The sequence below is a fragment of the Dromiciops gliroides genome, chromosome 2 (genome assembly GCF_019393635.1).
Source record: "Dromiciops gliroides isolate mDroGli1 chromosome 2, mDroGli1.pri, whole genome shotgun sequence".
Taxonomy (NCBI): Eukaryota; Metazoa; Chordata; class Mammalia; order Microbiotheria; family Microbiotheriidae; genus Dromiciops; species Dromiciops gliroides.
The window spans coordinates 346,368,450-346,578,603 of NC_057862.1; the positions used below are offsets into that span (position 1 = coordinate 346,368,450).

The following is a 210,154-nucleotide window of genomic DNA, read 5'->3' on the forward strand; positions in this document are numbered from 1 at the left end:
GTCAAAGAAGGTGTCGCAAGAGGGGTAAAGCAAGGTTACAGATGGAGTGTTGGACTTGAAGTCAGGAAAACTGATTTCAAATCCTTCCTCTCTAGCAGGGTGTCCATAAGCAGGTCCCTTTAGTGGTCCTTGAGCTTCAAAATTTCCTCATTTGTAAAATGGGGATAATAATACCTACCTCACTGTGTTGTTGGGATATTCAAATGTAAAGTGCTACACAAATTTATAGCACTTTTATAGCAAACTTAAAATGTGCTATAAAATATATAGCACATTTAACATGCTACACAAATGCAATTCAATTCAATAAATATTAAGCACCTACTATGTGCTAGGCACTGTTCTAGGCTCTGAGGGTATTATGACCTACTGTTTGGGGACCCCTGAGCTGGATGATTTCTGAACTTTTTGCTTTGTTCCCTTCTCTGAAAATTGTAGAGATTCCTGCCAGGGGGAGGGCAAGAGAGGAAGAGAACCAAGTGTCCCCTAAAAGGAACTTCATTGTTGATGACTTCACAGACACCCTGCCCATAAATCTCCAGAGAAACACAATTATGGTCATAGAAACAAAAAGTTTGAGCACCCATATCTGGTCTGATGTTAGAGATGAGGACACTGAAGTCCAGAGACACTATGTAAATTTCCTTAGATCATACAGCAAGATAAAAAGTCACATTACAAAGTACTCTTGACACAGACACCACAAAATCAGTATTAGTACTTAGATGTTAGAGGCTGTGATCTGATCCATTGGTGTATATATTGTTTCTTTTTGAATCCTGCAAAAAACAAACAAAAAACAAGACCTCAGGCTCCAAGACTTCCAGAGTTCAGTTTTGGGAAGAGATACTCTGTTATGACTGAGAAAGCTGAGAACTGCAAGTCTACACTAGGGAGTCGTGTTGCTGGAGAAGACTTTTGAGAGTCCTTGGGACAGCAGAGAGACCACATCAATCAATAGTTAAAGAAATTAATTCAGACTCTTCACTGGAAGGTCAAATACTAAAGCTGAAGTTTAAATACTTTGGTCACATAATGAAAAGTCAGGACACATTGGAAAAGACCCTGACATTGGGGAAGATTGAAGGCAAAAGGCAAAAGGGATGGCAGAGGATGAGATGGATAGATGGTGTCAGAGATAGTGGAGGATAAAAGAGCCTGGCATGCTATGGTCCATGGGGTCATGATGAGTCAGATACGACTGAACAACAGCAACAAAAAAGCAGGTCTATGGAAGGACAGAATTCTCTTCGTCCTCTGCAACTAGACTTCACCAGAGGACCAATTCACTGAAGAGTCTTTAGAAGAACAACATGTACCTATTAATTTTGTGTAGTCTTTCAAATCCCTCATACAGGGTCTGAAAAGTCTCAGTGCAACTTTAAGCTATTAAACCTTACAACTCAAAAGTAAGACTTGAAACATCCTGTGTAGTATTTTCAGCCTTTCATATCCATTGAGAAGCAAAGTGATGCATACAGTGGAAAGAGTGTGAGACAAGCCTAGGTTTGTACCTCACATCTAATACTTGCTATAAAAGTGACATAATAATCCATAGACTACTTAGCTTACAAGGTCATTCAGTAAAAGCAAAGTGCCACTATAAGCATCAGCCATTATTATGATTATTCATTATCTCAATTGGTCATTACAGCAACTCTAAGAGGTAGCTACTACAAGTATCCCCATTTTATAGATGAAACTTATAATAATACTGATAACTCACAGCTACTAGTGTGTTTGACTCACAACTGCCTTGTAAGGTCTATAGTAGAAATATTGTTTCTGATATTTTACAGATGAGGAAACTGAGTTTCAGAAAGATGAAGTTGATGTAGGAGGTAAAAAAAGGGGTTAACAGAAAAACCTAAGACTCAAACTCTAATTTAGATCTGAGCTCCAAGAGGGGCTATAACTTACAGACCCCAGTTCTGAAAGGGATTAATGGATAACTTAAGACTTGGACCTTCATCAATGTAAGTCAGGGCCTAGGTTCTTGTTAACTGGGACCTGGAGATCTGGTTCCTATTAATTATCCCCATTAATCACCAATCATAACAAGAACATAAAGACAAAGATCACAGAAACCCTAACTGTAACAAAAACATAGAGAGACTATAGAAGTCCTATTTGATAAATGTTAATCCCCAGAAACTAGGCCTGGGAATGGGCCAAGTTGAGGAAAGCATGCGCAGAAAAGGTCAAATTTGTCCCCAGCTTACCTTATGAGATGTAAACCCCAAAACATACCTCCACGGAAAAAGGTACCTGCCTCTGGGGTTGGCTTAGGACCCCAGGAACTCCAAATTAGGATAGGCCCTCCCCTGTACTTCCCTATGGTAGAGACTGATAATCAATTTATCCATACTATAAATATAACTATCTTTTCTTTCCCTATTTGAGAGGTACATTTCCATTTTTCTGGTTCTCTCCCTGTGGTCAACAGTCTTTCAATAAAACTTGGGAAACTGAGTCACTGAGTCTTGTAATTATTTTGGGACTACTCACAATTAATCCGATCAATTAATTCCATCCCACATCAAAGTGACTTCCTTAAAGTCACAGAACCAGAAATTGGGATAGCCAGCTCTAGTCTGGGAACTAGTAGGGTCCATATAGCAGTCATCTAGTCCAGTGGTGTCAAATTCAAATAAAAAGAAAGCACTGAACTGTACATAAGGATCTCTGTTGACCACTTAGAAAACCACATATTAACATTACTTATGTTCCATTGTATTTTTATTTATTTTGTTAAATATTTCTCAATTACATTTTAATCTGCTTCTCTCTCTCTCTCTCTCTCTCTCTCTCTCTCTCTCACACACACACACACACACACACACACACAGAGGCAGCATATCAAACATTTCTGAAGTCCAACTTCCTCAATTTTACAGATGAGAATCGTTTTTTTCAGTCATTTCCTACTCTTTGTGACCTCATTTGGGGTTTTCTTGGCAAAGAAACCAGTGAGGTTTACCATTTCCTTCTCCATCTTATTTTACAGATGAGGAAACTGAGGCAAAGGGAGTGAAGTGACTTGTCCAGGGTCACACAGATAAATTGGATTTGAACTCAGGAAAATTAGTCTTCCCAACTCCAGGCCTATCCACTGTGTCACCTAACTGCCCCTACAGATAAGGATATCTAAGCTCAGAAAAGTGAAATGATTTGTCCACTGCTTCACAGGTTAATAGAGCCCAGAGACTCCAAATCCAGTCTTCTTTCCACTTAACCTTCCTGTGTTATCTGGGTAATAAAAAGACATGTCATACTGAGACTCTATTATCTTGTTTGAGCTGTAGTCAAAGAATCTTCAATAAACTCTAACCTGAGGTACCTCTAGCTGAAATTTAGATTTCTCTCCCCATCTTGGCTAGGTCTTCAGGAAGAAGGGGCAGGGAGAGTCTGGACAGAGATTCATATTCATCAGTAACATACCTAGGAGACCACTCATCTTAAAATGACATACATCCCTCTATTCATGCTATATAAATGAAGTAGAAGGTTGAATATCTCTAGAGTCCCTTTGAATTTGACACACAAAGCAGTCATTGACACACCCTGATCAAAGAATGATACATACTCTCTAGCCACTTACACCTTGATGAAGGAATGACCAAAGCTCCTTTGGCCTCAGCTGAAGCTTGTAATCGAATACACACAATGACAACATGCACCCTGACACACACACAGTACTCCCGGAACAAAGGGCTGTATGTAGTCCCTCTGCTGACAGCCTCAATGAGACAACTGATGAGAGCACCTTACACTCATCACACAGACTCACCAGGTGAGCCAAACCCAACTTAGGAATGACGTATGAGCAAGGCAGGAACTGGGCTTTCATTATTTAAAGTCCAACCCACAGATTATCACAGTAAATGGAGTGAAGGGAAAAAAAACCTCTGGGTGAACTCAAGGTTAAGCCAGATAAGAAAAGAGGCCAGTAATGAGGGACAGAACCCCAGAAAGGAATTTAAGCACTGGGAGATGGGGTTTATTCTGGCTTCAGTGTAGAGGCTTCAGACTGTCTAGAAGGAAGTTCTTTCAGTTATAAAGACCCATGTTTTTCACTTTGTGCTCAAGAAATCTAGATTTAAAAGGATAGATTAAAAGTTGGCAAGGGAACTGTTGGTGGAGGTGTGAATAGATCCAACCATTTTGGAGAGCAATTTAGAACTATTACAAAGGGCTATAAAACTGTGCATACCCTTTGATGCAGCAATACCACTGCTAGGTTTAAATCCTAAAGACATCCAAAAAAAAAAAAAAGAAAAAGAAAAAGACCTACTTGTACAAAAATATTTCTAGCTAGGAATTGGAAATCAAAGGAATGCCCATCAATTGGGGAATGGCTAAACAAGCTGTAGTATGTGATGGTGATGGAATATTATTGTGCTATAAGAAATGACAAACAGGACAATTTCAGAAAGGCCGTAAAAGACTTATATGAACTGATGGATAGTGAAATGAGCAGAACCAGGAGAACTTTGTGCACAGTGACACCAATATTATTTGTTTTTGTTTTTTTTGTGAGGCAATTGGGGTTAAGTGACTTGCCCAGGGTCACACAGCTAGTAAGTGTCAAGTGTCTGAGCCAGGTTTGAACTCAGGTCCTCCTGACTCCAGGGCCAGTGCTCTATCTACTGCGCCATCTAGCTTCCCAACACCAATATTGTTTGATGAAGAACTGTGAATGATTTAACTATTCTCAGCAATAGTGATCCAAGACATTCCCAAAGGATTAATGATGAAGCATATTATCCACCTCCAAAGAAAGAACTGATATTGACTGAACACAGACTGAAGCATGCTATTTTTTCACTTTTAAAAATTTTTTTCTTTTATACAAGTTTTCTTATACAAAATGACTATTATGGTAATGTTTTACATAATTGCATATGTATAACCTATATCTGCTTATAGCCTCAGGGAGGGGGCAGGGGAGGGAAAGAAGGAGGGATAGAATTCAGAACTCAAAACTTTAAAAAAAAATGTTTATTATTATTTTTAAAAAGATTCAGCCAAAGAGGCTGAGAAGCGCCCCCAAAAAAGTTGGCAAGGGGGTATTATATAGGAAGTAAAAGTTGATTTGTAGGGGGCGGCTAGGTGGCGCAGTGGATAAAGCACCGGCCCTGGATTCAGGAGTACCTGAGTTCAAATCTGACCTCAGACACTTGGCATTTAACTAGCTGTGTGACCCTGGGCAAGTCACTTAACCCCCATTGCCCCGCAAAAAAAAAAAAAAAGTTGATTTGTAGATTGCAGAGAAGAAATGTTATATGTCAATTTCAGAAACCTATAATGTTAGCATTCTAAGGGACCTGAGAGAGACCATCTCTCTTGTTTTACAAAATGAGGAAACTATGGCCCAAAGAGGGAAGATGGTTTGTTCAAGGTTACACAGATTTAAATCCAAATGTTCTGACTCCCAAGTCCAGTTCTCCTGTTGACACTGGATTGAAAAAAGTGACAAAAGAAGATGGAATTAAGACTAACAAACGTAAAGTAGTATATAGTATTAGCAAGGATTTTCCCCCCTTCTTCTAAGTCATTTTAAAAGATAAAGGATCCAATTATGCCCTCCAATCCTTAGGGAACAAGTTCTTGTTTAGTCACAGAGGTACTTCTAGAAGTAGGATTTAAAATTCAAAAGTACCTTTGAGGTGGGGCAGCTAGGTTGCGCAGTGGATAGAGCACCGGTCCTGGAGTCAGGAGTACCTGAGTTCAAATCCGGTCTCAGACACATAACACTTACTAGCTGTGTGACCCTGGGCAAGTCACTTAACCCCAATTGCCTCACTTAAAAAAAAACAACAACAACAAAAACAAAAGTACCTTTGAGGTGATCTGGTCCTTATCTAGTGCCTCACTTTAAAGATGAGGAAACTGAGTTTGAGGGGTCAAATACTTGTCTAAAGCCTGACAGGTAGTATTAGGTACAGAAATCAGTTTATGGAAGGTAGAAAAGTACCCTCCTAGCTAGGAGACATGGGAGATACAATACTGAGCCTGGAGTCAGGAAGTCCTGGGTTTAAATGGAGCCTTAGACCCTTACTAGCTGTGTGACCTTGGGCAAGTGTCTTAACTTTTGTCAGACTCAGTTTCCTCAATTATAAAATGGAGGTAATAATAGCAACTACCTGCCAGGGGTACTGTGAGCACCAAATAAGTTAATATTTGTAAAGTGCTTAACACAGCCACTTAAATAAATATTTGTTGTTTTCCTTCCTTCTTCCTTCTCACAAATATTTCAGTAGTTAGAGTAGAAGGCAAACACGTAATATAGCTGGTCTCCATGACAGATATTCATTTTATTCATTCATTCATCCAATCATCCATGCTGGCCTCATCTCTCCCTACTCTAATCCATCTTCCATTCGGCCACTAAAGTGATTTTCCTAAAGCACAGCATCTGATCATATCACATTCCCCCTTCTCTCCAAAATAAACTCCAGTGGCTCCCTACTGCCTCCAGGAGTAAATATAAGATGCTGTATTTGGTATTCAAAGCCCTTCCTACCTTTTCAGTCTTATGTGTAACTCCTCAATGTATTTTTTTTTTTTTTGCGAGGCAGTGAGGGTTAAGTGACTTGTCCAGGGTCACACAGCTAGTGTCAAGTTTCTGAGGCAGGATTTCAGGTTTCTGTCCCACATCAGGATCTTTCAGGTCCAGATATTCTCTCCCATGTCTGGAATATTTTGCCTCCTCCTCTCCACTACTGATTTCCGTGGTTTTTCTTTGTCTTAACTGAAATCCCACCTTCTAGTGGAAGCCTCCTGTAATTCCATGACCTTCCCTCTATTAATCATCTCCTCTTTATCCTGTACTTGGCTTGCTTTGTATGTTGTCTCCTCCATTACATTGTTAACTTTTTGAAGGAAAGGGACTGTCTTTAACTTCTTATTGTATCCCTTTGTTGTTGTTTGTCCTTTGTTCTCCAAGAGGACCATGACTTCAGGAGGTGATGTCATGACTTGGAGTGAATTGGCTTTAAGTGAGGCAGGGCTGTACAAGGTCACCAACCTCACTTTCTCCTCCAGAGCCATCTGGGTCCAGCAGCAAGATATACATCTGGATGATTAGAGATGGCCCTAGATGTTTAAGGCAATTGGGGTTAAGTGACTTGCCCAAGGTCACACAGCTAGTAAGTGTCTGAGGTGAGATTTGAACTCAGGTCCTCTTGACTCCAGGGCCAGTGCTCTATCCACACCTGGCTGTCTCATCACAGTGACTGATTGATTGATCCAACATATATGGATCAAACACCCTCTTTATAGATAAAAGGGAATAAGAGAGAGATGAAAAGATGAAAAAGATATAGTTCCTGCCTTCAAGGAGTCCAGAGAAGAGATTACTCTTGTCTGGAACGATCTAGAAAGGCTTCATGAAAGAGGAGGGTCTTGAATGAATCTCAAAGAATAGGTAAGATTTGAATAAGTCAACAAGAGGGGGAAATTAATTCAGGTGAGAGGTGCAGCATAAGCAGAAGGAGGAGGAAGGGGGATAAAAGTGTGTTTGGCAAGTAGAGAAACCAGTCTCTCTACAGACAGAGTTCTTAACCTGAAATCTATGAACTTATTTTTTTGGTTTGCAAGGCAATAAGGGTTAAGTGACTTACCCAGGGTCACACGGCTAGTAAAGGTCAAGTGTTTGAGGCTAGATTTGAACTCAGGCCCTCTTGAATCCAGGGCCAGTGCTTTATCCACTGCGCCACCTAGCTGTCCTCCATGAACTTTTTTTTTTTTAATATTTTGATAAATGTATATCAGTATAATTGATTTCTCTCATAATTCTACCTATGTTCTGCATTTTAAAATGTTACTCTGAGAAGGCATCTCCAGGCCTCATCAAACTTCCAAAGGAGCCCATAAAACAAAAAAAGGTTAAGAACTCCTGCTCCACAGCAAAACATCTGTGCCGTCAACCAGCAGGAGATGAATTTGGAAAGATGGACTGAATCTGAACTGTGGAAAGCCCTAGAGTGACAAGCTAAACACTCTGGACTTTATCCTGTAGATGACAGGGAGCCATTGAATATCCGGGCATGAGACAAAAATAAACTTTGCCCATTCCACGGTTTTGCTGAGGCCAATTCATTTCAACAAACATTTACTAACCAATTACCATATACAGGGCACTGTGATAAGACCAGGTGATATAAAGATGAAAACCCTTTGAGCTTATATTCCACTATAGAGTATAATATGTAGACATATAAATGTAGTGAACTTTAGGCCAGGAGGCACTCTCTCTTCCCACCTAGGGGCCCTAGTTCTAGGCTCATGTAGACTGGTTTTAGTCCGGGGAAGCCTGATCCCAAAGTAAGGGATCAGACTATTCTTGAAATAACTCTTTGGCTCATTACGTTCCCACCTAAGAGTAGAACAATGAGTAAAACAAAATGAAAACAAAATTGAAGTTTGATTCATGTACTCAAAAAAATTAGAAAGGGACTCAGTATACAAAGTAGATCAGGCATAGAACAAATATTTATTTATAACAACAACAAAAATACACACAAATGTGCTTGCTAAATACTTAAAATATTAAATAATAACCTAGCATTCCTATTATACTCTCTATGGTATTACAAAATGAAAACATGAAACATTTTGTGGAACTGCTTGAACAAAGTGCCACCAAGACTAGGAACAGCCATCTCAGCATCACTGTTCAATGACCTGTTGTTCTGGGCCAAGCCTGACTCAAGCCATTCAGGTGGTTTAGCTTTGAGATTGGAATGAAATAAGATACTAGTAGACCCTCTAACAGTTAACAAGAGAATGTTCACCTAGCAATATCATAGAAAAAAATACAACAACTTCCCTGCCTCCAAATTTACCATGGTAGCCAAGGTCAGCAATGTCTGGCAAACTGAGGCAGGACTCTCTGATTCCTCATGTATGGGCTATTGTAGTTAGCTGGTCAGGAAGCGATATTAGTGGTTCAAGCCTTAGACCACTCTTATGAATGGTTTCAATACCTTTCGAGGAAAAACAATCCTGGTCTTTTTGTTATTTCAACTATTCCTGTCCTGAGGGAAAGAAACACAGAGTAGAAGAGGCTAAATCATTGATAGCATGCCAGGCTCACTTATGCTCTCATTGCCCTCCTCCCCTCACAGAAATTTGAGGGACAGATGGAAGAGCTCTGACCCACTCAATAGATGGATAGAAAAAGTGAGAGGTTTCAATCACTTCTTTTAACAACTACGGAGTCAATAGCTCTTCCTGGCTCTGTGGCCAATCTTCTTTGGCTCAGCCACCATCTCACCTTGGGTACCAAAGGAAGCAGTAAGGGATCCCAAAGGCATGATCCCAAAATACAAGTCTTTCAGCACTGATCTCTGGAAGTGGCCATCATGCAGTCTCAGCTTCATGGGAAGTATCCCAGCCTGAATACATGTATCACTAGAAGTGGCCAGGGTACAGGCATAACTCTATACATTCTCCATGCATGGGAGTCTTCCAAGCTAAACCCACTTCTACATAAGCAAATATAAAGTACAAGCAGGGTTATATAAAGAAATTTCTTTTTTTTTTTTTTTTTAGTGAGGCAATTGGGGTTAAGTGACTTGCCCAAGGTCACACAGCTAGTAAGTATTAAGTGTCTGAGGCCGGATTTGAACTCAGGTCCTCCTGACTCCAGGGCCAGTGCTCTATCCACTGCACCACCTAGCTGCCCCTATGTAAAGAAATTTCAAGGAGAGATTACAAACAACTGGGGGGAGGGATGATAATCAAGTCCTGCTCCTAATATAGAGGGGTTCTATGACCCCAGGACAAGTCACTAAACCTCTTGATGCACCCAGGAAATCATCTAGAACTAAGAGGTACCAGTCAACTATCAGTAGAGGAAATTCCTCAGTGAGAACTCTCTATACTGATAAAATCACAGTTGTAATTTTAAAAAAAGATTATAATGCTTGCATTAATTTCTGGCATAAAATTCCTAACAACATCTGTTTAGCTTTAGCTCAACAGTGTTCTTTGTATAAAGTATTTTCCTTGACTTTTCCCTCCCTATGCAATGAGGTCACACTAACTGGTGGACATTGTCTCATTGTATAGCATACACATAATGCCAGAGCTATATGGAGTCTCTTATTTTTATGAGAAAATGATCATGCTATTGGAATTTTAGAATATGTGCATCACTGACTTTTCAGAGAACTATCATGTACAATAATATTAGCTGACATCTATATGGCCCCTAAGGGTTTACAAAACCCTCAAAAAACATTATCTCATCTGATACTCAAGAAAACCCTGTGAAGTATCTCCATTTTGCAAATGAGAGAACTGAAACTTAAGACTGGTTAAATGGCTTGCCCACACACCTAGTCAATGTAGACAGGCAAGTTTTGAATAACTGTCTCTCTTGACTCCAGAATCAAGATTCATTCTACACCACAGCCACTCAAGACAAAGAAGTACCATTCTGTTTTCTTGTTTAATAATCTCTTCTAATCCAGGCACATACAATGCAAAGCCAGTCAAATACCCATTACTGTAAAGACTCACTATTTCATACTAATGTGATCCAGTGAAAATTAGAATTGTTGAGGCTTAAAATTTTTAACTGCTGCCAACTTGTTACCAAAGAGAGAGTCTGTGGTGTACCTTTTAATGAACATATACGATTTAAGTGTGTAAATTATAGTAGAGTCAGCATGGCGTTGTCAAAAGAACAGTGGATTTGAACTCAAAGGAACTGAGTTCGAATCTTGATTTGTGACTTTGGACAAGTTAAGATATAATAATCCTTATTTTTAGGATGAGATTGTTAGACTAGATGCAGTTTAAGGTCTCTTCTAGCTCTAATAAAGTAGAATAGAATTTAAACTCCTTGAGAGCAGATTTCACTTTTGTGCCTTGCACACAGGATGCATTTAATAAAATGCTGGATGTATTTAATAAAAATACTTGTTTAGTCTATTAATAGTTCTGTTATAGGGATTTTAAAATTTCCTTTTGTTGGATTTCATTATTTAGGGCTTACGGCTTTCCCTGGAATATTTGGCTAACTGAAGCCTATTTCTTGTTAATATTAATCTTACTTGGTATAACCTAAGTCATGGAATGGTAATATTAAAGGAAGACTTTTAATGTTCCTGAGATAATAAACCAAAAGAGAGGAAGAAGAAAGTACAGCATCTATAAAATCTTTAAAAATCATTGAAGGGGGGCAGCTAGGTGGCGCAGTGGATAGAGCACCAGCCCTGGAGTCAGGAGGACCTGAGTTCAAATACGACCTCAGACACTTAACACGTACTAGCTGTGTGACCCTGGGTAAGTCACTTAACCCCAATTGCATCACTAAAAAAAAAAAATCATTGAAGGGATTTTGTTGGTAGAAAGATTCCCCTGACACCGGTCTTTTGGTTATCTTTGTGACATATAAATCTCCCTTTCTCCATTAGTCCAGTGGGAATTCTTTAAAATGTAGTTTTGTAAGAGTAGGATTTTGCAAACTTAGTGATTAAATCTATAATTTATCTTATTTGCTAATTTGTTCTAACTTAGTTTGTTCAACTTTAATAACACTGAAGGAAACACAGGATTATGATTCTGACTTTTAAAAAACTTTGATAGGGGCAGCTAGGTGGCACAGTAGATAGAGCACTGCCCCTGGAGTCAGGAGAACCTGAGTTCAAATCTGGCCTCAGACACTTGACACTTGCTAGCTGTGTGACCCTGGGCAAGTCACTTAACCCCAATTGCCTCACTAAAAAAACAAAACAAAAAACAAAACAAACAAAAAAACCAAAAATATATTAGACTCTGAAAATGTGTGAGTTCTACACCCATGGACCTCCCACCTCTGCAAATGGGCAAGATGAGAGTGTTTTCTCATCTCTCTTCTTTATAGCAGTGCTTTGTGATTTTGATTCATTAAAATTTTTTTTTGTAGTTTTTTCTATTTACATTATTTTAGTCATCCTGTATATTTTGTTGCTATGCTAACTTTACTCCACGTGAGCTCATGTAAATATTTCCATGCTTCTCTGTATTCATCATATTTGTCATTTCTTACAGTACAATAATGTTCTTTTAAAAATACTTTCTTTTCCCATCCAAAACACTTTTTTTGGGGGGGGGAGGGTGAGGCAATTGGGGTTAAGTGACTTGCCCAGGGTCACACAGCTAGTAAGTGCCAAGGTTCGGAGGCCGGATTTGAACTCAGGTCCTCCTGAATCCAGGGCCAGTGCTCTATCCACTGCACCGCCTAGGTGCCCCTATCCAAAACACTTTTAACATTTTTTTTAAATTGTGTATCCCAAATTCTCTCCCTTCCTTCAGGGCAGCTAGGTGGCATAGTGGCTAGATCACTGAGCTTGGAGTCAGGAAGACTCATCTTACTGAGTTCAAATCCAATCTCAGAAACTTACTGTGTTACCCTGGGCAAGTTACTTCACCTTGTTTGCCTCAGTTTCCTTACCTGTAAAATGAGCTGGAGAAGGAAATGGCCAACCATTCCAGTATCTTTGCCAAGAAAACACCAAATGGGGTCATGAAGAGTCAGTCAGTCAGACATGACTGAAACAATGAAACTCCTTCCCTAGGATGGTAAGTAATCTGATATAGATTATAGATATATAATCACATAAAACATATTTTCATATTAGTCATATTTGTGGGAAAAACTCATAGAGAGAATATGCTTTAGTCTGCATTCATATTGAGGGAATGGGGGGTGCAGCTAGCTCACCCCCCAAAAATGGAGGCTCATAGCAAACCTTGTAAAAAAAAAAAAGAAGAGGGGGGTGGCTAGGTGGCACAATGGATAAAGCACCAGCCCTGGATTCAGGAGGACCTGAGTTCAAATTTGGCCTCAGACACTTGACACTTACTAGCTGTGTGACCCTGGGCAAGTCACTTAACCCCCATTGCCCTGCCAAAAAAGAAGAAGAAGAAGAAGAAGGAGGAGGAGAAGGAGGAGGAGGAGGAGGAGGAGAAGAAGAAGAAAAAGAAGAAGAGATTTATTAGGAGAGAGGAATATATGGCTGGGAAACAGAATCACTATGGAGACTGTCTCCTTGAGTAAGAGAAGAACAGATCTTTTTAAATGTTTAAAAAAAAAAGTGAAACAACTGGAAAGGGAATTACAAAACAGCTGGGAGGGGATTTTTGAATAATGGGGCATCAGTAAGATAGGCAGCACCAATCCATATATTGCATATTGTCCTCTGTGCCCTGACATCTGCACTACTGCACAGAACCACCCTCAAATCCAGTGAACCAATAGATTTGAATGATGCCAGCCAATTAGCTTTAAGCAGTGTGTAAGGGGCCACCCTTACACTCTTTGCTTTCCCTCAGAGAGTTTATGCTTGCTGATCTCTCTCTTTGGCCCAAGAACTTGGTGAAAGCAGATGCAGCCCACTAGGGTTCCCCATTTTCTCTTTTCTCTCTCTTCTCTTTCTTAGCTAGGCTTTCCTATCTTTCAGAGCCATGTGCACTCTCTTTACTAATATTTATTATGCTTTAATAAATGCTTAATGCCCCAAACTGGTGCAGTAGCCTCTAATTTCTAAGTAACAAATATATTATAAATCCCAGCTAAATTCCCTAACACTTGGGACAATTATAGGGCGACCACACATACTTTTATATGACACAATATCATCTCAAAGATCTTGGTATTGCTTATCAGTGCACCAGGGTTGTGCTAGACCACACCAAATTCCTGAAGTAGGAGGCAGAGCTGTTTTTCCCTTGGCAAAGTTGAAGGATTCTTTGGGGGTTAGAGTCCCTCATCCTACAACATTCAGACCATAAATTCTATCTCTGGAGGTGGATAGCAATTTTAATCATCAGTTCTTTGGTTTTGTCTCGGATCATCGTATTGTTGAGTATAGCTAAGCCATTCATAGTTGTTCAATGTTCTGCTGTTACTATGTACAATGTTCTGTTTCTGCTCACTTCACTCTGTATCAGTTCATGTAAGTCTTTCCAGGTTTTTCTGAAATAATCTTGCTCATCATTCCTTCATAGCACAGCACACTCATATACCACAATTTGTTCAGCCATTTCCCAATTGATGGGCATCACCCCAATCTTCAATTCTTTGCCACCACAAAAAGAGTTGTTATAAATAACCTTGTACAAATAGGTCCTTTTCCCTTTTTCCATTTTTCTAGACCTCTTTAGGATACAGACCTAACAGTGGTATTGCCAGATCAAAGGGTATACTACAGTTTTATAGCCATTTGGACACAGTTCTAACATGCTTCCCAGAATGGTTGGATCAGTTTGCAACTCAACCAATAGAAACACAGTAATTTTCTATTACATTCATATATGGCAATTTGTTTAGTCATTCACCACTCAATGTGCATCTGCTTTGTTTTTGCTTCTTTACTATCACAAAAAGTATTACTAAAAATATTTTCATGCATATGGGGACTCTCTTCTTATCAATGGCATCCCTGGATTATAAAACTAGTAATGGAATCTCTGGGTCAATGGGTATGGGTTTTTTTTTTGTTGTTTTTTTTTTTGTTTTTGTGGGGCAATGAGGGTTAAGTGGCTTGCCCAGGGTCACACAGCTAGTAAGTGTAAAGTGTCTGAGGCTGGATTTGAACTCAGGTACTCCTGAATCCAGGGAGGGTGCTTTATCCACTGCGCCATCTAGCTGCTCCAATGGGTATGGATTTTTTAGTCTATTTGTATAATTCCAAATTGCCTTCCAAGATAGTTAGACCAATTTACAACTCTGACAACAGTGTGACAACTATGCCTATCTTCCCCCAGTCCCTGCAACATTGACTATTTCCAAGTTATTCTTTTTACTTATTACCTAGGTGACTTGGTACAAATCACTTTCATATCACCTAACCTCAGTTTCCTGCTTTTTGAATGGAGAGGCTTTCAGCTCCAGAGTTTATGAATCAGAAGTTTTAAAAAGATGCTTCCTAGTCTAGTTTTGCAGTAGGAATCAGAGAATGTCTGAGATCATCTAATCTAATCCCTTTCATTTTATATAAATGCATCCTTCTGCTTTTCTCTTGAAGATTCCCTTGGAAAAGTTGTAAAGAGGTGTCAATTGGGTTTTTGGATAGAGAAAAGGTAAAGTACTATTGTTCCATATTTTATGAATAAAATAGACTCACTATCCAGAGAATTTCCTTATGAGAACCAGAGTAGGGTATTCTACCAGCTTTGGGGTTGTAAGAGCAGCAGATGGGGTGAGGGAAGAGAATGAACATTGAGTCTTACCCTCTGACCTCCCCCTTTTAGTCTTGTCACCTCTCCTCTATGTGTAAACTGGGGAGGGGAGGCATTTGGCTGAGAGGGAAAAGCTGAGTTGTAGTAAGAAGAAAAATTCTAGAGGCCACAAAAGAGGGGAATTCATCTTCATGCCACTCACCTATTGTAGAGAGTACCTTGAAAAGAGTACCACTAGGTTCATAGTAAGAGGACCTGGGTTTGAATTGTAGTTCAGCCACTGTCTGAACTTCCCCAAATCAGTTATGCTTCTGGGCTTCCATTTCCTCATCAGTAAAATAAGGGCATCAAATTAGAGAGCCACTGAGGTCACTAGGCAAACCTGACATTTGTAAATCTAATTTATCTTGAGGTAAATCTTTATCTGAAATAGGCCCATTCAATTACCATCTCCTTTAAGAAGCCTTCCTTGTCTGTACCAATTCTTCCCTTTGACATCACAAAACACTTACTATTGCTTTCATTATGGTTTATTATGAGTCTATATTACTTACAAAATATAGAACAATAGTGCTTTGCTTTTTCTCTAAAACCCAATTTGCACCTGTTTACAGCTTTCCCAAAGGAATCTTCAAGAGAAAAGCAGAAGGTTGTTTTGGACAAAGTGAAAGGGATTGGACTAGATGATCTCAAATATTCTGTGATTCCTACTGCAAAATTAGACTAGGAGGTGGCTAGGTGGCACAGTGGATAAAGCACCAGCCCTGGATTCAGGAGTACCTGAGTTCAAATCCAGCCTCAGACACTTGACACTTACTAGCTGTATGACCCTGGGCAAGTCACTTAACCCCCATTGCCCTGCAAAAAAAAAAAAGAAAGAAAGAAAGAAAATAGACTAGGAAACATCTTTTTAAAACTTCTGATTCACAGACTGGAGCTAAAAGAAACCAAACCTCTCACTTCAAAAGGAGGAAACTTAGGTTAAGAGATACAAAATGACTTGTACCCAGTCACTTAGGTAGTAAATAAAAAGAATGACTTGGGAAAAGACAGTATTAGAATGAGAGAAGCTAGTAGGCATACTGCTGCATTATAGCTATTTGTGTCTGTTTTGCACCTTCCACTAGACTCTAAATGCCATGAGGACAGGGAATCTCTTCATTTATTCCTTACCTCTCCTCTAGTGCCTTGCATTGTGCTATGCACTTAAATGCTTAATAATTCTGTTTTGGGGCCTCTAGGTACCTCAGAAGTTTTCTGAGGTAAATCAAAGAACCTTTTCCTTGAGAAACTAAACCAAAGGACAGACACATCTAAAGAGATAAGTGGCACCTGATTGGGACTAAGTTAGCTCCTTCATTCCAGTCTCCCCCACCCCTGGGGAGAGAAGATTAGGTGTGGCTGCTGCCTTTGTGGCATGAAGAGGACAGAGATGGCTTGAGAGATCTGGAGCTGCCCCTTACTCAACTTCCCCCAGCCACCACCAGTGGGGGATGGTTCTACCCCAAAAAGGGAACTTTCCACAGTCAGATGATCACCTCCATCAGTCCTCTATAAAAGGATTTCCCTGTCTCCTGCTCCAGGAGAAAGGTATCTCAGAGAGCCACAACTCTGTGCCATGCCTTCTCCCCATGAGGAGTCCAAGGATTTCTCTCTTGGTGTCCTTTCCCTAGCACCTAAATAAACTATTATTTTATTCTAATTGGATTTGTGTGCAAGAGGGTGTAATTCTTTAAAGAGGAATTCTTAAGGACCCCTACCCCAAACCCCCACCCAATTTCCCCCATAACAATTCTAAGTCAAAATAAATTCGGGACTGCTTTGTCAGATGGCTGCTTATGTGATCATAGCAATTCACTTCACCTTCTAACCCTCACTTTCCTAATCTCTAAGAAGGGGATAATGCTACAGTACAGTGCCTGACAGAAAGTGCCTAGTTGGTTGATCAATATCTACCTTACTGAACTATTGTAGGGAAAATAAAAATTTCAAGACTTTAAGGATACAAACTGCTATTATTATTACATTAAACTTTTCATAATAAATGTTTATTCAGTGATCGAGCATATTCTCTCCCAATTAGACTTACTTTAGGACAGGAAAATCTGATTATGCCTCTTAATATCCTTCTCACCTCAGTGATAAAATAATGGAATTTGGCAGACGCCCAGGGGTCCCACCAGATTGATTTAGTATTGTTTGATTTGGGTGAGAATGAGAAACTGACTAAGTACCTACTTAAGGATGCTTGGATGGGAACCACACCTGAGTGACTGTTCTCAGAGGTGGAGTACTACTGACATCAACAAGAGACCACTCTCAACCAATCCACTTGAAGGACCTCCCGTTTTGGGGAGGGAGAGAGGAACCAGGTAGTGGAGTTTAACGGCTGCCTGAGCCTTTTTTTTGGTGAGGAATAGGCCGGTGGTGGCAGGGAGATGGAGAACAGAAGGGCCCCTCTTAGTTGTTTGGACACTGGCTTGGTGGTGAGAGATTTCACCTGCTGGGCTGCTAGGAAAGGAAAAGTTTCTGTCTCTCTGGCTATACCGAATAGATCCAGGTTTTAATAAATCTTTAAAAGCCTAAACTCTTTTTTTTTTTAAAGTGAGGCAATTGGGGTTAAGTGACTTGCCCAGGGTCACACAGCTAGTTAAGTATTAAGTGTCTGAGGCCAGATTTGAACTCAGGTACTCCTGACTCCAGGGCAGATGCACTATCCACTGTGCCATCTAGCTGCCCCCAAAAGCCTAAACTCTTGCTGAATTTATCAGTGATTTTAGCCAGCTTTCCCCCAAGACTGGGGGTAGCAGATTAGAACCCACATTTAGAATTTTAAACAACACACCTCTTAATATCCATCCCACCTCAGGGACAATGCACAATCAGGTCCTCAATGTTCTGTTTGTTAAATGAAGGTGCCCCACAGTTAAAGGTGGGGTTGAGCTACAAGGCCTATTTATATACAAAGTGGAATATAGAGACAGAGCCAGAAGATTTTTTCCCTTCTGCTGTCTTGGGCCAGCTAGATCAGCTCAACACCAAAGCTTCTTAAACTGTGGGTCTCCAACCCATATTGGATCCAGTGTAGCATGTAGGGGTGGTTAAAAAAAAAAAAACTTGGCAGTAAATGTTTGATTTGTAGACCTATTTTATGTACCTATATACTGGGGGTTCTAGTCAAAACTTCTCCGGCAAAAAGGGGTAGAGAGTGGGAAAAGTTTAAGAAGCCCTGGTATACACAACTACTCTTCTTGATTCTTCTCCCGAGGAGAGTAAGGACTGAGAAGCTTTTTTTTTTTTTAAATCTGAGCCAGACCCACATCAAGTTAGCATAGCAAAATATATATATGATGACTAAAATAACGTAAATGGAAAGAATAACTACAATGGGCTTCCAAATTGCAGGCGGTGACATGGGTTCCCAGACTCTAAGGTTGACAAGTTTTCCATGACTGGGATACACTTGGTTCTGAAGGAGGAAGCTAACCACATATATACCAACCCCCCTAATCATAGTGCAACTAGGTGGTGCAGTGGATAAAGCACTGGCTCTGGAGTTGTTGGGGTGACTTGTGACCTGTAGCGGGGTGGGGGGGAGGTAGCTCACCCAAAGAATTGGAGGCTCATCATGAATCTAGTAAAATTAAAAGAGATTTATTAGGAGAGAGGACTATATGGCTGGGGGACAGATCACTATGGAAAGCTGTCCCATTTGAGTCAGAGAAGACCTGGTCTTTTAGAGGTTTCTAAAACAAGGGGGAGGGAATTATAAATCAGTAAGATATGCAGCACCCATCCATATCTTGCATTATCATTTTATTGCTTATCAGCATACCAGGGTTATTCCTTGGTTGGGAGGCAGAGCCGTTTTTCCCTTGGGGAAGTCTAAGGATTCCTTGAGGGTTGGAATCTTTAGGTTTCTTGGGGTCCCACTGCATTCCCACAACAGAGTCAGAAGGATCTAAGTTCAAATTTTACCTCAGACACTAGCTGTGTGACCCTGGGCAAGTCACTTAACCCTGATTGCATATCTTGTCACTGGACCCAGATGGCTCTGGAGGAGAGAGTGAGGTTGGTGACTTTGCACAGCCCTTCATTACTTAAATCCAGTTCAGTGCATCATGATATCACCCCAATGTCATCATGGTCCTCTTTGAGAACCAAGGACCAACAGCATGAGTCCCTACATTTTCCACCTCCATAAAGCCCCGAAGAAAGCTTACTGGTTTTGTTTGCCATCTGGGTCCAGTGGCAAGATATAAGGATAACTGAAGATGGCCCCGGATGTCTGAGGCAATAGGGTTCAAAGATTCGTCCAGGGTCACACAGCTTGTAAGTGTCTGAGGTGATATTTGAACTCATGTCCTCCCAACTTCAGGACCAGTGCTCTAACCATTGAGCAACCTAGCTGCCCTGAGTTTACTAGGTGGCATAGTGGATAGAGCATTGGGTTTGAAAACTAGAAGAAACAGCTTCAGGACTTCAAATCCGGACTCATACACGTAGTAGTTGTGGGACCCTGGGAAAGTCACTTAACCCTGTCGGCCTCAGTTTCCTCATCTGTAAGATATGCTGGAGAAGGAAATGGCAAATCACTCCAGTATCTCTGCCAAGAAAACCCGAAATTGGGTCAGTCAGATACTACTGAAACGATTCCAATAACAATGTGTCAGGCACTGTGCTAAACATTTGGACATACAAAGGAAGGCTAAAACAGTCCCTCCTCTCACAGCCTAGGAAGGGAGATAATACGAATACAACTAGGTATAAACATTGGATAAATGAACCAGTTTAGCAGAGGAAAGGGACATTAAGAGATCAGGAAAGGCTTTCCGTAGAAGGTGGAATTTTATCTGGGACTTGAAGGAAGTCCGGAAAGCCAGGAGGTAGATGAGGTCAACTAGTAAAAATGTCCGGAATCGGGCTGCCAACCGGGGTCTCCTTGTGTGTTCTCTCTCCGAGGATCTTCCTACAAGGAGAGGGAAGGGGAGGGTGATGGAGAGCATGAGGGGATTCTGAACTACCTGACCTTGCAAGGAGATGAGGAACGTTTGGAAGGCTGTTTGCCACCAAGCCCAAGGAGCTGGGCTGGGGGTGGGGGTGGGGGCAAGGAGGAACAAAGCGAACTGAACACAGCATTTTCCGGCCCCCCCACCCCCACCCGCGCCAGCCCCCTACCCTTCCCGCGCTGCAATACTGCATATCAGCAAGCCCGCCTCTCTCAGCGGGATCCCCACGTGTTCTCCAGCAGAGCCTGCTCCCCAGGCCCCTTTAACTGGGCAGCGGAAGTAGCCGCTCCAGCGTCTCCCGCCAGCGCCCAATGGGCTGGTGCAAAGCGTCCTAAAGCCCCGTCACTTCCCGGCTAGGAAGCCGGCAAGGCTTGAAGAGTAACGCCCGGGGGAGGGGGCGGGCGCCGAACCCACGCATCCCCAGCCCGGCCGTGGTCCCCTGCAGTCTCGGGGCCGTCCCCCCTCCCAGGGGCCGGCACCAACATGCCCTTTGACTTCAGGAGGTGAGTGATGCACAGACCTCCCCTCCCCTCTCCCCCTTTCTCCCCTCCAGAGGTATGGCCACAGAGAGTGTCCCTACCTCCCACGACCACGAGCACCTCCCTCTGTATGTGCATACAAAGGTCAAAATCCCTGGGCCTCCAAATCGCATCCTTTCTCTTCTCAGTGCAGGGAGATCAGGATCCTCTGGTCCTCTCCCCATCCTCCTCCCCTTCTTCTCCATTCCTCCTCTGGTAGGGCGACTCAGGGAGGCAGGGAATACACAAGGATCCTCCCCGCTTGCCTTTGGGAAGAACGCTGATCCCTTGGCCTTTATGGAGATTAGCGGGTCCCCAGCATCTTTGAACTGGGCTTTTTTGGTGCGGGGAGGTAGGCTAAGCTCCGATCGCAGCCTGCAAGAACAAGGGGACGGGGCTTTCCATGCAGAACCAGGCAGGCCCCTTCTCTTTGTTACTTTGGCCTCTAAAGTCCGAGCCCAGGGCTGAGGGAAAGTTATCATTGCTCCACGTGAGAAAAACACCAGCTAGGAATCTTTTATCTACATTTTCCTTAGCTTGGAGCCAATATTGAACCGAAGTAAGGTTAGGGAGTGAGTGGACTCTATAAGAAAAAAGATGTGTGGGCTTTTTGATGGCGGTTAAAAAAAATTTTTTTTAAAGCTAAGCTTATGTTAAGCCTATAATGCAAATATTCCAAGATCCGAGGAGGACTGGGGGGGGGGGGAGAAGGAAATGGTAGAAAGGTTTTGCTTTTATTGATTGTAATCTTTTGGGTGCTTATCAAAGGGCCCAGGGTTTGCTATTTGCTTTCTACTTGGGCTACAATGATTCCTTTGTGGGTGTAAAATTGATTGAAGCCTACTAGTTTACTTAACCTAAGGCTGTCTTAGAATCTTTTAAAAGGGAATATCCAGGGCCTTCCCTAGAAGCAGTGCCAAGCCTAGAACCAGTCAAATGTGTGCTCTGAGGCATCCATTAAGTATCCTTGTAAAAGTGAATATCAAGGGCAACCTTGAAGGGGCAAAGAAATGGCAAAAGAATAGTACTTATGAAAAGAAGAGAACTTTTGCTCTCCAGTCCGGTTCCCTGCACATCAAGGAGAGAATCTGAATGTCATTTTAGTCAGTCCTTGGGTCTCTATCTCATTAGTGGTCTCTGCCTCTTAGAAATCATGCTGCTATTTTTTCGAGGGAATCAAAGGGCCTGCCTGGGAGAGATGCATTGGTCATAATTTAAAACATATTTACATAGCACTTTAAAGTTTCCCAAGCACCTGGCATACATTCTTCTTTGTTCCTCACAGCCCCATGACATAAGGGGTGGGTAGGATAGGCCCCATTTTACAGATGGGGAAACTGAAACTCAGAGAGGTTAAATGAGGAACTGAGAGGTTATATCTCTAAAGCTGGAAGATCTCAGTCTAATTCAGATCTCCTCTTTTCCAGATAAGGAGACCGAGGACCAGGGAGGTCAAAATGACTTTGCTAAGGTCATTCAGGTAGTAATTGTCAGGTGGATTTTGAATCCAGGCCCTCTCAAGAGGGATTCTTCCCACTGTACAATGCTAGCTCCCACAGGCCTCACAGGTGGTCAGCATCAAGGGGGAAGTATTATGAACCCAGACTCCAAGGCCAGTACTCTCTCTCTCCACTGTACTGCACTATTTTTGCTATCATAGGAATTAGACCTAGAAAGGACCTTAGATTTCATCTGGTCTACCTCACTCTCTTATGGAAGAGAAAACTGAAGTGCAGAGAGGAAAACTGTCTGAGGTTACATAAATGGAGAGAGTGGGATTGGAGCCCTTTGACTCCAGATTCCGGGCTCTTAGCTTTTCTTCTATACCATGGCTGCATCTCATTAAGCTATTATAGAGGAAACCTAGGTAACCAGTGAGCCAGTGATGGGCTTGGTTCTTTTTGTGTCAAGACTATTGCTAACACCATAAATCCAGTTAAACCTCTTTGAGGAAGCTGTCATTTTAAGTCAGTTTACCTTTGTACTGTATATAGCAAGCATTGTAGAAGTCATTTCAAAGTAGACCTCAATAATCTATGGGTAGTAAAAATGATAATGATGATGATAAGTAACATTCATATAGTACTTGAAAGTCTGCAAAGTATTTTACATACATCATCCCCATTTTGCAGATGAGGAAACTGAGGGAGGCAGGGGTTAAGTGACTTCCCAGGGTTACACAGCTATGAATCTGAGAACAGATTTGATCTTGATTCTACTTGACTCCAGGTCCCGTGCTCTATCTACTAGGCTATCAGGAGGAGCCAGGAGACTTGCCTCTGCCAGTAGCTAGCTGTGACTTTGGCAAATTATTTTATTACTTAGCATCTCAATTGCACATCTGAAAATGGGGGTGGTAGTATCTTTCCAGCCCATTTCAATGGTTATCAGTCTAAAGAGAGAGCCAGAGAGAACCTTAGAGATCAGAGACAGTATGATGCAATAGAGCTCTTCCTACTATGACTTCTATTATAAGATTTGACATCCTATGGTCCTCAAATTCTTATATAAAGGAATTTACAAAAATAACTTTGGGAAAATGTGCTATGCTATGTAGCTGGATACAGATTGTCCATAAATGTCATGTAACTGTATACTATTAAGCAATATTGTATCATAGCATTGTTCTACTGTGAGAAGGGAGTGTCATGGAATTTCAGTGCTAAAAAGAGATCTTAGAAATTCTGTTTAACAAACGCTTATCTCTTCTTCAGTTCATCCTTCCCACAGATGTCTGCTAAAATGATATTTCTAAAGCATATGACTGACCTTGTCACTCCTTGGTCAATAAGCTCCCTGTGGTTCCTTATTACCTCTAGGATCAAATACAAACTAAAATGGCATGTAAAGCCCTTCACAGCCAGGTTCCAACCTGCTTCTTTGGGCCTTATTATATACATTATTTCCCTTTATACACTAAGATTTAACCATACTTTTTTTTTCCTGTTCCTTATATGCAATTTACTCTATCTCCCAACTCTGTCCTTTGGACTCTGTCCCCTATATCTGCCATGCAATCCTTTTTGACTTTCACCTCTCAGAATCCCAAGAATTACCTCTAAAGCTCAGCTTAAAGGCTACCATTCGATTGCCTTTTCTGAATGCCCTCCAACTGCTAGTGCCTCTGCTATAAAACTAACATTTATCTTGTATATGCTTCTCAGTAGAATGCAAGGTCCTTCTAAATTTTGTTTTATTTTTCAATTAACAAGTACTTTTTTACTCTCCTCTTACCCCTACCATTAGGGGGGAAAAAGACAAAAATATTTGTAACAAATATGCTGGTCCTGCAAAACAGATTTTCACATTGTCCATGTCCAAAAGTGCATATTTCCTTCCATCTTGAATCCATCATCTTGCTGTCAGAAAGTGAGTAGTGAAGTGTTATCATCTAGAATCATAGTTAGAGAATGTAAACTTCTTTTTTTGGGGGGGGGTTGAGGCAATTGGGGTTAAGTGACTTGCCCAGGGTCACACAGCTAGTAAGTGTCAAATGTCTGAGGTCGGATTTGAACTCAGGTCCTCCTGAATCTAGGGATGGTGCTCTATCCACTGCACCACCTAGCTGCCCCAGAATGTAAACTTCTTGATGGAAAAATGGTTTCATTTTCCTTTGTATCCTAAGTGCTTTCCCAAGCCCTTTTAATTTTTATTCTTTTTTTTTGGGGGGGGTGAGGCAGTTGGGGTTAAGTGACTTGCCCAGGGTCACACAGCTAGTAAGTGTTAAGTGTCTGAGGTCAGCCATGTAGGGAGACCAGGATTCCCTCTCATTTCCTATTTATGCCATATATAGCTTGTTTGTACGTAGTTCTTTGCTTACTTTCTCCTGTTAGATTGTAAGCTCCTTGAAGGCAGGGACTGTCTTTTGCCTCTTTTTGTATCCTTAGCATTTAGCCTGGTAAATAATAGGGCACTTAATAAATGCTTATTGGCTGACCAATTGTTTAATCTGTGTGCAAAGCACTGAGAGGGAGTACCTATTTTTGAGAAATTTGTGGTTCAGAGATGTGTACACAAATAACTACAGTAGAACTTGAATGATGATTAAGTGCATAAGAGAGGTCAGACAGATCTAGGCCAACCCACTCATTTTACATATGAGGAAACTGGGGCCCAGGCAGGTTAAATAATTTACCCTAAAGAACTGTATGGTCTTTTTTATTTAAAATTTTGAGTTCAAAATCGTATCCCTCCTTCCCTCCCTTCCCTGACCCCTCCCTGATGCAGTAAGCAATCAGATATAGGTTATACATGTGCAATTATGTGAAATGTTACCATATTAGTAATTTGGTATAAAAAAAACTAACAAAAGAAAAAAAATGAAAGAAACAAGTGAAAAAATAACATGCTTCAGTCTGTGTTCAATCAATATCAGTTCTTTCTTTGGAGGTGGATAGTATGCTTCATCATTAATCCTTTGGGATTGTCTTGGATCACTGTATTGCAGAAAATAGTTAAGCAATTCACAGTTCTTCATTGAATAATATTGCTATCACTGTGCTCAACGTTCTCCTGGTTCTGCTCACTTCACTATACATCAGTTCATATAAGTCTTTCCAGGTTTTTCTGAAATCATCCTGCTTGTTGTTTCTTTCTTTCTTTCTTTTCTTTTCTTTTTTTTGATCCAACTGAACTCTGACTCCATATTCAGGGCTCTTAGCTTTTCTTCTATACCATGGTTGCTCCTCATTAAGCTATTATAGAGGAAACCTAGGTAACTAGTGAGCCAGTGCTGGGCTTGGATCTTTTTGTGTTAAGACTATTGCTAACACCATAAATCCAGTTAAACCTCTTTGAGGAAGCTGTCATTTTAAGGAAGTTTACCTTTGTACTGTATATAGCAAGCATTGTAGAAGTCATTTCAAAGTAGACCTCAATAATCTATGGATAGTAAAAATGATAATGAAGATGATGATGATAAGTAAATTCATAATAGTACTTGAAAGTCTGAAAAGTACTTTACATATTTTTAATTTTCAATAACTCTGATACAAACTTGTCATTTCTTATAGCACAATAATATTCCATTCTAATCATATACCACAGATTGTTTAGCCATTCCCCAGTTGCTGGGCATTCCTTTGATTTCCAGTTCTTAGCCACCACAAAAAAAGAACTATATAGACTTAATTCAAAATACCAGCTTTCATAATTCCCCATCCATTATCATTTCCATTGCATTAGTCAAGGTTCATTCTTGGTTCCATGATTAGCAATTCATGTTAATTTGACAAACATATTAATCAACAATTATGAGTCAATCAGTGCTAAGTGATGCAAAAACAAAAAATGAAAACTGTCCCTGCCTTCTGAGAATTTATATTTGCCCTCTGGATTGGGGAACAGCAAAAGGAACAGCAACAAATAAATAGTGAAAACCTATACAAAATCAACCTTTTTTTTTGCTGCAGGGGAAAGGAGTAAGTGCTAACACCTCTGAAGAATCATTTGGTACAAGGACATACTCTTGGTTTCTGTGAATTCATCTAGGGTTTTTTGTGTGGTTTTTTTTGGTGAGGCAATTGGGGTTAAGTGACTTGCCCAGGGTCACACAGCTAGTAAGTGTTAAGTGTCTGAGGCCGGATTTGAACTCAGGTCCTCCTGACACCAGGGCCAGTGCTCTATCCACTGCGCCACCTAACTGCCCCGGTTCATCTAGTTTTTATGTTTGATTGCATTTGCTCTAAATCTGTATGCTCATGGTTGAAGTTTGCTTCTTGATCTTGTTCTGTGTAGCTTACTTTCTGGAAGCAGTTCCCATCTCAGACCTCACAGACATTTCAGGCTAGAATAGAAGCATCTGTTGGATGGTACATCATAAGTCAATTTGAGTCTGCTCTGGATGGTGCTGAGTGTAAAGAGATAAAAGGCACGGAGTTTCATGAAGGGCAGGGCTGTGTGAAGTGACAATGCCTTACGATGAAGTCTTTGGTCCTTCAATGATTAAATCCTGTTGGGTTGGGTCCAAATTGCATTGTACAGTGAAGTGTTGAGTCGGACCTGTGTGTGTTCGTATTTGGCAGCTGGTCTCATGCCAAGTCCCAGAAAGCCTGCTGCCAAAGGCAAGGTTCTATCCTGCATTGTTAGACTTTCTTAGAAGCTCCAGAGGCAGGGACCTTGTCCTGGTTAAAAGTTTCTATCCCTTAGGAGATCAGCATAGTGCTTTATTCACCGAAGGTACTTTCAGAAGATTTGGTGAATTGCACAGATGATGACAAAGCCATTTGATAGCAGAATGAAACGGTCTGACTTTAGCTGACTTTAACTGTAATCGTGTCAGCTGTTATAATCATTATGAGTTAGCCCAAATTACCTCTCTTCCCATCCCCTCTTTCTTTGTAAAATAATGGGTTCAGATGAGAAGATCTTCAAAGTCCCTTCTGATTCTAACATTCTGCTCCTACAAACAAGCTTTAGAGTAGATTTCCAGAGTCAATGTTTCAATGTTATGCTTGAGAACTATGCTCTAAAATCGTGGTATCAAACTCAAATAGAAATAGATCTTTGCTGGCCACGTATTGACTTAGGAAACAAATTATTATCCTCTATATTGTATTTTTGTTTTGTTTAAACATTTCCCAATTGAATTTTAATCTCATTAGGGCAGGACAGCTGGTTGAGAGTTTGATACCTCTGCTGTAGAGCCAGCCTCCTTGTATTTTAGAAACCTCAAGTGTCAGCCATGGCTACTACAAGTAGGCACTGAGAGAAGTTTGAGGAGGGAGGGAGCAGTGGAGCCTGAGGACTTCATTTCCTGTTCATATTGTGGAAGCCACCATCCAAGCCAGAAAAGGCCCAGAGAATCACAGCCCATCAAATCTAGGAGAGACCTTAGAGATCATCTAGTGCAACATTTTCATTTTGCAGAAGAGCATGAAATGATCTTCCCTATTCCCTGCCATTCCCATCTACTCAGATTTTACATAATAATTGAATGCACTTAGGTATTATCTGTTCAAGAGAGCATTTTATATCTTACTCAACACTTCATAAATGTGTTGATTGGATGAGTAAACAGGACTCGTGTCTGTTCCTGTAGCTTTTCAAGAAGCCCATTTTGTCTGTCATGTCTTAATATATTTTCCTTAGTCTTAGAACTCTTAAGCCTGATTTTCATATCTTGAGGCCAGATTTTTTTCCCCTGGGATATGTTTCCTATTAGGTAATAGAAGTCAACAGGATAGTATGATTCAGTATGCTGAATTATACTTTGCAGGTACCTTTTTTTTTAACTATTAATGGTGAGTCATTTAAATACTTTATTTCTTTTTTCATTTTACTTTTCTTTGTTAACAGCACTCTGAGCCAATAGCTCCTTGGATCTTGAACATTTGGTCAGTTGAGAATTGGGGTGGGTGGGGGAAGAGGCTGCCTAATTCAGTAAAAGATATGACTTTGCTCAAGAGAAAGGGATATAGACTCTAATAGACATTTCTAGCTCAATGCAGATATGTATACCAGCCTACCAAATTATGAGTATGAATTAAGAATAGAATTTTCATCAGGCACATTTTTGCAAAGAGGAACAGAATTCAATTATAAATATTCTAGCCTATCCTTTTTGTATCTTAAATCGGTCATCCAGTATGTTAACTATCCCAGCTTTATCATCTAGAAATCTGATGAGCATGATATCTCTGCCTTCTGAGCTCAATGCAAGATATGATGGTCCTTTGGAGAGTGTGACTTCTTTTTAAAAAAGAAATGAGTTGAAATCTTTTGCTCAACTACACATATTTCTTACAAAGGTTCTTTCTTTTTTCTAATAGTGGAGATTGGGGTGTGTAGGAGGAATTTTTAAAAAGTCAATTTTTGTTTATTGAAAAGATTAAAATTTCATTAGAAAAAAAAATTTTTAAATGCTAACCCGAGAAGTTTGTATTTTGTCTTAATAGCAATAAAGAATGACTAAAGATAAATAAGGTTAGGCAAGATGATTCCCATTTTACTGATGGAAACAGAGATTCAGAGAGGTTGAAGTGAATTATCTTTACGGCTAATAAGTGGTTGAACCAGGTCTTGGTGACGTGGGCTGGAATTTAAGTTGTAATCCAAACAGCTTTGCCCTTTTCAATTTAGTCATATGGCCCCCTATGTTGCCCCTCTTTCTTTTTTTGTTTTTTTGGTTTTTTAGCGAGGCAACTGGGGTTAAGCAACTTGCCCAGGGTCACACAGCTAGTAAGTGTTAAGTGTCTGAGGCCGGATTTGAACTCAGGTACTCCTAACTCCAGAGCCGGTGCTCTATCCACTGCGCCACCTAGCTGCCCCTGTTGCCCCTCTGTCTAAAATCTTCCCTAGAGTTCTGCCTGTAGCTAAAGACAGTAGCATCCTATCTTATACTTTATTTTCCAAGCTACTATAAAATAATAAGTTGTCAGTCAATAGTTATGACATTTGAATCCTTGTAATATTACTGTCTATCATTATTTCTGGTGAATGGATTGAAATCAATATAGACTTGGAATCCCATGTCTTCAGGGCTTTCAATGAACTAAGCAGTTGTCCCTCTTTGGTTTTCTCTTAATGAATTACTTGGGTGATTGTGCCTGAACTTGAACAGGAATCCCTATCAACAGTGTTCCACTGAATTGGTCACCCAGCCTCTCATTGAAGGTGACCAGTGATGGAGAACTCCTTGTGTTCATTACCCACAGTTCTGCCTGACTTTCTACTTATTCCATGTCATTTAGTCTTAGCTCTCAGGTAGGTGATAGTCTCCTTGACGACACAGACTTTCTGGACTTCTATTTCTCTTCTCATTCCTAAAGTATAGTATAATATATACAATAAATGCCCAATCAGTATGTGTTGATAGCTTATTAGAATTTCTTATTTAGTAAGTGCCATCAACATAAAAAACTTATCATCCACTGGTCTGTAGAATGTTCTGTCTTGGTATAATGGAAAGAGCACTGGATTTGGACTGGGTTTAAATATGGTCATTTATGGGGGCGGCTAGGTGGCACAGTGGATAGAGCACCGGCCCTGGAGTCAGGAGTACCTGAGTTCAAATCTGGCCTCAGACACTTAATACTTACTAGCTGTGTGACCCTGGGCAAGTCACTTAACCCCAATTGCCTCACTAAAAAAAAAAAATGGTCATTTATTACCTGTATGACTATGAGTAAGTCACTTTTCCTATCTAGACCTCCTCTGTAAAAGAAAGATTCGACCTGAATGACCCTTAAGTTCCCTCGGAGCTCTAAATTCTATAATGTTCCTTGCTTCAGTGCATGGACCAATGCCGTAAAAATCATTCTCTCTTCTGCTGTTCTGATCGTTGTTAGTTACTTAGCATGATCAAATCAAGCCATGGCGTTTGTCTCAGAAATGATGTGATTCATCCCTTTCGGGAAGCCACACTGATGTTCTTCCCCCTCCATGCTTTACAACACCCCTTTCATCCAAGTTTTCTCAGTTACTTTAGCCATGCCTGCCAGGGCTTAGAGCATTTGTTTACCTGCTGAGCTGTATGGTAAAAAAAGGAAAATAGCTTCATCTCAGTTGGTCTGGATACTGGATGAGCACAGGGAGGCTTCCTCAGGATGCCAGGTTGCTGGAGTGCTGTTAATTTTTTATTGCCTCACTTTTGCTTTCATAGAAGCACAGCTTTAAGTCTGACAGGACCCTAAAGTGTGAGCCCATGCTCTCCTCTTAGAGAGAAGGATGTGAAGCCCACAGAGAAGTGAACTGCACACATAGGTAGTCCAAGATTTACCACTCACTAGCCATTATAATCTTGGACAAGGGTCTTTACATTTATGAACCTCAATTTCCACATGTCAGCTGGGGGTCTGGCCTACCTCATGAGATGGTTATGGTAAAGTGAAGATTGAAATGAAATGATGAAATTTAAAGAAGTTCTGAATTGCTAGTGGAGTTGTGAATTGGTCCAACAATTCTGGAATACAATATGAAATTATACAGATGAATTAGCCAAAATAGCCATATTCTTTGACCCAGAGATTCCACTGGATAGGGAAAGGAAGTTCAGGAAAATAATTTCAGGTTCCTGGGCTTCAGCATCTAGCACAGCAGTGGTCAGCATTTGGGCAGTAATAGCACGTTTCCTATTTGTTGATGCTGATACACAGTTATATGATGTGTATGTGTAAATGTGTTAACATATACGTGTGTACTCCACATAATGGACTAGATTTATAACATAAAATTGTCTTCAAGCTATTTTACTATGTATTCAGCGTGTGTGTGTATGTACACACATTAATTTGAATTATTTTGCCCTGATAATTTAGTAGTATGGAAGTTCTCTAAGGGTGGGGGTGGTTTCATTTTTGGTTTTGTATCTCTGGTACCTAAAATAGTGCCTGGTTCGTAGTAGATGTTTAATAAATACTTACTGAATTTTGACGCAGCCTGGTATGGGTGAAAAGAGTACTATTCTTGGGAGTCAGAGGCCCAGGGTTCAAATCCTAGCTCTGCTGACCTTGGGCAAATCACTTGACTTCTCTGGGCCTCAGTTTCCTCAGTTCTGAAATGAGAGATTTGGACCAGATAACCTATGACCCTACCAGCTCTAAATCTGTGATCTATTGTAATGAATTTTGTCCTATCCCTGAAGAGTACATAGAGTGTGTCAGGATTAGAGTTGAGAATCATGGTCTGGAATAAAATATACTTGGCACATCACAGACTAGGAGAGGGTTGAACAACACTTAGTAAGGATAAAATGTTTCATGGTCTTAAGGGAAAAGTGCTACATAGTTCTGGCACTTGTAACACTGGAAGCAATGTCTTCATCAATCGAAGACTAAACTCAACCCTGAAAATATTTGTTTTTAAGAAACACCCCAGGATAATAATTTCATGTGATATTTAGCTGAAAAGGGACCTCGTAGTCCATCTTGTCCCACACTCTCTCATTTAACAAGTGAAGAAACTGAGGCCTTGAGGAAAGGAAGAGACTTCTCCAAGGTCCCATAGGCAGTAAATAACGGAGCCAGGATTTGAAGCTAAGGCTTCTGACATCACATCTACTGTTCTTTCTGTATATGAAGCTGCCTCTCTTTTCTTATCTTCTTTCAAGTTTTGTTCTTTTTTCTAGTCCTTTCTTTTCGTGGAACCTGCTGATAACCGAAGTGTTTGTCAATAAGGGTTGTTTGTTCCACTCAGACTCACCATTGTCTCCTTGCCGTTGACATAACTCATTGCCATGGAAGCCAGTCACAAATATCATCTGAGGCAAGAGCAAGTGCTGGTGAATCAGGCCGGACAGGAGGGGAGATCACAGACCCCAGTAAGGTTACAGTTTTCCTGCCGAGGCGTGATGCTGGTGGCTCCCTGGCTGCGTCCACACCACATGGGGCTTTTGAAGATGTCATGTATGCCTGCTATTGTGTTGCTATGACAGCGTGAGGAAGGAGGAGAACTGAGACTGTGAAAATGCTGCTTGTGGTTTGAAGAATGAGATTGAAGAATGAGTTAGCTGTGGTTATTCTGTTTGTGTTCGTCAGAGTTACTTCATTGTCAGCCTCTAGCCCAGGGGTAGGCATCCTGGACTCTAGTGCCGCTAAGTGGTACTGGAGGCAATCGTTGGCAGCACCTTATCACATGCCTCCTTTGTTTTCTCTCTCTTTCTCCTACATTTGTTCTTGCTCTTCATTGAACATTAAGTGGGTATTAGCCACGGGGCATAGCTGCTTAAAATAAATGTTAGACTTCATTAATAGAACAGATTTATATTTTGAGTATTTTAATAGTCATAAATTATAGGATTTAGATCTGGAAATGAATTTAGAGATTATCTAATCCAATCCCCATTCTCTGGCCTTCATTTTTCCAAACTATAACATGAGAAAGAAACGTGCCCAAAGTTATAACAAGAGTAAGTAGCAAAACTCAGATATATATCCAGTGCATTTTTCTTACAGTATCACACTGTCTCACTATTTTTGGTGGCCATGTATTTCGATGGGTCTTTTGGAGACCTGTGATCTCTCTTCAGTAGTGAGGATCATAATCAATTCATTTCTTCTTCTTTGGTGTCCCTTCAGTCTACGACCTCCCATAAATCTCTACAGAGAGGGCCTCAACAGCCCCCATGTGCTGGGTTTTGTTTTTTTTTTTTTTAGATCCATTGATGTTATGTATACTATGGGTACCCACCATACAGTCAGGCTCTCCACAAAGTCTTCCTCAGATGCTCTTGTCATGGTGTGGGAGTGACCCTGGGGTTTTGAAACCTCTGCTAACAGAGCATAAGCTTTGGGAGTATGGACTATGGTGGCAAGGTTTTATGTAGGATCCCTTTGGCCAACTGGATCTGTTGTCTGAGAATGGCAGATGCTCATCAGCAGTAAGCTGGCCTCCAGGTAATGTAGCCTTTGGCTTTGACAACCTAACAGCCATGCAAATAATAGCTAAGTTTTTTATTTTATTTTATTTTTAAAACATTTAGCTCAGCATTAGGCATGGAGTAAATGCTTAATAAATGCTTGTTGCAGGGGCGGCTAGATGGCGCAGTGGATAAAGCACTGGCCCTGGATTCAGGAGGACCTGAGTTCAAATCTGACCTCAGACACTTGACACTTACTAGCTGTGTGACCCTAGGCAAGTCACTTAACCCTCATTGCCCCACCAAAAAAAAATGTCTAATAAATAAATAATAAATGCTTGTTGCCAGCTTATCCGAACTTTAAAAAAAAAACACTCAAAATTGTCAGAGTTTACTCACTGAAAGTTCCCTATACTATACTAATCAAATTGCAAATTGTATCCCTTTCCCTACCTTCCACCTCCAGAAGTAGTACCCAGAACTGCCTTATGGGCCTGATATAATTTGAAAGTGAGTCTAAATGTTCATGTATTTTGTTAGGCTGAATGGAGTTTGCAAATTTTCAGAGAACAAAGAAACCTCTTCCTTCTTTTTAGCTTTCTTCTTCATTCCCACTTTTTCCTTCTTTGACTAGAGATTTCTTTGCACCCTGTGTTCTTTTGCTATTTTTCCACAGTGTGGGCTTGGGGATGAGGTGGAGGGTGGTAGAAGATTGAGTATTAACCTTTTTTAATTCAAATGTGTTTGATAACTTGTATTTGCATCAGCTATTTCTTCCTTTAGTATTACCACTTAAAGAGCTGTTCTTTTTCCCAACATAATTGAGCATAAAAACAATTTCCTCTAGAATTCCAAAGTAGTCTCAGTAAGGTAGTGTAAGGAGCCATTTACCATGCTTCAAGAGATTTGGAGAAAACTTTCCCCTCTCTGTTAAAACATATCTATCTTCCCCTTGTTCTGTTGCTTATGCCTGAAATTCCATCATTATAACTTAATTTAGATGGATTAAGGAATTGTTTCCTTTTTAATTCTTGCACACACACACACCCCGCCCCCAACTCTGTTTTGGTCAAACCATCTGGTAGACTGAGTCAAAAAGAGAAGCTTCATTGAAAGCCAGATTCCATGTCTTTTTTTATTCAGGATTAACTCAGCTAAGAGGGTATCAAAGGACTCCTTTATCCATCTCCTCCCTGTACCAGAAACGCTGAGAACAGAGCCAGTGGTGAAGTCATACAGATTATTGTTGCCATAGTTGACATCTTGCCCATTTATCACTCACCTGAGCTCAATGGATTCGTGACACAAACCTCTAACAGAGACCTTCTAAACCTCCTGCCTTTGCTACCAGCCAGTCTTGAGCCTAAAGGCAGGAGAACACTGACGATCCTAGGAGGAGATGGCGAGGGTCCAAGAGTATTGTCAGCGTTGGGTCAGGCTGCTATCTGACATAGTCATTGATGTGAATTTGACAATGAAGAATTGTGCATGGGTTGTTGTTTTTTTAATGAAAGCTCGTTTTTCCATTAATGTTTCCTTCTCTGCCTTCTCATAAAAGGCGAGGTGCCCCCTGATTCATAGGATCATAGATTTAGAGCTATGATGATCTTCTAGCTACTCTAGATCTTTTTGGCACCTATTTATTTGTATGTTCTCACCATTAGAATATAAGCTCCTTGGAGGCAGGAACTTTTATGTCTTTCTTTGCACACCTAGGACCTGGCACATAAAAAAGATGTTTGCCAACTGATTGATTAGATATGGATGGGACCTCAGAGGCTTATCTTAGTGAAGCCCGTAGTTTGCGAATGAGGAAAGTTACTCAGCTAGCATTTATGAAATGTTTACTATGTGCCACACAGCATGCCAAGAGATAGGAATACAAAGAAAAACAAAAAACAGTCCCCGGTCTCAAGGAGCTCATAGTCTGAAGGAGGGGACAACATGTTTAAGCAACTGTGTACTAGCACTATCTATCTATGTGCTAAATTAGAGATGTGAGGAGATACACTAAGACTAAGGAGGACTGGGAAAATTTTTTTGCAGAAGTTTGAGGTTTAGCTGACACTTGAAGGAAGCCAGGAAAGCTAGAAGACAGAAGAGGGAGAGAATTTAAGCCATGGGACAGCTGCTAGATGGTACAATGGATAGACTGCTACCATGAAGTCAGGAAGACCTGACTTCAAAACTAACCTGTGATACTTACTAGCTGTGTGCCCTTGGGCAAGTCACTTAACTCCCATTTGCTTAGGTTTCCTCAACTTTAAAATGGTGGTAGCATAATTGCACACATATATCCTGTATCTGATTGTTTACTGCCTGAAGGAGGGAAGGAGGGATCGAATTTGAAACTCAAACCTTTAAATAAAAATACTTATTATTTTAAAATAAAAAATAATATGGGGGGGTAACAGTAGCACCTCCCTCCACTGGTTTTTGTTGATCAAATAAGATATTTGTATTTAGCACTGCCTGACACATAGTAGGCAAAATATAAATGCTAGCTTATTATGGGGGACAGTTAGTGAAAACAATCAGAGTTGGTAGATGGAGTGTCCTGTGAATGGGACAGCAAACCAGCCAGTTTTACTGGAGTACATGGTGGGGAGTAAGTTGTAAGAAGACCATAAAGGTAGGAAGGGGCCAGATTCTGAAGGTCTTCGAAAGCTGATTTTTTATTTGATCCTAGAAGTAAAAGGAGTGTCCTTGGAGTTTGTTAAATGGGAGGAGGGGTGATGTGGTCAGACCAGCATTTTAGGAAGATCAGTTTGACAGCTGGGATAGACTGGAGTGGAGAGAGACTTGAGACAGGAAGACCAACCAGCAGGTATTGTAGTTATCCAGGCATGAAGACCCGCACCAGGCTACTGGCAGTGGCAGAAGAGAGGAGAGGACATATATGAGAGATTTTATGAAGGTCGAATCAAAGGACTTGACAATTGATTTCAATTGTGGGGGGAGGGGGAGTGAAGAATCAAAGAAGACACCAAAGTTGTGAACCTGGGTGACAGGAAGGATGGCGATGCTTTTGACAGTAAGAGGGAACTTAGGAAGAGGAGAGGGTTTGGGAAGAACAAGAAAGGGTTCAGTTGAAGTTAATATGGCTGCAGCATATCTTAACCCTAACCCTAAAGTCCCAGAGAGTTGAAGTAACTTGCTCACGGCCACACAAATAGTGAATAGCTCTCAAAAAAAGGCTTCCTATCTATATAGCCTCAGAAATAGATTGTCACCTGAGGTCAATCTAGCTAGTATAGAGATCATCCCCAGATGCTTGGCTATGGGATGGTGATGGATTTTGAGGAGGAGGGGGGAAGCCATAAGATATCATGGAGAATGTCTACTAAGGTATAGAAAATTATGACTGGGGGCAGCTAGGTGTGGCACAGTGGATAAAACACTGGCGCTGGATTCAGGAGGACCTGAGTTCAAATCCAGCCTCAGACACATGACACTTACTAACTTTGTGACCCTGGGCAAGTTACTTGACCCTCATTGCCCCACCAAGAGAGAGAGAGAGAGAGAGAGAGAAATTTATGACCTGTGTCAGACATATAAGTTCCCATAGCATTGAGACCAGTTATCCTTGAAGAGACTTCATCAGAGCCTGGGCTTTTCCCCATAGATTCCAAGTTAAGAAAGGGACTGGAATATAATCAAGTAGACCTCCTCTTCTCCAAAGATATATTTCCCAATATGACTAAAAGAGCAGCTTGAATGAGACAGAAGGCAAGAAATAAATACTGTTTGTCCATCCCAAGAGGAGTTGGAACCCGCTTTGATTGAATTCAGTCAGAGATATGGCTAAACTAGGGGCAATAAGGGAAAGGATGTGTGTGTGGTTCTCACAGTGAAAGCTAGTGCTTTGTAGACCACTTTGAGAAAGCGTGGCAAACCCATAAAACTGCCGTCAGTAACAAAATGGATGTCATTCTTCTCTGACTTCCTGTCTGTGAGATCTGGAGATATGGACTTTACACCCTCGTCATATTATGAGATATAGCCAGTCTTATACATGTTGCTTGTCTGTAAGATAGTGCGCATGGGGTAACAAAACAAAACAAAAAGATAAGATACCAAATATGGCAGTGCTCCAGGCATGTGACATCAGCCGAATTGAGCCTTTAGTATGTTAGTTTTTCAGGGCTGGGTATGTCTTATGACTAGAGAAGGTTGGGGAATGTCTAACCAGCTTTGTGGGAAGGGGACTATTTTGGGGCATCGTATGAAATGACCCATGTCTCTAATCTAGTTGTTGAAATTGATAGCCATTGGGGCAGCTAGATGGCGCAGTGGTTAAGCACCGGCCCTGGATTCAGGAGTACCTGAGTTCAAATCCGGCCTCAGACACTTGACACTTACTGTGTGACCGTGGGCAAGTCACTTTACCCCCGTTGCCTGCAAAAAAAAAGAAAAAAAAGAAATTGATAGCCATTGGTTAGCAGCTAGAGAAGTAGTATGGAGTGCTTGGTATAGTAGAAAAAAGCATTAGACTTAGTTGAAATATCTTGGTTATTAGTATGTCTCAACTCTTCTACTTACTAGCTGAGTGATGTCATCCATGGGCAAGTTTCAATCAATAAGCATTTATTAAGTGCCAGCATTTATTAAGTACCTCCTATGTACCATTGGCATCAATGCTAGGAGTTGAGAATATAAATATAAAAAGTGAAAACAGTCCTTACCCTCAATGAACTTACATTCTGCTGGGCAATCCAGCACATTCACAGATAAATACAGGATATATACAAAATTAACACATGGCAGTTGTCAGTGAGGAACCCAACAACTGGGGCAAATCAGGAAAGGCATCTTGAAGGAGATACCATTGAGCTGAAACTTGAAGGGAGCCAGTCAGTGGAGGAGGCATGGGCTCATCCTGTACAAAGGCACAGAGCCTGGAGATCGAATGCAATACAAGAAGAGTAGCACAGACCAGTTTGGTAGGAATATGGTGCTCACGGAGAATAGTGTGTAATCAGGCTGGAAAAATAGGCTTCAGATTGTGAAGGGCTTTAAAGGTGAAATACAAGAGTTTGCCGTTTATCCTAGGGCAAAGACTAGCCATTTAAGCTTCTTGAGCAAGAGTGATGTGCTTAGATGTGTATTTTTAGAACATTAGGAATATCAATTTGGCATCTGTGTGGAAAAAGAATGAGAGAGGAAAGACTAGATCTATTGAGACTTGCTCAGGAGGTTATTGCAGCAGTTCAGGTAAGAGGTAATAAAGGCCTCAGCTAGGGTGATTATGGTATAAGGATAAAGAAGGGGAATGATGGGAAATATATCAAGGTGCAACTGACAAGACTTTTTAATAGAATGAATTTAGGGGTGGTAGTAAATGAGAGTTATGAGTCAAGGATAACTCCTAGGTTGGCATTCTAGGTGATTGAAAGAGATGGTGCCCTTGGCAGGAATAGAGAAGTTAGGATGAGTAGTGGGGTCAGGGGGAAAGAAAGATTAATTCCATTTTAGACATGGTTAATATGGAAATATGTTTTACATGACAGCATATGTATAATCTATATAAAATTTCTTGTTTTTGTTAAGGGCAAAAATTCTAGCTAAACTGTCTAAAATATTTAATGAGTGGTCGTCAATAAATTATAAGCTTTAGCAAGAGTTAGACTTTTAAGCATTTATTAAGGAGAATAAGAATTTGGTAAAGAGAGAGAGAAAGGCCTAGATTCCTATCTATTAAAGGGAGAGCGCATTTCTAGCTCCCTTCTCTGCTGGAGTCCTCAGGAAAGAGTGTGAGAAAGAGCCCCCATCTCTTCCTTCTTCCTCCCACAAGCAGTCACTTCCTGACTCCAAAGAAAAGACTCCTGGTCTTGCCCTTAAAGAGCTTCGCTTCATGCGCGGAACTCTTCTACAGTAAGTTTCCAGCAGGTGGCATCATTCCAATTGTTACATTTTCTTAAGGAGTGGGGAGGAAGAGAATTGGAACTCAAAATTAAAAAAAAAAAACAAATGTTGAACATTGTTTTTACATGTAATTGGAAAAATATATGCCTTTTATTTTATTCATTCATTTATTTATTTATTTTGATGAGGCAATTGGGGTTAAGTGACTTACCTAGGGTCACACAGGTAGTAATTGTTAAGTGTCTGAGGTCAAATTTGAACTCAGGTCCTCCTGAATCCAGGGCCAGTGCTCTATCCACTGCGCCACCTAGCTGCCCCAATATATGCCTTTCTCAGGCAGGCTGCTGGATCTCAGGAGATGGGAGCTGGATGTGTAGATTTGGGAATTTTCTTCATACAGTTGAATCTAATTCATGAGATCATGAAGAGAGAGGCCAGAGCATAAAGGGCAGGATATGGAAGATGACCCTGCAAAGGAGACTAAGAAGGATTGGTCTGTCAGGTAGAGAGAACCATACAACAAGGGAGTCCAGGAAGGGGAGAACACTAAGAAGTGTTAGGGGGAGAAGAGGTAGATGGATAACTGCAGAACAGTCAAGGAGGACTGAGAATAGGTCACTGGATTAGAAATAGAAATCGCTGGTGGCCTGGGAGACAGCAGCTTCAGTCAGGTAGGGGAAATGGCAAGTAGATTTTAAGGCTCTGAGAAGTGAATGGGAGATGAGAAAATGGAGACAGCTCGAGGTGGGGAATAGGAGAGGGAAATAAAGGCTTAAGGATTGGGAAGATCTGATCATACTTGAAGATGACAAAGAGAAGTTAAAAAATAGGCACTGAGAGGGTATGTGACAAGATGTCAGAGGAAGCAAGAGGGGCATAAATGAATCCAGGGGACAAGTAGAGAAGTGGGCATTGGCAAGGCAAGGGACCACCTCAACCTAAAAGACTAGAACAAAGAAAAGAGGATAGGAATGATGCTGAGGGTTCCTCACCTGTATAATGAGGTTAATGCTTAATAGAACATAGGACTTTAGAAAAAGAAGACACATGGGGCAGCTAGGTGGTGCAGCGGATAAAGTACCAGCCCTGGATTCAGGAGGACCTGAGTTCAAATTCGGACTCAGACACTTGACACTTACTAGCTGTGTGACCCTGGGTGAGTCACTTGACCCTCATTGCCCCATGCCACCCCCCCAAAAAAAGCCACTAATCTCTCTGGACCTCAGTTTCCTCATCTGTAAAATAATGGGCTTGAAATAGATGGTCTTTAAGTGACATGTCCAGAGTCATACCAGATAGTAAATAACAGAATTAGGATGAAAAACCAAGGTCTTTTAACTACAAATCCAGGGTCCTTTTCGCTCAGAACCACCAACTTCACAGACTAAGGAGAATCAAATGAGGAAATGGATGCAAAGCACTTTTTAATAGTAAATAAATCAGATAGGGCCAGGGATTGGACCTAACTTCATTAGGAGAAGGAACTCCCTGAAATGAGTTATTCTTTGCCATTGCAGGTTGACACCTTCTCTGCTACTTAGACTTAAAGAGTTCAAATTCAATAAACACTTATTAAGCAGCTACTATATGCCAGGCAGCACTGCGCTAAGTGCTGGGGATACAGAATGAGGCAAAAGACAGTCCTTGCCCTCAAGGAGCTTACAATCTAATGAGGGAGACAACAGGCAAATATATACAAAGCAAGCTATATACAGGAGAAACAGGAAATAATTAAGAGAGGGAAAGCAATGGAATAAAGAGGGGTCAGAGAAGACTTCCTGCAGAAGGTGGGATTTTAGTTGGCACTTAAAGGAAGCCAAGGAGGTCAGTAATCAGAACAGAGGAGGAAAAGCAAGCACTGAAGTAACTTGCCTTGAATCAGTCAGTGTATATAATGGGCCAATCACTCAATAAACATGAATGTTTAACCCTTAGCATAGTACCTGGTGTATAATAGGTACTTAATAAATATTCATTGAATGACATGTTTATTGATCGCTTGATATGTGACTTTTCATTCCTTCATAGCTAGAAGGATGAGGGCTCTCCATCAAATTGAGGCATCCTGACTTCAGGACTACTGCTCTTTCTGCTACATCCTGGATTATTTAGATCTGTGAAAGACCTTAAGGCTCTATCTGCTTATTTTACATTTTTCTGAGGCCAGAAGAGGTGATTTGTTCAGTCATTTTAGTCATATGAGTCCCATCCATTTGGGGTTTTCTTTTAGTCAAGATACTGGAGTGGTTTGCCATTTCCTTCTCCAGCTCATTTAACAGTTGAGGAAACTGAAGCAAACAGGGTTAAGGGCCTTGCCCAGGGTCACACAGCTAGTAAGTGTCTGAAGCCATATTTGAACTCAGAAAGATGAATCTTACTGACTCCAGGCCTGGTACTCTATCCACTTTGCCGCCTAGCTGAAATAACTTGCTAAATGCCACAACAATAAAGTGGTAGTTTGTTCATTTCAAATCCTGTGTTCTTGACACTATACCAACACACTGCTGGGGGTGGAGGGGGGCAAGTTCAGGCACAGTAGAGGACACATAGGTTGCCACACCTCCCACCTCACTCTAGTGACCCCAGAGTGGCATTGTCTGAGAAGCAGGAAGTATTTATGGGTGGAGGCCAGTGACGTACTGCAGACTTCCTGGTTGGAAGGTACTTGTGTGAACACCTTCATCTGATGCTTAGTTCAGATGTCTAATCGCCACTCCCCACACATAGAGATGTACAACCAACTCTTTTTGGGTGGAGGCTGTGCCAGTTAAAAAAAATGTCAATGCTAGTTCAAGCATGGTTATGGTCCAAGTAAGCCTGGACATCACTGATTCATCGAAGAATCCTGACATTATTTCTAGTGAAGTAAGTTAATTATGAATGAGGGATAGAAGTGAGGGACCATGTGTGTGGGGCATGATATGTGTCAGACTTGGTTGATGTGGTGCTTAGTTTGGGGTTTTGTTTGTTTGTTGTTTGTTGTTTTTTGGGTTTTTTCAGGGCAATGGGGGTTAAGTGACTTGCCTAGGGTCATACAGCTAGTAAGTGTCAAGTGTCTGAGGCTGGATTTGAACTCAGGTCCTCCTGAATCCAGGGCCAGCGCTTTATCCACTGTGCTACCTAGTTGCCCTGGTGCTTAGTTTTATTAACTTTTTTTTTCCTGTTTGGGAGGAAGGGAGGGATATTTGTTAAAAATCAATGGCTCTCTAAGAGGATAAGGATATATATTGAGAAATTTAGGTGATATAAGGACAAAAGATATAAAATTAATCCTTATACAACTTCAAACGAGAATTTTTGTCAGTTTCTACTTTCCTCACCAAAACCTTTACCCAAGCAATTTAAAGATAAGATTGAGTGGTTGATTTTTTTTTTTAAGTTCATGATCATAGATTTATTGGATTGGAAGGGAACTTCCAGATTACCCTTTTTTTTTTGACAGAGGAAATGAAGGCCAGAGAAGGAAAGTAACTTGTCTAAGGTCACATAAATAATCAGTAGCAGGTTTGGAACAGCTAGGTGGCCGAGTAGATAGAGTGCCAGGCCTAGGGTCAGGAAGATCCGAGCTCAAATCTCACCTTAGACACTTTCTTGCTGCATGATTCTGGGCAAGTTACTTAACCCTGTTTGCCTTAGTTTTCTCATCTGTAAAATGAGTTGGAGAAGGAAATGGCATTATCTTTGCTGAGAAAACCCCGGAATCAGGTCACAAAGAGTCAGACACGACTGAAACAACTGAACAAATTTTAAACCCACATCCTCTGATTGGAGAGACCTTGTTCTTTCCACTAAATCCCAGCCTCCAGGTAAAAGCTCTAATAAATGATTAATAATTCAGTTGAAATATTTAAGTGGCTACTTTGTACAAGATACTGTGCCAGGAAATGGGAATACTAAGGCCCAAAACAAAGCCCTTGACCTCAAGGAATTTTCATTCTTCTGGGATAATAGTTGAGAGAAAAGAGCAACCAGCCCAATACATATTTCTGATTTAAGATTAATCCCTGGGGGCAGCTAGTGGGATAGTGGATCAAGCACCAGAGCTGGAGTCAAGAGTATCGAAGTTCAAATCCAGCCTCAGACACTTACTTGTTGTGTGACCCTGGGCTAGTCACTTAACCCTGATTGCCTCCCAAAACAATAAAAAAAACAAAAAACCTCCCAAAAAACAAAGATTAATCCCTGCATGATCAAGAATTAGCAATAGTAGTAAGAAGAAAAGTCGGGCAAATATTTGAGGACCTGCCATGTACCTAACAATGTGCCACCTATACTGAGGAAAGGGAAAAGAAATAGAAGATATTTCTTAATTTTAAGGACATGAAACTCTGAAGATACAAGACAGAAAACAGAGAAAGAAAGAGACAGGATAATATATAAAAATGCAAAATGTATAGAATTATTTTGAGAAGCAGTATGGTCATGAATAGAATGTTGAATTGTAATTAAAAAGATCTGAGTTCAAGTATCATCTCTAACTCTTATTAGTTCCATGGCTATAAACAAGTCATTTAATCTCTCTGAACCTCAGTTCTCTCATCTATAAAATGGGATAATATCCTCCAAGTACCTATCTTACAGAATTGTTGTAAGGATCAAATGAAAGGATACATTAATAAAGATCTCAAACCTTAAAGCAAATGACAGTTCTCGTTATAGTAAGTCAAGTAAGGGAACAGAGGGGCAGCTAGGTGGCGCAGTGGATAGAGCACCGGCCCTGCAGTCAGGAGGACCTGAGTTCAAATCCGGCCTCAGACACTTAACACTTACTTACCTGTGTGACCCTGGGCAAGTCACTTAACCCCAATTGCCTCACTTAAAAAAAAAAAAAAACAAGTAAGGGAACAGAGTTGGGGAAGTTTCAAGGAGGCTGCAACTGGACTTTGAAAGACAAGACATTTATTTTATTTTTAAAGATATTTTATTATGAACATAATCATTAAAAAACAGAAGTATTTCAATTTTCAAGAGAATAAAAAGGGAATATGAAACCACAGTTTTACACAGTTTTAAAGAGTGCATGATAAATTTTACAAGGTATCTAAATTGCTGTTTGTGTTCCTTTTTGTGCAAACTGAATTCATTATTCTCTCCCCAATCACTCCCTTCTTCCTAACATCCCTATTACAATCTAGGGGATCACCATCTTCCCAGTCACCCCAGCTCACAACCTCACTGTCATCCTCAACTCTTTACTTTCATGCCCATAACCAATCTGTTTTCAAGTCCTATCTATTTTACCTTCATAACATCTCTCATCTGCCTTCTCTGCTCTGACACTGCTTTGTTGTTGTTCAGTCATTTCAGTTATGTCCAACTTTTCATAACCCCGTTTGCAGTTTTCTTTGCAAAGTTACTGGAGTGGTTTGCCATTTCCTTCTCTAGCTCATTTGACAGATGAGGAAACTAAGGCAAACATGATTATGAGACTTGCCCAGGGTCACACCGCTAGGAAGTGTCTGAGACCAGATTTGAACTCAGGAAGATGAGTCTTCTTGATTCTAGGCCAGGCACTCTATCTACTGCACCACCTAGCTGCTCCAGCAGACAGCTACCACCCTGGTAAAGGCTCTGATGACCTCATTTCTAGACTATTACATTTGACAAACAATTGGTCTTCCTGCCTCATCTTTCTCCAGTCCAGTCCATCCTCCACTCAGCTGTCAAAGTGATCTTCCTAAAATGGTAGGTCTGACCACATCATTCCCCTACTGAATACACTCCAGGGCTTTGCTATTACATCTAGCATCAAACATAAAATCCTTTGTTTGGCTTTTAAAGCCTTTCATAACCTGCCAGTCTTCTTATGCCTTACTTCCCTCCAGGTGCTCCAGTGACACAATCTTCCTCAGTGTTCCATGAAGAGGACACTCCATCTCCCAACTCTAAATGTTTTCACTTGCCATTCCCATGTCTAGAACTCTCTCCCTCATCTCCTCCTGCATTTCCTGGTTTTCTTCAATTATCATCTAAGATCCTACCTTCTGCAAGCAGCCTTTCCTGTTTCCTTTTAACGCTGGTGCCTTCTTTTTATTGATTATCTCCAATTTATCTTGGTACATATCATTTCTGTGTTGTCTCTTTATATTGTGAGCTTCTTAAAAGCACGGATCATTCTTTGCCCTTTGTATCCCAGGCACTTAGCACAGTGCCTGACGCTAAATGCTCGTTGACTTTCAGAACTTTTTTCTGAGTATTTTTTATTGATGTTATTTTCTCTCTTTTTAAATTTGTTACCAGATAGGATTTTGATAGCGGGGGAAGGGGGACGGTTCAGATGCCATTGATTCATAGATTTAGAGCTGGAAGAGAAAGTAGAAAGCATTATCATTAACAAGCATTTGTTAAGTTCTTGGTATGTGCTAAACATTGTGGTTGGGATATAAAGAAATGAAAAAACACACTCTCTGCTCTCAAGTAGCTCCCTTTATAAAGGAGGAGATAGTAGGCAAACAACTAGGTACATACAAGATAGGAAGCTAATATCAGAGGGAAGATACTAGTGGTGGGTGGGAATTGGATAGGAGAGAGGAAAGGCATCGAAGAAGCTAGGAGGAAGCCAGGAGATAGAGGTAAAGAGAGAAGGCATTATAGGCATGGGGGACAGCCTCGACAGAGAAAGGGCAAAGAGTAAGGATATGATGTGTTGTGTCCACAAGAAGGCCAGTATCATTTGATCATAAAGTATATGGAGGGGAATGAAGTGTTTAGAACGGCAGGAAGGGGCCAGGTTGTGGCTTTAAAGGATCATTTCATATTTGGTCTAGAGGTAAAGGAGAACCCCTAGAATTTATTGAATGGGGGGGGGTGTGATATGGTCAGACCTACATTTAGGAAGATCAGTTTGACTGCTGAATGAATGAGTGGAATGTTAAGAAATTGAGGCAGGGGAGCCAACCTAAGTATTACAGTGGTCCATGACTAAAATGATGAAAGCCTGCCCAAGGGTGGCATTTGTGTGTGTGTGTGTGTGTGTGTGTGTGTGTGTGTGTGTGTGTGTGTGTGGCAGTTGGGGTTAAGTGACTTGCCCAGGGTCACACAGCTAGTAAGTGTTAAGTGTCTGAGTTCAGATTTGAACTCAGGTCCTCCTGACTCCAGGGCCGGTGCTCTATCCACTGTGCCACCTAGCTGCCCCCAAGGGTGGCATTTTTAAGAGAAGGGGACAAATACAAGAGATGTTGTGAAGGTAGAAATGAGAAGACTTGGCAAAAAATTGGATATGTGAATTAGCACAGAGTTGAGGATATCCTGCCTTGTGAGCCTAGATACCTGGGAGAGGATAATTGTACCTTTGATAACAATAGGGAACTTTGGGTTTGGAGAAAAGCTAAAGAGTTCTTTGGAGAACTTATTGCAGTTGAAGTGTCTAGAGGATACCCAGTGTGAGATGTCCATTAGGCAGTTGGCAATGTAAGATGGAAGATCAGGAGAGAAGTTAAGGCTGGATAAATTGGTCCAAGAATCATCTGCACAGAGATGTCAATTCATGGGATCTGATGAGATCACCAAGTGAAATAGGGAGAAGAGAGCCCAGGACAGAACCTTGGGGTGGGGGGCAGTATCCATGGTTATCTAGATCTTTATATTTAGACACCAAACCATTTGTTTTTATAGATGATGACCTTCAAGCCTAGAGAATGGATGTGGCATATTCAAGGTTCCACAGCTTGTTAGTGCCATCAATAGGACTCCTGATTCCTCATCCAGGGCTCTTTGGACACATAGGTTTAGACTTTGAGGCAAGGACAATTTAGACTCATAAAGATCATGGAACCTAAGAGATCATGCAATCACATCTAATTTTTTTTTTGGTTGGTTTTTTTTTTTTAGTGAGGCAATTGGGGTTAAGTGACTTGCCCAGGGTCACACAGCTAGTAAGTGTTAAGTGTCTGAGGCCGGATTTGAACTCAGATACTCCTGAATCCAGGGCCGGTGCTCTATCCACCGTGCCACCTAGCTGCCCCAATCACATCTAATTTTACAGATAAGAAAAAGGAGACTAAGAGAAGGAAGACAACTTGACCAAGTTATACGGTGAATGAATGCTAGAACTAGAGCATGGGTTTCCCAATGGAAGTATGAAGAGACAGGACAGTGATGATAATGATGGTGATGATGATGCTATAACCTGACAGGACAGTAGATAATGTTGGTTGAGTAGGGTAGTGTTAACTTATGGATTAACTGGAAAGTCAGAGTGAGGAGATTTGATGGTATATGGTAAGTATTGGAAAGTCACTTGAGGTTCTTGAGGAGGGAAGTTGCACAGTTCTATGATGACAGAAATGTTGTATGTGAAGCAAAGGAGGATGAAGTAAAGGCTTTTAAAAAGGAAAGGATCAAGGAAGTTATTATCTTCCTTAGAGCAAGGAAACAGAAATTTTTCAGATTAAAAAACTGAAAGGGAATGTATGTAGAAGAAGGTAGCAAGAGTTAGGCAGTGTAGATATGGGAGGCTTCTTTACAGAACCAATTTGCAGGTGATTCTAATATCTTTTTTACTACTTCCTATTTATCCTGTGTATGTACTTTTTTGCATGTTGTTTCTCCCATTAGATTGTAAGTTCCTTGAGAGCAGGGACTATCTTTTGCCTTTTTTGCATCCCCTGCACTTAGCACAGTCAGTGCCTGACACATAGTTGTTTAATAAAATGTTTATTGAATTGAATTGAAATTCCTATCCAGATAAGCCATCTTAGTCTCTCTAGCTATACAATAGGGATAGTGACCTAATAATAAAAATATCCTAATTCCCTTTTTTTAGGCCATCAGTTAAGGGAGAGTGAATGGGATCTTGTTAATGAAACAGTATATAGTGTAAGTTTCTTCTCAAAACTTGATGGGGGCTGTCGAGGGAGTAATTTACAAATATCTGTGGACTTAGACACTTACCTCTGGCACTTCCTGTGTTACTATGGATGTTACTCACCTATCTGACCCTCAGTTTCTCCATCTATAAAACAAAAGTAATAATAGCTGTTCTATCTACTGCACAGGGTTTGTGATTTTTTTTTCTTTTGAGGTTCCAGTGAAATAAATGATATATGCCAAGCACTTTAAAGTCCTATATAAATACAAGTTATTCTTAGTAGATAGTGAGCCTCATTAACTCACTTTTATTCCCTCAAGTTTACAAAACACTTTTCTCCTAGTGGAGCAAGTCTTATTTAAAATTCATAGTGGCTAGTGAGAAAAGCCTAGATTTGAGATGTAGGTTTTAATTCTGGCTCCTTCCACTGATTAGCTCCATGACATTAACTTCTCTCCTGAACCTGTCTGTAAAATGGATATGATAATACAATCCCACCTTGAAGAGGAAACTTTCCACTGCCATAGAAATAAATGTCACTTTTCTCTCCCTATTTTCCTGATAAACTGAGGCTCAGAAAGCGAAATGATTTTGTGACTTTAAGACTAATTCACTTTATCACTGTTATTGTCGGTAGGGCTTAATAGGAATTCTTCTGTGAAGAGTGTGTGTGTGTGTGTGTGTGTGTGTGTGTGTGTGTGTGTTTGCGTATTTTCCCTTTGCCCATACTTGGTTTCAAAAGCTTCTTCTGGGCCCTGGAGACTTTGTTGCTTAAACCAAAATAGAGCTAGAAGGGGTTATCTGGCCACTCCTGAACTCGGGCCTAGAAAGAGTGAGGGATTCAGGTGGCAGAGCCTGGGTCCAGAGCCCTTGCCCTGGAGACACTCTCATGTCACAGTTTTCTCCCTTTCTCCCATCTTGCTCCCCCACCCTCCAGGCTAATACAGGGTTGTTCCCTATAAATACCAGTCTCCTTACTTGAACATTTTTGCTTTATGATTTTTTTCCTGTTTTGATGATCCATGCTTGCTGGCTGCCTTCGCCCAGGCTCCCAAGAGAGGCAGCAGGGCTCCATTCCAGCCACTCAGTCATTCAGAAGCTTTCCTATGCGGCTTAGCGAGCCTCCCTCCTTTGTAGGTAGGTACACACACATGACCTTCCTGTATAGCCAACGTACATCCTCTCCCACACCTCCTCCTTCCCCTCCCCTCCCCTAGCAGGGCTCTTGAGGTAAGGGGAAGGGAAGTTTTGCCTCCCTTTATAAACTGCCCCACCTCCAGTTTCCATTGTTTCCAGAGCCACTTCCTTATCTTTCTTTCCATCTGACTCCAAAGAGCTGCATTCCATCCCTACTTACTTCTTTTTCCTCCTTTCCCTCTCCCCCTCCACACACACACACACACACACACACACACCCCTTATTGTGCTTTAGTTGGGTTGGGTGTTTTCTCTCCCAGGGTTAGGGGTGTGACTAGGGTTATTTGAGTTTATTGTCCTGGTTTTTCTGGTCTCTTACCTGACCTATGAGTCAGACTTCTCAGACCCCAGTCTCCCTCAGTCATTATTCCTTGCTGCTGTAGCTGATTTATTGGACTACCAATAAACCTCCCAGTGACCTGGGTCCCGGATCCTCACTTGCTTATTTATTTCCTTTTTTAAAATTCCTGCTTTCAAATTAGACAGTACCTATAGTACTCTATTTGTCTAACTTTGGGCAGTCACTTAACCTAACTATAAAATGAAATGGTTGGATTACCTGACTGCTGAAGTCCCTTGAATATCTCCAATGACCTTTTAAGGTTTTAAAAATTCCTTTTTTATTAATATGAACATGACAAACAAAAAATCATGATCATCTCTATAACAAGAACACAAAAAGAAGATTCTATATACAACAGTGAATCTCTCCTCTCTGAACAATTTGTTCGATGACCTCTTAGCACATTCTCTCTCAAGATAGTTTCTCACTATTGGGTGTTAGGTTCATTGCTTATGTTCCAGTTTTAGAAAAGGTCTCTGAGAGAGACCAGTTCTCAAGATGGTGCTGAGGGCCTCTGTCTTTTTCCAACACGAGGCCTGTTGGGTTATAGGGACTGATCGGAAAACTGGAGAGTGTCTGTGTTCCTTCTTGGGTTTTTTTGGGTTTTTTTTTTTTTGGTGAGGCAATTGGGGTTAAGTGACTTGTCCAGGGTCACACAGCTAGTGTCAAGTGTCTGAGGCCGGATTTTAACTCAGGTCCTCCTGACTCCAGGGCAAGTGCTCTATCCACTGCGCCACTTAGCTGCCCTGTCTGTGTTCTTTCTGAGTCAGATCTTCACAGTGGAGCTTCACATTTGGCTGAAGTTTCATTTCAGAAAGATTATCACACAACCATACTCAGAAGTAGAATATCAGCTATTTAATGCAGCAAGTGGTTCTGTTGCTGTAATTGATCATCACTGTGCATGAGAAACGATCTGATCTCTGCCCTTGAATGAGTGTGGAAAGAGCACTGAATGTGAAGTCAAAAGAGAGGTACTGTTATTCTGTTTTGCTTATTACCTCTGTGGCTTTGGATCTCTTGAGTCTCAATTTCTTTCACTATAAAATGGGCATAACAACATTTATTCAGGCTACCTCACAAGATTAGAAAGCATATTTTACTTTACCAATTATAAAAAACTATACAAATGTCAGCATTACTACTACTACTACTACTACTTCCACTACCACTACTATCATTTGTGCTGAAATGTACAATGCTATAGGAATTCAGGAACTAAATACCACTGACCCCATTCTCCCCTGTGGCCTTGGCAGGAATTTGTAAACTTTCCCCTAGTCCCAGCCTACAGCAAGCAAATTTAGGTTCCAGTTTTCCACTGGATTTATGTGGTTTCATCTTTTTTATGCATTGATTTGAACCTGCCTCTGAAACTTGCTGTATGACCATGAATGGACAAACCATTTAATTTTGCCAAGATTCAGTTTCTTCATTTATAAACTAGGGAATTTTTTTAGGCTTACTGTAAGGCTGACGTGAGATAATACTTTGTAAAATACTCTGCCCACCTTCAAGGATAGAGATAGGAACTAGACCTATGACTTTATTTGGTATGAGAGGACATTTCTCTGAGTGTGCTCTGGGGACTTCTTGGGGTCAACAAGACCCTTTCTGGGGGTCTGTGAGTTCAAAACTATTTTCATAATAATACTGGCATTCTAATTTTCAATATAGTAAATAATTATAAATATAACCCACATAAACAAAAGCTCTTTGGGATCCTACATTTTCAGGACTGTAAAAGGCCTATAACTTATAGTTGCTTAGAGCAACTGCTGAGATGTTAATTCAGTTTCTCAGAATCACATATTCAGTATAGTAAAGAAGTAGGATTTGAACACAGGCCTTCCTGGCTCCAAGGCCAGCTCTCTATCCATTAGCTCAGGCTGTTTTTGAAATTATGCAGAGGTCAGCTCTTATTACCAATATAATCCTGTCACTCTTCTGCTCAAAAAATCTTCTGTGGTTCCCTATTGTCTGCTCCTTTGTCTGGCATTCCGTACCCTCTCCCATCTATCTGTCCTGTTCCCTTATCTCATCATCCCTTCAGCACTTGTGCTCTAGTCAAATTGGATTGTACTCTTGTTGGTGTTGTCTTTTCACTTTTTTTTTTTAAATGGGGAAAATGATGGAATGTTTTTTATTCTTGTTACCCCAACTGTCCTGTCCACATGTTGTATTTAGGCCAAATCTTATAGTCCAGATAAATCTGTGAACCCCAATGGAAAGTCTTTTTACTCTTACTATGTGTGACCCCATTTGGGGTTTTCTTGGCAAAGGTACTGGAATGATTTGCTATTTCCTTCTCCAGCTCATTTTACAGATGAGGAAACTGAGGCAAACAGGAGTAAGTGACTTGCCCAGGGACACACAGCTAAGGAAGTGTCTGAGACCAGATTTGAACTCAGGAAGATGAATCTTCCTGACTCTAGGCCTGGCACTCTACCCACTGTGACATCTAGCTGCCTTGGCCTGTATTCGGCCTGTTCCTTTTTATTCCATATGTCAGGCCTCTCTCCCCTTCTTTACTTGTTGAATTCCTATCTATCCTCTAAATTCCATCTTAGTTGCCACCTCTTCCAAAAACCTGTTTGTTGATGGTTTCTTCTTCTTTCCAGCTCTGCCCTATCTTAATCTTTCCACTTTCACCCTGTTCACCTCTTTTCCTGGCACCTTATTCTGCAACTTTCTAATATTCTTATGTTATGTATATTATAGCTATCTGCTTTTGTCTTGACTGATCTATGAGGGCAAGGACTGTTTCACTGTGCTCTTCTCCAAAGTAGATGCTTAACAAATGTTTGCCAAATGAATCAAATTAACATCATACTTTCTCAGTCTCTGGGCTATTTTTTCTCTTAATGGTGAATCTAACACTCTTGTCTTGACTTTGACAGAATCACAATTACTGAATCTCATTTGGGAGTCACATTATCTAGTCTGCCATCTAAAAGCATCTCCCACTAATGGTTTTGTAGCCTTCCTTTGAAGGCCTATAGTTATAAGGACCTCCCTCTCTCCATATCTCTCTCCCCTCCCTACCCCTTCCCTCTCCTCTCTGTCTCTCTATCTCTGTAATCTTCACTTTGGGGTGGCTTTAACAGCTAGAAAGCCTTTCCTTCTATTAGTTATCTCCCCATAGCTTCTACCCCTTGGTCCTAGTTCTACTATTTGGAACCAAGAAGAATAAGTCTAAACTCTTCTTATTTGTGACACCCCTTTACATACTTGAAGACGGTTATCATGTCTCCCCTGCTCCCAAGCCCTCTCTTTTCTAGACTAAGTAAGAGGGAAAAGGTCATGACATACAGTTCTTTGCCATTTGGATCATCTATCCAATCTCTCTCTTGGTATGTACGGATCATTGAAATAGGGCTTCAATCTGGCCTCTAAACCACAGCAGTGTTGTTTTTTCTGTATATTTGTCTCCTGATCCATTAACAATAAACTCTATTGTACCAGTACCTCTCTGTCTTCCTTTATTCTTTATATGTGTGCATATACACATAGGTATATATACAAACATATGTAAGCACAAGTATACATATTTACACATGTAGATACATACACACATGAAGAATAAAGGAAGATAGGTTCTGTACAGTAGAACATATTGTTAATACCTATGTAGATATGTATCACATATTACATATCTATATATGTAGAATGTAGGCATACATATCTATATATGTGTCTGTGTGCATACATGTGTGTGTATATATAGGCTTCAGACACTTATATAGCTATACAACTCTGGACAAATCACTTCTGGCTCAGTTTCCTCATCTGAATTATACTTTGTATGATAATAGCACCTATCTCATAGGCTTGTTAGGATAAAATGATATATCATTTAAAGCACTTTGCAAACCTTAAAGCACCATATAAATGCTAGCTAGTATTATTTATTATATATTTTCCATCTTAAAACAAAGCAGTCCTTTTTGGCAAGAATTTGCACATTTCTCCAATGTCCCTATCCTACTCTGAGATAAAAAAAAACTCAGGTTCCAGCTTTCTCTTTTTTTTTTGGCAGGGCAATGAGGGTTAAATGACTTGCCCAGGATCACACAGCTAGTAAGTGTCAGGTATCTGAGGTCAAATTTGAACTCAGGTCTTTCTGAATTCAGGGCCAGTGCTTTATCCACTGTGCCACCTAGCTGCCCTGGGTTTCAGCTTTCTAATGAAAACAACAAAATCTAGTCCAGGGCTTCATTGAAATTTCATTACTCTCAGAAGTGTAAGGATCAAATGCAAGACAGACTACATGTAGATTTCATTATATTTCTATACTAATCCCCAACTCCTGATGTGTGATAATCACTTATTATATACTTATTGACTGATGGGACTCCCACAAAAAGAACTTGTCACCTGGGAAACCTCTGGGATTTCATTGTACCTTCATGTTAAAACTCTGGTAGCTAAGCCCTCCAGTTTTTCTACTGATCATACTTCCCCCAACTATAATGATAAAAAAAAATAGCTAGCATTTATATAGCACTTGAAGGCTAACAAAACACTTTACAAGTGTTATCTCATTTGATCTTCTCAACAATCCTGGGAGGGAGGTTTTATTATTATTCTTATTTTATAGATGGTAAAACTGAGGTAGATGGGAATTAAGGGACATACCCATGGTTACACAACTAGTATGTGGGGCGTTCGGGTCTAACTGACCCCAGGCACAGCACACTATCCGCTTCCCCACCAAGCTGTTTGTAAACATTTAATGTAAACATAAGTTAATGTGTAACATTAGATTTACTGGGCCTGGAAAAGCCCTCTGTTTTGTAGTGACCACCTAAAATTGCCTAGCAACCTACATTGAGCAGGAGGAGAAAGGTGCTAGATTCAGGCCACTATTGAGGAAAAGTTATTACAAGCAGCAAGCAGAGGGAGATTCCAAGCTGGGTCAAAGGGAGTTATGGCTGCTCTCCCCAGCTTACCAGGCCATGGTAAAGCCTCAACTTCTAGCCTTTCTCCCTTACTAGACTATTCAATGTATGGAGCACTTGTATGCAGAGGACTAAGGGTAATACAGAATCCCTGCCTTCAGAGTGCTTATTGTCTGCGGGGAACCAACCACTCAAAGAGCTGCAGCTAAGGCTTTGTCAGCTCATTAAAAAGAAATGCTTCCTGGGGGCAGCTAGGTGGCGCAGTGGGTAAAGTACCGGCCCTGGATTCAGGAGTACCTGAGTTCAAATCCAGCCTCAGACACTTGACACTTACTAGCTGTGTGACCCTGGGCAAGTCACTTAACCCCCATTGCCCCGCCAAAAAAAAAAAAAGAAAGAAATGCTTCCTTCTCATGGCTTAGTTAAAAGCCCAATTGAAGGCATGTACATAGGTAAGTCAATTTGAGTACCATGATTGCTTGATGATTTGCTCTCCCAGGATGAGAATGGGGTAATAGCCTGCAGTTTTCTTACAACTAGGTTTCTCATGCCTACCTGAGCCTAGTTAGTGTGAAATCAGCCTGATGGGCTTCAGCCCAGAATATCTGTCTTCTAAATGAATGAAACTCCTGAAATTCTGGGTCCTTTTTAGCCCATAATTTTATGGGCATCCCCAGAGCTTTGCTTTCTGCCCTTTTCTCTCAGTATCTGTCTCTTTCTTTCTTTTTTTTTTTGTGAGGCAATGGGGGTTAAGTGACTTGCCCTGGGTCACACAGCTAGTAAGTATCAAGTGTCTGAGGCTGGATTTGAACTCAGGTGCTCCTGAATCCAGGGCCGGTGATTTATCCACTGCGCCACCTAGCTGTCCCCTTGTCTCTATCTTTCAATTTTCATTATTTCCAATCCAAAACAAAGACCTTAGCTAACTGAACATTCTTAGTTCCACTACTACCCACCCCCAAAGCCTGATTCCTCTTCCTAACTGCTAACATCTTTCTTTATTAACTTCTTTGTCACCTACCCCAGAGATCATGTTCCCCTTTGTCTGACTGGTGAGTGCTTCTTTGAGAATAATATTTCAGGGAAGCCCCAGCTATGCTTCAGGACGCTGTCACATGCAGATAGCCTTTCCTTCTCCACCCCCTTCCCCCCCCCCCCCAACAAGTTCTGAAACCATGAATCATGATCAGATCAACTTTGCCATTGTTCCTGGATGGGGTGTGTCAATCTGTTCCCCTGTGGCCCCACTCAGCATCCTAGTGACTTTTTGGTGGAAAGTACCTCTCCCTAGCCTTTTGGGCTCTCCTTCTGAATTTCCCGACTTTGCTACCATGCCTCAACTACCATCTCACCCTGGAACTTTCCTTGGTGCCTGAGATCTTTCCCTGGAACATCCATTTGCTGTGTTGACCCCCTTTTCTCATTGGTGAGCTCTTTCTGAGGCCTCTATTTTGGAGAAGGGCCCAGGTTAGCCAACCTTCATCCCCCCCCACCCCCAACTCTGCTTCTGACTTCCACTACTTTGACACCATACTCCCTTGGTTTATCTCCCTTCCTCTTTCAGCTCCTTTTGTGTGTTGTTTTCCCCGATTAGAATGTAAGCTCCTTGTGGGAAGAGACTGCCTTTGCTTCAGCATTTGAATCCTTAGCATCATGCTGGGCCCTAAGTAAGCCCTTGATGCGTTTTCATTTAGCACCCTATTACCTCGAGGATCCCAGGATTCATAGATTTAGAACTAGAAGAGACTCTGCAGGTCATCAATTAATCCCCTCATTTTACAGATGAGTTAACTGAGACCCCAGGAGGTTTTCCATGCTGTAAATTGAACACACTATAAGTACACCACACTGCCTCTATCTTCAGCTTGGCATTCAAAGCCATTCACAATATGGCTCCCCCCTGCCTTTCCAGGCTTATTTCCTGTTCCCTTCAGACATCATCTGTTTGTTTGTTTGTTTTTGTTTTTTGTTTCTTTGTGTGTGTGTGTGTCTGTGTGGGGAGGTTGAGGCAATTGGGGTTAAGTGACTTGCCCAGGGTCACACAGCTAGTAAGTGTTAAGTGTCTGAGACTGGATTTGAACTCAGGTACTCCTGACTCCAGGGCCGGTGCTTTATCCACTGTGCCACCTAGCCGCCCCATTGCTTACTTCTGGGCCTCAATTTCCTAATATATGTAAAATGAGGTAGCTGGCTTCACTTAAGTGATGTCAGAGGTCCCTTCTAGCTAGCCCTAAATCTATGAAGCTATGATCAAGGAGCTTTTATTCTACTAGAGGTAGTAGCAATGTGTACAATTATACATGCACACAGGTTCTCGGTGTTCAGTTGTTTCAGTTGTGTCCAACTCTTCATGACCCCATTTTGTGTTTTTCTTGGCAAAGATACTGGAGTGTTTTGCCATTTCCTACTCCAGTGGATTAAGGCAAATAGAGGTTAGGTGACTTGCCCAGGGTCACACAATCTGAAGCTGGATTTGAATTTAGGATTTGACTTCAGGCCTGGCTCTCTAGCCACTGGACCACTTAGCTGCCATACACACATTGTGATGTTAAAAAATCTAAATGTGTGGTCACCTTAAATTAGAAGCTTTATCACCAGTCTTTGGGCATTAAGCATTTATTAAAGTATACTAGGTATAAGTAAAAAGGGAAATATGTGGAGTTCAGAAAGGTAAGAAAAGGCCTATCTAGCCTAGAGTTCCAGCCTGGTCTGGTTCTTCCTCAAGTCTTCTACCAGGAGCCTGCTTCAGCCACGAACTGCTCCTGCAAACTGAGTGGAAGCTTTTCATAGGTCTGGAGCAGAGGTGGTCCTTACACACTGCTTCAGGCTGATTGGTTACTGTCATCCAAATCCATTGGTTCACTGGACTTGAAGGTGGTCTCATGTTGAGTTCAAAGTCCTTAGCTTCTAAGAACAATACCTTCTTAAGGGCCAGACAAGTGTGGTTACAATCTAATTAACTTTAAGTAGGCTAATCAGCAAAGTCAATCACTCTCACTTAATTCAGTCAGTTTAGATTAATCTCCAGGTGGGGCCTTTGAGTATGTGCCAAATCCCATTATACACACACACACACACACACACACACACACACACACTTATATGTACATACACACATATATTAGTAATAAGGTATGTATATACACATATCTTTATAAAGCTATCTATATATAGATCTTTATAGGCAACAGAAGAATGTTCAGTATTGGGGGAGAGAGACACACTCATTTTTATCCTTGTATCTCCTAGTGCCCAGCACAATGCCAGGCACAAAAGAGACCTTTAGTAAGTGCTTGTTGACAAGCAGGGATGTGTTTCCTTTATAGAAATAGTTCTTACGTTTCTATGACTGCTAAACCCAGCAAATAGTTCCTTAGCAGAAAGTGAATCTCCAGCCTTGTGGGGCAGTAGTTTCATGTTCAAAAACAATAGGAAATGTTGCCTACAACTGCCACAGTGCTACACTCTCCAGTGCAGTGGTATCCGGGGAAAGGGAACTGACACACTTACCTGACAACAGTTTCATAAAGAGGTGAAACGTAAGAACCCTGCAATTTGTCATCCCGGGACCTTTTCTCCTACTGTTCCCATGCACAGTTCCTTCCCTTCAGCTCTACTTCTCACTGTTCCAGTAAAGTATCTTCTCACCCACATAGAGCAGTGTACCTAAAGTTGGGAAGTCTTGTGTTCAAATTCAGCCTGGGATATTTACTAGCTGTGTGATGTGACCTGGGCAAGTCACTTAATCACTGTTTGCTCCAGTTTCCTCATCCTTAAAATGGGGACAATAATAATAGCACCTACATCCCAGAGCTGTTGTGAGGCTCAAATGAGATAATAATGGTAAAGTGCTTAGCATAGTGCCTGGCGCATATTAAGTGCTATAAAAATGTTAACTGTGATCATCTTCATCCAGGCTTCTGTATTATTAGTACTGTTATTTATTTTGTTAAACATTTCCCAATTACATTTTTTTTTAGTGAGGCAATTGGGGTTAAGTGACTTCCCCAGGGTCATATAGCTAGTAAGTGTTAAGTGTCTGAGGCTGGATTTGAACTCAGGTACTCCTGATTCCAGGGCCGGTGCTCTATCCACTGCGACACCTAGCTGCCCCCTTCTGTATTATCAGTAATGGTCGGTGAAGAATAAGCCTACAACTCCATGAAGTAGGTTGGGATAATACTATCCTCATTTCACAGACTTGGATAGGTAAAGTGTCATATCTAGATTCACACATAATCGAATGAGAACCAAGGCCTTCAGGCTCTCATCTCAGGGTAATGATCTAGAACCACTTCCAACAACCAGCTGACCTCACTGCACAGTGACACTCAGTTAATAATATTAATGTTTTGCTTCAGCTTTTTCCTTTATTCCTTCAGACCCTATGTCTGCCATTCTTTGTCCAGCAGCGATGTTATCAATGTTATCAACGTTATTGGCCTTTGTGCTGAGGTCAGGGCCACCACCACTTCCTTTCCTCCTAGAACCCAAGACTCAGTCTCTACAGGGAGGAGACTAGAGGGTGGCAATGCCGAGCAGCTGAAGGGGTAGGAACAGGACACTGAGTATTGCTAACATCTACCATGTCCTTTAGAGGGTGAGGTAAGGACAGTTTGAATGGTTTCCCCCACCCTCACACACGCCCCTTTCCTCCCTCTACCTCCACCCCACCTGAAGGTCCTTGTGACATAATAAAAGGAAAAAAGGGGCATAGCCTGAGCACTTGCATTCTAGTTCTGTCCATGGCTTGGCTGTGAAATGTCAGCCCAGTCACTTCTTTTGGGGCCTCTATTTCCTTCTCTGTAAAATGGATTGGATAACTACCCTACCTTGTTCACAGGGTAATTGGAAGACTCAAATGCAATAAGAGGATGTATAGATAAATTCTTCCTAAGCTCCAGTGATATAAGCTGGCCTCACTGTCAGAGCAGTCTTTTTCCCTTTTGGCCTCTACACTATTCTCTTTGGATTATCAAATTTTTTCCTTGTGACTAGAGCCATGGAGTATTAGAGCCAAAAGGGGACTAGACCAGAGAATTACAGAATTTGAGAGAAGGGATCTCAGAGATCATCTAGTCTAATCGATACCTGAAAGAAATCCCCACTGTAACATGCTGACCCATGGTCATCCAGACTCTGCTTGGGGACCTTCAAGGAAAGGGGACCTATCAGTTCTGGAGGCAGCACATCCCACTTCAGGACAACTAATTCTTAGGACGTCTTCCTTGATATCAAGCTTCTTTCTTTCTTTTCTTTAATTTTTTTTTTTTTGGTCAGTCAGTGAGGGTTAAGTTACTTGCCCAGGGTCACACAGCTAGTAAGTGTCAAGTGTCTAAGGCTGGATTTGAACTCAGGTTCTCCTAAACCCAGGGCTGGTGTTTTATCCACTGCACCACCTAGCTGCCCCCATATCAAGCTTTGAAGAGCCACTTGGCAACTGGGTCTGTGCTCTGGTGCTAGACAGAACAAGTCTTTCATGCAACAGACCTTTACTTATTTGAAGACAGACCATATCTCTACTAGTTTTTTTTCTTCTCTAGGTTAAACACACCCATTTCCTTCAACCATAGGAAATGTTCATAAGGTCTTTCATAATCCTAGTTATTCTCCGAGCACTCTCTAGCTTGCTTATCACTGTCCTTTTTGAACCATGGTGCCCAAAACAGTACCTAATAATCTTATTAATTTTTTGTTTTGTTTTTGTGGGACAATGAGGGTTGTGACTTGCCCAGGGACACACAGCTAGTAAGTGTCAAGTGTCTGAGGTCAAATTTGAACTCAGGTCCTCCTGAATCCAGGGCCAGTGCTTTATCCACTGTGCCACCTAGCTGCCCCCACAGTACTTAATAATCTTAATGTGGTCTAGCCAGGCAGAGCATATAGCAGGACTGTTCATTACATTTCAGCTATTAAAAGCCACTAGATTTTTTGGTTGCCATATCACACTGCTGGCTCCTACTGAACCTGCTGTCCATGAACACCACTCGGTCTTTTTTCCCCCACAGCATTTATTGTCTAACCATGCCTCCCTTGTCTCATACAAATAAAGTTGAGGGGTCTTTTGAACCTTATTACAAGACTTTTAATTATCTCTCTGAATTGAATCTTGTTCAATTCCTCCAGATGTCATATGTCATATGTCAGATGTCAAGATGCTTTGGGATCCTGCTTCCCCATTCCACTGTGTCAGTTATCCCAACCAGTTTGTTTTCATCCACAAAGCACACAGAATATCCATGTCTTTATCCAAGTTATTGATAAAAATATTAAATAGCCCAGGGCCCCCGCACAGTTCTCCACTGGAGGCTAGAGACCCTGTGCCATGTTGACATGGCAGAAGGGAAAATGGAGGCCCTGGGAGGTTATGACTTACCTGAAGTCACAGTTGGTGGCAGAGCTAGAACTAGACAGTTCTTCCCACCACTCCCCGACCTCCTTTTCCTCATCTATATAATGAAGGGCTTTATATAGATGATCTCTTTCTATGCCTGGGCTATGTAGGCTTAGAGGATCACAGTGAAGTTAGCAGCTTCACACAAAATATCGAATTCCGCCTACCAGCCCCCTGAGAGCCATGCTTTCCCTTGGATTATAAGTTTGTCCTCTTTTACTATTTTAAAAAAAATTTTTTTGTCCTCTTTTACTATTCAAACACCCATAGAAGGGAACATAGTAAATCTTGGTAGAATTCATCTGAATACGGATAAGAGCAGGGTGGTGGTGGTGGTGGTTGTTGTTGTTTGCCAGCTGGGAGATGGGTAGAGGAGGGTCCAAGTGCAGTAGAGCCTAAATGACAACTTTTGCCTATTTGACAATTTGATTTTCGTTTTGTAACCAGGGAAATCTTAAGATCATAGCATTTGCTCAAACCTCATTCTGATCATAGGAATGCCCTTCAAGACATATAAAACACTTCTGTTGGGGACAGCTAGGTAACACAGTAGATAAAGCACTGACCCTGGATTCAGGAGGATCTGAGTTCAAATCCAGCCTCAGACACTTGACACTTACTAGTGTCAAGTCACTTAACTTAACTTAACTTAAGTGACTGGGCAAGTCACTTAACCCTCATTGCCCCAGAAAAAGAAAAAGAAAAAAACCATTCAAAACAGCTTCCGTTCCAGCCTCTACTAAAAGACCCTCACTGAAAAGGAGCTTATCACCTTGCAAAGCAGTCTGTCCATCCTGTTCCAGGTGCCATTGTCATTAAACTAAAAATCTACCTTTTGGTGATTTCTACCCAGTTCTGCCCTTTAAAGCAACCTGAAGTCACAGTTGGTGGCAATAATACATCTCTTTAGTTGTCTTTTTCTCCTTGCTGAAGGATGTCAGTTTTATACCTAGAATCCAAGCCCTTGAACTCCTAAGAGAATATTGTTGTTTATCTGTTTCCAACTCTTTGTGGCCCCATTTGGGGTTTTCTTAGCAAAGATCCTGGAGTGGTTTGCCATTTCCTTCTCCAGCTCATTTTACAGATGAGGAAACTGGGGCAAACAGGGGTAAGGGACTTGCCCACGGTCACACAGCTAATAAGGGTCTGAGCCTGGATTTGAACTCAGGAAGGTGAGACTTCCTGACTTCTGGCCAACTGTACCACTTAGGTGTTCGTTACCACTCTCCAAATCTCATTTCCTTGCTCATAATTATTTTTGTTTGTTTTTTGTTTTTGTTTTGTGAGGCAATTGGGGTTAAGTGACTTGCCTAAGGTCACAGAGCTAGTAGGTGTTAAGTGTTTGAGGATGGATTTGAACTCAGGTCCTCCTGACTCCAGGGCCAGTGCTCTATCCACTGTGCCACCTAGCTGCTCCCTCCTTGCTCATAATTAAAAAGAATGATCATTGGTCAGTTCATTGTTAGACATTGTTAATATATGACACTCTCTAAACATGACTGCTTAGTCACTTCTCTTTTTAAAATAGCAGGCTGTCTTTGTATTTGTGTCCTATCCCACTATCAAACTGTGAACTCCATGAAGGAAGGGAACCTATTTCATCTAAACTCTGTCTTGCCTAAGCTTTATATTTCATTTAGGACCTCTCAGGGTGCATGACCTCCTGAACACAGCCATAAGAAGCCCTGTGAAACCGGTGGTGAGAGAGTGGAAAGAGCACTGAATTTAGAGTGAGGGCACCTGGAATCACTTCTCAACTCTGTTACTTAGTGGCCCTGCTGTTATGGACAAGTCACCTGACCTTTCTGGGCATTGGTTTTCAAATATGTAAAGTGAAAGGGTTGGCGGCCAAAGATCCTCCCCAAGGAATCCAAGATTTCAAGAGGTCTTGTGCATCTGGATAGTAAAAAAAAATTTTCAGTACAATTGGTTTCCTTCATAATTTTGAGTGTGTGTGTGTGTGTGTGTGTGTGTATGTGTGTGTGTGTGTATGTGTGTTTGTGTGCATGTGCGCACACATAATTTTGAAACAATCCTGGGAAGGGGTCCATAGGCTTCACTAGGATGACAATGGGGTCCCAGATATACACACAAAAAAGATTAAGAATCAGTGACCACAATGATCTCTAAGTCCTTCCTAGGTCTGAATCCTGTGATCTTATGAATTGGAAAGAATGAGATCCTAACCTAGCATAGTGTTATGTACACAATAGTTGAGTGGTTGAGTTACATTGAATAATAGCTAATAAACTTGGTAAGTATGCTGAAGGAGGAATGAGTTTCTTCACCATCAACAAATATTTACTGAAGGCCTGTGTTTGCATGAGGCTGTACCATGAATCCCTGGGAAGGAAGTTGACAGATTGTTACCGTGGGATGAAAGTCCACAAACCTGTGTTCTAGTTTCTACTTTGTCATTTATTAGCTGAGTGACCTTAGGTAAGTTACTTCACTACTCTGAGACTATAAAACCAGGATAAGACTCTCCCAACCTACTGTACAAGGTTGTTGTGAGCATTAAATGAAATAATGGATGCAAAGCACTTTGTAGCCTTAAAGAACTTGTAACACATAGACTCACTTTATGGGAAACCAGCTATCTAGAAATCTAAGAGGTCCTTAACCTGATCTCGGTGAGCCCAGAAACTTGGATAAGGGAAAAAATTTATATCTTCATTTTCACTATCCTCAAATTGGAATTTAATCCTTCCTTTGATTATAAATATAGGCAACAAAATATTTTTCTCCAAAGGGAGCAGAGGTTTCAGTAAATTGCCCATTTGGTCTATAACTCACACAAAAAGGCAAAGAACTCCTGCTTTAGGTGGGAAAAGTCTGAGAGTACAGAAGATGGTGGAATTTAAAGCTGGAAAGGATCTTGGAGCTCATCTAGAGCCGGGCTTCTCAAACTTTTTCCACTCCTGACCCTCTTCTCACTTGAGAAGGTTTTATAGGATCCCAAGTATATAAAATAGATATTCATAACTTTTTACTGTTGCCAAATTTTTAGCGACCCTCACATTCAGTTATATAACCCCATATGGGGTGACAACCCCCAGTTTAAGAAGCTAGGGTCTAGGCCAATCTCTTCATTTTTTTTTTCAGGGCAATGGGGGTTAAGTGACTTGCTCAGGGTCACATAGCTAGTAAGTGTCTGAGGCTGGGTTTGAACTCAGGTCCTCCTGAATCCAAGGCTGGTGCCTTATCCACTGCATCACCTAGCTGCCCCCAATCTCTTCATTTTATAGATGAAGAAACATGCCCCTGGAGTTTCATGGACCCTTAGTCAGTAAGTAACAGAGCTGAGGTTTGATTGCAGGTCCTCACACTAAATCTTGTGTGTTTTACTATATCAACTCAAGTACCATTTATTAAATGCTGACTTTCTATGTTTGGTGGGGAATGGACCCTGCCAGCCCTAAGTGAGACAGGAAGTTGAGAGTTTTCAGGGACTGCCTAAAAATCACCCAACGAGTAAATAGCACAACTAGGATTTGAATATTTGAATCCAGCTATGATGCCAAAGCCAATGTTCTTCCTTTTGGCACATGTAAGAATATGAAAATTGTGTGTGTGTCGTATATTGGATTGGGTTTGCACCCATGTAACACATAGACTCACTTTATGGGAAACCAGCTATCTAGAAATCTACATTTAAGGGGTTTTTTTTTTAATTGGGAAATGGATTCATTGTTATGGTATTCAAGACCCCCATCCATGGCAGGTGCCAAGGATCCGCTTGTGGAGGACTTAACACCTTTTCCAACTAGCCTTCAGCTTTTTCACCTATGCTCTGGAGGGGAAAAAAAAGTGGCACGGGCTGGTAATGGGGAACAAGAGCAGAGACCATGAGGAGCAGCACTCTCCCTTTGCCTTACTCTTTCCCTCCTCCATCTCTCCCCTCGCCCCTCTTTCCCCTCCGCTAGATTTATTGGGTTTTGATCCATTTCTCTTTTGCCTCCCTATAGTTCTCCTGTCATGTGGTTTTGAAATCTGATCCTAACCTGGGTGGAGACACTTTGCACTGGCTTTCTAGTTTCTACATCTCTGAATAAGGGAGCTGGCCTAGACGATTGCTGAGGTCCCTTCTGGCTCTAAGTTTAGGATCCTCTGTCAAACAGGGCAGCATAGTGTGGTGGACTTGGAGTCAAGAACCTCTGAGTCCTAGTGCTGGTTCTTTCACTTAACCCTTCCACTACCTGTGTGACCTTGATCAAGTCCCATCTCAGCTCTGGGCCTCAGTTTCTTTATCTGAAAAATGAGGGAGTTGGATCCGGTGATCTCTAAGGTTGCTTCCAGCTTAAAATGAATTGATAGGTATTTTGAAGTCCTCTTTGAGAGGAAGGAAAGGGATGGAGATAATCTCAATATAACATGGTCAGGAGGTTGAAGGCTCCTCTTCCACTCCAGGAGAGGGTGGGGAAAGGGAGGACATTCTTCAGACATCTTCCCTTTAGGACAGATTGTGCTTGTGCAGAACCAGCCATCCCAGTGCCAGAAAATTGCAAAATCAGGCCCCAAAGTTTAATAAATGTACTTTGGAAAAGTACATTTTGCTCAGGAGCCAAAAAAAACCCTAACACTGTGGAGCCAGAGTATTGAAGTCTAAATCTGTGAGTCACCTAGAATGGAAGAGAGGGGAAGGAGGAGGAAAAAAAAAAAAAAAACTTTCCCTGTAGATTTCATCATTTGCTGCTGACCTTGGCACTTGATGAGGAGGGCTACATTTTCTTTGGTAGTCAGCCAGATGCTTTAGGACAGGGTCATGCTCTTAACTGACCAGTGCTATAAATCATTCCTCTTGGAGGGAGGAGGGGATTGGGAGGGGAGTATCTCTGTGTGTGTGTGTGTGTGTGTGTGTGTGTGTGTGTGTGTGTGCGCACGCGCGCATGGCTCTCTCAAACCTTAACAGAGTCTATGTACCTCTCTCCATAATAGGTATGCTCTTGAATGTGAATGTATGTGAATATGATTTGTATTGTGATAAATTGAATCCCTTTCTTTTGACTTACTTGATAATTTTAGAGATATATTTAGGAGCATCTCCTAAAGCTCAAGTTTTCGAAATAGTTCTGGTGTAATAGAAAGAGGAAAGGTCTAAAAGTGAAAGAACTGGGTTCTAGTTTTTTTGGGGGGGTGCATTTAATTTTTATTTTTTTCCTCAAATGTTAAAATTTTTTAACATTAGAGTTTTTAAAAATTTTGAGTTTCAAACCATCTCTCTCTCTCTTTCCCCTACCACCTCCTTGAGAAGGCAAGCAATTTGATATAGATTATAAATGTGTAGTCATGCAAAACATTTCCACATTAGCCATGTTGCAGATGAAAATGCAGACCAAAAAAACCAAGAATAATAAAGAAAGTAAAAAAAGTATGCTTCAATCTGCATTCAGAATCCATCAGTTCTTTCTTGTAAGCAGATAGCATTTTTCATCACAAGGCCTTCAGAACTGTTTTGGATCATTGTATTGCTGAGAAAAGCTAAATCATTCATAGTTGGTCACCATACAGTATTGTTGTTACTTTGTACAATGTTGTCCTGGTTCTGCTCATTTCACTTTGCATCAGTTCATGTAAGCCAGCATGCTGGGTTCTAGTTTTGTAGCTTTTGCTACAAACTTGCTGTTATTTTGGTAAATTCCCATTCACAGGGTGATCCAATTTACATTTGGAGGGAGTGGGCCTTAGGAACCATTTAATCTTATTCTCATTTTATAGATGAAGAAAATGGGGACCAGAAAACAGAAGTGACTTCAATAGCAGAGTTGGGATTTGAAACCTGGTTGTCTTTTTCCAAATGTGCTGTTCATTTTTCTCTACTATGTTAGTCTTGATTTCCTCACCTGTAAAATCAAAGAGACTAAACAAAGTGATCTTCTAAGGTTTCTTCAAGGTTCATTCTGAGGCAAATAATCTGTAAACATATACTTTCATTCACTAGGGGAGCTCTGTATTTAAAGGAATCCTTTCTCAAAGTGAAGGATCCTTTTTGTAGTATGAATTCAGATCTACCCAACTTTTATTTAAAGATTTTGTGGGGAGTACTATGCATTGCTTAAAGAGAATTTTAAAAATTTAGCTAAGGTGAAGAACCTGCCCTCTGTCTAGCAGAGCATATCCAGATAGCATTTGGCTTCACACCTTTCTAAGGTATAATACATGCTATGTGATGGGAGGCAGCCAGGTGGTGCAGTGGATAAAGCACTGGGCTTGGAATCAGGTAAAGACTCATTTTCATGAGTTCAAACCCAACCTTATTAGCTGTGTGACCTTGGTCAAGTCATTTAACCCTGTTTGCCTCAGTTCCTCATCTGTAGAAATGAGCTAGAGAAGGAAATAGCAAAACCACTCCAGTATTCTTGCCAAGAAAACTCCAAATGGGATCACAAAGAGTCAGATACAACTGAGCAACCACAATGTGGTGAATTGGTGTGTATGTGTGTTGAGGGGAGGTCATTAAAGACCTGAAGGATATGGGAAGGCTTCTAGGAGGAGGTAGCATAGGTAATCTACCCCCTAATTTGGTTACTTTATAAGTTGAGATTTTTACCTATGGGGATTTTTTTCCCCAACCAGAGTACAACCGTACATAGCCACATGCAAGAAAGCATGGCCAGGGCAGCTAGATGGTGCAGTGGATAGAGCACCAGCCCTGAAGTCAGGAGTACCTGATTTCAAATCTGGCCTCAGACACTTAACACTTACTAGCTGTGTGACCCTGGGCAAGTCACTTAATCTTAATTGCCTCACTAAAAAAAAAAAAAAGAAAGCATGGCCAGTCAGCATAGAAATAAATACTGTGTGTAATTACATTCTGTCTTCCACCCTCACTTCCACTGGTTTCTCACCTGCAAGGCCTCAGCACTAGGTGGTTATGAAATTTAGTACCTCTTGGAGATGGTGATGCTTTCAGATACCTAAGGTAAAAAAAAATTTAACTGGTGACTGACCTCTCCATATACCCCTCATTCCTCAGGAGTTACTCAGAGGAATTCCTTTCTTTGGATATTAACCTTCCCTTTCCAGTTATTCCCAAAAGGTCCTCCCTTCCCTCCCAAACTCACTGCAGGATTGACTCCCCTTATACTTTGGCCTGGTGATACATTGATTTAGAACCAAAGATTCTTCTTTTTCCACTCCTTTTTCTTTTTAAATGGTTTGTAGCTTGAGAGGTAATGTGCTGATAATTGTAGTAGTAGTAGTAGTAGTAGTAGTAGTAGTAGTAGTAGTAGTAGTAGAAGATGCTGCTGCTGATGCTAGTGGAAGCCTCTGAATAGGACATAGTTAGGAAATAGGGGCAGCTAGGTGGCATAAAGGGCAGCTAAGGTGGCATAAGGGGCAGCTAAGGTGGCGCAGTAAATAGAGCACTGGTTTGGACAGGAAGACTTGACTTCAAATTTGGCCTCAAATACTTCCTAGCTGTGTGACCCCGGGCAAGTCACTTTAACCCTGTTTGCCCCAGTTTCCTCATCTGTCAAATGAACTGGAGAAGAAAGTGGCAAACTACTCTAGTATTGTTGCCAAGAAAAACCTGTATGGGGTCACAAAGAGTTGGACATGACTGAAACAACTGAACAACAACAACAAAAGAAAATAGGAACATAAATCTACAGCTAGTAAGGGGGATCTCAGAGACCACATCAGTCCAACAGCTTCATTTTACAGATCAAACAGTTAATGACTTACCCAAGTTCACACAAGTACTACATATCCAGAGTGGAATTTAAAAGCTTTTAACTCTAGAAGCTCTGGGTTTTTTTCTCCTTGTGATACAATGCCTCCCTCTAGTACCCACTGGATGGGTGATCATAGGCAAATCACTCCAGGCAGCTCTCTAAAACTGTTCTGTTTGAGGAGAAAACTTTTCATTATTGAGAGTTCCTTAGATCAATGATATCACAGGTCCACCACCCTCCCATTCCTCCCCGTTATGTCCCGTTCCACAAAATGCATCCTGTTCCAGCCACTAGAATCCCAACTCAGTCCCTTCCTAGCTATATGACCTTGGGCAAATCACTTTATCTCTCTGGGCCTTAGTTTCTACTTATGAATTGAAGGAGATAGATTAGATAGTCACTAAAGGCCCTAATAACTCTAAATCCTTTGGGCCTATGATTTTTTAACTCAAATGAATTAGCATGAATTTTCTTTTAAGCACTTTGATTTTCTTTTAATGAATTTTGGGAGCCTAAGATCCTGCTAGTTCCACCAGACCAGAAAGATTTAGGGTGTGGACATGATGGCTTATATATCTGGCTTTAGTCTATCTAAATTTGGAGAGACTTCTCAGGAGAAAGTTAGCTACCGGCTAATCTTTTTTGGCCCTGATGATTTAGGAAGACTGTCTACTAAGGCATGGAGAGGTCATGATCTGTTGGTAGAGTGTTGACACAAAATGAAAGATCCTTGGTATAGGAAAAAAATTTTTTTTTGTATATTTATGTTAACCAGAGCCCCTTCTTCAAACTTCTTTTTAAGTCAGAAATCCTGTTTCATCCTTAAATTTAGCAGCTTAGAAACTGGAGAGAGAGACTCATGTTTGGGGGGGAAATCTCATGAACAGAGCTCTTACCTTTTCAGAGTCCTGAGTTTGAATCCTGCCGCTGATACCTATTAGTTCTGTGATCATGGGCATGATATCAGCTTCTGTTTTCTCATCTGTTGTGGTTCAGTCATTTTTTTCAGTCGTGTCCAACTCTTCCTGACCCCATTTGGGGTTTTCTTAGCAGAGATACTCGAATGGTTTGCCATTTCCTTCTCCAGTTCGTTTGACAGATGAGGAAACCATGGCAAACAGTGACTTGCTGAGGGTCACAACTAGTAAGTATCCGAGGCCAGATTTTAACTCAGGTCTTCTTGAGTCCGGGCCTGGTACTCTATCAACTATGCCACCTGGGTTATCGACATTTTTTAACATTTTGTTTGGTTTGTATTTTTTGTGGGGCAATGGGGTTAAGTGACTTGCCCAGGGTCACACAGCTAGTAAGTGTCAAGTGTCTGAAGTCAGTTTTGAACTCAAGTTCTCCTGAATCCAAGGCTGGTGCTTTATCTATTGCGCCATCTAGCTGCCCCCTGGGTTATTGCCTAAAATACCTATCGCATTGAATTATTGGAAGATGGGACTGAAACATAGTTCATGTAAAGCACTTCATAAACTTTGTAGGCTATTTAAAAACCAGACATTATTAGTAAATAGAAGAGATGGAAGCTGTAAGTTAACTTGAGCAAATGGGAAATAACATTGAAAAAGAACATGACAGAATTAGCTTACAAATACTCTTGAAGAAAATGGGCTTCTGGAGATTTAATAACTTGGGTGACTTTGAAAACATTGTACAGTCATGGCTAGGAAGTTGTTTGTTATATTCTTGAAAAATTTTTTTTTATCCTGTACAGGGAGGCAATGAATATGAAGCCAGAGGACCAGGTTTAAATTCCAACTCTGTCACTTTTCCTTTCTAAAATAAGGGGGTTGGACTAAAGAACTCAATAAACTTAAAGGTCCCTTCTACCTCCAAACACATAATCCTTACTTCAAGAGCTATGATTTCACTGGGATAGGAATTCATTCTGCCACTGCAGACGGTGACTTTTCTTTCTCAACAGACTAGCTTTTATGAGCTGTTGGGGGCTAATGGAAAAACTCACCAACGGCTGACCAACCTTGTAGTGAGAAGCCTCTTGGGAATGAGTAAGGCCAATCCTCAGAGGACAGACAGTGTACCATTAAACTGTTAATCTGATCTTTCTAGCCTAATAGATAGAATGTACATGATAGATTAAAAGCTAGGAATGTAGGAGAGTAGGAACCTTTTTTTTTTTTAATCTCTAGTGCCTAGTATGGTCCTTGGAATATTGTAGACACATTTTAATAAGTACTTGCTGATGATTACCTAATCATTAACTGGATAGTACAATGGGTAGAGCGTTAGAGTGTAAGATTTTAATTCAAATCCTGTCTCAGCCATTTACTAACTGTATGACTCTGGGTAAGTCACTAAACTCAGTCCAAGTTTCTTCATCTAACAAATGGGAATAAGTAATAGCATCCATCTCACAGGGATGTTGTAATGATCAAATGAGATAACACAAAGTAAAAGTGCTTTGTAAAATTTGAAGTGCCATATAAATGTTGGCTAGCATTAATAGGACTTGCCAGGGTTTGTACTCCAGTGGCAGAGTCTTGGAGAGGCTGAGTTTGCTTTGATTTTGTGATGAGGTACCTAAGGAGGAAGTTTTCCTTAGTAAAAGAGGAAAGTAGTCTTGAACATGTGATATTTAGATGGAGTTTTGTTTTCTTCTTTCCTTCCTTCCTTTCCTTTCCTTCTTTCTATTTTTAAATTTCTTTAGTTCCAGATTCTCTCCCTCCCTCCAGCCCCTTCCCTACCCATTGAGAAGAAAGGATACTTATTATAGATGTGAAATCATGCAGAACATATTTCCATGGTAGCCATGTTACAAAGAAAAAAAAGAAAGAAAAATACAGTGAAAAACAATATGCTTCAACATGCTCTCAAAGTTCATCAGTTCTCCCTCTGGAGGTGGATCAAATTTTTCATTATGAGTCCTTTGGAACTGATATGGATCATTGTATGATCAGAGTAGTTTTCACAGTGGATTATTGTTACAATATGGCTATTGCTGTGTGCAGTGTTCTCCTGAGTTCTCTTCCCTTCACTTTGTATCTGTTCATGTAAGTCTTCCCAGGTTTTTCTGAAACTATCCTGTTCATCATTTCTTATAGCACAAAAGTGTTCCATCACAATCATATGCCACAACTTGTTCAGCTGTTTTCTAGTTAATGGGCATCCTCAAACTTTCTAATTCTTTGTCATCACAAAAAGAGCTACCATGCATATTTTTGTACATATAAGTCCTTTTCCTTTTTTTTTTTTTATCTCTTTGGGATGTAGATCTAGTAGTGGTATTGCTGGATCAAAGGGTATAAACAGTATTATAGCCCTTTGGGCATAGTTCCAAATTGTTCTCCAGGATGGTTGAACCAGTTCACAACTCCACCAATAGTGCATTAGTGTCCCCTCCAGTGCTTGTCATTTTCCTTTTGTCATATTAGCCAATCTCATAGATATGAGGTTGTACCTCAGAGCTGTTTTAATTTGCATTTCTCTAATCAGTAGTGTTTTAGAGCATTTTTTTTATATGACTATTTATAGCTTTGATTTCTTCTGCCTGTTTATATCCTTTGACCATTAGAGTTTTGTTCCATAAGAAGGTTTATAGGATGATAGTCCGTGTTCTGAAAAGAAGCTTGGCATGGTGAACAGAGCCAGCCTTGCAACTTGATAGATTTGTGTTCATATCACACCCCTGACACATTGACAGTGTTACCTTGGGCAAGTCACTTGACCTCTCAATCTCTAAACCACCACCCAACAACTCTGAGACTATAAATTGCTAAGAATGACCAGTAGTAGAGGGCAGCTAGGTGGTGCAGGGGATAAAGCACCAGCCCTGGATTCGGGAGGACCTGAGTTCAAATCTGGCCTCAGACACTTGACACTTACTAGCTGTGTGACCCTGGGCAAGTCACTTAACCCTCATTGCCCTGCAATAAGAAGGAGGAGAAGGAGAAGAAGGAGGACCAGTAGCTGTAGAGGGAGTGTCCTCATTTGGGAGTTCTCTATGCAAATGAAATCACAGGAGTTCAGTCCTCTCTCTATCCTTATTCTAATTCAGATCTCTTGGGTTCAAGAGCTGTAAACTAAATTATGTTCCCTTAGACTAGGCTGCTGTCCCAGACATCAGCAGCTTCCTGCCAGGATTCCCATCCCATAAGACTCTTGGGAGCCTTATAGCTCAATTTCAGACTTAGGCTTAATTGTTCTCTTCAGCAACTTCAATTATCCATGACTAGACTGAATACAGTTGTATGCCCCAAAGTGAGACAGAAGCTAAAGCAGAAAGCTTTGCACACAATACTAAGTACAATCCTTCTTATGATCTGGCTCCTAACATTTCAAAAAATTCTCGTTTATTCCTTACCCCACACTCCAACATCCCCTCTTCCTGTTGCCTTCACAGACATATGCCAAGGTTGCAGACTAAAATTTGGGTTGTGCCTTCATGTGAGAGATAGCAAGATTGTAGACTTCAGTTCTAGAAAGGACCTTAAAAGAGTATACCATCTAACTCTCTCATTTTACAGAGACATGGCAGGGAAGTCAGGTTCTTAACTTGGGCAAGTGGGAAATGACTTGCCTAAGGTCACACAGGCAGTAAATGACTGTGGGCACTCAATAAATGTTGGATTAAATTGTTAAAATAGCATACTGTTAACGTGGGCCCTCCAGTAGGGAATGCCTCCCCTTTCAGATAACCTTCCCTCTGTTCTGTATATTATCTTCTATATTCCTAGTTGATTACTTGTTGTCTCCCCGTTACAAACCAGGAACCTTGAGGACAGGATCTGGGGGGCTGTATTTTTGTTTTGCTTTTCTTCATATCCCCTATCACTTTAACACATTGCCTAAAGTGATTAATTAATGCTTGTTAATCGACTCCTTAACCCAATATTTGGAAAACTGAATTATCAAAACCAATAAATTAAGGATAGATATTCTCGGGGCGGCTCGGTGGCGCAGTGGATAAAGCACCGGCCCTGGATTCAGGAGTACCTGAGTTCAAATCCGGTCTCAGACGCTTGACACTTACTAGCTGTGTGACCCTGGGCAAGTCACTTAACCCCCATTGCCCTGCAAAAAAAAAAAAAAGAAAAAAGAAAGAAAAAAAAAGGATAGATATTCTCTATGTAAGAAAGTTCACAGCACACTTTTTCTTTCTTCCTTTTTAAGAAAAGTATTATAATATATTACTATACCCACTTGAGTATGTAAAATAGGAAAAAAAAGTATTATAAAAAGCACTACTGGACATTATTTTTTTTTCTGTTTTAATCAGAACTTGTTGGGTTTAGGGACCTCCTGGTAAAGAAACCTCTCTAAGCAATGTAGATTTATTTGTAAGTGTTCAGCCACACTGACAGGTTGTGACTTGCCATGGGGACATAGCTTGTGTGGGTTGGAAGCAGTACTTTAAATCCAGGTCTTCTTCACTATGGACTTGTACCAGGAGCTGCCTCTCTACTATTAATAGTTATATTAATTTCAATGCATAAATTATCTAAACAGTCACTCTAAGTTCTCATCAAGATTCTTTGTTTGATGGTTCACTTGCATTCATTGCTATTCTTCTATGGTCATAGCATGTACTCCGTTCTTTTGGTTTTGCTTTTGGGTTTTTTTCTGCTTCATATTATTTCACAACATGATTTCCTTTGATTGTGAGCCCCTAAATGTATTTAAGATGTGAATTTGAGCTAGAAGAGACCTTAGAGGCCATCTTGTCCATTTTAAAGATGATGAAAATGAAACCCAGAATGTTTGTGACTTGTCCAAGGTCACCTAGGTACAGAGGGGCAGAAGTAGGATTTGAACTCAGGTCTATTAGCTCTAAATACATTTCTCTTTCCCCTGCCTTTCACCTATCATATAAACTCAGTAGAAATTGTACACCTGTAACGTGCAAGTCTAGACTCTTATGAAATTCAGATGCCACTTTGGATGCCTATTTCTACCAGGCAATCCCTATATCCAACTCCATGCCTGCATTTTAATTCAAGCCTAACTTGAGTCAGCCAGTACCTGATCTTCCAAAGCACATAAAAGAGCCTGGATCAGGATTAGATTAGAAGAAAAGGGATGGGTGGGTAGAGGTAGGCTTTAAATTAAATCCCCCTGCTGGCAAGGACCGGACCATGTTCTGGAGCCAGATTGGCTTGGGAAGTATCACCAAAATACATTCTTGCCCTAAAAAAAGACACTCATGAAAATAAAAATAATTCCTTTTAAATCCATGTTTAGGGCTCCAACCTGGCCAGCAGCCATAAAGATGAGAGTGCAGTCCTCAAAATAGCTTCTGCCTTTCAGCATTTAAATGCCTTCTGTATTTTTATCCGATGATAGGTCACTTTTGAAAAACCAGCTAATATTTTGCCCCTCTAAGAATACATTGCCATTTATAGTCTCGGCGTATGGGATGTTGTTTTTGCTGTGTTCGCCCTACAGTTATTTCCTGTTTCCAGTGATTTGGTAACACTTAAAGGACTGCTCGCTCACTGCCTTGCTTGGCCCTCCTTGTGGCCTTGATGGTCCTATGATTTCAGGAGGCTCGGTGCCAAACCAAGCACCAAGAACCGGCTGCTTTTAATGAGCCTGGAGCAGAAATGAGCTCTTTCCTCTTCCTATGAGATCACATTATGGGCCACTCTGGTTCATTTTCTTGACAGCTGGGTACATATGAAAAGGCTGTAAATGGTTCATTCCAGATGTATTCTGGAAAGCAGTATGTCTTGAAATTAGTTCCTGGTTCAAGAATATCCGGTCCTATAGTTAGTGTAAAGAGACCTCCAGCTATGGCCTATTCCAGACCTTTGACCTACTATTCTTATGCCTTTTCAATTTACTTTTGTTTGGTTTTTTTTGTGTGGCAATGAGGGTTAAGTGACTTGCTCAGGGTCACACAGCTAGTAAGTGTCAAGTGTCTGAGGCTGGATTTTGAACTCAGGTCCTCCTGATTCAGGGCCAGTGCTTTCTCACTGAGCCACATAGCTGCCCCTTCTATTTCTTTAGTTTTACATTTTTTAAATTTCATTATCTATCTATCTATTTATTTTTCCCCTTCAATTTCTTTAATCATGCTCATTGCTTTTCTCTACTTCTAGTAACCTGTAGGATTATAGAATTCTAGGGCTACAAGAGATAAAGATAATTAATCATGATAATTAAAATTTACATATCCCTTTTAAAATTCATAAAGCATTTCACATACATTATTATCTCACATGAGTCTCACACCTACCCCATTAAATAGTACTAGAGGTATTATTACCTCCATTTTACAGATGAGTACACTGGGATTCAGAGAAACTAAGGGATTTAGCAAAAGTCATATAGCTAGCAGCTCTTAGAGGTAGCATTTGAACCCAAGTCTTCCAGTCCATGAGAAGCACTCTATATTCCCTATGCTATACTGCAGTCATCTGGTCCACCCTACTTCCCCATTTTGCAATGAGGACACTAATGGCCGAGCTTGGAGTAGGACAGAGTTGCTCTGGATTTAGTCCAGTGAGTTCCCCACTCCGCCATGCTGTCTCCAGTTTAAAGATAGATAGTAAAATTCCTCATGTGGCACTCAGTGCACAGTTCTTTGTAAATACTCTATTATGCAATGGCTTTGAAAATACTCCCGAAGTTCAAGTGACTTAATTGTCTTATTATTTTTCCAGTACTTCCTGTGAGAGAGATTGGAGAGAAAGCTTAGTATTGTATTCCCCCCTGATCCTTCTGACTGTGCTTGAAAGCCTTAGTTCGGCTTTGGCCAGGATTCATTCTAATGAGGAAACCTGGAGCAAGGTTTTGTTCAGTTTGGGCCACAGGGACCCCACAGAAATTGTTCCAGTTCCAGTTGCTATTCTTGTGGGTGCAATAGGTTGGCCTTAGGGCAGATAGGAGTTTATAAGGCCTCATTTACAACCCTAGCGCTGCCAAACAACAGTTTATAAACCTTCTGAAAGAACTGGCATGGGTAAGGATGGAGAAATCTCTCTATCAGACCTTTTGTGTGTGTGTGTGTGTGAGGCAATTGGGGTTAAGCGACTTGCTCAGGGTCACACAGCTAGTAAGTGTCAAGTGTCTGAGGTCAGATTTGAACTCAGGTCCTCCTGAATCCAGGACAGGTGCTCTATCCACTGCACCACCTAGCTGCCCCCTCTATCAGACCTTTTCTTTTCTTTTGTTTTTGGTGGGGCAATGAGGGTTAAGTGACTTGCCCAGGGTCACACAGCTAGTAAGTGTCAAGTGTATAAGCCTGGATTTGAACTCAGGTTCTCCTGAATCCAACGCTAGTCCTTTATCCATTGTGCCACATAGCTGCCCCATCAGACCTTTTCTTAATTCTCCTAGGGCTAATTGTGATGCTCGGTCTTCATAGAAGCAATCACTGCTTTCCCTCTAGAATTGTCTTTGCCTGAGATCCTGCTGCCAGTACTGGTGACTTATTGACAAAGATCCTAGAAAAGATGAGCTCCTATTGACTTGGGGACACAGGGGCATTCCATTTGACCTTTTCACCCTGTTGCTGAATTCTCCAGGAGGGAAGAGAAGAGGTGGTTAGAGAATCATAGGGCAGTAACAAAGGGATGGTCCAAGCTGATAGGAATCCCTCTGTCACATCCCTAGTGAAAAATGGTGTATTGAGGGAAGGAGAAGGCTATGGGGTCCTAGTAACTCTAACAACAGGTCCACTCTCTTTTGGAATAAAACTAAATTTGAGGAAATGTTTTCCTTACATCAAGTCTAGATCTGCCGCTCTGCAACTTCCACCACTGTTCCTGGCTCTGCCCCTGGGGTCAAGCAGAATCTAAATTAGTTTCATATCTCTTCCTCAATAGCTTCACTGACATTATCTTATCACTGACTAAACCCTGAACCCAAATTAACTTTTTTTTTCTTTTTTTTTTCTTTTTTTTTTTTGGCGTGGGGCAATGAGGGTTAAGTGACTTGCCCAGGGTCACACAGCTAGTGTCAATTGTCTGAGGCTGGAATTGAACTCAGGTCCTCCTGAACCCAGGGCCGGTGCTTTATCTACTGCACCACCTAGCTGCCCCCCAAATTAACTTTTAATCTAGGGCAAACATTTCTGGCTCCTTAATTAATCTTCATGTAGCAGAATCTCAAGGTACTTTACTGTTCTGGTTGTCCGTTTCTAGATGGGCTTTTACTTTTCATTCTTCCTAAAATGTACCACACAGAACTGAAAGCAGTATACCAGAAATAGTCTTTTAATTTAACCTACAATTATTTTTTTTTCTTGCCTTCCATGTCTGCTATTCACTCACATAGGCTCCATCTCAAACCCCTTTTTGTTCTCTCTTTAGTCTCTTTTGGAGACTTCATCGACTGCTTTTGGGTCAATCATCTTTACTTATATGACTTCCAGATCTCCATATCCATGTCTGTTCTAGATCCTGAGTTCTAGTCCCGCATCACCTATGGGACATTTCCCCAAAAAATGTGCCACAGGCATCTTAAGCTCAATATGTCCCAAAACACAACTCACAATCTTTCCTTTCAACACCGTTTCCAAACTTCTGTGGAGTTTTTATTGAGGGTGTCACCCATCCTTCCAGTCACCCAGGTTCACATATGAGAAATAATAACAAATCATCCTCAATTTCTTACCCTCCTTCAATTTGTATTTCCATTTAGTTGCCAGAGCTTCTCATTTCTACCTCCTCAGCAACTCTTGCATCCATCCATCTGCTCTCTTAACTCATAAGGGTACCAACTTAGTGTAAGCCCTCATCATCTCTCATCTAGACTACTATAAGAGCTTCCTAATTGGTCTTCCTACCTCAAGTCTTTATCCTCAACAATCCATCTTCCACAGAGCTACTAAAGTGATATACCTGGAGCATAAGTTGGAACTTTTCACTCCTCCGCTAAATAATTTATAAATGTTGAATGAATCTAACCTCTATAGTCACTCACCAAGACTTTTATGTTCCAGAGACTGAGGGCCATAAATTCATCTCTGGCTTTATAATTGAGCTCCTTGCCTTGAGTTTCTCAGGACTTTGTCCATTTCATCTTCTACACAGCTGCTAGATTGATACTCCTAAAATACCAGTCTGAGCACCTCACTCCCCTGCTCTGAGATCTCCAGAAGCCCCTATTACCTATAAGATCAAATACAGAGTCCTCACTATGCCCAAAAGGTTATAAAATTGTGCATACCCTTTTTGGGGGGGGAGTATGGGGCAGTGAGGGTGAAGTGACTTGCTCAGGGTCACACAGTTAGTAAGTGTCAAGTGTCTGAGATCAGATTTGAACTCAGGTCCTCCAGGGCCAGTGCTGTATCCACTGCACCACCTAGCTGCCCACTGTGCATACCCTTTGACCCAGCAATACCACAATTAGGTCTCATATCCCAAAGAGATCATTAAAAAGGGAAAAGGACCCGCATGTACAAAAAATATTTATAAGTGCTCTTTTTGTGGTGGCAGAGAATTGGAAATTGAGGGGATACCCATCAACTGGGAAATGGCTTAAAAAGTTATAGTATATGAATGTAATGTAATACTATTTTGCTGTAAGAAATGATGAACAGGCAGATTTCAGAAAAAAAACTGGAAAGGCTTACTTGAAATGATGCTGAGTGAAGTGAGCAGAACCAGGAGAACATTGTACACAGTAACAGCAACATTGTATGACGATCAACTGTGATAGACTTAGCTCTTCTCAGCAACACAATGATCCAAGACAATTCCAAAAGTCTCATAATGGAAAATGCTCTTCACATCCAGAAAAAGAACTATGGAGTCTGAACGCAGATCAAAGTATTTTCACCTTTGTAGTTTGTTTCTTCTTTCTTGTGGTTTTTCCCTTTTGTTCTGATTCTTCTCTCACAACATGACTAACATGGAAATATATTTAACATGGTTATAATGTAAACCTTTATAAGATTGCTTGATGTCTTGGGGAGGGGAGAGGGGAGAGAGAGAAAAATCTGGACCTGAAAGTCTTACAAAAATGAATGTTGAAAACTATCTTTATATGTAATTGGCGGCGGGGGGTGGGGGGGTGGGGGGGTGGGGGGGTGGGGGGGAGGAGGGGGGAGCTAGGTGACGCAGTGGATAAAGCACTAGCCCTGGATTCAGGAGGACCTGATTTCAAATCCAGCCTCAGCCACTTGACACTTACTAGCTGTGTGACCCTGGGCAAGTCACTTAACCCTCATTGCCCCACAAAACAAAAAAACAAAAACATGTAATTGGGGGAAAATAAAATACTATTTTAAAAAAATACAGATTCCTCTGTTAGCCTTAAAAGCCTTTACAACCTAGTTCTAACCTGTCTTTCCAGGCATATTACACGTAACTCCCCTTCATGTACTCACATTCAGTCCAGCCAAACTGCCCTACTTGCCTATCTGCCCATGGGTTTCCATTTCCCATCCCCATGCTTTTCCTCAGGCTGACCCCCTTGCCTGGAATGTACTTCATTCCTCCCTAATGGTTCCTTTTAAAATCTCTAGCTTCCTTCAAAGCTTAATTTAGTTAATCAACTAGGTGGTGGTGTTTTGGGGTTTTTTTTACTTTCTAAATAAATTTTTATTGGTATATTTTATTTTCATATCACCTACCACTTAACCCTCATTGCCCTTCCAAAATTAGGGGCAACTAGATAGTGCAGTGCATAAAGCACCAGCCCTGGATTCAGGAGGACCTGAGTTCAAATCCAGCCTCAGACACTTGACACTAGCTATGTGACCCTGGACGAGTCACTTAACCCTCATTGCCCCATCAAAAAAACCCAAACAAACAAAAAAATTCATATCACCTACATTTCTTATTGTATCCTTCTCCCTCCTCACTCCTAGAGAATGCTATCTCTTGTATCAAATCATTTTTTAAAAAGATGAATGAGACAAAGAATTGGAAATAGAGGTGATGCCCATCAATTGGGGAATGAATGAGAAAGGTGTGGTTTATGATTGTGATGGAATACTAACTATTCTGTTGTAAGAAATGATGAAGGATTTCAGGTTTCAGAAACCCTGGAAAGACATATGAATTCATGTGAAGTGAGCAGAACCAGGAAAATATTGTACACAGTAACAGCAATATTGTAACAGTTATCAATTGTGAAAAAAATACTGATCAAGACAATGATCCACAGCAATTCCTAATGACCCATGATGAAAAATACTATCCACCTCCAGAAAGAGAACTGATAAACTCTAAGTTCAGGTTGAAGCATATTGTTTTCTCATTTTATTTTTCTTGTCCTTTTTTTTTTTTGGCAATGTGTCTAATATGGAAATATGTTTTACATGACTTCACATATATAATGATTATCATATTGGGTGGGGTAAAGGCTGGAGGGAAGGAAAGAATTTGGAACTGAAAAGAAAAAAAGATGAATAAGAAAAAAATTCAGCAAGAAATAAAATAAATGCATCAATAAAACCTGACTGATAAGTATTTTATTAAGAGCCTACTGTATGCCAAGCATTATACTGGGCACTGGGAATAGAAATTCATCAATCAGCTAGTATTTATTAATCACCAGCTCTGGTTCAGGTACTATGCTTGGTGTTGAGGATACAAGTACAAAGAATGAAACACAGAGTTTACATTTAAAACATTTAAAAAAAATTTTCCCTCTTCCATAGAAGAACAATTTTTAACATTCATTTTTTAAAAAATTTTGAATTCCAAATTCTATCTTTCCCTCCCTCCTTTCTTTCCCCCCTGGAGAAGGCAAGCAATTTGATATAGATTATATACATGCAGTCATACAAAATATAATTTCATATTAGACATGTTATGAAAGAAAACACAGACCTACCCCTCCCCCCAAAAAAAAAGAATAAGAAAGTTAAAACAAGTATGTTCAAGACTCTTCAGTTTTTTCTCTTAAGATGGATAACATTTTTCATCATGAGTCCTTTGGGATTGGCTTTAATTCATTGTATTGCTGAGAAGAGCTAAGTCATTCATAGTTGATAATCATAAAGTATCACTATTACTGTGTACAGTATCCTGCTGGTTCTGCTTTCTTCATTTTGCATCAGTCTATATATGTCTCCTCAGGTTTTTCTGGAACCATCCTGCTCCTCATTTCTTATAGCACAATAGCATTCTATCACAATCATATATCACAATTTTCTCAGCCATTCCCCAATGGATGGGTATTCCCTTAATTTCTAATACTTTGCCACCACAAAAAGAGCTGCTATGAATAATTTTGTAAATATAGGTCCTGATCTTTTTAAAAAAATTCTTTGGGATTCAGAACTAGAGGTGTTATTGCTAGCACAGTTTTCTAGTCCTTTGGGTATAGTTCCAAATTCAGAGCTTACATTCTAATGGTAAAGACAGCAAGTATAAAAAATATGTGTAGTGCAAATACAAAGTGAAAAAAATACAACTATATTCAGCATAGTAGTTCAATGTAAGGGAGTTTGTGAATAGAGGGTACTAACAGGGACTTCAGGAGAGGCTTCATGCAGAAAATGAACTGCATGTTAAAGGAAGAGGGGGAGTTTCTGAGATGAAGGTAAATAAATGGGGTATGGCCAGTGCAAAGACTGAGATGGAGCTAAAGACAATTATGAGTCCCTGTCCTTAAGGAGGTTACATTCTATCAGGAAAGGTCATCTTTACCTATAGAAGTGCACAGAAAATTAAAACAAGGTCATTTGTGAGAGGAGGCACTAGCACCTGAGAGATCAGGAGGGGCTTCTCATAGTATGTGGCTTATCTTTGGGGGTGCTATCTGCACACTGCAGGCTCTGTGTGTAGGATGAGGTTACTTTATTGCTTCTGAGCAGTTCCTCTTTATTCTTTCTTTACATCCACTACTGTATTAAGTAAGACTGTTGGGCCTTCCCTAAGAAGTCCTATAGTGCAAGGATAAAAGGAAGATAGACTATTGCTTTTTATGTTTTGCTAGAGGGAGAAAATAAATTGGTATTGGGAACCCTTCTTTTGTTGGGGGGAGGCAGTCATTTGATAGACAAAACTTATCAACCAACAGTTCTGTACTGATGAAGATTTCGAATGGCTCTGCTGCCTTGGGCTGGGAGGTCCGTCTCGCCACAGCCTCTCCGCTACTTGGGTGGAGAAGAGCTCGACAGACTGGAGCCTGAGGCTCCTCACTCCATCCAAGGGCATCCAGATAAAATGTAAAAGTCTATTTTGAGGGAAGGTGACCCATCACTCTCATTATTTGTTTTTCAGTGGCATATAAATTTTATTAAGTCTTGGAAACAGTGACATCATAAGTTGCTGCCTGGTTACCGCCCACATATGGTGAACCACAAAGTGATTTGAGATCCATCTGCAAGATCACAGAAGTGAGAACCTAACCAAGGAAGTTAAAATAGCATAGCTGAGCCATTTTGCTATGAAAAGAAATGACAGCGTAAGTCTATTAGTCAGATATTTCCAGTGGCTCTTGCCCTGCTTAGGGCCATGGGAAGTCTTATGCATGTTTTCTTTGAGTTTGGCTGTGCATCCAATCCCTTGGATTAGATATGAACAGCCTCTAAAGTGTATAGTGAATTGAATTTCTCTTTTAAAAATTCTATTTTTCTGTTGATTTCCAATATAAAATTTGACGTGTTGTCAAAGAAACTTTTTTTCACTAAATGTATTGAAATTACACTAAATAATTCAGCATGCACATTAAATCATTATAGGAAAATAGCTTTTTGCAAGGACGTTAATGATAGTTCAGTGGATTGGTGATCTAATTCTTTTGGTTACTTTGTCCTTCCACAAGAGCAGATTAAAATGCATCCGTGCTTTTCCAGCCTGTGCAGTTCTTGTCTGTGACCTTCCTATATCCTCCTAAAGGGTCAATTCAGCATGTTTTGAGCCTTCCTCTAGATCTTTTTTTTTTTTGGCAGTGCAGTGAGGGTTAAGTGACTTGCCCAGGGTCACACAGCTAGTAAGTGTTGTGTCTGAGTCCGATTTTTTTTTTTTTTTGATGAGGCAGTTGGGCTTAAGTGACTTGCCCAGGGTCACACAGCTAGTAAGTGTTAAGTGTCTGAGGCCGGATTTGAACTCAGGTCCTCCTGACTCCAGGGCTGGTGCTCTATCCACTGCACCACCTAGCTGCCCCCTAGATCTTTTTTAAAATTTCACGGATACTTGTGCTGCACTTGGACCATCCATCTCTTGTCAACTCTCGGCACATGTTCGCTTTCTTTTATGGTCATGCATGCCCTTGGTGTTTATTACTTCTCATAGCACAAGGCATCATTGGTAATTATGTTGTGGCTTACTTGTAACTATCTTGCACATCTTTTGAGTCACTTGAAATCGCAGTCCTTCCGAGGTCTTGGTGTTGTGTCTTGCCAGTCAGTCAATAAGCATTTATTAAGCATTGACTATATGCCAGTCACTGAGGATACAAAGAAAGGTAGAAGACAGACCCTCTCCTCAAGGAGCTTATAGTCTAGATGGAGCAATAATTTGTACAATAGTAATAATAATACTCAATATTAACATTCAAAATTAGTTACCAATAAAGTTGCAAAACAGCTAGGAGGTTGGTATAGTCAGTAGAGCACTGGACCCAAGAGTCAGGAAGAGCTGGGTTCGAATCATCAGAGACTTACTACCTATATGATCACAAGCAACTCATTTAGCTTCTCTTGGTCTCAGTCCTCCATCTGTAAAATGAAGGCATTAGAATTGATGACCTCTAAGATCCCTTTTATCTCTGAAACTACAACATGACTCTGTGATCTTAAGATCAGGAAAGAGAACAAGGAGTCAGTCAGTGTCTGGTGAAGTGGGATTTCATCATTTATCTTCAAGGGGATATTGTTCTGCACATACAAACCTTTCCCTCTCATCTCCTTGCCATTGCACAGGCTAAACCCCATGCCTGGCCTACATGCCTTCCTCCTCAACTCTGCCTCTTACAGCCCCTACTTTCTCAAACATTACTCTTTTTTTTTTCCTTTGTGGGGCAGTGAGGGTTAAGTGACTTGCCCAGGGTCACACAGCTAGTAAGTGTCAAGTTTCTGAGGCCGAATTTGAACTCAGGTCTTCCTGAATCCAGGGCTGATGCTTTATCTACTGCACCACCTGGCTGCCCCACCCACACACACTTTCTCTCAAAGCTCAGTTCAGTTGCTACCTCCTACATGATGTCTCCTCTGGTCTTCCCCAGCTGTTGTTAGTACCATCCTGCTATATCACCTTACATTTATTTTGTATAAACTTATTTCAAGCATACTTATATTTGTAGATGTCATACATATCTCATCCTATAGAATGTCAGTTCCCTGAGGGCAGAGCTATCTCATTTTTTACTTTTTCTCTCCAGCACATAGTATGGTGCCTGGCTCACAATAGGTGCTTAATAAATGTGGTTCATATGGATGGTGATTAGATTGCTATCCTTTTTAGAGGAAAACTTAAATATTTGCAAGATCTGTGGTTGGAATAATTTTGGTGCATATCATCTGCTTTCCCCCCACTCTCTCCTCCCTGCTTTCCTTACCACCACCCCCCACCCCAGATCTTCCCCTCCCATAAAATATTGTAGCTTGCAATGGTTCCTTGGAATTACTCTGGCCCCAAAATTCATTATCATGCAGCTAACTAGGTAGTGAGTCTCCCCAAACCTCCATAGGATAGTTGTTGAATAACAAGACACAAAGTCTGTCACCAGATTCATCTTCTGAACCTTTCAAGTTTGGTAGGATTCGCCAGAGCTTGCAACTCTGCTGGCATCACCTTGGATAGCCCAGGGTCACCTTACATCATACCAAAGCATTGAAGGAATCAATATCAGAAACACCCAGAACAGGCTGCCTGCAATAAAAATAAACTTTAACAAGGCAGCCCCCAAAAGTTTGTTTGTTACATGAGTTGGTTGTTTCTGAATGAATACGTGTTCTGAATTCCAAGGTCATAGTTTTAAGCTTCCAGTAAGCCCAGGGGAGCCATTTAACCCATAATTTAGTTATATTATAGCACTGCTATTAACATATCAATAGTAATACTTTATTCTTTTGATCCAGATGTACTACTTCATCAGTGGAGGAAGAACCATTCACCAATGCAGATTGGGAAATGTCTGTAATGTATAGGCCCAGAGAGTCAGCTGGTGCACAGAGAAGTTATGTGAGTTGTCCAGAGTCATACAGCTAGCATGTGTTAGAGGCAGGATTTGAACACGTGTTCCTGGCTTTAAGCCCAGCATTTTCTTGGTTATGTAGTAGGAATAAGGGATAAAAAGGTGGATAGACCCTTCATGGTGCTTCACTGGTACTTACAGAATGTTAAAATATCCAAAGGAAGTCTCCAATATTTGGGAAATAGATACTTTTAGAGGATTTATGGCAGGATATGGACAAGAATGATACAGAATAAAAAGGAATAGTTTGACTGGCTTAGAATTCTCTGTTTGAAGGAATAACACTGTGAATGAAGTTATTAATTCATTCAAGCTTGGAAACACTCTACTACATATTATTATATATGCAATGATATTGGTACCATAGTATTAATATCCAGTATATCTATACCACAGAAATAATAATAGAGTACTATTAAGTTGTCTTATGGTAGCACTATTATATAATAACATAATGGGAGAATCTGGGTAGATGAGATGGATCTGCTTGGTTGAGAAAACAAAAGAAAGTAAAGAGAGTAATACAGGGTTGGCTTTGCTGATGGAGGAAGATGGGCTTGTTAGGAGAAAGGTGTATTGGGAGAGAGAATCCCTAGTAGCAAAGAGGAAGGAAATGGAATCCTCCAGAGGCACACTGGCTACAGAGGTGACACTGTCTAGGATGGTGGCATTTCGGTACTTCTAAATTTGGTAAAGCACTTTATATACATTATCTCAATTGACCCTTAAAAGAAGTCTATTCATATATGTCAGCCAGAAGACAGGATCTATCCTTGTGCTGAAATTTGAACAAAAGAACAGTCCAATATCTCTCCCACAGCCTTTCAGATGCTTTGAAGGTAGCTAGTTATGTCTTCCAGATTTTCTCTTCTCCAGGCTTAACACTCCATTTCTTCAGCTCTTCTGAACAAACTGAAGCTTCTTTGTCCTTTTTCTAAAAATGTGCCCAGAACTGAACACAGTATTCTAGATCTCAAACACAGTGTTCTAGATTCAGAACACTAAATAGATTCTAGAACCAACTAGGTGATACAATGGATAAAGCAATGGACCTGGAGTCAAGACGACCAAAGTCAACCTCAGATGCTTACTAACTGTTTTACCTAGGGTTATCCGCTAGTCATTTAACCTCTGTTTGCCTCAGTTTTCTCATCTGTAAAATGGGGATAATAATAGCATCTGCCTCTCTGGTTGTTGTAAAGCACTTAGCACAGTGCCAGGTACATTGTAGGCATTTCATACGTACTTGTTTCCTTCTAGATGTGGCCTGTTCAGGACACAGTAGTAAAGCAAGCAAGCATGCATTTATGAAGTGCCTACTATGACTAGAGATACAAAGGCAAAAATGAAACAGTTGCTAACACGAAAGAGTTTACATTCTATCCGGGAAGATTCGCTGAACCTATAGATTCATGAATTAAGTATATATAACATTATGCACAAAAAAAGAGAAGGTAATTTGAGGAAAGGGGCAGGTGGGGGATCATGAGAGGCTTCAGGGAGCAGGTAGCACTTGAGGTGAGCTTTAAAGGAAACAAAAGATTCCCGGAAGTAAAGGGAAGGAGCGAGTTCATGGTAGGCATAGGCACCAGTGTGACTGCATTACAGAGTGCAAGAAGGGGAATCCTTTAGAAAAAGACTAGAAAAGTAGGATGGGCCTAAGGTGTAAAAGGCTTTCAAATACAAACTGAAGATTTTGTACTTGATCCTAGAGGCAATAGTGAGCTGTGGCATTTGAATAGGGGACTGACACGGTCTGACCTACACTTTAGCAATATCACTTGGGTGGCTTCATAGGGGATGAATTGGAGTGGGAGAAGCAAGAAGGGAAGGGATAAGAGAGGAATTAACATTTCTATAATCACCTACTATGTGCCAAGCACTATGCTGAGTTCTTTTTACAAATGGTATCTCATTTGATTCTCACAACAACTGTGGGAGGTTGGTACTATTATCCTCATTTTACATTTGAGGAAACTGAGGCAAACAGACTAGATGAATTGCCCAAGGTCATAGCTGGTAAGTGTCTAAGGCTGAATTTGATGCAGATCTTCCTGACTCCTTACTCAGTACTTTACCCACTATTCCACATAGCTGCAATTAGTAGGTTATTGTCCAGGTGGAACTATCATTTCCTTTTCTTTTCTTCTTTTTTTGTTTTGTTTTGTTTTGCAGGGCAATGGGGGTTAAGTGACTTGCCCAGGGTCACACAGCCTATTAAGTGTTAAGTGCCTGAGACCACATTTAAACTTGGGTCCTTCTGAATCTAGGACCAGTGCTTTATCCACTGTGCCACCTACCTGCCCCTCCTTTGCTTTTCCTTATGCAGCCTGTGACAACAGAGCATAGTGGATAAGGCACGAGACCAGGCAAAGTGAAGTGAGCAGAACCAGGAGATCATTAATCACAGTAACAGCAATATTGTAAAGATGGTCAACTGGGGAAGACTTAGCTTCTCTGATCAATACAATAATTCATGCAGTTCCAAAGGACACATGATAACAAATGCCGTTTTTCACTGGAGATTTTGAATGCAGAATGAAACATATCTAATGTTTCATGGCTAATATGGAAATATGCTTTATATGACCTCGTGTATAATAGGCATCATACTGCTTGCTTTCTCACTGAGTGAGGGGTTGGAGGGAGGTAGAGAACTTGGCATGTAAAAATTTTTTAATTGTATTTTTCTATAAAAACCTTTAAAAAATTCATCCATTTGTTAAACTAGAAGGCAAATTGTATATTTTATAACATTTTCTTTGTTGTGTAACTGTTTTCTCATGTAGAACAGAAGAACTGGAAGAAGCATTGGATTTAGAGTTGTGAGGGACCTTAAAGATCTTCTAATCCAATTGAGGAAACAGAGGCTCAAAGAAGTAGAATAAGGAACCCAAATTCACATAGGTAGTAAATAGCAGAGTTGGGATTTTGACCTGATTTTCCACTTTTGATCCATTGTTCTTTCTACTTTGCTGTGTCCAGGTCCTGACTCTGCTACTTATTAGCCACAGAACTTTGGGCAAATCACTTGATGTATCAACTCATTTTCCTATCTGTAAAATAGAAATGGTAGTACTTGCATTTCTTACTTCAAGAGGTTGTTCTGAGGGTCAGAGGAGATATGTATATAAGATCCCTTTGTAGACCTTGGCAGTGCTATATACACATAAACTAGTATTTATATTCTTTTTGGGGGTGGGGGGGTGGGGCAATGAGGGTTAAGTGACTCACCCAGGGTCACACAGCTAGTAAGTGTCAAGTGTCTGAGGCTGGATTTGAACTCAGGTCTTCCTGAATGCAAAGCCGGTGTTTTATCCACTGCACCACCTGGCTGCCCCAGTAGTATTAATATTCTAAAGCCCTTTAAAGCCCTATTCCTATTCTTTACCAGTATATACACTCCAATGAACGTTACCATCTTCTAGCACTTGGCAGAGTACTTGGTGCATAGTAGGCACTTAAATGCTTATTGACTAACTACAAAGTTAGACTGATGTGGGTCTAGTAACAGACTATATCTGTCATCTGAGGACAATATTTATGTGGAGTAGGATAAGTCTGGAAAGAGACACATTGCCTGAAGGTTGGTCCCTGCATGATGGACTTCCAGAGTTCTTGTGGTTGAAGCAAGACATCTGCTCAGATGTGGGCAGGTTTTAGTCTGTGAGAGAAAGAGCCATGTGGGTGAGGCCACAACTAGCTATTTGAACAATGAGCACAGGGACTGGGAGTGTTATTATTCTCTTTACAGCCATAATATTAAGTCTAATTGAGCTGTCCTCTGCTTTCATTTAAGCCCATATCTTCCCATCTGGTCTTTGGAGGGCAAAGAGAGCACACCTTCTGCTGCATCTTCCTCGTTATTAAGAACTATAATTGAGTTTCCTCTTGACCTTCTGTGGGTTGTGAGGAAAGCTCTTGATGAACCTTGAAAGGCCAGATTTAAATTAGAATCATCACTACTGTTATTGGTGATAATAGGAATGAAGCAATTTGTTCCAGGCTGAACAGCTCCATTTCCTTTAACCTCTTTCCCGACCCATTGATCACTTTGATTGCTCTTGTACCGGACATATCCGGTATGTCTGTATCCTCCTTAATGTGAGGTGACCAAAGCGAGACACAATACTCTACTCTAAGGAGGGGCTGACTAATGTGGAGCATAGTGGAAAGATTACTTCCTGCCCATGGCATGTCATAGCCCTATTAATTCAGCCTTGTCTCCTGCCGGCCTTTGTCACAGTAGCATCGTATTGCTGATTCATTTGGCCTGTGGTCAGTTCTGACATCCCACCCCCACCCCAGGGTCTTGATTTTATGCTTCTGTGGAGCCCGTCTCTTTTCCCAGCCCATGTTTGTGATACTGGATTTCTAGCTCTTTTGAATATCATCCTTTCCAGCTAAGTCTTATAGATTCTCAAATTGCCCAGTGTCATTTGAATGATGTTTCTGTCTCACCCAGAGCCTCCAGTTAATTTAATGTCCTCTTCATATTTGACTGAAGTCTTTTTAATCCTTTCATCAAAGTCATTAACAGAGGTACTACTTAGTTTTTTTGTTTTGTTGTTTTTTAGTGAGGCAATTGGGGTTAAGTGACTTGCCCAGGGTCACACAGCTAGTAAGTGTTAAGTTTCTGAGGCCGGATTTGAACTCAGGTACTCCTGACTCCAGGGCCAGTGCTCTATCCACTGCGTCACCTAGCTGCCCCCAGAGGTACAACTTACAATGGACTCTAGAACCATGGCCAATATATTATAGCATTATGCAGTGGGGAGAATACTGGACTAAAAACTAGAGTATAGATGTGGCATGAAGTAGAGAGAACACTCTAGGCCAATGTTGGAGTTCTGGCACTTAGATAAGCTATTTGACCCCAGGGTAGAACGTTTCACTTCATTGAGCCTCAGTTTCCTCATCTACTAAATGGGAATACTAAAATTATACTACCAACTCACAGGATGATTAGAGTAAAAGTCTCAAGGGCTATCTCGAAGGTGTTTGGTGTAATCAAGACCATGGTTTTCAAGTGAATGTAATGACGGTGGGAATTTAGATTCCTAAGGTGATCAAGCTTAATTCCTTTGACCCATAGAATATCAGAACATGGAGATCATCCAGTCCAAACTCCTCATTTTCCTGATGAAGACATTGAACCCCATAGGAGACAAATAATTTGCCCAAAGGCATGTAACAAGATTTCCCAGTGGTAGCAAATAACAGAACCAGGATTTGAAATCATGCCCTTGGATTTCAAGTCTGGTTCTTTCCATCAGCATGCTACTTCTTTGTATTACTTCCCCATCATCTGTCTGCCCTCCTTCCCTGCTTTTCAATCACAGAAAGAAATCCAGGTGGTTGGTCACAGAGCCATGTTGACTATTTTTTTTTATTTTTTTTAATTTTTATTGCGGGGCAATGGGGGTTAAGTGACTTGCCCAGGGTCACACAGCTAGTAAGTGTCAAGTGTCTGAGGCCGGATTTGAACTCAGGAACTCCTGAATTCAGGGCCGGTGCTTTATCCACTGTGCCACCTAGCTGCCCCCGACTATTTTCTAATATCCATATATTCTCATAAGGGCAGCTAGGTGGTGCAGTGGATCGAGTGCCAGGCCTGGAGTCAGGAAGACTCATCTTCCCGAGTTCAAATCTGGCCTCAGACACTTACTAGCTGTGTGATCCTGGGCAAGTCACTTAACACTATTTATCTCAGTTTCCTCATCTGTAAATTGAGCTGGAGAAGGAAATGGCAAACTATTCCCGTACCTTTACCAAGTAAACAACAAATGGAGCCACAAAAATTCTGACATGAATGAAATGACTAAACAACAAATACATTATCATAGACAATTGCTTGTAGATTTTCTACCCCACCCCAACTATCTTTCCAAGGTATTATATAGTCCATATTCATTGATTTTCTATTGTTAGAACTTTTAAAATGGATATCTGATTATTGAAGGTCAAGACTTTAGTGTAGAAATCTCTTGTTTGCCCAATCTAATGGCCTTTCCACAACTCTCATCCTCTTTGATTTCTCTGTAGCCTTAAACACCGTCACACACTCTTCTTGATATTCTCTTCTCTCTAGTTTTCATTACACTATTCTCTCCTCGTTCTCCTCCTACCTATCTGACCTCTCCTTCTCTGTCTCCTTTGACAGATCTCCATCCAAGTCATGCCTGCTAACTGTGGGTGTCCCACAGTACTTAATCCTAGGCCCTTTTCTCCTCTCCTTCTATGCTGTTTCATTTGGTGATCTCATCAACCACCATGGATTCAATTATCATCTCTATGCTAATAATTCTCAAATCTCCTTATACAGTCCTAACCTCTCTGCTGACCCCCCAGTCTCACATCTCCCAATGCCTATTAAACATCTCTAACTGGATGACTCATAGACCTCTTAAACTCAACATTTCCAAAACTAAACTCATTATCTTTCCTCTCAAACCCTCCCCTCCTCCTAATTTCTCTATTACTTTTGAGGGTACCCCCATGTTCCCAGTCACCTGTGCTTAAAACCTAGTTGTCACCCTCAACTCCTCATTCTCACCTCCATATCCAATCTGCTGCCAAGACCTGCCTATTGATTTTACTTTCACAATACCCCTTGCATATGACCCCTTCTCTTCTCTAACACATCCACCAACCTGGTACAGTCCCTTATCACATCATGCTTGAATTATCACAGTAGTCTGCTGGTGGGTTATTCTGCCACAAGCCTCTTCCTATTCCAGTCCATCTTTGACTCAGCTTTCAAAGAAATCTCCCTAAAGCTCCAGTCTGACTGTGTTGCCCACCCACTCATTAAACACCAGTGTGGCTCCTTATCATCTTCAAGATCAAATATAAAATCCTGTGTTTGCCATTCATAATCTGCCCTCACCCCTCCAGTCACCTTAATCTCTTCTCCCCTCCCTCCCTACATACTCTTTGATCCAATGACATTGACTTCCTTTCTGTTCTTTGAATAAGACACACACTCTCCCAACATTTTTTTTAGTTTTTTGGGGGGGATTTTGGTGAGGCAGTTGGGGTTAAGTGACTTTCCCAAGGTCACCCAGCTAGTAAATGTCAAGTGTCTGAGGCTGGATTTGAACTCAGGTCTTCCTGAATCCAGGGCCAGAGCTTTATCCACTGTGCCACCTAGCTGCCCCTCTCCCAACATTTTTTTTTTGCAGGGCAATGGGGGTTAAGTGACTTGTCCAGGGTCACGCAGCTAGTAAGTGTCAAGTGTCTGAGGCCAGATTTGAACTCAGGAACTCCTGAATCCAGGGCCAGTGCTTTATCCACTGTGCCACCTAGCTGCCCCCTCTCTCCCAACATTTTTGCTGGCTGTTCCCCATGCTTGGAATGCTCTCTCTCCCTCATCTCCACATCTTGGCTTCCATGGTTTCCTTCAAGCCCCAGATAAAAAATCCTGCCTTCTTGAGGAAGCCTTTCCTGATCCCCCTTAATTCTTGTGCCTCTCCTCTGTTAATGATATCCTTCATACAGTTTATTTGTACCTTATTGGTTTCATGTCATCTACCCCATTAGACTGTGAACTTGAAAGTTTTGCCCCCCTTTTTTTGTATCCCTAGCATTTAGCACAATGCCTTTCACAAAGTCGGTACATGTTTATCAACTGACTGACTGTATCTTTATTTTAATGCCTTGCTTAATAAATACTTGTTGAATTGAAATGTACCTGAAGATATTCTCTTCCCTCTTCTTTGGATGACCTGCCCACTCAAGTTCCTAAAAATAAATTCTTTCCACTATAGTCAACACCCTTCCCCTGAAGAGCAAAAATAGCTTATCCATAGGTCAGCAACAACTGGTTCGATTCCATGCCCTCTGCTACCACCACTAACAAACCAGCCTGGCATCTTCTTTTCCCTCCTGCCAGACTGAAGGGCAAAAAGCTGGAAGTTTTGAATCACAGCAACACAGGCAGCATGGTCAAGTGGAGAGAGGGCTTGGTCTTGGAGTCCAGAAGAACTGGGTTCAAGACCTGTCTCTGAAACATATTGGCAGAGTTTGGGCACGTTGTTTCTTTCATTGCCCACACACAACTCTGATTCTTTGCTGCAGAACAAAGTTTTCCTTCCCAGGCATTGTTTACTCCAGTAAGATCCTAGATCTGGTTAGAAACCAGCTTGTAGAAGACCTTAAATGTCAGCCTTCAGAGTTCATCTTTTACCTTTATAGCACAGTGATTCCAATCTTATAAAAAACATTGTAGGATAGATTCAATGGAACTGAGAATTCTTCAGTGAGAGACTTCCCTTGATTCTCTGCAACTTAGAGTTTCCTAGAGCACTGAAAGGTTAAGGGACTTGCCTAGGGTATGAGAACTGCTTTTCCATTTTATTTTGTGGGTTTTTGAACTTAACAAATCCGTAGTGAAATTGACATCTCCTTGTACATTAGAACAGGAGAGAAATGTACACAAAACTGCAAATCTCTGTTGTATAGGATTTTTGCTTTTAAAATATAACAAATTCGGGCAGCTAGATGGCGCAGTGGATAGAGCACTGGCCCTGGATTCAGGAGTACCTGAGTTCAAATCCTGCCTCAGACACTTAATACTTACTAGCTGTGTGACCCTGGGCAAGTCACTTAACCCCAATTGCCTTACTAAAAAAACAAAATCAAACAAACAAACAAAATATGACAAATTCAATATGTCACTTTCAAGCTGCCCTAACTGTGCCCTGATTTCCAACCTTCTTTCTGTTCTCTTCTCATTAGGGATGGTGTGGGTGGATGGGATGGTAGACAAGAACCCTACTCTTAATCACTATCTCTTGCCCACCCCCAACTGAAAAAAGAGAAAAGTTAAAGTCTTGTCACAAATGTGGATAGTTAAACAAATTAAATTCCTGCATGGGCCATGTCAAAAGAATATCTGTTTCATTCTTCATTTCTCTGTCAGAAGACTGTTAGCATGCTTCATCATTAGGGAGCCAGTTTTAACGTCAGATTATTTCCCAAATCCCCCATGTGATAGTAATTGCATTTTTAGTATCTTTTGATTGAGAAAACACATAATGAATGATACAAAGTTCTTATGAATTCAGTTATTCTTTTAAATGAATGTATATTTTATTAATCAAAACAGGAACTACAGGGGCAGCTAGGTGGCGCAGTGGATAAAGCACCGGCCCTGGATTCAGGAGTACCTGAGTTCAAATCCAGCCTCAGACACTTGACACTTACTAGCTGTGTGACCCTGGGCAAGTCACTTAATCCCCATTGACCCGCAAAAAAAAAACAAAAACCCAGGAACTACATCCATTTGAAAAAGTTTTTACATAAATGTGCAAGACACTGAGTCTATAGAATGTTTATTTATGGATTCACATATGAATGCATGAACCTCTCCCAGTAATTCAGTGCCTTTCCTGTCTTCCCCTCCTCCCCTCCCCCCCCCCGCCCCCGCCCCCAGCACACTACTATATTTGATATGGATGGTAGAGGGAAGATTTTTGAGCAGAGGAGTAACATGACATGGTTAGAGCTGTGTATTAGGAGGATTATTAGGGCAGTTGTATGAACAGCAGATTGAAGAGAGGAGAGGCTGGAGGCAGAAGGATTGGTTAGAAGGTTATTTCAATATTTCAGGTGAGAGATGTTGAAGAGAGTCTAAATTATGGTGATGGCCATCCATGTGGGTGGAAAGGCAAGGAGGGATATTAGTGATATTACAGAATTATGAAAGGTATTATGAGCAGATTTCACAATTAAAAAAAGGTAGAGGGGCAGCTAGGTGGCGCAGTGGATAGAGCACCGGCCCTGGAGTCAGGAGGACCTGAGTTCAGATCCAGCCTCAGACACTTAACACTCACTAGCTGTGTGACCCTGGGCAAGTCACTTAACCCCAACTGCCTCACCAAAATAATCCAAAAAAAAAAAAAGGTAGAAACACCTGCCTTTTATCTCAATGGCAGATTGCTAGGCAGCACAGTGGAAAGAACCCTGGATCTGGAATCAAGAAGACTTGTGTTAAAATCTGTCTTCAGACAGTGTTACTAGCTATATGACCCATGGCAAGTCACTCATCCTCTGTTAGCCTCAGTTTCCTCATCTGTAAAAAGAAGGTGATAATAACACCTACCTCCCAGGAGGTATTGTGAGGATCAAGTGAGATAATTAATATAAAGTACTTGCTTAGGACAATGCCTGGCCCATGGTAAGTGCTATATAAATGTTAGAAGTTATCCTTATTAACCTGGTAAGTAAGTAAAGGAATTTGGTTTTTACATATTTTAGATAGATAGGTAATATATTTATATATTTAGATTATACATATACACACATATATGTATTTATATACATATAGACATATGTGTGTTTCTATGTGTGTACACACACGATTTCCTAAGTGCTTTTGTTAATACCTCATAAAACTGAGGTTTGTGCTATAAAAACCTTCCCTCAGGTTTTGATGAAAAAGAGTCCAGGAATTTTCTATGCTTTCACAGACCCAAATCCAACCCATTTCCACCTCCTGCTCCATCATTTCTGAAATATGGAATTTACCAAATATATATATTTGGTGGGGCAATGAGGGATAAGTGACTTGCCCAGGGTCACACAGCTAGTAAGTGTTGTGTCTGAGGCCGGATTTGAACTCAGGTCCTCCTGAATCCAGGGCCAGTGCTTTATCCACTGCACCACCTAGCTGCCCTACCAAATATATTTTTATCATTGACCTAGACCTTAGCTGGACCTGGGCAGGAAGAGAAAAAGGAAAGTAGTGATGAAGACAATGGAAAGATGAAACCAAAGAGGAAGTGTCATACAATTATAAAAACATTCAGAAAGGATATTTGTTGTTCTTCCCTGCCAACCCCCTGTGCCTCGCCACAGAAAGGATCATGATTGCATTGGAGTCCCAAGGGGGAAGATGACTAGCACCATTCAGCCCCATGGGGAGGTGATAAATTGAAATGTCCTGCCTGGCTCATCCCTGCTGCTTTTTCTCCTTTCAGATTTGACATCTACCGGAAGGTACCAAAAGACCTCACACAGCCAACGTACACTGGGGCAATCAGTGAGTACCTGTCTAATTTCCTTTGCTGCCTTTGGCTCCTTTCAGTCCTATACTAGTACCCATACCCTTCTTTCCCTACCTTTTTTTTCACTCTTGGGCATTTTAGAGACTTTAAGAAGGAAGACAGGGAAAAGAAAAGGAGATTTTGTACAATATAGTGGCCTCCTCTTAGTTGGAGAGGCACTCTATGGCCCTCTCAAAGACACTACGTGTGGTCTACAGAGCTCCCTCAATGCTCCCAGTCCTGTTCAGAGAGAGGCACACCCTCCCCTGGAAGTCAGTCTTTAGTTGACAGAAAGGATGTTGTAGGTGGTCAGTTTGTCCACACTTCAGGCATCCTATTGACCAGCTGCCAACAGGCATCTATCTATCCCTTCCTTCTATCCAGCATCTCAGCCACAGCCTATGAAAGCCACTAACACTGTGTACCATTTTGTGTTTAGGAATCTTGTGTGGTCTTGGTGTTTCTAGATGAGAGGATAACCCAAAACACTTGATATATTGTATTTCATAAGATCCCAAGTTGGAGGGGACCGTACAAGGTCCAACCCCGCTTCATTAGTTGGTAACAGCTTTGTGGTTCACATTGACCAAGGGCTCAAATATGGACAAGGCCGAGGGAAGAAAGTGGATTTGGGTCATTTGGGGTCAGTGTCATTTCTTTACCCCGTGGACTCTTATTGTACTCAGAGGCTTTATGGTTTTACTGTTGCTTCTGAAACAGAAACTGGGGAACAGTTGAGAGAAGATAAGGAAAGGTTTGTGAAAGTGAAAAGTTTTGAAGGATAGGAATTCAGGCCTTCCCAGCTACCCATTTAAGTGAAGTCTTGGAAGCCTAGTGGTGTATGACTTCTTTTTTTTGTTTTTTGTTTTTTTGGTTTGGGCAATGAGGGTTAAGTGACTTGTCCAGGGTCACAGAGCTACTTAAGTGTCAAGTGTCTGAGGCTGGGTTTGAACTCAGGTCCTCTTGAATCCAAGCCAGTGCTTTATCCACTGCGCCACCTAGCTTCCCCTGGTGTATGACTTCTAAGTGATGGTTTTGACGGTAGGTGTAGTGAAGCCAGGGTCTTCAAGACTGTAGAATCAGGGGGTGGCTAGGTGGCCCAGTGGATAAAGCACTGGCCCTGGATTCAGGAGTACCTGAGTTCAAATCTGGCCTCAGACAATTGACACTTACCAGCTGTGTGACCCTGGGCAAGTCACTTAACCCCCATTGCCCCGCAAAAAAAAAAAAAAAAAAAGACTGTAGAATCAGGGAAAGAGAATACCTGAGTGTCAGGGAACCAAGAGGATACAGCTTCATGAATCCCACTCCTGGTGCACTGGAAGAGTCCTTGGGATCTGAGGGAACCAGGTTTTCACACTTCGCCTGAGCCCACCCCATCTTTGGCCAACTCAGATCATTCAGAGTCAAGGTACCAGAGGGCAGAACAGTGAAGAAGGGAGGGGAAAGAAAGGCTGTCCAAACCTGAGGGTTCTACACTCTCAGACCACATCCAACCCAACCCTCCCATTAAGCCCATCTCTCTTTAAATTGGGACTGCTGCCTGTCATAGATCTTAGCAGCCAAACAGTCCAACATCCTCACTTTACAGACGAGGCAGCTGAAGCCCAGGGAGAGCCTGTGCGGGGTCAACCTGCCAGTTAAGAACCATACCAGTACTAGAACCCCAATCTCCTGACAGTCTGATCTATGAAGGACTTCAGTATTTGAGGTAATAGCATGGGGATTAGGGCATGAGGGGCAACAGTACTTCTCTGTTCCTTGGGGCCACTTTAATTGGGTTACCTCCCTGCTGATCAGTTCATTGTCTCTCTCTTCTTCCTTTCTTCTCTTTTCCATTCTTTCCATTCCATGTGTTTCAAATTGGATGGATTGGGTGGTAGAGGAGACAGCAGTGGTCAGGAATGGTGGGATAAAGCAAACCAATCTCTATTTCCTCTTCTTCCCCTTTTCTCTTTTCTCCCCCAGTCCTCAATCTAAAGGACTGAGACTAAGCTTCTTGCAAGTTCAAGGGACCATAGTCCTTTGTGTCTCTTCATTTTAGCCACACAGTCCAGATAAGAATGTTGCTACCTTAACCTTCTTCATAAACCTCCAATCATTAATTCAGCAAATATTTATTAATGCCTAGCACCCACATGTGCTAGACAGTGTGTCAGGGGAGAGAGAAATCCAGACAAAGAAAGGGAAGGGATACATCCCAGGAGAGGGATACAAAGAAAAAATAGACAACCCCTGCCTTCAAAGAGCTTACATTCTAATGGGTGTATGCAGGGTGTATGCAGGATGTATGCAGATAAGAAAATACAAGGTAATTGATGGAAGGGAAAGAGAATTAAAAATGGAAAGATCAAGGGAAACTTCATAGAGGAAGTGATGTCATTGGACATCAGCTCAACAAACATTATCCCTCTACTGTATACAGAACACCATGCTTGGTGCTGTGGGCCATACAAAGATTAAATGAGATCCAGTTCTGACCTCTGTGGAATTTATAATTTACTCATTCCTCTGCTCAGAACCCTATGCTAGCTCCCAAATCAAGTCCAAACTCTTCAGTCTGGTATTCAGGTACTCTCCAAACCCAGATTGATCATAATGATAGAGCTGGAAAGGACCTCACAAAACACCCACTTGAGCCACTGGGGAGAAAACTGAGGCCCAGGGAAAATAATAATATACAAGGTGCTTACCAACAGTTAATTGTAATATAGTCTTTTTAGAGTCTGCAAAGTGCATTACACATATCATCTTATTTGATTTTCACAACCACCCTGTGAGCATGGTGCTATTTTACAGGTAATGAAACAGACTGTGGAGAGCTAAGTGATTTATCCAGGGTCACACAGCTAGTGAATAGCTGAAGCAGTATTCAAATTCTTTCTTCCTTGATTTCAATCCAGCATTCTCTCCACTATTCCCCAAAGCTCCCTCAATGCCTTGCCCATGGTCAAACTTACTTCTTGAGAAGTAAGATTTGAACCCAGGTCCTTTGATTCTAGGGCTCTTGCTTCTTCCACTGTACCATATTCCCTCCCTTTGTTTTATAAGAGGAAAAGCCATAGATTTGGGGTCAGGAGAGATGGATTCTGAATTTGCCAATAACCTGCAATATAATTTCAGTCAAATTTTGGGATCTCAGTTTCCTCACCTCTAAATAAGTAGTTTGGACTAGACAATCTTTTAAGATTTCTTTATTCAGCACTTATATTACTCATTTCATGTTTCTTGCTTTTCATTATTATCTCCTATTCTTCTCAGACTTCCATCTTGATTTACTGAAATGAAATGTACATATGACATGTCAGTTTCGATCTCTGGGACAGTGCATTGTCCCCCTGCTCCAAACACAGCTTCCCACCCTCCGCCTCCACTGCTGTCTACATCCCACACATCCTTCAAGTCTAAGCTTTTGCAAGATGCCACAGTGACCACAATGAGATAATATCTCTAAAGTGCTTAGCACAATGTCTGACACATAGTAGGTGAATAATAAAATGCTTTTCCTCCTTCCCTTCCCTTTTAGTGAGACAACTCACTATAGTGGATAGAGAACTAGATTTGGATTCAGAAAGATGGGGGCTTGAGTCTAGCCCCTGTGTGTCTTTAGGCAAGTCATTTAATTTATCTGAGCTTCCTTTTCTTTTCTTTTCTTTTTTTTTGGTGAGGCAATTGGGGTTAAGTGACTTGCCCAGGGTCATACAGCTAGTAATTGTTAAGTGTCTGAGGCCGGATTTGAACTCAGGTCCTCCTGAATCCAGGACTGGTGCTCTATCCACTGTGCCACCTAGCTGCTCCAAAGACTGATTATTTGCAGAGCATCCAGAGAAGTAAATCAAGATAGTGAAAGTACTGAATACTCTTTTTTTTTTTGGATGGCAATGAGGGTTAAGTGACTTACCCAGGGTCACACAGCTAGTAAGTGTCAAGTGTCTGAGGCCAGATTTGAACTCAGGTACTCCTGAATCCAAGGTCAGTGCTTTATCCACTGCACCACCTAGCTGCCCTGAGTCTCATTTTCTTTATCTGTAAAGTAGGGGTGGTAATATGTAATATCTTCCTCATAGGTTTTTTTTAGGTTCAAATGAGATGATGACAACCAACATGTAACACTTTTAAGGCTGGCTAAATGCTTTATTATTATTATTATTATTATTATTATTATTATTATTATTATCCTCTTCCTCTAATTCCCATAGCCTTCATTGTCTGGTCCTCTCATCTAGCACTTGGTTATAGATGTAACCTGAGACAGTGCATAACCTTAGCTGCACCCCCTGCTTGACTGACAGGGAGGCAATAATGGTAGTATATAGAAAGGCTCCCTCATTCCTTACTGTAACTGTTTCAATAACTTTTCCACTCTCCTCTTGCACCAATGCTATGCCTACTCCCACACTGCTAGCAGATGATCTAACCTCCTACTTTACTGAGAAAATTAAGGCTATCTGACATAAACTCCCTCTTCTTCCTTCTTCTAGTCATCATAAATTTTCAACATCATCACCCTCTCTCCTTTTCCTCCAGTTACAGAAAAGGAAGTACTGCTCTTCCTTAAGACTAATGTCCCAGACATTGTGCCTAGTGACAGCAGTAGTGTTCAATGAGCAATTGTGAATGATTTAACTACTCTCAGCAATGCAATGATCCAAGACAATCCCAAGGAACTAATGAGGAGCCTTACTATCCACCCCCATAGAAAGAACTGATAAAAAGAACACTTGTGGACTGTACATATATAGCCTGGTTGCAGTCTTGTGATGGGGGGAGGAAAGGGAGGGAGGGAGGGAGAAAAATTTGGAACTCTAAATCTTATGAAAATGAATGTTGAAAACTACCCTTACATGTAACTGGAAAGAATAAAATAAATGTTTCTTGCTGAACCCAAAAAACAAAAAAAAAGACTAATGTCCCCGGGGCAGCTAGGTGATGCAGTGGATAGAGTACTGGCCCTGGAGTCAGGAGTACTCGAGTTCAAATCCTACCTCAGACACTTAACACTTACTAGCTATGTGACCCTGGGCAAGTCACTTAACCCCAATTGCCTCACCCCCCCCCCAAAAAAAGACATGTCCCATTGGTGCCTGTGATCCCATCCTATCTCATCTCCACAACTCTGCTGCAAGTCATCCTTTTTGTCATGTATCTTGTCTTTCTCTTGCCATTTATACATTTCCATTTGCTTTTAAATATGGTCCAGAATCTTGACCATAAAGAAGAAACCATTCCCTGATCCATCTATCCAACCTCTCTTCTTTTTTGCATTGCCAAACTTCTGGAAAAAGTCTGTAGCCAATGCTTTTACTATTAGCAAATGCTTCTGTCCCAACCTGCCTACTGAAACTGTTTTCTTGGAGTATTATCTCTTATCTCCTTTTGGGTCTGGATCAAAAATGTTTTCTAGAACAGTTTGCTGGTGGTCAGTTTAAAACCTTTCATTCCTGGAGGTTTTCTTCCTTAATGGTTATCCATTGATGCCTATTAATCTAATGAATATTGGAGCCTTTGGGTTCTGGGCAGTGGGATAGTCCCTTAATAGGGTTTTAGGGTATGTAATTATGTAAACCTCATTGGCTGTGTTGGTCCCATTCACTTTATAGAAAATTTCCTCAAGATGAATAGTATGTTTGGATGAGTAGGTGAGGGGTCTTTGCGGAGATTGGGGAGTACAGTTATCCTTTACACATTATGGACTTTCCCCATCAAGGTTTTGCTATATCTCAGATTGGCATAAGAAATTAAATAGGAATTTGGGGGGAGTTTTGCAGAAGCTGCAGACAACACACAAAAGCCAGCAGATGACACAGAAACTTTAGAAACTCAGAAATGCATACACAGACACACACAAATATACACATATACATATATATAGTATCATATAATGTCAACATATTTTATATTTTAATACCATAATAATTCAAATTTCTTCTCTGGTACAAAGGGAGGGCCAAAAAATTTTATGTAGATTTTCCAGATCATGGGGGCACTATGTCCCTAACCCCTACAATGTGGAAGGGATAACTGTATTTAGAATATCCACCAGATAAGTGTGATAGGGATTTTCCTTAAAGATGTCTTCTTACTCCCAGTAGTATATAAGCTCATTAAGCACAGGAACTGCCATTTTTTCTTTGTATCCCTAGCGCTTAGTACAATGTTTCAACATATTTGTTGAAGTGAATGGACAAGACAGTGAACAGCAAGAGACTTGGTATTGGTGGTTCACCTGCTATTCATTCCCTTACAAGCCTAGTCTAGGGTGGGATGGGGGGTAGGGATAGCCAGCCTACTTGATCTCACCAGCAACTTGACCGAGCATTTGGTATTTTAATTGTTTGAACAAAAATGTCTGTTGAAATTGGTGCATGGATGAATCTTGTTGTGACTGGGATTTGATGCTAGAGCTCTTTGAGCTCTCTCTTGGAAGGAAGGACAGGCTTGGGGATTTCAGGCCTTATCTCTGTGAAATGTGTTGTCTAGAAGGAGGGAGTTTAAAATGTTGAACAGGAATACAGCAGCCTAGTTACCATACTCTACTTCAAGAGCTCTTACCAAACATCCGTTGATTGGATGAAAGGACAGGCCTAAGCTCATGGGCCTGACTGCATGGTACAATGAAAAAAGCTCTGGATTTAGAGCCAGAGTCCAAATTCCAGCTGTGACATTTTATGAAGTCGTTTACAGAAGGAGGATCTACAAGATTTGCTAACTTATTGGACAGAAGGAAATGAAAAGATGTAGTTTCTGGGTAATTCAATAATTTTTATTAATAAGGCCATCAGGTTATCAATAAAAGGATGGTCATTTGACTGTCTCTCATAGACCAAAGACCCCTAATGACAGTAGGGTCACAGTTTATATATGCCCTTTGAAGAGGAGGTTCTCCTGAGGGTGCCTACTCAACTCTGATTGGCTAACACAAATAGGAGGTGGGCTATCTTGTGGTATATAACTTAAGTCACTCAAATCTTGGTCAAAGAGACATCAGTTTCTATGTCACCTATCTTGATCATAGGGAGGATCAACATTTTCCCAGACCTCTATAAGAAAATACAATGAGCAGGAATGCACCCATTGGCCTAAAATTAGAATTTCTTCTACTGTCTGATTAGATTTTGGCCTGGGTAAATCTCTAAGAGAGATTTCCCACATTGGTTGGTTTCTGGATAAGGAAGTAGAAAAGGGGAAAAATCTTGCTCCTAATACAATAATTAGTTATTGATTATGAGAGTAATATTCATTTCTCACACAGCTCTGTCACTTTGGGCAGATCACTTAATCTCTCTGATGTTTCAGTTCCTTATGTGTAAAGTGAGGGGATTGGACTGATGACTTCTAAAATTCCTTCTAGCTCTAAATCTCAAATCCTTTATATAACCAATAATCTACTGATTAATTAATTTAATGTTCCTTTTCAGTATTCATCCTTTTTGACTTCTCTGGAATAAATGTTCTAGAGAAATATGTTGATGACTCTTGTAGATGCTCCCTCCTTTCTTGTTTTTGAAAACATCAGATGTCCGTAGTTCTGCTTTTTCCTCTCCAGTTGCTTCTTCTCTGTCTTTTTTCTTCATTCCTTATATTCCTAACTCCTTGATGTCAGTGCCATTCTCATGACCCCAACTACCACTTCCAGTCTTGATATTTAGTCTTGTCTCTTCTTCTGTTCTCCAGACTCATATTTCCACGTGCCCACAAGATATTTCTACCTATGTGGCCCACTAGCACCTGAAAATCAACATGCCTCAACAGAGGTCATTTTTCCCAGAAACTTGTTGCTCCTCATTCCTTTGCTCTCTTCATCTGTGGCAGCACCATTTATTCTGTTCTACATGTCTGAAACCTTTTCATTTCCTTCTGTCCAATAAGTTAGCAAATCTTGTAGATCCTCCTTCTGTAGTCTCACATCTGTGCCCCTCACCTCTAGTTCCACTGCCATCTACCATGCTATCTGCTTCGACAGATGCAGGAATTTATTAACAGGTCTTCTCAGGTTCACTCTTCAACCATTGTACCTCTGCCAGAATAATCTTTTCTTTATAGAGACAAATCTTGTCATGTTGCTCCTTTGTTTAAAAATCTTCAATGTTTCCTTAATGGCTCTTAAGCAGAGTTCACACTCTTGTATGATATTCAAGTTCCTACTATAACCTTAAGGGCTGACTCAAATGCGGCCTCCTCCAAACACTTCCCTTGACCTCCCTTGTTGGTTATAGCCTTTCCCTTTGTATCTTACACAATGTTTTATTTTGCATCTCTACCTTTTTTTTTTTTTGTGGGGCAATGAGGGTTAAGTGACTTGCCCAGGGTCACACAGCTAGTAAGTGTCAAGTGTCTGAAGCCGAATTTAAACTCAGGTCCTCCTGAATCCAGGGCTGGTGCTTTATCCACTGTGCCACTTAGCTGCCCCCTACCCTTTTCATATATTGTCACCATCTGTTTCATCTTACTCCACTGTCTAGATTGAGTTCCATAAGAACAGGGTCTGTCTTGTCTAAGCTTTGTATATCCCTAGTGCCTCCAACTTTATGCTTTGCACATTACAGATGCTTGATAAATAGTTGCTTAATGTAGGAATACTGCCTTGTAGCTATTTTTATGTGTACAACCTAGATCATATGTTCCTGGAGGGCAGGCTCAGATCCTTCCTTGTCTCTTTCCCAGTGCTTGGCATATAGATATCCAAGACATATTTTTGAATGAATAGTCAACACCATGGACAACCTTGTGTAGGATATATAGTTTTGCCTCTCTGAGTGCCAGAGATTGAAGGAGGCAAGGAAGATGAAAAATTCTGTTAGTTTCATTTCTTCATCCCCTGCCCTGCTCTAAATTCCCACTCATTTTCCTTCCACATACAAATTCCTTCAAAAGGGAGTTTGCCCACACCTCAGTATCTAACCCTAGTTTCTTCCTCTGTAAAATGGGAATAATAATACTCACCTATATCCCTCAGAGGTTGTTTTGATGATTGAATGATATGGGTAAAGTGCTTGGTGAAACATCACAGAATCTGAATTGCAAGGGACTTTAATGATTGTCTAAACACACCTTTCAGGTGTTATGAACCCTTTGACAGTCTGGTGAAGCCTATGGACCCTTCCTTAGAATAATGTTTTTATATGCATAAAATAAGATTCCTAGGATTGCAAAGAAAACAAATTATATTGAAATACAGAAGCTCATGGACCCCAGGTTTGAAACACAAACCTGCTCTATTCTAACTCTTAAAATGTGTTAAGTGCATATCCACTCTTACTTGCCTGAAGGAGTCCAGAGTGGAGTAATGGAAAGAGGACTGGTTTTGAGACCACCCACATATATGATCTTGGCAATTCATTCCTTGCTGGGCCTCAGTTTCCTCATCTGTGAAATAAGGGCATTGGACTGGATGATTGTTGAGGCCTTTTCCTATCTCTAACAGTGGTCTTTGATTCTATGAGATTCCATAGACTAACTCCAAAGAATTAGAACCCAGAGAACTGAGCAATTGTTTAACTATCAACTCAGTTCAAGAGGAATGCAGGAGTTGTCCTAATAAAGGTGTAAGTCCAGCTGAGCTTGAGTAGAACACGTCTGTAAGGAAATGTCTAATGAGCCTTTCCTGTTCTGGATTATCATGAGCCAGCCCCAAAGCCCTTCCATTGGGCCCCAGCCCATGGCATCATCAGCCATTCTCCTGATGTAACTTCCCCTAGTGGTAACCTTCCCTGAATGGAATCTGAGTCAGTCTCTGACTCTGGGAGGCCAGTCATAGATCACTAGGTTTTTGACCAAAAATGGATTGAGAAAGCTTTGATAAAAGCCTTTGGCGTCAGAAGACCTTTTAGTTGAAAGTACTTACTGCCTCCCTATTTGAGACTCTTGGTTCATGGCTCCACAGACTGTATTTTACAAAAACTCCTGCTGGAATTATCCAGGATGGACAACATTCCCTGTACAGAACACTCACATTACCAGCAGAGGACTTTCCCTCTATCCTGCTCCTTTTTCCCACTTTGAAGATAGTTAAGAATTTAGGATAGACAGGTAGTCAGGGGAGAGAATACACTAGGAAAGGTAACTTCTTATCATCTTTATTCTCCCTAAATAAAGTGTTCCTTTATTTGGGGAGTATGAGTATTTTACCAAATCAGATTCTTAAGAATTTGATGTGACTTGCTGATGTTTTGAAAACTTAAAGCAACATTGTTAATATTGTTGCTATTAATAACTCATTTAATTTTACACTTTACAAAATACTTTCCTCATAAATGGGAAGGAGGCTATGTGGACTTTAATCATCATTTTACAGCTGAGTAAGTTGAAACTCCAAGATTAATAAGTGCCTTGTTCGATATAATATAGCTATCAAGTGGCAGAGCCCAGACTTAAAAGACCTAGATTGAAGTCCAGGGCTCTTTTTATTATACCATTGTTATTTCTCAGTATGGATGAAAACGTTCTATTCAGTTTATTTTTCACAGGGCAGAACAGCCAGGTTGTAGGGGAAAATATAGCAGGTCTAATACTTTGTTCTATTTTTAAAAAGTTAGCTGTGTCTAGCAGATTAGGTTAGAAACCAAAATAGAAAGAAGCTTCAAATTAAACCCCAATCCATGAAATTTTCCTTCCCAAGTCATTGTAATTGAAGCAGTTTCAGTTTGTATGTCAGCCTCCAAGCACTTGTTTGTCATATATTCATGCATTCCATTTGACTTAACAAAAAATGATTGTGCTCCTGCCATGGCAAGGGCCCAAGGGCCTCTGCTATTCATTGGGGGTACAAGTAAGAATGAGACGTGGAGCCAACAGTCTAGTCATGGAGGTAAAACACACTCATAAATGTTAGAATGAGGTAGAGTACAAAGTTAGGAGGTCAAAGGAGCAAGAGATTACTTCCCACTGGGGGAGAATCAGGGCAGACAAAGTGGCATTTCAGCTGCCCTTGAAGGATGGATAGGACCAAGGTAGTTAGAGGAGAGATAAAGGCATTGTAGGCAAAGGAACCAATGAGCAAACACATGGTGGCAGGGGCTCTTTTAAATACATTTGGAAACAGCAAATAATCCTATTTAACTCAAGTCAAGAGTGACCAAAGGGGAGTAGTGGAAGATAAGATTGGAGAAATAAAATGGGACCAAATAAAAGAGTGTCTTAACTGCCAAGCAAAGAAGACTTAGCAGGAAGTTAGGGATATTCCCAGTCCTCACATGGTAGTTCTTTCTTTCCCATTTTCCTTAATGCCCATTTGTGTGTAAATGCTACATATGAACTGGCCTGAGCATCAAGAGGAAGACCAGATTACTAAAGTAGCTTGGTATCTTGCTGGGTGTCATATTTGCATTACTACCAAAGCAAAAGCAGGCCTAAATGCTGTAAGATAGAGTATACCAGGCCTGGTTGGACACCTCATGGAATATTGAGAAGTGAAGTGGTAGGATAAGTTATTTTGTTCTCAGATAATAGCGCATTCCCTGAATAGTACGTGCCAGTCCATGTCAATCACAGAATTTTTAAAAAACCCACTCAAGACACCTCCTACAGCAGGCCAGCCTCTGACTCACTTCTGTATACACCATCTTATATTATATCAAGAAGAATGGGGGTGGAGCTGGTATTTCTTTCTATTGGCTGGCCTTAGCTAGTTGTGGGTAGAGTACACAACTTGAAAACTCCTCAAAGGTAGTATCAAAAGCTTCAATTTCTATTTTATCTCCTCCCACTCTCCCCATGCACCTAATAGAGCAGGTTCTCAATAAATGCCAACTGCCTCATTGAACTGGTGCCATTATGTCCGCCTGATCTGATTCTCTCTCTCCTTATCCTATCTCTCTTTTTAGTGGGTGGTTCAGCTGAAAGTAGGCCATGAAACTTGTTCTTAAAAATATTTTTATAACTATGTTTCCATACAGTTGGTTTCCTTTTCATGATATTCAAAGCATTATTCTAAAAGGGTCTATAGGCTTCACCAGATTGTCAAAAGAGGGTCCATTACACACACACACACACACACACACACACACACACACACAGTTAAAGACTTGTTCACAAGAGCAGGTATGTGGGACTTAGAAGAATCTCTGAGCTTAGAGTCAGAAGGGCCAGGGGTTCAGCACCAAGCACTGACATGTCTGGCTGTGTGACCATAGGCAGATCACTTTTTCCTGCTAAGTTTCAGATAAGGATAATAATATTTGTACCACCTCCCTTACACACCTTTTAAGTGTTATCAAAGTGTGAGATAATAACAATGCTGCTTCTTGTTATTGGACCAGACTCTGATTTCATTGGTAAAGGCAACTCCTAAGTAAGGAAATTCTCTCTACCAAAACTACCTGGTATTTGTTCTGCTAGGATCTGGAAAGGTTAAATCATAATAGTAGCTAATATTTATATAATGCTTGCTAGGGGGCAGCTAGGTGGTGCAGTGGATAAAGCACTGGCCCTGGATTCAGGAGGACCTGAGTTCAAATCCGGCCTCAGACACTCGACACTTACTAACTGTGTGATACTGGGCAAGTCACTTAACCCCTATTGCCCCACAAAAAATAAATAAATTAAATAAATAATGCTTTGCTGTTTGTCAGGAACTATGCCAAGGACTTTACAATTATCTCATTTGATCCTCACAGCAAGTGAGAGGTAGGTACTGTTATTATCCCCATTTTTAACAGAGGTTAAGTGACTTACCCAGGATCACACAGCCAATGTATGTCAGAGATAGGAACCCTATCCATTTACACCATACATACTTCCTCTCAAGCTAATTATTATTTACATGTGAGTAGCAATGCACTGTGGAGTCACAGTCCCATGTCCTCTGAGAAGCTCTGTAGCATCGTGAACGCTCTGACATCCACATCCACATCCTGTTTGGGTCTCAGAGGCAGCTTCCTGCCTGTTGTCTTGCTTTCTCCAAGGGGCAGCACATCACTTTGCCTTTAATGTTCCTACCAGAGAATGGTTTTGTGGTGGTTTGGCTCCATTCAGGAAGTACCCTTCTGAGTATCTCCTCTATGCCCTGCAGTGGGTTAGACTATGCTGTGGACAATACTGACTTGGAAAACACAGACAGACCCCTGCTCTCCAGGAGCTCACATTCTAGTTAGAGAGATGCAACTAACAGAAACAGGTAAGGGACAGTGGAAGGAAGTATGTAAGGGTAAAGTCAGGAAGACCTGAGTTCAAATTTGGCCTTAGACACACACTAGCTGTGTGACCCTGGGCAAGTCACTTAACTTCTGTTTCCTCTGGATTGTTGTGAGGCTTAAATGAGATAATAATTGTAAAGCATTTAGCATAGTGCCTGACACATAGTGAGCACTATGTAAATGTTAGCTATTATTATTAGCTGTTACTATTAAATTTCCAAGTGAAGAGCATGGCCCCTGTGATCTGTAGGAGTTCAAAGAAAAGTCAGTCTGAACCTAAATAGTTGGGGATGACTTTGTGGAGAAGATGACATAAGGCAGGCCTTGAAGAATAGAATACAATAAAAGAGAATTCATCTTGAAATGAGACGTGGAGATAGGGAATATTTTTCCCACTATGGAAAAAAAGTTGGGGAGGATAAGTGGCTATTGTAAGCAAGGGGAGTAACATGAACAAAGGTAGCCTCTTCCAACTGTAGCTTCCTCCTGGGAAAGGGAGGTAGATGATCACTTAGTAAAGTAACATGTTATAAAGGGAAGAACACTTCATTTGAACCCAGAAGTCCAAATACAAGTTCCAGCTTTTATTAGCTGTGTGACCTTGGACAAATCACTATCATTTTCTGAGCCTCAGATTTCTTTTCTGTAAAGAAGGGCTGAGGATACTTGCAATCCCTGCCCTACAGGATTGTTATATGGAAAGTTCTTTGTAAATCTTAAAAATGAAATTACTGAACCATCATCACTCATGATCCTAAAAATCCCTAATTCTTTTTCTCACCAATGTTGTTTATTCCAGTCTCTGTCTGCTGTTGCCTCTTTATTCTGTTCCTCTTCCTCTCGGAGCTCACTGGATTCATAGCCACTGAAGTGTAAGTAAAGTTTCCTTGAATGGGAGTCATGTTTTGGGCAGTGGGAAGGGGGTCTTTGAGGGCAGAGGTGACTGGCACGCCAGCCCCTTTCTGACCCTGCATTGGTGAGAATCCTCTGTCAGATGGTTGTTTTGTTTTTCTTTTTTTCAAATGCATGAGAAACATTCCAATCTCTCTCATTCCCTCTCTAAGCCTCTGGTATATTGGTGTGTTTGTTTTAAGTTTGATCTAATCTTCCCTTGTATTTAATAACCACACAGCATAGATGCTTTGGTGTTTGGGGGCCTTCTAAGAAAATGTAGAAAGTTTTTCCACTTGTGCTTTCATCCCATTTTACATGCGAGTTTTTTCCTGGGAATCGTTGAATATTTGATCCCATATTAAAGAAGAAGTTCCATCTTGGAAGAGGAAGTTCCAGGCACATAACCCTCTGTTTTCACATCAAAGCCCTTTCCCCTTGAACTTTCTTTCCTGTTTGAATGTTCTCATTTCTTAGTTACTAGTAAGTCTCTGCTTCCTGGCAGGGTTTGACGCAGGGTGAATCCATACTCAATTCCTAGAATTATTCATTGCCCTCATAATCTCATAGTAAACTCATTAGGATATGCCTAACTCCAAATTCCGTTGGAATTATCTAATCATGATCACAGAAAACTTATCTTCTAAAATAGAATTAGAAACAGGAGGTTCCAGATTGGAAGCTAAGACCCCTGAACTAGAACTTGGTTGGAGTCTCATTGCCCACATCATTCAGGGGCTTTTGACCAAGCAGTCAATCATTGGGTACAACTTTTGTCTTAATTCTCATATAGTTTGTGGTGTTGTGTTTTCTTCAATTTTTTATGATTTCTTTGTGTTTTGTTGCTTGTGATTTGTGTTGTTTCTTTTTAAGAAAATTCCCCAGTGGCTTATGTATACAAATACACATGCACACACACAACCCATTCAATTCAAAATGACTGGCTCGTCTCAAGGTATCATTCACAAGACAAACCTTAGAGATCATCTCACCCCTTATTTTAGAAACAAAAACCGAGACCCCACTTGCCCAAGGTCACATAATAAATGGCAAAGCCAAGATTAGAACCCAAGTCATCTTGAGTTCAAAGGGCCCTTTCTACTATGATCCTTAGTCTCAGCTCACATTGTGTGTGCGTGTGTGTGTGTGTGCAAAATTTATATATATAGTTTGGTTCTTATGTCTTCAGAAAAAAAGAATTTATGTTAGTTTTTATTACCACTTATAGAAACCAGCCCATGAGCACTTTGACAAAGGAAAGGAACAATGAGTGAGCTAAAGCTTATTCACAGACTTCAGAGCATGGTGGCCCCCTCTTTCTCCAGGGTGAGAGCTGATCTTCACTGTCAGTCTGTTCCTGTTCCCAGACCTGCTAACTCTCAGTAATGCATTAGGTTGGAAAGGAAACCAACAATCTTGTCTTGGTTCTACCCCTTAACTAGCTGTGCAGTTGTGGACAAATTGCTGCCTCTTTGGGCCTCAGCTTTATAACTTTGACATTCTGATTCTATACCTATCCTGCATAAAATGATGAATATGAAATCAGCTTGTGACCCCCAGTAACCTTTAAAGTGTTACTGCACTCCTCTCCCATGGCACGACTTTGCCAGAGGCCTCTCTGAAAGGGAGACTCTTTTAGCGTCATAGACTTAAAGCTGGAAGGGACCGTCAAGGTCAGCTCTTTCATATGGGAGATGAGGAAACTGAGGCCCAGAGAGGTTAAGCAACTTGCTTAGGGTCACACAGTGAGTGTGAAGCAAAATCTAAACCTAGATTTTCCAGACTTCAAGTGCAGGACACTCTCCACTATAGCAGAGGTATGAAATTACCAAGTAGGGCCAAAACCAGATTAAAGCATAATTGGTAAGTGTTTAACAAAAGAAATAAAATACAGTGCAACATAGATAATGTTAACTTGTGGGTTTCTAAGTATATGTGTGGTCAGCCAGGATGCCTTCCTATTTGAGTGTGACACTGTTGAGCTATAAACTACAGTGTCTCACAAAGCAGGCTTCCCTGACTGGGAACCAAACCTGGGCCTTGAGAAAAGCACCGTATCCTAATTATTCTTCCTCCTCAGTACTGAAGGTGGTGAAATAGACAACCTTTTCCATATCGTCAGGACCACCTCTCCTTTCTGATGACTTCTGATACCTGCATCTTTTTACTTTTGTGTACCTGGGTCATCTGCCAAGGGCAAGGGCCAGCAGAGCCCTTTATTTGTGATTGGGAATGCAGAGAACAGTGCCCTGGCTATAGTTTGAAGTAGTTGGGCTTATGAGCTACAGGGATGAATTAGGGGGTCATTTTTTAAGCCACATCTCTTTTGCATGAAAAATTCCAGGCCTTTGAGGTGTTTACAGCTATTTATTTATTCATCAAACATTTATTAGGGACCTTCTGTGTACAGAGTGCTGTGCCAGCTGCTAAGGGAAATACAAAGTTTAGCTAAGATACTTCTGTCCTCAAGCTGCTAGTCTAGTATGGGAATGAGGCAAACACAATGATTATACATACACAGCTTCATAGGATAAGCACAAAGAAATGTAACACAAAGGATTGTAATTAGGGCAAAGGGTCATTCTTTTTTACAGGACATCAGGAAAGGCTTTGTGGAAGCAGTGACATTTAATTTGAGCTTTAAAAGATGGGGAGGGGGGCAGCTAGGTGGCATAGTGGATAAAGCACCAGCCCTGGATTCAGGAGGGCCTGAGTTCAAATCTGGCCTCACACAAATGATACTTGCTAGCTGTGTGACCCTGGGCAAGTCACTTAACCCTCATTGCCCTGCACCAAAAAAAAAAAAAAAAAAAAGACAGGGAGGAATTCCATAGCGAAGGGGGAAAATATTCCAAGGATCTGCAAAAATGAAAGCAGTGGCCTGGAGACTATGAGTCTTCTATCTGGAGGCCATATGGGACCCTCTCTCAGTACCCCTTTGTGCTGGGGGTAAGATGAGAAGAGCAAGTAGAGTATGGAATAATAATAATAGCTTACCCTTAAAAATTCCATTGAGGGTGAAGGACAAGCTAGGGCTGGAGGGAGCAGAGAATTTGAAACTGAAAAGTTTTTAAAATAAGTTTTTAAGAGAAAAAAATTTTAATCACTAAAAGAATGCCAGTGATACTCTTTATTTTAACATAACACATAAAACCATCATAAAATATACCCCACCCCAGTTAATTTGTGCAGTTATTTTTCAGTTCTGTCTGATTCTGTGACCCCATTTGGGGTTTTCTTGGCAGAGATACTGGAGTGGTTTACCATTTCCTTTCCAGCTCATTTTAATTGAGGAGACTGAGGCAAACAGAGTAAAGTGATTTGCCCAGGGTCACACAGCCAAGTAAGCTTCTGAGATCAAATTTGAATTCAGGTCTTCCTGACTCCAGGTTTGGTGCACTATCCACTGGGCTACCTCCAGTTAATCAAGATAACTTAAAATAAGTGATATATCTATAACACTTTGAAGTTTACCAAGTTCTTTCCTCACAACAACCCAGTAAAGTTCTGGAAATCGAAGTAGTGGCACACCTTTTTTTTTTTTTTTTTTTTTTTTTGCTGGGCAATGGGGGTTAAGTGACTTGCCCAGGGTCACACAGCTAGTAAGTGTCAAGTGTCTGAGGCCGGATTTGAACTCAGGTATGCCTGAATCCAGGGCTGGTGCTTTATCCACTGCACCACCTAGCCGCCCCCGCACACCTATTTTTGCAAGTGAAGAAACTGAGGTACAAAAAGGCTAACAACTTGCTCCAGCTCACACAGCTAATCCCTCTCAGAGCTGACATTCAGGCCTTCTGACCCCAGTTTTATCCTTCATAGCACATTGCTTCTTTAGCTGCCACTTAATTTAGTTACCACTTAATCTCTTATTAATCAAAAGACAGAAAAGCTTTCGAGGGTCCTGCCAGCTTACGTGTGGTGAGGAAATTGATGAAGACAAATGGCATTTTTGCACCCCCGAGTTTTTCTCCCCAGTACTAAGCAGGTCAGTACCCTCAGAAACAAAATCATTGCTCTTTTTTTCATTCTATCCCAAGCATGTAGTTAGAACAGTGACTTTCAAGTTGATACCATAATGGGCTTATTTTGTACAAAGTACAGTTTAGCAGGAGCACTTAGGTTCACCTCGCTGCAGACTGACTCCCCTGGCGTGGCTCCTCCGCCACTGAGGACAGACGATCAATTATTCCTGGGTAAGTGGCCCCACCGGCTGGGCTTCCGAGCCAGAGTTACCAGTTTAAGCGGTTCTGACCTCACTCGTGGTAATCAGCTAACACTAAATGCTTTTTCACCTACTTGGTGTCTCAAGAGGGCTGGGCAGATGCCTCTGGGCAGGTTTTCCAGCCCCCTTTTTATTCTTCAATGCATTCATTGGGCTCAATGCACAGAGGTGCAACTCAGTTCCTTTGAGAGCAATCATCTGCTGTGAACCCCAGAGAAAAGTTGAGGAAGTGGCCTGTCCTTTCCTTCTCTGCAGAGATGGGGAGCTATAGGTGCAGAAGGCTTAGCACAGCTCTTGGCACATTGCTTAATAAATGCTTATTGATTGAGTATTGACCGACTCGGTTGATAGGTTTTGCTAAACTGCTTTTTTCTTCATTTTTTTTCTTTGTTCAGAAAGTTGGCTCACTGGGGAGGAGAGAGTAAAAGAGGGGAAAGGGGCATATTCATAAATAAAAATGATCTTAAAAAACAAAAACCACAATTGTGGAGCAGAAATTTAGAGTTAGGAGAACTTCAGAGGTTATCAAAGCCAACTCTCTCATTTTACAGCTCTGGAAGCTGAGTTCCAAAGAAGTTCGGTGAATTGCCCAGGGTCACACACCTAGTAAATGTTTTTTTTTTTTTTTTTTTTTTAGTGAGGCAATTGGGGTTAAGTGACTTGCCCAGGGTCACACAGCTAGTAAGTGTTAAGTGTCTGAGGCCGGATTTGAACTCAGGTAGTCCTGACTCCAGGGCCAGTGCTCTATCCACTGTGCCATCTAGCTGCCCCAAATGTTTTTAGATTGGAACCTAATCTTCCCGACTCCAGGTCCAGCTGACTATTGCCAATAAATGTTTTCAAGGCAATTAATTATCTACCAGCACGATAGGCTGAGTCCCGTAGCAGCTCTCTTCCCGGCCCTGTTCAAACCCCAGGCTTCCTCGCTAAGGTCTGACTAGTTGTCCAAAGAGGTTAACTAGTTATCTTTACCTCTAGAAACAGCCAGCAGAACTTCAAGTTCCATTACCTTGACCAGATGGAGGAATGGGAAACAGAAGGAAAGATGAACCAGGTCCCTTTCTTCTGGAGCCAGTGAAAATATCAGGCTCACCTTATGCATTTTATCCAGTGTAGAAGTTACTGGAACTGAGATGCTGAGCCTTCTGCCTCATTTGTGCTTTAGGAAAGGTTTAGTGTTACTAAAATGGTGAAGAATTTAGGGACTCAGGATGGTGTCAGGGCTACAAATGACAGGCCTCAGTAGATGTTCTGCATGAGTTGCTCTGGCCTGAACAGTTGAGCGATTGCCTGGTAGCTGGGCGGCTGGTGATGAACCTCTCTGAGCTCCAAAGGATGGTCCATAGAAGACAGACCTCTCCTTGAAGTCCTTCTCCCTTGCTGGATGCTTTTGAGATAGCAGACTTGTCCTTGAGGCCTTTCCCCAGAGTAAGACTTGCCAGAACTTAAATTTCATCAGAATAGCCTTACTCAAGGTGATCACCTCCATGCCCTGGTGGAGGATTTGAATTTGCTGAGTATGTTGGTTTTGTTCTTTTTACAAAATGCACTGGGGGGGGGGCAGCTAGGTGGTGCAGTGGATAAAGCACCGGCCCTGGATTCAGGAGTTCCTGAGTTCAAATCCGGCCTCAGACACTTGACACTTACTAGCTGTGTGACCTTGGGCAAGTCACTTAAGCCCCATTGCCCTGCAAAAAAAAAAAATTAAACAAAATGCACTAGGGAGGTGAGCCAGGCAGTAAGTCTTAGAGCCTCACTGGGGTTTTGCAGAGTTCAGTATTCACAAAGTGTGGGAATTAGCTGTAAAGTGATAGACAAGTTAAAAAAAAAACAAACTTATAATGACAATAATGATGGCAGGTGTCTGACTCCCTCACATAATAGTCTTTGAATGCTTATGGGAGGTGTCAGGAGAGCTGATTCACACGCCCAGCAGCTGTTCTACCTGCTTCTCAAACCCACAGAGTTGTCGTCCTCCGTGAATGATGGGGTCATCTGAGTGTTGGGAGCTATCCAGCACTCCTTTCTCTGCTGCCAAAAGGAAGCAGGTGTTTGGAGGTTGTTAGGCCTTGTCGTCATCAGGTGTAGGTGATCCATCCTTTAAAACATCCTGGCACTAATATAGTAATTAATACTAATAACAATAAATTAACATTTATATAGCACTTGAAAATTTTCAAAGTCCTTTATGGATGTTATTACATTTGTTCTTCACAACAGCTCTGTGAAGTAGATGCTACTACTTTACAGATAAAGAAACTGAAGCTGAGTGATTGACTTGCTCAATGTCACATAACTGGGATACTTGGGCATGATCTTGGATTGGCTTGGGGAATTTTTCTAACTCAATCTCTTAGGTTTTGGAAGATAAATTCATGGTACCTCCATTTAGCAATTCTTCCCTCACATTGCTTACTCTTCTTTCTGACATATTTCTTGCTGTCAGTGCTCATTTCCATGTGTCTGAGGGAAGGAATTAGGGAGGAAGGTGAAAAAGGAAGCAGATTTCAATAATCAAGCTAAAAATGAGAAAAGAGCAGTATTACAATATATGGGGCCATATGCTCGGTGCTAATCAGAAGAAACAAGCACTAGAAGAGTTAAGGAGAAAAACCACTAGATATTAAGTTAAAAGACTTGAGTTTGATTCTTAACTTTGCTATGTGTCCTGAATTACATTTGTGTATCTCTAAAATGGGAACAATGATATCTATAGCCATATCTCACAGAGTTGCTATGAGTATCAACTTAGAGAGTATTATGTGACTCTGTAAACCACCAAATGCTATAAATCTCAGCTATTAATGACCACATCATTCCATTTTAGGCATTTCCAGATGTTTGACCTTAATTGCAATGCTTCTTTTACTGCTTTTTGTTCCATAAGCGCTTTATGGAAGCCATCTGATTCCCCTAAAGTTTCTTGGCACTTTCCTTCTTGTAGTATTTTTCCTGCCAAGTGAAATGACCTATTTCCTTTCTTCGGCATCCAACAGAGGGCAAACAGGATGGGGAAGGAGCATGGGGACCATGCCATATGGGGAACAGTTAAAGAAGTTGGGAATATTGAATCTAGAAAAGGAAAGACACAGGAGAGACATAAGTCTCCAGGTATCTTAAGGAATGTCATGAGGAAGAGGGATTAGATTTATTCTACTTGACTCCCCAAAGTAGAATTTGGAGTAATAATAATAGGTGGAGGGGCAGCTAGATGGCACAGTGGATAGAGCACTGGCCCTGGATTCAGGAGGACCTGAGTTCAAATCCGGCCTCAGATACTTACCACTTACTAGCTGTGTGACCCTGGGCAAGTCACTTAACCCCAATTGCCTCACCAAAAAAAACCAAACAAACAAACAAATAATAGGTGGAAGTTGAGGAGTTATTTATCATATATATGATATTTATTTATTGGCACCTTTTGTTCTATCATCTTCTTTTCTCCTTATATCCCTCTCCTTTTCCTTTCCCAAGGGATCATCTCTTCTAACATTTTCCCCCCAGAAGAGAAAAAAGAGAAGAAAAAAATTCTTCAAACTCAATCAGCATAGCAAAAAAGTCTGATATTATATGCAGTACTTCACCCCCAACCCACCCATCCTCTGCAGGGGAGCAGGGCAGCAGGGGAAGTGTCTTCCCATTTTCTTTGTAGTGTGATTTTTTTTTCTTGATATACAGAAAAACTTTCTAGCAACCTGCCTAGCACATAGTAAGTCCTTAATAATATTTGTTGCCTGACAGACTAACTGACCAAAGGGGAAAGGACTGCTTTTGGGGAATGGTCTGTCTCCCCATCACTGGAAGTTTTGTAGCAGAGTCTGGGAGAGAACCCTTGTTAAGGATGAGGTAGAAGAAATCTTCAGGTTGAATTAGGTGACCCCTAGGAAGAGCTCCTTGCTAGCCCCAAGATACCCTCATGCCCTGTTGTTGAGCTACCATCACCCAAGGCTCTGAAGTTGTGCTATAGAGATGTAAGAAGATGGATTTCGTGGCAGTTTTTTTACAAGATAATTTGGTGTCCCCTTTTTTGTAGCAAGTCCAGTAGAAAGTAGGGTGTGTTTCCTTCTTCCCAGAGTAGGTGGAGATGAAGAATCCTATTCTCATTTTATTTTGTTTATGTAACCTCATCGCTAAGGCCAAAAAAGTCTTAAGATCTTACTGTGCACTGCATTGATGGTAAGTTTCGAGCAACCAAATTACTAAGTATTCAGTTCAGTGGCTTTGAACAGGAATCTGAAATATTCAAGTGCTCTTCTAAAAGCAAATAAAATTGCTTTCCATAGATGTCATCCAACTCATTTCTCAGCCTCAGATTTCAAGGTTTTCCATCCAATGCCGCTCCTCCTCCATTCACCCCATACCTCTCCTACCTCATCTCTCCTCTTTCTCCCCTACATGGCCAAATGAAACTATTTGCTTTTCCCCTACGTACGACATTCTAGTTCCCTCCTCCACACCTTTGCTCATGTTATTCTCATGCCTGGAATGCCTTCTCCCCCCTACTCCTTATTCTCCACCACCATGCTTTTATTAACTCCTTCAAGAAGGTATTCTAACTAATTGTGCTAATTCTGCTCCAGAGTTAGCTTGGACACAACTGTGAGCAATTCTGTTTAATCCGTTCTTCTTCGGGTTCTCCTGGAGCTTTATAGTATCACTATATCGGGGGTGGGAAAGGCAAGAGAGGAAGGATTTGGAGCTGTGTTTGAGCCCTAGCTATAACACTTAACTTGTGTGAGGCCCTTGGACAAGTCCCTGAATGACTCTGCAGTTCAGTTTCCTCATCTTTAAAATGGGAATATACCTTCCTGACTACAACACAGGATTATTGAGGGAAAAGTACCCCATCAATATTAAAGGGTTAGAGGAATGGGAGCAGTCTGAAAATACCTTTATCAGAGTGGTGGAGGGATTATTTGAAGGACTGACTCCTGAGTTTCTTTCTGGTGGTAGTATAATTTGGGGTTTTTTACTTGTTTCCTATCATTGAGAACCTAAACATCTTGTCCCATAGGATGATAGCACATTTGCTTTTGGTGACCTTTCATTGGCATCCAGACCCAGGTTGGGTCTACAACACCATCAGTAGCTGCTGGTTGAGAGTATAGCAGGGAAAGGATTTAGGCAGGAGAGGGCCTTAGAGATTATCTATTCCATTCCCTTCATTGTACTGATTAGAAAAAAGAGGTGAAGTGATTTGCCGAAGGACGCATAGGCAGTAGGTATCGGAGCTGGGATTCCAACTTAGATCCCCCGATTCCAAATTCAGTACTCAAGAATTCCCCAGACAAAGGAAGGATCCAATCCGTTTCAAAGCTCTATCTGGACACTTTAACATTCCCTTGGAGCAGCTCTGAACCCCTGAGGGGGACCCGGAAATGACAGAGAATATCTGTCACAGGAACTCAGAGCAAGTCACCTGAACCCACCTGCCCAAGTCTCCACTTTTACCATAGTGAGAACATGGGGCTTCCCCAAGGTCAGGGCCTATAGGTTTCTCCATGCACGTGCTGGGGATTTCAAGGCCCAACCTTTTCTCAGTTGTCCCTGTTGGTGGCCAATCCAAAGCAATTGCTCCTTCACAAGTCATTTGTTTTTGATTTTGAAATGCACACCTGATGACTTCTGGCAGCAGATTTATCTTTCCAGCTTTGCTTGTCTCGGACAATCAAATTAGTTTACATCTATTATTTGTATGTTAAAGGCTAGTAGCCCCGGGATGTGTTGGGTGGCAGATAGATGCCAGCCTGGAATGAGAAATTGGCAATATGTCATGGAGATGACTGCATTTACCTCATCTGGATGCCATGGGAGATGTAATCAATAGATGTTTATATAGCGGCTTGAGGACCTTCAAGAAGGAACCATAGGGAAACACTGTGTACATGGAGCGTTACATAACCCAGATTAACTTCCCCAGCCCCAGACTTGAAAGAAGGCCTTTGGAGGCCAAATGCGTTTTCCATCCCTTCCCTTGGCATGTGTATGCCTTAAAGGGCCGGAAGGCTGGGCTCTTAGCCCTTTCTAGAGCACCAGCTGGGCGTGTCATGGAAATGCCAAAGAACCAAGGGGAATTGGGCGCCCTGCCAGTTGACTGAGAGTCTTATGAAACCAGGTTGGCTGGGGATTGTGCTTGGAGCAGCCCCCTGGGGCCCAGAAAGGTGAGGTCATGTAGCCTCCCTCCTGGGGATTAATGCTGCTTCTGAGTGAGCTCATTCTCCATGGAAGATTGCAAGGTGTGACTTAATCTCAGTAATCTCTCAATAAGACATAAAAGGTATGTGTCTCCAGCCCAGGTAGGAAGGTGAGGAGCATCATAGGAAAAGCCTTCGTAGGCTGGAAGGAGGAGTTTGGGACCCCTCCCTACATGACCATCTTATTAGTCACCAGAAAATACATGACAGTCAAGATTTCATGGGAAGGAGGCAGCAGTTGGGCACTGAAGCCTGAGGAGGGGCATCCAGCTTAAAGAGAAAACAATCCACACCTCAGCTGACCTACTAATGATTGTGCCAGTTGGTCCTCAGCTTTGTGGCATAGTATTAGAAGCAGGGGCAGAGTACGTGTGTTCCGCTGACCTTTTGTTACCCAGCTTCTGCAGTGTCTTTAATGTGTCCCATTTATTTTGGGGCCTAAAATGTGAGCTCAATATGGAAAAGGGGCACTTATCTCCCCAGGTTTATCTGGCTGCTCCAGAGGATCAAGGGCAGCTTTCTTTCCTTTTTTCCTGGCACTACCAAAGGAGAAGGAGAGATGACATTCACCAAGGAGCAAGGTTGAAGAAGGGAGGCCTGCTTGGAGAGAACATTTGTGCCTTTGCCTGAATTAATAGTGCCAGGGGATTAACTCACAGACTCAGAAATTGATAGGTCTGGAAGGGACAGCAAGAAATCATGTAGTCCAGCTTCCATCATTGTCAAGACAAAATTCTTTTAACTGCCATATATATTATCTGTTTCATCTGTTAGAACAACCTAGTTCAGTGGATAAAGCACCGACCCTGGATTCAAGAGAGCCCGAGTTCAAATCCGGCCTCAGACACTTGACACTTACTTAGCTGCATGACCCTGGGCAAGTCACTTAACCCTCATTGCCCCACAAATAATAATAGTAATAAAATGTATAATAGAAACAATAGAGCTCTTTTTGCCTGAACTTATGCTTTTGGTGTATTTTTAAAACTTACATTGACGATTTCGATTTCCCTTTCTTTTTTCTTTTTCTTTTTTGCATACTAACATTCCCCACCCACTTGTACTCTAGAATCTATTCCTTCAAGCATGTTTCCTCCACTGTCATTTCTCCCTAACCCCTCTAAACTTCATTCTTTACTTTTCTACTATCTCCTTCCTTCTACCTCCAAATATGTCCAGGTTTCCCCAGTCCTTAAAATAACCCCAACTTGAACCTGCTATCCCCTCAAGCTTCTATTCTTCATCTCTCCTTTTTATAGCTAAATTCATAGACAAAACTGCCTGGCTCCTTGTCTCCATTTCCACTCCTTTTTGCCTTTCAATGTTTTGCAGCCGAACCTCTGACCTCATCACTCGATGGAAATTCTCCCCAAAGTTACTGGTGATCCCTTCATTGCCAAAGCCAAAAGCTTCTTGATCCTTCCTTTCTGGAGCTCGGCATCATTTGATGCAGTTGATCCATCTCTCTTCTTAGATATTGTCTCCTATCAGAGGTGTAGTTCCTGCTCTTGGTTCTCCTTCTACTTGTCTGACTACTCCTTCTCAGGCTAGTTTGGTGAATCATCATCCTTATCTTATCCCCTAACTGATTGTAGCCCAGGGTTCTGTCCTGAGCCCTCTTCTCTTTCCTCTCTGACCTCATCTACTCCCACAGGTTCAGTCATCTCTATGCAGATGACTCCCAGATCCTTATCTCTCTTCTCTTTCTTGAGCTTCAGTCCTTCATCACCTGCTGCCTGTTGGACATTTGAAACCAGATGTCCTCAAGGCATTTCAAAATCAATATGTCCACTATAAAGCTCATTATCTTCTCCCCATCCTCCCTGCCTCCAAATCTACCCATTTTCTGAACTTCCCTACCCTTACTAAGAGTACCACTATCGTTCTAGTTACTCAGTTTCACACCCTTGAACACCCTCAACCTATCATTCTCCTGCAGCCCACATATCCAATGAATCACCAGGTCACAGATGTGACAAATATCACATTGGTCCCTTTCTCCCCTCTCACAGTCAATACCCTAATTCAGGGTATTGCAGTAGATCTCTAATTGAACTCCCTGCTTCTAATCTCTCCCTTCTTCAATCCATCTTTCACTTAGATGTCAAAGTTGGGATCACTAAAGCACTGATCTGACCATTTCATTCCCCTGCTCAGCAAACTCCAGGTTCTATCTTGCCTCTACCATCAAGTACAAACACCTTTTTTTGGCATTTAAAGCCCTTCCTATGCCCCTTCATACTCTGTTGTCCAGCCAACCTGGCCTTCCAGCCATTCTTCATGCACAACGTTCCATCTCCCATCTACATGCTTTTCCAAAGACTGATGCCCTCATCCTCCTCTTAGGATCCATTTCTTTGAGCTAAGCCTTGAAGGAGACAAGAGATTCTGTCAGAACAACTGGGTTCAAATCCTGCCTCTGATGTTTACTACCTGCGTGACCTTGGACAAATGATTTAATTTCCAGAGGCTTCATTTCCTTATCTAGAAAATGAGGAAATTTAAGAGTTGGATGTGAAGGACCTCTGATGTGTCTTCTGATTTTATATCTGTGAATCTGTGATCTTTCCAGCTGCTGGCTCCTCCACTACCAAAACAAACAAAAACTTTGTATTTATTTTTGTTGTTGTTGTTGTTATTGTTGTTTTACTAGACCTATGATGTTATTGGAAGAGGGAGTTGGTTTTTTTTTAAGTGCCATGTTGAATGTTTTATTACTTAAAAAGAAATTCAAACTATGCATATTAGAACTCATTCCATGTATACTTCTCTTTTTTATGGTATATCTAAATTGTACATTTTATCTCACATTTGTGAATTTCAATTTTTTAAAAGAACAGATATTGATGGCTCTTTGTTTATCATATTCACCAATTTTGAAGTCAAGAAATGGTAAAGTTATTTTTATATGACTTTGTCATGATCAGTGCTTTGGAGCATGTTTTCCTGTCATTTGTGGGTAACAGGACTTTGGAAAACTTCCTGTCATTTTACCATTCATCTATTGGCCATGCCTCCAGGCACACTTAGGTCTCAGTAGAGGGAGTTTTATTTTGGGAGGTTTTGTTGTTGTTGTTGTTGTTGTTGTTGTTTTGTCTTGTCTTGTTTTGTTTTGTGTGGCAATGAGGATTAAGTGACTTGCCCAGGGTCACACAACTAGTAAGTGTCAAGTGTCTGAGGCTGGATTTGAATTCAGGTACTCCTGAATCCAGGGCCAATGCTTTATCCACTGCGCCACCTAGCTGCCATGGTAGAGGAAGTTCTAATGAGGAAACTCCCTCTATCCATAAAATCACCTGGGGGAACTTGGAAGTTAAGTGACTTGGCCAGAATCACACATTATCTGTCAAAAGTAGCACTGGAACCCAAACTCAGAGCCTGCCTCTTGATTCACTGTCCTGTGCCACCTCTCATTTACTTCATACATGGTTGGTATATACTCATGTGTGCATATTGTACACATTGTTTCCCCTTAGAGAGGGTAAGATCCTTGAGGACAGGGATTATTTCATCTTTGTTTTAGTATGCCTAACACCTAGTGTAGTGCCTAACAGAATCAGTCCTGAATACATGTTTGTTGATTAACTGATAAGTTCAAGGATCTTTTGATTTGGCAAGTACATGGAGAACATAATGGAGAGCATAATTCATTCCGTATGAGCTTTCTCTTTCTCTTTTGTCTGTTCTTTTATAGAGTCTTTAAATATGAATCAATTGCTAATTCAAAAATACTTGAATGTCCTTCATGAGAAGCTGGATCAGAGGAGGGGTTCAACCCACTTCCCTCCCAATTGAAAAAGTAAAAGAAAAAAAATCTCATCCTAAATATGCATAGTCCAGCAAAATAAATTCCCACACTGCCCATATCTAAAATATGTCTGACTCTGCATTTTAAATCTGTCACCTCTCTAGCAGAAGGTAGTTGACATGATTCATCTTTATTCCTCCAGACTTATGATTAACATTGATCCAAGTTCTAAAGTCCTTCAAAGTTATTTTTTATACTATTTTTATCATTGTATTATATGTCATAGTCTTTCTGTGGTGCTATAAGCAACATAAGAAAGGGACATCTTAAGGGGAGTATGTGATTATTTTCACTGACACCAGTCTCCAAATATTAGGGATAAATCACTAACTGAGCCTTTTCCCTCCGTGGCCTTGATTTGTGGCTCAACAGATGAAGAATTTTTAAATAGGGATATATTGTAGAAGTCCATTTATACAGTGCAGACGGAGAGAAGTAAGTCAAACTGTATGGTGCTTTGTGGGGAAGCAGGGGAGGTGGTGCACATTCATAACAATGAAGGCCCCTGTGTTTGTCTCTCCCACAGAGTGAACGAGCTGTATGTTGACGATCCAGATAAGAACAGTGGAGGCAAAATAGATGTCAGTCTGAACATCAGTTTACCAAATTTACACTGTGAATGTGAGTACCACGAAGGGCTCTTTTATTCCCTTAACATTCTGCCTTTGCTGTTGATTGGGTGACTTCCCAAGGCCACAGTAAGCTTCAGTTCCACCCCCCACAATCTAATGCCCCTGGCTCTGAGTCCCTGCTAAGTCATTTCCCCTCAAATGACACCTCCTCTTTGACATCTGTTAATGGGGACTACTGTGGGTTAGAGCAGCTTGGTGAGAAACCAGAATCTCAATGAATAATTCATTCTCATTATTGCTTTTGGGGTTTCAGATGGGAATTACATCTTCTTTTTTTTTTTTTAACCCAGAGTAGGAGCAGAACAAGGGACCCTGTGCCATTCAAATGGGTTTGTTTTTTCTTTCCATTAGAAAAATAAATCTAGCCTTAAACCTTTCATTCAGGAGTTGCAGAAACAGTGTTCTTGAAAGAAGGAAAAATTTAGTCATGTTGGAGACCTGGTAGCATTAGCATAGTGGAAAGGGATTTCTTCCCCCTGGACCTTTTTCCACTCTTGGATCATACAGTGAAGCAGCCAGCCCACATCAGCATTTTTGGTTCCAGGGTTTGGATATCCTCTGATATCCCTACCTGAATTTCAAGGGTCTCCTAGTTGTGTTGTCTTTTTTTCTTACTCTTCTTTTCACACACACACACACACACACACACACACACACACATACCCGCATTTGGGACTATGTAATGCTCTGGTGTTGAAACCAAGGAACCCTTATTTCTAAGTTCCTCCCAATTGTTCTTCTTCATTGTAGCCTTGGAATGTGTTGGTTAACCTGCCATGGAAAACGCCTGTGGTTCTGTAGTCATTTATGCTTTCCAGGCTCACCCTCAATTTTGTTGGTTGCCACTTGCAACATTTCATAGGGCCTTTGAAGTCCCATTTTCAGAATGGGACAGTGGAACCCAAGTAAAATGGAAGCCAATTCTCCAGTCTCACAGCTGGTCGGTGATGATGGATTTAGGACTGATAGTCCAGAGCTACCAGTTTGTTTCCAAATTGCCAGATCCTCTTGCACAGCACACCCCAAGAAAGAGACTTGTTGGAGCCCATTAATCACCTGCAGAGTTCTTTTCTCCTAGATTGCTTTACTCCAGCTAGATAGTAGAATTCCATCTGGACCTCATTAGCCTTGTACTTGGCAAAGACAGCCCCCTCCATGGCTTCATAAAGTGTTTCTACCTCATGCCCATTCACTGCTTAATTTAAGCCAAACTCTATGAGCTAAAGGGAGAGTCTGTATTTCCTTAGATTTAAAGAGATCTTCTCTTACTCCTGTGACTGGCCACCCTCCCTCTCTCCATTTGAACAGGTGATGGATGCTTTGCAATAAATTCTTATGAGGGTAGCCTCCATCCCTCACTCTTTGCTCTCATTGTGACTCTCCCCTTGTTCTTTTGTTCCCTGGGTACTCTGAAGTGGTCGGACTGGACATCCAAGATGAGATGGGGAGACATGAAGTCGGACATATTGACAACTCGATGAAAATACCTCTGAACAATGGTGAAGGCTGCAGGTTCGAGGGCCAGTTCAGCATCAACAAGGTGACTGGAGATGTTAGGTCTCTTCCTGCCATCTCCCTCCTATTCCCTGGCCTTCTTCCTGTAAACTGAATTGCTGTGTGGTGCCTCCCTTGGAGCAGAGCCACTAGAGGGCTGAGTATATGACTGGTGATCTTGTTGCTCCAATCACTGGGCCACAGGTTTTAGGTTGTTCTAGGCTTGAAGATACATCAGATTGCTTTGGGATCATAGCCTGGTCTTGTGGTCAATAGCATCATTATTACTCAAACCAGCTAAAAAGTGCAATTCTAGGGTATGGTTTTAAAAAAAAACAAACAGGATATCTGAAAAACTCTATAGGCCATATCCCCATTAAACAGGTTCATATGGTCATAGGATTTAGTTCTGGAAGGAAACAGTCGGCCAATAAACATTTATTAAGTGCCTACTATGTGCCAGGCTCTTTGCTAAGCACTGAAACCTTAAAACTACCTCATCTAGCCCAGTCCTCTCATTTTATGGCTGAGGAAACTGAGGCTCTAGGAAAGGAAGTTAAAATCCCAAGTCTCATGTTTTTTTCTCTGTTCCATTCTACTTCCGTCTCCCCCCAGCTGCTTGCTAATCCGACTGCATCATCAGGCTCTAAATTGACTCTTGGATTACAGGGTTTATAGGAAATTCTCTGGAAAATCTAGTTTGTATCAATTTTTCCCAGACCTAATAAGTAGTTTGTCTTTTTATCTGATTTGCCCCTAGGGCAAGGAAGGGGGAGGGGATATCAAATCCCAGCAACTTGGTACTACTAAAGGGCTGGTACCACTCCAAAGAGATTTTGTGCATTTGAGCCAGAGGAGAGTCTGCCTAAAACATTATGATAATCCTTTGTATGATCATTACAATAATAATAGCATTTATATAGCACTTTAAGGTTTGCAAAGCACTTTATAGATGTGGTCTCATTTGATCCTCACAATAACCCTGTGAAATAGATACTTTTATTATTCCCATTTTATAGCTATAGAATTGAGATAGACAGACATTAAGTGACTTACCAAGTATCACACAGCTCCTAAATGACTGAGGGAGGAATTGAACTCAGATCTAACTCAGTCCCTGGGCACCTATTTTGCTCAGTGTATAGAGTGCAAGGCCTGAAGGAAGACCTGAGTTCAAATGTGGCCTCAGACACTTACTAGCTGTGTGACCCTGGGCAACTCACTTAACCCTGTTTGCCTCAGTTTCCTCATTTATAAAATGAGCTGGAGAAGGAAATGGCAAAACACTCTAATATCTCTGCCAAGAAAATCCCAAATAGGATCACAGAGTCAGACATGACCGAAAAATGACTCAACAACAGCTTCGTCAGTCCAATGCTCAGTCTACTGTGAGAGGAATAATGTATTAAAAGACTTGGAAAATAGGAAGGGGCTATATTATGAAGGGCTTTAAGTCTCAAAGGAGTCTATATTTGATCCTACAGGTAACTGGGAACCATTGGAAATTATCGAATAGAGATATGATTTGGTCACTCTGGGAACAATCACTTTGGCAGTTATGGGAAAAGTGGATTTGGGGTAGGGAGAGACTTGACAGGTAGTCCAAATAGAAGGTTGTTATTACAGGTTATTGTTATTGTCAGGTGAGAGGTGACTATGAGTGGAGAGAAGGGGCTATATTTAAGAGATTTTTTTTTTTGCGGGGCAATAAGGGTTAAGTGACTTGCCCAGGGTCACACAGCTAGTAAGTGTCAAGTGTCTGAGGCCGGATTTGAACTCAGGTACTCCTGAATCCAGGGCTGGTGCTTTATCCACTGTGCCACCTAGCTGCCCCCCCCCCATGAGTTTTTAACATGTTTGAATTTGTTATGTCTATAGGACACATAATTTGTAGTGCCAGAGGACTGGAACTCAGAAAAACTAGGGCTAGGCAAATAGATCTGTGAATCATCTAATAGAGATGATAATTGAAGCTTGGTTCCATTAGGGGCTGACGAGTTAGTTCATCAACTAAGAAACTATAGAAAGAAACGAAGACCCAGGCCACAGCCTAAAGGACAGAGTCATGAAAGGTGAAAAAGTATTGAAGAGGCCATTCATTTTGCAGTTAAGTACCATTGGAAACTTTGAGGAGAGCAGTATCAGTTGAATGATGAGATCCGTGATTGAAGACTTTACCAAGATATAGGACAATGGCTAGCAGGTATCTATCAAGGATTTTTTAGGATAGGGAGATTGGGCTTGTTTGTAAGCAGCAGGGAAGGTATTAGTAGATAGTAAAATTATTAAGATTAGAGGGAAACTAGGGTTTTTGATAAGGACAATATGGTGAAGAAGACAGGAGGAGATGGGATCAAGGGTACATAACGGGGTATTGGCCTTTGCAAGCAGCAAAGCTATCTCATCATTAGAGACTGACATGTGACAGAGGAGATAGTAGGAGCTGATTTCAGAGGGGGTTGTGAAATGAGGAGGAGGAGGGGATAAGAAAGACCCCTTGGCTAATGTCCAGTTTTCATAAAGTCCTCAGCAAAGATGGGGGTGGGGATAGAGAATAGTAGGCTTGAGGAGAGAAGAAAACTTTTGGAATAGTTGCTATGGTAAGTGGGATAGGGACTTGGTTAGGGAAAAGAAGTAGGATTGCATTACTGCAGTAAGGGCCCAGTTGGCATTGACTTTGTGGTAGACCCAGTAAGCCTGATGTCATAATTTCCTCCAGTTTAGTTCATAGCATGTGAGTAAAGCAAAAGAGGTAGACTGTGGTTTAACAAGGCTTGTTCAGTGATAGGACAAAGGTAAAGGGGATACAAGAATAAAGGACATTATAGCATTGAACTGGTTCGCCAAGGGATCAAAATTAAGCCCTAGTCATTTATATGTGAACTCTGTCCCATGCTAACCAGAAGCACAGGTGAAGTGGTCATCACTAAGGGCCTACATCACAACCATCATAACCAGTGATCTCAAGAGCACCGAGTGCCAACCAGGGCACTAATTGAAAAGACTCATCACCTTGTGACCAAGGTGAGCTCTGTGAGGGCAGGAAAAGATTTCCAGTTCACTGGGTCCTCATTGGAAGGCTTTCTCAGTGGTAGGTTTTGACAGAGTTTCAATTCTGCTAGAAACCTTTGAAAACCAAGGTCCACCATCATACAAGAATTAAGGGCCCAGTAGAAGACTGTAATGCAGAATCTCGTATCTATGGGAAGTATGGGCCTGTGATTTCATCAGTTTAAGAGATTCTTTCACAGATTCATCCATAACTTAGACTGACAGAGCTGCCTTGGACCTGGTGCCCACATCCTCCCAAGTCCAAGGCCAGGCTCCTTTCCACTTATGCCATGCTGTCTTTCATTACTCAAAGGGCAAAAGTAAAGTTTATAGGATGCCAAAGTAATCAATCTGCTCTCCAGCTTGATCTTCTGAGTCTGGAGCTTGGTGGTCTTCCTTTCTTCCCTGGGGTCATATTCTATTTCAGTTTTGAAAAGACCATTTCATAAACTTTGTTTTCCAAAGAACACAAATTGAAAACAGAATCATGAGTGACCTATAAACCTGCTTTTTTCCAGGGCTCAAATTAAGAGTTTCAAATTTCATTCATATCCTTTCACCCTGCAAAGGGAGGTTAAAGGAGATGTTCTACGGACACCTAAAACAGGATTTGACTTAAACATTTTTGCCCAGAGTCAGAGTTTCTGTGGCTCTAAATTAGCTACTGATAGTTCTTGTCTATGCAGGGTTCCTGTAAACTGTTCTATCAGTTAGCATCTCTGAGCCTTTCTCCAGTAAATCTTATTCTATTCATTCATTCATTCAACAAGCATGTATTTAACATTTACTATGTGCCAGCCATTGTACTTTTTTTTGTTGTTGTTGTTCATCTGCATCCAACTCTTTGTAACCCGATTTGGGGTTTTCTTGGCAGAGATACTGGAGCGGTTCACCATTTCCTTCTCCAGCTCATTTTACAAATGAGGAAACTGAGACCAAGAGGTTAAGTGACTTTCCCAGAGTCACACAACTTAGAAGTGTCTAGGGATAGATTTGAACTCAGGAAGTCTTCCTAACTCCGTGCCTGGCACTCCATCCAGTGTATCACCTAGCTTCCATTGTACTAGGGATTAGGAATTTGGAGACAAAAATGAAACTGTACCTGTCCTCAGGGAGCTTATATTCCATTGAGGGAAACAGGATTTAAACACACACACACTCACAGCAACATTGTGTAGAAGAGTGCTTTATTTGTAAGGATGATCTGGGTTCAAATCCCATCTTGGACACTTATTAGCTATGTGACCTTAAACAAGTCACCTAACCTCTTTAAAACTCATCTATAAAACAGTAACAATAAAACCTGTAGTACCTAGTCCTAAATACTTTGTAGGGCTTAAATGAGATAATGTATATTAAGTAATATGCACAAAGGGAAGAGGAACTGACTGACTGAATAAAGCTTTGACTAAATACTTTGTGTAAAGCACTGTGCTAAGAGGACTACAAATAGAAAAGCAAGATGGTACCTGTTCTCAAGAAGCTTACATTCTTCTAAAGGGGGTGATAACACTTAAGGAAAGGTTTCCACAGCAGCATTAGCAGATGGCAGTGTCTCTTCTTGAATGTTATTTCCCCTGATAAATTGGTTTCTGGTGCCAAAGACTAGCTGGCAAGAACTTTCCTTTCTGGGTCTTCAAGACTGGGTCCAGATCGAGTGAAGAAACCCCCTCTGTCATTACAGATTGGCACCTTCTATATAACCTAGAGACTTAGAGAGCTGAGCCCTGAGAAGTAAAAGGACTTGCCCAGCTGGGATCCACACAAGAAGATGGTGTAGGGGGAAACTCTGCAACCCAGGTCTTTCTGGCTTTGAGGAAAACTCTCTAACCACTATCCTTCTCTGCCTCTCTTTAAAGTACTCTACTAATGTCAGTTATTATTACTGATAACTTTTTTTTTTGGTGAGGCAATTGGGGTTAAGTGACTTGCCCAGGGTTACACAGCTAGTGTCAAGTGTCTGAAGTTGGAATTGAACTCAGGTCCTCCTGAATCCAGGACAGGAGCTCTATCCACTGTGCCACCTAGTTGCCCCTACTGATGTCTTTTGAAAGATAGTAACTTTAAATTAATGATGTTAGTTATGAAGCTTAAAGATGGCTTATTTTCGTCTTGGTCATTTGAATAACTGACGTCTTTGATCCCTCTCTTTCTGTATCAGACTTTTCAAGACCCTGGTGAGTTTCCCTCCTTTCATTGCTTACCTTTAGGCTGTGGGGAGCTGAGCTTAATTTGAATTTATAGGCAAGTTTATATGCTGGAAAGTCAGCATAGAGCCCATACATCTAAAACAAATGATGGTAGAGACTGAATATTTCAAACTGTGTTGGCAACTCAACTACTTGGTTGAAACTGTTTGAAACCTCAGTGGGCAGCATTTTTTTGGAGTTAACTGACTCACTGAGTCAGCAGGAGGTAGTCAGGATTTCGGCAGGCATTATATGATTGGCACCATATGTTTTTAAGTCCATTAGTGAAGGCTAAGTGGGTTTATAAATCACATGCCCTCAAAATCCCTCATTTCTGCGGGCCAGCACTCGCTTTTGTGAGTCACCCTTATTCTGCCAAACTGTGACGTGATCAGCATACTGGTGATAGGGGCAGGGGAGAGGGTGGGAGAGAAACAAGTATAGAAATAAGTCATTGAGTCAGACTTGCTAGGGGGAGAGAGGGGCAGTCCCTTGGATTCTGATGCAAATACCAAGTCTGCAAGCTCTTTGAATCATTTCGATTAATTGGTTTCATTGCTCTGACCTCCAACTAGATTATCAAACTGCTATCAGAGGAAGGAAGAGCTCTAGAGATCATGGGATCTTAGTGAAAGTCATAGATTTTCTTCTCCAGTCAACAAGGCTTTGTTAAGCACTTACTCTGTGCCAAGCACTGGCTATAGAAAGAAAGGCACAAACCCTGTGCCTGCCCTCAAGGACCTAACATTCTAAAGTCTGACACCCTGTCCCTGCCTCCATGAGCTTAAGGAATACAGACACCATCTCTGGCTTCCACCTGCTAGACATTTCCCCTCACTTGGAGGAGACACCTTATCCCCCCCAGCTGATGTGAACCATGGCCCAGAGTCCTCCTTAGGTCTCACTTTGGATAAGACATACTTAAAAGTGCCATGATTTCTGCCCAACTTTCCATAGATAGAATCAGGCAAGGAAGGAAGGGAACTTTTTTTTTTCCTAAAAGCTTGTTTTCCTGTGTTTTTTGCCCTGTGGGCTGTCGGCCCAAATAGGTCCCTGGCAACTTTCATGTATCAACACACAGTGCCACTGCACAACCCCAGAATCCAGACATGACTCATGTCATCCACAAGCTGTCCTTTGGAGACACATTGCAGGTGAGTTCTCCGACCACAGTGACTTGAAGTTGTGATACAGAGGTTTGTTATTTCTAAGTGAATGGGGAATATGGGTGGAAGGGGTCATTTAGGGGGTAGGGTGGATTACATTTACCCTTGGGAAAATGCTTTTTACTGATGGTCTCATGCACTCAAAAGAGTATGCTATTGGTGGGTGGAGTGGAATTGTGGGTGGGGAAGAAGAAAGAGTGGGTTAGATGTCTCCTGTGCCCTCCATCCTTTCTGGGCAGAGGGAATGGACCTAAGGAAGGGAAGCCTTAGTTTCTTCTTGATTTCATCAGGAGGCAAGTTTTTCCCTTCCCCCACCCCCCAAAAAAGTTTATTTAGAATTCTTCTAAAGAAAGTCAATTCTACTTTTCTCAGTCACCAAGATGAACTTCAGTTATCTCCTCCATCTTCCTGCTTCAATTAGGTTGGCATTTAACTTGGTACAAACCCTGATTTCACACGTGGGCCTACTTATTCTGCTGCACTCCTATGACCTGTTTTGGTTTGGCCTCATAAGGCCTCATTGTTGTGGTTTTTTTTCTCTTTTTCTCTTACATATCTGTATATATATTCTCTCTCTCTCTCTCTCTCTCTCTCTCTCTCTCTCTCTCTCTCTCTCTCTCTCTCTCTCTCTTTCCTCTCCCTCCCTCCCTTCCTCCCTTCCTCTCTCCCCCACTCCCTTTCCCTCTCTATGCACAAATACACATTCATTCCATAGCTCCATTACCAGTTTCCCAATCACTCTATTCATTTGATTGCCTAACATGAACATCTCATGCTGTTGTAATCTTAACAACCTGTTCCATGGCCAGCCACATCCAACCATGTACTGACCAATCACAAACTTTCTATTTTCTCATGTAAAAATCACTTTAAGCACTTTTTATGCATCATAGTTTTTCTTAGGAAAAGGTTGAGGGCTGAGGAAAAGGTTTGCCATTTGTTCTCATGAGATCTTACTGATTGTTCTTCCTAGTTCTGTTCTTCCCACTAAAGGGTCAGGGACCAGGCCTCCTCAGATTTCCTTTGTACTGCAGCCCACACAAATACATAGCCTTCAGTAGATCTCCCATCCCATTGGTATGGGGTAGTCCTTCTTCCAAGGCAGATTGTAGACCATCTTTGTCTTTCCATCTTGTGAGATTCTTGTACCAGCATATCTGTAAAATTTTTAGAGGATTGACCCAAAATAGTGGGGGGCATTATGTGATCCTAGATCTATAGGTAAAATGAACCTTAGAGGCTATCCAAACTGACCCTTTCCTTTTACAGAAAAGGAACCAAAGCCCAAAGAGCTTAAAGTGACTTGCCCAAGGTCACATAGGAAAGAATTAGTGGAGTCAGGATTTGAATCCAGATTCTCTGAGTACAGACCTAGTATTCATTGATAACAATGAAGCTCCCAGCCCATATATATTGTTATCCCTTATTCTGACCACATGACTGACCTACCTCCTTTTCCAGGCCTGTGTGTCTTTGATGGTGTCTCCAATGCCATTTGTTGTTCACAAGTTTCCATAGAAATAGTCAACTGATACTTATGGGATGCCAATTATGTGTGCTACCTAAAGGGAACAAAGACAAGAAAAATCCCCATTCTAAATATGTTTGTAAAAATTATAAATAACAATAGCTAGAATTTAGGTAGTATTTTAAGGTTTATGAAGGGCTTTACAAATGTTATCCTCATAACAACCCTGCAAAATAAATGCTATTATTATCTCCTTTTTACAGTTGAGGAAACTAAGGCAAAAATTAAATGACTTGCCTCGGAAGCACAGAGCTAGTAAGTGTCTGAGCTGGGATTTGAACTTAGGTCTTTCTGTCTCCAGGTCCAGTGCTCTTATCTATTGTACCTCCTAGCTGCCTCTTAACCTAACTGAGGTGAAGGACCATGTGCAAGTAAAGAAGATAGGCATTTTTGCATAGTGTCAGAAGTTCTGAATGTTGATCTTAGCTCTTCCACTAACTGGTTCTATGACTTTGGACAGCCATTATGGAGTAGTGGAACTAGAGACAACTGGTAACATGCTGTATAGAATGCTAGGCCTGGAATAAGGAGGACTTGAGTTCAAATTCAGTCTCAGACACTTACTAGCTATGTGACCCTGGGCAAGTCACTTAAGCTCTGTTTGCCTCAGTTTCCTCAACTATAAATAAAATGGGAATAATAATAATAGCATACATCCTTTCCATCTTTTAAAGAAAACCTGTTTCACATGTATAATTCTTTTTTTTGTTTGTTTGTTTGTTTTGTGAGGCAATTGGGCTTAAGTGAGTTGCCCAGGGTCACACAGCTAGTAAGTGTCAAGTGTCTGAGGCCATATTTGAACTCAGGTCCTCCTCAATCCAAGGCTGGTGCTCTATCCACTGCGTCACCTAGTTGCCCCTTCACATGTATAATTGATGATATGTTCCTTGCCTTCTCAGTAACTGGGGAAGGGGGGTAGAAAGAGAAATAGAATTTGGAACTCACAATTTAAAAAAAAAGATTGTTATAAATAAATACTGTGGTGTTGTTTTTTAAAAAAATAAGCTAAATATTTAGAGATGATCATGATAGCCTCTGCATGCAAATGTCAGATGGGTTGGAAGAAAATGAGGCTGAAGATATTAAGGCTGGCAGTGTGTCCGTTATGGACTTGCAGTAATGAGTTGGCAGTGGACCACTGGGACCGTGGCTGGGTGCTGGGGATGGATTGGCAGAATGTGGTAATGGATGAGATCTAAGAGGCCAAAAAGAGCAACATAAAAGGAATCCTCTGTTTTAAGACTGGTGGCCTGGGAAGATTGGGGTGGTATGGACAGCAGTGGCACTATTTGACAGAAGTGACCAATTTGGGGCAAGTACAGTAGTATCAAGGCCACTTTTTCCTCACCTCTTCCCCAGATCATAATAGCCTCTTTCAGGGACCTCCCTGCCTCAAGTCTCTGCCAAAGGGCAAGTCTGACCATATCTCTCCTCTACTCAGGAAGCTTCAGTGGCTCCCTATGACCTCCAATATCAAACACAGAGTCCTGTGTTTGACATTTTAAGTCGGTCACAAGCTGGGCCCAGCCTACCTTCCCAGACTTATTATATGTAACACCCATTGACACACTTTACAATCCAACCAAACTGGCTTTGTTGCTTCTCACCCAACACGTTCTCTCCCATTTCTGCACAATCTTTCTGCCATGCCTAGAATGCACTCTCCTCTCACCCTCTGCTTCTTAGAGTCTCTATGAAGCCCTTCCTGATCTGTTCCACCCTAATTCCATAGATCACCTTATGTTTATTTTGTACATTCGGGGGTAGCCAGGTGGCACAGTACATAGAGCACCGGGCCTGGAGTCAGTAGACCAAAGTTCAAATCCAGCCTCAGATACTTCCTAGCTGTGTGACCCTGGGCAAGTAGTTATATAACCTCTGTTTGCCTCAGTTTTCTCATCTATAATATGGGAAGAAGAAGAGTAAAAATAGCACCTACCTCCTAGGGTTGTTGTGAGGATCGAATAAGATGATGATCGTAAGGTGCTTAGCACAATAACTGGCATATAGTATATAGTGAGTGCTATATAAATGTTACCTATTATTATATACTTTTCTATGAGAGGCAGCATGGCATAATAAATAGGGAGCTGGCCTTAGAGCCATGAAACCCTAGGTTCATATCTCACTTCTAGCATATTCTGACTAGGTGACCTTGGGCAAATCACTTCATGCCTGAGTGCTCTAGGGATGCCTCTCAGGTTAAAAGTCACAGCAAAGGCCTTGCTTTGGAAGAGGACTGCATCAGAAAAGTCACCAGATCTAGTTCCTATCCCTATGGGTTTTGTTTTGTTTTGTTTTTTTGTTTTTGTTTTTGTTTTTGTTTGTTTGTTTTGTGGGGCAATGGGAGTTATGTGACTTGCCCAGGGTCACATAGCTAGTAAGTGTCAAGTGTCTGAGGCCAGATTTGAACTCAGGTCCTCCTGAATCCAGGGCCAGTGCTTTATCTACTTCGCCACTTAGGTGCCCTGTCCCTTTGTTTTTATATTTGAATCTTTTCTTGGTATGCATAATGCCTGGTAGATAAGAGGAGGTGATTTATAAGCATTTATTGATTAATTGTTAGAGGGGAAATTGCCTGTATCCCTCCCCTCAATCAGATGTTTGTGTCCTTGGACAACTAGAAATGCGGGACTAGAAGAAAGCAAGAGGCTAAAGCTAGAGATTTGGATCTGGGAACTCTATCTGTACAGGAAGTAGTAAAATATGTGAATAGACAAACTCCTTGAGAATGGAAATATGTGAGAAGTAGCTTGAACAACTTTGTGGTCAGCCGCATTTGCCAAAGGGAAGAAAAACAACACGGGGGAAAGAGTCAGAGAAGAAAGAAGAAACCACTGAGTCACAAAAGGCCAGGTTTAAGAGTATCCAAAAGGAAGTTGTTGACTTTAAGTCTAGTGGAGAAGAGAGATCTCTTGACATTTAGGGACCAATGAGCTGTTTCAGTAGAGTAATAATAATAATTAACATTTATATAGTACTTACTATGTGCCATTATACAATTATCTCATTCGAGTAATGAAGTAGACAACTTCCAGGGAGCCAAGGAGAAAAGAAGTGTAGTGGATGAATTAACACAGCAGGCATGGATAGTAACAAAATTTGGCCTAGAAGGACAAGGATCAAAATGGAATGGCATCATAGAATCTTGGGGTTAGAAAGGACCGTAAAGATCATCTATCCCAAGCCATAGCTGAACAGTTAGTCCAGCTATCAAATCTACCTTTCCAATTGATGAGTTCCTCTCCAGAATCACCATTTGAGGAAGTAGGCACTCCAGAAATCCTAACAACTTCTAACCTGACTCAGCCCCTGACTCTCCATCTCTCTGACTCTTCTACCTCCGCCCCAAATACCTTCTCTATTGGCAACACCTCCCCTTCTGCTTGATGATGGATTTTTCCCCGAAACATCATTCAGGGAACTATCTACAAAGAGCAAAGCTTACTTTTGCTCTGGGTCACACCTTAACTTTCTAGACTACTTTTCCAGCTTACCCAGAGGCCATCTCTTCTGCCCCTCCTTGCTTTTCAGCTCCCTTTTCTGGTATTTTATGTTACCCCATTAGAATGTAAATTTCTTAAGGGCAGGGACTGTTTCTTTTCACTAGAATGTGTATCCACAGCACTTAGAACACAAAACATATTTAATAAATGGTTTATTTCTATGTCTAATGACCATCCAACCTCTGTCCAAAGACCTCCAGTGATGATGGACTTCCCGTGGTCTGAGCTAGCCAATTCCAATCTAAAGCAGATTTAATCACTGAAAAGTTTTCCCTTACATAGAGTCTAAATGTATTCCTCTGCGACATCCTGGCTCTGAACCCTGGTGTCAAGCAGAACCAGTCTGATCCTTATGTGACAGCCTTCAAATCACTTAAAGATGTCTCTCTTGTCCCAGCCCCACCAACATCCCCCAAATCTTCTCATCTCCAAATTGAATACCTCCAGTTTCTTCAGCCAATGGTCTCAAACCTATTTATTATCCCTGTCACTCTCTTTGATATTCTCCAGCTTGTTAATTAATATCCTTCCTAAAACATGATGCCCTAAACTGAACATTTAATAGCAAAGGTATGGTCTGACCAGGCCAGAGTATAGGAGGGATATTACTCCCTTTGCCCTAGATGCTAATCTTCTTGTAATGAAGCCCAAGATTCCATCAGTGCTTTTTTTTTTTTTTTGTGAGTCATTTAGGGTTGAGTGACTTGCCCAGGGTCACACAACTAGTAATTGTTAAGTGTCTGAGGTTGGATTTGAACTCAGGTCCTCCTGAATCCAGGGCCAGTGCTCTATCTACTGCGCCACCTAGCTGCCCCCCATCAGTGCTTTTGACCAGCATGCTACACTGTTGGTGCACATCAAGCTTGCCATCTGCTCAAGTGCCCAAATATTTTTTCATATGAAATGGTATATAACCACACTGGCCTTATCCTATATACATGAAGTGAATTTTCTTGGACTTTACATTTTATTTGTTAAAATTAACCTCATTAGTTTGACTTCTCATTCTGACTTGTCAAGATCTTTTTGAATCTCTGTTTTGTAATCTAGAATGTCCTGGTTGGTGTCATCTGCAGATATTGTGCTATCTATACCTCTATCCAAGTCATTGATAAAATTATTAAAGTAGCATAGGGCCAAGGACACACCAGTTGTAAGTGGGGGAAAGAGTGTACCAAGTGAAAGTTTATTAAATCCTGGAACACCTTGGGTATGTTTAAGGGCAAGAAAGGAAAGGTTAACTGACAGAGCATAAGTAGAGTGGTTAGACATCCAGGAAAGATGTGGGTGAGGAGAGATGGAGAGGGATAATAGCATCTAGGGAAGCATCCAGAAAGGATTAGCATCTGGGAAAATTAACAAAAGGAGAGAGGAAAAAGTTAAAATGCTTCTAAGGCTACTGGTCTTGTGGTGTCACCTTTCTGTTGGGGGTGAAGGGGAAGGAGGCAGGTAGAGTTGAGGGGACTCTGTTTTGTATGTAGTTTTTCCACAATGAAATGAGTACTTTTCAAGGAGTGGGACAGAGAGGGCATGGGGAGTGGAGATAGGTGAGTTATTTACTTGGAGAGGGATGCATGTGATCAGCTTTGTCAGCTCAAAGGAAGGCTGAGGGGTTTTCCTTTTATAAATTGGGGAGAATTCAGGATTTCATAGAGACCATTTAGACTGTGGACTAATGAGTCTGAAGAAATGCATGTGACTCCAGGACCAGGAGATAGTAGAAAGAGAACGCTGACCCCAAAGGGGTAAGATCATCATGTCTCCAATTTCCTGACATAGTACTTTGGTTACATATGTACAGGAGGAGAGGAGAAGAGAAGAGCCCCAACCTACCTTTTGAGCCTTATCTACAAATGATTCATCTTTCTCAAACCCTCTGCTCTGGCCAAACTGATCCCTCTCTAGCAGATGCTTCCCCTCACCTTTCTGTGCTCTGGATCATGACACTCCTTTCTCTGCCCCTCCCCCTCCATCTAGGCAAACACTACTCGGTCCTTCAGGACCCAGATCAAATCCCCTCTTGTTCATGAGGAGCAGTGCAGTACAATGGAAAGAAAGCTGGCTTTGGAGTCAAAGGCCCTGGGTTCAAATTAACAAAATAAATAAAAATACAATATAGCATAGATGATATTAATATGTGGCTTTTCTAAGTCAATATGTAGCCCATAGGGATCCTTATTATGTTTTAGTGGCCCTGTTTCCATTTTAGTGTGATACCACTGTTCTAACAGAAAGTTAGCATTTCTCTCAGATATGAATGTAACAACATTATTCTGAGCCCAGATATGGGGTTGCATACATGTAATCTGTGTTATTTAAAATGCTAAATATGGGTTCTAATCTGTCCCCCCCACCAGTTTTGTGGAGAAACTGACTAAAATCACTGATAAATGAGTTTAGGTTTTTTAAGGGTTTATTGAAAGATAGAGAATAGATTTCCTTTAACCTGGCAGTCCTAACCTTCCTAAAGCTCTCACTTCTGAAGTCCTCTGCCACCACCACGCCGATCTCTCGCACCAAAAGAGAAAGAACTCTCTCACCAGAGTCTGCTTCCTCCTTCATGTTCCCCTCCCAGAAATGGGAGGTTCTTCAAGCTGATTGGCTAGTGTCATTCAAATTCATTGGTTCATTGGACCCAAAGGTGGTCTCAATGTAAAGTTCAAAGTTTTTAGCTTCTGAGAACATACCTTCTTAAGTACCCTTAAGTATCAGCCAGATGTGCTTACAATCTAGTAAGCAGTCAACAGTTAGTCTCCTTATCTTTTTTTTTTTTTAATTTTTTTTTTCTGGGCTATGGGGGTTAAGTGACTTGCCCAGGATCACACAGCTAGTAAGTGTCAAGTGTCTGAAGTCACATTTGAACTCAGGTACTCCTGAATCCAGGGCCGGTGCTTTATCCACTTCGCCACCTAGTTGCCCCCTAGTCTCCTTATCTAATTCAATCAGTTTAAATCAATCTCCAGGTGGGCCCCTGAGTATCTGCTAAATCTCATCTACCACAAATCCCAACTACTTGCAGGCTGAGGTCGACAGATCACTTGAGCTATGGAATTCTAATGCTGCAATGGGCTATGCTGTTAGGTGTCCACACTAAGTTTGGCATCAATATACCAAGTTCCCTTGGTCAGGTGGTCACCAGTCTACCTAAGGAGGGATGAGCCAACCCAAATCAGAAACTTTTGTGTTGATAAGTAGTGGGATTGAGCCTGTGAGTAGTTCCTACCCTTCCAGCTTGGGTAAGCTAGGAAGTCTTTTAAAAAAAAAAACAAAGAGCATTCTAAGGTGTTTTAGGCTCCACTGGACTGCCAAAAGTGTCCCTGATACTCAGAAGTTAAGAACCCTTGCACTAAATGGGTCTAAGCTAATGCATGTATAAGATCCTATGGTAAACTAATTCCTCCAATCTTCTGTAGAAATGATTGACACAAGCTGTCTTTGTCTCTAGGTTCAGAACATTCATGGAGCATTCAACGCTCTGGGAGGAGCAGACAAACTCACTTCTAACCGTATGTATCTCCGATTGGAGCATGCTTTCGTCACTGAGCTCTTTAATGCTATAGGAATCCAGAAGCATAGCTACTTGCTCAAAGGCCAGCAGGATTAGAGCTGATGCTCTTGAGCTCCTCGATCAGAATCTGGGATGTGATCCTTAATGGGGGAAAGCTAAAACTGCTAATCTGGCCACACCTTGAGATTTAGTCTGTTTATGCACTTAGGTCAAGTTTGATGTGCTATCTTGTTATGACTCTTTCCAGCTACCACTATGGCTGCTGACGTTCAGTCATGTCCGACTCTTCATGACCTCATTTGGGGTTTTCTCGGTAAAGATACTGGAGTAGTTTTCCATTTCCTTCTCCAGTTCATTTTACAGAGGAAGAAACTGAGACAGTCAGGGTTAAATGACTTGCCCAGGGTCACATAGCCAGTCTGAGGCTGAATTTGAATTCAGGAAGATGACTATTCCTAACTCCAGGCATGGCGCACTCTCCACTGCACCACCTAGTTGCCTGTTACTCTAATAATAATAGTGCTGATAAAAATAGCTCTTCATGGTTTGAAAAGTATTTTTCATGTTATCTCATTGGAGCCTCACAGCAGCACTGGGAGATAGGTGCTATTATTATCCTCATTCTGGAGATAAGGAATTTGGGGCTCAGAGAGATTACTTTTATAAATTACTTTCCCACTGGGGTCCACACAGCGAGTTCATGTTGGAGTCAGGGTTTCAATCCAGATCTTCGTGATTCTAGGTCTCACGCTCTACTTAAATATCTGATGGCTTGGGATTTGTTATTTAGCGGATGGAAAAAAGAGATTATTGGAGCCTAAGTTCCTTGAGGATACAACACTGTATCTTTGTTAATCATTGTGTCCCTGGAACCAGACACACAGTGCATGCTGTGAATAACTATAGCCATATGGCAGAGTGAAAAGAGTAATGGGATTTGGGGTCAGAAAACATAGGATGGAATCTTGGCTCCAAGGGGCAGCCTTTCTCAGCCTCAGTTTCTTCCTCTGTGAATTGAGGGCATTGCCCTTCTTAAAATTCTACAATCCTATGACTGGCTGTTTCATTTCCTCTCTTCACCTCTTTTGTAACCTGCCCCCCCTCCTGAAATGGTCCTTTATCTTTTTCTACCCTTTTGCAACTTCTAAGCATTTCCTATTAGATTAAATAATAAACAGGCCTGAACACATATCTCCATTTGTGAATACCTATACATAGATGATTTCACACACACATACCCCTATCCCACTCAGATACGTGTGCATTTTTTGACACAAAAGTATCACCTAGAAATATTGTCCCCAAGATAGCATCAGATTTAGAGCTATAAAGGGACCTTAGAAATCTGGTCCAGCTGTTGTTCTCCCTTCTCCTCTCCATCTATTATTACATTGTAAGCTTCTCAAAGGGCAGGAACTGTCTTTTGTCTTTTTTTGTATCTGCAGTGCTTAGCACAGTGCCTGGCATGTAGCTGTCACTTAATAATATTTGATGGAAGTGAGGAAACTCAGTGTCTCAAATGTGGACTGACTTGTCCAAGAAGGAGGGCCACACTCCCAGTCAAGTACAGATTAGCAGCAGTTTTCTCTCTTCCTGCTGGGGCTCCTATATGTTAACAACACGTTCTAAAGCAACATCCAGTCTCTGCTTAAGGTTACACTGAATACTTCAGCTGGCTAGTAATGATAAAGGAAGGCTGGACCAGGAAAGGGTTGGGAGAAAGGGGAGCAGGATGGGATTGTTGAGAATCCTGTAGAAGTTTTTCCCTGCCCTCATTTTGCCGTAAAGCAGACTTTAAATTTCATTGAGTAAAGTACAGGACTTACACTCTCTATGATGAAAAGTCCTCCAGAGTAGTCTCCTATTTTGAAAATCTGCCTTGCTGGCTCTAGAGGGGTAGCCTAACCCTGTCTGCTATCTTCTACTTCCTCCTTCCTATTGCTAACTTCTGGCTTTCTTTACATTTTTAAAATTCTTGCCCCTAGAGCACTTAGCAGAATGTCTTCAATCCTCATGCTACTACATGTCTCTGAGAGCAGCTACATTGTATAGTTTCCCTCCCTCACCTTAAGGCTACTGCCATACTTAGCAACCAGCCTTGGGAATTTAGCATCTCATTCTTCCTGGGTTTTGGGTTTTGTTTTTTGGGGGTTGGGGGGGGGGGCTCGATCAAGGTTAAGTGACTTGCCCAGGATCACACAGCTGGTAAGTGTCTGAAGGCAGATTTGAACTCAGGTCCTCCTGGCTCCAGGGCCAGTGCTCTAGCCACTGCTCCATCTAGCTGTCCTTCTGTCTCTTTCTTTCTTTCTTTTTTTTTTTTTTTGGTGAGGCAATTGGGGTTAAGTGACTTGCCCAGGGTCACACAGCTAGTAAATGTCAAGTGTCTGAGGCCGGATTTGAACTCAGGTCCTCCTGACTACAGGGCCGGTGCTCTAGCCACTGCGCCATCTAGCTGCCTTTCTGTCTCATTCTTTCCCAGAGAAGGCCAGACTTTTCTACTTTGTGCCTTGGGCCCAAATTTCACCTTGACATGTAAAACATAGACTGTTAGGAGCTACACCCAGTCCAACATCATCATTGAAAGAATATTGGGGGGCAGCTAGATGGTGCAGTGGATAGAGCACCGGCCCTAGAGTCAGGAGTACCTGAGTTCAAATCTGGCCTCAGACACTTAACACTTACTAGCTGTGTGACCCTGGGCAAGTCACTTAACCCCAATTGCCTCACTAAAAAAAAAGAAAGAAAGAATATTGGCCCAGCAATACCACTTTTGGGTTTTTTTCTCAAAGAGATCATGGAAAGGGGAGAGGGGCCCACATGTACAAAAATATTTATAGCTGCCCTTTACGTGGTGGCAAGGAATTGGAAGTTGAGGGGATGCCCATCAATTAGGGAATGGCTGGACAAGATGTGGTATATGAATGCAATGGAATACTATTGTGCTGTAAGAAACGATGAGCAGGAGAAGTTCAGAGAAACCTGGAGGGTCTTGTGTGGGCTGATGATGAGTGAGATGAGCAGAACCAGAAGAACATTGTACACAGTATCATCAACATTGTGTGTTGATCTACTGTGATGGACTATATTCTTCTCACCAATGCAATGGTACAGAAGAGTTCCAGGGAACTCAGGATAGAAGAGGAGCTCCAAATCCAGGGAAAAAAAAAAAAAGAACTGTGGAGTATAGATGCTGAATGAACCATACTATTTCTTTTGTTTTTGATGCTGTTGTTTTTCTGTTTTGAGGTTTTTCATCATTGCTCTGACTTTTCTATTATAACATGACTAATGCAGAAATATGTTTAATGTTATTATGTATATATATATGTATGTATGTATGTATGTATGTATGTATGTATATATATATATATATATATATATATATATATATATATATATATATATATATATATATATAAAAAACCTATATCAGATTACCTGCTGTCTAGGGGAGGTGGGGAGGGAGGGAGAAAAATCTGAAATTGGAAAGCTTGTATAAACAAAAGTTGAGAACTATCTTTACATGTAACAGGAAAAAAATAAAATACTTTATTTAAAAAAAAAAAAGAAAGAATATTGGCAGCCTGAAGGAAGGCCTGCATGCCTTTGCAGTGTTGGCACCCAAACCCATCTCCATCCAGTATTCTTTTTATTCTAACAATTATGAGCTCCTTTAGATCAAAGACCATTCTTTATTTAATTTCTGGCTTCAAAGACCTGGATTCAAATTCATCCTCTGAAGCTTACTACCTGTATGATTCCATCTATAAAATGAAGAGACTGGATTACATGGCCTCTGAGACCTCTTTCTTTTGAGAGATGTTGGCCTGTGACATTACAGCTTCTGGTGTCTCATGCAAAGCTCTATATACACAGAACATCAGGAAAACATTTGTTACCATAAGAATTCTTGCCTGACCTTTTAAGATCAGAGAACCCATAGAGGACAAAAATATGTACTAAGTGCTTTGGATAGAGATATAAAGAAAATGGTAAACTCTTCGGTGTCCTTCCCTGTTTAGTGGGGAGATTGGGGGACAGGGGATTGAGAAGGTAGTTGGAAGTTTATGGGAGAGATTGGGATGCCATGTGTGTGAAAGCATGGTAGAAACTTCAGCCTAAGAGAGAAGAGGCAATGAGTCATGGAGGAGGGAATGCCATACTTGAACTCAGAGGCCATGGGTTCAAACACCATCTCTGCTGCCTGCTGCCTGTGTGGCCTTTGGCAAATCATTTGGGCTATATAGGTCTTACTTGTTTTTGTTTTTGTTTTGTTGGTGAGGCAATTGGGGTTAAGTGACTTGCCCAGGGTCACACAGCTAGTAAGTGTCAAGTGTCTGATGCTGGATTTGAACTCAGGTACTCCTGACTCCAGGGCTAGTGCTTTATCCACTGTGCCACCTAGCTGCCCCTTAGGCCTTACTTGTAAAATGAGAGGATTGGACTAGATAGACTCAGAAGTCCTTTCCAGCCCCAAATCTATTATCTAAATTATAGATTATATTTCTATAGCACTTTGAGGTTTAGAACAAGCTTCCTCTCAGAACCATTCTATGAGGTAGAAGGCGCAAATATTATTATGCCCATTCTACAGAAAGGAAACTGAGGGTCAGAGAGGTTCAGTGGCCGCCCCAGATCTCATAATCAGTAAATGCCTGAGCTAGGAATCAAACCCAGTTTCTCTGACTCCTAAGTCTTCCATTATGCATCCTTGCAGATCTATTCAAATGGCTTCAGCACATCTGGTAGAGTGTTTTCCAGAGACTTGGGTCTTGAGTCCTGGTTGTAGTGATTATAAATATTTGTAATTCTAGCAAGCAGGGCTCCTCCACAGAAACTTGACCCTCTAAAAGAGTGTGCTAATGGAGCACAATCTGGCAGGTTCTGCTGAGCTGGGCTCACAGGCTGAAAGCGCACACCCAGTAACAGTCTGTAACTGCTTTTCAAGGACCTGCCAAGCCAAGTTCCCAGATTCTGACCATCAGAGGACTGGCCATGAAGTAATCATCAATTTGGCCAATGCAGCCCACAAAACATAAAGAAAAAAAAAAGGGGCAGCTAGGTGGAGCAGTAGATAGAACACCGGCCCTGGAGTCAGGAGGACCTGAGTTCAAATCCGGCCTCAGACACTTAACACTTACAGGCTGTGTGACCCTGGGCAAGTCACTTAACCCCAACTGCCTCACCAAAAAAAAAAAAAAAGAAGAAGAAAAAGAAAAAAAGTGGTCCTTGGCTTAACCTTATTTCCTTCTCCTCCAGCAGTGATGAGGTGATCACAGGGGTTTAGCCCTCCTGATCGAGTCCAGCCCTCCTGATTTTACAGATAAGAACACTGGGACCCAGAAAGGTTAAGCAATCATACCCAGGGTCAAGAGCATCAGAGCTAGGATTCAAACCTAGGTCAATGAATTAATCAATAAGCATTTTAGCACTTATTGACAGTACAAAGGCAAACATGAAACGATCCTTGCCCTCAGGATGATTATATTCTACTGGGAAGACACTATGTACAAGAAGCATACACAAAATATTTACAACATTCCACTGTACCATTTTGGAGGGATGGAAATGGGTAAAAGACATTAAGAATCAGCAACTGCTCCCTGATTAAAAAACCCACCAACATCAATTTTCAACACCCATTTTCGTAGTATTGCTCTATAGTTATGAATTCCAAGTACCATGAACTTCAGAGACTCAAAATTGTAGTTGACTCAAAAGATAATGGAAGGGGCAGCTAGGTGGTGCAGTGGATAGAGCACTGGCCCTGGATTCAGGAGGACCTGAGTTCAAATCTGGCCTCAGACATTTGACACTTACTAGCTGTGTGACCCTAGGCAAGTCACTTAACCCCAAGTGCCTCACCAAGGAAAAAAAAAGGAAAAAAAAAAAGATAATGGAGACCTGAATGGTGCTGGGTGTCATACACCTAACATGTTACCAGCCAAAAAAGAAAAGAAAACATAGAAGAGGGGTTCTTAACTTAAAGTCTGAGAACTTTGGGGGGGGGGGCTGGGACAATGAGGGTTAAACGACTTGCCCAGGGTCATACAGCTAGTGTCAAGTGTCTGAGATCGGATTTGAACTCAGGTCCTTCTGAATTTAGGGCCGCTGCTTTATCCACTGTGCCACCTAGCTACCCAAACTTGGTATTTTAAAAAATCATTTTAATAACCATATTTTGAAATAATTCATTTCCTTAGTAATGTTATGTATTTCTTTTTATTTTATACATTTAAAAAACTAAAGAGTTCCACAGACTTCACCAGACTGCCAACAGGGTCTTTGACACAAAAAAAGGTTAAAAACCCCTGATCTAAAGGAAGGCTCCTAATAGATCCTGAATAGTGACTTTTATGGAAGGAAAGGGACTAAAATCCTGTACAGGAAGAGATTCTGCCTGAGTGGAGGGGACATCCACACTCATGAGACCACAAATACATTGCAACCTTTGTGGTTTCTTCAGAGAACCCAAGTAACCAGGAATGCTAGCTACCATGTCCACTTCTAAATGAAATGCTTTTAATGATAGTTTGTAAATGATTCAGCAACTAAAACTCCTTATATAGGATCCAAGGTAAACCTTCCTTAAGCAAAATTTTCTCTGGGGAAAAATGTTCTTAAGTGTGTAGGTTTGCTTGGATTAAACTAAAACTAGGGAGATAAGATTAAGCCAAGTAGGTAAAGAAAGCGTCTCTAATCTCTTCCACCTGAACTTCCTAGTTTCTTAATTTATTGTATCAAGGATCTGTCTGGGAGAAACCAAAAGAACCATAATGACCACTGTGGTATGGGGGGAAGAATATTGTATTGGGAACTGGAAGACCCGGATTTAGCTTTTACTTATTAGCTGTGTGATCTTGGGCAAATCCTTCAAAGGGCCTCAGTTTGTTCATCTGTAACCTGAGGTTAGACTAAGTATTCTCTATAGTTCCTTGTAGCTTCTTTTTTTTTTTTAGTGAGGCAATTGGGGTTAAGTGACTTGCCCAGGGTCACACAGCTAGTAAGTGTTAAGTGTCGGATTTGAACTCAGGTACTCCTGACTCCAGGGCTGGTGCTCTATCTACTGCGCCATCTAGCTGCCCCTCCTTGTAGCTTCTTAACCCTGTTACCATATGGTTATATGGTGGAGTGAATAGGTATGGAGTAAAGTGAAAATGGTGATAAGAATTTGGGAACATTAATCCTTAGTAGCTAACTCTGAGTGTTGCCAAATCACTTCTAAGTCATTTGGCAACTACTTAAAGGACTTCAGTGTTTTTTATTTGTACACGCTTTAGTGATTTTTATTTGTTGGGTTAATTTGGGGGATAAAATTCATTTGATTGATACCACTATCCCCACTTTACTAAGGAGGAACTTGAGGTCACAGAGTGAATCAGACATAATATAAGAATAGGGATGTGGGTGTGCGTGCGCATGCACACACTCACACATACACATTCTCTAATTATAGGAAGCAAAACTTTAATTTAACCTTCTTAATGGTGCTCTTTATTTCATCTTCCCGGCAGCCCTTGCATCCCATGATTACATCTTGAAGATCGTCCCCACGGTGTATGAAGATAAGAGTGGAAAGCAGCGGTACTCATACCAATACACAGTAGCCAACAAGGTAAGAGGGAAGTATGGGGAAGGACTGGCTGAGCACTCAAAGAGCTCCTTATTGCAAGTCATTTTAAATGTCTTTTTCTTTCTGCTCTCACAGGGCTGGGTTAAGGGACATTCAGGCATTATCGAAGTGTACAATTGCGGCCTCTGCTGGCAGAGAAAGGTGCATAAATAAGGGCTCAAAGAGTTGAGTTGCTCATTGGATCAACTGTAGAGAGGGAAACCCTCCAGTCAATCCCTTGGGGGTCCAGAGCCATATGGGGACCCAGAGAGGCACAAGACAGTCTAAATCCATAAGATCTATGCCTGCTAGCAAATTATGGAAAAGCATCAGTTGAGAATCAGAAGGAACCCCTGGGTCCATCTAGCCCAGTACCCTCATTTTATGGTTAAGGAAAATGAGGCAGAGAACAGTGAAATGACTTGCTCGATATCACACAGGTACTAAATGGAGAAGCCTGGAGTCCTCTGATTCTAAATCCCATGCTCTTCCCTCTGTACCAAAAAACCTAGAATGAATTGTTCTTATAAGCCCAAATATCTAATCTAATCTATCCATCTATCTAATATTTACATATTAGATCGCATGTTATACAATGTTATATATTTACATAATATATCATTATTATACTTATATAATATACAATATTGTATGTTTATAAGCTATTATGTGTTTATACAATGTTATGTACTGTATATTTATACTTACATATTTATATGTAATGTTACATGAATATAACATAAATATATTCTAAATATAATGTTATATAAAATATTATATATAGTACATATTTATATGTTTATTTTTTATCTGAACTAGGAATCATGTAAAAGTTTCTCTCTCTATTCCACTATCACCACTACCCTCACCCCCCCCCAACAACAACAGTAAAAACAGCACCTAAAACAGTTGTCAGAATTGTAAGATACCTTTGACTTCATTTAGTCCAGGCTTTTCCTTTTTCATTTGCCCAAAAAGACCTGTGCTATAAACCCATGTCTCTTAATATCTAAGCTAATGTTCTTTCTAGTACCTCATCCTCTTTTTTTTTTTTTTGGTGGGCAGTGAGGGTTAAGTGACTTGCCCAGGGTCACACAGCTGGTAAGTGTCAAGTGTCTGAGCCTGAATTTGAACTCAGGTCCTCCTGAATCCAGGGCCAGTGCTTTATCCACTGCACCACCTAGCTGCCCACCTCATCCTCTTTTAAACTGAACTAATGTCTTTTCTTAAATTATTGAACTGGAACAAACCCAGAACATCAAATGATTTCCCATGTATACTCTTGGGTTTAGGCCCACCTGCTGGCTTTGAGTATTTCTGCCCCTGTTGTAGTAAAATGGCAAGAGTATTCCATTTGGGAGTCAGAAGACTTGGATTTGAATCCCCTCTCAGCCACTTCCTACCTAAACTCATAAGAGTTTAGACAAATCACTTTTCCTTCTTGGCCTGCAGTTTCCCCATCTGTAAAATGAGGGATGATCGCTAACATTCTTTTTAACTCTTAAGTCTATGATTCTTGGTCTCCTTGACACAACAAGATATGAATTGTTGGACATTTCCAACCCCAGACACAGAAGCATCTGATGCACTTCCAGGTCTGGCTCTAACTGGTCATTGGTGCCCTTAAATGTCAGCATAGCTAGGGAGATGATACTTGAGATCATTAGCTGTGTTGCATTAAGGTACTGAAGCTGATACTGAGCTGAACAAATATAGATTTGAGAAAGATGTGGCATTCTCTAGATTCAAGTCCTGCATTCTCAGAAGCTACTTCTATTAGAAGATAGCATTGTTAGGAAGCATCTAGGGCCATTAAACTCAGAAAATCTAAACCTGGAAGTTAAGTCAAATTCAATTTTTATCTTCTCAAACCTACAGTAGATTCCATATGATGGAAAGAAGAGAGGGGCAGCTAGGTGGCACAGTGGATAAAGCACCGGCCATGGATTCAGGAGGACCTGAGTTCAAATCTGGCTTCAGACACTTGACACTTATGCTAGGTGTGTGACCTTGGGCAAGTCACTTAACCCTCATTGCCCCACCAAAAAAAAGAAGAATATAAGCTCTTTGAGGGCAAGAAAACATAAAACAAATAGCATGAAAGAAGAGAGTGCATTGATTATATGCATCAAAAAACATAGCTATGGAGTCATGATTCTCCTCTGTTCAAAAATCATCAGTGGCTCACTATTGCCTGAATTTTATACAACTTGGCACCTTCTTGCATTTCTAGTGTTATTTCTTAATTTCCTGCTTTGGCTAAGCTAAGAAGTATTCTTACCACTTTGTTTTTCTCTTTTATTTACTTGGTTAGTCTGTCCCAATTCACTGATTTTCTGTTTGATTTGTGGTACCTCCTTGAATTGGTAGAGAATATGCTAATGGATGGGGTTAATTAAGTCATATGAAGAGGTGCAAAAAACCTATTACAATAGAGGGAAAGAAGGGAGGAGTGAGCATTGTTTCAACCTTACTCATCAGATTTGGTTCAAAGAGGGAATAACATATACATTCATTTGGATAAAGAAATTTAGCTTATTCTTTAGGGAAGTAAAAGGGGAAGGGGAAAAGGGGGGATACTGATAGAAGGGAGAGCAGAAGCAAGGAAGAAAAGGGCAAAGAAAATGGAGGGCAGATTGGGAGAAGCAGGGATAAGAAGCAAAATGTTGGTGAGAGAATATGCTAATGGAGCCTTGAGCTGCATTTGCTTAATTATAATTACCTTGCACATCTCAAATTGAATCTAAAATATGGAGGGGTTCTAGAATCATTAGTGATCTGTGCTATACCTGGGATGGCATACTTTTGCTTATTGATTTCCTCCTTATCCCTTAAAGACTAACTCACATCACCTTTTCCATGAAACTTGCTCTCTTTCTTCCCTAATTAGCACCACCTCTGACCCTGAAATAGCCTTCCTCCTCAGATCTGATACAGTATTTTGCTCATTTCTTTAATCTTTTTATGTAATATTGTATTTTATATTCTTCTACGTTTGTATCTTTTCCTCATTTCAGGCTATCAGCTCCTTGAGGACAGAAATTATTTTATCTAAGCTCTTTATTTCCCCCAGTTCAACTTAATGTTTAACTTATTTTTTACTTTCTTTAATGTTTTACTTTGTACATAATAAGGATATAAATGCTTGTTGAATTTGAACGCTATTCTCTATGACTGAGGATAGTTTTTAGGATCACCTACTACTTTCTATTTTTTTCCCCTAAGCCATCCAGAACTGGCCGCTTTTTTCTAAGTAAAGGTCAGCCTTTCCATTTTAGGCACCAGGGCACTGTTCCAAGTTTATGAAAGTCATTCAAAAAACATTTCTTAAACTATCCCAATGTATATTTAAATACAGACATTTTCCTACCAATAATTATTTCATAGCATTCTGGAGCTAGACAGGACCATTAAGTACAGATAGCCGGTTAATTTCCAGTTTTTTCTTAGAGATCCTTAGGGAAATCAATTCCCATTGGCTCACACCCTCACCCCACCATAATCAACCAAAATCTATCCCGTTTTAATTTAAGACTCTTTCTTATTGTTTGTGTCTTCTTTGGATACAGAGGACAACTGTTAGTCTTCCCCCTCATAAAGCTTCTTTGTGTATTTAAAGACAGTAACAAAGTCACCCCTTTGACCTCTGTTATTTAGACTAAATTGCCCAGCTTCTCTGATCTGCCAAGTCATCCCTTCTGATTGTGTCTATCACTTCTGTGTGCTTCTATCCATCTGCCAATCACAGGTCCTTGCATCAGACTTTTTTTGGGGGGAGGAAGAGGGGGGCAGTTCTCCTAATATTCTGCCTTCTGGTGAGTAAGTTATGGTTTAGCCATAACATTAGTAGGCAAGTGCCTTTCTCCCTTCTCTGTGCCTCAGCTTCTCCATCTATAAAACATAAGGTTTGGAATGAATATAAAAGCCTATGATCCTTTCCAGTTTTAACATATGCCATCCTAAATCCTAAGCTAGCTTTGCCCTACCCTAGCTCTAACCCTCCGGAAGGCAGATGGCTTCTGTTTGAGGGAACAACATTCACTTATCCAGGGCTAGCTCCGTGGCTGGCACATGTAGCAGGGTGTTAGGAGGAAGGTAAGTTGATGATCACTGACAGGCGCAGCATCCAGGCCAAGAAGCCCACAGAGATGACTGTGATCAGGCTGGCTTCAGTCTCGTTGGGTCGCAGCAGTTCCCCGAGCAGGGTTCCTTTCCTGCCCTTTGGCTCTTCCTTCACTGTAGCCAGTGAGATCACCCTCCTCCTACAGCTGCCTCACAGGGTAGAATTTATTTTTTCTGTTCAGTGTCACCAAACACCGATAAAGCTTTTTGGACCGAGACCTTTTTGAAAGTGCTCTTCAGGCAGGACAGCTTGCTCAGCTGATACTGACATTTATATGAGTGGGATGGAAGCTGTGGCCCTTAGCCAAGGCCACATTGTTAGGGCTGCTCTGCTCATTACAGGTAGGAAAAAGTAGCACGGTAAAAATGGCTCTTCAATCTGTAACTTTCAAAGGTGGAGAAGAGGTCTGGGAGAGTTGTTTAGTTGTTGCCATCCAAACCCCAGCACTACAAACTCTTCATTGTCTGAGTAGATACACAAGTGTGGACATCTGGAGGACCAGTCTTTGAACATAGGATATAGGACCTAGAGCCCAGCTGCCTCACTTTAAGATTGGGAAACTGAGACCCAGGGAGGGGGAGGGAAAAGATTTTGAGATGAAGATCACCTCACTTCAGACTCAGCACGTCCTTAACATGTTCTTGATCACCCCAGTTTAGAATGACAGAATTAAATCCATCATCTTCCTACTCTGACCTTGCCCCTTCTCTGTTGACACTCCTTGCAACTGTGTAGTGACTGGGGCCTAGGAGTGAAAGACTTCCCATCTTCTCTGCCTGACCAGAAATCTAGCTTTTTTTTTCCTTTGGTATCTTTACTGCTTCTTCCTGCCTCTGTCTCAATAGTCTTTTTGGTGTCGGGAGCGATTAGTCAGCTTCTAAGAGGTTGGAAGCTTGGTTTCCTTGGGCTTGCCCATGCAGTGACTGGCAAGAGAAGTTGTTCACCAGTCATTCAGGAGAGAGAGGGGAAAGAAATGGTGGGTGGGAGTGAGAAAGCATCTTAGTAGTCGCTCGTCCAGCCAAACAGTAATTGAGAAATCCCCCACCTTCTCTCTTAAGGATTGATTCACATTTCCTGGTCTCATTATTTTCTTTGTCCTCCCTTAGGAATATGTCGCCTACAGTCACACGGGCCGCATCATCCCCGCCATCTGGTTTCGCTACGACCTGAGCCCCATCACGGTGAAGTACACAGAGCGGCGCCAGCCACTGTACAGGTTCATCACTACGGTGAGTGAGAGGCTGCCATGACACCAGACTCATTCACAGTCTTATTCACCAAAGCCATAGGGACTGAGTCCTGGCAGCTGCTGGAAATCCAGTCACCCTCAATGGTTGCCTGGTTAATAATGAATCACAAAGTGGTCGATGGATACAGAGCCAGGCAGTGAGAATTAAACTTAATTGATTGGGTTCCAGGAAAAAAAAATAATGATAATGATGATTCACATTGCATGACATCATGAGATAGAAAGCTGACCTCCAGGTCAGGAAAACCTGGATTCAAGTCCTGCTTCTAACATATTCTGCCTGTGGGACCCTGGGCAAGTCACCTCACATATCACTGCCCCAGGCAACTCTCTTAAGACTTATCTGCTGGGGGCAGCTAGGTGGCTCAGTGGATTAAAGCACTGGCCCTGGATTCAGGAGGACCTGAGTACCTGAGTTCAAATCTGGCCTCAGACACTTGACACTTTCTAGCTCTGTGATCTTGGGCAAGTCACTTAACCCTCATTGCCCGCACCAAAAAAAAAAAAAAAAAAAAAAAAAGACTTATCTGTTGCTCTACTTTGGTAGAGGGAGTTTCCTCAACAGGAATTTCCTAATAGAGATGATATCATCACACGTCTGGACCAAAAAGAAAATTTGTACCATAAGATGTAGCAAGTACTTTCCTCATATCACCCCCATGAAGTCAGTAATACAAATTTTATTAGCACCACTTTACAGATTAGAAAACTGAGACCCGGGGCAGAGAAGTGACTTGCCTGAGATGAGACAACTATGATATGTCAAAGCTAGGATTCAAACTCTGATCTCCTGTTTTGAAATCTGGTGCTTTAAATCCAGGTAGCTAGATGGCCCATTGGATAGAGCACCAGGCCTGGAGTCAGGAAGTCCTGAGTTCAAATCCAGTCTCAGATACTTACTAGCTATGTGACCCTGGGCAAGTCATTTAGACTCTGTAAAATGGGCATAATAATAGCACCCACCTCTCAGGGTTGTTGGGAGGATCAAATGAGATAATATTTGTAAATGCTTAGCACCTTTGTAGTTGTTCTTCAGTTGTTTCAGTCATGTCCAACTCTTTGTGACCCCATTTGGGGTTTTCTTGGAAGGTAGAGTAGAGTCGTTGGCCATTTCCTTCTCCAGATCATCTTACAGATGAGGAAACTAAGGCAGACAAGGTTAAGTGACTTGCCCAGGGTCACACAGCTAGGAAGTGTCTGGGACTAGATTTGAACTCGGATCCTCCTGACTCCAGGGCCAGAGCATTTATCCACTGCCCCACCTGGCACATAGTATGTGCCATATAATTGTTAGCTATCATCATCATCACCATGATGCCTGATTATGAGGATACTTTACCTTTTCATAGTATTTTTTTACTTTTGAAAACATTTTCACATGTTGTATGATCATACAACTTGTCCTTGATCCTACAGAAAGTGATTCAGTTGGCCCTTGAGTGGGATGCCCTCTGAGATTTCTTCCAGCTCAGATTCTATGATTTATGATAATATTTGCAAATCACTTAGCACAGTGTCTGGCCCATAGTAAGTGCTATATTATATTATACTATATTATTATTATATAATATAGCCCAGAGTAAGTACTAGACATACGTTAGCTATCGTCATTATCATCATTATAATTGTTTGTTCTTGTTGTTATTGTTATGTGACTTCTTATGTTCCTCTGGGGCCTCCCTAGGTGATGGTTTGGCTTACTAAATTAACATGCCCACCACTCTGGGCTTAGCTTCCTAAAAGGCATTGGGCTCACTTTAAAAGGTTGCAGGACATTATTGCCAGGGCCCTTCAACCTCTGACTGCCGAGCTCTGGCTCCCTCTGTTGCAGGCAGACCCAATATCAGGAAGTATTGTCAAGGACACGGGTGTTGCTGACCCTGGGACACAGTGTCATCACTGGCCAGCCCTGTGGTGTATGCTGTACCTTAAGACCTTCATCAGTTTGCTATACAGGTCCAATAATCCCCAGGGACACACACAGTGCAGACGCTGACACGTAGGAAAAGCCACCCAGCTTACCAGACTTGCAAAGGCAGCTCTCCTTTGCAACAGAGGAGTCTGACTGATCTCTTTGTTCTCCTGCTGGTCATCTCATTAGCACAGTCACAAGTACAAGGACCAGTTTAGGAAACATTGGCCCAGAGACCTGAGTTAGCACTGCTTTTATAAGCTACTTAAGGACCACTCAGAGAGGGAAGGAGAGAAAGAAAGGGGGGGGGGAGTGAGAGAGAGGAAGGAAGGGAGGAAAAAGAGAGAGGAAGAGGGGAAGAGAGGAGAGAAAAGGAGAGGGAGAAAGAGAAAGGAAAGGGAGAGAGAGGAAGAAAGAGGAGGAGGAGTGAAGGAGGAGGAGGAGGAGAGGTGCCATCATCAATATTATTGTCAACAGCTGCTGGTTAGAAAGTAATCCAGTGGAAAAAATACTGGCTATGGTGTCCAAGAACCACACTCAAATCCCTGCCCCAGTACTTATTTCCACTGTGACCATGAGTAAGTCACTTAACCTCCCTGAGCCTCAGTTTCTTCATATGTAAAATGAGAGGGTTGACTTCAGTGATTCCCAAGATACCATCTAAATCTAAATCAATTAATTATGATTTTAATTAGAGGGCTAGAAGGAAGATAATGATGGTTAAAAACAGCAACAACGAAAATAATTCATGGGCATCCCTGTATTGTGATGTCTTTCTAGAGGGAAGCCCCTCCTGGCATTAACAGGAATATTTCAGAAAAGTGCGGCATCCTGGTTACTGTGGCAACCAGTGAGTCAGCTGTCACTGAGCAGGCCTTCTGGCCCATCAAACAAATCCGCCTGCCTGTGGCAGATGGAGCCATTGTTGACTTTCAGAAGCTCTCAGATGTTTCCATTCTTGCCATGCAGCAGCAGATGTTGTATTCCATGGGTGGGGGTGGAGTGGAAGTGAAGTCTGGGGGAGGAGGGGATAAGGAAGAACAGGGATGGGCAAGAAATGGGAGCACCTGCTGCCTCTTCTCTTTTATTTTATACTTGTTTACAAAGCCACCTCCAGCCCAACTGTCACCAAAATGCTGTGGTCTACAAATAGGTTTTTAGAGGGCTTGGGAGAGAGTGGATTTAGGCAGAGACGCTGCCACTCATGTTGGACGGTTTGGTGCCATGTTTGGGAAGGCAGCTGAGAGTCCTACAAGTGGACTTTGTCCAGACGTGGGTGGGATGGAATGAGGAGTGGGAGTAGCTGGGGGTTATAGGGATGTAGGGTGTGGTTACCCAGCTACATTTCCAAAGACAGTGGGTGTTTCTGATGTTGCTCTCACCCTGGATTTCCCCTCAAGAAGGAGGGATTTTATTGCCTGGGAAACGTTGTGTTTACACCCAAGTTTCTGTTAATCCACATTAAGGGGATAGGGGTATGGGAGTGTTGGTAATCCAGATAGTATGGATAAATGAAATCCCCAATAATCCCAAAACCTTATATTAGCCAAGTCACAGATTCCTCCCTTGTAGAATCATAGCATTTTTAGACATTGCCTTTTACAAGCATTAGAATTAAACATATTTATGTTTTCCTTTCTTCTTTTAAAAATGATATTAGGGGCAGCTAGGTGGCACAGTGGATAAAGCACCAGCCCTGGATTCAGGAGGGCCTGAGTTCAAATCCGGCCTCAGACACTTGACACTTACTAGCTGTGTGACCCTGGGCAAGTCACTTAACCCCCAGTGCCCTGCAAAAACAAAAAACAAACAAAAAAGTGATATTTACTTGGATGAGGTGACCTGACTTGACCAAGGTAATACTATCCATTGTGATGTTTACAAAAAAACCCAAACCTTAGAAGACCCACGGTGCATTTCATTAGCAATACCTTATATTGGGGTTTTATAGAAAAACTGAAAGATATTGCTTAGAATGAGAGGTTTGAAATCTCTCCTGCTAGGGGGAGTAACTACGATGATGAGATTGTGGATTCTTTGAATTAAATTTTGTTTCATTTTATTCAGTGTTTTCCTTGCCAGTATCCAGTGGAAGCACCCTAAGCTATAAACTGACTGCTAATAATAGGGACTAGGGGTATGAACCATCACTTCATTAGAACTGGGAAATTCCTGCTGAAGAAACTCCAGAGTTATAGGTTGTTACTTTTTCCGCAACAAATTGGCTCAAAGAGTCCCCTGGAACACTGAGAGATTAAGGGAATTTCCCAGGGTCACATAATATATGCCCAAGCTAGGACTTGACCCCAGGTCTTCCTGGCTTTAAGGCCAGCTCTCTATCTACAATGCCAAACTGCCTCTCTAATAATAATAACCCATTTCTATACCCATGGGTGTATGTGTACATGTAGTATACAAAGTATTTCCTTTGGGGGGCAGGGCAATGAGGGTTAAATGACTTGCCCAGGGTCATACAGCTAGTAAGTGTCCAGTGTCTGAGGTCAAATTTGAACTCAGGTCCTCCTGAATCCAGGGTCAGTGCTTTATCCACTGCGCCATCTAGCTGCCCCTCAAAGTATTTCTAAAAAAACAATTCTGAGGGGCAGCTAGGTGGCGCAGTGGATACAATACCAGCCCTGGATTCAGGAGGACCTGAGTTCAAATCCGGCCTCAGACACTTAACACTTACTAGCTGTGTGACCCTGGGCAAGTCACTTAACCCCAATTGCCTCACTAAAAAAAAAAAAAAATCTGTGAGGTATCACCTTAGTTTTCTCCCCCTGTCAAATGGGATTAGCAAAACTCCTAGGCTTAAGTGACTCATTCAAGGTCACCCAGGTTAGTAAGTTTTGGAACTCAAATGGCAGAAATGTGGAGGAAAAAAGGGGTGGGGGGACCCTGGATAATCCAGAAAATCATTAATCAGCCCTCAGACCTTAGAAGAGCAATAACTGAGCTCTGTATATTGGAGGATCAAGATAACAGTTATGTTAAGGTTTAGTATATTACAGGGAAAAGCCTAATAATAATTGTAATATTTCCCATTTCTATAGAAACTTATTTAGAGTTTACAAAGAACTTGTCTCATAAGAACCCTATGTTGTAGGTAGTGCAAGGATGCTACTCTCCATTTTATAGATAAGGAAACTGAGACTCAGAGAAGTGATTTGACTTGCCTGTGATGACCCAATTTGTAAGTCAGGACTTCAACTCAAATATTCAGCTTCCAAGGCTAGCGATTCTGCTATTTCACCACGTGCACATCTAACCAAATCCAATTATAGCACCATCATTGCCCACCAGTTGTAGTGGACCATTCCATCTATCATTTAGCAACCAGAGCACTCAGTATTTGCTCTACCCAAGCAGGACATTCTTGATTTGAGTTGAATGACCTTTGCATTCTAAATGAACATGGAGACCTTGTCTTCTTTCCCCATTGGGCCCAATTTGGATTTTTTAAACAGTAAAATCAGCAACAGAAAAGTTAACCCAAGATCAAGAAATTAACATGTGTTCTCACTTTCAGTCTAACAATGGCTTACCTCTCTCTCTCTCTCTCTCTCTCTCTCTTCCCTTTCTCTTTCTCACACACACACACAGCCCTTTGTATCCATTATCTCATTTGGTCCTTACAACCAGATGTCCTTTGTGGTCTGTGACACCATTTTGTTAACTCTGTGAGGGAGCTAAGATAAGACAAGGAACGGTGTGGCCCCATTTTACAAACAAGAAAATTAAGGCTCAGTAAGAATTGCAGAGGGTCTGATAAGACTGAGGGACCTTCTTTTTCCCCAGTCTTATTTTAACATATTTCAATACTTTGATGAATCGGTGCTCTCACTGGCATGGAACCCCTTCCACCAGTGCAGAGTACAACTGCTCTATGTCTGTGTGATTTTTGTGTAGCTGTTTCCCCACCTAAAGAAGAGTTCAACTTCTATAGAGGAACCCCCCAGGTCAAGTCAAGACAGCTGTTTGCCAGGAAACTGCTGGGGTCTGGGGATACAAAGAAAGGCAAAAAGACAACTCCTGTCCTTAAGAAATGACAAGTCTTTAATGGAGATCATATGCAAACAAACACGCACATAGAAGATATATAGAGGATAAATAGGAGATAATCAAGACAAGAAAGGCAGTAGCATTAAGGGGGATTGGGAAAGACTTCTTGTAGAAAAGAGTTCTTCAGTTGTACTTAGAAGCCTCTCTCTGACTCTTACTATTTCCTAGGGGCCAGTCTGATTCTTTTTTTTGGGGGGGGGGGCAGGCAATGGGGGTTAAGTGACTTGCCCAGGGTCACACAGCTAGTAAATGTCAAGTGTCAGAGGCCGGATTTGAACTCAGGTACTCCTGAATCCAGGGCTGGTGCTTTATCCACTGTGCCACCTAGCTGCCCCCAGTCTGATTCTTGAACTCTGTTCTACTATCCCTCACTCATGTTACGTGACACACCTTTTTTCATGGTTACACATCCTTAACAGGTCTGTGGCTTTTATGCCACCATTAGAACACTAATAAGCCTTGAAAGTAGATTATTCCACTTGCTTATTCTTTGATGTTATTGTTGTTTATTTCTTTGGTCATGTTTGACTTTTCATGACCCCATGGACCATAGCATGCCAATACTGTCCATGGGGTTTTCTTTGGGGTTTTTGAGGCAATCAGGATTAAGTGACTTGCCTAGGTTACCTAGCTAGTAAGTATCTGAGGCTAGATTTGAACTCAGGGCCTCCTGACTCCCGGAACCATGAACCAGAACACTATCCACTGCACCACCTAGCTACCCTCCATGGGGTTTCCTTGGCAAAGATACTGGACTGGTTTGCCATTTCCTATTCCAGTGGATTAAGGCAAACAGCTCCCACCCCGTCATGAGATGTGAGAAATAGAATATCACCAGTACATAATCATTTAATGTACTGAGTAATTAGCCGTATCCATTAAAATGCATGAAAACCCTCTTGCATTTGAAATAGACAAGCTCACTTCATCTCAAGCTATTGAGTTGTCTTGTCTGCGGCAGTGAAGTGTGGTGAAGGCCAGGGACCTCTTGGAAGAGAGATGCTCTGTGAGAACAAAGTGAGATTAGCAGTTGCTTCTGCTGAAATGACATTAGCTTATTTTTTTCTAGTACTTACTTTAGGTGAGATTTCATCTATTACTTTTTTAAAATTTCTATACCTGTGGTCAATAGGGTAGGAATAGGTTTGCATGACCTGGCAAAGTGATAAATTAAGTGGTCAAACAGTGCCTCCCCCTACTTGTCCCATCTTACTCCTGACTCCCTAACCTACCAATCCCAAGCCCCCAAATCCCCCATTTCTGCCCACCTCTGGACAAAGTCTGGCCGAGCACCGGGAGTATGGTTCTAAACTGCTACAGAGTGATGTTAGAGAGCCCACTTAGAGATAAAGTTTATTCTAGATGGTAAGTGCTAGAACCATAATTACTTGAAAACTTAACACTACCACCCTCACAAGATGTTACCAAAACCAACCCAGGGTAACCCATCCTACTGCCTATCCAGACCAGAACCACTGAGTCTAGTATATATCTTTGGCCTAGTGGTCCCTGTGGTGAGTGTACATATAAAGAGATGTCATAGCAGCATTGTGTCTAAACCATTCATCAAAGAGACACTGCTTTGAAAAGTTGTCAGGTCATGGGAAGACATTTCATTCCCATCCATTTACAGACTTTTCCTTCTCCTTAGACCTTTTTAAAAGTCAAAAGTTCGGGGGCAGCTAGGTGGCGCAGTGGATAAAGCACTGGCCTTGGAGTCAGGAGGACCTGAGTTCAAATGCGGCCTCAGACACTTGACACTTACTAGCTGTGTGACCCTGGGCAATTCACTTAACCCCCATTGCCCCGCAAAAAAAAAAAAAAAAGTCAAAAGTTCTGTGAATCCAGAAATAATCTCATTGACCACCCAGACCTATAGCAAGATTTCTCAGCATCTCTCTTCCAAAAGGTCCCTGGCCTTCACCACATTTCACTGCCGCAGACAAGACAACTCAGTAGCTTGAGATGAAGTAAGCTTGTCTATTTCAAATGCAAGAGGGTTTTCATGCATTTTAATGGATACCGCTAATTACTCAGGGGAATTGATAGTTGGAAGTGGACAGAATTACTCTTCTTCTTCTTCTTCTTCTTCTTCTTTTTTTTGGTGGGGCAGTGAGGGTTAAGTGACTTGCCCAAGGTCACACAGCTAGTAAGTCTGAAACTAGATTTGAACTCAGGTCCTCCTGAATCCAGGACCAGTGCTTTATCCACTGCACCACCTAGCTGCCCCCCAGAATTACTCTTTAGCATTTCATCATCCAGTCTTGTATGTATTGTCTTCTCCATTTCCCTATAGCCTCCACTTGTACCTTATTTTCTTTCCCCCTATATTAGCATTGGGAGATCTCTATACATTTCCTTTTCAGCAGCAACTACTGTTCCCTGTCTCCATATATACCTTATTTTTCCTTTTTATCTTTTTAGGAATTCCTTTTTTTTTTTTTTTTTTTTTTGGTGAGGCAATTGGGGTTAAGTGACTTGCCCAGGGTCACACAGCTAGTAAGTGTTAAGTATCTGAGGCTGGATTTGAACTCAGGTACTCCTGAATCCAGGGCTGGTGCTCTTTCTACTGCGCCAGCTAGCTGCCCCCTTTTTTTATCTTTTTAATAAATAATTTGTAAATTTTTAACCATTAACAAAACAAATTAAGCATATTTTGATGATTTATAAATTTCAGCATATAAAATGTCCATCACAACTTATTACTCCCTTTTTGTCCCCATTCTCTCTCTCTCTCTCTCCCTCTCTCTCCCTTCTCCCTCTCCATCTCCCTCTCCACCCCCCCCACATACATACACACACGCACTCACGCACACTCGCACACACTCACTTTGTGTAATCCATTAGTTTAGAACCTACTCAGATCAAAAAGAGGAAAAATTTTTAAGCCAGTGGAATGAGAGAACCATAGCAGGAGCTCTCAGATAGAAAGTACCTCTAGCTTAGAGGGCTGTTGGCCATTTGGTTGGGAGACGAATACTTCTGAACAGATGTCCTCTGTCATCCACATTTCAGGGTGGTCCACCAAAGAATGGTCTAATTAGCAAAGAGATTACCAATAGATGGTACATGGCCTAGGATAAAGGGATATCAAGGAAGGATCTTGCATTCTGAGAGTTTATGCTCTAAAAGGAATATCAGTAGTGTGAAACATTATCTTGTCCCTTCACACTGTAAGTGGGAGAGGGAGAGTTAAAACCAAAACGGCAGCCCCAAATCCCAGCAGCAAAGTGGGAACTCGAGGTCACAACTGAGCTGGTGTTGGGGAAATAGGAATCAGAGTATGGTTATTGGGTCATTGTGGTTCTTCCATAGCTCTTGTAGTTCAGACTCTTGAATTGCTACCTCCTCCACACCTAGGGCCAAGTAAAGCAGCTAAGAATCTGCATTGAGGGAACTGGTGCAATCCCATCCTCATTACTGAAAATGCATTCACTGTTTGATGGTGGGTCATTTGTAACATCCTCCTTTATGAGAGACAGCAAATCATTATTGTTTTTGTTGAACAGAGCCGTTTATGTCTCTTATCCAGAAACAAATGCATATGTTGGCTCCTTTCTGTTTTGAGCAAATTGAACTATGCATGAAGGCTAGAAGGAGGGATCAAAGCAAGTGCCAGGTGTGTGTGAGTCATAAGCACTCAGTGGTTCAAAATTGTGTGCAGATGAATATAGATGTGTGTGTTTTTTGCATCTCTGCACTTAAGTCAAATTTTCCTATCCTCTGATGCAAGCATTAAAAGCATTTTGTGGTGTAAAATCTCCTGTCATCTGATCCAGTTGACTGAAATAAACCAGCTCCCCTGCCGTCATCTCCCCCGAAAAGTACCCCTGCATCATGCTCCGGGGCGTGGTGGAGAGACAGAGTAGAGGGGAGAGGCTCTGCCTGCTTTAAAAAAAAAAAAAATCAATCTTCCCCCCCACCCCCAAAGTAGCTGCTCTGGTTTCTTGGTCTGTTGTTTCTGGAATGCCAGCTGTGCCACTTAAAACTCCTCAGTGAAGCCTGGAGTCACTGAGCTCATCTCATGGAAATACCGTTTTTATAAATAAACCCCAATTGAGTATACATTCTCCTATCCCTTTCACTTTGTCTCTTTTTTTCTTTAAGTCTTTCTTCCTTGGCACCGGTGATTCCATTAAGTTGGCCCCATAGTCTGCCCACTATTGTTGTGTTCTTGGCCAGATTTGGGTTGCCCATCTTCCACGTTAGGGAGGTGGTAGTTATGTGGCTGAGAGTTCTCAAGGGAGCTACAGAATCGACCCCACTTTTCCCCTTCTGCAATCCTGACGTGTCAACAAGCTTTTTTTTTTTTTTTGGTGGGGCAATGGGGTTAAGTGATTTGCCCAGGGTCACATAGCTAGTAAGTGTCAAGTGTCCAAGGTCACATTTGAACTCAGGACCTCCTGAATCCAGAGCTGTTGCTTTATCTACTGCACCACCTAGTTGCCCCCCAACAAGGATTTTTGAAACACTTACAATGTACCAATCTCAGGGAATACAAATTCAAGCAAAAAAAAAAAAACAAAAAAAAGCCAATCTTTGGCTGGGGGGAAACAACACAGAAAAAGATAGTTGAAAAGCAGAAGGGATATAGAATTGGGAGGGAGGAAGTATCTACATAGGGGCAGATAGTGGAAAAAATCCAGAGAATTAAAAGTATGTCCTAGAGAAGAATAGAGATATGGCTGGCCTGAACACTTTTCTTAAAATGAAGATTCTGGGAGGCAGCTAGGTAGTGCAAGTGGATAGATCACCACCCTTGGAGTCAGGAGGACCCGAGTTCAAATGTGACCTCATACAATTACTAGCTATGTGACCCTGAGCAAGTCACTTAACCCTGAATCCCCACCACCACCACCACCAAAAAATGAAGCATTTGCTTTTCTCTAAGAATAGAGGTCAGAATCACAAAGATCTGATTGTCAACAGGTCAAGGATCATCTTGTGCAGTTTGAACCTGAACTGCTCTACAACATTCTCAGTAAATGTTTTTTTTTTTTACAGATGTTACCCCAGGGAAGGGGAACTCGTCATCTGTCAAGGCAGCCTGTCTCACTTTTGGGAAGCTCTAATAGTTAGAAAGTTTTTCTTCACCCCAAGCCTTAATCTGGCTCTCTGTAACTCTTACCCCATTGCTCCTACTTTTTCCCTATGGGGTCAGGCAAACAAGTCAAGTCTCTCATCTTGACAGCCCTTCAAATACCTGAATATAGTTGTCATGCCCCTCCCTACTGGCATCACCTGCACTAAACATTCCCAGTTTCTTCAACACCTTCTCATGTGGCATGCTCTCCAGTCCTCTCACTGGCCTGATTTCCCTTCTTTGGGATCCTTTCCACTTTTTTTTTTGTCTTTCCTAAGATGTGATGGTCTTGATGTGATACCATGCATCTATTAATAAAACAACCCAAGATGGAGTTGTGGTGGCAGCTAGGTGGCGCAGTGGATAGAGGGCTGGACTGGGAGTCAGGAAGACTCCTCTTCCTGAATTCAAATCTGTCCTTAGACACTAGCTGTGTGACCCTGGGCAAGTCACTTTACCCTGTTTGCCCCAGTTTCACATCTGTAAAATGAGCTGGAAAAGGAAATATCAAACTACTCTAGTATCTTTGCCAAGAAAACCCTAAACAAGGTCACAAAGAGTCAGCTGTGGCTGAAAAACAGCTGAATAAGAACAACAAAGAAAGCATTAACTTTACTGATAGTCTCCTCAAACTCTAATATCCTAGGGATGACTCCCACACCCTGGTCTTTTTTCAAACAAATTGCTATCTAGGCGCACCTAACTCCATCCTGTACTACAATAGTTGAATATTTTTAATCCAAGTATAGAACTTCACATTCATACCTATTAAATTTCATCCTATTAGACTGGCCTATCAATGTGCCAAGATCTTTTTACATCTTGCCTCTGTCATTCAACATGTTAGCCATCCCACCTTTTTTATGTTATCTACAAATTTTCCATGTATGTTATGCATACATACATCCATGTCATTTGGTGACAATGTCAAACAGTGTAGGGCTAAATGCATCCTTGGGTGCTCCCTTAGAGACCTTCTGGGTTGAATTTGAGCCCTTAATGACTACATTTTGGGTCTGGTCATTCAGCCAGTTCCAAGTCTTCCTAACTATCCTATCATCTTAGCCCATATCTCTCCATCTTGTTCATAAAACTCAGAGACCACATGCTTTTCTGAAACCCGGCTTATCACTATAACAGGTCTATAACATTACTTTGATTGATCAGCTAAGCAGCCCTTTCTAAAAAGAAAATGTGGGGCAGCTAGGTGGCACAGTGGATAGAGCACTGGCCCTGGAGTCAGGAGGACCTAAGTTTAAATTTGGCCTCAGACCCTGGGCAAGTCACTTAACCCCAATTGCCTCACACAAAAAAAAAAGAAAAAAGAAAATGAGGTTAACATGGCATCAGTTGATTGTTTTGGCTCTTAGTGATCACTATTTTCATTTCTAAATGCTCCCAGTCCATCATTTAACCATATTATTAGTCAAGTCTTCAGTCTCTCCCCCAGTTGTGTGAGTTGGGAAGCTCTTCTCTTTCATTGATTTATACCAATTTTCTGAGAAATAGAAAAGATAAACTTTTAAAATAGAAATGTGTTAATTGAAAAATGTACAGGACTTGGAGTGAGAAAAAATTTTGATTTAAGTCCCATCTCAGCTGCTAACTAATCATATGTCCATGGACAGATCACTTAACTCTGGGCCTCATTTTTCTCATCTATAAAATGGGATGGGTGTATTTCTGCTGTCCACTTTTTCATGAGGGAAAAGTTTTATAAACTTAAATGTTGGGTGGGGTGGGGGACAGAGAAGCATGTGCTTGTCAAAGGTATTCATCAGTGTTATAGGGCAGGGCCTCTTAAACTTTTTCCACTCATGACCTCTTTTTACCCAAGAAATTTTTATGCAACCCTGGGTATATAGGTATATAAAATGGGTATACAGATCAAATATTTACTGCCAATTTTTTTTGCAGCCCCCACATTCAGTTATGGGGTTGTGACCCACAATTTAAGAAGCTTTGTTATAGAGGATTTCTTTTGCAGAGCTCAGATGGTAATTCCCTATAGACAGTGAGTTCTTCATATGTTCCTGAATGAAGATGACATTATGCTGATTGGATGCAGGGAAAAATTGAGTTTGGACATTGTGCTGATTGCATCATTAGAACATCAGAGGACCTCTCAGTGAGATCCATGATTAAAGTTATCTCTTTTGAGTTTGGATGTGGGAAAAGCTAAATGAATGAAAACAAATTTTATCTACACTAAAACATATAGCTGAATAACGAGTGCACTGAGTTAGTATGTAAGTATGTTTACTTGTGACAGGCACTACAAGTACAAAATGAGTTGGGGCAAGAATTGAATCAAAGGAAGAGAAAGTCTGGATTGTATTTGAGAAGTTGTGCTATGCTTTTAGTGATCCCAAGATGCTCCTCAGTACAAATATCCATTTCCCAATGCCATGTGTTTATAGACTTCAAACACCATCATTTCTAAAGAACCACAGCTATGGATGACCCATAGGGCAATGGAAAGATGTGTGGTGGACACAGGTAGGCTGCAGTATATCTCTAATGAGCACCTATAGTCATGAAGCAATATGAGGGATATATATCATTGAGGAAATGTATGAGTTGTAAAGGAAGTTGGCCACTCATGTAGCAAGAGTAATAACATTGATGGACAGCCTGAGAATTCTGTCATGAAATGCAAAAAGGCCTAGAGCAGAGGTTATTAACCTGGTGACCATGAACGTGTTTTTTTCCATATTCTGATAATCTGCATTTCAATATAATTGGTTTCCTTTGTAATCTTGTGTGTTGTATTTTATACATTTAAAAACTTCATCTTGAGAACCAGTCTATTGGCTTCACCAGACTGCCAAAGGGGCCCATGACACCCAGAACCCCTGTCCTAGAAGACTTTTCTAGTATGTGGTATACATCCTTTGTAGCAGATCCATAGGAGACTGTGGACAAGAATTGCACAGGATGGGAAGGCATGGATGGGCTCTATTCTGTCTAGTGGAGCAGATACCCACATGATGAGATCCCAGATCTATCAAAATATGAAAGGAATGGCCTAGGAGCCTAAACCAATATTGCTTCAGTAACTTGTGATCTGTGATCCTCCTTCTAATGCAGCTTACCACCCATCCATGTCTGGCCATCCTAGGAGGCTCTCATCCATGTCAGACCTTAAACTTTCCACAGGCTGTTCCACCACACTGTTGAGGGCCTTTCCTTAGATCTTTCCAGACTCTGTGTGTATATCAGTTGAGCATGTTTTGAACTGTAGATTCTCTTGATACTATACCTCTCTCCTGGTCTTCTTATCCGTTTGTATCCTTTCATAGATTTAGCAGCAATCGTCTAGTAGATTATTGTACATTGATTTGTGGGCCTTCCTGTCACAGCCATTGAATGGTAATAAGTTGGTATTTCTCCCACCCTCTACTAATGTTGGAAAGCAAGCCAGGAAGTGAAGAACTTCCTTGATTTTACCAAAATCCCACTCTTTTCTTCCCTCAGCATTTGACTCGATAATGGTGGCCAACGAGTGACCTAACTTCCAAAAGACATTGAGATGCCAGGAGTCACCACCATTCCAAGTTACAGTGTATTTTGTTTTCTTTCTTTCTTTCTTTCTTTCTTTCTTTCTTTCTTTCTTTCTTTCTTTCTTTCTTTCTTTCTTTCTTTCTTTCTTCCTTCCTTCCTTCCTTCCTTCCTTCCTTTCCTTTCCTTTCCTTTCCTTTCCTTTCCTTTCCTTTCCTTTCCTTTCCTTTCCTTTCCTTTCCTTTCCTCCCTCCCTCCCTCCCTCCCTTCTTCCTTCCTTCCTTCCTTCCTTCCTTCCTTCCTTCCTTCCTTCCTTCCTTCCTTCCTTCCTTCCTTCCTTCCTTCCTTCCTTCCTTCCTTCCTTCCTTCCTTCCTTCCTTCCTTCCTTCCTTCCTTCCTTCCTTCCTTTCTTTCTTTCTTTCTTTCTTTCTTTCTTTCTTTCTTTCTTTTTTAATGGGGCAGTGAGGGTTAAGTGCCCAGGGTCACACAGCTAGTGTCAAGCATCTGAGGCTGGATTTGAACTCAGGTCCTCCTGAATCCAAGGCCCATGCTCCATCCATTGTGCCAACTATTTGCCCCCTATAGTATATCTTGAAGGGATCTGATTCACAAAATAAGGGTAGGTCTTAAGGGTAAGATGATTTTATCTGAAAAACTTTGATTAATTATGCCTTAGGGGTTTCTGCTTCACACAGGATCTCTGTCCATTTACAGTAAAATGTATCACCTTGGGTACATTACTCTATCCTCTTAAGTGCTCAGAGGCAGCACCATCACTGAACACAACAACGACAAAAACCCAAACTTGAGTCTGTAAGGAACTGACCTGATCCATCATTTTTCATTTCCAGGAAGAATTGTTTAACAAAAAGAGCACTGGGAATCAGAAGTCCCAAGTTCAAGTCTCTACTCCATTATTACTTATTATCTCTATGACTCAGGCAGATTATATCACATCACAGCATAGTGCAACAGACAAGGAGCTTTGCACTCCGACCCAAATGACTTGGGTTCAGATCCCAGCTCTGCCACTTTTACCACCTGCTGTGTGAACTTGGACAAGTTGCTCATCCTCTCTGAGCCTCAGCGTCCTGAGGAAATTGACCTAGATGATCTCTAGAATCCCTTCCAGTTCTACACCTCAATAAATGGGGCTGGACCTGGGCTAGATGCTTTCTTGAGGTCCTTTCCTAGCTCTGACATTTGTGTGGCTCTTGTTTCAGATCTGTGCCATCATCGGAGGCACGTTCACAGTGGCCGGAATCCTGGACTCCTGCATTTTCACAGCCTCTGAGGCCTGGAAGAAGATTCAGCTCGGAAAGATGCACTAGCACCGTGACTCTGACTCACTTTGCCAGGGACAGCCATGCAGGATCCCAGACCCATCCATCATTTTAATGAATATATTTCCTTTTTCCCTCTATCAGAGTTAATATTCAGTTTTGTTGGTTGAAGTTACAGAGCGGGTAGTTGTCACACCAAGATTTCTCTTCCCATATGATACTTCCATCAGGGTGGGGGTGGGGGGGTGGAATTCCAGGTTACACATTCTCTTCTTTTGTTTCTGAAAAGACCATACCGAGTATTATTAGGAAGAAGGTCCACTGCCATGCTAAGAATTATGGTGCTCCCTGCTCTAGAGAAGCCGGGGGGGGGGGGGGGGCGGTTGGAAGGGGTAGAAATCATTCCCTAAGAAGCAGTCAGGAGGACTCAAGTGTTATGATTTGGGTTCAAACAGCCTGCAGAGTCTCATTGGGAAATAATAAGAGTCTAAGAGTGATAAGTTTTCAGTATCCTTAGAATAGTTACCTGGCTCACTTTTCCTGAGCATCAATCTAAAGTAAGTGGAGGGCGAGGAAAGCCCTTTTGGAGAGAGAAAGCATTTGGTTTCCTGCCCAGGGATACCCCATGGCTTACATTGTCAGGCTTCTCCCTATCCCCACCCCTAAGATGACACTTCGAGGATGTGCACTTGACTGAACTACATTAAGATACCAGTTGAACTTGATCACATTGTATAGGGCTCAAGATCTCTGTTTATTTGTGTGTCTGTCTGTCTGTCTGTCTCTGTCTGTCTGTCTCTGTCTGTCTCTCTGTCTTTGTCTCTCTCTTTCTACTTTTTTAAAAGTGGGTTTCAGACTGCAGGGAACCACAGCCCCTGAGAGACTTCAGTCTGTTCACTGGTGGTGCAGCATAGCCAACAGCTGCAAAAATACATTTTCCTCCCATTTTTCCCGTCACTCTTAACCTCCTACCAACGTGCCTCAGTCCTAACAAAAGGAGGACACCTCTTAGCTATGGAAAACAGCCTAGTCTCTGAACCCACCCCACCTTTTTACTGGCACCTCAGCCTTTTGTGATGACAAAGTGGTGGTGAGTGGTTGGGCATCTCATAGGGTTTAGATCTGGAAGAAGCCTTAGACACCACCTAGTTCAACCTCCCTCATTTTACAGAGGAAGAAACTGAGACCTGGAAATGGGAAATGCCATGCCCAAGGGCATACAGCTAATAAACTGTAGAGGAGAGAAAACTCAGTTCCTCCTCTTCTATATCCAGTGTTCTTTCCACCATATGACGATATTCTCCTCTCTGTAGGCCCAGTGGCTTTGAGCAGGGCCAGAGAGTGACCACATCATTCCTAATGACATGAAGACCTTTCCCCACCGGTCCCACTTCTATGTAACATCTCTGGGGCAACAAGCTCATTGCTAATGTGAAAGTAGAGTCAGATAGCAATTTTCCCTGGAGACACCCTAGTTCAAAGTGGGTTTTGTTTATTTTGTTATGGTTTTATTTTGATTTGGTTTGTTTTAACCGCACCCCACCCCCCCCAATGGCAGACGGAAAAGGGAGTATCCCGGCATGGGCCAGCAGCTCACCTCTCTTATCAGACACTTGCTCTTCAGTTTCTTTCACCAGCCCCTCCAGCCACTAAGACTAGCTCAAGACAGACAGTCATGCAGCTGGCGGGGCAGCAGCAGCTCTGGTTTCTTTCCACTTAGTTCAGAGCTGTCTCTGCTGCTGCTACTACTGCTACTGCTGCTCTGCTGCTGTTCATACTCCCTTTCATCAGAATATTCTCCTTTTAGATCAGAACAGAGAAGGATGAGAAAGCCAAGCCAGGGAGGGATTCAGTGAAGGGAATTTCAAATATTCTATGCTGATCCCAGAGAGAGCACCACCCTTCCATTTTCCATGCACACCAAGAATTCTTTGCGTGCTTTGGTGATTCAGGATAATGTCTAGTTGGGTTTATTTTTTAACAAGGCCTTTGCCATTTATTATTTTAAGACCCTAGTGCCAATTAGAAAAACCTCCCCCCTCCCTTTTTTTTATTATGAGTTAATTGATATTGTAAGTGTAACTGGATTTTGTCATTTCTTGAATCTGTCACTATTTGGATGGATTTTATATATATATTTTTTTTCCATTTACAAAATTCAGAAATGGAAATGATCCCTTGTGTATGGGAGCATGAGGGGGTTGGGGTGTGTGTGTGTGTGTGTGTGTGTGTGTGTGTGTGTGTGTGTGTGTGTGTGTGTGTGGCATGCATATGTATGCAAGTTTTACTTTTGTGGAATTTTTCCATTGTGGAGGTGGAGGGGTGGGCAGGGGACTTCATTTCTCCAATGAAAGGATACCAATGACCTGTTTTCTTAACAAAATTCTTAAGGGGGGAAATTTTGCCCTCTTTGTTTCTTCCACCCATTGGGTTTAAGCAAATTAAAAAGCTGTGATTTTCAGAAGTTTTCCAGTGTGTTTTCTTAAATCATGATTTATGGGTTTATGGCTAGGATTCTAGGTGGGGCTAAACTCCCAGCATTTGTAACAAAGAGAAGTTATAGCTATAAAGATTATTTTGAATATGTTTTGGGTAAAATCCTTACCTTCTCTGAATATAGCACTTACAGGTAATGCCCATAACTTAATTAAATTCAACAGATGTTTATTAGTTGCCTATTCTATGCAAGGTATTGTGCTAAGTACCGGAGCTAAAAGGATGAAAAATGAATCAGTTGCTGCTTCAAATTGCTTAAGATGTAATGGAGAAGGGGCAGCTAGATGGCCCAGTGGATAGAGCACTGGCCCTGGAGTCAGGAGTACTTGAGTTCAAATTTTACCTCAGACACTTAACACTTACTAGCTGTGTGACCCTGGGCAAGTCACTTAATCCCAATTGCCTCACTAAAAAAAAAAAACAAAAACAAAAAACAAGATGTAATGGAGAGGATACAACATGTACATAAATATGGTACAAGAAAGAATGGGATAGAGGCACAGTCCCCAGAGAAGTTGAGAATGAAGTAACCCTTTTCATTTTGGGAGTTTCGTGGAAAAGGTGGTATCTGAGTGGGACCTTGAGGAAAGAGAGTGAGTTCAAAAGACAAATAACAGAGATATGGTGGAGGATGGTACAAGCAAAAGCACAAAGATGAAGGAAGACAGCTTGAGGACAAGGAATTGGTGTGGTACAGTTAGACTGGAACAGACCTTAGGAAAGAGAGTATGGTGAAGTGGCTAGTGCATTTGACTTAAGAATCAAGAAGACCCAGATTCAAATCTTACCTTGCACACTTACTAGCTGTGTGACCCTTGGCAAGTCACATAATTTCTCTGTTCCTCGGTTTCCTAATCTGTAAGGTGAAGGGGTTGGCCTGTGGCATCTAAAGTCCCTTCTAACTCTAAATCTATTATATTATGAGTAGTCATAAGAAAACCTGCCATTTATTTAGACAGTCTTGTGCCGTTTTCTAATTTTGTGTATGGATATTTTTGTCTTCCTGACTGAAATAAGATGTTCAAGGGCAGAGATTCTCATGGTTTCGACTTTTATAGCCCTGATAGCACCTAGTACACAAAAGGTACTTAATACTTTGTGACTTTTTAAAATATAGGCTTATTTGACCTCGAGATGAGCACAAAATAATCTAGTCACGTAAAAACAACTGTCTGTGTATGGGACTGTGTTCTAGGATTCCCCCCCACAAAAGCATTCAACCTGTCCTTTAAGTGATTACAGGCAGCACTGTCACTGAAAAACAGTCTACATACCGATCATTCTATGCAGTCATAGAGTGCATGCCTGGGTGGAGTGATAAGAAGGGAACTTTGGAGTTTGTTACTTCCTATAAAAGGTTCACTAGAGAAAGTAGAGGAGGTGGTAGTTTGTCCTTACTTTTCAAAGAGGACCAATGATATCATGGGGTGACATCCTGCATGAATTGGATTTGAATGAGGCAGAGCTGCACAAAGTTGTCAGCCTTACTCTCTCTTCCTGACTCACTGAAGGCTGGTGGTAGAACAAAACTCAGAATGACTGGTGTCACCTATATCAGATTGTTTGCTGGCATCTGGAGGCGGGAGGGAAGGAAGGGAGGAGCAAAAATTTGGAACTCAAAATCTTACAAAAATGAATATTGAAAATTATCTTTACATGTAATTTGGAAAAAACAAAATAAAATACTATCAAAATGACAGGTGTCTGATGACTGACTAAGCTCTAAGCACTCCACAGTGCCTGCTTTATGGTCTTTGGAACAAATTGTTCTCATCCACCTATTCTGCCAGGGGAAGTCTACACATGCTTGGGGTAAGCTTCAGTTTGAAGGCATAGTTATCTAGAGCTGGAAGAAGCCTTGCAGACCATGTCATTTTACCCTTTATTTTTCAGATCGGGAAACAAACACACAGGAAACAGGATATTTAATAACTTCCCTAAAGTGAGAAAACCAAAACTTAAGCTCTTGGTCAAGAGTTGTGACAAGTGTAAGAACTCTGGATGCAAAAATCAACCATTGTTCTAGAAGATAAATGAGGAAGAATGCTACTGACCTCCTGACAAGTGATAGACTAAGTAATGCAGAATGAGGCAAACATTTTTGGATATAACCAGCATGGGAATTTCTCTTTTTTTCAGTTTATGGAGGTAGGAGGGAGATAAAATCCATAATTTGAAAAAAAATTAATTTTTAAAGTCATCAGAATATAGACTCTTTGAGGACAGCAATTGTTTCATTTTTACCTTTGTATGCACAATGTCTTCAACATAGACACTTAATAAGTGCTTGTTGATTGACCCATGTATTAAAAGGGATATTAGACTTAACTACCAGGACCTAGACAAGGAAATTGGCTTGGTGTAGCTTGAGAAGATAAGATTGAGTGTAAATGTATCTGTCACTTTTACCTTATTGGTTTGACAGAAAAGTCACATTCACACTATTTTTTTGTTCTTTTTTGTTTTGTTGCTTTGGATCAGCTGGTCAGCTTTCCACATTGGCACACTTGATGGTCATTGAGAGTTCCTGAATGTGGCATTCATAGAATTACAGATTAAGAGCTGGAAGTGATCTGAGAAGCCATCAAATCCAACCTTTCACTTTATGAGGAATGAGGAAATTGAGTCCCAGAAAAGTTAAATGACTGGTCTAAAGGTCACACAGGTAGTGTGACCAGGATTTAAATCCTTGTTCTCTGACTCCAAGTCCAGTACTTTTATCAGTGTTCCATGCTTCCTCATTCTTTGCTTTCCTTATAACACGAACACTTAAGGTGGAATGGGTACAAACATGATATTCTGAAGAGGAGGCAACCATTCCTCAACTCCAAATTATTTTCAGTTCCAATTCCTTTTCCTTCCTTTCCCCATTCCTACCCATTGAAAAGACAAGAAAAATAAAACCCATTACAAATAAATCTAGACATGTAAAACAAATTTCCATATTAATCATATTCTAAGAAAAAAAAGTAACAAGAACAAGAAAGAAATGCAAGAAAATATGCTTCAATCCACACTCTCGAGTCCATTAGTTCTCTTTCTGGAAGTAAATAGCATGTTTCACTATGAGGCCTTTGGAATTATGGTCTGTCATTGTGTCAATCAGTTTTTGCCATATTGCTGTTATTTTATAAGTTATTCTGATTCTGCTCAATTCATTCTGCATCAGTTCATACAAGTCTTCCCACGTTTTTCAGAAACCATTTCCTTCATCATTTCTTATAGCACAATAATATTCCATCTCATTCATATACCATAATTTGTTTAGCCATTCCCCAATTGATGGGTATCTCTTCAGTTTCCAATTCTTTGCAATAACAAAAAGAACTGCTATAAATGTTTTTGAATCCTTTTCTTCTTTCTTTAATCTCTTGTCATAAACCTAGGATTGGCATCACTGGATCAAAGGATATGTACAGTTTAATAGCTTTGGGGACATAGTTCGAAATTGTTTTTCAGAATATTAGACTAGTTCACAGTTCCACCAACAGTGCATTAGTATCCCTATTTCCCCACATCCCCTCTGCATTTCTCATTTTGCTTTTGCTTTTTTTTTGGTAATTTTAGCTGATCTGCTGGGTATGAGGTATGAGGTGGTACCTCAGTGATTTTAATTGTTGGTTATTTAAAGCATTTTTATATGGCTATTGATAGGGTTGAATTCTTCAGCTGAAAACTGCCTATTATATATGTTATATACTGCCTATTATTGTTTATATAAATGGTCCTTCCACCATTTATCAATTGAGATAATCTCTTTTCATTGTAAAACAAAAACTTCTGAATAGGGAAGTTAAGATGCCCAGAAAAACTGGGAGGTCTAATAATTGGAGGTCAGGGCCAGAATGCTGGAATTGCCCTCAACTTCAATTTGGGATTATAGGATCCTAGGATTTAGAGTCAGAAGGGACCTCAGACATCATCTAGGCCAACCCTTTGTCCCCTCATTGTACAGAAAAGGAACCTGAGGCCAGAAAGAGAAACTGACTTTTCAGAGGAAATTCAAGTAGTCCGGAGAAGAAGCAGGATTCCAACAGCTGGATTGCCCAGATCCACACACATTCTATCCAGCACTGCTTCAATCACTTTCCCTTTCTCTGTCCATGGTTTTCTGCTCCTAGCTGTGCTCTGAGGAAAATCCTATAAAAAGTGAAGTCCACAGTATGAGGCTCCCTGCAATCCCAAGGAGAATTCAGGTCCACACCAATTCCACAGGCTTATGGCTCTGTGAGGAGGACTCCTGAAATGGACTGGAGAGAGAAGAATTTCCTCTACTTGACTCCAACAGCCTCAAGGAGCTCGGGTCAGTTCTAGTTAATCTGGATGAGAAAATTTAGATGGTTTAATACAGTTGTTCTTAACCTGAGGCACATGAATTTTTTGAACTTTTTTCTAATTGATAACTTTCAATAGAATTGATTTACTTTTCAGTCCTTTGTATTTTATTTTATTTATTTTAAAAACGTTATTCTGAGAATGTGTCTATGCCAAGGGCCCTTCAACCATCTGTCCAAGAAGGCCAAGACACACACAATAGTTAAGAACCCCTTCCCGTTTAACATCAGACAAGGGAGTGTTGTCAGTTTCACAAGAAATAGAACACTTGGATTCATAGTCCAGCCCCACACCAACTGTGCACCTTATTCAGCTCTCTGAGCTTGTTTCCTCATCCACAATGAGGGTAAAGCCTTCTCCACCTCACATAGTATTTGTGGAGTTTTTGTTTTCAAAGCTGCAATTCCTCTCTTCTCAAGGGATTCCATTTGATGTTCAGCAAGCTCATTTATCATCGATCATCCTCGTCATCCCCCCCCCCCCCCACACACACACATGTTTTTATGCTTCTTTGAAGGTTAAAAAGGGGCAGGTAGGTGGCACAGTGGAGGTCAAATCCCACCTCAGCACTTACTAGCTGTGTGACCCTGGGCAAGTCACTTCACCCTGTTTGCCTCAGTTTCCTTATCTATAAAATGAGCTGGAGAAGAAAATGGCAAACCACTCCAGTATCTTCGTCAAGAAAACCCCAAGTAGAGTCATGAAGAATCAGACACAACTGAAACAACTGAACAACAAAGATTTAAAAAGTAGTACCAAAAGCTAAATAAAGGTAAGGCACATCTCTTACCTAAAACTTCTGTGTCCCTCAGCTCCTCATATTGTGCTATAGAAACCATAGGTGATTAATAAATGTTTCTTGCCTACTTGTGACCAAATGAAGAATTTTGCAGAGTGCAAGGCTCTGCCAACCTTAGGGGCATCAGACTTTTATTAACTACCCGAGTTCTTAGAACATTGTTCTGGGAGCTGAAGGAGGGAGGTGACTTATGGAGGAAATAGTTCTCAGCCTAGTAGAGTTTACACAGTAACTTTATAAATCTGAAATCAGCGTAGAAGTGAATAAAGAAAAAAAAAAAGATAATAGATAATAGACATAACTGCAGAGCTGCAGACTAGTGACTGGAATTCCTTGGAGAACAAGAAATTATGACCTTAGAAACCGGTTCTCAGGGCTATTTCTTGACCAATCAGATGCGTGTAAATACAGTCCCTAAAAAAGGACTCAGGCCAGACTAATCCCACTTTCCACCATAACAGCTAACTGGACAATTCTAAAATGAAGGAGGGGATCATGAAGGGAACAGAAGAGAGCTACAGACTGACCTGCCATCTCAAATGGAGCCTTGCTTCTGAGGCATTGGAGGAGGAAACAATCATTTAAGTGCCTACTTTATGCCAGGCACTGTGCTAAGTGATTTACAAATATTATCTCACGTGATCCTCACAACTCTGTTTGAAAGAGAAACAACTGGGGCAGCTAGGCGGTGCAGTGGATAGAGCACTGGCCCTGGAGTCAGGAGTACCTGAGTTCAAATCCGGCCTCAGACACTTAACACTTACTAACTGTGTGACCCTGGGCAAGTCACTTAACCCCAATTGCCTCACTAAAAAAATCAATAAATAAATAAATAAAAAGAAAGAGAAACCATTTCCAGCAACTAACTGGAGCATTATAGTTTAGATAGAAAATTTATTAAGCTCTTACTATGTTTCAGACACAGTGGTAAGCAATTTACAATGATCTCAAATATTATATAATATCTATATTACATAATATTTCATCTTACATATTTTTACAAATATTAAAATATTAGATCCTCACAACTCTGGTTGAAAGAGAAGGGAGTCCCAACAACTGACTGTAGTACTGCAGGATAGATTAATAGATACAGATAGATCAACAGATGGATGGCTGGACAGATGATTTATTAAGTTCTTACTATGTTCCAGGACACTGTGCTAAGTGCTGAGATAACCAGTTCTTGACCAATAAATTGCATTTGTTTTGCTGCAGGCATGTCAGAGTTTTTCAATAAAGGTAATATGTCACAATGGAAAAAACAGCGCTGGATTTAGAGTCAGGAAAGATGGGTTCAAAACCCAGCTCTTACTTGGAAACACATGATCTGGGATAAATTACTTAATCTCTCTGACTCAATGCTCTCTCATCTGCAGAACAGGATTACTAATACAGACTCTGTGAGGCACCCAGTACAAGTGAATCTTTCTCAAGCACTACAGGCAAGGGTTTTTTGTAATTATGAGCCATGTTTTCAGAAATCCATATTGTGCAGGCTACATGGACTTTCCATCTTAATTACATTCAATGATAATTACAATCAGAGTGTTGAGGAATGTGTGCATTTCCCCCAAAAAACAATCCTTTGGATGTGTTGCCTTATGCCAAGTTGTATAATTGCTCTTGCTCTTCTGTCACAATCTGAGCTGATTCTTCTCTCAGCATGTCTGGGCCTAATATGGGAGGACTGTCTTTCCTCAGCCCTCAATTGATCTTCCCCACAGTAGCTGAATTCCTGCTTATGGCTCTGATTTTTTTTTTTTTAATAGTGAGGCAATTGGGGTTAAGTGATTTGCCCAGGGTCACACAGCTAGTAAGTGTTAAGTGTCTGAGGCCAGATTTGAACTCAGGTACTTCTGACTCCAGGGCTGGTGTTCTATCCACTGCACCACCTAGCTGCCCCCTTATGGCTCTAATTAAATTGCAAATTGATTCAGTCCTGTTAGCTTGGCAGTTGGCTAGCCAGAGAGAAATTGGTGTGAAAGTATTGGACAATATATTAGGCCCTACCAAACTACAATTCATTAAATTATGCACACCTGCGGTTAACATTTATTAAGCACCTAAGATTTGCAAAACACAGTGCTAGAAGTCAAGGAGTAAAAAAGGGCTTAGTCAATGGTTCTGTCCACATATACTTTACAGTCTAGTCAGGGGGAGGAGGACATGGGGAATTAAACACAAATACGTAAATAAAGGCATTTAAGAATTGCAAAACAAACTATTAAATGAGTTCTGAGGGCAGAAGTTATTTCCAAGAAGGATCAGGAAAGGCTTCATGGAGGACATTGAGGATGGCTGCAGTTGAGTTGGGCTTTTAAAAATGAGTAGAGGGGGGCAGCTGTGTGGCGCAGTGGATAGAACACGAGCCCTGGATTCAGGAGGACCTGAGTTCAAATCTGATCTCAGACACTTGACACTTACTAGCTGTGTGACCCTGGGCAAGTCACTTAACCCTCATTGTCCCACAAAAAAATAAAAATTAAATTTTAAAAAATGAGTAGAAGGGAAAAAATAAAAATAAATAAATAAAAATTAGTAGAGGGGACAGCTAGGTGGCACAGTGGATAAAGCACTGGTCCCAGATTCAGGAAGACCTGAGTTCAAATTTGACCTCAGACACTTGACACTTACTAGCCGTGTGACCCTGGGCAAGTCACTTAACCCTCATTGCCCCGCAAAAAAAGAAAAAGAAAAAGAAAAAAAAGAGTGGAATTTCAACAAACAAAATGAAGAATATGCCAAGCATAGCAGATAACAGAAGGAAAGTGTGGAGATGTGTTTGGGGAAACAGGATGGTCCAGGACTTAAATTTTTTCTATGTGTGACCCCTTTTCACCTGAGAAATTTTTACACAACCCAAAGTGTATAGGTATATAAAACAGGTATACATAACCTTTCACTGTTGCCCAATTTTTTGTAACCCCCACATTGTTACTCACTACAACCCACAGTTTAAGAAGGTAGGGGCTAAAGTATAAATATTATATAGAAGGAAGGATAAAGTGATAAGTAGAGAAAATGGGTTTTTCTCAGTCAGGCTGCATTTGTCCCAAGTCTTAGAAATTTAAAAGGAAGTAGAAGTTTTAAAAGAGAAAATTCAAAGATCCTGCTAAGAGGAAGGATTATTTGGTTTGTTATTGTTGTTATATTTTTATGTTTTTGTTTTGTTTTTTACTTGTATCCCTTGAACCTAGTACAGTGCCTGGCAAGTACTTGTTATGACGAATATTTAGACCACCTGGATTTGATAGAGCTGCCTTATTATCCAAAAGACTTTTATGAAACCTTGGATTAATGAGATCAAAATGCCCTCCAACTGGCCTCCAAACTGAAACTGGACAATATACCAGTGGGTGTCAGGCAAAACCCCAGAGTTATTTGAGTACTTCATATCATTTGTCTCTCCAAATGTCTGGAAAGTTTATAGCTAGCTGATAAGTCCCTATGACTTCTTTCCCCAGGATAATAAGTAGATTTTATGGCTCTCTAACCATTCTTGTAAAAACATCTGGGCATCCTTGTCCTTGACAAATCCCTTTTGACACATATAATCTTATCATAGTGTTTGTTTTTAAGTTAAACTATCAAACTGATTTACATTTCATACATTCTCGTCATAGCGTTTGCTTTTAAGTTTAATTGTTAAACTGATTTTTTAAAAAATTTCATACATTCTTGTTATGGTGTTTGCTTTTAAGTTGATTTGTATCATGCTTATGAAACTGATAACACCCTGTACCAATAGAGACCTAAACTAAGCTCTGTAACCAGTGAAAGCTTACCTACCTTCTTTGGAGGGAGTCTCCACATGATCATGCCTGCTTGTTCTTGGGAACAAATAAACTGGTACTGTTTTCCTAGCAGTTCTCTGATCTGTTTTTGTTTCGTTTTTCCTGTAGGAGGACAGGTATGAAAACAAATTTTGACATACTTTATTGGTTTATTCAAGTACCCCTCTGACACATATTGACTGTGTGACCCTGGGCAAATCATTTAACCCCTTCCCATTCCAGGCAATGCTCCAAGCCTTTAAATTATAGCCAAATTACCAATCTGCATTAGTAGTCTGAGTTTCCCCATCCAGGTGCTCCCTACGCTGTGGAAATCATAGGTCTAGACTAAGAAAAAAGATTAAGTATTTACAGAATAGAAGCTTGTACTTATTGTAAGCATTTTTTTTCCTCTTTCCCCAGAATTTGTTAAATCATTTGGTGATGAGGGCAAAAGCTAATAGAATTATAGGTTTAGAGTTAGAAGGGACCTTAGAGGTCATCTTGTTCAACTATCATTTTACAAATGAAGAAACTGAGGCCAGAGACTATAGTCAGGCAGATCCAGGTCCTCTGATTCCAAAGGCAGCACTAGTCCCACCACCCTGCCTCCTCCTTAATTCTAACTACACAATATCAGTTGAAAAATAGTTTCAAAGGTGTTGTCATCCCGTGTGTGCCGGACAGGGGTCCCTTCTTCAATATGCATACTGGCCATCCAGCTTGCTTGAAGGTTGGTTATCAGGGGAAACTAGAGCAGTCCTTCTACCTCACTGTGGCCCTAATACTTAGAAAGATTTTTTTATATGTTGGGTTTTGATCTTTGACCAACTTTCAAGGTCAGAAGATAATTGCAAGTGTTAAGAAGGGATTCAACATCCTATAAAGATTTCTACTTCCTGTTCCCTGTGGGAACCTATGAACTCCTTTCGATGAGGGAATTCAAGGGAGAATCTCTTTGATGGAGCAGGGCTTTAAATGGCTAAGCCCTAGGTCGACAGAGTTCAGTTTAGGAAATGAGCACAGGTCAGCTAGAGGCTGGGTTTTAAAAGGAGCCACTCCCAAACTATTCACTCCTAGCTAAGTTAACAAGCATTTATTAGGGGCTTACTGTGTACCAAGCACTAGGGATACACAAAAAGGCAAAAACAATCCCCTTGTATAATGCAACATGTCAATAACTAGGGGGATGGGGGTAGGACTAAGTTTTTATTCTAGCACCTACTAGGTGCCAGGCACTGTGCTAAGCACTTTACAAATATTATCTCATTAGGTTATCTTATTTGATGAGACATACATGTAAGATATATACAGATTGGACAGAAAGTAATGTGAAAAGGCAGCTAGGGCAGCTAGGTGGTGCAGTAGATAGAACACTGGCCCTAGAGTCAGAAAAACCTGAGTTAAAATCCGGCCTTAGAACAATTCCTAGCTGTGTGACCCTGGGCAAACCACTTAACCCTGATTGCCTCGGTTTCTTCATCTGTGACATAATCTGGAGAAGGCAATGACAAACCACTCCAATATCTCTGCAAAGAAAACCTCAAATGGGGTCACAAAGAGTTGGACATGACTGAAAAATGACTAAACAATGACAGATCTGAGAAGGCAAGTTGCTGAGGAAAGGAGGAAAGGTCTCTTTCTTGTAGAATACCCAACTTGAGCTCGGTGTTTTGAAGGAAATCAAGTGTACAAAGAGGTGAAAGTGAGGGGATATGATATTCCAGGCATGTGGAAGAAACAGTGCTGAGGGTAGCTTTGGAGCATCTAGGTGGTGCATGGGATAGAGCACTGGGCTTGGAGTCAGGAAGACCTGAGTTCAAATCCAGTCTCAGGCACTTACCAGCTTTGTGACCCTGGGTAAATCATTTAACCTTTTTGCCTCTGTTTCTTCATCTGCAAAATGGGGATAATAGCACCTCTCTCCCAAGGTAACAATGAGATCCGGGAGCTCATTGAGCAGGGAAATGTCATGGTCAGACCTTTGTTTTTAAAAAATCATGTATGGATTGGAAACCCAAGGCAAGTTTGCCAGTTCAAAGGCTGTTTGAACAGTTCAGATGAGGGGCGGAAAAAAGTCTGGGACCAGGTCGTGGCCTTGTGACTCACCTAAGGGCAGAAAATAATGAATTACAAGACAGATTAGACAGTGAAGTCAAGTAAGTGTTCCTGGCTCCACAGTGAACAAGTAAGAAGAGGTCCCAGGCCTCTCTCCCTCCCTGAGGCTCTCAGTAGCGTCAGCCTTGCTTGCCGCCAGGGAAGAAAGAGCTTAGTTCCTCCACTAAGTCTTTTGTACACACTGTCAGGTCTAGCTCCATAGCTAATTAAAAGGCTTTACATTATCTTTTTGATTTTTTAATTTTATTCTTTTTTTTTTTGCAGGGCAATGAGGATTAAGTGACTTGCCCAGGGTCATACAGCTAGTGTCAAGTGTCTGAGGCTGGATTTGAACTCAGCTCCTCCTGAATTCAGGGCCAGTACTTTATCCATTTTTCCACCTAGCTGCCCCCAAGGCTTTTACATTATCAAGCAATTAGAGAAGAGGAAACAGTCACAGAATACTTATGTCAGCAAGCAGTGAAGTGGAGGGTCAGGGATTTCCACTATCTTCAGTCATGGATTTCTAGAAGCAGGTACCCCAAACTTCCATACAGATTGGCACCGGGTACAGCTGATTTCATGTCTGAAAGACTTGGCTACTGTCCTATTACAGGTAAAATTGATAGGATTTGGACCAAAAGGCACCTTTATAACATTTTACAAATGAGGAGACTGAGGCCTAACCAGAGAGGGGAAGGTGACTTTTATATGGTCACACTTGGAGCTAATAACAGATTGGGGACTAGAATACAATTTCTTATGTTTTGTCCACAATACCAAGGAATCTTTAGAGTAAAGCCATCTAAGTAACCTCCTAAGAGCCCAGAAGAGATTGGTTTCTTCTCCTTTTCTTGTCTTTGTATTCCTTTTTTTTTTTATGAGGAAAGAAGGTTCCCCTGCCCCCCTTCCCCATCTTCAAAGAAGATTGTTTTCTTCTTAATGTTCCACCCTGTGGCCTGGCAAAGAGAAAATTCCATAGCCCTCTTGAGAAGGTCATCCAACCCTGTTCTGAGGCCTTGTTTTCCAATGCTTTAATCATCCTTATTGCTTTCTTTAGAAGTTTTTCCAAGTTCTCCACTTCTTCCTTTAGTTATGGAGCCCAGACATGATCAGAGTACTCTATCAAGGGCCTGACCAGGCCTGAGTATAATGGAAGGATTACTTCATGGGGCCTGGTCCATCTTAGGTCACCCAATATCAGCTTGCCCTTGGTTCACTTGGTTTAAATGGTCCAGTGCTGACTCATGTTCAGCTTAGCTCAGAAAAGTTTCCACTCTGCTCAGAGATTTACCCATCGTCACATAGTAAATGTAGGTGAAAGAGTCACTGGATTAGGAGACCCTGGTTCTACTCTTGGCTCTGTCTCTAATCCCATAACTGGACAAGTCTTTTTAACCTCTCTGCTTCTCAGTTTTCTCTTCTGTAAAACGAGAGGGTTGACCTAGAAGATTTTTTTTTTTTGGGCAGGGCAATGGGGGTTAAGTGACTTGCCCAGGGTCACACAGCTAGTAAGTGTCAAGTGTCTGAGGTCAGATTGGAACTCAGGTCCTCCTGAATCCAGGGCCGGTGCCTCATCCACTGTGCCACCTAGCTGCCCTGACCTAGAAGATTTTTAAGGTCCTTTCTAGTCCTAAGAGTCTATGACTGGGGCAGCTAGGTGGCACAGTGGATAGAGCACCGGCCCTGGAGTCAGGAGTACCTGAGTTCCAATCCGGCCTCAGACACTTAACACTTACTAGCTGTGTGACCCTGGGCAAGTCACTTAACCCCAATTGCCTCACTTAAAAAAAAAAGAGTCTATGACTAAGGGACTTGTTCAAGGGCACACTTCTTTTTTTTTTCCTTCTTTTTTTGCAGGCAATAGGGGGTTAAGTGACTTGCCCAGGGTCACACAGCTAGTAAGTGTCAAGTGTCTGAGGCCGGATTTGAACTCAGGTACTCCTGAATCCAGGGCCGGTGCTTTAACCACTGCGCCATCTAGCTGACCCCCCAAGGGCACACTTCTAATAAATGAAGACCACTTGACTTGGTGGAAAGATGGCTAGATTTACAGTTGGAACTGCTGTGTGACCTTGGGCAACTCACTTAAGTTCTCAATGTCTTTATTTCTTTATCTGTAAGATAATGGCACTGGGCCCTGGTAACCTCTGTAGCCCCTTTCAACTCTAAATCCTATGATCCTGACTAGAGAATCTGGGATTTAAACCCAGATCTTTTCATTCTAAGTCTAGTGTTCTTTCTACTGTCCCATGATACCTTGCCTCTTCTTTACCAAGATGGTTTGGGAATTCTGTCCAGTTCTCCTCCTTCTTGGTGTCATCTACAAATATATTGAGTGTGTTTCCCATTCTACTATCTCTGCTCACTATTATATATACATATATACACATGTACATATACATATACATATATATACATATATATATATATATATATATATATATAGTAATGATTGGAATGACACCACCTGCTGGAGACTTACTGTAGGAAAACTCCACCATGAGGAGAAGGCACCTTAGGGCAAGACATGTGGCTTTTCTTTGGCATCAGGAAGTGATGTTTGCTTGTGGGAGGAAGAGGGTGCGAGAGCACTCTCACTCTCTTTTGCGAGGACTCTGGTGGAGAGTAGAGCAAAAGATACACTCTCCCTTTGATAGATTGATGAATCTAGGCTTTTCTTTCTTTACCAAATTCTTATTCTCCTTAATAAATGCTTAAAAGTCTAACTCTTGGGGCAGCTAGGTGGCGCAGTGGATAGAGCACCGTCCCTGGAGTCAGGAGTACCTGAGTTCAAATCCGGCCTCAGACATATAACACTTACTAGCTGTGTGACCCTGGGCAAGTCACTTAACCCCAATTGCCCCACTAAAAAAAAAAAGTCTAACTCTTGCTAAAGCTTATAATTTATTGGGGACCACTCATTAGATATTTCAGATAATATAGCTAGAATTTTAGCCCCTTACAATATACATATATGTCTGTGTATATGTGTATATATATATATATATGTGTGTGTGTGTGTGTGTGTGTGTGTATTTCAAATTATACATAAAATCAATCTTTAACATTTGTTTTAAAATTTCTTTTGAGCTCCAAATTCTCTCCTTCCCTCCCTCCTCTCCCACCTACTTGAACAGGCAGGCAATTTGATATAGAATATACATGTGTGGTCTTGAAAGACCTATTTCCATATTAGCCATGTTACAAAAGCATTTTTTTTAAAAGACAAGAAAAATTTTTAAAGTTTCTTTTCTTCAATCTGCATTCAGATTCTATCAGTTTTTTCTCTGGAGCTGGACAGCATTTTTCAGCATAAGTCCTTCGAAATTGTCTTGAAACACTGTATTGCTAAGAATAGCTGTCATTCACAGTTGATCATCATACAATATTTCTGTTACTATATACAATGTTCTCCTGATTGTTCTCACTTTCACTTTTCATCAGTTCATGTAAGTCTGTCCAGGTTTTTCTGAAATCTGCCTGTTCATCATTTCTTACAGCACAATAGTATTCTATTACATTCATATACTACAACTTGTTCAGCCATTCACCAATTATAGGCATCCCCCTCAGTTTCCAATGTTTTGCTACCACAGAGAGCTGCTATAAATATTTTTGTCCATGTGGGCCCTTCTCCCTTTTCTATGATCTCTTTGGGATTCAGACCCAGTAGTGGTATTGCTGGGTCAGAGGGTATGCACAGTTTTATGGCCCTTTGGTCATGGTTCCAAACTGTTCTCCTGAATGGTTGTATCTACCTCTGCTGACTATTAATAGAAAATTCTAAACACCACTGAGTTCCCTGCTTTTATGAACTTTCCACCTCTTTCTACATAACCTGATGGAACAACCAGTCATAAACCACATCCTGTTGGAAAATTTTGTTGATTTCTGGGGTACTGAAGTGTGCTCCATGTGTAAGACAACAATAGATATGGCTTTATTACTGCCACAAAACCTTATGCATAATTAGGATCCCCCCTGCCCCCAGACTTCAGTGGAGTATACAGCTTTTCCAACTACTGCCAGGCATGACCGTTTTGTTTGACACTGAATCATGAAGAGGTGAGTGTGCCTTTTATCCTGGCAGCGACTCAGGAACAAAATTAAAAATAGAGCCAAAAATAGGAGCCAAGAAGGGGAAATTGTGGTTAATCATTAGTATCAATCAATATTTATTTAATGCCCTTGAGTACATAACTCCCAAGGCAGTATGATGTAGTGGAAAAAATGTGGGTATTGGAATTAGGAGACCTGGGTTCAAGTGTCAGCTCTTACTAGCTATGAGACTGGAAAAGTCACATAACCTCTCTGTTTTCTCAAAAGTGTAAAATGGAACAATAGCTAAAATTTTATGGTACTTTAAGATGTGCAAAGCGCTTTACAAATATTATCTGATTTTAACATCAACAACAATCCCAGGAGGTGTTATAATTATTCCCACTTTACAGATGAGGAAACTGGTTAAGGAGTTAAGTATCTTCCCAGGGTCACACAGCCAGTAAGTGTCTGAGACAGGGTTCGAAACTCAGGTGTTCCTCATTCTAGGTGCAATGCTTTGTCTACTGAACCTGCTAGCTACATGTCTTCCTCAATTCTAGGAATTGTTTGCCATTCTTTCAATAAACATTTATTAATTGCCTAAAATGTGCGAGTATTGTGCTAAATGTTGGGGATATGAAGACAAAAACAAGTCTCTGTCTTCTAGGAGCTTACATTCTATTTGGGGATAAATTAAATATTTTTCTTTTTCTTTTGCAGGTCAATGAAGGTTAAGTGACTTGCCCAGGGTCACACAGCTAGTAAGCGTCAAGTGTCTGAGGCTGGATTTGAACTCAGGTCCTCCTGAGTTCGAGGACAGTGTTTTATCCACCGTACCACATAGCTGCCCCCGATTAGTTAAATCTTATAGAAAACTATGCCAATATTATTGCCCCATTTAGCTCATTGAACCATATTATGCCAGAATTGTATGGGTTTTTAAAATTATTGCTACTGCTCTCTTTGTGGTGGTAAAAAATTGGAAATTGAGGGGATGCCCATAAATTGGGGAATGGCTGAACAAGTTGTGGTATATGAATGTAATAGAATAGGATTGTGCTATAAGAAATGATGAACAGGCAGATTGCAGAAAAACCTGTAAAGATTTAACTGGACTGATGTTGAGTGAAGTGAGCAGAAGCAGGAGAACACCATACACAGTAACAGCAACATTGTGTGATGATCAATTGTAATAGACTTAGCTCTTCTCAGCAATACAATGATCCAAGACAATTCCAAAGGACTCATGATGGAAAATGTTCTCCACATGCAGAGAAGAGAACTGTATTCTGAATGCAGATTGAACCATACTGTTTCTACTTTTTTGTTTTTTCTTTTTCGAGATTTTCCCCTTTTGTTCTGATTCTTCTTTCACAACATGACTAATGCAGAAATATGTTTAATATGATTGCACATATATAACCTATATCAGATTGCTTTCTGTCTTGGGGAGGGGGGAGGGGAGGGAGAGAGGAATAAAAATTTGGAACTCAAAATCTTATAAAAACAAATGTTGAGGGCAGCTAGGTGGCGCAGTGGATAGAGCACCGGCCCTGGAGTTAGGAGTACCTGAGTTCAAATCCGGCCTCAGACACTTGACACTTACTAGCTGTGTGACCCTGGGCAAGTCACTTAACCCCCATTGCCTCACTTAAAAAAAAATGTTGAAAACTATCTTTGTATGTAACTGGAAAATAATAAAATATTTTTTTGATTTAAAAAATAAATTAATTGCCATTTATATATTAAGGGCTCTTATGCCAGTTTGGGTAGTAAACATTTATTATTAATTAATATTGGATATCAGTAAAGTATTGACTGTGCATCTCCCTAACTTCTCAAAGTTTCAGGCCTTCATACCTACATTGTCCTAAGAGGAAGAGTGAGCACCAATCAAGATGGAGGCCAGAGAGAGGGGCAAAAGAGGGCAAAGAGGGGCAGCTAGGTGGCACAATGGATGAAGCACTGGCCCTGGATTCAGGAGGACCTGAGTTCAAATCCAGCCTCAGACACTTGACACTTACTAGATATATGACCCTGGGCAAGTCACTTAACTCTCATTGCCCTACAAAAAAAAAAAAGAGGGCAAAGAGTAAATGGTCAAGGGTTTTTTTTATAGAGGTGGGTTATTATACATTGATCAAAGCTAATTGGTTAGTATTATTCAATGCATTGGTTGACTTGACTTGAGGATGGTCTAAATTAAAATGAACTCTACCTATGATATAAGGGAAGAGTATGCAAAAGTCTAGTATCTAGGTGTGGTTTGATCCCATCAGTTCACTGAGCTAGACAAAAGAATCGATCTCCATTTCTTTTTTTCCCTTGGGTTAGTCCCAGACAAGATTTGCTGAAGTTACTCAAGAACTGGATTTTCTGGAGTGGAGAGGGGTTGGGAAGGACTGAAACTGATCTCTGAGTCCCCCCAAGAAATTAATTATCAATAATTATTTTCTCACAATAGGTTCATAGACTGAGAGTTGAAAGTGACCCGGGAGGTCATCTAGTGTGATTCCCTCATTTCTTCCCCCATAAGGTCCTCATTTTACATATGAGGAAACTGAATCCCAGGCTAGTCACACAAGGGTGTTAAATAGCAGAGGTGGGATTTGAATCCAGGTCTTCTAACTCCAGTTCTCTTTCCATTGCAACACAATAGAGATAGCAAGACACAATTCATAAGAGTGCTGGACTTGGAGTCAGAAACCGGGGAGCAACAAATCCCACTTCTGACACTGACTAGCTGGGTGAGTTTTAACAAGTTGCAACTCTATGAACCTCAGAAATCTCTCTAAAACATGTCCACAAAATTCTAGATTGTTTGTAATTTGCCTTGGTAACTCCATGACATAAGTCACTGATGAAATCTACTACTCATTGCCATTTTGATGTGGGATGGAATTAAGGTGATCAAATTGATCGTGAGGCATCCCAAAGAATTACAAGACTCAGTGACTCAGTTTCCCAAGTTTTATTGCAACACTGTGACCACAGGGAAAGCACCCAAAGGAGAAAGGTGTCTCTTGAATAGGAGGATAAAATGGTTACATTTATAATCAGAAAATAATTGATCATCTCCTCATTATCCTAATCTCCCCCTTAGGGAGGTACAGGGGAGGGCCTATCCTCATTTGGTGTTCCTGGGGGCTTAAGCCAGTCCCCAAAGTGAGTACCTTTTTCCCTGGAGGTGTGTTTTGGGGGTTTACATGTCATAAGGTGAACCTAAGGACACATTTGGTCCTTTCTGTGCTTGTTCCTAAAAACATACTTCAACTTGCCAAGGTCAGAGTGTTTCTGTGTTTTTGATCTCTCTTTACTGAGGCCTGGTTTCTAGGTGTCCTGTCAGCTAATTTAAACATTTCAATCGTTGGTTACCAGTTAGGGTCTCTGTGACCTGTCTCTGTTGATGGTGAGGGTTGATAAGGATAAACCCTCTTAGTTACTGTAAGAACACAAACCTTAGTTTCTCTGTTAACCCTTTTAGGTACTATTGATAGCTAGTATTGATAGCTTATCTGTTAACCCATTTTAGCCTCCTCAATTTTAGACTGAATTAAGCCAGGCACATGAGCAGCTGGGTGGCCCAGGGGATAGAGTGCCAGACCTACGGTGAAGAAGACTCATCTTTCTGAGTTCAAATCTGGCCTGTGTAATGATTGGAATGACGCCACCTGCTGGAAACTTACTGTAGAGAAGTTCCGCCATGAAAGGAAGGTCTTTAAGGGCAAGAACATGCATCTTTTCTTTGGTGTCAAGAAGTGACGTTTGCTAGTGGGAGGAAGAAGGAAGAGCTGGGCATTCTGACTCATTCTCTTTCCTTTGGACTCTGGTGGAGAGCGGAGCTAGAAATGTGCTCTCTCCCTTTAATAGACAGATGAATGTAGGCCTTTCTCTCTCTTTACCAAATTCTTATTCTCCTTAATGCTTAAAAGTCTAACTCTTGCTAAAGCTTATAATTTATTGGTGACCACTCATTAGATATTTTAGACAGTTTAGCTAGAATTTTAGCCCTTAACACCTGATACTTGTGAGCTGTGTGACCCTGGGCAAGTCACTTTACCCTATTTGCCTCAGTTTCCTCATCTGTAAAATGAGCCAGAGGACATGACAAAACCCTCCAGTATTTTTGCCAAGAAAACCCCAAATGGGGTTATGAAGAGCTGTACAAGACTGAAAAACAGCTGAATAACAACAAGAAAGATAGGTATGGCTTCCAAGATAAAGCAGGTGATAGTCCTTCTATATTTGACTTTCCTTCAGAATATTGTGTTAAGTTCAAAACACTTATGACCTAAGGGAAAAGAGGAGAGGCTGGGAAAAGCATTAAGGAGTTCTGAAATGGAGAAAAGAGGAGAAGGAACTCCTGTCAAATGGCTTCAATTTTCTCAGTAAGGTAAGAGGCAAAGTTCTCTCCTGAAAGAGAGAAGAAGGAGGTATGGGAGTCTTAAGGATAGAAGAGGATCACTTCCATGACTAAGGAGATAGGGGATCAATTAGGAAGGAATAAAAGGATTGCCTTACTGTAGTGAGTGCCCAGTTGACATTCATGCCATATGAGGATTGGGTTATTTAGCATAGAAAAGAGAAGACAGAGGGGGAACAAAGTTAGGTATCTTCAAGCGTCTGGTGGTCTGTATAGTAGGGCCCCCAGAAATCCAAAAGATTCAAACCCCCTAGACTAAGGGGAAAACAGCTCTCTCTCCCACCTCAGGTATGAGGTGTGGCAGGACATGACCCCAGTTTGCAAGAGGATATGCAGGATATGGATGGGTGTTGCATAACCTACTGACACCCAGTTATCAAAGATCCCCTCTTAGTTATCTGGCCCCAGTTTCTGCATTTCCCTTTGCTTTGTAACTCCCTTCCCTTTCTTTGTTTTATAAAGATACAAAAGACCAAGTCATACTCCAGTCACCATGGTGACCTGTTCCCCAGTCATATGTTCCTCTCTCCTAATAAATCTCTTTTTATTTTACGAGATTTGTGATGAGCCTCCAATTCTTTGGGTCAACTAGTACCCCCCCCCCGTCATCAACCAGGTGGCAAGTCCCCCAACAGTCTGTTAGGTAGAAGAGAGAGAAAATTTATTCCATTTGGCCTCCAAGGGCAGGTCCAAGAGCAATTGGGGGGCAAGGGGAGCAGTAAAGAAGCAAATGTAATATTAACTGCTGGAATTTATATAGCACTTTAAGATTTGCAAAGCATAGGGGGCAGCTACGTGGCACAGTGGATAAAGCACTGACTCTGGAGTCAGGAGTACCTGAGTTCAAATCCAGCCTCAGACACTTGACACTTACTAGCTGTGTGACTCTGGGCAAGTCACTTAACCCCCATTGCCGCACAAAAAAAACCCCCCAAAAACAACAACAACAAAAAAAAAAGATTTGCAAAGCACTTGATAAACATTATCTCATTTTATCCTTACAGCAACCCTAGAAGGCAGGTGCTATATATTTATTTCCTCATTTTACAGATGAGGAAACTGAGACAGGTATAGGTTAAAAGGAAGGGAATAAACATTTATATATGGTGCCTCCTATTTTGCCAGGCACTGTGCTAAGCATTTTTACAAATATTATCCCATTTGATCCTCACAACAATCTTGCCAGGTAGGTGCTATTACTATTCCCTTTTTACAGAAAAGGATACTGAGGCACAGAACCATTAAGTGATTTGCCCAGGCTCACACAGCAAATGTCTTGAGGCTGAATTCAAACTCAGGTCTTCCTGATTCTAGCACAGCCACCTAGCTCAATGTAAGGATCAATTTCCTAACAAATAAAACTGTCAAGACTTGGAATGGGCTGCCTATCATTGGAAGTCTTTAAGCAAGGCATAGATAGGGAAACCACAGGGATTCTTGTTCAGGTATAGTTGGGATAAATGGTCTCTGAAGTCCCTTCCAACTCTGAAAATGTGAGGATCCTGTTAGTCTAGCACCAGCTTGCTCAGATCTTTTAGAAATGTGACATTGTTCTTACACCACTAGACTATATACTTAAAGGAAGGCAGAAAAATTGAAAGGTTCCAACCCTCACTTGAGCTAATATAGTACTAACAGAGAAATTGGTACAGACTAGGAAATTTTAAGTACTTGTTAATTAAAGCATTTTTCCAAATGCAGGAGTGGCTAAAATTTGGGGTTTGGCTTCCTTCCCCCAAAGATATGTTATTCTGAAATACCTTATGATCATCATCACCATTATCATTATCATTATTATTAGTCAGTACTTCTGATTTCACCTGGGTAGGATGAAGAAACCCTACCAATACACATTGGAAACTGTTCTGCAATTTAGAATTTTCAGGTGTTGCCTAAAGCACTCACTCAGTGTTTAAAGGTTTAGCTTTTGACTCCAGGATCACATTGCCAGCATATGTCAGAAATAGGAATTGAACCTAGATCTTCCTGACTTTGTGGCCATCTTTGGCGGAAAGGGTGTATAGGGTTTTATACAAGTTTGCCTCAAGTCCCAGCTAAAATCTGGCCTTCTAAAATAAGCCTTTCCTGATCTTTCATAGTGTAATGATTTTTCTCTGTTGTCTCCTTTTAATCTACTATGTAGGTTGTTTGTACATAGCTGGTTTTATGTCTTCTCCCCTATTAGACTGTTGGCTCCTTTCTTTGTATTCCCAGAACTTAGTACAGTGTCTGCCTGGCTGGTTGGTTGTTGCCCTTTGGACCAAAATGACATCACTATGTTGGGGTCAATGTATAGCATGTGTGTCTGACAGTGGCTGATCAGACCACTTCAAGCTCAGAAGGCTCTACCACAGGTTGGACATAAATTGTCCATATGAAGATTCGAAGGGGAGATGTCTCTAAATTTGCACATCTCACATTTCTCTTGAGCTACTGCAATCCTGCCTTGCTCATAGAGCATAGCACCCTCTTTGATGCAGGCATGCTGTGCTGGGTGGTTCTTTGCCAATGTCTCCCATGTCACCCAATCAAGGTCTTCATTGAGACCTTCAGAGCATCCTTATATCTATTGCTTCTTCAGACCATGTTCCTTGTGTGAGTTTTTTTGTAAAATTATCCTTTTAGGCAAATGTACATTTGGCATTTGAACTATGTGGCCAGCCTGGCACACCTTCAATCAACCGGTTAGTAACCATTTATTAATTATCTACTATGTGCCAGGCACTATACTAAGCTCTAGGGATACAAAAAGAGGCAAAAGACAGTCCCCGCTCTTAAAGGAGCTTACAGTCTAACAGGGAGACCACAATCAAATATATACCAAGCAAGCTTCATAGAGGATAAACAGAAGTAATTAAGAGAGGGAAGGCACTAGAATAGAGAAGGGTTGGGGAATGCTTCCTGTAGAAGGTGAGATTTTAGTTGGGATTGAAAAGCAGCCAGGGAGGTCAGTAGTTGGAGAGGAGGGAGAGCTTTGTGGGCACAACAGAGAGCCTCAGAGAAAATGCCCATAGCCCAGATATGGAGCATTTTGTTCATGAACAGCCAGGCAGCCAGTGTCACTGGACTGAATAGTGAAGAGTACAGGGGCAGGGGCACAATAAGGTATAAGAAGCCTGGAAAGATAGGACGGGGGGCTAGATAATGAAGGGGTTTGGGGGTAGGAGGGAAGGTTGTTTTGTTTTGAATGCCAATTTTTTTAATGTTTCAATCAAATACAATGAAGTTGAGATACAGATATAGAAATATAATACCTGGGGCAGCTAGGTGGCACAGTGGATAAAACACCAGTCATGGATTCAGGAGGACCTGAGTTCAAGTCTGACCTCAGACACTTGATACATACTAGCTGTGTGACCCTGGGCAAGTCACTTAACCCTCATTACCCTGCCAAAAAAAAAAAAGAAATATAATAGCTTCTTAGGTGCTATTGGTTTGGAACAAACACAATAGCCCCTTTTATGCAGCATTCCTTCCCCTTGAGTTTTCTGCAAATGCAGTATTTGTTGACCATCAGCTTTTATGTAAGTTAACATTAGAGTATAACTAGAAAATGCAACATACAATAGCAGATTTGCAATTGGTTTGGACATTTTGTAACAAGAAACTTATCAGGGGCAGCTAGGTGGTGCAGTGAATAAAACACTGGCCCTGGATTCAGGCGTATCTGAGTTTAAATCCGGCCTCAGACACTTGACACTTACTAGCTGTGTGACCCTGGACAAGTCATTTAATCCCAATTGCCTCACCAAAAACAAACAAGAAACTTATCAAAATTGCAAATGTATTTATGTGATATCTCTGATAGGCCTTCCCATAAACATTGTATGTCTGGCAAGAAATTGTACAGTATGACTAAAAGTTATTCAGAAGCACTGATGAACAAGAACTATATTTTGACATTGTAATAATCACTTCACTGGGGAAGAAAATCTTGATAACTATACCACCAGCAGTGTAAGATAGCCCTTTTTTAAAAAAAGTGAGGTAATTGGGGTTAAGTGACTTGCCCAGGGTCACACAGCTAGTAAGTGTCAAGTATCTGAGGCCGGATTTGAACTCAGGTACTCCTGACTCCAGGGCGAGTGCTCTATCCACTGCGCCATCTAGCTGCCCCAAGATAGTCTTTCTTAAATTTCTTGCAACTTTTTATACTAGTTGTAAAAAAGCAACATAGCTTATATTCTTATTTTTACCAGAAACAAGCTCTGTAGTGTTAATATTAAACTTGTTTCCTACTGTGCAAAGAATATTTGGATAATATTAAATCCCAGTGAATCAATACCTAATAATAGCTTGAATTGAGGGAAAAGGATTTTTTCTTTTTTTATATCTATTACAGCTTGAGGTAACTACCTGTATACACACACACACACACACACACACACACACATATAAATAACCCTTTTAAGCAAATGTGCATTTGGCATTCAAGCTGCTGTGTGGCCAGCCTGGCACACCTTCAATCATTATAAAAGATACTGTTTTAGTTTGACTTAAGGACATATCACTAAATTTTTAACTCTGTCTTTTGGTTTGTTGGGAGTTGGAAAACAGTATCCACTACGTGGTGCTGCTACAACATAGCTATGGTGTCACTTCACTTTGAAGGCCAAGTAGATCATTTTCTATTTGTTCCTGGAGGCAATAGGGAGCCACTGGAGTTTGAGGGTGGGGAGTAATCAAAGGGAAAAAAGAAAGGAAAGCAAATGTATTGACCAAGGCAACTCTTATCTTCAGCACTGCAGAATCAGTAACATCTCTGGGGATGTTACTTTGCTCTTTGCTGGATCTTTCCGGTGACTTTATGGCCAGTGAACTCCTCTGTACTATCCCACTCTGGCAATCAGCTCTTTAGGGTCATCTACTCTGTCTCTGCTCTTCTTTGTGGCAGGTGTGGAGACCAGAAAGGCCCTCCCGGAAAAAGATAGGCCGACCTGTTTTAGTCCACAAATAAAAGCTAAAAGAGATAAGCAACACCAGGCTAACAAAAGTTATTTAGAGTTCCACCTCAATGGAACCACCCCAGGTGGAGTCTAAGTTTATCATTTTCCTTGTAAGTAGCCTCTGTTAATTCAAAGTCCATTGCCTCCAAACACTGTGATTTAGGTTTAGAAATGTCCTTGTAATTCCTGTTTAACTCACTGCTCTCTGAGAGGATCTTAGGCCCACCCAAACCCACTTCAGGAATTCTGCCCCAAAAATTCCAAAGAAAGGGTATGTAGGCAGAGGGGAATGAAGCCCAGTTTATTCTCAAATTCCTCTTCTTAATTGGCATGCAAATAAGTCCAGTAAGAACAAGAGGTCGTGCCCTCTACCCTCTTGGCCCACATTCCTTCTTTTATTATGTATATCTAAACAGCCACAAAACCCAAGATTTTTGCCCATTATTAGCCTTGCACAAAACATGGGCAAAACCCATCTAGAAAACTACATCTAGAAAAACCCAGGCTTCCTAAAACACCTCTTCCTCGCTTCAGCTAAATTTGCAGGAAGTACTTTCTCTCTGCCCTGGTGTGAGTTTAGAGACTATACCTTCAGGCTGCCTCACTGATGGATTGTTGAAGGAAAGGGACCTAATCCCTTTATTTTTTTGTTGTTTGTTTTGTTTTGGGGCAATGAGGATTAAGTGACTTGCCCAGGGTCACACAGCTAGTCAAGTGTCTGAGACCGGATTTAAACTCAGATACTCCTGAATCCAGGGCCGGTGCTTTAACCATTTCGCCACTTAGCTGCCTCCTGCACCACCTAGCTACCCCGCCCCCTTTATTTTGTAGAGAAGAAAACCCCAGTCCTAGTGAGATGAGGAATTATCTACACCCTTAACTAGTAGCAAAGTCAGGATTCAAACCCAGGCCCCCTGACGATTGGGACAGCTAAGTGGCACAATGGATAGAGTACTCTGCCTAGAGTTAGGAAGACTCTATCTTCCTGAGTTCAAATATAGCCCGTTTGTGACCCTGGGCAAATCACTTAACCCTGCTTGCCTCGGTTTCCTTATCTGTAAAATGAGCTGGAGAAGGAAGTGGCAAACCACTCCAGTATCTTTACCAAGAAAATCCCAAATGGGGTCATGAGGAGTCAGACACGACTGAAAACAATTCAACTGAACTTCCTGACTCCTAAACTAGTGTTCTTTCCACTACACTGAATAGTGTAAAGAGCCTAACTGAATGTCTTAGTGAACTCCAACATTATTTACCTCTCCAATCCATTTAAGCACTTTTCATTACAGGTAAAATGTAATCTCTTATTATATTTTATTGGCTGTTCCAGTCTTGTTAGGTTCTTATTGGCCTCTATGTATTCCTACAGGCCAGCAGTTCTCCAAGTGTGATCAGGGGTTCCTGGCAACCCTTTCAGGGGGTAAAACCAGGAGGTAAAAAGTGTCTTCATAATAATAGTAAGATGTTATTTACCTATCCAAATATACCCCCTTTCTCTGTGTATGTGTGTGTGTGGGGGGCAAGGAGGGTCAAGTGATTTGCCCAGGGTCGCACAGCTAGTAAGTATCGAGTGTCTGAGGCTAGATTTGAACTCAGGTCCTTCTGAATCCAGGGCTGGTGCTTTATCCACTGTGCCACCTAGCTTGCCCCCTATACCCCCTTTCTCAAACTACATATTTACGTGAAGTCTGATTTTTTTCATATACCTCAACCAAAACAACAGATTCAACAGATTGAATGCAGAAGCAGATATTTCAAGAATCCAGCTGTCTACTATTGTCAGACAGTAACCAATCAACATTTATTAAGCACCTAGTATGTGCTAGCACTGGATCAAAGAGATTTGCAAAAATATGTTAAAAATACCACTCTCATCACTAATTTTTTAAAATGTAGTTACTTTTTCATAAAATGTATTGTTAACTAATAATGGGTTTATTGTTATTTAATGATTTTTTAATGTATCAGTTTTAATTTCTAATATGATATAAAGTTGGGCAGTTAGGTAGTGCAGTAGATACAGCATCAAGTCTGGAGTCAGAAAGACTACTCTTCTCGAATTCAGCTGAAGCCTCAAACACTAGCTGTGTGACCCTGGGCAAGTCACTTAACCCTATTTGTCTCAGTTTCCTCATCTGTAGAATGAGTTGGAAAAGGAAATGGCATATCACTTCACTATCTTTGTCAAGAAAACCCCTGATGGGGCAGCTAGGTGGCGCAGTGGATAAAGCACCGGCCCTGGGTTCAGGAGGACCTGAGTTCAAATCCGACCTCAGACACTTGACACTTACTAGCTGTGTGACCCTGGGCAAGTCACTTAACCCCCATTGCCCCGTGCAAAAAAAAAAAAAAAAAAAGGAAAAAGAAAACTCCTGATGGGGTCATTGAAAGTTGGAGCCGGCTGAAAATGACTAAAAAAAAAAATGAGGATAAAAATAGCGCTTTAACTAGCTGTGTGGCTCTAGGCAAGTCACTTAACTGCTGGTTGCCTCAGTTTCCTCCACCGAAAAATGAGAATAATAATAGCACCTATTTCGCAGGGTTGTCTTGTTGTAAAATGTTTAGGACACATAGAAGACATTTAATAAATGCTAGCTATCATCGATGGACAGACAGGACCTCGGCCGACATCTAACATAATCTAATTTTACTGATAGGGAATTGAGACCCAGGGAGGCCCAGGTTAAATGAAGCATCAGAATCAGAAAGAATTTGAACCCGAGTCCTGTGAATCCAAAGCTTCCCCTACCCTCAACTTTCACTGTACCACGTGATCATGAGGATTTTTCTTTAAAAAAAACCAGTCGCACTGACACCTCAGACCCTACCCACTTACACAAACAGGCGCACGCGCGCACTGCCACCCACCAGCCCCACAGGCTGGCGCCGGAGCCTCGGTCGACCTCCAGAGCTGCAGTAGCTCCAGGAAGCCACGCGGGGGCGATGCTCGCGCCAGGGCCGCCGGATGTCGGTGACCTCGGATCTTCTTTCTTCCCCGCCGCCGGATGTAAAGGAGGCTAGGTTTCCGGTGCCGGGCGGCGCACGTGTCTCTTTTCGGGTGGTCGCGTTTGGTGAGTGTCTGTCTTTCCTCTACCTCCTACCAGGGGCCGGGTACTCCGGGTGCTTCGGCTGCTTCTGGCCCATCGCGCGAGGGGGGTGGTGGGTGGGGGAGCCCTGCTACCCGTGCCGAGTGAGATGAAGCGCCCCGACCCGATGCGGAGGCCGGAGGCCAGAGGCCCCGACGCGGCCTCGCTTTGCGGCCAGCTCCTTCCCCCATCCGAGCCTCGGTTTCTCCTTTTGTATCGCGGGGAGAGTAATGCCTGCTTTTCCCCCTGGGGTGGTTCAGGGAACCTGAAAGAGCCGTAGACACGAGTCATTACTTCTCTCCTTTCGTCCTCCCCCGCCCAGTGCAGCCAAAATGAAGTTCAATCCCTTCGTGACCTCGGACCGCAGCAAGAACCGCAAGAGACACTTCAACGCGCCCTCGCACATCCGGCGCAAGATCATGTCGTCCCCACTCTCCAAGGAGCTGAGGCAGAAATACAACGTCCGCTCCATGCCCATCCGGAAGGACGACGAGGTCCAGGTGCGTGCGGGGACCCCCGGGCCCTGCTGCTCGGGGAAGCATCCCGGTTGTGGGGAAACCCTGGAGTCATGAATTTGGGGGGTTTTGTTATTAGTAATCACTTCACATAACACTAGTATATTAATTAATTATGTTGTGATGTATTGTAATTATTACATATATAGTACTTATGACAATATAAATTACTTAATGTAATATAATATAATGTTCTTGTATAACAATAATATAATAGGTCTCTGCAAGAGGATACTCGGAGTCAGGCTTGTCCAAATTGAACAGGGAGAAGTTAATATAATTGAGTGGCTTAGATGCTTTCAGATCAGTATTGGTGGAAGCAAATTTTGTTTGAGGTTTTTTTGTTTAAGATGAAGGCAAATGGTGGCAACTAGAAGAATATTTGTCAGGTACTCTGTATTCCTGTCAATCCTTTATGAATTTGACTTTTGAAAATTGTCAGTAATTTAAACTTGCCCTTTTAAATTTCCTCGAAAAGTTATCTGCCAGGCATAACCTAGTGTATATGTGCTTCTGAAGGAGGCACAACTGCTTTTCTGTAGATTACACAATGTAAACAGCCTTCACATCTTTAGTACTTCTTTTAAGAGGACTTTGACTTGTTTGGCTTATTCCCTAAAAGGATGCCAATGATAAACCTACATTGTGGTGAAGTACTATGGCCAAAAAACATAATCTAGTCGCTAAGCTTTTGGTGATTGATGTCTTCAAATTAGCTGGAGTGGCCCTTGCATGACGACAAGCAAGAATCCATCACTATAAACCTTTTCTAGTAGGACCAAGAGTTTGCATCGTGCTGCCATAGCATTGAGAACCCACAGTCACTCCAGGTGACAGTGAGTCAGTCAATAAGCATTTATGAAGTTCCTACTGTGTAGGAGACACTGCTAAGCACTGGGAATACTGAGAAAGGCTAAAGTCATTCTCTGCTCTCAAAAAGCCCACAGTCTAATGGGGGAAACAGTACACTAACAGCCGTGTACTGGAAATGATGAACAGAGAAGAGAAGTGGCCTATAGAAAGGAAGCCAGGAGAGGAGAGCATTCCATGGAGTAGAGCCATTGAAAATGCCTGGAGTCTGGAGAGTTAGAGGAACATCGAGGAGATCTGTCACTTGGTTGAATTGTAGATTTAGAGGGGATGATATAAAATGGAGGAAGACTAGAAAGGTGAGGAAGGGCGAAAAGTTATGAAGGGCTTTACTGCTAAACAGGATTTTATGTTTGATCCTGTAGGTGATAGGGAGGCACTAGAATTTAGCTGGGAGAAGGGTGACGTGGTCAGACCTATGCTTTAGAAAGATCTGTAACAATTGGACTGGAAAAGACTTGTGGCATGAGGGGGAGGCATCATAGTAGATGAGTACTTTTATTGTATGGTTTTGGTTTTTTTTGCGGGGCAATGAGGGTTAAGTGACTTGCCCAAGGTCACACAGCTAGTAAGTGCCAAGTGTCTGAGGCCAGATTTGAACTCAGGACCTCCTGAATGTAGGGCCGTGCTTTATCCACTGCACCACCTAGCTGCCCGATGGGTACTTTTTTTACTTGGCAGTAATTTAGTTTATTTTTTAGAAAATGAACAAACAGAAAAACAAGTAGCCTTTCTTTTTTATCTTGTAATTCCATTCCATGCTGCATTTTTTCTGATCCTTAGTAGTGAGCAGCACATGCTGTTGTGGGAGGGGACAAAACAAAATAAGACATCCTTCAAGTTGCTTAACATCTAGTTGTACCTATGCTTTTGAATAGTGTTGAGACAGAAACTCAGTCCAAGAAATTCTTTTCTGTTTAGTTAAAGAAAAATATCTACTGAATAGATTCTGAGTAAATGAAATAAAACTGGTGGTGGTTGTATTTTTTTTTTCAAACCTGAATGACAGACCAAATTAAAGACCAAAGATTTGCAAAGTTTACTGCCTGAGATTGATAGCTGGGAATACTGTTTTTTTCATATTCTATTTCCTGTTCTTATGACTTGTTAGGGAATAAGTGTCCAATTTTGATTGGATCCCCAATTTAAGTTTTATTAAAGTAAAATAATTAGTCTTATAGTTAAGTACATTAGAAGTTGATAGTTTTTTTTCTCATATTTTATTTACAGGTTGTTCGTGGACACTACAAAGGCCAACAAATTGGCAAGGTAGTGCAGGTTTATAGAAAGAAATACGTCATCTACATTGAGCGTGTGCAGCGTGAGAAAGCTAACGGCACAACTGTTCATGTGGGCATTCACCCTAGTAAGGTATGATATAAGTGGCTGGTAACAAGAATTATGGCATGATTATTCGATTTGGTCTGTGTAAAGGAGTCATTCTCAAATTTTTTGCTCATAGAAGAATTTATACTTGGGTACAAGGAATCTGACACAGTATTTAAAGGTTGGCACCATGAGATTTCATGCGAGTTCTATTCATTGCACACCTCCCAAAACCCAAACAGTGCCTTTGAGAATCATTCACAATCACAGCATTCCTAGTTCAAGTTATCTGGAGTTCTAAGCCTACCTCTACTTCATCTACAAAATGAGGGATAGTAATCCCCGTCTACCTCGTGGAGTTTTTATAAGTATAACATATATGTGGAAGTACTTACACACCGTAAAATGCTCTGCATAAAAGTAGGGGAATAATTACACCACATCACCTGTCAAGTGAGTTATGGGTACCATTTTCCTAGGATGAGATTATCATAGTCAAAGTAAGGATGTCCTGAATCATGACAGTGGTGGGGAGAAAAAATAAGGGAAAGATGAGAGAGATTTTGTAAAGGAGCCAGTTAGAGGTTAGAGGGGACCAAGATGATAGTTCTGTTATGAATGTATAGAGTTTAATGCTTTGGTGAGAGAGACATACAGGTGACAGGTCAAAATAGGCATTTGGAAATGTGGGTCTGGAGCTCAGTGGATTTGAGATTGGAGTGAAAATATTCAATTTCTGAGCCTGCAGCATCCATGGAAGATCGATCCTAAGGCCTCACTGAGGGTGAGGAAGGGAGTGTCTGCTCTGAGAGTTCAAGGGGCAGAACAATCCACTGTAATTGAAAGAACCCTGAACTGGGAAATCGGGAAATTAGTAGGCATGTTGGAGGAGTCAGAGATTTCTTATGAGTGACTAGAATCACCACAAATGTTTTATTGGTTGTTCTGCCACAAACTCCTTATTTTACTTTGGGCAGGTCCCTTCTGAACTTGGAACTAGAAGAAAGAATATTTAAGGTGACCTCTGAATCAAAGTCTTACAAGATCAGTGTTTTGGGTTTTAACATAGATGTCTTCATTAGTCTATAGTTTTGTCTTCTAAACCTGAGACTTCTGTACAGAGTTTAAGACTTTCTTATTTTTCTCTCAAAATTGAGAGACAATTAGTGTGAGAGTGGAGGAATAAATAGAGAAGGGACAATTGTGCAACAGAATGGGGTTTATTTGGTTTTTGGTTTTTTTTTTTGAGGGGCAATGGGGGTTAAGTAAGTGACTTGCCCAGGGTCACACAGCTAGTGTCAAGTGTCTGAGGTCGGATTTGAACTCAGGTCCCCCTGAATCCAGGGCCGGTGTTTTATCCACTGTGCAACCTAGCTGCCCCAGAAAGGGTTTTTGTAATTTGGTTTGACATGGTGCAGTAGAGGACATCCTCCGTTTTGTAATTTACTGCAATGGGACTTAGCTATTAGCTTGCCATGCTGCAGTAGGATACAGGAGAAGTTATATTTTGGGAGAGTGAATAAAGTTAGTCACTAGACCTTAATTTACAATTTTTGGAATACTTTCTCAGGCAAATTATTGTTCAGTGCCTGCCTCTTATTTTGGTTCAGCCCTGTGATCTCATTGATGTGAGGGAATGATTCTCCCCACCAGTGTACATCAGCAGCTTTATTCTTTAGAGAGCTTTCTGGAGAGTAAAGAAGGGAAGTGTTTTGCCTTCATGGTCACATAGTATGTCAGAGACATGACTTGAACCCAAAATCATAATCATAATAATAACTAAAATAAGTGACTTGCCCAAAGTCACACAGCTAGTCTGTCTGTGGCCAGATTTGAACTGAGGTCTTCTTAGTCTCAGGGCAGAACTTTGTCCAAAACACCACACTGCTTCCTTCCCCCCTTCTCCCCGCTCCCCAAACTAATACTGAGTGTAGTAGGATTTTAGAGCCAGCAGCCCCCAGTGTAGGCTATGTGGTATAGTTCCCTCTTCCTGCTTTGATTCATTCTTTTATTCTTATCTCAAGTTCTAAGGCAGTCCAGGGATATGTGTTGTTATTTACTTATTAATGATTAAAATTGTCTCATACTAATTAGCCAATTAGCTTTGAAGACCCATTTATTACAGTAAGAACTAGAGAAACCTTTTTTCCCAGTATTCTGTTGTTTGTCTCTATTAACCCTGTCATCTTCTAGGCTTAAACGTTGAGCTTACTGGCTATACAGTTTATTCATTATGTGACAACAATAAAACAAGAATGTAATTATGGTGTGTTGGTTGTGGAAACAATCACAGCCAGTTATCTCTAATGAGTCCTACTGTGCTGCTGCTGGTTTAATTCTGGAATTACTGTTTCACTGCTCAGCTCTCAGGATACTAATTAAAGTCTCTCATCAAGAATTTCCATCATAATGAGTTTTTACGGGGGCAGCTAGGTGGTGCAGTGGATAAAGCACTGGCCTTGGATTCGGGAGGACCTGAGTTCAAATCCAGCCTCAGACACTTGACATATAACTAGCTGTGTGACCCTGAGCAAGTCACTTAATCCCCCTTGCCCTGGAGGAAAAAAAAAAGGAAAAAAAATAATGAGTTTTTACAAGAGAAAAGTTTAAAACCATTTAGGAAAGATGTTCTCTAGATCCTTTCTCTATTTCCTCTCATAATCTCTTTGTAAGACATCACAGTTAACTGTCTCTTCCAGAATTAGAGTAAGCAACAATCTCTCAAGATTGTATTCCCTCTTAAAGAAAATGATTTCTCCAGCCTCTGGGAGACTGTAGAAGCAAACATGCTATCTTCTAGAAGTTTTTAGAATCTTAAGATTTCTGATATGGCATTGCTGGTGTGAATTTTGTCTTAAATTGAAGCAATATTTGTTTTCTGATTATTTTTTAAAACAGGTAGTTATCACCAGACTAAAACTGGACAAAGATCGTAAAAAGATTCTTGAGCGTAAAGCCAAATCCCGACAAGTTGGAAAGGAGAAGGGCAAATATAAAGAAGAAACCATTGAGAAGATGCAAGAATAAAGTGGTCTGTTGTACAGTTGTAATTAAAAATGAAAATTAAGCCTGAGTGTTACGTGGACTCTTTAGGAAAGCATCGCCAACATGGATTGGTAGATTGCTGTTTCCCTTCCTGAATGGGAATCCCTAAATCCTTTTACGATTTTGGCTTATTTCCTGGGTAATTGCAAGTGAAAATTTTTTTTCCATTTCAAAGTCCCTCCTATATGTTGCCTCTTCCTGTGTCATTTGGTTTATTTAAACAGCATTCCATGCATACATCTTTTTCAAAGCATGGGATAGCCACTTGGGAAGGAAAGGCTTCTTACTCCTGTCCTATCTCTTATCACATTGTTCCCCTTTAGGACCTGGACTCCACCTCCCCCACCCCCAATTCCCAACAGTCCTTGATGCCTACATTTGCCTCATTTCCTAGTTCCTTATTCTACTTTGTTCATTCTTAGGTTGGTTGGTTGGTTGTTGGTTTGTTTTTAGATTCCTATAGGATGGTAGAGATTGTAATATAGTGGCATAGCAGGAGCTCTGGACTGCAGTCATAAGATTTGGATTATCATCCAAGCTTCCCCAGTTGACAATATCAGGTCAGTCTTTCCAACTGTTTTCTAATCTGTAACCTGGTATAGTAATATTTGCCCTTGAAATAATGAATGTTGAAAGAATTTCAATCATATAATGTAGTGGCAGCCCATTACCATGGTTCTATCTCAGTAGTTAATAAACATTGAAAAAGTGCCTACAACAACACCAGGGATAGAAAAAGAAAGTCTGCCCTTAAGCAATTAACAACCTAGTGGAAGACTACACAAAAGGTAGCTGAAAAGTGAGTGGGTTGGGGAGGAAACCTAGGGAAAGGGGGGGAGTCAAAGAGAATGGAAATAAGTGCATCCTGATGAGAACTCAGAATCCACTCTTCAGACAAATGAAGGTGTGAGAAACAAGGCTGATTGGATCCTACAAGATGAGATTTTCCAATAATGAGTTTAGTGGAGCATAATGGAGAAGTCAGGTTGATTGCATCTGCAAAAAGTTACTTGTGAATTGTCCACCCCGGAGTTTGAATGGGTTTTCATAAGAGGAAGACTCAGAAGTAGGAATTGAGTATTGTCAGTTTTTGTGTGGAAAATGTTAAGCTGGTAAAATGTCAAGCTGGTTTTCTAATTAGTGGAAGAAATAGTTTTCATATGATTTGAGTTAAGCCGGGAACTCTTGGGGTAATGTGAATCGTTGCCTTACACTGTCATCCAATGTCTTTCTTCCAGATTCAGATGTATAAAATGAAGTTATATTCTAATCCAATTTCAGAATATGTTTACATCTCCCATGAGCACTTTATGCCTTTGTTGTCTTTCAGTCATTTCAGTCTGACTTTTCCTGACTCCATTGGGATTTTGTTGACAAAGCTATTGGAATGGTTTGCTATTTCTTTCTCCCAGTTTGTTAAGCAATCAGAAGTTAAGTGACTTGCCCAGGGCCACAGCTAGTAAGAGGCTGGATTTGAACTTGGGTCTTCCTGACTCCAGGCCCAGTGCTGTATACACTGAGCCACCAGCTGCTTCACTTAATACTTCCTGTTGGTTTTGATCTGTCAGAAATCCCACTGGGTTCCTGTGCTCTCTTTTCAAACCAAACTATTCAAGATTGAATGGTTTATGCCTGGAAGCCTTGCTGTAGATAGGGTAACACACCTCTTTAGCTCTTTTCTTGAAGAAGGATCTTTGGGCAATTAGGATTCATGTTTCTGGTAGAAAGGAGGATAAAAGCCACCACTTGCATAGTACTTTACAGTTTGCAAAGTACATGCTATTTCATTTGAACCTCAACAGCTCTGAGGTAGATGCTATTGTCTATCAGAGGCTAGTGACTGCTTCCTAAATACAAGGCCTTATGAGATGTGCCACAGTACCAATCCCCTCTGTTTAGGGCCTGCATTAAGGATTGAGATGGGACACTTTTACAGTGGATAAATTAAGGATAATAACTCAGCAAGTCCCTGAATCTCATCTCATCCCATCCCGCCCCCTGCAGTGAGGCATCTCAGCCCCATAAGATGATCATGGGGTGTAATTGTAGCATGGAGTGCTAGACTTGGGAAGCCTGAGTTTGCTCCCTCCCCCCCCCCAGCTGGTGTGTAGTTTTGAGCAAGCCATTTAACCTCTGATCCTATTTGCTCATCTGTTAAATGGGAATATTATAATACTTGGACTACCTACTTCAAGGTTGTGAGTAAAATTGCAGTATGAATGCAAATTATTCCTTATCCTTTGTGTTTTCTTTCTCTCTAGCTTCCCTTTACTGGAGGGAGCCTCTACATCTTAACATAGCTTTCCTATAAAAAGTCCCTCTGTCTTCTCCATAGACAGCAACTAAGGGAGGGAAGGGGCAGGACTCTCAAATACACTGTAATCATAAAACTGACTTGACACTAGGTTCTAGTGAGTGAGGGCAGTACAGCATAACATGTGACCAACAGTGACCTTGAAGGAGAAGATCCCTGGTATGAGACAGTCAAGAGAAACTTCACAAAAGGTCCAAAACTTGTAAGGGCAGCTAGGTGGTGCAGTGGATAGCACTGGCTCTGGAGTTAGAAGGACTTGAGGTCAAATCCAGCCCCAGACACTTGACACTTAGTAGCCATGTGACCTTGGGCATGTCACTTAAACCCATTGCCCCAAACATCTGGGATCATCTCCAGTCATCCTGATGTATACTTAGCACTGGACTCAGTTGGCTATGGAGGAGAGTGTGATTCGTGATGTCACCCCCATGTCATGGTCCTTTTTGAGAAGGACAAACAACTAAGGAAGGGTAGGCTTTAGATAGAAGAGGTGTAACGATTTTAAGGAAAGGGTGCTGCAAAGGGACATGGACAGACGCACACAGTGTGTTCTTGGGCATGTAGAGTTTGTGTGAGAGGACTGTAGCAAACTGGAGTGGTGGTCTGAATCATCTGGAAGCCAAGTGGCCCGAGCATGACCTTTGAATGTTATTGGACTTGATATCTTCAATTGCTTGTTCCCTGGACCAGACTGGAACAAGCAGCTTCCTTCTGACTTGAGAGACTTTAATTGTATCATTTTGAAAAGCTTTGCAGTGAGCACTTTAGTGCTTTTGAGGTTTATTAGGAAGGCAAAGGGCCATTGAATACTTGCTCAAACTCATGACTTTGTTATAAACCAATAATATCCTTGTCTGTGGTAGTTACATAAAAGCATGTACAGGTTTTTGTTAGCTCCAGAAGCTTGTGAAAAGCTTGGTTAAGGACATTTATTCATGAGTCATACTTAATACAAATCAGCAAATGATGTCATTGTTTTATTCATTGGACAGGATTCTTTTTAAAAAGAATTGACAAACATCAACAAATATGAACAGAACAATTTAGTACACACAGCTTAGGGGTTTTTTTGTTGAGGTTTTTCATTTTAAAAAATATTTCTTTAAAAGTCACATGGTTTTGGGTGGGTGGACTGGTCCTCTGCAATATGGTCTATTAGTATCTGTAGTAATTGGTGTAAACAGTCTGTTTTTGTTGAGCCCCAGGTCAGCATTGAATGAAGGCAATTGCAAACTGGCCACTTCATCCATCTCAGGTGGCAGGGATCCATCCTGTTTGTACTGTCCCTTGGGGACATTTATAGAGTTTTATCAGAGCCAGTGCCTGGCTTGTATCTGTGATGGAGGGAATGAACGTGCAGATTGTTGAATAAATAGCTCAGGTTAAGTACACTACCCTCTGCCAGGAGGACAACATGCTTGCCATCTGGCCAGATGACATGGCCCACCTGAGAGCTGAAGTGCTGTGTCCTACACAAGGCCTCTTCCTGATCTCCCCAGTGGCTAATGTGGGCTCCCACCCAACCCTAAAAATGACTGTACTTATTTGTCTATCTCGACTTACATGTTTTTTCCACCACCACTCCCTCAAGAATGTAAGCTCCTTGAGGGTAGGGACTGTTTCCTTTCTGCCTTTGTAT

General features: G+C 41.3%; 2 protein-coding genes across 3 annotated transcripts; both read left to right on the forward strand.

The window, feature by feature from the left end:
* The first annotated feature begins 20,496 nt into the window (after positions 1 to 20,496).
* ERGIC1 (endoplasmic reticulum-golgi intermediate compartment 1) lies at positions 20,497 to 172,904 on the forward strand. Its single transcript, XM_043986278.1, has 10 exons — positions 20,497 to 20,689; positions 96,231 to 96,292; positions 110,229 to 110,301; positions 125,071 to 125,165; positions 126,592 to 126,716; positions 132,960 to 133,064; positions 141,556 to 141,616; positions 149,133 to 149,233; positions 154,460 to 154,582; positions 170,384 to 172,904. Exons 1-10 carry the CDS (start codon positions 20,670 to 20,672, stop codon positions 170,489 to 170,491), a joined length of 873 nt encoding a protein of 290 aa, XP_043842213.1. The 5' UTR covers positions 20,497 to 20,669; the 3' UTR covers positions 170,492 to 172,904.
* Positions 172,905 to 200,293: 27,389 nt separating this feature from the next.
* On the forward strand, positions 200,294 to 206,223 carry RPL26L1 (ribosomal protein L26 like 1). 2 transcript variants are annotated; one of them, XM_043987830.1, is made up of 4 exons: positions 200,294 to 200,430; positions 200,768 to 200,945; positions 203,061 to 203,201; positions 206,055 to 206,223. In XM_043987830.1, the coding sequence occupies exons 2-4, from the start codon at positions 200,778 to 200,780 to the stop codon at positions 206,181 to 206,183; spliced, it is 438 nt and encodes a 145-aa protein (XP_043843765.1). In that variant the 5' UTR covers positions 200,294 to 200,430; positions 200,768 to 200,777; the 3' UTR covers positions 206,184 to 206,223. The 2 variants fall into 2 exon arrangements, with proteins under 2 accessions (XP_043843765.1, XP_043843764.1); XM_043987829.1 differs by having other exon boundaries at positions 200,351 to 200,430; positions 200,773 to 200,945.
* Positions 206,224 to 210,154: the final 3,931 nt, after the last annotated feature.

Bases quoted from the DNA above. Each gene is read 5' to 3' on its own strand.
- ERGIC1 (XM_043986278.1), top strand. From the start codon at position 20,670: ATGCCCTTTGACTTCAGGAG. The intron at 141,617-149,132 runs GTATGTATCTCC...TCTTCCCGGCAG, and splicing joins AGACAAACTCACTTCTAACC to CCCTTGCATCCCATGATTAC. The intron at 154,583-170,383 runs GTGAGTGAGAGG...CTCTTGTTTCAG, and splicing joins TGTACAGGTTCATCACTACG to ATCTGTGCCATCATCGGAGG.
- RPL26L1 (XM_043987830.1), top strand. From the start codon at position 200,778: ATGAAGTTCAATCCCTTCGTGACCTCGGACCGCAGCAAGAACCGCAAG. The intron at 200,946-203,060 runs GTGCGTGCGGGG...TTTTATTTACAG, and splicing joins GGAAGGACGACGAGGTCCAG to GTTGTTCGTGGACACTACAA. The intron at 203,202-206,054 runs GTATGATATAAG...TTTTTAAAACAG, and splicing joins TGGGCATTCACCCTAGTAAG to GTAGTTATCACCAGACTAAA.